Here is a 288,358-nt window from a genome sequence, read left to right on the forward strand (position 1 = left end):
ATAAGGCTTCAGGTTGCCTTGAAGTTGGCAATATTGAGGCAAAGCAACAATCAAATGTGCAGCCAGAGAGGGGACAGGGTGAGAAGTTAAGACTCTATTTAAACCACTGAAGAGGTTGGGAAACCAACTTACCAAAATAGCAATAAAAAAAAAAAAAATCTGAAAAACAAATTCACCACCAAACAGTTTCTACTGCTCCATTTATTTCAACTAGTGTGGTATTAATAGAACGCCTAACAGCAGGGAGTTGGAAAATAAATGTATTCTCACTCACAAGGGAATGACTAAATGACTCACAAATGCAAAAATAAATAAATGGCTCCCTATGAAAATTTGAAACTATATTACACTGACTGAAACAACTAAGCATTTTAACTGTAACCTAACATGTTAAATTCAATCAGTTTTATTTGAGGCCATAGATAGATCGAGCGATCAATCTCCATTATTCTGGGCCTTTTTTTTTTCTTCATGTTCATAGTGCTATTTTTCTTCCTATAAGACATTGCAGTTCATTTCCTTGAGCCTTCTTCAGTTTAATGGCTGATTCTCAGACCAAAAAAAAAAAAAAAATTCCCCCTCCTTTAGAGGGAATAGGAACAATAGTGGAATAATTTTTTTTTTTTTTTTTTTTTTTTTTGAGAAGGGCAAGTCTTAATTCCCTGTAGTAAAGAGGAGAAAGGAGGACACAGGGTGAGAAAAAGGTAACAAGTAGATAAATAATGTGTGTTATATCTTGTTTCAAATACTATGTTAAATGTTAACAGGTGCTGCCTCCTGACACTATAAAAAGATCAACTTTTTGTCTCCTTTGTAATTTGTGAACAGGTAGGCCCTGAGGACTTGAATGAGGTCATGCCAATTAACTCACCGATTCCTGCAATCAGAGTGATAATGACATCCTTAGCAACCATCCTATCACTATGGCACCAGCCCGCTGCTATAAAAACCCTTTTCATCTACACTAGTTTGAGGTTAGGTGGCTAAAGCTGTGATCCTGAAAGCCACAGACTGAGAATTTATGTTAACGCCCCCCTCTGTCTCACCCAGGGTCATATCTTTCCTCTCTTAAAAGAGGAGCAGCCAGAGAAAATTTTTCTCTGGTTCCAAAAGTTAAGGATTAGGGCTTTTCCCAAACATACTATAAATCATTGGTTGACTCTTTGGAATCATTTCCTACTAAGAGCAGCTAATGAACTTTATCTTTCAACTTTAGGCCTGCCTGATTATACTATACATATATACTCCTTGCGTAAATCTGCTTGTTACTGGACTGCCTTTATCCATAAAGACTACATCAGTTACTTCACAGGATAAGAATTGATACCCCAAATGCAGCTAAATAAAAATCATTAGCAACATCTAAGTGTTTCTTCCCCAGAGTGCTCTAAGTTTTTTTTTAAGTTCTCTGGAGATAAACTGAATACAAATAAATAACAGAAAGAGAGAGACCAGGAATGGATAGTCAAAAAATGTCCTGGGTGAGCAAATTTATCTCAACAACCTTCTCCAGCTAGAAACATTTTAGTTTGAGGCAACATTTATTATCCTGAGCCTCTCCTATATGCCCCTGGTTATATTAGGCACTTTGGGAAATCCATAAAAATGTAAGATACTTCAGTGTGTCCTTATTTCAAGGAACTTAAAATCTATGTGGGAAGAAAGAGCAGTATCTGAACAACAATGACAACAAAATTCTGTTTGGGAAGAGAAGGCTTTATGATGTAAGATCTTCCTGGTCATAAGACTTTCTTAAATGACCTCTGACACTATAAATTATAAAAGAAGGAAGGAAGAAGGTAGGGAAAGGGGAAGAAAGGGAGGAGCAACCAGTCTGAGGAGCAACCACAGACTAGAGAACAATGAAACACACCAGGAGGTTAAAGAGAAGGCAGTTGAATATACCCCAGGGCTTTTGCATTCATTGGTCCACTAGCTGGAATGCTCCTTATTCAGGCCTTCACATGACTTGTTCATTTCATTTTCCTATGAAAATACCTTACTTTGCACTTTTCCATTGTTTCTGTCACCCTACCGGAGACAGTCCATCCTAAAATAGTGCTACCACAAGGTAGGCTGTCAATAAGTTTACTGAATAAATGAATGAGCGGATGAATGAATGAATAGAAGGAACTGGTTGCAGGGGATAGAAACTGCACAGTGTCTGGTAAAAGCAACGTGCAGTATAACTGAGGTAAGCTGTGTTCTCAGATTCCCCAAACGTCGATGACAACTGTCAGGTAGGTCTATGACTTCAGAGATGATTTGCAGAGCTGACATTATCTGTAATATCAGCAGTTATCATGTATTTCTCATTGGAGGATATTAATTGTCTTTTCCTAATTGATTCCAGTAACATAGATACCCTGAGTGCTGTATACAGCTCACTGATTGCTGGGCAAACATTATTGAAGTGTCAATATTTGCTCTTTTTTCTAGAGCATCATTTTCAAAAAGACTGCAATTCATTTGGGGACACTTCTCTTATATTTAATGCATGGGGAGTGCCGATACAAACTAAGTCTTCATTTTATTATTCTTCACCCTTGTTTTGGTCACAGGGATGGCTAACTTATCCGCCTTCATGGCTGTCCTTGGGTAGCTCCAGAAGTGCCTCAGTGATACTGAGACACAGTGCTCCTGCCACCTCTTCTGATGATCCCTGCAGTTTAGAAAAAGGGACTCCACAGTGGCTTGGGCCACTGATGGTCAAAGTTCTTGATTTTAATCTTTTTGACTGCATTAGATATGGCATCTGACTTTCCTGCCTGCCCTCTTGGTCCTCAGTCTCCCGGGTTAACATGAAGCAAGGTTTGGCCCAATATTGAGACATAAAACACAACAAGAAATCATTCTGCTGTCACATGACTGCATGATCATAAAGCTAAACACATACAATCTACTTAGAAATAGTCTCTTCCATCATGGCAAATGTGTGCGGTTGCTTTTTTGGTTAGTTTGTTTTGCCTTAGAGAAGAGAGCCTTGGCCTTGGCAGAATCAGTGAACTTGAGGCTAAATCCTCAGAAGGCCTATGGAGGTGATTTTTTTTTTTCCCTACTTTGATTTTCAGGTGCAAAAAAAGCCAGATTCCAGTGCTTTCCATAGCCTGGGAAATTCCTGTAGCTCACTTCTCCTGAAGTGTGTGTCCGATGACCTCATTAAATTACTGGGTGCTACTCTAGTCCTGAGCAGTCCCATTTTTCAAAATTACTTTCTTCCCACTCCCACTGAGTGAGAATTCCAGAGTTGAAATCACACTAGATCAAATCATTATCATGTACCTGGAGTCAAGGAAATGTTTTGACCAGTTTTAATCCTAATGCCCATGGACCTTTGTGTGCTTCAATTCCTGGACACCCACGTTGAAGATATTATCAACTGCTTCATTCCTTCCAGCCATGTTCATAGTAATTGAGGTACTTCTGAAAATGATGAGTATCTGTGATGATCCTGAGTTATGATCTGATGTGAGGTGCCAGGCAGTAATATTTCTAATTAGTCATCACCAGGCCACCTAGACTTTCCATGAGTTTACTTATAATTGTGTTTCAGATATGCTATTCCCAGTTAGGCAGATTATCATTGTAATTTCTGGTAATGAAATGGCTAGGGAGTCCATTCTGTGCTGGGAAGAGAGCCAGATCCTGGCACTTTATAAGAAACAAGTGTTATGGTCTAGGATAGAGAGATGAAGCCAAAGCACTAGATGAACATTTCCAGCTTGGATCAGATTGAGTCTTTACCTAGTGCCATCTTGCATACTTAAGACTGATACAACATCCTCCAGCCTGAAAGCAACTGTGCAGAAAGCAAAAATATTGACATTTTTTCTTTCCTCTTTGGACTCTAATGTGTCAGAGAGTCACTGTTGGCCTTCCACAATGGCAAAGTCATTTTCTTGCAGTGGTCAATTGTGGTTTGATCAATAATATACACAACCAGCATTGATAAATTATAATGGAGCTTTTTCACTGTTTACAAATAGCTAGGACATGGAAGCAACCTAGATGTCTATCAACAGAAGAATGGATAAGGAGGCTGTGGTACATATACACAATGGACTATTACTCACCTATAAAAAGGAACACTTTTGAGTCAGTTCTAATGAGGTGGATGAACCTAGAGCCTATCATAGAGTGAAGTAAGTCAGAAAGAGAAAGACAAATATTGTATATAAACACATATACATGGAATCTAAATAGATGGTACTGATGAAACGATTTGCAGGGCAGCAATGGAGACACACACATAAAGAACAGACTTTTGGACTCAATGGGGAAAGGAAAGGGTGGGATGATTTGAGAGAAAAGCACTGAAACATACACATTACCATATGTAAAGAGATAGCCAGTGGAAGTTTGATGTATGATGCAGGGAACCCAAAGCTGGTGCAGTGCTGTTGACGACCTAGAGGGATGGGTTGGGAGGGAGGTGGGGGAGGAGTTCAAGAGGGAGGAGACGCATGTATACATACCTATGGCTGATTCACATTGATGTATGGCATAAACCATCACAGGATTGTAATTATCCCCTAATTAAAAAATTAAAAAATAATGGAGCTTTTTGGTGAAAGTTATTGAAATGATTGTGGATAGAGCTCTCTAGATAAGAAAAAAAAAAAAAAAAGAGGTAAGGAATAAAAGAAGCTTCCCCAAAGGTGTGGGATTGTCAGTTCACCTCCTTTTCTGTGTTCCTAATATCTTATATCTCAGATATGTTCATCACAAAATCATCACCTGGTTTCAAACTTCTGGATCTTTAGGCATCCCCAGCTAAAAGTTGAAAGCCAAAATCTAAATGGTTTCTTCTCAGTGTATCAAGCAATTTTTTTCTTCAACCTCACAGCCATGAAGAGTTTTCTCTTCCGTGGTTGGAATACGTCTCCGTCGAGTCTATAGCCATTGATGAGTCTGCAAACTACATTTCTCAAGCTGCCTCATCACTGGGCTTCTGGCCAGGTTCAATCACTGCCCAGGAGGGTAGAAGGAAGGGAGAAGCTGTCTATCTGCTTCAAGTGGCAGTATACAGTAACAGTTGAACTCCTCTGTGGTTCAAGTTGCCCTCCTGAAAACCCCTCCCTCTGAGGTCCCACCTCCCACCAGGGAACCCCTGGCTTCTGGCCTCTGTGCTCATGCTCAGTTGCTTCAGTCGTGTCCGACTCTTTGCAACGCTATGGACTGTAGCCCACCAGGCTCCTCTGTCCATGGGATTTTCCTGGCAAGAATATTGGAGTGGCTTACCATGCCCTCCACGGCAGCAGATCCAGGGAATCTTCCTGACCCAGGGATCGAATCTGCCTCTCCTTCGTCTCCTGCATTGCAGGTGGATTCTTTACTGTTGAGCCATGGGGAAGCCCTTTGGCCTCTGTAACATCAACTTTTCCCTGAATTTCTTCAGTCCTAAGGGTGGCAGCAGCTTCTTCCTATTTTTCCTCTCTGGATGGCTTCCCTGTCTTCTGTTTTGGCTTCTCCTTTCTTCCACCACCTGCATCATTTCTTGTATTAAATTCCCTTCGTTTAAAATACTTCAAATAGTTTCTGTTTTCCTGACTGGACCCTGAAATCGCAGCCCAGTCTGTTTTTTTCTGAGACTCTTCATTGGCTACAGATACAGATAACAATTTAATCATGTTTCAGATCACCTTACCAATAATTAAAATTAATAGCACAAACACAGCAGTAATAATAGCTCTCCTCTCCACTCAACCCTGGTTCGTGGTGTTCTTACAGGCAGCCATTACCATACTAAGCAATCATTCACATGAATTCATCCTATTCTCTCAAAATCTTCTGGCAACCCACTCCAGTACTCTTGCCTGAAAAATCCCATGGACAGAGGAGCTTGGTGGGCTGCAGTCCATGGGGTCACTAAGAGGCGGACACGACTGAGCAACTTCACTTTCACTTTTCACTTTCATGCATTGGAGAAGGAAATGGCAACCCACTCCAGTGTTCCTGCCTAGAGAATCCCAGGGACAGGGGAGCCTGGTGGGCTGCCATCTATGGGGTCGCACAGAGTCAGACACGACTGAAGCGACTTAGCAGCAGCAGCAGCAGTATTATCCTTCCCATTTTTTAGATGTGGAGACTGAGGCTTGAGATAGTTTAAGTAACTTGATCAAGGTCATGCAGATAACAAGTAGCAAAACATTGACCTGAAAGTATGCTCATTTCAAGCCCCTAGTTTCTAACCCCTCTGGACACTTCGATAATAACCAATGCCAAGTATCAAAGACACAGCAACTCCAGAGTGTAATCATTAAAGGTTCCAGGCAGCATGTCTTTGAATAACACTGTCCACTACCAGCCTTAACCTTTGGGGCTTATTCCTTCTGCTTGGAGGCATGAAAATGGATCTTTTGTATGTGTCAAGGACACAGAGAAAGGAACAAATGCCTGAAACCGAGGATGACCATTAATCTCCCTCAGGGTGCTTGTGAGGGATTAGAAAATTGCCCTCTACTCCAGGAGGGCAGTCGGGGAGCGTGGTCCCTGTGCTCCCCCCAGGTCCCAGCTGCCTGGGGAGCCACCTGCCTCTGGAGCCAGTGCACAGGCTCTGATCTTTCCCTACCCAAGGGCTGAGAGATCAACTGCAGAGAAAAATTAATAAGAGTGAAGGAAGAAAGGCTTCTGAAAACAAAGGGGGATTGTCTAGACGCGGGCTGCATCCTCTTTGGTGGTTCTTTTTTCCTCTTTTTCCATTTTGTCCTAAGCTTTGTGTTCAGACTGATTTCCCTAAGCATTCTTTCTTTGTCTTTCCTCTTCCATGTCTAAATATGGGGGGGTCGGGAATAAGAACCAAATTAGCTGACCATTGTACCTTTGGGACCAAGGGATTAAAAATAACAGTCTGGTTGTCTGAATCATTTCAATAGCACTGGAGGCATGTGGATGAGTGCCCCAGGAGGGGGAGCTGGGAGCAGAGGGGTTAAGACTCTCACCCTGTATTAGAACTTGATTTATGGCATGGATCAAGTTCATGTTCCTCTCAGGGTCTGGTTTTGAGCAAAAGCAATGACAACCTGCCAAGTCCAAAGTCCAGAATGGTCACGCAGCATATGAATACGTCGCCTTGGCCTCCGGGAAGCAAGCGCTGGTGAGAAGTTGCAAGCCATCTCCCTCCGCCCCTCCTCTGTCACCCCGACCCCGACCCTTCCACCACCCCCCACCCCCACCCCCCGCTTACTTTGAGGTGTACCAAATGTTTTTGGTCCTTCAGCTCAATGGTGTGTCCAGAAATAAGAACAGTCAACTTTCTGTGGTGGATGGAACCTTTGATTTTGTTTCTCCCACTAGCTGCTTGCCTTCAACACTTCCAGAAACGCGGGCAATGGGAAAGACTTGAGAAATACCAATGTTAGCAGCTTGGCCTATTGGTACTCACTGGTTTCTCAACAACACTGGTGTTGCTTGTTTAGCTGTCCTGTTTTTTATTTTTTTCCTTTTCTTTTTTGAGTACACAAAAGGTTGTTTTTGAATATCAAAAAGTCAGTAGATATAGGTACCCTATCCATAAATTCTTGTTTAGATTTCTGCATTTAACAGACACCATATTTTCAATTTGACTGTGTGAAGAGAAGAAAGGGGGAGTGGGAAGATATTCTTGCTGACCCTTTGCACAAACTGGTGAATGGTGCCTGTGTGTTAGTGCCTGAGAGGCCCTACGGGCACATCTTTTCACACCCAAAGCTAACAAATGCCATGATGACTGAACACTGCAATCATAAGAACGATGGAAAATGCAGCTTTTATGAAAATAAAGCATTTTCATATAAATAAAAGGATGAAGAAATAAAAAAAAAAACAAATTCAAAAGTAAACCTTACAGAAGATAGTTACCGGCTATATCAATTATCGTTAAAAAGAAAAATAGCAGCTGGAAAAAGCTGAAGAAACATTAATGTGGATTGAAAGACAAAGGAAAGAGGAATAAATGATGTCTTAGCACTGAGATGCTCACCTTAGCAGCAATTATTACTGGTGTATTCTTCCCTGACAGGGGAAGACGGGGATTGATATAAAAGGGCTTTTTCATTTTTACTTCCTGGAGTTCGTGAATAACTGGCTTCCCAGGTGACAATTACTCTGCCTTCTCCAAACACTCTTCCTGTCCCCGCTTCGACCTCTCACAGCACAAGCACTTAAGAAATAAAAGTCCCGTTGGGTCCTCTGGTGCTCTTCTTTCTCTGAATTGCAAGTTTGGCCTTGATGCACCTAGAGTTGGGAGGATGGAAATAGGAAGAGAAAGGCTGCCTTTAACAGAAAAATCTGCTTTTCAGAACTGGGCAACCCTCCAACATCACCTGAAATTAAAACATATTCCCCAGCTCTGTGAGCCTGTCAACAAGACCCAGACATCAGGCGTTGCGCCGCTGGGACCATTTCAGACCTGCCAGAGTGCCTGATGGGTGGCATCCAGACGTGCCTGAGGCAAGAACTGGTCTCTGGGAAACGGCTAGTGCCTGGCTTCTGGGTCCCGGTGGAAACACTGTCTGTAGGATACCTTCACCCAAAATCTCTCCCTAAGGCTTCCAGAAATTCCATGAAGATTGATTTGTAGCACTGGAGTAAACAATGAGCCATATTTGCAATTTAGAACATCCTAAGGAGATAGGATTTCTAACTAGACTAATCATTTCTTATTTTCCCAAGAACTTTTTTTTTCCTTTTCTTAGATCCCAGTATCATAGGGGAAACTGTCATAATCAGTGAATTAGTTTGTTCAAATTACATTTCTATAAACACCTGTTTATTAAATAATATGGCTTCCCTGATGGCTCAGTGGTAGAGAATCTGCCTGCCAATACAGGAGACACAGGTTCAATCCCTAGGTCAGGGAGATCCCCTGGAGAAAGAAATGGCAATCCACTCCAATATTCTTGCCTGTGGAATCCCACAGAAAGTGGAGACTCGTGGGCCACAGTCCATAGGGTTGCAAAGGGTCAGACACAACTTAACAACCAAACAACAACAACGAAAGAACACATCAAGGTAACTTTCTGGAGATACTGGCAATCGACTAGGGGAAGGGTGGGGATGAACGTAAAGGTTACAGAAGGATAGTGCATCTTTGCAAAATGAAATGGACAAATGTGAAATTTTACAATCTCAGGCAGAAGTAAATCACAGAAATCTTCAAAGAGGTGGTAAGACTTAAGTTGAAAGGGAAGATAAAACAGAAGGGGAAAAATATAGTAATTATCCAACTTTTTGCAACATTCGCCATTTGGAGCAGTTTCTGAGAGAATGATATAAGACCAGGCATTTTTATTCAGTATTGTGAAAACTATATGGCACAAGAATTGGGATAAGGATTACTTAATTTATTGACTTATGAGCACAAGACTGTTCAACACTAGGAGTCAAGAGACGTCCGAGGCGGCCTGCATTATTTAGTTCTGTATGTTTATGTTTGCTTATTTATTTTTGGTGGTGACAGAAGATCCACTGTGGTCTGTGTACACAGGGGAATTCATGATAAGGATTGGGGTATAATTCCCTGGTGGTTCAGCAGTAAAGGATCCACCTGCAATGCAGAAGAGTGGATTCAATCCCTGGGTTGGGAAGATCACCAGGAGAAGGAAATGGCAACCCACTCCAGTATTCTTGCCTGGGAAATCCCATGGACAGAGGAGTCTGGTGGAGTACAGTCCATGGGGTCACAAAAGAGTTGGACACAATTCAGTGACTAAACAACATAATTTATTATAGGAACATTAAAGTATCTTTGTGGAAACCCTAGAAGTGGAACACACCTTCTAGAACTCTGAAAATGGGGACTGAAGAGCTCGGGGCCCCCCATCTCAGCTCTCTTCTTCTCAGCTCATTTATTCCATCTTTCTCTTTCTCAAGACTCCCATTGTTTTGCTCTCATGTCTGAAAACATGGATGTCAGTAATGCTAAAGCTTACTGCTTCACAACCAAAACAGGTTGAGCTCCTTTTCTCAGTTCCAATTCCCAGATTGGACCAGGAGCTCACCCTAAACCAAATGACTGCCCTTCAAGATGGGATACTCTGCTTCAGGAAGGTACTTGCTCCCAGTCCATCCATCCATGCAGGGAAAGGGGAGGGATTACATTGGACTAGCATGGAGGATCCTCTGATGACTACATGGCTGTAGGGGGAAACAAGCTTGTCACTAGAAGAGGGATGTGGGAAAGACAATCCCGTCAAGAATGGACAATCCTTACCCTCATGAAGCTTCCAACCTCATGATCTATGCACAGATAATGACACTGTAGTTACATGAATCCAGTTAGAGAAATATATCAGATGGCTTTAAAAACAGAGGGTATCAGAAAGTTTGTACAGAAAAAGTCAGGTTCAAGCTAAGTCTCAAAAAATGGCAAAAGGATCATCAAGGAGGAAAGGGCATTCCAGGCAGAGGGACCAGCATGTGGAAAGCTTTGGGGGCTTGAAATCATGACATGAAGGAGTGAAAAAGTGAGGCTGGAAAGGGGAACAGACCCCTATGTCCCTTCATACTTCTGACCCGTCCGCCTTCTCCATCCTCTGAGGAGCAAATGAGATTCTGAAATGATAGAGGCACATCGTGTGGCACTTCTGGCTTTTTTGTTTATGTAAAAGAAATCTTTCAGTTTCTGACTTCACACTGTGTAACAGGCTCTAGGTTCATCCATCTCACTGAAACGGACTCAAATTTGTTCTTTTTTATGGCTGAGTAATACTCCACTGTATATATGTGCCACATCTTCTTTCTCCATTCATCTGTCAATGGAGATCTAGGTTGCTTCCATGTCCTGGCTATTGTAAATAGTGTTGTGAGAAGTTTCTGTATAGCACAGGGAGTCCATCCTGGTGCTCTGAGATGACCTAAAAGGGTGGCATGAAGGGAGGGAAGGGAGGCTTAAGAGGGAGAGGACTTATGTATAATTATGGCTGATTTGCCCTGTTGTACAGCAAAAACAAATGGTGTGTTGACAGCATTATAAATCAATTTTGCTCCAATTAAAAAATAAATTAGAAAAAAAGAGCACTTTCACATTAACTCTTTCATTGGGTTCACACAATTTTGCCATGATGTAGGTAGAACTCACCTCCCTGCCCACACACCCCACCTACTTTGTTGATGAGAAAAGAAATTTTAAAGGACTATGACTTGACTAAAGTTCGTTTAGGGATAAAACCAGAACTAGAACCCAGGTTTTCAGTTCCCAACTCAGTGTTCATTCTTCCTCTTCTTGGGGTTTTCCTTTAGTGCCAATTTAAGGAATCACACCTGGGTTACTAATCATTCAGTTTACTATGACAAACCACTCTGATGCTCCCAAATGAATTGTATATGTTTAATTTCAGTCACTTATTAAAGTATCTTGCAAAACCTCCATTTTCAGATTTTCAAAGGAGAGATCCTTGTCACCTGGAATGGGAGGGGAAGAGGACAAAGAAATGACTTTTCAATAACTTGTCCGTTCCTGTGATTCTTTCATTGTAACCAGTACATGAAGGTTTAAGCAGATCTCATAAATATACAAAAGAAACTGGTGATTGAGTTTCAGCTTAACAAAAAGCCTGCTAGATTTTAAGCTACATGAAGACAGGGGATATATCACATTTTTCAAGAGCCAGAATTTGCCCAATGTGGCTGTTGTAACTGGTCTTTACTTTATAAATGCTCAATAAATGTTTGATAAATGAATGAATAAATGAACACAAGAAATATTTAAAAATAAGAACACAATATGGATCTATGGGGAAGAGCAGGCCTTGTTGTCAGATATATTTGGAAACAATTTCTGGCTTATACCACCTATTCAATGAGCAACAATGGACAAGTTACTGCCTAAGCCTCCATCTCCTTAGTTGTGAAATGAATAATGGAACTTGCTCTCAAGGTTGTTTATTTATTGAATAAAATTTTATTGAGCACCTATTATATGCCAGGCACTGTTTAAAGTTCAGAAAGATAGCTCAGAAAACACAGGTGACGGGGCCCCAGGTAATAAACACGGCAATAAATCAGTGAATGAGCTCATTGTAATTGTGAGGCAGCGCTGTGAAGGAAATAATCAGGGTAGTGCAGACTCAACTGTGGACTTGTAGGTTGCTTTAGACAGAATGGTAAGAAAAGCCTTCTCTAAAGAGGTGACATTTGGACGAATACCCAGGGAGAAGAGAGTGAACGTGCAAAGTGAAAGTGAAAGTGAAATTTCCTCAGTCGTGTCCGACTCTTTGCGACCCTTTGGACTATAGCGTCCATGGAATTCTCCAGGCCAGAATACTGGAGTGGGTAGCCCTTCTTTCTCTAGAGGAGCCTGGCAGACTATAGTCCACGAGGTCGCAAAGAGTCGGACACGACTGGGTGACTTTCACTCTAATCTATCTTTCCTGATCTAAGCTATTGCAAGGCTACTTCAGACACTGTAAGTGTGAGAATTGACCAGACTTTCAAGGGGAGAGGTGATGAGGTAGGAATTCGAACATTTAAAACTAAATCTCAAGCTGGGGGTTACATGAGATAACATACATAAACCCTTGGCACAGCGCCTGGCTGCGAGAATGTTTTTAATACACATTCTTAAAAATTAATACTCATCCTTCTGGTACTTTTCAACATGATGAAAAGATCAAGGGATTTGGAGCAGGAGACTTGGGTTGATGTCTTGGTTTGTAAGAACTGTGTGGCTTTAGACAAGTTCAAATTTCTCTGAGCTTCTGCTTCCTCCTCTGGGGAATGAAGATGTGAACGCCTGTCCTTTCTACCATACAGGGTTATTGTGAGCATCAAACATGGTGATGTATGTGAAAATGCTTTGTAAGCTGAAAAGCATCTTTTCATGAGCGATCAACTATATGAAATTGTATTTAATTCAGTTTCCCTTTGTACATGACCTCTCAGGTTCCTATACTGTAAGACAATATCACAAAATAAATTTTATTATAGGACATTGGGATCTTCAGCTTACAGGAAGACTGAGTCCCAGATCCTTGAACCTCTGCCTTGTATAGTCAAAACCTGTGCAGTCCGATAGACCTCTCTGCTGAAACAGAAATATGTATCTCTCCTGTCCAACTTGGTGGCCACTAGTCATTGTGGCCATTGAGTTCTTGAAACATGATCAGTGTGACAAAGGAACACTATGTTTAATTTTAATTTTTAAAATTTCAATTTAAATAACCACATGTGGTTAGTGGCTACTGCATTGCACAGTACAAATCCAAAGCTCTGTTTTCTCATTTTATTGATAAGGACCACTAAGGTCTTTTCTAGGTCTATCTCTGCTTCTACATACACAATTCAGAAATGGGTAAGCCAATTTGGATAAAATAAAAGCTGAATCCAGAGTTACTTTTCTTATTCTCAAATCAAAGATAATCCTATACATTTTCAAAAAGTTCATAGTGGGTTTATTTATCAACAAGAGGAAAGATTTTAAAACAATGACAACACAGTCTCAAGTAAAAGGCAATCCTAGAAGATGAACTACTTATGGAATACCTTCTCCTGGGAGTTATATTTTGATATCAAGTATAATACTTGTTCCAAAGTTAACATTCTCCATTTCTCATTAAGAAAAATCACCAGGGGAAAAATATTTGGAATTGAATAAATAAATGATGGCTGCAGCGGGGATTGTTTATATGAAGCTGACAGTTGCCAGGTCATAAGGGGTTTCCATGATGAAGCTGGCACTAATTTTGTCTCTTTGTATAAGAACTGTGTTCCTATTACTGGATACTTAGAACATAAGGTGAAATACACAGAGAAATAGAAAAGGAAGGTAACATGATTAAATTGTTTGAGGGGAAAAAATGAGAGCTCAGCAGAAAAGAAAACAAAGACAACTGAAAGGATGAGAGATGGCAAAAAGTGAGAAAAGCTTTTGAAGGGGAGAAATGAATATGGAACTGAAATCAAGAAGACAGAGAGGGAACAGATTGGGGTAGGCGGAGTGAGGATCAGAGAAGAAATTCCAGATCCATTTGTGAACGACAACAGGAGCTAAGCCTGTCTGTAGGGGAAAAAAAAAAAAAGAAAGACCAGAAAAAAAGAAAATTACTTTGGAAAGAAAGAGAGTGACAAGGTAGTGAGGACAAGGAGGGACAGCTGTCATCTCATTTAATTAAGAAATTATTAATGGAACAGACGGGCCAGCCACAATGAGACTTTACTGATGAGATGCTACTAAAATTCCAGATAATAGCAGCTGAAAAGTTATTGAGAGCAAAAGTGGTAAGAATGCTAATTTAATTGATAATAACATTATACTTAGCACAACGCTTCGGAATTTAAAAATCACACATTAAATAAATTTAAATGACTCTGGTTATCATCTAATTATGGTGTTTAAATAATATGATACAATTAAATGTTTTAAAAAAAGCCTTAATAATTTCAAATGATCACTCTTATGTTCTGAATTCTCCTCTGAAGCATTTACTGTTCAATCCTGCAGTCCTGGTGAAGGTAATAATACCCTACTGACTACACTTTTACCAAACAGAGGTAGCTGTTGAATCAGAAGATAATGGCAAACTTAGCTTCTAAATGCCTTATTTTTTTCTTCTCCATCTTTCTTTTTTCCATTATCAGAATAGGTGGCTTCTTTCCTCAAATGACTACCTTGTTTCCTTCTTCTTCCTCCTCTCACCAAGCAGGTCCCCTGACAACACCTCCCTGCCGTCGTTACGAGAAAGACGTGGTGCCAATCCTGTTAAACTAAACATAATACAAGTCACATAGGAGCTCAGCCTTGCAGGTTCCCTTCACAAAAAGCTGCTGGGATCGTGTCATTGAGAGCCAGGAACATAGCCTTGTGGCCACGACTACATTGCTGATGGTTGTTGGAGGAGAGAAAGACATTTTGTTCCCCAGACTCATTTAAGGCAATCCATCCAGAAGTTCTTACAGTGAGTGGAAAGAAAAAGGCAAAGCAAAGGATAAATTTGAAAATATTTTTATTCTTCCTAATAGTACACGAATGTTGTAAATTATCACCCCAAAATATAGAGAAAGCTTTCATAACCCTAACCTGACCATCACTGTCAAGAATTTTATGCATGTTTCCAGAAATCAACATACATATGAATATAAATTGGACTTCCCCAGTATCTCAGCAGTAAAGAATCCTGCTGCAATGCAGCAGCTGCAGGAGACCTGGGTTCCATCAGGAAGATCCCCAGGAGGAGGGCACAGCAATCCATTGAAGTATTCTTGTTTGGAGAATCCCATGGACAGAGGAGCCTGGCGGGCTACAGTCCATAGTGTCGCAAAGAGTAGGAAATGACTGAAGTGACTTCACAGCAGCAGCATGAACATAAATGGGATCTTATCTAGGTAGTGTTCTGAAGGATCCTGTTTTAACTTCATGTGCAATGGCCATCCTTCCATGTCAATATGCCAAACCATTGAGTGAAAGATGCTTGTGACTCTAAGATTATGCACCTTGTATGTAAGAAGGAAAAACTGCTATAGATTATAATCAGCAGGTTCTGTAGACTCTGTATGCTCAGTTGTGTCTGATTCTTTGCAACCCCATGAACTGTGTAGCCAGCCAGGCTCCTCTATCCATGGGATTTTCCAGGCAAGAATACTGGATTTGGTTGCCATTTCCTCATTCAGGAGATCTTCCCAATCCAGGGATCAAACCCATGTCTCTTGTGTCTCCTGCATTAGCAGGCAGATTCTTCACCACTGCACCACCTGGGAAGCCTTTATGGATTCTAACACATGTCCTAATTCCATAGATGTTAAGATAGTAAACAGACATCTTATAAATAATGACATACAGTATTAAAATTTCTACTTAACCTTCTTGAGAGCTGTGTCATATTGCATTGTGTGGCCATGTAATAAATTACTTAACAAATCCCCCATTAGTGGACATTTGTGTTGTTTCTAATATTTTCAAATTTTCATGAAGTTCCTTAATGGTGGCTCAGATGGTGAAAAATCTGCCTGCAATGCAAGAGACCCAGGTTTGATCCCAGGGTCAGGAAGATCCCTTGGAGAAGGGAAATCCCATGGACAGGGGAGCCTGGTGGGTTGTATAGAGGCTGTATAGAGTTGTACATGACTGACCGACTACCACAACACTTTCCTTAATGTCTGTCTGTGCATGCTTGTCCTATTACTTCCTCAGGTTGAATTTCTAGAAGTAGAATTGATGGATTAAATGTGCTAATCTTGACTGCACCAGGAGATACTGATCTACACTCTTACCAGTTGTGTTTCAGAGTGCTACTTCCTCAGGCCCTCAGCAACTGACAGATCATCTATGTCAACCTAGCCTGGACCACAAGTAAAAAAAATCCAAAGCCTAACACCTCAATTACCATCCATTTTTATCTTTCTTCTTCATTTTTCCAATATTCAAGAAACTTCAGGAACTTGAAATAGTGATGTCCATTGAAGATTCCTTGATAATGGACAAAGCCCAGATCTATTTATTGGCAAAGTCCCACCCTTAACGACGGGGCTGTATTCAATGATCCGCTTTCCTGATCTTCACTTTTCTGCCAACTAGAGACTAGGCCTGAGGATCACATCTTTGGATATGACGTAATATTATTAGTGCTAGCAATTAGGAACTAAACTGGGACTAATTCCTGAACTCTTTTATTCATTTGATCTGAAATCAGTTGCACCCACACTGTGCAGTACACTATAAGGACACAAAGACAAACAGCTTACAGTTCCTGCTCTGGGAGCCCACCATCGAATACGGGAGATGAGAGTCACTCTTATAAAGTTATAGAACAACAGAAGACACAATCATTGACTTCATGAGGCAGGATATGATTTAGTGTCAAATATGCAGACATGAAGTCCAGAATTTGAATGAAATCTGGAGACAGAATGCCCTGTCCCTTTGAGAGTCACCAAGACCAATGCTAATGTGCCATGACCCTCTGAGAGCACAAGCATTCCACACAGTCAATCTTTCCTAGGCAGCATCTGTGTCCTGCACCGTTCCCTCAGGAATCTAAGGCACAGCAACAAATGCCCATCTTTTCCTGGAGCACAAAGGCCAGCTGTCCTATGTGTCCTGGAGGGGAGAAGCTGAGCCTATTGACTTCAGCCCCTCTTCCGGAGGAGTGACCCTAGGGCAAGACACAGAGTTGGGGTTGGGGGGAGTGGTGGTGGCTGAAGCTCTAAGAAAGAAAGTGGAAATTCACCTCTCACAATTCTGTGCCCAGTGGCATTAGGAACTAAAGTCTGTTTGTAAAGCAAGCTTCCCAGTTCATCAGCAATTCAAGTTTGGGGACATAAGCCTCCCAAACCAAGTTTCAAGAAAAAGAGAGAGAGATGGCCTTTTCCTTTTATTGTTTCTGAAATCAGATACACCCCCTCCCCCTCCCACCTCATGTCCTGCTTCAGGGCTCTGATTTAATAAGGATGGCAAGAAACAAACGACTCCGCTTGCTAATATTGGAAAAGTGCAACACACCTGCCCCAGGCCCTCCAGCTCAGGGCATACGTCGGTACCTGACACTCTGCTTGTGAGCTAGAGGGAGGAGCCCTGGACTGAGACTTGGTGGAGCCTACTGGACCCCATCAGTGGATCTGAATCAAAACTGGAGGTCAGAATATTAGAAACTCAGAATCAGTGCAGGTTTGCTGCTGCTACTGCTGCTAAGTCGCTTCAGTCGTGTCCGACTCTGTGCGACCCCATAGACGGCAGCCCACCAGGCTCCCCCGTTCCTGGGATTCTCCAGGCAAGAACACTGGAGTGGGGTGCCATTGCCTTCTCCGGTGCAGGTTTAGACACACCTAAACCTCCTGAATCCGGAGAAGGCAATGGCACCCCACTCCAGTACTGTTGCCTGGAAAATCCCACGGACGGAGGAGCCTGGTAGGCTGCAGTCCATGAGGTTGCTAAGAGTCGGACACAACTGAGAGACTTCACTTTCACTTTTCACTTTCATGCATTGGAGAAGGAAATGGCAACCCACTCCACTGTTCTTGCCTGGAGAATCCCAGGGACGGGGGAGCCTGGTGGGCTGCCGTCTATGGGGTCGCACAGAGTCGGACATGACTGAATTGACTTAGCAGCAGCAGCAGACCTCCTGAATCAGACTTTTGGGGTGGGTAGGGCATTGTTTTTCCAGAATTTCTCCTAGAGACTCAGATGTGCACCTCTCTTTAAAAATCGCTAAACTAGATAATCTCTAGCCAGGAACTCTCAGAATCATTTCTGACATTTGGGAGCACCTATGTGATATTTTTTAAAATGAAGGCAAGTCAAAATGGGGCTTCAAAATCATTTAAAAATTTAGCACATCTTGAATCCCATAACTTGTGTTTATATTTAACCTAATCAGAGTTAAATAGGATTGTAATGCAATTTAATCTCACAAGATAATTAAAGATTTATGAAAAATATTTATTCTTGGGGAACCATAGGCAGTCTGATCCGAAAATAGAACACAAGTTTAAAACTGTTTGATGAATGGCTTCGTTCAGTCCTGCCAGGGTGACTCTGAACCTGAGGATACCATCTCATTTGGTGAAATGATTGAAGTATCAATTTGAGCCTCTTCATTAGAGAGAAGCCCAGGCCGCCAGTCATCTTGCCTTCTCCCTCCTCCTCCTTTCCCCCTGCCCTCCCATAGAAAGTCCTAGACTACTATTGTAATGATCGCCAGCCCTGTGGTCTAATATCAGTCATGATGTTTCTAGGCCGACGACTTTATCCCCCTGGGGGAAAGTTGTTCATGATAATATTAATAAGAACAGCTAACATCTGCTGAACTCTTACTACATTTCAGGCGCTATGCGCTGGGCGGAAAATAGATTTTCCTTTCTATGCCAGGAATCTGGGTCCCTGAGAGTTTACTATTCAAGAGAAGCAGTCTGTTTTCCAGAACAGGCTCCATATTAATCGTATTAACAAGAGTGAAATATCGTTTTTTTCTACCCTTTCAGCCAGTGTACTGGCTTTCATATGATTGTTATCTCTTTTGAGGATACTCAACCATCATTCCGGAAAAGGCAATGGCACCCCACTCCAGTCCTCTTGCCTGGAAAATCCCATGGATGGAGGAGCCTGGTAGGCTGCAGTCCATGGGGTCGCTAAGAGTCAGACATGACTGAGCGACTTCACTTTCACTTTTCACTTTGATGCATTGGAGAAGGAAATGGCAACCCACTCCAGTGTTCTTGCCTGGAGAATCCCAGGGACGGGGGAGCCTGGTGGGCTGCCGTCTTCGGGGTCGCACAGAGTCGGACACGACTGAAGCGACTTAGCAGCAGCAGCAGCAACCATCACTCAGGCTCCAGGACCTTGAGACTGGATACAATTTTATGATTTGGTGACCAGGAAATACATGAAGCTTGTGGGGGCAAGACCAGATAAGTAGAAGGAGCATCCAAATGCAATAAGGAGATGGGAGAGCACCCCAGTATGCAGCCTCAAGGGCGATTGTGGTCCTCATGGGTCAAATCTCTACCACCTGCTCCTAGGGTTGGCAACCTTCCCCCTTCTTACAGCCTCTCCCTCCCTTGGTTCAGAGTCGTGTACCCCTTCGCTGATTTTTGGTTAGCACTTCTGGGACTTTGGGCTAGTCACTCAAGCTCCCTGGGGCTTGAGTTTCCTCATTCAAAAGGCAAAAAGGAGATGGGGAATTGGACTTGGGTAAGATCTGTTCTCCTGACCTTACATGTTTATTATGAATATTAAATGAGATAATGTATTAAAGCTATGGACAAAGTATTAAAACAATCATCAAAAAGAGTATATAGCCTTCTCCATTATCTCATTATATCACTAGTGAACACTTGGATAAATCACGTTCTCTGTATTTTGCACCTATGGGTGGAGTTGTTGTGTTTAGTTGCTGATTTGTGCCCAACTCTGCAACCCCACGGACTATTGCCCGCCAGACTCCTCTGTCCATGGGATTTCCCAGGTAAGGATACTGGAGTGGGTTGCCATTTCCTTCTCCAGGGGACCTTCCCCACCCAGGGACTGAACCCAAATCTCCTTCTCTGCAGGCAGATTCTTTAGCACTGAACCACATGAGTGGAGAGCTGTAACTGAAAATCTGCATAATCAAATCAATCAGGTCCATTAGACTAAAACAGCTTTACTCTGGCAAGCAGTGCAGCCTGTGACTGGTTGGTGAAAACGACTCTTAAGTTCCTCTTAGAGAGAGGGGAGGGCTGGAGGAGACAATGTCTCAGAATATTTCTTCCGTGACCCTGTCTGGGGCCTTTCCCTTCTCAAGGCTGCCCTCTCTTTTCTTCACCTCTAACTGAGTGCTACTTCCCAAGACAGAAGCCTTTTACAATAATAATAGTATGTTAGACTTGCCTGACATTTTATTTGGAAGGAAATCCAAGTCATTTCTCAGGCTGGTATTGTCTCCTTTTAAGGGCTGAGGAAACTAGCCCAGGGAGATGGCACTCAGGAAAGCCACACTGCTGGTGAGTGACAGAACCAAAGGGAAAATGCTGAATCTGCCATGCATCTCATCTAGGATCTCTTCACAAAGACACTGTCCTTTTCTGGACAAAAATAACCAATGCAGAAACACCGCAGAGTCCTTTCCCGCAGTTGTGAAGGAAAAGGATGGAAATGAGTGGGCGCTTAATCACTGCTCCCCTCTGGGCCCAGCTTCCTGACCCTTCTTCCTCCCAGTACTCTCCAAGAATGGCAGGAAATCAGACCTCTAGTATGGAAAAAATAACACTTAGCCAAGAAAATGGCAAACATTTCCACCAGGGTTGTCTTTTCTGAGAACACATTGATTTGCTTCATGGGGATGAAGAGCAGGATCGAGCCTGGGAAACACTGGTCCCCCCAGTGATGGGGGATCTGGGCTGGCGGAGGAATAGGGGCACACATTTTGGGTGGCTGCAGGAGAGGAGGGGCGAGAGGGGCCAGCATGCCCTCTCTCCTTCCCGGAGCCCGAAGCAGAGGCCCCTGATCCAGGTCTTGGGGTAAATGTGAGCAGCGGATCCACTTTCTCAAGGGCTAGAATTAGATTCCATGGGCTTCCCTGGTGGCTCAGTGGTAAAGAATCCCTGTGCAATGCAGGAGACCTGGGTTCGATTCCTGGGTGGGGGAGATCCCCTAGAGAAGGGAATGGCAACCCACCCCAGTATTCTTACCTGGAAAATTCCATGGACAGAGGAGCCTGGTGGGCTACAGTCCATGAGGTTGCAAAGAGTTGGACATGACTGAACAACACACATTAAGAAACTCTGCCCTGAAATATGTCAGCTTTCTGTTAGTACCGATAATGACTCCAGTACCTAGTGAGTAGGCAACATTCACCAGGCCCCACTCCCATCATTGCCATGGATTCATCTGTGTAATTCTTGAAATGATCTTCAAGTGGCTCAGAGAGACCAAGACAGTCCATGTGGGGAATAATTCGTAATTAGCGTCTGCTGGTGTTTCACAATGCTTTTATATTTATCCTTGAATATAAAGGCTTCCAATGTTTTTGGAACTTCCGAACCTAAAGAGAAAGTCTGCTTAGGAAGACCTGATACTGAAGAAGATGGAAAAGCAGGGAAATTTCTCTATCTGGTCATGGCCATGTTTTTCCTTAGCAGCTGAGTGTTAGGGTTTCAAAGTGTCTCACTGAGAGAGGGAAGGCTTCTAGCCCAGTTAGACAAAGAAAAAGAAGCCATATATCATCAATGTATGAAGAGTGCTACAGGAGAAAACAGCATTGTATTTACATAAAAGAAAGTTTATTGCAGAAATACTGCCATGCAGATGATAAAGATTTTCCTTAATGTGCTAAATTGTGCCTTTGGTGAGTATAGGGATCATATTTGCACATTGCCGTTTGCACATCTACAGCCTAGCCCAGAGATGAGCTAGCACTAAAAAATTCCAGGCTCCTCTGTCCATGGGATTCTCCAGGCAAGAATACTGGAGTGGGTTGCCATTTCCTTCTCCAGGGGATCTTCCTGACCCAGGGATTGAACCCAGGTCTCCTGTATCTTAGTCAGGTCCTTTACCATCTGAGCCACCAGGGAAGGCCCTAATTAAATGAATTAAAACATGAAAAAACTAATTTTTGCCTAGTGAATTAAAAGAATGAAAGGAAAGATGAATACCTCCTTAGAACCAATCAAATTCTTTGGCTGTCCTATAATTTCTGTATCAAATATTTCTTGAAGTTATATTATCCCAGAACTGAAGAAGAGGAAATGACTTAAAAATTCATCTAATTTATTCTTTTTTATTTTTCAAGAAAAGAAAAGTGAGGCCCAGAAAGGTTAAGTGATTTGCCTCAGACCACACAGCTCATCAGAGGCCTAGTTAGCACCAGGAAAAGGTTTCCTGACTCCTCCCCTGTCCTTTCTGCCTGACCCCTTTTATGCTGCTTCAGAGATGAACTGATAAGGAAATCCATCTTTGTCTTTACTGTCATGGAATTATGCATTTTTTCCCTCTCATTGCTGCAGCTCTTCTCTTAATTCTCAGAGATCTGTCTTGAAGGATCTTCTGATTCCCGCTCTCCCCCTGCCTTTTAAATCTTTTGAAAGGAGATCTGGCAGAAGTATAGGTGGAGAGGCATTGGTTCTGGTAAAGTAAGTGGGTTAATGCAAGTATTGAACTATATTAAAAATTATGACACAGAAAACACAGAACTGTTTGCAAGGTCGTGTTGGATACTCTGAGATAGTTGATCCCAAAATGAAGAGGTTGGCTCTTGGACATTGCACCGGGTCTGCCATCTTTTCTACCTCCCCACTCTCAGCTCTGGAAAAGTGAACACTACATGCCTTGCCTCTGTTCCCCACTCCACCCCAGCAACAGCTGATGCAGCTAGTGATGAGCCCTAGATCTGAGCCTGGCCCATTAAATTCTTTCTCATGGGAAATTAGAATTAGGACCCTGAGACCATTGTTGGTTCCTGTGGGAAGCCAGGGGATAGGTTCTGCTGAGGCTGGAACTAAGGAATTTTTATTAATATTTGGGGGTGGCTCAGGTGAACGGGACGCTGGACAGTATACAATGGATGAGGAAGCAAAGAAGCTTGTTTATGGAAGGAAGGACAGAGCAAACAGGCAAAGGAAAACAGAAATGAAATCTGAGGGAGGCTAAGTCTCTCCCGTTCTCTCAAGGACTATTTTTCCCACAGTGGGTTTTCATGTAAACCTCCTACAAAATTTTATTCCTCTTTTAATGTTGATACAATTCTACTGTTTTTGTGGTTTCCAGAGAGAGGCTGGCTTTTGAGTTAGAGAAAGCAAGAGAATAGAAGATTGTTTGCTTTTAAAGGGGCAGGCGAACTGGAGCTGGAAAGGGAATGTGACCTGGAGAACGACGGGAAATGGAAGGGAAGAGAGCCTACAGAGACAGGAAAGGGGCAGAGAAGACAGGGCACTGGGAATGCCAGCACGTGAAAGGCTGGCGAGGCTGAGGGGAATTGGGTGACGGTGGCCGCCTTCCAGATACCCCATTGACTCGGTGCCCAGCCAGGCTCATTTTCCAACCCCAAGAGCCAATCAGCTGCTCATCACTGCTGCACAGGGAGAGCATCAAAGGGATTTAATAATGGTTGGCAAATGTCAAATTACATTGAATCTAAACCAAATTCCAGACATTTAGGGCTGCGTAGTCATTAACAATCAATTAGTGCACTCAGCTTTCAGTCAAAGCATTTTTCACACCCTTCCCTTTGCGTGACAAGGAAACACAGGCATGGCTTCTTCTCCCCTCGAGGCCGAGCAGGGCCTCACTCCTTGAGTGCAGGCAGTGGAGGAACAAACCGCCTCCTGTTTTCATTGTTTGTATTTCCTCACTTTCAGGAGTGGAAGGAAGCGTTAAGTGCCATTTGTACATACCGTCCTGCAAGCAAGGGCTAAGGAAAGAGACGTTGGTCATTTTTCTCTTTCTGTGGAATCCTGAAGTAATAAAAGGGTAAAGAAGATGTCAAGAAACATCTAAAACCTTCTCTCTAGCTGGAAGCCAGGGACGTTGGGCTGCTGTTTGTGGAGGAGGGATGCATACCAATTACACACCGAGGGCATTAGGTGAACTCATTTCACCTCTAATGGTCCATGTTCTGATGCAGCAGGATTTCATTCCAGCAACAGAGCCGTAAACATTTACCGCAAAACAAGTCGTTGCTCTATCGATTGCTGAGTATCTGCTTCATCCTTCCCTTTCCAAATCAGCTCAGATTTATGGTGATTCCCTTCCCCCTTCCTGTTCCCTGAGTTACTCCCCACCCCACCCCACCCCCATCGGTGGGGTGCTGCAGGTCAGAGGAAGAAGATAAACAGGAATCTGTATCTGTACATTTTCAGGAAGAGATTTCACAATCATTTTTTAAAATGCCTTCTTTGCTCCTATTTTCCCTGCTAGGTCTTCCACAGGCCTATTTTTAGAACAACTTTCTCAGAATATAGAAAAGCCCATATTCTCCAACTGTGACATGGATTCCTTCCACTAGTTTAGTTGATAAAATCTGGATGGGAAACTGGGCTTAGCTCACGGGGCTTTGCTGACAGACAGCGAATTCCTACAGGCTCCTCCAAGCCCTTAGTCGCAGGGGACTTCTACTCTATGCATGAACTTCAATGGTGTAAAGGCTGCAAAGGTTTTAGAAACAAATAAGGCTTGATTCAGAGAGGGTGTCGTTGGTGTCTCAGAAGCCAGGGACAGGGCCCAGACTGGGGCCTTAAGCCCAAAGTGGGTAAGTTGTTAGGTCCTAATAACAGGCTGGTATTCCTATACCCCAGTTAGGAACTCTGCCAGGGACTGTCTCAACACGGGGCATGAGCTGCCAAGGCCAACTGAGAGGATTGAATCAAAACCAGCAAAATCAAAATGCACTATCCCAAAGAATTACCAAAGACCTCCATCTCAACACATTTTCGGGAGAGGCTTCCTGGGACTTAATCTGATCTGCTACCTCCTTGGAAGTCACCCTGTGTAACTGATGACAGACAGGCTGTCCTTACTGTGACAGATCCCAAACATATGCAGTGTGATGAACAGCCATACCGCACTCGGAGCAAATCAGTCATAGGTACCTATGAAATCCATATTTTTAAGAATCAAAACTAAGAACATAGTAGCAAATCATCTACTTTTAAATGCAGCTTTGTTTCATATGTTTCTCAGACTCTGAGATGCTCTGAAAATGACCTTAAGAAAACCTCTAAAAAGTGCAGATGTCCAGGCCTTCCCCCAAAGAATGTAATTCAGGTTTGGAAGGAGATTCAGAAAAGTGTCTTTTTAAGAAGCACACTTGGTCATTCTGATTCAGGTGGTCATTGGTTTGCACCCTGAGTAACACTACACACAGCTTCCGTGTACATTTAAGACTCATTCTATTGTGGGGCCCTGCATCAGGAAGATTTCCCTGGAGAAGGGAATGGCTATCCATGCCAGTATTCTTGCCTGGAGAATCCCATGGACAGAGGAGCCTGGCAGGCTAAGTCCATGGGTCATGACTGAGCAACTAACACTTCTATTGGGGGTGGGGGCGGGATAATTATATTGCATAATCAAAACCCACCTATATTGTAGTGGGAAAAATTTATATTTGGTATTCTACAATCCTGACTGTCTAAGATTCATCAAGTAGTTATTTTATTATTATTTTATTATTGCACATGTGTCTTAGAAACATTCAAGTGGGTGTGTATATGGCTGACATGTCTTACACAATACACACAAAGCAGTCACTGACCTACTGCCTGGCAGATCATAGTGTTTAAAAAATGAGGATGTTCTGGAAACTTCCATGTCATCCTATAGTTTTCTGTTTCTAACTCTACCAAGGAAACCAGGAAAACAACCACAACCATTCTCTTAGTAGCACCATCTTAAATAATGCTGAAAATGGATGCCATCCAACTGGGATATAGTGATACTACAAAGGAATGTAGGAGGGGAGGAGGAGAGAGGAACTTATGGGATGATGGGTCAGGTCTTTGGGATAGAACCAGAGAGAAGTCCAATATGGGCTTGGGAGCTACTTTCTAATACCAGATACTAGGAGGCAGAGAGGAGGGAGAAAGAAAAGAGGAAAAAAGAATAAATAGGAACAAAAATGAAAAGAAAAACATAAAGATTGGGAACAGAAAGATATTAAAAGTTCCATGAACCAAAGATAAGATTCAAATTTTGGCCATTCATTAATATAGTCATATTAACATGAGAAATAGAGTGTGGTTAGATATTTCTAAGCAGGAATAGAAAATGACTTTGTATGGATGTGACACTGAGTCAACTCATTTAAGATTTCCAGTGGCAAATCTTTATTTCTGTGAGCTCACCAGAGCATGTACGATTAGATGCTTATTTCTTACAGCCTGGGCTCTTTGAAAGTTAATCCCATCACCATGTACTTCTCAGAACAGTCTGCAGACTTAACCTTAAGAACATAGTATGGTGTAGAAATGCAGAATATATATTATCATTGTTTTGTCTCCTAGTGTCTGTTAGTGATGATTTTTTTAAAACTAGTTTCACAGAGACTCAAGTACATTTCCATTCTCATGAAGGGACCTTGACTTTCTGCTTACAAGACCAGGCCTCCAGAAGTAGTTGCTTCAAGGAACAGAATCAAGCCCAGCAACCAGTAATCTCTCATTGCTGTTGTATCTAAGGAGCGGCCACAGATTTGCTGGTAGCTGTTTCCTGTGTTTAGTTCTGCAGACCCAATTTCCTGCCAACTTTCATTTTGATCACATAGGAGACTTTTCTGGCAACAAAATAATTGCTTCCTTCTCTTTATGAAGTCATTTGCCTACCCTGTAGCTCTGCAGTGATGGACAGAGAACTGCTTGACTGACTGCTTCCCCCTCCCTACTCTTGAGTCCTGAGGTTAGCCACCGACTCTCCTATCCATGGGCCCCATGTCGCTCATCTTCTTTGCACTTGAAGTCTTTTCTTGTGAAATGACAGAATGCACTTATTCACATTAAAGTACAGATCATGGATAGAGTTACCTCCTCCTGGCTGGCTAAAATTTTAAAATGGAGAAAATAGAGAAGTGTTCAGGCAAATAAAAAGATTTTAATAGTGGAATATCAGGTGCCTGAAAGCCGATTGGAAGAATATTTTGGGGGTTGAATCGTGTGTATATGTACATATACATGTGGTGGGCAGGGAATCCCAGGAAACATGCCGTGAAGTTAAACACATCTTTGATGCCATATTTCATGGCATGCATTTGTTTCTAGGCATTGGTTGTTGATTGAGGGACACAAGTAAAGGGTGATTTCCTTGATTCGGTCAACGCATGATGTTCAGGGCTCCATTCCCAGAAGAATGGCATGACCTGGCCATGAGCCCGTCCACTGACAGTGCATTTCCATGAGGGAAGATGGGTGTCCCAAGGATGGGAAAGCAAGGCAGAGAATGCACTCTCACTCCACTCATGGCTGCATTATCTTCTTCCTCCTAAGAGACCTCTGGGTCCTTAAGTAACTTCCCAGTCATCAAATCAGTCTTTATTAAATTTTCACATGCACTTAGTCTTAGATTCAATTTGAAATGTGCTCCAAGGAGCATCATATGGACTAAATCATTAGCTAAAGAGAAATGGCACAGAATAGATTTTAGAGAATGGCACAGAATGATGCCTCTCCAATACTGCCAGTAGTAATTGAGTCTTACAATGTAACACAATTATGTGAATTTTTTTATTTTTGAGTTATACATTTATTGTCAATTATACTTAAAGGGGAAATAGTCAAATCAGTGTTTTTACTTAGGACAAAGGAAATTTTTGCCTAGGACAAAGCTAAAATAGGTGTTTACGATTTTAAAAATGGGGTTGACTTGAAGAAAAATATTAAGGAAGTATTTGTGCAAGGATATAACAAGAATCTCAAAGGCCATATTCAAGCGACTAAAGTTTAAGAAGCATGGCCAAGGCTAGTTGATCATTACTGCATATCAACAACCCTGGGTTGCCTCCTGTTCTGCAAAGGGTGTGCTGTATGACACTGGGAGGGTAAAAAACCTCTCTGAGCACCAGTATGTGCGTGCATGCCTGCCAAGTTGCTCTTTGCAACCCCATGGACTGCAGCCTGCCAGGCTTCTCTGTTCATAGGATTCTCTGGCAAGAACACTGGAGTGGGTTGCCATTTCCTCCTCTAGGAGCACCAGTATACTCAAACACAATGGTGGCATTAAAAGAGATCACCAAGATCTGTTCCAATTCTAGCAAGTGGTGATGTATCTACACTATAGGTTACCATCTGTGACTAAAGGGAAGGAAACTGGGAAATTAAGTCATTGTTGTCAATGGGGATGTCATGGCTAGACATGCAGAAGCAGCAATTTGGTTCCTGGGTCACCAAAGAAGAGTAAGGGGTAGAGGAAAATCCAGAGTGAGAAGACCAACGCTATGTGCCAATGCTGTCCCCTGGACCTTCACAAAGTCACATGCCCTCCATCAAAGTCACATGTCCTCTATATTGAGTCTTAGTGTCTCTGTTTAGGCAAAGGGCCATGGTAGTGAATGATACCTATGCCATTATCATGCAGTCTTGTTGCATGGCTCATATGCAGTGTATGTGAAGGGAAAGTTCTAATCAAATATAAATCTTGTTCTCCACTACCTCTTGTAGCTCTTTGTTGTTTCAGTATTTTTAAATATAGTGGGGTGGTATCTAACCATATAATGGTTAAGCAGGATTTTTAAGAAAACAATAGGTTACATTCAAGTGAGTCAATATTGATAGTTTTGAACAGCAGGGATAAAAGGTTTAATGCTGAAGAAGGAATCACCAATTGGTTCATAATGGGTAACTCCCAAAACCTTCATCATTCACCAATCACCTCAAAATCCTCTTTCAATTAAAAGTTTTAAACATGTCCTCTTCTAAACCTATAATCCTAAGTAGAAGATGAGCTAGCTATACTAAATTATTTATCCATTCCACTGAGCTTTGCTTTTTACAAGGCTCCTTTCTATTAGCACAGAATTTCCAATCAAATACGTAACCTCAGATTAAAGCAGTCACAAAACCTATTCACTTTACTCCCCAGGTTACCCAGGGTACACTTTGTGATTACTGCCTGTGAAATTAGAATTATAGTTACTTTTTTCACTTACTAAGTTATCAAGCTTGCTTTCTTGATCTGTGAGTTGAGGAGGAGATAAACATTGGTAGAGGGAAACACAAAGAACTTGTAATTTACAAATAGGGAGGATGTAACAGAGGAAGTAGAATCACTCATTGTTAAGACTGGAGTCATTTAGTGTTGGGTCAGACAACCTGACAGTCTGTACTCATACCTGAATTTACGTTATATGATAAAAACAGATGCTTAAAAGTGTTGTGAAGTGGGTAATGTATTTTTAGACATATTTTAAACAAAAGTTATATCTCTAAATATGGAAAATTCAGTCATCTAGAATATTCAGACTAAGAAAGACTCATAATACTGGTGGTGGTGGTTTAGTCACTAAGTCCTGTCCAACTCTTGTGACCCACAGACTGTAGCCTGCCAGGCTCCTCTGTCCATGGGATCCTCCAGGCAAGAATACTAGAGTGGGCTGCCATTTCCTTCTCCAGGGGATCTTCCTGTCCCAGGGATTAAACCCAGGTCTCCTGCATTGTAGACAGATTCTTTACCAACCGAGCTATGAGGGAAGCCCTATACAGACGTCCATCAACAGAAAATTGGATTAAAGATTTACTGAGCATGGCCCTACTCATCAGAACAAGACCCATTTTTCCCCCTTGGTCAGTCTCTCCCATCAGGAAGCTTTCATAAGCCTCTAATCCTTCTCCATCAGAGGGAAGACAGACTGAAAACCACAATCACAGAAAACTAACCAATCAGATCACATGGACCACAGTCTTGTCTAACTCAGTGAAACTATGAGCCATGCCGTGTAGGGCCACCCAATTTGAACAAGTCATGGTGGAGAGTTCTGACAAAACATGGACCGCTGGAGAAGGGAATGGCAAACCACTTCAGTATTCTTTCCTTGAGAACCCCATGAACAGTATGAAAAGGCAAAAAGATAGGACTCTGAAAGATGAACTCCCCAGGTTGGTAGGTGCCCAGGAGATGCTACGGGAGATCAGTGGAGAAATAACACCAGAAAGAATGAAGAGACGGAGCGAAAGCAAAAACAACACCTAGTTCTGGATGTGACTGGTGATGGAAGTAAAGTCTGAAGCTGTAAAGAGCAATATTGCATAGAAACCTGGAATGTCAGGTCCATGAATCAAGGCAAATTGGAAGTGGTCAAATAGGAGATGGCAAGAGTGAATGTCGATATTTTAGGAATCAGAGAACTAAAATGGGCTGGAATGGATGAATTTAACTCAAATGACCATTATATCTACTACTGTGGGCAGGAATCCCTTAGAAGAAATGGAGTAGCCATCATAGTCAACAAGAGTCTGAAATGCAGTACTTGGATACAATCCCCAAAACAACAGAATGACCTCTGTTCATTTCCAAGGCAAACCATTCAATATCACAGTAATCCAAGCCTATGTCCTGACCAGTAATGCTGAAGAAGATGAAGTTGAATGGTGCTATGAAGACCTACAATACCTTCTAGAACTAACACTCAAAAAAAGATGTCCTTTTCATTATAGGGGACTGGAATGCAAAAGTAGTAAGTCAAGAAACACCTGGAGTAACAGGCAAATTTGGCCTTGGAGTACAGAATGAAACATGGAAAAAGCTAATGGAGTTTTGCCAAGAGAACGCACTGGTCATAGCAAACACCCTCTTCCAACAACACAAGATAAGACTCTACACATGGACATCATCAGATGGTTGATACCAAGATCAGATTGATTATATTCTTTGCAGCCAAAGATGGAGAAGCTGTATACAGTCAGCAAAAATAAGACCAGGAGCTTGACTGTGGCTCAGATCATGAACTCCTTATTGCCAAATTCAGACTTAAATTGAAGAAAGTAGGGAAAACCACTAGACCATTCAGGTATGACCTAAAGCAAATCCCTTATGATTATACAGTGGAAGTGACATACAGATTCAAGGGTTAGATCTGATAGAGTGCCTGAAGAACTATGGACGGAGGTTCGTGACATTGTACAGGAGGCAGTGATCAAGACCATCCCCAAGAAAAAGAAATGCAAAAAGGCAAAATGGTTGTCTGAGAAGGCCTCACAAATAGCTATGAAGAGAAGAGACGTGAAAGGCAAAGAAGAAAAGGAAAAATCTACCCATTTGAATACAGAGTTCCAAAGACTAGCAAGGAGTGATAAGAAAGCCTTCCTTGGTGATCAGTGCAAAGAAATAGAGGAAAACAACAGAATGGGAAAGACTAGAGATCTCTTTGAGAAATTTAGAGATACCAAGGGAACATTTCATGTAAAGCTGGGCTCCATAAAGGACAGTGATAGTATGGACCTAACAGAAGCAGAAGATATTAAGAAGAGGTGGCAAGAATACACAGAACTATACAAACAAGATCTTCACGACCCAGATAATCATGATGGTGTGATCACTCACCTAGAGCCAGACACCCTGGAATGCGAGCTTAAGTGGGCCTTAGGAAGCATCACTACGAACAAAGCTAGTGAAGGTGATGAAATTCCAGTTGAACTATTTCAAATCCTAAAGGATGAAGCTTGAAAGTGCTGCACTCAAAATGCCAGCAAATTTGGAAAACTCAGCAGTGGCCACAGGACTGGAAAAGGTCAGTTTTCATTCCAATCCCAAAGAAAGGCAATGCCAAAGAATGTTCAAACTACCACACAATTGCACTCATCTCACACCCTGGCAAAGTAATGCTCAAAATTCTCCAAGGCAGGCTTCAATAGTACATGAATTGTGAAATTCCAGATGTTCATGCGGGGTTTAGAAAAGGCAGAGGAACCAGAGATCAAATTGTCAACATTTGTTGGATCATCGAAAAAGCAAGAGAGTTCCAGAAACACATCTACTTCTGCATTATTGACAATGCCAAAGCCTTTGACTGTGTGGATCACAACACACTGTGGAAAATTCTTAAAGAGATGAGAATAACAGGTCACCTGACCTGCCTCTTGAGAAACCTGTATGCAGGTCAAGAAGCAACAATTAGAGCTGGACATGGAACAACAGACTGGTTCCAAATGGGAAAAGGAGTACGTCAAGGCTGTATATTGTCACCCTGTCTATTTAACTTATATGCGGAGTACATCATGAGAAACACTGGCCTGGATGAAGCACAAGCTGGAATCAAGATTGCTGGGAGAAATATCAATAACCTCAGATATGCAGATGACACCACCCTTATGGCAGAAAGTGAAGAAGAACTAAAGAGCCTCTTGATGAAAGTGAAAGAGGAGAGTGAAAAAGTTGGCCTAAAACTCAACATTCAGAAAACTAAGATCATGTCATCTGGTCCCATCACTTCTTGGCAAATAGATGGGGAAACAGTGGAAACAGTGGCTGACTTTATTTTTGGGGGCTCTAAAAATCACTGCAGATAGTGATTGCAGCCATGATATTAGAAGGCACTTGCCCCTTGGAAGAAAAGTTATGACCAACCTAGACAGCATATTCAAAAGCAGAGACATTACTTTGCCAACAAAGGTCCATCTAGTCAAAGCTATAGTTTTGCCAGTAGTCATGTATGGATATGAGAGTTGGACTCTAAAGAAGGCTGAGCACCAAAGAATTGATGCTTTTGATCTCTAGTGCTTTTGATCTGTAGTGTTGGAGAAGACTCTTGAGAGTCCCTTGGACTGCAAGGAGTTCCAACCAGTCCATCTTAAAGGAAATCAGTCTTGAACATGCATTGGAAGGACTGATGTTGAAGCTGAAACTCCAATACTTTGGCCACCTAATGTGAAGAACTGACTCATCTGAAAAGACCCTGATGCTGGGAAAGACTGAAGGCAGGAGGAGAAGGGGACAACAGAGGATGATATGGCTGGAGGGCATCACGGACTCAATGAACATGAGTTTGAGCAAACTCTGGGAGTTGGTGCTGGACAGGGAGGCCTGGTGTGCCGCAGTCCGTGGGGTCACAAAGAGTCAGACACGACTGAGTGACTGAACTGAACTGAGAATATTCAATTATGTAAACCATCTCCTTTCCTTATGGCAAAAAGATTAGACTTACCAGCTTCCCCTCTTATTATCTCCGCACAGTGATGCTGTTGCCCACTTGAAATGTTCAATTTGATATGCTTTGACATGTCAGGCTCATTCTTACAGAAAAATAAGCCTTGTCCTAAGTAATACAGCAATGTTATCCTATCCTTCCTTGAACAAACTGACTTCTAAGCCAATGACTTTGGTTATGAGACGGTTGAATGACTTCACAAGTCATGGATCTACTAAATGACCAGAGACTAGGAGGTAGGGCCATGGACTCTGGGGCCAGTGTTTTTTTCCCATTGGAGCCTGTAGTTTTTTGTCAGAAGGCTTTGAGTTGCCCGGTTGCCTTGTTGCCCAGCTCACCTGCCTACTTGAAAGATGTGGGCGCAGATGTTTACAACAGTCACAACCATTTTCCTGACCCCTGAAGCATCTACTGTTCTTTCCCCTTCAGTTTTATTAGAGGGAGGCCACAATCATTCAGTTTCCCTTCCCAGCTCACTGCAACACTCTTCACACCCATGTTCCTGTTCAGAAACATGCCTGTGCCCACACAGCAAGTTCAGTCACTATAGTCACGATCTTCAATGGGAAAATAGAAAACTCTCTCATCAGATTCATTGGAGGAGGGATAGAAGTGATTCGCCATTGTATTTGTTTCTGTAAACTGAAGTGTGAAAAGAAAGCTTGAGAGCCCTGTGGCCTTGGTAGGTGACAAGCGAGGGGTTCGTTGTTGCTCCCAGTTAACGATAGCACTTTTTCCAGAGATTTGCTCTGTGAGGGGTCCCAGGATTCTAACATCAACTAGGTTCTCTGCCTTCCTGCTAATGTGGATGTTCTTTCCTGGAAGTGTATGGAAGAAAAATTTTAGAAAGTATTGTTTTCTATTCTGAGACTCTTTCCCAGGCTCTCCAGCTCCTCCTCTTCAGTGTTGGAGGCTGCTTATGCTGGCACCTACCCTCTTGTACTATGCCTAGCCACATACATGGCTCCGTCTCTCGTGAGCCATCTTGTCCCCACTTTGTCATTGATCTTCCCCTTCAATTTATATTGACTCTCCAACCCCTTACCTCAATTATTCCTTCTCACTCACCTCTGTCCTTCTTCCCTCCTCCACCAACTGCTTCAAGTTATCCTTTCCAAAGCTGCTGTATTTAATGTCATCCCACAACAATCTTTCCCCTTCTCTCACCAAATAAACTGCTTTCAATAAGTTGCTTCTAACCCCCAAAACAAGTAACATCCCACAATCCACTTCGTTCTAAAATATTGCTTTTCATAACTTCCAACCATTTGCTGTCTTCCTCTCCTTGAAGAAATAAACTGCCTTCAGTGTTCCTTCTTGTTTGGGATCTGAGCTACCTCACTGAAACCATAAAATATACACACACACGTGCGCGTACACACACACACGCCCAACAGCCTCCCAAAACGAAGACAAATGATCTAATACAATCTTTCGCTTTCCTTTTCTCTCTCTGAGAAAGAAAACTCTCATGAGGCATATAAGGGCCCATTTTAGTCTCTTTGAGGGTTTTTTTTTCTCTCCAATGAAATAAGCTAAGGAGAAATACAGTAAGGCATTCCAAGGCCAAACACATTCTACTGTTTATTACACATATTACATTCTTAAATAAAAATGCGTCACATAACATTTTTTGCATAGATATCTTACAATATACCAATTTAAAAAAGAATTATGAAACAGACCAGTAACAAAAATAAATTTTTTCTTCATTAATAATTTTGTAACATTAACATACCACCATCATATAATACAAATAATAGTTTTAAATCTTAAGACTTTTGTACAGCAAAAAAACTTGACAAAGTAATATATTTATATATATATATATAAAAAGCTTAAAAAAAATAAAATGTCAAAAAAAGGCATAACCGAGGGCTATAAGACTGGGTACTTCTGTGATATATTATAAATACCAGAGAAGGCCTGAGAGCATGTGACCGAGGGAGGTGGGGGAGGGGTGGGGGCTGGGAGTAGATCTCTCCAAACACACTTGTTAGACACATCTGGCAAAAGAAAATGTATAGTGCAAAAACAAAGTTCTTCAAGCAACTGTTAAGAGGATAAGAGAGATTTGAAAGAAAAGTGGTGGTGGCTAGGAAGCCATGTGGTGTGGGAGGAGGGAGCGGGTGACAAGAGAGGAGTTTGGGGAGATTTATGGAAAGGAAGGGGGAGGCTTCAAAAACATTAAACATTTATTTTTGCCTCTGTGTTATCAAGGAGATCTTGGCCATAACAGGTGTATTTTTCCTCCCTGGAATGAAGCAGAAGTGAAAGATAAAGAAATTCAACTAAGTCTGGGTTCAGATCGAAAATGCATGCTGAGAAAAACAAAAATAAAAAAGCTTGAGGACCAGCCAATGAGCCCCAAAGCCTTTCAGGACCAAGATCTGCAGAAATCATTCTGCCTGGGGTCCAAAGGCCTAGGGTTAAAATGTCCCCTCTCCCCACCCTCAGCCCCTCCCCTCTATGTGGAACTCCCAGTGTGTTTTCAATATACTGGCAATTATAAGCATCCATCCCCCCAAAAGATATTAGGCACTGGTGGCTACTCCTCGTAAACGTCAGTAGCCTAACTGTTTTCCTTCTGCGAAGGTACATTAGGTACACGTGCACACGTGTCTAGCTGCATGCACACATACCACCCTCATTATTCTGATGTGGGGTCCTTTTTTATGGCAGTAGACAGAAGCTGGAGTCAAAGCAGTTTACGATTCCAAAGCTCACAGTTGAAAAAAAATTGTATAAACAGTCCCCAACAAAGAACGCATCAACGTCCCCTCGTGACTGCTGAGAGGGAGCCCTGTTTGAAAAAGAGTATCTCGTTTGGGATATTTGTGAAGTGACGGCCTGGGATTTCTCTCTCCATTTTTGATACCTGTTTCCCGAGCACTTATACGTAAATGCAAAACACCTGAAGAATACAGTACTATCTTGGAAGGGTGCACGTAAGAAAGTTAAATTGCAGCTTTATTTTTCCCTTTACCGGGATCCATTAGGAACCAACAGAGGAGATTTAAGCGAGTGTTAAAAGCAAGAGAAAACCCTGAAGTCTCAGGCAGTTAGTCATGGGATCTCACATTTACAAGGAGTTTTTGCTTCCTTTGACACATTTTCGTTGTTCCATCTCAAGTATTCCCAAAGATCCTCACTGAGGAAAGTAGACCATCAAAGAGGCATTGATGTATACTCAGAACAGCCCCTCTAGTTTTCAAACTGAGATATCACCATGTTTACCGAAACACATCCAGAGCTGGAATGCAAATTCTCTCCTTCTGCCTCTACCCCCGACTCGGCAGTGGCCACTTCAGGAAGATGCCAGGGAAAGCGTCCCCAGGTAGATGTCAACCAGGTTCTACTTAATGAATTTTCACTTTGGCAAAGATCTGGGTGCAAAACTGTGGCCAGAAATGCTGGACCTCATAAGATTTTTTTTTTTTAAAGAAACAATGAACCTGGTTTTTGTAGTTAATATGTTCCATCTCTGACTTTCCCAACCTTCCTTCTCCTAAAACCAACTCATGCAAAAGAGAAGCCATTTTGCACTTTGCACTGTATTTTATATTTTATGAAGTGACTTCCATACAGGAAACCATTATGAACCAGTAACGTTAATCACTGAGTCCTGTTGTTCTTGCCATTTGAGTTCACGTCTTTTGACTTTGCCATAGAATTCAGGAGTTGGGGCTATAGGCAGACATCCTGAATGCACTGGGTGAGCCGCCCTTTAAGTCCCATTTACTTCCCCTTTGATGCAAATAGACATGGCTAATCTGGAAGCTTATCCCAAACTGAAGTCCTTAAAAAAAATCTTCTCTGGCTTCTAGATTCAAAGAAGATTTTTTTTTAAACATAGGAATCAGTTCTACTAATCATGCGTGAGGTTGGCTGTCTTTTTTACCCTGTTATCGTCAATCAAAGATGTAAAAAGGGCACAAGAGGTGCAGGAAGGGTGGACAAGGGATACTTGAAGGGCTTTGTAAGGAAGAGCACAGAGAGGAGAAGGAAATGGTCAGCATGAAGTTCATTTTGGGGGGTCTCCGATATATTTATAAAATGCAGCTTTGTCATGGAATCCAAATATCTCTTTTTCTGGACATAATACTCATCAACCACCAGGCATTAAGCTGGGCCAATGAACCATCAGTGGGGCAGGAGGCCAGTAGCTAGGAGCAACATTATAATTTCAGGTTTACACATCTTTGACTTACAGTCATGTGGTAGGAGAAAGAAGCACAAATTGAAATAAAGAAAACTGTCAATGGCTTCGAAACACTCTTTTTCTATACATTACACTCTGAACCCTGGATAAAGCGTGCTTTGGAGGACCACTACAAGAAACACCATGACAGGTTTTTCCTTTCAAATTGGAGATATCCTGGAATGCTGGGAGTTACCAATTTAAACGAGACAATGGTTTAATATGTTTCAACTGTCCACTAAAGCACTGCTTTGAATAACCTGTCCTCTTGGAAGCAAACTAGCTTCAGGTTATTTCCCAGAAAGCCTGTTCACTCCAGCAGGCTTCTTCCAACCATCTCTGCCATTTCAGAGAGGATGGATACTTGATAACATGCCCAAATGACTGGGGCTACCGCTCTCCCCACCCCACAACAGACAGGACTGGTTAGCGTTCAGAGGTGTCAATCGGGCTACACAAGAACAGTTTCAAAGCCATACGCTTAGCACCCACCAAATTCTCAGGCCAATTCTCGGTCAACAAATGCTTGGAGCCAGCAAGCCCCACCATCAAGGCTCAGTGCACCCTGCTTGGAGAAAGGTCAGGAGCAGATTACAAAGGACCTCACTGATATAAGAGAGAGAAGAATTGCCCAATATTTCTGACACTGATGAAGACCCAAGGGCCTTTGTTCTGTCACATTCAAATGAGATCTTTTCAAGACCACAGATGACAACGGGGAGCGAACAAGCAATGATTACTCTTTTGCATTTTTTTAAACTTTCTTTTTAATAGAGCCTTGCATTGGTCAGTTCAAAAATTAAATTAAGTATTATAAACCCTTAATAATAGCATTTCGAGAGGCAAGAGCAGCTCCAGCGGGGGAGAGAACATTTGTAAATCGTGGCAGCCACGGCTAATGCCATCACTGGGACTGTGCGTGCAGTCATGCTGGAGGCTGCTCCAGAAAGGGAAATCAACGAACCAACAAAATCTGGGGTGTCTAAAGTTTCGTCTAGTGCACTGACTGGAGGCGCTACAGTTTAATACAGCTGAGGTTCAAGGTCCCTCACACATCCTTCATCCAGAAAGGATGAACCACACATTCAAATATAATTCCATGGTCCGCCCTGATGGACTGGCTACAAACGCACTCGAATGCAGTCGAGAACTACGAGATTGTCAGCAAGCAGTGCTCCAGAAATGTTTCTAAGTCATGTCTAGTTTTAAATCTTTGGAATAAAACTGATTTTTTAAAATACCCTCTGACTAACATATACATAATTGCCCCTGGCAAATGGGCAGATTTTGTGTGTGTGTTTAGGGTGGTTTTTCTTTTTTGTTTTTGTTTTTGGTCTAAATTGAAAAAAGGAAAAAAGAGAAAGAAAACTTGAAGGGCCAGACCTCAGAATGCCCCAAGTGTCCAATTGGCAGCTACAGCATTTGTGATAAGGAGGCTCCTCTGCCCTCAGACGAGTAGTTTCAACATTTCAGTGAAATCAAAGTTTGCAGAAAGCTGAGAAACCAAATGCCAAGGATCTTGAAGTTTGCTGTCATAAATGAATCTGTGTTTCTTATATTTCCTTTCAAAGACTTCAGTTTTGCATCCCAAATAGGTATGGGGTGGCATTTTAACAGTCAATGAGTCAAACAGTCAAAGGAGGGCAGGAGAGGAGCCAGCTGGTATGAAGGAGCAGCAACCATGGGCGGACCAAATGCCATTTTTGTTTTTTTAGACGTGTCTTGAAGGGATGGTCCCAGAATATACAAAATATACAATCTGCCCTAATAACCACCCCACTTGCTTGCATAGGCCATTTAATGGTCCTAAAGGCAGTCTTTGGAGTTGAGGCCAGTGCCAGCTAGCTAAGAATGCGGGTAGATGATGGAGACCGATATTGGATGTGTGTGGGGGATGGAAAGTGAGGCATGGAACCCCCTCGGAGTCAGCTTGCAGAGTAAAAGTGAGGCCTCTGTTGATCCCAGGTGCTCTAGGGCACAAGTCATGGTGGGCCTAGCCAAAAAAATTAAAAAATCAGAAATATGTCTCTCCTTTTACACAGACCATGAGAGAAATATCTCAACCCTTTCCTTAAATGTCCACCCTTTATTCCCACAACAGCATTTTGAATTGTGTGTTTTAACAAGTGGGGTGACATGACTCTGTGGGTATGAGACAGGAAGAGAGGGTGATGGTTTTTGAAGCCACTAGACTTGGGAGGCATCCTCCATTCTCCCCATTCCTGGAAAGAGGGATATTTTTGGCTTTTTTTGTCAGGTCATAACCCAGAGTTACGTTCAATATGCAGCTGCCCTTTGAGACTAGCGACATCTATGCTGAAACTGGTTGTCAGGGTAGCAGTGATACACAGCACGGGGCTGATCACTATGAGCTGAGGTCAGGACGCCTCAAGGGGGATGAAAAAAGTGTGATGTCCCATCTGATTGGCTGCTTCGAGAGCTGGACATCCAGGTGACGAGAGAGAGAGAGTCCTGGAGAGGTTTAGTCCATGGAGAAAAGATAAAACATTTAAGCTTCCAAATAAGCTTTTCAAGTTTTCGTTAGCAAAAAACAGAGAGATTAAAAAGAAAAAATCTAGCACTGGCAATAAGGTGAGGCTCAAGGGATACACTGTGATTGATCATCAAGGACTTTATTCTCTTGGCCACTTTGCAGTCATGCTAGAAGTTTCCAGAATCCCTAGTGCATATGGTGTGCAAGAGTCAAAAAGTAAGAAAAGAACACTCTTCCCTGGAGACCTGGAGAGTGAAGTCTAGAGAAATGCAGGCCAGAAAGGTGTAAGGTGTTATTCCGGAGTCTGCCGCCGCTAAGGCCGTTGGTATCGACTGGAAAGATCTCAATAGTACTAAGAACCAAAACTGATCAACAGTTCTGTGAGGAAGTCGGACGCACGGAATAGTAGGACTTTTCACACACAAAGGACAAATAAACCGAGAGTTAATTTTGGCTACCAAACTGCAATTTGGTTTGCTAGGTCATTTTCCCCCAACTATTGAAAAAGAAACATTAGTGCTACACATATGCAACTTTAAGACGTTGTATTCTCCTATCAAGTTGCACTGAGAAGCAAGTTAAATAAGCCCCTCTTACTGCCGTCCACCTGTAGAGACGTCACATCCATTTTCTTTGATTTCCATTGGCAACAGCGGGAAATAATTCCAATAGTGCTGAAGTAAGCAGCCAGACTGCCTTGCTGAGTTCACCTGGTTTCTTTCTTCTTCTTCTTCTACCATCTGGCTAGGGCAAGGCATAAAGATAGACGTATATATTTTAAATATAGCTGAGTGCATGACTGTGTGTGTGTGTCTATGTGTGAGTGCGTGTGTGTGTGTGTGTGTGTCTGTGTGTGTGTGTACACAGAGGTTTAATAAGTGAGAACTTTCTTCTGCGAGGCAATGGGTCCCCGCCTGAAGTCCAGCCCCCTGCCTCGTGGCATTTCCTTCAGACAACGGCCGGCCGACGCCATGGCAACTCTGGCCTTCAGATTTTTTAGATATGTCTCTTCATATGGAGGGCAAGGTGGTCAGACCTGGAAAAACACCTAGGGAAGATAAGAAAAACAAGGATATTACAGAGATCTGCATAAAGAACTCAACTTCCATCACCCCTTAGAAAATGATTAGCCCTAAAAGAGAGAGAGAAGCAGTGCATGTGTACTGGGAAACAAGGTATATAGGGCAGGTGAGCTCAGCAGTCAGACTGCTTGGGCTCACCTCCTGCAATAGCTGTGTGACGGAGCAACTTAACCTCTCAGTGTCTTAAGTCTTAGTCGCTTAGTTCTGTCTGACTCTTTGCGACCCCACAGACTGTAGCCCATCAGGCTCCTCTGTCCATGGAATTCTCCAGGCAAGAATACTGGAGTAGGTAGCTATTCCCTTCTCCAGGGAATCTTCCTGATGCAGGGATTCAACCCGGATCTCCTGCACTGCAGGCAGATTACCATCTGAGCCATTAGGGAAGCCTGGTATCTTAATTCCTCCTCAATAAAATGTGGAAAATTGAGAGCACTTATTTCATAGATTGGTTGTGAGGATTAAGTGAGATGATCTATGTAAAGTGCTTAGAAAACTGCCCAGCCAATGGTAAAATCTTGATTAATATTAAATATTATTATTGCGATTGTCATCATTAAAGAAGAAACTAATGTAAAAGTGTTTTGGAAATAATATGTGTCATGCTCATACACTACAAAGAACGATTAGCCTGTACTATCAAATGATGACACTCTTAACATTTCAACACCCAGATTTCAGTCTTAAGTTTTACAATGGAAGCCCAGAAATGCTGCCTGTGATATCTGCAGGTCTATATAGGCACTCCACATTCAAAGGGAGGAAAAGCTCATGTTTATTAATAATGGCGTCATATGCAGGCATGTGCTTGGTGTTTCTCCAGTACTACCCTAGACTCAATGGACATAAGTTTAAGCAAACTCCAGCAGAGAGTGAAGGACCGGGAAGCCTGGCATGCTGCAGTCTATGGGGTCGCAAAGAGTCAAACACAACTTAGCGACTGAACAGAAACAACAACAATATCCTCAGCAACCTTCCATGGTAAATCTTCACACTCTTTTCGTGGGCATGCATGTGGTAGGGACCCTGAGGCTGCGGTCACACAGCCAATGAGTGGCAGTAGTGGGGTGAGAAGCCAGGCAGATGTGTAAACCCATTCTTTGAACTGCTTCTGGAACCCAAGGTTGGCCACTGAATCCCTTTGTCAGCCTCAGAGTGAAAGCAGTGGCTGTTTTCACTCCTTCCCTGCTTTAACACCACCCACTGGATTTTGCCCTGGGTGGTAACTCTTCCACATTCTCAGTTGTATGTGGCTAACCCACCTCCTAAGGCTGAAGTGATGGCCACAGTCATCTGCTGAGTGACAGTCATGTGATCCACAAAGGTCAACGGGAGTGAGTTCTGGGACATTTGCTGAAACTACTGGAAGAGAGACGCCCTCTTTCCACTGGGGCTTAGACACTAAGATAGGAGCTGCGGGTGTCCATGCGGCCACGGGGGAAAGAGCCTCTTTGAGAATGAAGTTAACAGAGAAAAACAGGCGAAGGGGTAGGAAGGAAGAGAGTTTCTAGTCCTGAGGACAACATCTAAGCAGCTGGACTCAGCCAAGTGTGAAGACAAATCGAATTCTGTTCATCTTAGTTATAGGAGCTAATAAAAAAACCCTGGAAGCTAACTCAAGACTGAGTCAGGGTTCTCTACTTATAACTAATAGAGTGGCCATTTCTGCATCTCCGAGGCCTACATACAGTCTCAGGTTCTTGGGCTGGAATCCCAGGGAAGTCAGTGCGTCAGACAGCAGTCATTCTGAGTTCTGGGTGTGAGTCCTCCCTTGGATCCAGCTCTAGACACTGGTCTCCATCCTACCTGGGAGAAAGTTACCAGGTCCCCCGAGACACTGCCTGAGCCATCCTTCCAGTTCAAAACTCTAGCTGGTGTGTTAGTAAGCTGTTCTGCTCAGGTCAGCAAGGGTTCCTGTTCAGGGCAGAATTTCCCTCTATTTGTTCATTACTAAAACAAAGAAAGAGAAAACCCCTGGCCCTATCTGCTGACCCCAGCACTCTCCACGCACTGTTTGCATTCATTTCTCAGATACACATGCCGGATAGAACCTCAAGAAAATGAAGCAAAATAGAACAAAGTAAAATGAAAAAATTATCATAACAGGAAAAATAAGAGTAGAAAGTGATCTAATTCAGTAACACATTGAATAACAGTAATTCTAACCATAACTGCTTATTTTGGGCTCTGATTTTGGTATAAGCAAGATACTTGGATAAATCCTTGGCATAGCATCTAAAGGGGATTTGATTTACTATAGAAGAGTGGTAAATTTTCTTTAAAAGCAAGTACTTGATGTCACCGGTATAAGAAAAAGCAGTACAGCCTGCGGGGAATTTTGTATTTGACTGTCCTGTGCCGAGGGCACACTTAGTACTATCCACTGCCTCTTCTCTTTCTTTCCCTTTCTCCTTTCCCTCCTCCTTTCTTCCTTCTCTCCTTCCTTCATCTCAACAGCGTAGAGAAAGAAGATCTAAGTCTGGAAGTTCTTTTTGTAGGTATTTCTCTGAAGTTAACATTCTTACAAGAACTCTATAAAGAAGGTACCATTCTTAGCCCCATTACCAGATGAGATATTCATCAAAAAGAAGCAAAGCCAAAATCTGAACCCAAGTAGCCTTGACTCCAGAGCCCATGCTTTCAGCCATATCCAGTTCTCAGGAGGCTAAGCAGAAGGTCAAGCTGAACTGTCCGTTTAAAGAACTGGTAGTAGTCAGAATTGATGGACGGTCTTCCCCAAATACCTGCACCTCATCCCCAGAACTTGTGAATATGTTATGTTCAAAGGCAAAGGGGAATTAAGGTTGTGGGTGGAATTAATTTGCTGGTCAGCCGACTTTCAAATGGGAAGCTTACTCTGGATTATCTGGGTAGACCCAATGTCACTTCAAGGGTCTTTAAAAATGGAAAAAGGAATTAAAAGACAAAACCAGAGAGATGGAAGCATGAAAAGGACTCAATAGCTTTGATGATGAAGAAATGGGGTCAGGAGCCAAGGAACATGTACAAAGCTGAAAGCTGGAAAAGGCAAGGAAATGGGTTCTTCCCTTGAGCGTCAGGAAGGGAATGGAGAGCAACCCACATCTTGATTTTACCCCCAGGGAGATCTGTGTTGGACTTCTAACCCAAGGAACCGTAAGATGATAAATCTGTAAAGATAAATAAGGGTGATACTAAACTTGTGACAACTGGCAACGTCAGCAACTAGAAAATGAATCCAGAAGTTAATCTGGTCAAGCCTGAGCAGCAAGGCCCTGCAAGAAAGCCACAGAGCATGTACCAAGAACCCTGTGTGTTCAAAAGAGGCAAGTGGGGATTCGAGATGGTAAGGAGCAAAGCAGAAGTCTTTGCTACTAGTACAAAATCTTTCTCTTTTCTTTTCCACATCCTGAGAACATATGGGACAACAGTATTTTTAAAAAATTAATTAATGAATTAATTTTTGGCTGTGCTGGGTCTTTGCTGCTGCACGTGGGCTTTCTCTAGTTGCAGCAAATGGGAGCTACTCTCTAGTTGAGGTATGCAGGTTTCTTACTGCGGTAGCTTCTCTTTTTGCAAAGCACGAGCATTATTAGGTTTCATGGGGGCTCAGGAGCTGCTTCATGGCATGTGGAAATCTTTCCAGACCAGGGATTGAACCCATATCTCCTGCATTGGCAGGTGGATTCTTAACCACTGGATCACCAGGGAAGTCGCATGGGACAACAGCATTCTTGATTTAGGACTTCATTTGAAATAACCACTCAGTACTGTATGTGTTCCATACTTTCATTCTCCTTTAACCAACTGCTTAACCTGTGCTGAGTACCTAGCAATCTGTATAAGCATCTATCTTTACTCTTTAAATTCTTTCAGGAAAAAAAAAAAAAAGTGAAAACCCAACCAACTCTTTAACATGGTATAAAATATGATCACACCCCTCCTGAATCAAACTAGCATCATTATTTGTTAAAATTCTAGGAAGTGCATGGATTTAGAATGAGACTGGGTCCCTCACCATTGAGGTCTTATTTAAATCCAATATACCAGTAGGATACTGAGTCAAGATTAATTTATATCTATTAAATTATACTTACTGAGTTCCACATAGGAATAGTAAAGTAAAAAGTAATAGATAAACTCTGCATCTAGAAATGCAGAATCTAGTAATTCTAAGGGTAAAATACCCCCAGAGGGTATTTAGGACTGTACAGCAGTCAGATGACCTTAAATAAGAAAGTTCTTAATGACTAAAATTTGTTTACTGCAGAGAACTAGCTAAATCCCTATTTTCATTTCTCTTGCTGATGAAAAGGGCCCCCTAAAGTCACATGGGCATTGAGCCAACAGCAACGCACCAGGGCCCCAAAGGGCTAGATATAGGTTGATGTTGCTCACCACCTATAAGTGGGCTGACAAAGAGATCAAAGATCAAAATGCCTCCTCTGAACTTCTAGGATCTTGGAGGTACTACCGTGGGAGCAGGCTCCTTGGGTTATAGCTGCATATGGCTACCTGGGGAAACAGCCCTGCTTACTACCATCAGCAGCCTCTTGCTCTATGGGCTGAGAAACAACACTCATCCCTTTAAGCACCTGATCACCGAGTGGGCTGTACTGCGTAGTTTGATGGTAAGATAGCAGAAACACTTCATTGCTTTCTCCCCAAACCTGAAGCCAGAGGTCACAAAACTTAATGTCTTTATTAAGGCCAAGCAGATAAAGTAAATGGGTGCAATGGGTCAAGAGTAAGAAACACACAGCATTTTTAAACCATCTGATTCTACTTCTGTGAATATAAAGAAACGTTGCTCCTCATTAAGAGGAGATAACTGGACATGCTACACAGCAACTGATGCTCTGCCTTCATGCTGGGGAGACCGTGGTGAGGGAGGGGGAACAGAGAGAAACGAGTAATCACAGGACCATTACCAAAGGCAGTGATGACTATTCAGCTCCAGAAAATTATGGCCACCTGGGAATGTGAGTCCACTGTTACCAGATCTTCCAGTTTTTCAAAGCCAGGAACAGAGGTTTTTGTGACATTTAGCAATTTGAAATGTTAGCAAAACAAATAAGAACTCATGTATTTTTTAATTTACCCTATAGGCAAAATAAAGTATAAGTTAGACTTGGTACCTGCTTTAAGGTCAAGAAACCCCAATCTTACTTAGTTCAGCCTCTAAGTAGCATAGTCTGAGGGCTTCCCAGGTGGCGCTAGTGGTAAAGAACCCACCTTTCAATGCACGAGATCTAAGAGATACAGGTTTGATCCCTGGTTCAGGAAGATCCCCTGGAGGAGGAAATAGCAATCTGCTTCAGTAATCTTGCCTGGAAAATCCCATGGACAGAGGAGCCTGGTGGGCGATACAGTCTGTGGGATTGTAAAGGGTTGGGCATGACTGAAGTGACTTAGCACGCATGCTGACAAGGCAGTCTGATTATTCAATTATATGAGGCAAGAGATAGATTTCTCAGGCTCATACACATTGTGGCACCAACAGGATCCAGTGCTCTGCTAAGGGCTATAAATGTCCTCTTTTTCTGAAGGTAAAAGTCTTCTAAGGAATGCCAAGTCCACGGTCACTCCAGGCTTTCCTTCCATCACTTTGGGACCACTCCAGCTCCCTGCGCCACCTCCCAGACCTGCTCTATTTTCAGCACAGTTCCTGCAGCTGAAGTACAAGGTGCTGCCTGTCAGGAGACACTAACGAGGCTCCACCCCCTGGTTTCTGACACTGGTGAAAGGCACTGACTCTCCTGCCACAGAAGTTCGAGCTACTCGCCAGCTGCCCCAAATACCATGTCACAGAGTTTGTACCATCTGCTCAGCAAACTTCTAGCTCCAGAAACCAGAGTATATTTTGATGAGGAAAATCAAGCAAAAGACTAACTGAACTACCCATCCCTGACATCTCCTACACTGAAATATCCAGTCAGTTTGAAATTATTTCTCCATATACATCAGTCAGGTTTAATCCTAATAGGTTAAGTGCTGGAGAGATGCATTGTTGTTGTTCAGTCGCTCAGTCGTGTCTGACTATTTGTGACTCCATGGACTGCATGCCAGGTTTCCCTGTCCTTCACTATCTCCTGCAGCTTGCTCAAACTCATGTCCATTGACTTGATGATGCTATCCAACCATCTCATTCTCTGTCATCCCCTTCTCCAGCATAGACAGTTGAATACTGCTTAATAACTCAGTTGACTTAAGAGCAATACTAAGTCTGGCAATTTCCCCATAACAATTCGTTGCCTGTTTCCAAGGCTTATGGCTATCCATAAAGCACGATTTCCAAGTAATAGCCTCACCACCTTTCAGGGAAGGATGACTCATGTGTACCTACTACCACCACGCTCTGATAACTCACAAAGGATATATCTTCATCCCCACTGATATATTGCCCTTCATCATAGGACTGTGGAGCAACATCAACATCACTGAAATATAGTCTATAGGAGAATAGCTGCTGATTTCTATAAATTCAGGGGGACTCTGAGGTGAATGGGGTAGAAATGACAAACAGGTTGTATTTTGGAGTAGCAGAAGAGAGCTCTAAGGGACGGACAGACAGTAGCTTCATGGAGTATACTTCCTCAGCCTTGGGTAGGAGGTTATCTTTGGGCTCCAGGAGGCATGGGGGCTTTATTTAGTTCTTCGAGAATGAAGATAAGAGGAAAATAGGCTCTTCAGGAAAAAGGAAAAAAAAAGGGGGGGAAGAACAACATGAATGCTTCTTTATAAGCATCTTAAAGGAGCACCAAGGCACTGGCCACCCATGAAACGTGGCCACTCCTGTCCTGCTCTGCACCAGAGGAAGGTCTGGTGAGGGGGCTGGGGGAGGCAGGATGCAAAAGCGATCGCATTTCCTCCACCGGAGAGCCAGGCCTCTGCGGACATCCTGCACACCCCTCCTGCCACCCTGCGAGCAAGGGGCTGAGCCGGGGAACCCTGAGGCTTTCAGGGCTTTTATCGTATTAGAAGCATTTTTCTCATCATAACCGAGACCTTTAATATTGCATTAAAAAGATGGTTAATTTTCTTAAGCTTCCTTTTAAACACAGAAATAGGATTAGAAGGATAACACGCTCAGATGCAAGCCCATTATTTGATTACGTCTAAACCTAATCCTGCCTTCACCTTGGCCTGCAGAGTCTCCATTTTGGGGTTTATTGGTTGATAATGCCAGGGCTGTCAGATACTATTACTTGTGTAGTGTCTGTTGCTACGTGCTCTTTCTTCCACTATCAAATGCTGAAGGTTTGAAATTGAATTATAGGATGAGTTCTCAAAGCCTCACCATCTTTTAGACCTTTGTACCTACTTTCAAAGAAGAAAGGATGGCTCAGGCCCCCCAAAACAATGGGAACTCTCTTCAGTAAATTCATTTCTAACAATGCTTCAAGAGTCTTATAACTAATTTCCCCTCCTTCATGCAGGCTTTCTACTTCTCACATTGAGAAAAATGGTATTGATATTAATAAAAAGATCAGAAACTACCAGCGACCATTCTCTAGTCTATTAATTTTCTTATTATACTAAAATTATCTGTCACATTATCCCCTCGAGGGTAGGAGTTAGGTCTCACTGATATCTAGAGACCATCACAGTTCTGGTGTTCATGAAATACTCATGTAACTGGCCTGAGAATCCATATCATCTCTTGATTGTATGCAAGGAGGCACCCTTATCTAATTGGTTTTCTCCATGGAGAAGTAAGAGGCATCCCCAGGCCCGATCTCTTCGACAGAGGCTTGTGATGAAGCCAGGAGCGCACGACCAACCCAACCTCCCACCCACTTCACCATCTCCCTTTCCCTTCCCGCCAGCTTCTAAGTTTCTTTACCTGTCGCAGTGGTTGCATTTAAAGGGCTTTGCACCTGTGTGTTTCCTGTAGTGCCTTGTGAGCTCATCGCTTCGTGCAAAACGCCACTCACACCCTTCCCATGAGCACTTATAAGGCTTCTCACCTGCAAGGAGAGATGGAATGACCATGGTCAGTGACAGGAACAACATGATCTGGGTCTGTTACCTACTCTTCAGTCTTGGAAAAGGGCTATAAAATCATTCCTGAAAGGCTAAATTTCCTAACATAGCGTGTCACATTTTTTTTAAGCCTCTTAGTGCTTTTGTTGTTGTTATTTTTTTTTTAACCTTCAAAAGTGATTTCACAAGATCTTCAAATCTAGAGCTGTCATTTCAGTTCCCAGAGTCAAAGCATTTCCTTCGACTGGAGAGGGATCAATTTTTATTTATTTTCTACTCTCTGGAGCTCTCTGACCCCCCACATTCCAAGCAGAAAGGAAATGTGCTATTTTCATCAGAACCACAAATGCTTCTAATTCTATTTTTCTCCAGAACCTAGAGTAATTTACCATTTCAGCCTTTTTAGTCTTCTCCCCTCTCTTCTCTCCTACCACAAAGTGTAGCCAGGCAACTGACTGACAAGGCAAAGAGCTCAGGGCTCCCAGAACCTCGGTTCCTTCCAGTAAATGTGAGTGGATGGACACTCATGAGGAAAGGCTACAATTTAAGAGTAAAACAAAAAATCACTTAACGATTCCTGGTATTTATGTAAAATATAGTCACAAAAGTCCCATTTAAGAAGATCATCATTTAATGACTCCAGCAAATTCATATTCGAGAGCGATATGCATTATTACAAAATATTTTTAAAGTCAATTTGTAGAGCAAGGTTTCAGGCACGCTGAAGCTGCTTAGAAGCATGAAATCCAAGCTCTGTGCTCAAGTGACCTTTCTGAACAGTAAATACAGATGGAGGAATATGGGAGAGAAAGTACATGACTTTTCCTAAGACCTTTTTTATTTTAACCCATCAACGTCTGTCACCAAACATGACAAATATTTACCCTTCCAACTGTATGGTGGGCTGGTTCTAAAAAGAAGAAAAGTGATCTTTGAAATCATGAGAGTTACCAAGCCCTGTCACTGAGAGGCCGGTTAGCATAGAGGTCAACAGCCCTCTGAAGCCAACTTTCCTAGGCTCAACTTTTGGTTCTGCTCTTAACTATCTATCCTTGGGCAAGATGATAAACTTCTCTGTGCCTCTGTCTTCTTTTACAAATAATAGTAGTATGTACCTCAAAGGGAGAGGATAAATTAATATACACATGTACTATATATTAATCAGAACAATGCCTGGCATAGATACGATTAACATTAACTGTAAAACAGTATAAATTACCAAACCCGAAATTTCCAGATACACAAGTGCCAAAGTAGTACGGCTGCCCCATTATTTCTCCATTTTTAATAGCTCAATCTTTCACCAGGCAGCAGTTTAGGAGACCTTGCCCAGATACTATACTTGACCCACTTTCTTCTTTCCACCTTTCTCCTTCCCTTTAAACCTAACTACAAAGTGTTCACAATTCTTTATTTGTATCACCTAGAATTGAACCAAACAGGATTGAAAATGTTATTTCATTAAATTGGTGCCCTAGTGAGCCGCTGCTCTGTAAGACCCATGGAGAAGAGGAATGAGAAATACAGGCATCTCTTTTCAACTGAACCAAGAGGACATGAAGGTGGGCCAGAGGCGCAGGAGGAAACCCATTCAGTTTTGGAAACCAGAAAAAAAAAAAAAAAAAAGAATCACTAAGCGGAGTTAAAAGTTCACCTTCTAGATCCTTACAGCAACAATTTTAGAAAAGTGTGCCTGCTGCAGAGAGAGAAGGTGAAGCGTGATGGGGTCAGGGCAGCTTCAGAGTTAGCACACCTGGGATCTTATTCTGTTTGTTACAGACGGGAGGCCTCAGGGTCCCCATCTGTCAAATGGGGGTGAGATTCCTGTGTCTAATGTGAGGTTGACGTAAGGTGTTGTGTATCAGGCATTTCTGGAGCCTGGAGCAAGGTAAATGGTTAGTTAATCTGAACCCCCATTCCTCCCCATTCGCCTGTATTCTCAGAGGCAGCTGAGGAGACAGGTCTAAGTGGCGGTCAATACAAACTTCTAGGACTCAGGCTACAGCCTGCTGAGCCTGGAGTCACTCTGGGCAACCTAAATATTGAAAAATGGGAGAGTCTTTTTAAGTCTGAAGTGTTACCTCAGTATACTGACGGAGAATGGACCAGAAAGACCGTGCCCTTTAGATCTGCTCTGAATGAGTGGGATGTTGAAGGGGAACTAAAAGACCCAAGTTGGAGAGAGAAGTACCAGAGAGGACTGTTGGCATCATTTACTTAATGCTACTGATCACCCATGAGCCTCTGTTACTTCAAGGAAATCTGGCAAACACAACAACAAGAAATGGAGAATGAGGCACCAAAGACTTCAGAAATTCCAAATGCCCCTTACTCCCAAAGGCCTTCATGTACAAGTAACACTGGAGGGTCCTGGAACCTTGGGTACCAAGCACACCTCAAAAGCAACAACAAGGCATCTGGAAATGCCATGACATTCTGCAGCAACAAGCAGAGACATCCGGTCCCCAAAATCAATCCCACAATCGAACAGACCCATCCATCATAGGCAACCACACTCTGAAGGACACAGGAAGGACAGAGACAAAATGGAGATTAAAGTGGATGTCTTTGGGATTTTTTATTAATTTCTAAGTGTTTGCTTTTTCCCTTGCTGAATTTTTTAAAATTAGTTTCGTTCTGTTTTATGCTGACAAATAATGTCAAGGATTTAGTTATTTCCCAGAAGATAACGTGGATGCTCTGTTAATTCCTGGCACAAACCAAGCACCCTCTCCCCAGTAGCTATTTCACAGCATGCTTCCAGTGGCTGTGTCCCTGTTGCAGCTGTAAGACAGAAACTACACACAGCTGGACTTGGCTCTGAACCGTGTCGCCTAACACTGTCTCCTGCTTCAGCAGGTACTACACAGAGCAACACTGAGGACAAGCCCCCCCGCCCTGCCAGTTTAGCCAAGTTACGCTATCGCGATTCGTCAAGCTATTTTTCCAACATCAGATTGATTAACCCACAAGTTGCCATTTCTGCAAATGCTCATAAAAAATTTAAAATAATCAAGAAAAAACTCAACCAAATGAAGGAGTAGTGCCTGAAACAGGGGGAGTTCAGAAATCAGAGGGACAAGAAAAATAGAATGGGGAATGCAATTTCATGTTTAAAGCTCACTCATACTTCAGGGCACAAATTAATGCTTCCTCACAAAATGGCCTCTGAAATGCAATGTGGTCCAAAGCAGAGTGGCCTTCTACTCCATTTCTTACAGAGTAACTCTCCCTACATCGTGATCATCACATTTGATCAAAAAATACTGTCACCTTTGCCTTCTGAACATGCACCTCCAATACATGTACATTAATCCACGAATTATATAAATGTACTAATGTCCTACTACATTAGGACGTTATAAAACATAAACTCAATATAGACATTTAAAAGAATTAGGGTCATTTAAATATAAACAGGGTCTTCCCCGGTGGCAGAGCAGTAAAGAATCCACCTGTAATGAAGGAGACGCAGGTTCGATCCCTGGGTTGGGAAGATTCCCTGGAGAAGGAAATGGCAACCTACTCTAGAAACTCACCTGGAGAATTCCATGGACAGAGGAACATGGTGGGTTACGGTCCATGGGGTCACAAAGAGCTGGTCAAAACTGAGCGACTAACCGCCCCCCCCTCACACAAATATGAACAGAATTTATCAAATTTTCTCCCTGCATTCAAAACGACAGTGTTGCGCAACTGTACTTCGAGACCACTGCCCTACAGGGTAAATGAGAAGATCTTAGCTCCCTGCTCACTGGTGTCTGTGCTTCCAGCCTTAGTCCCTACAGTTTATTCTGCCTGCAGCAGCCAGAAGAACCTTTTGAAAATATAAATCGGAGCATGTATGTCCCTTACAGGGGACTTTAATCTTTCTATTTCCATATAATTATTTTCTTTAACACCCTCTGGGATTTTATTTTATGCATTGAAAAACATTATTCTGCAGAGGGTTCCACAGGCTTCACCAGACTGCTAAAGAAGTTCATGACCCAAAAAAGGTTAAGAAGAAATTAAAATGTAAATGTTCCAATGGTTTCCTATTGCTTTTAGGATAGAAGTCAAAAGCTTTTAAGGTCCTATTGTATAGAATCCCCATGATCTGCCCTGGCCAACTCGATTACTCATGCCCTACCTGACTGCTCCCACCTCAGAGCTTTTGCACTTGCTCCCTATTCTGCCTGGAATGCTCCTGTTCCCTCACTGCCATCAGGTCAATGCTCAACTGTCTCCACTTCAGAGAGATCTACCCTTGGCATTCTCTGTTGAGCAGCAGCATACTCTGTCACCTTCTGGGACCACTTAGTTGCATCAGATTTTGTTTTTGGGGGCTACAAAATCACTTCAGATGGTGACTGCAGCCATGAAATTAAAAGACACCTGCTCCTTGGAAGAGAAGTTATGACCAACCTAGACAGCATATTCAAAAGCAGAGACATTACTTTGCCAACAAAGGTCCGTCTAGTCAAGGCTATGGTTTTTCCAGTAGTCATGTATGGATGTGAGAGTTGGACTATAAAGAAAACTGAGTGCCAAAGAATTGATGTTTTTGAACTGTGGTATTGGAGAAGACTCTTTAGAGTCCCTTGAATTGCAAGGAGATCTAAACAGTGAATCCTCAAGGAAATCAGTCCTGAATATTCATTGGAAGGACTGATGCTGAAGCTGAAGTTCCAATACTCTGGCCACCTGATGCAAAGAACTGACTCATCTGAAAAGACCCTGACGCTGGTTAAGATTGAAGGTGGGAGGAGAAGGGGATGGGAGAGGATGAGATGGTTGGATGGCATCACTGACTCAATGGACATGAGCTTGAGTAAACTCCGGGAGTTGGCGATGAACAGGAAGGCTTGGTGTGCTGCAATCCATGGGGGTCACAAAGAGTTGGACACGACTGAGCAACTGAACTGAACTGAGTCACTTTGAAATGAGATTGCAAATGTTTGTGTGCCGTACTGTCTGCTTCCCCTAGGAGGGTATAAGCTTCATGCAGGCATCTCTTTTGTTCATTGTGATACCAACAGTACCAAAGTGGGGCCTGGCTCAACCCTGCAGAACACACTGCATGAATAAAGCATCTTTTCTGATTTGCAACGAAGACCCAAGTCCACACAGAGGAGCAGGACAGTCTAAGCGATCTCAGTCCCTCTCTATGTTCTGACCTGACTTAAGAGCAGAAAATAATTGCTGGCTTATTTAAACCCGGCCATACCTCTGTGTCAGGTACCACAGTGTGAAACTCGACCATGGATTAAGTATTCCTTCACCATCATAGATCACTCCCCACTTCTTCCCTATCCACCTGAGCCTAGAAAAGGAGTATCCTGAAAATCTTCCTGTAACCTTCAACTCACACCTGGGATCGGTCTCCTGAGCAACATCTCCTCTGGGAAACCACGTGCGTCATTTTATGGAATTCATTTGTACAGGTTCTCACTGAAGAAGACGCTGGGAGAGTGTAAGTGATATGTCAAATGTATTGCACTATACATTTGCCTCTAAGACAAAGACTGTAGCATGAAGTATGAACAGGGTCAGAATCTTGCATTAAAAGTCTTTTGAAAATAAACATCGCTAATGCAAATTTTCTGCATTCACATCCTGATCTGAAAAATTTCAAGTTCCTAATCCAATTCCTAAGGAGACTAGGACCTTGATGTACCCAGGTTTCAGTTAAAACTAATTTCATCTATTTACTTTTCTTTTTTAAAAAAATGTAGCTACTAGATTTCTGTTGTCTGGGCATGTTAGGGTCCTAGTTCCCTTAGGACTTGGATTAGGAATTTGTAATTCTGTGGATCAGGAAATAGAAAAGCAAAATAGAAAGGAGGAAAAACACTCTATAATGGGTTTATATTGCTACTGAGTACATCTAGAGGGAACCAGCAAAGACCTATCAATTGCTTTCACATCACACTCAGCAGCACTAGAGAATTTAAGCTACCTGGGGAATAAAGACATTGAGAGAGAAAATGTCACTACGCTTTCTTAACATTGGAAAAAGAGTAACCAGTAAACATCACTCCATAGTTTGGCAATTCCTTCTCAGGGGGTACCTGCTACAACAAGAGAATACTCCAAGTTCTTAACTCTGCTTTGGAAAACTGTCTCAGAGTTCCTCTTAGATTCCAGATGAATCTTAAATACTTTCTTTAGCTGACTGATGGAAAAATGAGACACTGACTTTATTTCCCATAATTTCAAAAGCATTTATAATGACTACATAAAATAAAACACATACTCTTTTATTTACACTACATGTTGATTCTTTTCATTCATTAATTACTTGCTCATCCAAAGGCCAAATAGATGCTATGACCCGAGTTACTGAATTTACAAAAAGCACTTGTCACTTTACAGAGCATGTAAACATTTACTCTATTTTTAAAATTTTTAAAACAACTAATAAAATAAAAACTGGCCTAGGTTAGGTTAACTCCTCATCGCTTGGCGTGTGTGTGTCCTTAGTCGCTTCTGTTGTGTCTGACTTTTTGCAACCCCTTGGACTGTAGCCCATCAGGCTCTTCTGTCATGGGATTCTCCAGGCAAGAATACTGGAGTGGGTTGCCATGCCCTTCTCCAGGGGATCTTCCCAACCCAGGGATAGAACCCTCAACTCATGTCTCCTGCATTGGCAGGTGGGTTCTTTACCTCTAGTGCCTCCTGAGAAGCCCCTTCATTGCCTGTACAGGTTAAAATATATCTTCTATGTGGAATTTCCACCATTAATTCAAGTGTAAGGGCTCATCCTTTCTAAACTCTTCCCAATGTCCAGCCCAAAAGCTACATTCAGATCAGATCAGACCAGATCAGTCGCTCAGTCGTGTCCGACTCTTTGCCACCCCATGAACCGCAGCACGCCAGGACTCCCTGTCCATCACCAACTCCCGGAATTCACTCAGGCTCACGTCCATCAAGTCAGCGATGCCATCCAGCCATCTCATCCTCTGTCGTCCCTTCTCCTCTTGCCCCCAATCCCTCCCAGCATCAGAGTCTTTTCCAATGAGTCAACTCTTCACATGAGGTGGCCAAAGTACTGGAGTTTCAGCTTTAGCATCAGTCCTTCCAAAGAAATCCCAGGGCTGATCTCCTTCAGAATGGACTGGTTGGATCTCCTTGCAGTTGAAGGGACTCTCAAGAGTCTTCTCCAACATCACAGTTCAAAAGCATTAATTCTTCAGCGCTCAGCCTTCTTCACAGTCCAACTCTCACATCCATACATGACCACAGGAAAAACCATAGCCTTGACTAGACGAACCTTTGTTGGCAAAGTAATGTCTCTGCTTTTGAATATGCTATCTAGGTTGGTCATAACTTTCCATCCAAGTAGTAAGCGTCTTTTAATTTCATGGCTGCAGTCACCATCTGTAGTGATTTTGGAGCCCCAAAAAATAAAGTCTGACACTGTTTCCACTGTTTCCCCATCTATTTCCCATGAAGTGATGGGACCGGATGCCATGATCTTCGTTTTCTGAACGTTGAGCTTTAAGCCAACTTTTTCACTCTCCACTTTCACCTTCATCAAGAGGCGTTTTAGTTCCTCTTAAGTTTCTGCCATAAGGGTGGTGTCATCTGCATATCTGAGGTTACTGATATTTCTCCTGGCAATCTTGATTCAAGCTTGTGTTTCTTCTAGTCCAGCATTTCTCATGATGTACTCTGCATATAAGTTAAATAAGCAGGGTGACAATATACAGCCTTGACGAACTCCTTTTCCTATTTGGAACCAGTCTGTTGTTCCATGTCCAGTTCTAACTGTTGCTTCCTGGCCTGCATACAAATTTCTCAAGAGGCAGATCAGGTGGTCTGGTATTCCCATCTCTTGAAGAATTTTCCACAGTTTTTTGTGATCCACACAGTCAAAGGCTTTGGCATAGTCAATAAAGCAGAAATAGATATTTTTCTGGAACTCTCTTGCTTTTTCCATGATCCAGCGGATGTTGGCAATTTAAACTCTGGTTCCTCTGCCTTTTCAAAAACCAGCTTGAACATCAGGAAGTTCACGTTTCACATATTGCTGAAGCCTGGCTTGGAGAATTTTGAGCATTACTTTACTAGCGTGTGAGATGAGTGCAATTGTGCGGTAGTTTGAGCATTCTTTGGCATTGCCTTTCTTGGGATTGGAATGAAAACTGACCTTTTCCAGTCTGTGGCCACTGCTGAGTTTTCCAAATTTGCTGGCATATTGAGTGCAGCACTTTCACAGCATCATCTTTCAGGATTTGGAATAGCTCAAGTGGAATTCCATCACCTCCACTAGCTTTGTTCGTAATGATGCTTTCTAAGGCCCACTTGACTTCACATTCCAGGATGTCTGGCTCTAGGTCAGTGATCACACCATCGTGATTATCTGGGTTGTGAAGATCTTTTTTGTACAGTTCTTCTGTGTATTCTTGCCATCTCTTCTTAATATCTTCTACTTCTGTTAGGTCCATATCATTTTTGTCCTTTATCGAGCCCATCTTTGCAAGAAATGTTCCTTTGGTATCTCTGATTTTCTTGAAGAGATCCCTAGTCTTTCCCATTCTGTTGTTTTCCTCTATTTCTTTGCATTGATCGCTGAAGAAGGCTTTCTATCTCTTCTTGCTATTCTTTGGAACTCTGCATTCAGATGTTTATATCTTTCCTTTTCTCCTTTGCTTTTCACGTCTCTTCTTTTACAGCTATTTGTAAGGCCTCCCCAGACAGCCATTTTGCTTTTTTGCATTTCTTTTCCATGGGGATGGTCTTGATCCCTGTCTCCTGTACAATGTCACGAACCTCATTCCATAGCTCATCAGGCACTCTACCTATCAGATCTAGGTCCTTAAATCTATTTCTCACTTCCACTGTATAATCATTAAAGCTACGTTACTACCCTGCTTTCCAGATTCACAAACCCTAACATGCATCATCTCCAAAACACCTCATCTCTGTTCACGTGTGAGCAGGTCAAGTCAAATAATGAAACTTCTGATCTAACTCACTGATGGTGAAAATACCATCGCCCTCTTTGGTGTGACAATCTGGATGTCACTAACCTTGATTGTTGATTCTATTAATAAGATGCACTGAACAATGACAGTGTTGGAGATTAAAGTGAAAAAGTCTCAGCATTAGAGGCGTTCCCAGGTTGGGAAACCCCATGTGTACACACAAATAATACAAACCCAATGTGTCTGATAAACACCTGTGTATGGATATGTGGAGACCATCCCTAAGACTCTCTAGGACCATCAGGGTAGGCATCCCTTGATGTCTCAGTGAAACCTGAATTACTGGTTTGGTGGAGAAAAATGGACTAGACATCCAAAAACAGATTCTTCTAATTCTGGCTTTGCTACATATCAGCAATATGGCCTGTACAGTCAGTTAACTTCTTCATCCCGACTTACTGCTCTTCACTGTGTGGAAAAGATATTTTAAAAGATCTGTCCTGCTTCCCTTGTTGTTATGAAGATTCAGTTGAATCCAATACATAGAAGTGATTGGTCAATTACAAAGTCCTAGATGGATAAAAGGTTTTGACGATGATGGCGCTATCAAAAGGGAGTTCACAGATGTGCAGGAGGCCAGGGAAGACTATGGGAATAGAGACCATTGTCACCTCTATGTGCAAGGCAAAGGCACAAGGGCTCCTCCACGAGACTTAAGCTGGAGCCTAAGCATCACACCAAATTACTCCTCAGACCCACCAAGCTTTGTGAATCACAGCCAGGAAATACACAGGATGAAACAAATCTTTGGGGACTTCTTCCCAGGTGGTGCTAGTGGTCAAGAATCACCTGCCAATGCAGGAGACATAAGAGACTCGTGTTTGGTCTCTGGGTGGAGAAGATCCCCTGGAAAAGGGAATGGCGACCCACTCCAGTATTCTTGCCTGAAGAATTCCATGGACAGAAGAGCCTGGCGGGCTACAGTCCATGGGGTCACAAAGAATCAGACACAAATGAACAACTAACACACTTTTTCCAAAACATTCCTTTTGGAGGTGAACTGTTAGATTCTTGGTGAATTTGTCTGAAATGCTGAAGGAAGAGTGGATTGGTCATGAAACTGGCAACCATCACAGATGCTGGAGCAAGTACAGCTCTCAGCAATTAGAATTTTTGCAAGTGTGCAACCTGTGATTCCAATATAAGTATTTTTAGATACTGCAGCATGTTTCCCATAGCTCAGTTGGTAAAGAATCCGCCTGCAATGCAGGAGACCCTGGTTTAATTCCTGGGACAGGAAGATCGCTGAAGAAGGGATAGGCTACCCACTCCAGTATTCTTGGGCTTCCCTTGTGGCTCAGCTAGTAAAGAATCCGCCTGCAATGCGGGAGACCTGGGTTTGATCCCTGAGCTGGGAAGATCCCCTGAAGAAGGGAAAGGCTACCCACTCCAGTATTCTGGCCTGGAGAATTCCATGGATTATAGTCCATGGGGTCACAAAGAGTCAGACACGACTGAGCCACTTTCACTTTCCCCTAAGGCTAGGGGTATCATGATATTCTCAAATTGATTTTTTTTTAATTTCATCAAAATGTGTATAGTATTCTAATATTTTCAGTGAGGTACAATTAATTCCGTTCCCCCAACAAAACAAACTCCTGCAACTCTTAAGAGAATAATTCTCATATGATTATAAACTCATTTAAAAATTTAGACCTCAACACTCATACCTTAAATTATATGAGCTCAAGTTTTAAAACAAGTAGTTTCTCATATTTTACTCATGGAGATCTAAACTATTTTCTGGCAACATGGTTAATGTTTTCTGTATTTTTTTTTTTGCTTTGATTCTCACTGGTTTAATTTGGTTGCTATCACCCAATATTAATTTTTAAAAATAGTTTTATCAGCTTTTTAAGGATAAATTCAAAGAAAGTTTAATACCAATTTGAAAATTGAAGTACATTTTAGTGATTACCAAAGTTACAACAAAGTTAAAAGCTAGAGAGAAATTAGATTTGAAAAGTTGTTAAAACATTCCTCTCTTTGTCACCATAACTACACATAATTCACATGGTGATGTGAATTATTTGAAACTAATTCATAGGACATTTCTTCCATTTAGCAGTAAAGATATTACTCTGTAAATCAGGTTCCTACAATTCAATGTGATATTTAGGTAGGAATTTGATTAAGACCTATGAATCTCAAACTCAAGGCCAATCTTCAATTTTCGCATTCAAATATAAAGATAGCATGATTGCAAAGGATACATGCAGGAACAGTCTATTACTACAACCATGACTAAAGTATTCATTTTTTAATCATTTTAAAAAATTTAAAGAATGACATGGAAAACACTGTAACTTTAGCCACAAACAACATGTTCCAAGCTTAAGTGACATGAAAAGTATCACCAAGCCACTGTAAGAGTAACAGTATTTCTAATACAAGAGTGTGCCCTTCAGAAGCAAACCTAGACCAGGACCCATTCCCCCCAAAGATCCAGTATGTTTCAGAGGCTGGGAACTCAGGTGTAAAACTTCAAGTGAAAATCGGCAGGAATTTATTCTTCTTGCATGGAGGGAAGTAGTAAGACAAAGAGTAACTGTGGAGCACAGAGCTTTGAAGGAGAGTAGACCTGATATTGGGGAGGATTTGGGGGAGCCTGAGGACAGTGGGAGAGGATTGTGTATCTGGGATTCATGGCAAAAATAGATATATGGAGGTCCAGTACCAGTGTGTAGGCAGGGGAGGCTAAAACACATCTGACCAGATCCCAGACACACGGCAGTCATCAATTGGTACATATCACATTAGTTGATGATGCCCAGTCTACTGTCTTAGAATAACTGTAATTTTCTGTTATTCCTAATGAAAAATTGGATAATATAAGCTCAAAACACTTACTATTAGAATACAGAATTAATTTTCTGCTACACAGGTTGTATACATGAAAAGAGAGGAACCAATGGTATAGAAAACCCATAAAAGTGGATAATCCAAAAACCATGTTAGGTCTGACTTTGGTAGTTATCTAATGACTAGTGTCAGCATTTTGAATTTGCTCTGATTAAGCTAATGCAATCATTAATTGTTATTCCCTAATGTAGATGGTAGAGATGGTAGAGAAGTGGCCTAAGCAAATCAATATTTGATAAGGTAATTTGCCTTAAATCAATAAACAAAAAGGCAACTTTATCAATCCTCAAAAAGCCCAAATTTGATCATTCACATACAGGTGATGGAGATATGGGCCCTCCCCTGGACCAGTTACCATTCAAGTTGAATAGATATGAATCCAATTCCCTAGAGATTTTGAGTCAAGATTTAAAAACGTCAATTTGTCTATATAACTTAACTCTCTTCCAAGATTAACCCCAGGTTTGTTTGTTTTTTTCCCCCAGAGGCTGAATTTTCCCACTAAATAAGGCATCCCAAATATATACCTTATCCAGGTATAAAGTTTAAGAAAAGACTAACACAAAAGGAAAATATTAGTTTCTTATTTTGACAACTGATAACTTAAACAAGATGCTCTTCAAATACCAATGCCTGGATTTAAGAAGAAATGTCCACAAAACCATCTTACTTCTTTTTCTACCCTCATCTATCCACTACTCTTTCCACAAACCCCTCACTCTCCAGCATCCCCAAGCAGCCTTCCCCAGCGCATCCTGCTTACTGGGATGTCATCTACTCAGGACATGTCTTCTACACGTCACCCCAGCCCAAGCATTTCTTCCCCTCAGAAACCTATAGCTTTGTCTAAGCTTTCATTCTCTGGCAACTTTTTGCTATTTCCTGTAGATATTTACCCTTTTATGCCTTGATCATTTGCCCTACTTTTCCCTACCCACATTACATGGAAATTGCTTTTAAAGCAGGGACATCCTACACCTCCAACTCAATAAATTCAACTGAGTATCCAATGTGTATCTGGGTACAGGGCCGGATGCTTTCTCACTTGCCTCTTCGTCATCACCCACTGTCCAGCACCAGCTCAGGCACATTATATGCACTCAGTATGACACCTGTTAATGAATGGGTCAGTGATCAATCAGAAATCAACAGTAACATACTGTCTTCCAGATGAACAAACCCTAACATGCATTGTTTCCGACACACCTCATCTCTGTTTGCAGGTGAGCAGGCAAAGTTAAATAGCAAGACTTCTGGTCTAACTCACTGATGGTGAAAAATACATTGGCCTCTTCAGCGTGACAACATGGATCTAACCAATATTAAGTCTTGATTTTAATATGCACTGAGCAATGAAAGTGCTGGAGATTAAAGAAGCAAGGGTCCCTGTGTCAGAAGAGTTCCCAGGTGGGGAAGCCCTACAAGTGCACACAAATGACACAAGGTCAGCTGTGTCTGATCAGTGCGTGGATGGGTGGAAAAGGCCATCCCCAAGACTCTGCAGAACAATCGGGGAAGGCTTCCCAGAGAAGAGACGTCTCACTCAAACTTGAAGGATGTCAGGGACAAGGGCAGTGGACATTTCAGGGAGCAGGAACATGAGATGCAAAGGGCCGGAGATGAGGAACAGGGGCTTGTCACAGCTGAGGTGAAGGATGAGGATATGAAGAATTGCAAGAATGACCTGGAGCGGTTGTAAGAACCACACCCTTCGCGGCCTTGATGACACACTCCCACCCCCTCACAGGAGGCTGACTGCCTTGAGGACAGAGCCCATGTCTTTACATAGCCGGATCCTCAGAGCTTCATCTAATGTGCAGCACAAGGACCTCACAAAGCACCTTCTTGGGGAAGTGATTCTATGTCAGCTCTGATAGAGGTGGGCACCCCTTCTTCTCTGCTCCTGTAACTTCTTTTAGAAGAGTCTTATCTTACTACTTGAGTGATTTGTTTACATTCTGTAGCTTCACAGATTGGTCTCTTCAAGGGCAGAGGCTGGGTGTATTCACCTTAGTATTTCCAAGACTTAGAATACTGGAGACATTCCACACACTCTTGATGAATTTGATTGAACAAACATGCATTCTATGACTAGTCCTTATTCAAACCTTCCTTCAAAACTCTGTAACCTAGATCCTCCTACACTCTCTTTCTGTTGCTCTGTAGTAGGAATTAGGAAGAAAACACAATGATTGAAGCTACCCATGGAGTCTATATTCACACACACACACACACACACACAACCACCTCCCCTCAAATCCGCAAACAATTCAGCACAAACATATTGACACCCACATACGTAAAAACACCCCCACACAATCTGTCAGCCTATATACCCCTAACCTCAAACAGTCTTAATTTTGTCTGTGCTAAACCCATAGCTACAAAATACTTTTCATTCTCCTACTACATTTTCATCCTGGGACGAAAATGTCAATGCAATGTGACTTTATACTTTGGAAGGGAAAAAATGTGCAAGAATATTAAGATGAGGTTAATTTGACCCTACAGGCTTACTATCTCAAAGTTATTCATTTCCCAGTCGCTTCATATTATGCCAATAATGCAATATTCTCATAAAATGCAAAATGTAAATTAAATTTCCATTCAGAACTTCTGGCATATCACAGGAACCTAGTTTTCCTGCAGTTATTTGGATTGTGCAATGTGCTACAAACTAAAACGCACTAGGATTTTTTTTTCTTACCCTATTATACGTTTAGAATTTCTGAACCCAAGTGACTCATGCTTAAATGTCTTTAAAAGAGACTATTCTTAAGACTAAGGGCAGAGAAGCAACAGCCAGTTGTCCTTCTATATTCATTCTCCCCTTTTTTTATCATAATAGACTCCCCAGATTTTAGCTGGGCTCCTTGCCACCTACAATGAGGATTCCATTTCCCAACTTCTTTGCAGTTGCATGTCAACATATAACCAAGTTCTGGCCAGTGAAGTGTGAGTGGAAGTGAAAAGTGCCACTCCATGTTGTACCTAAAGGCTGGGACATCCTTTCCCCTTCCCACTCTCCAAATAGTTGCATGAAAACTAGATGCCTGGAAAGCAGGCCTGGGAATAGCGATCTTGAACTGCATGGATATTGGCTATTTCTTAAGGGCAGAAACCCCAGGGATGGGAACCAACAGGACAGAAGGAGTCTGGGCTTTTGACTGCTTCTCAGAAAACACCTGTCTGGGAGCCTGGACTCTTATATGAAAGAGAAAAAAAATCTTCCATCTTCTTTAAAATCTCTGTTAGCTTGGGTCTCTGTCACAAATAGCTTCATTTATGTTCTTATTAATTCAAAGGGTAACAGAAACCAATGAATGAAAACGATACATGCCCAAATGGAAAACCCGCAGTACAAACCTTATTTTACATCTCAAAATTTTTTTAATTCAGAAAGGTTGCCACAACTTCTGAAAATGGAGTATCATGCTTTCAAGTACAGTTTAGCATAAATACACACATAACACACTTACACTCACATACATGACTTGCAATCAGGAGACCTGGGTTCTAACCTGACTCTTCCTACTTACTATTTCATTTTAGAAAGTTACATACTCTCACTTTCTTCCTCTGTCAAATGGGGCTAACTTCTTTGATTTTGGCCTCACAGGATACTATGAAGTCTAAGACAGATGACGTCCGGGCAAGTGCTTTGTATACTATAAAACACCATGTAAACAAAGTTATCGGAGAAGGCAATGGCACCCCACTCCAGTACTCTTGCCTGGAAAATCCCATGGGTGGAGGAGCCTGGTAGGCTGCGGTCCATGGGGTTGCTAAGAGTCGGACACGACTGAGCGACTTCACTTTCACTTTTCACTTTCATGCATTGGAGAAGGAAATGGCAACCCACTCCAGTGTTCTTGCCTGGAGAATCTCAGGGATGGGGGAGCCTGGTGGGCTGCCATCTATGGGGTTGCACAGAGTCAGACATGACTGAAGTGACTTAGCAGTAGCAGCAAACAAAGTTATTATTAAAATATTCCCAAATAAACTTCCTTCTTTATGCAAGGTGGCTCATACCAATGCTGAGTGCCCAGACATACCATCCTGGTAAGTAAAAGGCCTGCAATCACCTGTTTCTACCTAAGATGGTTAGAGGTCAGTGTTACAGTATTACGAGCAGACCACCTCCTAGGGCTAGTCTTTCATTTAATGATCAGAGATATCACCCTAAGCCCCCCCTTCTCAACTGGTACTGTGTCATTGATTAGAAAGACAAAGTGTTTGGACTAAAGAGCAGAAGTTTTTTAATAGAAAAAGAGTCATAGTCCATATACCACTAATACATAGTATATATTTCACCATGTCTCACATCTCATCCACTGAAATATGTTTGACTTGTTCTACTGGATACACGGATGGCAGAATCAAACCCTGATGAGATGTCTCTATTTCCCTTCCTCACACACACACACACACACACACACACACATATATATATAGTAGGGAACCAAGTGAGAGAGAAAAACACAAAACATTTGTATATACAGTCAATAAATGTATCTTCCCTGAGAAAACATCTTGAATGATCATCCTGAGCCAAGACTTGTGGCCCAATTCTATCAATCTTCAATTGATAATGATGGTTTATAAATCCTGGGGAAACAGGATTGGCTTATATTTACTATAAACTATTGGCTAATATTTACTGAGCACTCATGATGTGTTGTCACTTCAAGGCACCAAGGGCTATTCTCTACTTTAATCCTCTCGACAGCCCTGTGAGATACAGGCCATTATCCTCCCCCATTTTATAGCTGAGAAACTGAGAGTCCAAGAAATTCAGCCCAAGTTCATCAGCTTGAAAGTGGCACAGATTTAAACCCAGGCAATCTCACCTTCAGAGTCCACATGATATCTTCTATCTCACTCGGCCTCTTATTTAAATGTCAACAATAAAAATAAATGTTCATATTCCTTTTGGAAATATTTTCTGATAAAATAAATCTTTCAACTGAAAGAATGTCACAAATCTTTAGAGGCACCCACACAATAGCTGTTCTAACTATTTTAAAATGAATAAATGAAGGAATATTATCTATTGAAACTAGAAGCCAGAGGTGTGAACCACCCCTTGTTCACTCCTGTCAGGTCCCATGGTCTCATCTTTAGCTCATATAATGCTACTACTCACTGCAGGACCTCTGTGTGGGGTAGGCAGTCAAAGTTGATACCATGTATCAACTGTACCAGTGGTTTTCCATTTCATTCCCTTCACTTTCCCCAAAAAGCATCAGTTTAGCCCTAGATAAACCAAAATGGAAACCCACAAGGCCAATGACAAGGGAGGACTTCATTCTTAACCCATACCTCTGACTTTCTGAAGGCCCTGCAGGTTCAAAGGTAGCCTGAAGAAGGCTCCATATTGGGCTAGTTCCTCAAACTCTTACCTTCTGGCATATCTCCCACATCTAGCCTAGAAAGCCAAAGACAGGTATGTGGAGTGTGAGTCCAGCAGGGAGAGAGCGACACAACGGGGAGAGAGAATCAGGCAGCGGCCAGACCGCTTGGTCCAATTTGGAAGCCATTTATCCCATCTGGCTCACATTTGAAATGTGAGCAATATGAATAAAGATCGCTCTAAATGTAATATACATGCTGGATATCAAAGACTTACTATGGCAAGAAATGTAAAGTGTTCATTAATAAATGTTAATATTGATGATGTGGAAATTAAAGTCTAGTACTAAAACTAATTAGTATAGTTAATTACTTTTTAAATAAAGTACACGTGGCTTATATTACATATTTCTATCGGACAGTGATCTCATACACCACGTTTAAGAATCTGGACAGGATCCTAAAAACAATGGCAGCCACTGTGAGCTGTTAAGCAGAGGCATAGAGCACAATCAGATTTGAATCTTTAAAATATCACCCTGGCTACAAAACGGAGAAGGGGCTGCAGAGGGAAATGAGATGATGAAATAGACGCTCTTGGATGCTCTACAACCATCTGGGAGAAAGAAGATGGTGGCTGGAACATGGATGGCACTAATCCTAGCAGCAGAGAGGCAGAGAGCTGAACAAATAAAAAACAGTTAGAAAATAGTGCCAACAAGCTATAGAAAACTACTGAATAAGGGGGAAACAAAAGGTTGTGTACAGGGATGCTTCCCAAGGCTCTGCTATGAATAGAGTGGCTGGGCCATTTGGTGCCACCCTCTAGTAATTATACATCCAAGAAAAAACGGCCCATCCAGTCATCCCAGGGCCTCAGCGCTGTGTCTGCATGAAGCTTCCTCTGCAGGAGGCATGAATCATGGATGCTCTGAGTACTTGGGAACTAGCGCATGCTGTTCCAAAGTGCTTTCCTTCTGAAGAGCTCCCAGAAGAAGTAACTCAAGATTCTGCCAAGATGAGAATCACTTGGGAAAGCTGTAGGAAATGATGATAATTGCTGCTAAGATCAGGAAATGGGCTGAATGCAGAGCAAATGGGATGGACTGCAGTGGAGGTGGGGGAGGGGGGGAGGTGGTTTGCTCCTGTGCCCCTTCCTGGCTTCTTTCCTAGAAAACCCTGCAGAATATTGCAGGAGAATGGGCTCTGGAGTCAGACTCTGACTCAGAAGTTAGCTCAGCCCCTCACTAGTTGGGTACCCCTGGGCTTTCCCAGCCTTCTGTTTCTCATCCCTTGGATGGGAAAATCACCACCCACCCTGGGAAGGTTCAGGGTGATTTGATTTGCACAGGAGTGCCCCAAACTGGGGCTGGGACCTCCCCTCTTTTCTCCTCTCCTCCAGCCCACTCAACACCCGCCATCCCCAGACCTGTCTTCACCTCTCACAGATGAAAGCACGATACCATCTCAAGAAAAGCTGGGCTGGGTGTTTTGGCATTAATCTCCCAGAGCACCCAGCACTGAGCCAGGCTGCCAGGACACGTGAGGGACACTCCTCTCAGAGCAAGCATTAGCGTGAATAATTAAGGCGAAGCTCTGCTTATCAAAATAAATGAACAAAGGATGCCTCTGACATAGCAGCCACGTTTTTTTTGGTTGTTTTAGACCATTTTTTCTCAGTTACTGCTCCTTCCAGTTTGATCATCTTCAGAGTCCTCCCTATCAATTTGGGTGAATTAGCAAGTTTCTCCTCCATACAGAGCTGCAGCCATAAATCACCGATATGAGTATGTGTAAAATTATATAGCATGGGGCCCAGTGTAATAATAAACACATTTATATTTTATAACTGCTGTTTTCTCCACGCTCAAACCAGTTCACTGCTTGGGCCCCATGGGCCGGGAGGCACCAATGTCTTCCCCGCTACACACACACCCCCATGCCCCGTGGGAAGCATTCCGGCTTTGTGTGCTGGTCTCAGACCCACAATCTGCCAAATGCCAGCCGGCTCCTCTTTGTGCCGCAGGGGGGAAAGGAATCAGACCCGCTCCTGGCCCTGTGCGTGCAGCACAGCGGAGACACAAATGAGCAGGTGACCTTTCAAACCGTGTCAAAATGGGCCCTTGACCCAGAGACCTCAAAACTTCAGTGGTTTCACTGTCTAAATCAGCCAAGTGAAAAGACCCATGTTTGCACAATATGACTGTGTTTACACAAAGGTTTAACGCCTCAATAGAGCAAAAGCTGTTCAGTTAATTTTAATTATTGCTTTATTCTTCTCACAACAGATTTAGAAAAAAAAAATGTTTAACAGTGAGCTCGTTGTAATTGATCCTGCAAACTTGGTGCCCATGGTTCTTCTAACTTGTGCAATGACAGCAAGTGGGAAGGATGCATGAAAGGTTTTCCTCAGTTGAAAGGATTATTTCCAGTTCCTGTCACTGCTTATTTAACATTCTTTGGGGAGAAGATGGACACCAAGGAAAATCACACAAAAAAATTCAAGATCTGACTGTGGGGGAGTGGAAAAACACACATGGGTTAGAAAGCATTCTAATGCTTAGCAGCAAATTCTAAGTAAGCAAGAAACGCATATTAAGTGAGGATGAGGGCCCTGCCAGTTCTAATGATTTATTAGGTTAATTCTTTGGCAGGTAGAATAAATAGAAGGGGGAAATAAATCTGAAAATATAAAGATGCACAGGAACCCAGTGTCAGACAAAGGAAAATCCACAGGCAAACAATCTGCTAAAAGCAGAGCCCTCTGGGGTCACGTGTGCTGTTCCCTCCACCTTCCAGGAATTTGTCTTTCAGTGTTGAAACCATTTCATTCTTCAGATCTCCAGAAGACAATGCAAGTGCCTGTCACTCGGAGGTTCCTGTAGATCCTTAAGGCAGAATGCTAGAGAGCAGCTATTCTTTTCCACCACATGCTCTCCTGAATACAGAGGGAAGATCGTTGCACACCGCAGCAGAATCTTCACCTGCGTTGGGATCTCTGCTAACTAGAGGATTTCTAATTTCTGTATCGACCACGTGTTTTTCTCCTTAAGATATTTTACACATCCATAAACATCCTCCAAAAAGTGTGGCCAAAAAAAAAATAGATAAACAGAATTATTTTTAACTCCACGAGGATCATACAAATAAAAATGAGAGCACAAATTATTTGTTCAAACTCCCCAAAGCCCTGGTATGCTTAAGACAGCAACGTGCAACCTACACACCAAGGTCTATCCATCCATAGCCTCTCCCACCTCTTCTCTAAGGCACCTCCACTTGGATTTTCCAGCTTAGTTAAGGAAAGAGGACTGCTAAGGTGCATTCTTTTAAGGGATTGGAGAGAAGTTCCTATTTATGATTTATTTCTCTCCTCAACTTTTCTTAAATATGTAAGTGTATTAGCACTGGGCTATCATCTCGAGAATCAATGCCTTGCATTTGTTGGGTTCTTCAAAACTAGCTTTATTTCTTAAAATAGAAAAAAAAAAAAAAAACACCCAAAAACCAAGATCAAAGATCGTTAAGTTCAATCAAGACCGAATATAGGACTAGATGAGACAATCATTCAGTTTTCTTAACTATTCTAACTTTGTCATATTGGATCCAAGATAACAACTCATCTCTCATATGTGTGAGACAAGAAGGATGGTAAGTATTAGGCCATTTACTTTGCTAAACAACTAAACTCATTTATATTCTGTCTGAATTTAGTCCCTTCCCTCTAGCCCCACAAAAAACCTGATTTCCAAAGGACAAATAGAATGGGGTACGCACTAGGCTTCATCACAGAAATCTTTGAAAAATCATTCTCAGAGCCACAGTTTCCTCATCTATAAAATGGGAATGCGAACACCTCACAGGTGAATGAGGGTTAAATAAAATGAGGTAAGTGAAAGCACTTGGTGAGCTGCGACCATCAGTGTGATATCTTCCCGCTCACTTCCTTGGATAAAGCAATCAAGCGCAGGCAACCATTCCCAGGCTTGGTCCCCACCTGCCTTCATCATTTCCAATCTGAGTAGGAATGTCTCAGCCTACCCTTTCTTTAGCACATCTGCTCTGGGGAGCTGACTAAATAACCCTGCCTCTTCAGGTCATCAAGATAAATCTTACTAATTCCCTACTGAACCTAAAACTAAGGTCCGATAACAACTGTGATCCAAAACATGGCACTCACCATGACCCCAGGAGGCTAGCTCACTAATCGCAGTCCCTCCAAGTGGCAAGGGATAAGCTAATCTGTGTGAAAGACACAGATGTCACGTCCTCCCTACAGCCACATTCACATGTATGAGAGGAATAATGTCAGCAGTATTATCTCCAAACAGCAAGGACAATGCCACACAATTATAATAGCATATTGTCCATTGTATCTGGGGATGACACGTCTGACAATGTTATTTTCTATGCATGTGAATGCAGCTGAAAGGGCCAATGCATAATTCACATCTCCTGACAAAATGCAAGCCTGAAGTATGTGTCCATTAGATAATGCCACTTAAAATCCTTTTACCTCAGGTAGCACCTTTCTCCTTGAGAACTCAAAATGCCTCACGGTACTGGTGTGAACCCAACAGTGAACGACAGGAAATGCACTGAGAGCGCACACATCAATTTTTCCCAGTAAAATTCTGGTCTACTTTCTGACTAAAAATATTTATTCTCAGCTTTATTTCTGCCCTAACAATCAACCTTCTCTTTGACAATAAGGAAGCAATTGTTACAGTTGGGCGAGACTGCTGTACATGAGAGGACGGGTAGAGAAGGATCGTTAGTGCCTGGTCAGATGGACCCATTTCCTGGCTAAAAGCCTCTCCTCCACCTACCAGACCAGCAGCCCATGTGATTTAAACCCCTGCCTCAGCAAAATCTCAAATTATTACAGGTCAGAAGCCTTCAGCAAGAAGGGAGGGGATGTTGCCTGTGAGCAGCTACAATAATGAATGTTAATTCAAGGAAGTTAAGCATTGGGTAGAGGTGGAGAGACTTCCCTCATATTGTAAGGGGAGTGGGGGGACAGCCCATCTTCTAAGACCCAAAAGAAATAATTATACAATAGACATATTTCGTCGATTTTTAAAAGAGCACAAAAGGGGGACTTCCCTGACAGACCAGTGGTTCGGGGCTTCGCCTTCCAATGCAGGGGGTGCAAATTCGATCCCTGGTTGGGGAGCTAAGATCACACATGCCTCTCGGCCGAAAAACCAAAAAAAAAAAAACAGAAGCAATATTTTAACAAATTCAATAAAGACTTTAAAAAAAGGTCCACATCAAAAAAAAAAAAAAAAAAAAAAAGCACAAAAGGGAAGGCAAGACCTGGTCAGTAACCTTAAAAGGATGAAGAAATATTTTGCAAGTGGTGCAGAGGAGCCCAAAGAGAAGAAGCGAAAGCCAGCTAAAGTTGCACGAGGCCAGGGTTTCTCAATCTCGGCCCTGTGGACACTTGGGGCCCAGCGAGGGTCTGCTGTGGAAGCTGTCCTGGGCACTGAATTGCACTGTGTAGTGGACTGACCAGCATCCCTGCCCTCCACCTACCAGAAGCCAGTAGCAACCACCTCCTCCTCAAAGATGTGAAAATCCAAAGTATCTCCAGACATCATCCAATGTCCCCAGGAGGGGAGGAAATGGGCCCAAGTTGAGAATCACAACATTAGGTAACTAATGATCTCATATTTGGGGCTAGTGGCTGGGCTGAAAGGTTTGCTCTCACACATACGGCCGGCCTCTTTCGCCACTGAGTTTCCTACGTGCTCAGTTGTGTCTGACTCTTTGAGACCCCTTGGACTGTAGCCCACCAGGCTCAGGCCAAGGCTACTGGAGTGGGTTGCCATTTTCTACTTCAGGGGATCTTCCCGACCCAGGGATGGAACCTGCCTCTCTTGTGTCTCCTTCATTGCGGGCAGATCCTTTACCACACTGCACCACCTTGGAAGCAAACCACTGAAGAGAAGGTCCCAATATCCACCCTTGAACAGTCATGGGACTTTCATGTTCCTGCCGGAACCTCATTAACTTCTCAAGTTCATGGAGGGTTAGGGAAGGCCGGCCAAGTGGATCAGCTCCTGTGGTGAGGAGGCAGCCATGTGAGGCAGTGGGCACCGGGTGTCCAGCTGAAGGGTGGAGCGGGGCTGACCCTAGCTCTGCCACCCAAGTACAGGTTGCACCTGCTCCACGGAAGGGCACCTTTTTCTGATTCACACAAAAGCAAGATCTGGGACAGCAGCAGCCCTGCGGGGTGGCTAGCAGCCATGGGATTCCTCTTCTCCAGGTCTGTCAACTGATGCACCTCATACAGGAAGTAATACTGTTATGCAGATGAGAATTAGCAAAGCCGGGGTGTTTTGTGATTGAGGAGAATGCAAAGTTTGAAATAGCTTTGTGGAATATCTCCTTCCCTCAACCCCCAAAGCATTCTTATGTGTGTTGGTGTGTGTGTGTGTGTGTGCTCTACGCCGCTTTAGTCATGTCCAATTCTGTGCGACCCCATGGACTGCAGCCCTCCAGGCTCCTCTGTCTACAGAATTCTTCAGGTAAGAATACTGGAGTGGGTTGCCATGCCCTCCTCCAGGGATCCTCCTGACCTACGGATCGAACCCGCATCTCCTATATCTGCTGCACTGGAGGTGGATTCTTTACCCGCTGAGCCGTGGGGGAAGCCCTAAGAACTATAAACACTGCACTCTTCTCTCCATCATCCTTGTGTGAGGCCTTCTACCTATTTTAAGGATAATTTGAGCAGAAATGATTCTATAGAGTCTGGTCTGATCTACTAGTGACAAGGTTGCTGCTCAGAATAGAGCTTCTCCTGCTTCACTTTCAACAGTGGAGGGTAGATCTCATTAATATGGGAAGCCAGTACCAGCCATTAGCGCCGAGTAAGAGTTGCCTTTGCTAACTATTTCTGTGCACAGTCACACAACATGCTCTGAGTTTTCTCAATAAAACAGCTCCTTCCCAGGGGGACAAAGTTGCCTCTTCAAGGGACCTCAATTTACATACACTTTCTCAACCATTTAAAGTGAAACCTCCTTGAAGCGTCACTTCACTTCTGAAGAATCTTCCTTCCCACACTTCCAGGGAGAATTTCAATAATGATGAAATAGAAACCTCTACTTAGACAGGAAATGCAATGATATGGAAAGTAATTACACTTAAAAAAAATCACAAAACTGACTCTAGGTTTACTTTGCACCACATTTGTTTGTTTCCTATAAGGAAAGACAAATAAGGTATGCAAACATATTTATTTCTATGTCGATGTAATGTATCAGCAAAAAGCACTTAGGACATGTGCTGCACACATCAGACGAATGATATCCATAATGGAAAGTCATGGGTCTGGAAGCTTCTCTCTACTCCTTCTTCATGAATAAAACAGTTGGGAAAATCCTATAGTTGCTTTTAGTCCATTTGATTTCTTACTTTATACTCTGTGTGATATATCAAGAATGTCTATAAAAAATTTGGTCCATTTAAGAGATAAAGCGGCACTCTCCTTAAGATGTTAAAGATGCTGCTTTGTTACTAAGTTAGGAAAGTTCACGTTTGCGCAAATTCTATTAGTGCCCGTATCAACTATAGATGTGTAATGACTTGCCAGTTCTTTCTTAAGAAGATCCAATCCATCATTGAAGTAATAAGTCTTCAAATGTCTTGTTTCTTTTAAACGATATTCAAAAGGTAAGCAGAAGAAAGACTTCAAGATTCTAATGTGTTTTCACAGCAAAAGGATTTAGTTGAGAAAGCAGGCTGAGGGGACGCAGGTGCCAGACACTGTGTAGAATTTGCACTTATGCTCCATTAATTGCCAGCATATCTTCCTTTCCCTTTTTCCTCCCTTCCCCCCATTAAATCCCTTTGGAAAACAGCAGAGCAGCAGGCCCAGACTGGTACCCAGCAGCAACACCAGGAGCAGAAGTAGCCAATTAGCCTCCAGAATACAAAGAGGGAGGAAAAAAATTGATGCAGTTACCTAGCAACCAGAAGGAGCAGAAACAGCTGTGTAGCAGGCCCAGGCTGGTACCCAGGCAGAAAAAGGATAGCCAATTAGCACACTGTATTTAATGCTGATGTGGTTTCCTAGTAACAGGCTGTACAAGTCTGTCTGTTGCATTTTCTCCCTCCTTTCCTCACATTTTCCTCAATCATGCACAGTATTACTATTTGCCCTAATTACTGTTTCTCCACTGCTTCAAGCAGCCATTATTTTGTCCCCAGAGAAATTGGAAGAACTCAGAAAAAAATCTTCTGTAATGACAGTATTTAGTTTCAAATTCAGATTAGCTGTAAGCCTTGAGACACTAAACAACAACAACAAAGAACGGAAAAAACAAAAAAGCCAGCAAATCGCCTTCTGCCTAAATTCTTAAGTAACCCATGGCACCTTTTCTTCATGCTAATATCTACATGTGAGTGAAGCAAAAAACATTTAATAATGCATACCGTCATTCTGCTACACACATTTTTGAAGAGGCTGAATCCTCTGTGTACTTGAATTTATTCATATTGATTTTCTGACACTCTCTCCTGAGCATGAGGAACATAAAATGTCTTATTACCTATATCAGAGAAGGGAGATGTATCTTTTGTTGCTCTTTTTAAAATACCGATACTGGATTCAATAAGCTCATGACCAACTGAGAATTCGACATGAGGAATCATTCTTTCCTTGCTACAACAGAAGCGGAGTACAGATGAAGAGTGTGTATACTGCAGTAAGGGGATTCAAACACCATGTGTAGGTTCATAATCACACTAATGAATTCCAGTGAGGTGATGTTAAACCACACGAACATACAAAATGAAGACAAAAAATGTTTAAACATGCCTACTGCACCACTATTCTAAAACATTTTCTACTGCATGCTGCGCCTCTTATAAACTAGGACATGTAGTGGCATCAACCATTTTCCTGGGTTTTAGTCATCAGGGCACAGTTTATGTAAGTCTACATTTTATTTAAGGCATCCATTAGACTCCTAGAACCTCTCTCACGTAACGGTGTCTTCTTAGAACCAGCTATTATCCTCCTTACAAAATTATCCTGTTCTGAACACTGCAAAGGCTCCAGAAGATGTTAGACACGGTAACACACTTAACCGGGCAATGCTCTCCCATGAAGGAAAAGAACCTTCCCCACTGAGGACAGTGTTTAGCTTCCTGCCCACCACCAAAGGATTGATGGCTTTTGTCAGCTCTAGCTCACTAGTGAAATGGTTCAAACTATTCTATCCCAATAAATTTGGGATTTAAAAAAATTTTACCTTGTTTGACAACAGTATGCACAATGCTGAACTCCATAAATTAAATGTCAAACCTGTTTCTAAAACAGGGAATTTTCACTTTACTGAACTCCATAAATTAAATGTCAATTACAGTAACGGAGAGAAGATACACTCTAAAGACAGAAACAACAAAAGAAGCTTAAAGTATATGTCTGCTGAAAGCAGATGAGTGACTTACAGAAAATGAATTTTAAATTATAAGTTCTATTTATTTTTCAAATAAAATAAAAGGAATCTAACCTGAATGCAGATAACTTTTGAAGGGAAGAGAGGAAAAGACCCAAGGCTCAAAAAGGAAGAAAGTCTGTCAAGCAGGCCTGGTTTAAGACAAAGCTGGACCTAGGCTCCATAAGGAACTAGTAATGGGGTGCCCTAGTCTTCTACCTGTAAAATCTTATTGGGTCCAATCCTGCATCTGTGACCAACTCACCTACCTCAATAAGCATAGATGGTAAAGGAGGAGGCAAAGTGAAGAGAAATATGGGAAAGACCAAGGAAAGCATATTCTCTCTGCAGACACCCTTAAATAATTTAAATGGGCTGACCTCCATTATATAAGCGAGGCAGGTCCTTACACTGGCAACCAAATATGGGGACACTGCAGAAATGGGCAGTGACTCTGTCACTGGTGGCCCAAATAGCCAGCACATTAAAAAGCCACTACCCTTCTGATTATTTTGAATGGTCTTGCTTCTATTAACATTCAATATATTATTTTTTCAAATGGCTGAAAATAGGTTACTCTTAGAAAATGTAGAAAATCTGGTAGCAGGGGGAAGGGAATGAGTGGGAAGTGGAGAATGCTGCTCCAGCTTCGAACAGCTCCCCCCGTCTTGTCTGCCTACTTGCCTGCAGATTCCTGAAATTCCATGAAGAGGCTCCTAGAATTGAAGAATAAAAAAGTAATAAAAGATTTCTTATTCTTATTTTATAAAATACTGGTTAATGGATATGTAATCTATCAATCAATAGTGTACCAAATACTTTCTGATGTAAAGGAGAGTGTTGCTGCTCTCAGTCGTGTCCCACTCCTTGTGACCTTGTGGACTGTAGCCCACTGGGCTCCTCTGTCCATGGGATTTTCCAGGCAAGAATACTGGAGTGAGTTGTCATTTCCTCCTCCAGGGGATCTTCCCAACCCAGAGATTGAACCCTCGTCTCTTGAGTCTCCTGCATTGGCCAGAGGGATTCTTTATCACTGAGCCTCCTGGGAAGCCCCAAAGAGATCAAAGGCAGGCCAAAAAGGCAGGAAGTGACCCAGTATAGGAAAGCATCAAGTATAAGATTCTTGGGTGGGCCATGAAGAAGGAAGGAACTAAAATTTTTAGGAAACAGGTTTGCCCAAGGCCAGCGAGTTCACCTCCATTGGTGCGGGAAAAACTGAAACTGCCTTGTTGGAAATGGCCAGACCTTCTTCATCTGGTACCTGAGGAGTCTGGCTTTGAGTCCCACTACTCCAGTGTTCTTGCCTGGAGAATCCCAGGGACGGGGGAGCCTGGTGGGCTGCCGTCTATGGGGTTGCACAGAGTCAGACACAACTAAAGCAACTTAGCAGCAGCAGCAGCATACATATAATGCTGTACATATGCTGTACATATAATATACATATACATATGATGCTGTGAAAGTGCTGCACTCAATATGCCAGCAAACTTGGAAAATTCAGCAGTGGCCACAGGACTGGAAAAGGTCAGTTTTCATTCCAATCCCAAAGAAGGGCAATGCCAAAGAATGCTCAAACTATCGCACAATTGTGCTCATCTCACACGCTAGTGAAGTAATGTTCAAAATTCTCCAAGCCAGGCTTCAGCAATACATGAACCAGGAACTTCCAGATGTTCAAGCTGGTTTTAGAAAAGGCAGAGGAACCAGAGATCGAATTGCCAACATCCGCTGGATCATCGAAAAAGCAAGAGAGTTCCATAAAAACATCTATTCCTGCTTTGACTATGCCAAAGCCTTTGACTGTGTGGATCACAATAAACTGTGGAAAATTCTGAAAGAGATGGGAATACCAGACCACCTGACCTGCCTCTTGAGAAACCTATATGCAGGTCAAGAAGCAACAGTTAGAACTGGACATGGAACAACAGACTGGTTCCAAATAGGAGAAGGAGTACGTCAAGGCTGTATATTGTCACCCTGCTTATTTATCTTATACCCAGAGTACATCATGAGAAACTCTGGGCTGGAAGAAACACAAGCTGGAATCAAGATTGCCGGGAGAATTATCAATAACCTCAGATATGCATATGACACCACCTTTACGGCAAAAGTGAAGAGGAACTAAAGAGCCTCTTGATGAAAGTGAAAGAGGAGAGTGAAAAAGTTGGCTTAAAGCTCAACATTCAGAAAACTAAGATCATGGCATCTGGTCCCATCACTTCATGGCAAATAGCTGGGGAAACAGTGGAAACAGTGTCAGACTTTATTTTTTGGGGGGCTCCCAAATCACTGCAGATGGTGACTGCAGCCATGAAATTAAAAGACGCTTACTCCTTGGAAGGAAAGTTATGACCAACCTAGATAGCATATTCAAAAGCAGAGACATTACTTTGCCAACAAAGGTTCGTCTAGTCAAGGCTATGGTTTTTCCAGTGGTCATGTACGGATGTGAGAGTTGGACTGTGAAGAAAGCTGAGCGCCAAAGAATTGATGCTTTTGAACTGTGGTGTCGGAGAAGACTCTTGAGAGTCCCTTAGACTGCAAGGAGATCCAACCAGTCCATTCTAAAGGAGATCAGCCCTGGGTGTTCTTTGGAAGGAATGATGCTAAAGCTGAAACTCCAATACTTTGGCCACCTGATGCAAAGAGTTAACTCATTGGAAAAGACTCTGATGCTGGGAGGGATTGGGGGCAGGAGGAGAAGGGGACAACAGAGGCTGAGATGGCTGGGTGGCATCACTGACTCGATGGACATGAGTTTGAGTTAACTCCCGGAGTTGGCAATGGACAGGGAGGCCTGGTGTGCTGTGATTCATGGGGTCACAAAGAGTCGGACACGACTGAGCGACTGAACTGAACTGAACTGAACTGAATACATATAACCAAAGTAGCCTGGACTCCCAGAGCTCCATTTACTGCCCAGAATTAGTTTCTTTATATGAAAAGCTTGTTTCCTCATGATTTATTTATGGGGCTTCAACTATAATTTCTACAGAATTGAAAGTGTATATTTTTCAAAGAAAGACACATCATTTAACAAATATTTTTTCATCTGTGCTTGTATTTCAAATAATTTTTTTCAAAAGTTATTCCAAAGTTTAAGGGAAAGAAGGGTTTTGGTTTTATTACACATCACTGTCTTACACTCCCCTTGGTTTCCTGATTCAAACAGAATCACTCCACTACTGTTTCAGCTTCAAGAGACAGAAGTATTGCCTACCACCGATGGATTTTAACAATATTCTCTTCACCTGTAGTCTTTACAAAGGCTCTATTTAACTTTCTCCCAACCTCTCACTATAATATATACACGATAACCCTGATGGTCATGGTTATTAATACTCTTATTATATTAGAAACAACTTCTATACATTATTTATTTATTAAAGGGAACACTTTAAGTTGGCCTTCCCAATGCCAAGCCGTCATTGGCACAGACTTCTTGTGACCCTCTTTTCCTCTTCTAGAGCAAACAGAGCTGGCCTAACTTTTAAATCTTAGAATTTATAACATTCCATTACTTCCACAGCCTTTTCTAAAATGAGGTTCCTCTTTTCCCTTTTCCTACCTCCCAACCCCAATCCATGCTCTCTTTTGAAATCAGGTTCTAAATATTATATTTAGACTTTATGAAACCATATTTCAGGCTTTTGCATCAAAAAATGAGGTTCTCAGAGATGGGGAAGGAATAATGTCTAGTACAGTGAGTGTTCCATAAATACTGTCTATGGTGCGGTATTTATTTCACGGTTTTTCCTTTCTCTTCAATTCTTATTTTAACACTTTGTGACTACCAATTATCCTTTAAAAGGACATCTGGAACAGGCATCCTACAAAGCCTATGTTTATTACTGTATTATAATAATAAAATAAATGTGTTTGTTGTGTATATGCTGAGTTTAAGCCATTCGACTCGATATACATTTACCTAAATTTATCTTCATAAATAGTATGAAGATTTAGCATATTGCTAAATCATCATATGGTGAAGCTCTAAGATTCTCTCATCAATTGTTTTCCACCACCTCATTCACACCCCTTCTTTCAAACTCTTTCTCCCAAGTCCCTGAATATGCTAAATCCAAACTATCAAACCCTCCTATTAAACTCTCTCCACCTTGTGAACTGAACAGTTAACCCCTATGCTAGTTTCCATCCCATAATAGGGGTTTAATGAGTTTCTGTCTCAACACATGGATAAACTTCATTAGCAGCCATGTGTCTCAGCATATTAAAGGCCTTTTAATGTCTTAAAATTGCCCTATTTCAGTTGCTATTGTATAAATTCAAAGAATTCTTATCTATAGAGCTGAGGAGGTTGAAAGTGGTCGATGGGCCCCCTACAGTTCCAGACTGAGGTATTTAATTTCATCCTGCTGATATGCCTGACCTTGAATTAGGGCTTCTATTTATATAAATTAATGTATTATCACATTGGCATAATTTTAAAAGATGAACAGCATCAATAAAAAACACCCTTTCCAGAGGAGAAAAGTGACTTTGTATCTCAGAATCATCCATGCTGCTTCTGACCACTGACAGGAGCCCTAATCTCATTTAATGCCCTGTCTTTCTTTAGCCTTCCTTATCTGAACAGCCCTTCCTATCTTACCTGCTGGTTATTCCGTAGCACAGCACCTGAAATCTACGGGCACTTAATACCTAATTGTAAGATGGCTGAGTGAACAAAGTAAGAATACTACTAAACTATATTAATGCTAAATAGAATACAAGCTGAAGGGACATGGGACAAATTTTAATTTAATGGAAGGTTGTATAGCCTGGGTTAAGGTATTTGCATATTTTTGGTCCTCAGTTTTCCCTATAGGTGATAACGCTTGTTTATATTATTTCATATGAATAGAGTACTAACATTTATCATTTTAATGAGTGAATTGAGAATATTACAAGAGTCTCTTTAATACTAAAGTAAAAAAAATGGTTTCATAGTAATGATCATAATAATAGTAACTATTGCAGCAACAATAATGGGACTGGAAACGGAAGATCATTCCTTCGTAATTTCCTTGTTCTGGTTCTTAGTCACTTGATGAGGCAATATGTTTAAGGATCCTCCTAGTTCTTATCTGTTTAGAAGATACTTAAAGTAGTTTCACTGTCAATTTGTATTTAAACTATAAGTTTCTCATTTCCTCTAAATAATGGGTTATTAAGAAAAATATCTAAATGACAGCATTTCCCCTTATGACTTAGCAAAGAAGTTAAAAGCTCAAAATGGAGAAACAAAATCAAACAGGATTTGATTCAAACCCTGGCCCAACCACCTAGGAGCTGTGTGATATTGGGCAAGTTACTTGACCTCTCCTGGTCTCATTTTTCTCATCTGTGAAATGAGAATAGTACCGGTGTCATTAGATTAATGTGGCTTAAAGGATTATATTCATAAAAAAACTTCTGTTTAGAAAAAAGACAGCAGGCCAAAATGGAGTCATTTGTGCTAAGCCCCGTATCATCAAACCAAGACTTAATACCTAACTTAAGTACAGTTTCCTAAAGGAAATCAACCCCGAATATTCATTGGAAGGCCTGATGCTGAAGCTCTAATACTCTGGCCTCCTGATGCGAAGACCATGAAGCTGGAAAAGACCATTAAGCTGGGAAAGATTGAGGGCATGAGGAGAAGAGAATGAGATGAATGAGACAAAGAATGAGATGGCTGGATGCCATCACCAACTCAATGGACATGAGTTTGAGCAAACTCCAGGAGACGGTGAAGGACAGGGAAGCCTGGCATGCTGCAGTCAGTGGGGTCGCAAAGAGTTGGACACAACTGAGTGACTGAATAACAACAACAACAACAACAAAGTACAGTTTCATCCTCCTTAGAGAATGAAATCTCAAACCAGCCAATCTGGAATTACCTGGTGAGCCCTAGTGAGGTCATCCGCTTGATAGACCCCAGCCATCTTCTGCAAGGAAGATGATGACCTTGCCATAAACAATCAGCTCTTTGCTGGTATAACTTCCTTGTCCTGCCATCTTCTGCCTATAAAAGTCTCACATTTTGCTCAGCTCTTCAGAGCTCCTTTCTATTTGCTAGATGGGATGCCACTCAATTTATGAATCATTGAATAAAGCCAATAAGATCGTAAATTTACTCAGTTGAATTTTTTTGAAAAACAAATTTGGGGGCAGTGGTGGGATCCAGTGGAAACTTCAGCCAGTTTCAGAGAACGAGAAACACAGGTGCTGGTACCTGTAAACTTCGAGTTCTTTATCTTTCTTATAATTTCCAAGTGCTGTGGGTAAGTTCCTCTGGGCTCTGAGGTCCACTTTCTTTGCGTTGAGCTCCTGATCTAATTAGCTTTCCAGACTAGGGTTAATGGGCCAGTCTAGACTGACAGGGGGCTTCCCTGGTGGCTCAGCTGGTAAAGAACTGAAGTGAAAGTTGCTCAGTCATGTCCAACTCTTTGCAACCCCAGGGACTATATAGTCCATGGAATTCTCCAGGCCAGAATACTGGAGTGGGTAGCCATTCCCTTCTCCAGGGGATCTTCCCAACCCAGGGGTTGAACCCAGGTGTCCCATAATGTGGCGGATTCTTTACCAGCTGAGCCACCAGGGAAGCCAGCTGGTAAAGAATCTGCATGCAATGCGGGAAGCCTGGGTTCGATCCCTGGGTGGGGAAGATGCCCTGGAGATTGACAGGAGGCTCTAACAGGGTGTCAGTCCTCAGCCCTTGGTGAGTCCACGGTCCCAGGCCAGGCCTTAGTGGGTCACTCAAGTCCCTAGCCCTTGGCTAGTCCACAGTCCCCATTTGTTAGGGTCTGTTAGTTTAGCCTGTAGTTCCTCATTGAGAACAGCTGGAGGTGTGCACCTAAAGCTTTCTCTTGGCCAGCTTACTGTACCATCAGTTTGGTTACTGCTGGTATGTTAATGTGCATGTAAAGACTATTGTTGTCTAGGTTGGTCAAAACTATCCTTCAAAGGAGTAAGCATCTTTTAATTTCATGGCTGCAATCACCATCTGCAGTGATTTTGGAGCCCAAAAAAATGAAGTCAGCCTTACTCCTTGGAAGGAAAATTATGACCAACCTAGACATCATATTAAAAAGCAGAGACATTACTTGGTCAACAAAGGTCCGTCTAGTCAAGGCTACGGTTTTTCCAGTAGTCATGTAGGGATGTGAGAGTTGGACTACAAAGAAAGCTGAGCGCCAAAGAATTGATGCTTTTGAACTGTGGTGTTGGAGAAGACTCTTGAGAGTCCCTTGGACTGCAAGGAGATCCAACCAGTCCATCCTAAAGGAGATCAGCCCTGGGTGTTCATTGGAAGGACTGATGTTGAAGCTGAAACGCCAATATTTTGGCCACCTAATGTGAAGAGCTGACTCATCTGAAAAGACCCTGATGCTGGGAAAGATTGGGGGCAGGAGGAGAAGGGGACGACAGAGGATGAGATGGTTGGATGGCATCACTGACTCAACGGACATGAATCTGGGTGAACTCCGGGAGTTGGTGATGGACAGGGAGGCCTGGCGTGCTGCAGCTCATGGGGTTGCAAAGAGTTGGACACGACTGAGTGACTGAACTGAACTGAAAGACTATTGCTAATGGGAATCTCAGAAGACCAAAGTCACAAAATTGATGGGTATGGTTGAGCACTTAAAATCTGTTAGAGCACTTGTCACCTACCTCAAAAGACTCCTGTGTTAGGACAAACTGGTCACAAAACGGGTTAGGCTGATACCAGGTCACCTGCCAATCCCAAGGAAATTTCCACACAACAAGGTAGGCTGTAAAATACCACACAATCCCCAGTCCAGAGCCCCATTCCTCTTAGGTATTAATTCTGGCTGCAAGAGACCCAAGGCTTAGCTAAAAAAACTGAGATCCTTAAGTTTCAAAGAATTGAGTACACTACATTCTGGCACACCTGCTTATTTTAAGTCTAAGAACTGTGGTCCCAGAAGCTATGAATATCTTACAACAATGGCTGCCAGGCTCCTCTATCCATGGAATTCTCCAGGCAAGATACTGTAGTGGGTAGCCATTCTCTTCTCCAAGGAATCTTCCCAACCCAGGGATCAAACCAGCATCTTACGCATTGCAGACATTCTTTACTATCTGAGCCACCAGCGAAGCCTGCAGATGGGTTTATGGGAAAACTGGGAGACCAGCAAAGGGTGAGAATGCTTAACAGAATCAGCTCTCCTGAATGCCTGTTATGCCCAGATGAAAAAGGAAACTAAAATTTAACATGGTCCTTTCCTTTCTAAATCCAGATACATTGGTTATTGATTCTTTCTCTCCCAAGGACAGCTGTTACCTTCTTGTTTGTCTTGTTTTACATCCTGAGAGCTTGGTTTGTCAATTTGGTGGTGGTTTAGGCTTCCCCGATAGCTCAGTTGATAAAGAATCCACCTACAATGCAGGAGACCCCAGTTTGATTCCTGGGTCCGGAAGATCTGCTGGAGAAGGGATAGGCTACCCACTCCAGAAGATCCCCTTGAGAAGGGAAAGGCTACCCACTCCAGTATTCTGGCCTGGAGAATTCCATGGACTGTATAGTTCATGGAGTCACAAAGAGTCGGACACGACTGAACAACTTTCACTTTAGTTACTAGGTTGTATCCAACTCTTGCGACCCCACAGACTGTAGCCTGCCAGGCTCCTCTGTCCATAGGATTTTCTATGCAAGAATACTGGAGTGGGTTGCCATTTCCTTTTCCAGGGGATCTTCCTGACTCAGAGATGGAACCGGGATCTCCTGCACTGCAAGCAGATTTTTACTGACTGAGCTACCACGGAATTTGGGTGCCCCAAAATATGAGCAGGCAAAAAATGTAGGTTATATCCCCATTTGCAGTTAGATATGGTTGGACAGAAATATGGTTGAACTTCATTTGCAGCTCCAGTATATGGCCAGTCCTCAGGGGAATTGTATTTTTTTTTTTTTCCCTTCTTTTTTTTCCTTTGGCTATCTTTGGCTCTGGATCTTGGGAGGGTATATCTTTTGCCCTCTCTTTGGGGACATCTCTTGAGTCCATAGGATTATTCAATACTGCCAGTATTTATTTATTTATATTTATTGTTTGTTTCAGCTGAAAATTGACAAAATATTTGAAAGCATTTTTTAAGTAGCTCTGTGATCAGAGGTTGGCCAAACTAGAAGCTTATATTCAGAGCCTAATGGAAAAAAAATTTTAAACTTTCTCTCCTAAGATTAAATGAAACCATGTACCCAGAAGGAGGAAAAAAATTAAAAAAACAAAATTCTGATGGTTTTATGGAAGGATTTACTAAAATGTTCCAAAGATTTTCATTTCCATCTTAGTTGGAAATCTTCTCCCCAATATAAAAAAAGTAAATTGAAGATAATGTGATTGGATAAGCAAATCAACCCTTTAATAAAATCATTTAGGCTATAACTTCTTTAGAGAAATAGAAATTAAAAGCAACTGTCTACATCTTACAAATTTTTGCAAAACCAGAAATGCAGCTCTAGAAACAATATGAAGTCCAATCCCCAAACCTCTCTTATTCATCTCAAAAGACTTGCAGGTTCCCCAGTCCTGGCCTTCGAAAACAAGAGTCCTTGGAGGAACTTGCATTCTTTCCCTGGGCTTTGAGATGTAAATGTTCTACCTGGTCATCTCTAGGAAATCTTATCTAGGCCATCTCTTTTAAATGAAAACTCCAGGGAGGTAATTCCTATTAAAGGAAAAAAAGGGGGGAGGGGTATGTAGTTATTTGGAACTTAGACAAATGAAAACCCTAATTGTCTTCTCCACCAATATTAGTAAAAAGCTTTAGCCACTTGAGCCGTTAATTTATTTCACCTGGCAAATACACAATTTGGATCCAACTTATTTTATATAACTAGTGAGTTTTATATTATTGTACTTGATTCGTGGCTAAAATTTGAGAATGGAAGCTAGACCCTGATGATGGGAAAGACTGAAGACAGGAAGAGAAGGGGATGACAGAGGATGAGATGGCTGGATGGCATCACCGACTCAATGGACATGAATTTGAGTAAACTCCAGGAGTTGGCGATGCACAGCGAGGCCTGGTGTGCTGCAGTCCATGGGGTCGCAGAGTCGGACACAACTGAGCGACTGAACTGAACTGATCTGTCTTTATGTGTATCTACACACACAGTTGACACTTGAACAACACAGATTTGAACTGTGTGGATCCACTTATGTATAGGTTTTTTCCAATAGTTGGTATTACAGTACTACATGATCTGCACTTAGTTGAATCTGCAGATATACTGGAACCATGTAGAGAGGGCAGACTATAAGTTATACACAGATTTTAGACTATGCAGAGAGTCAGCTCTCTTTAATCCCACATTGTTCAAAGGTCAACTGTATATGTGTTATAGATGTGTGGTATTATCTACCTTTGGATAGTAAGGCTAAAATTAATTTGTAAAGGGCTTTATTCAATTGCTTTTAAAACAAACAAATGCTACATAAATTAAGTATAGTCTCAAAAATAAAAAAACTATCCCAAATGTTTCAAGTTCACAACCTAGTATTATCTCCACTAAATAAAGGGTAGTTTAAGTTTGTTGGTTTAATTAAAATAGACATGTCTATAAAGTTATCAACACTGAAAATAATGCAGGCATACCATTTTTATTCTACTTGGGTTATCTCTATTACAGAATTTTTCACCAAGAAAAATAATTTGGTATACTAAAATTTTCATGAGTAATCTAAACATAACTATTAAGAACAAGTGATTTGAATAGATATAAGTGTGATAACTATTTCCACTTTCCAGTAATAACTATAGTTTATGGTATGTTTATTTAAATATATTCCCCAAATTTTTTCGGTAACTTGAAACCTTAGAGTTTTTCTATGTTAATTTAAATGATGAATATTTAATTGAATACCTAGATTGTTTCCAAATAAATATTGGAACATTAGTCCTGAATGTAGGTTTGTCTACTTTTGGCTTCCTATTACTGAGAAACTTAAGATATTTGGGTTTATTAGTAAACTTTTTTTTTGTTTGCCACATTGGAAAATTTATTATGAGGAAGAATGTATTTCTAGAAATTATGACGTGTATTTCTAAATTTGCCAATCCACAGAATGCCCATGTAAGAGATAGTCCACAACTTCCTACATCTCAGTTTTCACTATGAATTAACCATTCTAAGAGTCATTCTAATCATGTATGTAGTTAAAACTACTTAGAAAAATAAAGGTGAAGGAAAATAACTGTGTATGAAAAGTAGGTAAGGAAAGTAAAATGACTCATTGTTTTAGAATAAGAAAGAGGAAAAAAATGGAACAAAATTGTAGACAGTTTGTGTAAGAGGAACCTTGGTTTTATGTGTAGTCAGGATGGCTAGGATTAAAATAAATTTATTTAATTGTTTAAAAAATGAGTTTTACTATCAAAAGTACACTGGTGCAAAATTAGAATTTTATTCTCTGTTAACATTACTAAGGTGTTGGACTTTTGGTCTACTTTTGATAACAGACTGTGAAATTTTCTTTATTTTTTAAGTAATCTGCCTGAACAGTGAAGATTTTATGTCATACCAAAATAACTTACTGTGCTTCACACTGTCTTTATCAGGTCTTTTACTTAAGAAAACCCAATCTTCTCAAAATTAAAGAGCTAAGATTTGCTCACAATTATGTAACTTTCTGTTTTGCCTTTAACAATATCTACTGTCATTTTATTAAATGGATATTTTTGACAAACTTCCCCCAAACCAAATTCTAAATGAAGTTTTTTGACTTCAAACTTTTTTGGAATTTTCTAGAGGGCTCCTGGAACATCTCAGGAGATTTGTTCTCTTTCTTTATAAAAAAAGAGATGTTAAACTAAATAGGCTTATTTACTGTGTTAAATTAACCAAGAAGCACTGTCAAATAGGTAATATTAAGTCTTCTTTATTTTGTACTTGTATAGGTATATGTTATAAGTGTTCCAGAAACTGTATAACATTCCTGGAACTCTCATATGTTCTGGTAAAATATTATCAGTCACAATTTTAGTTACTATCTTAAAATGCTGTATATCACAGAAATAAATATACTTCTTTAGCAAATGAGTTGGCATCAGATCTTCAACAATGGGCATTTTAAAGTCTTTTGTAACTTACAGACAGCTACTGTTTTACTCTAATATTTTCGCAAAAATGAGACTCATGGAAAGGACTTTACCAGGTGCTCCTGACCACTGACACTGCTACAAAACTAGAAAGTAATAAACCTTGAGTACATACCCTACAGCTGAAGAAGGCTCCACATGACATCTAGAATTGGGCAAACTCTGGAGACAGCAAATAAAACTGACTAGGAAGAGAAGTAGCTGAAATCAGTGTAGACTGCCTCTACCCAAGATGCTGGATCAAGACTTCATACTTTAACTAAACAACAAAAATCTTTTCTTCTTTTCTTTCTTTTACTTTGGCATTGTCCTAAAAAGATAACACTATCATCCATATCTCCCAGGCCATTACTAAGGGGGATAACCTTTTAGACTACTGGATCTGCCAGTAAAAATACCAATCTATTGGTAATACTAAAGAACCATTGGTCTTCCCTATGACCACTTTTTCATCTATTCCGAATGTCCTGTAAACTACCATTGAACCTCCCTTAGAAATCATTTAGAGGGTCTGATTTTAATGGCCAGAACAACTAGTGCCTCATTTTTACTTTTCTCTTATTATAGGTGCACTAGACACAACTATACACAATGCCTAGAGAAATCACAGTATATCTGCACTCCCATGTTCTATCTAACTATGATTCTTCCCCAGTTATGAAAAGATCTTACCAGCAGCACCCATTTTTGCCAGAAATTTAGAACAACATTTTATTTTGAGCTAGATTTACTTTCCAAATGCACTGAAAACCTAACTGATCCCTGGTTTGAATGGGCAAATGTAACAAATGCCTGCAAATGAATCCATCAGTAGGAATGGTTTGTGCCCCAACATGATTAATCTTTGTCTGTGTTGATTATCATTCTCCTTGGGCTTATACATGCCTTGATGGCTGGTGTGTAACCAGGCAATGCCTCTTAGGTTGTCTCTCTATGCCCGTGTGTGTGTGTATGCTCAGTTGCTTCAGTCATGTCCGACTCTTTGCAGCCCTATGGACTATAACCTGCCATGAATTCCAATTCATGGAATTTTCTAGGCAAGAATGCTGGGGTCGGTTGCCATGCCCTCCTCCAGGGGATCTTACCAACTCACAGACTGAACCCTACTTCCTTGGTTAGGAGTGAGTACAAATGATCAGAAACTGTCATTAACTCAGAATCCACTGCTAAAGCTGCCCCCCAAAAATCCTTAGACATTCTGACCAATGTTGCTGTTAATGATGGGATGGCCACTGATTATCTTGTAGCTTAACCAGAAGGTGTCTATGTCGCATCCAACACCACTTGCTGCACTTGCACTAACCCTTCTGGGGAAGCTGAAACTCAGCTTCATAAAATCACTGAACAAGCCACTTGGCTTTAAAAAGTGATTGCTTTAACAAGATCTTTCTTTGACATATTTAGTTTTGATTGGCTTGGGTCTTGGGGACCGTGGCTCTGAAGTGCCACTCCAGACACTGGGAAGTGTCTTGCTTATAATAATCATAATAGTCTTCCTGGGGTACTGTAAATGTGTGTTTAAGTGCATGTTTGTAGCCACTAACCACCAAACAATACCCTAAGACTGAAATGTCAGAAAACGCATGAAGAGAATGACCAACTTAAAACATGTGAACCTTAAGTCATGATCTGTGAATAGCACACAGAGAATCAGCAAAAACTGGGAGATCTTCAGAGCAGTAGCTGGGAGTGGCATTTGATGCCTTAAATTTTTATCACATCTCTCAGGCTAAGTCTGATCAAAATAGGAGAACTGTTAAAAAAGACACAACTGGCCCAAAATGGAGTCACTTGTGCTAAGCCCATGAAATTGGAAGGAAAGTTATGACCAACCTAGATAGCATATTCAAAAGCAGAGACATTACTTTGCCAACAAAGGTCCGTCTAGTCAAGGCTATGGTTTTTCCAGTAGTCATGTATGGATGTGAGAGTTGGACTGTGAAGAAAGCTGAGCGCCGAAGAACTGACGCTTTTGAACTGTGGTGTTGGAGAAGACTCTTGAGAATCCCTTGCACTGCAAGGAGATCCAACCAGTCCATTCTGAAGGAGATCAGCCCTGGGATTTCTTTGGAAGGAATGATGCGAAAGATGAAACTCCAGTACTTTGGCCACCTCATGTGAAGAGTTGACTCATTGGAAAAGACTCTGATGCTGGGAGGGATTGGGGGCAGGAGGAGAAGGGGACGACAGAGGATGAGATGGGTGGATGGCATCACCAACTCGATGGACGTGAGTTTGAGTGAACTCCGGGAGTTGGTGATGGACAGGGAAGCCAGGCGTGCTGCAATTCATGGGGTCATAAAGAGTCGGACATGACTGAGTGACTGAACTGAACTGAACAGAACTGTGCTAAGCCCTACTTCAACAAGCTGAAACTTATAAATTTAATATAGATTCAGCCTCTCCCAGGAATAGAATATTAAACCAGGCAATCTGAAATGGCCAGGTCAGAACTAGTGAGGTTATCTGCCTCACAGACCCCTACCATTCCCTCAAGGAAGGTGACCCTGCCACAAACCATCAGCTCTTTTCTGGTATAACTTCCTTGTCCAGGTTTCCGCCTATAAAAGTCTTTCACTTTGCATAGCATATCAGAAAGAAAATGAAGTCATTCAGTCGTGTCTGACTCTTTGTGACCCCATGGACTGTAGCCTATCAGGCTCCTCCGTCCATGGGATTTTTCAGGCAAGAGTACTGGAGTGGGTTGTCATTTCTTTCTCCAAGGGATATTCCCAAACCAGGAATCAAATCCGGGTCTCCTGCATTGTAGGCAGACGCTTTTACCGTCTGAGCCACCAGGGAAGTCCCTTATAGCATTTCAGAGCTCCTTCCTATAAATGCTAGATGAGATGCTGCCCAATTCATGAATCACTGAATAAAGCCAGTGAGATCTTTAAAATTTACTCAGTTGAATTTTGTTTCTTAATACTCTGAACATTATCTGACATATAACAAGTTTTTATAAGTGTTTGTTGAATAAATAAATTATATTTCAAGCTTTCATTAAAGCACTTTCGTTTATCTCTTAAACACTATACCCATCCTGACACTACAGGAGGCAGGGATCAAGACCATCCCCAAGAAAAAGAAATGCAAAAAGGCAAAATGGTTGTCTGAGGAGGCCTTACAAATAGCTGAGAAAAGAAGAGAAGCAAAAGGCAAAGAAGAAAAGGAAAAATATACCCATCTGAATGCAGAGTTCCAAAGAATAGCAAGGAGAGAAGAAAGCCTTCCTCAGTGATTAGTGCAAAGAAATAGAGGAAAACAACAGAATAAGAAAGACTAGAGATCTCGTCAAGATAATTAGAGATACCAAGGGAACATTTCATGCAAAGATGGGCTCAATAAAGGACAGAAATGGTATGGACCTAACAGAAGTAGAAGATATTAAGAAGAGGTGGCAAGAATACACAGAAGAACTGTACAAACTAGATCTTCATGACCCAGATAATCATGATGGTGTGATCACTCACCTAGAGCCAGATATCCTGGAATGTGAAGTCAAGTGGGCCTTAGGAAGCATCACCATGAACAAAGCTAGTGGCAGTGATGGAATTCCAGTTGAGCTATTTCAAATCCTAAAAATGATGCTGTTAAAGTGCTGCACTCAATATGCCAGTAAGTTTGGGAAACTCAGCAGTGGCCACAGGACTGGAAAAGGTCAGTTTTCATTCCAATCCCAAAGAATGCTCAAACTACCACATAATTGCACTCATCTCACACGCTAGAAAAGTAATGCTCAAAATTCTCCAAGGCAACCTTCAACAGTATGTGAACCATAAACTTTCAGATATTCAAGTTGGATTTAGAAAAGGCAGAGGAACCAGAGATAAAATTGCCAATATCCACTGGAGCATCACAAAAGCAAGAGAGTTACAGAAAAATATCTACTTCTGCTTTATTGACTAGGCCAAAGCCTTGGACTGTGTGGATCACAACAAACTGTGGAAAATTCTGAAAGAGATGGGAATACCAGACCACCTGACCTGCCTCCTGAGAAATCTGTATGCAGGTCAGGAAGCAACAGTTAGAACTGGACATGGAACAACAGATTGGTTCCAAATAGGAAAAGGAGTATGTCAAGGCTGTATATTGTCACCCTGCCTATTTAACTTATATGCCGAGTACATCATGAGAAATGCTGGACTGGATGAAGCACAAACTGGAATCAACACTGCCGGGAGAAATATCAATAATCTCAGATATGCAGATGACACCACACTTAAGGCAGAAAGTGAAGAACTCTTGATGAAAGTGAAAGAGGAGAGTGAAAAAGCTGGCTTAAAACTCAACATTCAGAAAACTAAGATCATGGCATCTGGTCCCATCACTTCATGGCAAATAGATGGGGAAACAATGGAAACGGTGAGAGACTTTATTTTGGGCGGGGTCCAAAATCACTGCAGAAGGTGACTGCAGCCATGAAATGAAAAGATGCTTGCTCCTTGGAAGAAAAGTTATGACCAACCTAGACAGCATATTAAAAAGCAGAGACGTTACTTTGCCAACAAAGGTCCGTCTAGTCAAAGCTATGGTTTTTCCAGTAGTCGTGTATGGATGTGAGAGTTGGACTATAAAGAAAGCTGAGCAGCGAAGAATTGATGCTTTTAAACTGTGGTGTTGGAGAAGACTCTTGAGAGTTCCTTGGACAGCAAGGAGATCCAACCAGTCCATCCTAAAGGAAATCAGTCCTGAACATTCATTGGAAGGACTGATGCTAAAGCTGAAACTCCAATACTTTGGCTACCTAATGCAAACAACTGACTCATTTGAAAAGACCTTGATGCTGGGAAAGATTGAAGGTGGGAGGAGAAGGGGATGACAGACAATGAGATGGTTGGAAGGAATCGTGGAGTCAATGGACCTGAGTTTGAGTAAACTCCAGGAGTCGGCGATGGACAGGGAGGCCTGGTGTGCTGCAGTCCATGGGGTCGCAAAGAACTGGATACAACTGAGCAACTAAACTGAACTGATACCCATCTTTTTGTTCATAATGTTTTTAGCCACCTTTCCATTTAAAAATAAACTATTTCCCTAAATCCTAATTAAACTTAGAGATTGTGCCACATTATGATTCATTATGACCTGCCTCAAAGCAGGTATCAGATACTAAGAAAATTGCACGGTCATTTTATCTTTTCACCTAAAAAGCATATCTTTACATCTTTCAGTGCAAAACCTAGAATGTTCTATCATCACCCATGGATTAGGCAAAAGCAACTCCAGTCTATGGAGAGCCCTTGTCCAAGTAGCAGAAGACAGGACATGGCCTCTTTGCTCCTTCCTTTATGACCAACAATCAGAGATTTCACTGCTGGCCTCTGTCCTAACTTTACCAACATGACTCATCTTAACAGTGTAAATGTGAATGTGATTTTATATGAATTTTCATATTAGAGAAGTCTGCCCACTTAACATAAAGCTCCATTTCAACCACAGGCTTTTTTTCCTTCTCAGAAATGATCAAGAAGAAATGTGGAAAATTATTCTTTGTTTTTTTGAATAGAAACTACCAACATTTTAGCAAATTGATTTTTGCTGAAAATAAACATAATAAAGTAGTATTTTAAAACCTGAAAGTGAGGGATTCCCCTGCAACAAAATTTTAGGATTATTTAGCTGTCTCCAAGAGGACAAATAAAACTGTGAACATAATGGCTGACTTACTGAGAAAGAAAAATATATTATACAAAGACCAGAAAACAGTGGAAGAGAAAGGTCTGTAATGGCTTGGCTGCTAAAGGACATTTCTACCCTCATGCCAGCACTAAGTGCTCTTCCCAATGAATAAACCATATGTCCATTTTTATATGCTTCCTTTCACTTAGATTCTGCTACTTCACAATATTCCCTTTGTCCCAGCCCCTGCCTCATCTTCAGCCATCCCCAGCCTGGCTCCCCCATCCCTCACTTCAGCTCCTTGGGCAACCAGTATTTGTGCCCTAGCTACCAATTTGAACATCTGCTACCTGAAAAAAAGAAAAATCACCTCATTGCCTAACATCCTCCAGGGCAAAAAGTTTGAAGGATTCAGCATCCTCAAAAAAACAGCCACAGAAGGACAAAAAAAGCAGCAGCAGCAGCATATCTTTTCCAGCTCAGTAAATTCTATCTATATAAAGATGAGATGAATAACACTTTTAAAAATTATTCATTGCAAGGAAATCCATGTTACCAACAACGTATTGTCTTTCTTTATGCATAGACTGAGACCCACACAGTTTATTTCATTTTTGCAAGTGTGTCTCTTTTTCAACATATTACCATATAGAAGAGATAGAGCATATATATAACTCCAGAGAACAAAATGCCAGTATTTCCTCTCTTTCTCTTGGATTTTTTTTTCCCTCTCTCTCTCTTTTTTATGTCCCAAAACACTTCCCCAGCTGAAAGATAAGAAAATATTTTCATTGAATTAAAGTGAGCCCTGTGTTAAAACAGCTTGCCTGAATCCAACCAGAGCTTCATTTCAACACTTGGTCAGCAGCCCTCCCTTATTCATTTCTTTCTATCAATGGCCTCATCTCCAACCTGAATTCTCATCACCATATACCTCTGCCCCCAAGCTTTTGCTAGTCCACTTCCTTGATATGTTTGCACTTAATTTGATTCCATCCTTCATGCTTTTTTCATTATTCTTAGTTCATCCACACCACATAAATTATCACTTGTGTTTTCAGTTCCCCTGTGCCCCCTTCACACCAATTCCAAATAAATACTTCTGATTCTCATCTATTTAATCCAAATTAATTCAGATTTCCTTTCCTCATTGCCCATCTCCACCTCTGCCTCCCCTCCTGTCTGTTTCTCTTTCTTATAGCACCTACTTTTCCCTCCATGTTTGTCTCTGCAGAAGGTTTTACTGGCAAAACGCTTCTGGAGGGTGCAAGGTCATTGCTTCCTGTCTTGTTTTAGGAAAGCTGTGCTCTACATTACTGCCAACTTCAGTGGGTCAATGCCTGCATGTCCAACTTAATCCTCTATGACGAGTGGCTGTGCATCACCACCCTGACACTGAAATTACGGAAGTAGGAAAGAAAAGCTTCTTGCTTTTTAGTGGGATTTAACTTTAAGTGATTTATTTCTAGTTTATATAAAGCTGTTTTTCTTTTTTTCCACAAAATCATCTTTAATCAATATCATCAGCAATAGTCAGGACTACAACCAACCCTATTACTCTCTTTAATGAGCTCTTACCATCTGCCAAGTAATTCACATATATTTGGGCTTCCCTGGTGGCTCAAGGTAAAGCATCTGCCTGCGATGCAGGAGACCTGGTTTCAATCCGCGGGCTGGGAAGATCCCCTGGAGGGAAGAAATGGTGACCCATTCCAGTACTCCTGCCTAGAGAATTCCATGGACAGGGGAGCCTAGCAGGTGACAGTCCATGGGATCCCAAAGAGTCGGGCACAACTGGGCGACTAACTTTCACTTTACATATATTTACTCATTTAATTTTCAAAACAATCTAGGAGGTAAATTATCCCTGTTTTACAGATGAGGAAACTGAGACTCAGGGAAGATGCATCAGGTATCCAGGTCATAAATCTAGGAAGTTGTAGAGCCAGAATTCAAACCTGAGTCTCCCTGACTGCAAAGCCCTGCTCTTAACCGCTCTGCAGTACTGCCTTTCCAATAATGCAAGGTGCCTTCTTGGCTAAATTCCCCACAGGGAGGATTCTTTCCACTTTAATCCACTATAGGGCAAGTGGTTGCAGGTGCTGGGAAACATAATGAGCTCCACCTTGATAATCACTCTGAGTAGACAATGCCCAAAAAAACAAACCACAGAAGATGCATCACTTCTCAGAGTTATCCTCTTAACATATCCATTAGAAAAAGGGGACAGGAAAAGGAAGCAAATGCTCTGGACTCACCCCCCCAAAAAAGAATCTCTGCTTTCCCAGAGATGCCCAGCCTCCAAACTAGGCAGGACATAGCCTGTCTTCGTGTCAATAATTTAAAAAATGTGCTCATAATCATGAATTCCATACCCTCAACAAAGCTCAACCTTCTCGCCTCATCCTGCCTTCTCTGGTTTCCTGGGGGGAACAGGAGATGAGTCACGGCCGAAGCCTGGGAGCACTGTAATGTCTTCTAGTTATTTTACTCACCGACTTGAGAAAGACAAATAAATGAAACTAACCTCCAGAACAATACCAGACAGGTGAAAAAAAGCAAAAGCTGACAGTAGCAAGAAGCTTTTGCCTTGAAGTATGTGGACTAGAGGACTCAAACTCAAACTCCAAAAGGAACCATGAATGGGACTTGAACCTGAGCCATGGGTTCAAAAGTAACCTTAGGATAACTTTCCATGAAGCAAGCAAGGACCACAAGCAAAAGTCAGTTTGAAATGAGAGGAGAACATGCCTAAGTCTTATGCTGTGAGGAACCACTGTCCGCTATCATCCTCCCATGGGAATGACTTTGAAATTCAAGGTGGTGATGGTTTCTACACACACATTATACACTCCTATCTCAGGGAAGCTCCTCTGTTCTACACAAAGACATTTCCCAAAACCGCCTCCCCCAAGAACATTAGAGCTGAGTGGGGCCTCAAAAGCCAAATTGTTTGGAAGATGTAGAAAATGAGGCCACCAGTGAGGTAAAAGGATGTGCTCAGGGTGACAAAGCTAGTTAGGGACAGCACTAGAACTAGAACCTAGGTTTCCCCGTTTTCCAACCAGTGATCCTTGCACTGCACACTTCTCTGGTGACACAGTCCTCAAGTCACCACAGAGCACCCGGAAGGCCAGCAGCAAGCCCAAGAAGAAGAACGCTCTCCAGACACATCTCCCAGCCTAGATCTAATCACCCATTTCTTCCCAGCAACACTCTGATTCTACTGCTTACACTTTCGGAGCTCTTCCCAGTTCAGTTGGTATTGTGCAGCAGATTGAAAACACCATACTGGCAATATACTTTCAGGGACTCATTTAAAAACCACTAATGACAGTAATTGCTCCTACAATGCTAACCCCAAGAAGAGACACCAGCCCTAAGTTTCTGCCTCAAAGCAGAGGACAAAGACCAGATTCAAGGAAAATGCTAATCTCATTCTTTTCTTCACAAACCCCACTCTTCTAAATTATCCCATTGCTCCCAAGATCAGTATGAGTCCTGGGAGTCACCACAGAAGTCCTGAGTAAACTATACAGTCCCTGCCGGTCCCCACCGCCCTTACCACACACATAGCAATGTAATCACTTTAGCAACTTCGCAGGAACAAGCTCATTAAAAAGCAATTCTGCCATCTCTCCATAAAGCACGCGCCAGAGAACAATGCAAAAGAGGAGATGCCAATTAATTACAGAATGATCACATCTAATGAACTCTGAAACCCTCCTGCTGTTGGTGACTTTGATGAAAAATCAGGGATGCTGGAAAAAGAGTAAATAGGGACACCCTGGCTACCTTGTTCAATTGCAATTCTCTCCAAGGTAATGTCTCAGATTCCAGTGTTGATCAAAACCGCCGAATCATACCGGTAAAACAACGAAAAGTGTCAGGGAAGTGACAGGTGCATACATCACGTACGGCTGTGAGTCACACCACCAGAACCCCTGTTCCGGCATCCTCAGCAGTGTCTGATACTACACCAAGGCTGGCACTGCCCTCTGAAAGAATCTCCAAGCCAGCGAGTGACAAACCCATGTCTGGTGTCCAGGACACCTGGAGATCCTAAGGTTAATGGGTGAGTCACTCAGCTTCCCTCCCAGGCCTGCCTGCCTCTCTATACCTCCTCGTTGGCATGGATGCCACTTCTCAGAACAGAGAGAAGCCCTCCCCCCCTCCCCCCGAGGCTAAAGGACGAAAAAGAAGAAACCACGTGCGGCCAACTTGTACCACTACCTGTGTGAGTCCTCTGGTGGGCCTTTAAGTGGGAGCTTTTTGTATAAACTTTCCGGCACCCGTTAAACTGACAGCGATGAACCCTCTTCTTGTTTTCGGGGCACGCCTCAGCCCCTACCCCTCCTTGCTCACTGTCGCTGTGTCCACTCTTAACTGTCCCAGCTGCTGCCACGGCTGCCGCTGCTGTTGCCACCCCTCCCACCTTGACTGAGCCGAGCGCAGCCTTCTTGGCCACCAGTTTCAACGTCACTGTGCCGTCCACGGCTGAGAGAGTCTGTGAGGTTTTCACCAGATGGCGGCTGAGCTCAGGGGACGATGGGGGCGTTAATGAGGTCACTGCGTTGAGCTGGGCCTGGTTGACGGCTGTGTAGCTGTCTAGAGAAGAGCTGGTTGGCTGGAGGCTGAGGCAGGTCTCAGATAGCAACTTGTCCCGAGAGAGCAGAATGTCCACGGCCGAGCTCTTCTCGCAGATGGTCGCTTCCACGGGGAGCAGCAGGGGGTCTAAGCGCCGGAAGCTTTCCTCGATGCACGGGGGAGGAGAAGCACGGAGGAAACAGTCCAAGTCCTCACCGAAGGTCTCCGAGATCCTCCTGGGCTCCGTCTGCAGGTAGCGTTCCAATTCAAGGCATGTCTGCAGAGGGCAAGGAGGGAGGGAGAGAAACAGCCATCAGAAGCAAAGAACACCAGGGGACCACATGTTGACAGGCTGAGGAGCAATCTACAGGAAGGAACAGAGGATGTTTCCTGGCTCATATCTGAAATCTTCCTGGTGAAAGGTCTGACCTTGTTATTTTTCTCCCTGGACACTTCTGAAGGGTTCACAAGGGTCACATCATATGAGCTCAACTACTACAGTTAATGGGGAACTAGAAACCCAGAAGGGCTATCTCACACCATCAAGTTCCCTGAGAACATTCAATGTTAAAATGATCTCATATCCCACAATCCAATTCGGTAGGTGAGATGCTCTTAGCCTCCCTAGGAGCCCCTATGCAAGCAGGAAGCAAACAAAATCAGATGAGGTTTTCATAGCAAGTGACTCCCCACAGTCCAACTTCATTTTTCAAACAGACTTTGGCAAATCACTAAGCACAATCATTACGTATTGCGAGGCAAGAAGCATGAGTCCCATTACAATAGTTTGACATCTGTCTACGTGATAAAAATAAGTTCAAACACAGCTATTTGAATTGTTAAAGAAAAAGACACTAATCTATTTCAATATAAGTTTTCACCTGGTAAAGAAGTGAGGCAAGAAAAATATAATCAGAAAAGTTCAGAGTTTCAACAAATCTTCATCCACGGCACTCGTAAGTCTTTGTAAGATGGTAGAAGTGTTTTTATGGCAAAAATGGATATTTAAGTTTATAACCTGAAAGCTCTCCTCACTTAATCCTGCTCTTTCAGAATCTGGTAGAAAACCATAGTCCTAACTTATGTGTTTTGGAGAAGGCAATGGCATCCCACTCCAGTACTCTTGCCTGGAGCATGGACAGAGGAGCCTGGTGGGCTGCAGTCCATGGGGTCGCTAAGAGTCGGACATGACTGAGCAACTTCACTTTCCCTTTTCACTTTCATGCATTGGAGAAGGAAATGGCAACCCACTTCAATGTTCTTGCCTGGAGAATCCCAGGGACGGAGGAGCCTGGTGGGCTGCCGTCTATGGGGTCGCACAGAGTCGGACACAACTGAAACGACTTAGCAGCAACTGATGTGTGCTAAGTTACTTCAGTTGTGTCTGACACTTTGTGACCCTATGGACAGTAGCCTGCCAGGCTCCTCTGTCTATGGGATTCTCCAGGCCAGAATACTGGAGTGGGGGGTCATGCCCTCCTCTAGGGGATCTTCCTGACCCAGGGATTGAACCCGTGTCTCTTATGTCTCCTGCACTGGCTGGCAGGTTCTTTACCACTAGTGCAACCTGGGAAGCCCAGTCCTAATTTATGCCATCAGTTCAACTTGTTGTAACTTCTGGGGCTTCAACAAAGAAACACTGCTGGCAAATTTCAAACCTGACTAGCTCCTAATTCTCTGGCTCTCTAGCACTTCTATGTTTTCAACCGGTGTTCTGATTCTAGGCTTTTATTCTGTTAAGAATATATTTTAATGATATACCTGGTTGTGTTGTATCTGTCAACGATTTTATTTTGGTGACATTTCAAAAGATTGGTTTTTAATCAGCCTTCTGGTAAAACTGCATTACTGAATAAGAAAAGCAGATTTTTAATGATGAATCACCTTTGGGTCTCACTGCTGATTTTTAATAGTATAAACTAATGAATGGTTCCAATCTTCATTCAATACTTATGTCACAAGTGTTCATTCAACTACCGTGTTCACAGCAAGGTGCAAGGCTTTCTGTGTTAGAGGATGACACAGTAACAGATCCACGTGACGTACATACAGAGTAAACAACTGCAAGCTAAAATTTACATGCATTTACAAGCAAAGTGATACCAAATAATACAACAATAAAGTATGTTGACAAGTTCTTAAAGGATGAGTGGACAATGAATTCTGTACTCTTATGTTATGTAGGTGTTAATCAAGGAAAGCTTATTGGAAAACTAAGCTTGATTCTATTTTGCTTATTGATTAAATAATAGCTCTTGCTGAGTAGCTTTCCACCACTTTATATCTAAAACCAATACTGCCACCTTCTCAGGTCTAGAAATTTCTCTTATCCTTATTTGTCCCTTTTCTGAATTCTATGTTTCAAAGATTTCTCCTTTCCTTTTTCCATCTCATTGCTAAAAATTATCATTTACTTCTTTCCAGTATTAAAACCCCCAGTCTAAGCCCCAGTCAATTCACTTCTGAATTATATTACCCCCAAAAAACCTCCCTTTAATCTTCCCTTCTCTTTTTAAACCATCACCTACCAAGAACAGTGTCTGGTACCCATCAGGTACATAATGTCTATCAACCAAAGATAAATCAACTATATACTATTATTTTTAATCATTCTATTCCACTCCACTGTACAAAAGCTACCTGCTGACCTTAATCTGGAATACGAGGAAGCTAGATATGACCACTAATACATGTCTTCTAGAACATAATGCTCCTTTAGCTTTGTTCAAAGAGTAGAACCAGACCTTTGAGACACAAATACGTTCCAGGGGGAAGTCAGCCGAACCATGGGTTAGAAGAGGTCCTTGAGACAGGTCCTCACACACAGGACTATTTCACAGTCACCAGTGTCTATCGACAGGGCTTTTGGATGTCATATCCTCTTTTATAGTTTTTAGCTCAAAGGTTCAAAAGTCACTAAGAAATTGTGATTGTTACTAACAGGAGGCTTAGATCTCTTCATATTCAAAGTTCTGAGGAACTGAGACATTCTAAATGCATTTACACATGCTTCAGGGAGGATACAAATTAACCTACCCAGTATGCCCTAGTTTGAATCCCAGAACACATGGATCATGCTAATCATCTAAGGATGGAGATACTTCTCATCACTTAAATATGGGGAAATTTGGATCACTAAGAGAGGCTATCTCTTGCAATCCTAATACAAGGCATTCTATTCCATCTGAGAGCTATAGAACCATGAGAACCCGTCAAAATATGCTGGATAGCCCTCTGAAATCATTATGGAATATTATTGTCTTGAGAAATCTACTTCTTGTAATATCTGCTGGTAATGAAGCTTAGATAGAAAAGAAGATTTTGTCAATTAGAAACTCATCAGGAGTGCTGGAGAATAAAATGTTAAGGATGAGGATTATTTATTTCATTGTTAGATTATTTCCAAGCAAAAGAGGTAGTTTATCTCCCATATTTAAAAAAAATAATTACAAGAAGTCCCATAAGAAACACCTATGATGTTTAACTGGAATTTGTGGTTTCAGTATTTATTTAGAGATTTCAATACATATACACACAGAGATTTTTATAGTAACAAAGGTGTGTTTGCATGTATGTGTATACATGTATGTACTTCCTGGCTCTGTCAATCAGAAGAATCCAAAAGCAAAGACACCCCAATAGTAGTTAGCACACTTGGCATCAAGATCTTGGTTTCTAAATATCATTATCCAATAAAGAGAACCTGGGAGGGAAAAGTTGATTGAAAGGCCTGAGGCAAAGAAAATAAAGATGAGTCTGGAATATCTTGTTGTATCATAAGGTAAAAAAGTGCTCATAAAGTGATGAGTGTATGTCAAAAAGACACATGAGCCAACTTGAAGGAGTTCTCAAAGCCCAAATCTAGGGAATTTGAGCAATAAAAATGAATAATGATACTAACAGATTCTAACCCATGGAATAAAATTAATATTCAAGAAATTCAGTGACATAAAAAAATGGTTGAATAAAAAAATGGAGGAGACAGATCAGCTCCTCCTTATAGTAAAATAACAATTAATAAACATAAGTATTGATGGAAATAGAAGATCACTACTAGTCAAATAACAAAGAAATAATGACTTCCAGCAAGAATCACCAAAGGATGTTCAAATTAATAGATGAAGGTATAATGAGAAACAAGATATTTGTCTAGTCTCAAAGTATCCCCTCCCAATAAGACATTTATTAATTATAAGGACAAAACATAATAATTTTATAGCAGAGAAACCTGGCATGCACCATCTTAACCATATGATGAAATTTAGCAGCATATTGATATCATATTCCACTGGTATGATAGGCTGAAAAGGGCATAACATTACTCTATGCCACTCTTGCCAAAAGTTCAATAACCTCAATCTTATCATGAGAAAACATCAGACCAATACAAACTGAGGGCCATTCTACAGAATACCTGGCCAATATTCTTTAAAAGTACCAAGGTCATGAGGAGCAAAGATTGAGAAGCTGTCACATACTGGAGGAAACTAAGACGATAAGACAACCAAATGCAATAGGTCCCTGTCTGGATCCTGGATGAGAAAAAGAACAGGGGTGGGAAAACAATGTAATTCAAAGAAAGCATATAGATTTAGTTCATGGTATTTTATCAGTGTCAATTTCTTATTCTGATATCTGTACTATGGTTATGTAATATTAAGGTAAGCTAGGAATATGTATACAGCAACTCTATGTACAATTTTTGCAACTTCTGTAAATGTAAATAATTTCAAATGAGAGAGAAAAAGGAAATACCGACTGGCAAACCAGGAGTGTCTCCAGATTGCAAATTTTGATACAGAGTTTGAATGTCTATTTTTCTATCAGAACCAGAGATTTGCAAGCATGCATGAGTGCGTGCTGTCGCTTCAGCGGCATTCAACTCTTTGAAACCCTGTGGACCATAGTCCATCAGGGTCCTCTGTCCATGGGACTCTCCAGGCAAGAATACTGGAGTGGGGATGCCATGCCCTTCTCCACGGGACTTGTACTACAGTTATGTAATATCAAAGTAAATTAGGAATATGTATATAGGAATTCTATGTACAATTTTTTCAACTTCTGTTAAGTCTAAATTATTTCAAATGAGAAAGAAAGAAAAAAAGAAATACCCATCAGCAAACTAGGAACATCTCCAGATTGTCCATTTTGATATAGTTTGAATACTTGTTTTTCTACCAGACACAGAGATTTACTCTGTCCCGAAGACACTCTAGCCAGCAAACTCCAAACTGGAGTCAGCAGATGTCAATTTAACGACATAAATCATGGCTGTCTGGTACCTCACCTTGGAGAAATGAGGCTTTGCTTAGCCTGAGCTTACAGTACAGCTAAAGGCTTGAGACACTGTATCAGCCTCCACCATCTCAAAAATCTACTATCGTCAGCAGTGAGAAGGAAAGGTGCGCAAGTGCAAAGTGACTTTCTTATTATTTATGAGTCACAAATGAGTCACTAATATCTTGATTTCAAAATGTATGGCTTCTTTGAGTTTTCTAACAAATATCACCTGAATTTGGCTTTGAACTGATCACTCTGAAATATTTTAATATGCTCTCTCCATTCTCTTCATAGCCCTCTTGTTGAAACATGCTTATTAAAAACCATCATCCAAGACCCATTGTTATTAGTGTTATTCGCTCAGTCGTGTCTGACTCTTTGTGGTCCCAAAGACTGTAGCTGGCCAGGCTCCTCTGTCCATGGAATTCTCTAGGCAAGAATACTGGATCGAACCTGGGTCACCTGCCTTGCAAGTGGATTCTTTACCATCTGAGCCACCAAGGAAGCCCCAATCCAAGACCTAGTCTCTAAAAAAGAAAAAAAAATTCAAATCTATTACTGCCATATCTGCAACTTCTATGATAGGATCCAAAGGCATAAGTTGATAGAAAACAAGATAATCCAAGTCTTGCAGCACAAATTCAGTTCACCAAAATCTCCCTGCGGTAGTTACTTTCAGAGGATCAAGAAGTATGCAAGAAACTTGTCATATGCAGGCAAGATGATGCCAAGGTTACCAAACGGCTCTTTTTCAACCAGTCCTTATCTCGACATAATTTACACGAAACTTGCCAGGGAAGACGACAAACATCTCCAGGCACTTTTGCCATCTCTCCTAAAGGGTTTTCCTCACCTATTTTTCCTCTCCTTAACTTTCCCTCAGGCCTATATACCTGACACAATCTTTCGTTTTCTCCCCAACTAATTATCCTTTCATTCAAAGTTCAACATAAAGTCTATCTCTTTAAGGAGCCTGGTCTAGGAAATACAGTTATGAAAATATGCTGGCTGTCAAGTGCTTAAAAACATTCCTCTTCAATCCTGGGCAATTAAATAGTATCTCCAAAATGAATCTAAGGGGTCACAAATTGGTGACATGTCTGGTTTATTAAGATTTATGATCTCCTTAAAAGCAATAATCATATTGTTTAAATCACTTAAGCCTCAAACAATATAAATAATCTTTTAGAGCTAAACACTACCTTTGTTATCTCAGATGGGAGATATATCTAAGTATCTGAAGTGGTGTAGAGTTGTTAAGAACTTTCTAAAAATTAAGCTGACCTCACAACCCCCATCCATCACCACCACTGTAAATATTTGTCTTTTAATTAGAACATAAGACAAAGTCAGTGGTCCAATATTCTTGGCACTGCTCAATAGCTGTGTCATTAGGAATATTTATTTGTAGTCTTTGTACTTTTACTCAAGTATCCACACATACTTGAGTTAGTGAGTAAAAAAGAAATTGCATTTTGCTAATGATTTCTTTCTGGAAACATACAGTCATCAAAATAAAATGCTACCTACTACTACCTATGTTTATAATCAATCATCAGTCATTTGTGTTCCCGTTAGCCATCTGCCCTTCATTCTAAGGATCCCACTTACTTCATTCATCTAAAATACAAACAGATAAAACAATCTGGGGAAAGAATATAGATGCAAAATATGGGGAGACACAGCATTCTCCTTTGCAGAAACTTGCAAAGTCATGCTTCTTCTGAGATCAGACCTTGACCTGCAGATGTTGATGGTTATGATGATGACGATGCTTCTAGGAAGAAAGGGGTAAACTTTGGTTCCCAGAAAGAATGCTCACCCAGGTAACTGCACACACAAGTGAACTGTACTTGGCTGCCCGTGAGAGTCCCTCCCTGTGACATTTATTATGTGTGGCTTTGTCACATGCTATTAACCATGGTGCCATAGTCCCCAAAGAATCTGAAGTGTAGAAACAGGGAGAAGAACCTCTTACCTTTCTCCTGGGAGTATCCCAAAGCTTAATTACTTTTCTGTGATTTGAAATCGTCACACACATCCCAGAATGGAAATTCAAAGTGACACAAAACAAGCGACTTGTAGTAGGGTAATCTGGCCTTCTTCTGTAAAGCAATCTCTTAAAATGCTCATTCTTTCTAACATATTATTAGCTATGCTCACACTTTACACTTTTTAGCAAAATCTTTATTCTTCTAACTCCTACAGCCAACTTGAAAACTTTATAGGATTGCAAAGTTGATATTTATGGGAACTTTGTGATTTCTTTTTTCCCTTCAAAGGATGATATGATGTAATGGTTCTGTCATATTTCTAGTCTTTTAAAATTAGGTCAGAGTTTAGAAAAGGAAGTGGAAAGCATGGCCAGAGAGTTCTGGTACCATTTTTCTCAGGAACTAGAAAGGGGAAAGAAAGCACCATGATTGATAAGCTCTGTAAGCATATAGGAGAACCTTACAAAACAAGCACCTCAACTCTTTGCCCATCTTCCTGGGTTTCAACATTTCAAAGCAGGTTTGAGGAGAAGGTAACACTGAACCTAACTCATGGCAGGCAGGATGCATGAACCAGTGACAAGAATTAACCTTGTAAGATCTAGAAAGTGATTTCTTTGATGATTTTAAACCAACATCCACTTTTTCTTGACTTCTACTGGGGGAAAACATTAGGGTGGAAGGGTAGGGGAGAATAAATTTTATCTAGATATTGTGGGTAAGCAAGTATATGGTGTAAGTGAAAATCTCTTACTGCATTTTTCAGTTATTAGGTTAAAAAAAAAAAAAGAACCCACATCAATAGCACACCCCAGAGGTACAACAGAATTACACATCACTACCAGAACTGCTGAACTCCACAAAATAACCACAGTACTAAAATCACTGTTAACATCGCATTCCTTTCCACTGTTTCTCACATCAACTGGTTGCTGGAGCTGAAACCAAATTAAATATTTCCCTCTAGTAATTTGTACACTCTGAGAGACAGTACTATGAAAATTAATTGAATTCTAAACAAACATCAAAGTTGGGAGATTTCTACCAAAACCTCTTCAGTGTTTCTCCTCCCCAAACTATTTTCAACATACAAAAAAAGTATTTATTGTATGTTTTTCAATGGGGAGTCTGGGGAGAAAGGAGACCAGATTAAAGGCTTGGGGAGAGGGTGATGTCTTTGAAATCAACAGCCTCAAATACTCGTTTCATCTCCCAAGGATGTCTTAGTTGTGGTACATTAAAAACAAAACAAAACAAAACACCTCAACATAAATCCAAATTAAGTGTTAAGGCGAGTTTTAAAGTCACATAACCTAGGCAGAGTTGGGATCCAGGTCTTATGCTCCTTGAAGGAAGGCTCCCCACACCTCCAACAACTTAGAATAGCACTTTCTTCCTTCAGTGTCTGTAATCCTTAAAATTAAGTGTCCACTAGGGAGAAGGCAATGGGACCCCACTCCAGTACTCTTGCCTGGAAAATCCCATGGACGGAGGAGCCTGGTAGGCTGCAGTCCATGGGGTCGCTAAGAGTCGGACACGACTGAGGGACTTTACTTTCCCTTTTCGCTTTCATGCATTGGAGAAGGAAATGGCAACCCACTCCAGTGTTCTTGCCTGGAGAATCCCAGGGACAGGGGAGCCTGGTGGCTGCCGTCTATGGGGTCACACAGAGTCGGATACGACTGAAGTGACTTAGCATAACATAGCATAGCATAGGGATAAGGAGGTCTATGCATAAGAAGTCTTCCTATCTTGGCTCAGGGTTTTTTTCCCACACGTTACTTTTCATAACACACCAATTAGAAGTCTATCACTCTGGCTTCTATCCACAATTACTGCAACTACCCTCTATCAGCCCTTTAGGAGAGGCACTGAACTGAAACTAAATTCAACTTACAAGTGGTAGAAAGACACCACTGCTCATCACAGCTATATCACTGAAGATGCTTGGGTCTGCTATCAACATACTTCCCAAAGAAGCCTCAATTTAGCTTGACACACACTGTAGGAAATCCCATTTGTTACTTTATAGCTTGAAAAGAAGTTTCATTAGATATCTCTGCTTCAGTCATCACACTTTCATGGACAAAATAAAATTCATGCCTTAATAATAGTCAATTAAAAATCATCCTCCATTAGAGCAAAGACCTAGCTCTGGGCTGAGTGTGTGGATTAAGAAAGACAAAACTGCAGAAGAGATACCCCTAAAGGAAAAGCCCATCCCCATGTAGGGGAGTGCCAACAGTCCTTGCTTTAAGTCCTGTCCCAGCAACTCACAAGAGCCCACGGACCTGGGAGAAGGCATGCTGTCCAAGGAGTGATGCTTCCTGGGAATAACAGTGATCCTGACAGTTGCTCAGCTTCACCATTAATTTTCCATAAAGAGCAGTTTTTGCAACGAGCGCTTGTGTCAGGAGGGGCCTGATGCTTCAAAAACCTGTAATTATTCTTGGCTCCCCACCCCCTACAGCCTCTGCACCTGCGTCAGTTCAAGGCACCAGCTGGCCATGTCTTGCCTCCTGCCTCTTAAAGGGGTGGGTTGGGGCTGAGGGGCGGGGTGGGCAGGGGAGCCTTCATTGAAAACCCAGACTCACATTACTTGCCTCTTCTTCCAAAATGCAAAAACAAAACAAAAATGTTTCAACTCACCAATCTCATCCCTTCCCCCAACGGGTCTTGCCAAAAGAAACAAATAAACATTAATTGGCTAGAGAGCCTTCATTCAAACCAAGATTGCTGAAAAACACAGTAACAGAGAAAGGTCTGACAAGGGGTTATTAATGCTGTTTCACAACCGCACTCTCACTCACTCCCCCACTCACTCCTGTAAACTCTGCACACACATGCACACACCCTCCCCAAACTCCCCGGGCCCCTCTGCACTGAGTGGCCAAGATGGGAACATGCCGAACCCATGACATCATCTCCCCTTCCTCTCCCAAATCACTTGCACAGGCTGACTCAGGCTACTGGGATTTTTTTTTTCTTTAAAGCAAACTCATTTTATGGACTCCCTTCTGGACAATTGTTATATCCTCCTCAGTCGGGTAAATTAAATATATCCTTTCTCCACCTCCCATAAAAATGACATGTATGTACATATATGATTGCTTCTTTTTACCCTGAAACACAGTTGCCCGTGTGTACAATGTACACACACATACACATACCCAGTCAAAGCTTGAATTTCCTGAAAACAACAGGTTCAGTTCTCATCAGGGCCCTCAGTGGTAGATGCAATGTAGTGATTGGTGATCACAGAGGATATTTTCAAAACCAAGAGAGTTTTCAACAACTTCCACTGTGGAATGTTAAAGGTGGAGGTACTAAGGAATGTTTGTTCTGCTCCTCAGACTGCAAAAGTGACAACCAAAAACATAATGAAAACCAAGCCCTGAGCTGCTTTTCCTGACACAGAAGGTTGTACATTGACTTCATTTGAGGTACTTGGAATCCACTTCTCAAAATATTTCAGGTGGCAGCGGGGGTGTGCCACATGGCTGCTCACCCCAGTTAAAGAAACTGGCCCCGTGTGCTCTGAAAGGCAGAAGAGAAGGAGTGAAGAGTCGGCCCTGGAGAGAGACTGCCGAGGGCCAATATCAGGCTGCACTACTTACTAGCTCAACTCACTGCTGGGCAAGTTACTCGACCCCTCTGCCTCGCTTTCCTCATCTGTAAAATGAGATAACAGAAAAACCTACAGCACAGAAGTGCGTGCGAGTTCCATCCCTCTCAAGTGCCGAGTGCCTAGAACAGGGCCTGAAACACACACTCTCTAGCCAGTATAATGTGTTCTTTTTATTACATGTCTAAGAACATTGAGGGCATGGAAAGGGAAAATAAAAACAGCAAATAATTATCCAAGTAAAGCAACGCTGTTTAGTAGGAAAGATTAAGTGATCTACCTCATGGGGCTGTTTTCTCACCTACCAGGTGAACGGATGGGGGGTCTTAGGAACCTACTCGTCTGGCGGTTCCAGGATGCCATGAAATAGTGGTGAAAGGGTAAAAGTGGTGAAAGGTGGGAATGGCTCATTGAGAACAGGTTCAAAGGAACAGACACGTGGCTCTGCTGCCCAAGTGGCTGGTGAAAGGAAGGAGGCTGAGAACCCAGAAAAAAGGCGGTCTTTGGCCTCTTCACAGGGGACTCAGGAAGCTTATGACACTCTCTAACCCATGTTTCCAGATACCGTGAAACTAATCCTCTGCTTCACCGTGGGTATCGGCCTCACTAGCATTTAGTCTTCACTAGAATGTGGATTCCTCAGATACCTGGACTTGTTTTTGTCTCATGGTCCGTTTGTCTTGTTGAATGAATGAATGAGTCAATGAATAAATGAATGAAGCAACTTTCAAACAATTCCATCAAAATGTCAACATATTTGAGCACAATTCTTGTCAGGCAGGGGTCCAAGAGTATGATAAAAGCCAAAATTCTTCCTCCTTCACCAAAAGAACATCAGAAAAAGTATGTATGCATATATAATCAACAACAGTCCTTGTAGGATTCCACAGTATTTTAATGATTAAATTTTTCATTAAAAAAGTAAAGTTTTAAATGCTTACTGTCTGGGATACACCCAGCATTCCTAAAGGAGAGGCATATTTAGATTCCTAAAAGGCCATAGCGCAGCCCTGTGTAGGAAGTAAAAGTCATTTCATCATCTCAGAGAATGTTCCTCTTCCTTTGGCCACTTCATCTTTTCTCCTCTGGCCTCCGGAAACCACCAGGAAGAGACGCCAGAAAAACACAAGTGGACAAGCTGCTATGTCCAATTCTTGCTTTTTGTTGGTAAAAGGGCCTGGTCTGGGAATCAGGTTCAATGTCTCCCTTTCTGATGCTGCCTCTCCCCTTCCCACTAAACTACTAACCCGGAGCAGAGAGTTCATTTCCTTCTCTGCAAAATGAGTGAACCATCCTCGCAAAGACTCCTTCCAGCTCAAATTCTTGCTGACAATCCTGGCCTGCCATCACATTTACTTACTTGCCATGGCCAATCACTTGTCTTGCCTTCCTCACCTCTTACCCTTCTCCCATGCACACAAACACACCAAGTTCAGAGCCGCAGTGCCTGCTGTTACCTGCTTTCTTTTAACCTATGATGTTCTGGTTTAATTGCCACCTATTCAGAGTCCTTTGATCTGCCTAAATAACTCAAACATCCTATTCATTCTCTATCAGACTTACCTTGTTTTATTTGCTTTTCAGTTACTTGCCAAGCCCTGGAAAGATCCAAATTATTTGTTTTCATATTTACTGTCCATCTTCCCTACTATTAAGGAAGTTCCAGCAGAGTAGGGACCTCCAGCTTATGTGCCAGTGAATCTCCACACTCAGCACAGGGCTTGGAAAAGCCATCTACACATACTAGTTTAATGGGTAAAGGAATCAATGAAGCCATTAGTCAATGCCGAATTCTACGGAGAATGATAGCTGGTTTCTCTAGCCAAGAAATCTATTCTAAAAGGTGTACCTTACTAAGTCAAAGGGCTCCATCAACATTTCTCCTCCATTCACACATTAGCACCGAGAAAGCATGTGCTGACGATTCATTCTCATTGGACTGAGCAGAATGGAGTCTCTGCTCAAGACAAAGGGGATCAGTCTTGGGTCCTCACACTTGCCCATTTCAAACAGATGTAAGGAGGGCATTTCTTCTCAGAAGTCGGTATTGCATCATGTGTTCCGAGTGTCACTCAGATGAGCAAACCCACCCTCTCCTGGCTTTCCGCACCAGGAGCTTGTTAACTGGTGCCCTGAGGGAACAGACTTAAGGGTAGAGGCTCAAGCCTCTTATATCATTTATTTCCATTTCTACACCCAAAAGGGCCTCCCTGGGAAAGGCAACTCTGGTCACTGGTCTCTGCAGCCCTTGAGGGTCACAACCATTTGGTCCCCAGTGTGGGTCTCCCCATATTCACTGGTCTTTCCACAGAAGAGTGTATTCCAATTTCACAGGCAGTGAGGATCCTGTTTTTTGTCATCTTAAATAGCCTCACACTCCACTTATATAGGTGAGGTCCTGGGAAATTCCTGTTTTGGCCCCTTCTGGTGACTTTCCCATAAATTCCTAAACACAAAACATTTCGTTCCTCTCCATTCCCTTTAAGAATTTTACATAAAAAGATATCTCTACTGAGAGATGCTATTTATTTCAGGATCATTATCTCAGAGATACGGAGCTCTCAAATACTGAACCTGGAAGTAAGCCAAAATCCAATTAAGAGGGTATGGCGTTTGAACTAGGCAAGAGCTAAGGGTGAAAATATTGAATATAAGCTGTACAGGGTCCCGGTGTATGTGAGCGTGTGTGCACGTGTCACTGACAATGAAATGTAGATTCTTTTTCATGTCTTTCAGATGCTTTTCCCTAAACTCATTGTTGTTTCCAGAATCCCAGAGCCAGTCCCTTTCTTGTTTATTATGTTAGGCAATAGGAAGCTTTCAATGATGGCTGGGAACAGAGGAGGGAGAAAGGAAGAGACAGTTTTCCATCATGTAAAGAAAAGAAAAACTGTGCCCGGCCCATTTCTGAACCACAATCCAATGTTGCAAATTTCAAATTAACAATTCAACCCAACTTTACAGGGAAGAATCAAGTGTTGAGGCCCTGAAGTTTGGTTTCCAGTAGCTCTGGCATCTCATTAACCCTAGGTGGCTCGCCCGGTAGGGCATGACATGCACTTTCAGGCGCACCCGTCTTCTCACTGAAGAAGAGACACTAATTTGAATCATCACTGCCATCCCCTCTCCTCTTTGTTCCTGTCTGAACCAATTTCCATACAGTTTCAAAGAAATCATCAGCCCATGCAAAGGGGAAGTCCCAATGGAACAAGAACTACATTAGCAGCATAAGGGGGAAAATCTAATTTCCAATCCAGTTGCTTTGTTGTTTCAACCTCCAAGGAAGGTTGCTACATATGCACAACATAAATTAAGTTTTAAAACGCCACCGTGATTTAAAATTAATAAAAACTCTCATGGGGAAAAGGTGGTTTTTGGTACAAATCTCCTCACACAATTGAAGGTCAACTCCACCAGAGCTTGTGGGTGGTCTCGGTCTTTGAGATCTCAATCATATCAGCCAACAAAATATTTCAAAATGGCATATATTCACTGACATCAATGCACATGCTTTTAAATAGTTTATGGTGGATGAAATCTCAGTGTAAGGTGGTATCCACATTAAAAATTCTTCAACTACCTTGTTGACAGACCTCACTGAGATGTATTTTAATGCTTCAAATTAAGGATTCCATTTTGGCATGACAGGATATGCCAATGAGATTTCCTAGTGCCCTGCTTACTGGGATAAAACTCATGGCAAGACACCAGTGTGACTACATCATTAATTAACCTGAACCACATACCGGAACATTGCTGCTAATAAAACTCCCCTATAAAGAAAACATGTTTTCTCAACTGAGAATCCTGGAATGTGGGCCCCAGCAGAGCCACAGCCTTAATTAAGGAGCTTTCTGATGTTGTGTCTATATTTGCAATTGTCATAAGATTTGGTCATGTTTGGCTTGCTCTTCAACAAATTGAGATCTTGAATGTGCTTTTTGGAAAAAGAAAATAAAAATGACATCTACACCATCAGGATTTGCAAACAACTATATGAAAGAAAGGATTACTTTTGCTGAGGCAGGGATGTACTATCTCTGTCGTTCTTGAAAACACACTCTGAGCTCTGAAACCACGATTCACTGAATCAGAGATCCATAGAAACCCTCCATTTTCTCTAGAAAACAGGCTGACAGAATCAGGAACAAATCATAAATATAGCAGCCAGGTGAAACTGGGACTTTTCCAATCCAATCCATATGAAATGACATATAACTTTTTTATAGAGAACTGTTTTGCGCAAAGCTTCTGAAAATGGTTGTCAATGTTTTCATGTACCCTTCAAGTCCTCCTATGAGTCTAACTAGACAACAAGGATTAAAATTCCCTTCCTATTAATGGGGAAGCCTTTCTGGTAAAGAAAACTGGGTTTTCCATACGTCTATAGCCGTACTACCAACAAAACCAGAAACAGAACCAAAGGATTCTTGGGCTTTTCCCTTAGGCTCTTTTTCTGGTCCAACTCTGAACCCTCTATCATGATCTCAAAACATAGAAAGTTCAACAAACCATCTGCAGTAAGCTTGAAGGAACAGATTCCTGACAAAGGCTCAGGATCTTCCCAAATTGTAAGCACAATACCCAAATTTCATTCCACAAGCTTTTCAAATATTTGTGTAATTTCTGTGTAATTTCTTCTGGTAAGAAGGAAACAAGAGGTCTTAGTTTTGACGACATCCTTTATTAGGAAATGTCTGAATTTTCTCTGGCTGTTCCAAACCTCGGTTGGATTGTTAAAAGTAATTAGAATTTTAGTCATTCCAATTTATCAATATCAAGTGTCATCAATGAAACAGAAAGAAATGGAATCAGTATCATTAAGATCTGAACTAAGAAAATTTATAATTATGGTTTACTAAGAACCTAATTTTATTTTTTTATTGGATTAATGACAAGTATATGGAAACTATAAGTGATTCATTTTTTTAAAAGGAGTAGTTGAACCTGCCATTCAACATCTTTTTAAAAATTTTCCTAGTTTTAATAAACATAAAAATGCATATTTGACCAAACCAGATTCAACATCCCTCTCAACCAGTGCCCTTCAGAATACTCAAGCTATTTTCAACACCAGTACTATCAATCACTCATTTCTTTTGTTTAAGATTCAAATAAAAAATGCAGCCTGAAAAAGGACATAGAAGGAATAGAAGCAGCAAGAAGAGGAAAAATAGCAGCAAGCAAAACAGATGAACAGCAAGCATTTCACTCCTGTGTAAAAACCCTGGATGCCAATACCTCTTCTCAGGTGACACACCTCTAACCAAGGAGATCCATCAAACTTTGGGCAGCAAATCAACTCAAGGGTAAAAGAGACACTTGGCCCTGCTCCCTACATGGAAACTAAACCTTAATTTTAAAGTGCTTTTGTCTATAATCATTTGGTAGTCAGCTAAGAAGAAAGATGGCTGGAACATTATTGTGATTCAGAAAGGCGTGGTTGTGGAAGACCATCTTTATTAAAAAATCAAGGAATTAAGCATCTTATTGGGATGGGCACCTAATCAATCTTGGATATCACAACCTTTCCACTTTGGGACTTTTTACAGATATCAAAGGCAATGTGGGGTCACAGAGAGAACACAGACCAAAGTCAGGAGGACTTTAACCAGCTCCTCCCATGTAATTAGCTTTGAGGCCTTCTTCAAGTCACCTCCTGTTTGGTCCTTGCTTTCTCATGGCCAAATCTTGCTTGTCTAAAGGAAGCAAAGCATGTGGAAGATGAAATTTTACTATTCGGATCCCTCCGCTTATAGGAGTCTTCTGGTATCTCCATTTCAGATTGTGGACCTCAGTTTCTGCCCAATCTCCCACGTGAGATCCCAGGAAACAAGGCCACACAGTTGTCCTTGAGGTGATGGGGTAGACAGGTGTTGTTTTTAAGGATCCCCAGGTGACTCAGTGGTAAAGAATCCGCCTGTCAATGCAGGAGCCGTAGGAGAACCAGGTTTGATCCCTGGGTCAGGAAGATTCCCTAGAGGAGGAAAATGGCTACCTACTTCAGTATTTTTGCCTGGGAAATCCCATGGACAGAGGAGCCTGATGGGCTACAGTCCATACAATCACAGAGAGTCGGACATGACTGAAAAACTGAGCATGCACGCGGGCATACACACACACACACACACACACACACACACACACTTCAAGTAGGTATCAATGCCCTTCCTGATAAATCTAGGTCAGGATTCACACACTCAAACACCTACAGGGGCCAGGATTTAGTGGAAAGAATATGACAACAGAAATGGGTGGGAACTGCAGTAAACCTTCCTCCAAGTTTTCCTATGAAACTGCTCACTTGAGGAGAGACCCATCTGGAGGAAATCACAAATGAGCAGCACTTTCATTCATCTTCTGCTCAGCTACCCTTGCCCAGCACCACACAGCTGGAATCCCTGCTCTCGAGAAGAATCTTGACACAAGAAAGGGAAATGTGCAGAGACGTCACCAAGAAATGTCAAGCAGGAGAGGACAAGCGTGGACAAATCTACAGAAGCCTGGAGGCCAGGCACCAAGTTTTAAACCTCCCTTGGGCTAAGCACAGCGCTCGGTATCATCAGCAGTTGCTCAGTAAATTCTTCTTAAGTGAATTTTTTTTAAAAGAAATCTTGATTAGGAGCCACTATAACTTATCATTCTGTGTTCTTCTCAGAAGTGACCAGATCAAACTGGTTGCTTTGATGAGCAGGATAACAGCCAGGGAGAAAGAACTTTGCTGGGATATGCAGGGTACACCCATTTGAACTCTGCTGGCCTTTCAGGGGCAGGTACTGTGTCTTGTCCTTCTTTTAAATTAATTGAACAATTATTTACTGAGTCTCCGCTTTACATCAGACACTTTACTAGAGATTTCGGGGAGTCCTAGGGCTCAAAACCTGCCTACAAGATGCCCACAGTATAGCAGGGACAGAGGGATAGAAATATGCTCAACTCTAAGAGAGTATGTGTGTGACTGATAATTAGGACAAACCACGTATGATGGCACCACAGCAAAAGAACCAGCTCACTTTCCTGGTGAGGTTGGTAAAGGCCACGTGAAAAAGTCACATTTGAGCTGGACCTTGAAAAATGAGCAGGCTTCTGTTAAGTGGAGAAAGGGGATCGTGACATTCCAGAAAGAGCACACGGACACATGAAAGCCCCACTGTGTGCCTGGAAGAGGATGAGCAGACTCATGGTTCTGATACACAGCGGTAGCTATAAAGGTAGCTATAAAGGGGCAGCAACAGCATCCCCAGGGCCTAGAAAATGCAGTTTTCGGCTGAAAATGATGTTGCCTGTTTGCTCTGGGCTCAGTTTTACCAGTATAATTTACTAAACAGCAATGGCTGTTTCTCTAGCGCATCAGGGATAATTCAGGGAAAGATGAAGAGCTCAAAAAACACTAGTGAGGCCCACTGGTCATATTAATGCTACCAAGTAATACTTCCGAACCAAATGTTTTACAAAGTCCTCTGAGGCTTTTTCCATTTCAGATTTATACTCCTAGTTTAAGACACACATATAATAAGCCTTCAAATGAGAATAAAAGAAGAGATAAATATTATTAAAAAAAAAGCTTAAAAAATGCTAGTATATCAAGCACAAAATGAAATTCAGCCCTGAGTTTCCTGGTAGCCAAGGTAAAATGATCAACAATAAGTTAAGAACTTCTCATCATCAAGAAAAAGAAACATCAGTTCCTCAGAAATCAGTTGATCTGTGTATGCCAGGTTTAAAGCAAGAGCTGGAAGAAGACAAAATATGGAATAAAAGAGAAAGAACAAGAGGAAAAAAGGAGATGATTAAAAAGTATATCTCCCTATTTTTTTAAGGAAAAAAAAAAAGTGGAATTTCCTCACTAAAACCATCAAATGTTTTGCTGGTGAGGGGACCAAAGGTTCAGCGCCTGGATGTGTTTTTCTCCTTTGTAGCCCCTTTCTGTTGATGTTTTTCTGGCTTTCTAAGCAAAGAGGAAACCTCACCCATTCCTGTAGACATGCATTTATGACCACATTCTCCTGGCCAATAACACTAAGCGGCTCCTTTTGGCACCTCTCAAGGGTGGAGCGTCAAGCAATTGGACCTGGTTATGAAGTTGCTGTTGCTACCACTCAGGTTGAACGCTGGCAAGTTCAGGGAGGACTCCAGGGCAGAGCTAACTCATTAAGGACAAAATGTGCAGGCACATTTGACCTTTGGAAATCCAGCCCTGGTTAGAAGCTTCCAGATTCAAAACAACAGCTCCAGGCTGGAAAGAGAGCTGGAGGAAGCGTACTATGAGCGCTGGACCCATCCCCGCCCCCACATTCCCCTGTGACTGAGAGGCTCACAAAATCAATAGAGCAGCATTATTAACTCTGCAATATCATAAGAGAAGGCTCTGCTCTCTGCCTTAGTGGAGAGTGAAGACAGCAGAAAGGCAGGCTGGCTCCAAGGGAAAGGATGCTTCATTAAAGTATGAACTCTCGGGAGGCAAATTCATCTAAGCTCTACAGATGAACCCAGTATTGATATAGCACCTCCTCCACTCCCATAAAAATTGTGCCCTTGGTCAAGGAGAAGTCACAGAGGGAGACAAGCTAGTCTGAATGACAAGGAGTTATTGTTTGGTTTAGATTTCCAAAAAGTCACGCCAGGGGGCTAACCCAAGGCAAAAGTTTCAAAAACATCATAGATATGTTCAGTCACAAGCTTTATAGCATCCCACCGTTGCTAATTTTTCACCTTGTTTTCCTGGGTCACCGACAAGTACCAAAATGAACATTTTCAAATGTCAGCAGAGGAGAACACAGAGCCTCTGTTATACCTGCAGGGAAATGAAACCACCAGCCCTATCCTTGCGTCCCTTCTGATTTGCTTAGGACTCCCAACCAGCTGGGTCACGGCTTCCCTCGCATCGGTCACATGACCTAGTTCAACTGCCTCTATCACCAAGTCAGTATCAGCAACACATTTCATGCATGCCTGAGGGAACAGGGTTCATTTCAACCTTCCCTTCATGTGAGGCTGTACCTTGGTCTCTACAGTATCCTGCCACCATCCCTCAGGAATGCCTGTAACTGTCACTACAAGGCTGAAAGGTGCCTCAGACGCCCGGAGCAGGGAATGGCAATCCACTCCAGTATTCTCGCCTGGAGAATCCTATGGACAGAGGAGGCTGGCGGGCTATATATAGTCCATGGGATCGCAGAGTCAGACACGACTGGGCGACTAAGCACACAGCACAAAGGTAAGCAAAGTAAGTTTTCAGATGCATCTTCATCCCCAAAGCCTTCCTCCAATCATGCAGATTAAGCAAAAGTCTTCTCTGTAAAGTCATTGTTATCTTCAGCGTCTCTGATTCTCGCATTTGATTCTAGATAGAAGGTTAAATATCCCTTGTTGCAAACCATACTTACATCAATTCAATCCATTTGCTATTAAAGAAGCATCACTCTTTCCAGAAAGGTTTTTTTCCTTTAGCTGGAATCAAATAAATACGACCTGATATGTTTTTCAGTATTGTTCACATCACTCAACACAATGGCAACTCACCAATCAGTCCTAAGGCAGAACTTAAGGAACAGAATGCTTATCACATCTATATTTTTTAAAACTGCCACCACTGATGACCATAAATTACCTACTGCTTTTACGTATACAGATTTTATAAGGAAGTGCTGCATAGTAACGTACCATTAAAGGTTTAACTGATGTGCTTAGTCAGAATCTCCTGGCTGCCATGATTTGCTATGACATGAAAAGACCATTAGCTTTTCCTTTTCTTTACTTCCCTCACTTTTTCCTATGAAAGGAATAAAACAAATCTATTGGAAAAGAAGATGAGGTTAAAAAAAACAAAACCTTCAAATGATAATACAGTTACTCAAACACTGACAATACATACAGTATATGGAGTGTGACAGCCTTTTTGTTTAGCAAGATTAAAACTCCAGCTACATACACAGAAGAGAATTTACACACTCAAGAGGAGACTCATGATAAATGAAATATATGCAATAAACGAAACAAAGATCATAAGTATATTAAACCCAAAATGTTTGTTCCATTTTAGATTTCTTTTTTTTGATTGTCAACTACATACTTCCAGGAAAAAGTTTTGAGAACATTTTGGGGAGTATATAAAAAAGCTATGAGATGAGCAGGAAAATTCCTTAACTATTTCAGATGTGACTGGGAAAATCACTGAAGAAATATTCTCTCCTGACACCCTGTTCTTTTCCTTATATGCCAATCACAATGCATACGTCCATATGTATTTATCTTGTGGGTCCACTCTAGATTCTAGCAAGGACAGTATCTGTTTGGGTCATTAATACATTCTCAGCACCGAGTACAATGCTTGGCATATCAAAAGCCTTCAAGAAAAGAAGAGAGGAAGGAAGAGAAAGAGGGATGGATGAATTAAATTAATCAATTAAAGAAAAGGAACCAAGAGAGTGATGTCACCAGGATAGCAACATAGGTGGTTCCTGGCTTCACAAGAAGAGCAACTATCAACTACTCATGAGATAATAGTCGTTATCTGAGAAATCTGATAGAAACTGAGTAAATCACAAAGAAAGAGAACCAAACAAAAATCATAGAAGAAAAATGAGGCATAACTACAAAACTGAGCACTCCCTACTTCCTTCTCAAGCATCCCAATGGTTAATTACAGAGGAGTGTGACTGTTTCGACTCCTTCACCCCTTGTTAGTGGATGACAGACTCTGATCAGCAAGAGCCAGCTGACTTCCGGGACTAGGAGTGAGTTCTATTCTGATGTGAAGTGGCCAAGAAGAGGCAAGTGGACAGGTGGACAGGTAAGGGACAAAGCAGTCTCCACACCAGCATTTTTGGAGACTCAGGATTCTTCTGTTTTCATCTCTCTACCTCCACCACTCTTCCTTGAGGCTACCTGCCTGCAGTCCTCAAATTCTTTCCATTTTTACTTGCAGGGTGAGGTTGGGGGAATTCAGGACAGACTAGAACTGAACACACCCAGGGTTACTCCCCTTCCCTAGCTGCTCCCAGTCCCTTTCTGGCCAGTGTTCCTCAAGGAGCAGGGCCTAGGACCAAGGTCCCTTGAGCCCCTTCCCCTGAGTCAGACCAAGATACAACTTCTGTCTTCCTTCTACCCTGGATCCTGTCCCCGTGCTATACTAGACTCCTCCCTTCCTCCGCTGGAATTCCTCAGAGGCACAGGGCTCCCTCTTCCAAGTAAGTATCTCCCAGGATGTCCTGCAAGTAGAGCTTCCAAACTTCTTTTTATCACCTTCCCTCACTCCTGCCCAAGAAAGCGATTATAAGAGAAAAGATTAAAGAAAAGAAAAAAGAAAAAAACACTATAGCCCGTGCTCCTCTCTGGTCATCCTAACCCCTTCCTGGAAAGCTTTGCCCCCTGCTGTGGGGGAAACCCTGAGGGGCCAGGCAGGCAGTGCAGTGCTGGACGCACATTTCCTTCCCCTGGATGAGCAGCCTACAAGCCGTGGGGTGGGGGTGGGGAGAGGATTCCACAGTAGCTACTGGGACACCAGAATGAGATAGCACTTCCTAACTGGGTCTCAATCCAGTTTTATCCACTTGAAACCTGATATTTAACCTCTAATCTGTCTGGTTCCTGTATCTATTTTCTCAAATGGGTTGGGGAGGGGAGAAGGGGAGTTAATTTATTGGCCCCACTAAAAGAGGAGCAATCATGGTATAATTATAGACAATTGTCAGCAGTCCAAATTATTGATCCTCTCAAGAGGCTGGGTATTCTTTTAAATGAACATAAGACTGAAAGAAAAAAAAAATCACAAAGAAAAGGCAAGAGGCCCATCACTTCATCACAGGATCGCTCTTAAAAAAATTGAAAGTAATGAACACAGGTGAAGGTCAAAAACATTTAAACAGAACAGAAAAGGTTTAAAAAATAAAATCTCCCTTTCTAATTCCCAGCACCCTCTCCTCCTTCCCCCTCAAACTGTCAATAAGTATATCCTTTTATTTGAATGTATATAGAGAGAGACAATTGTATTTCTTCTTTTTTCTCATTTACACAAAAGCTAATTGGCTTTTTAACAGCTGAGAGGCCCCAGCTACAAACAAGCTGGGGAGGTATGACCTGGATTCCTTCTCAATTCCCCCTGCCTTCAGCCCCTTTTGCCCCATAAGAACATCATCCCTGTATTCCAAGGTATCCCCACTTACCACACCCACCCCACTCCCTCAGAGCAAGTCCCTCAAAAAGAACTAAGTCATCTGATGGCTATGGAGTAAGATGCCCTCACTGTGGGGAACACAGGACTCTGTATTATTTCTGCAACTTACTGTGAGTCTATAATTATTTCAAAATAAAAGGCATTTCTAAAATGAAATAAGTTACCACTCGACAGGGAAAACCACAGTGGAAGAACCTGAAAGTAAGAGGACAGTAAGCAACAGATGATGGCAAATTTCTCTGATAATACAATGTGCCAACATCAGCCCCAGCCTCTGTTGCTTCTTTCCACCGTGGTCACTGGCCAGGGTTGTAGCATCGGCCAGTTCTTGCAATGTCTTAGGACAGGTTTGATTTTCTTTAACAAACAAAACATTATTTTCCAATAAAACTGTTTGTTGCAAACTTGAAAATGTTACCACTAGATCTGAAGCAATTTTTGTTTTGTTCTGTTTTTTTCTTAATAGCTGATAAAGTTTCTATCCTCTTTTTTAAAAATCAAAACTAAACTTTAAAAGTACATAAGTATTTAAGTTTGCAGAGAAAGGTATGGCTCTCCAGATGGGGAGTCCATCCAATTCATGATCTCAAGCATTTTATGGCCACACTTCCCTGCAAATCATATTGATGGTAAAAATCCAGCTGCATACTCAAGTGTTTTGTCCCATTCCTGACCCCAGAATCAAATTTCTCATGTGGGAGGTTGAGCCAAAGGTATGTCCTGACAAATCCCTACAGAAGTAGATTCCTGTCCCTCTCCATCTCCACTTCCGCTTAAAAGTCCGAAGAAGCGCAAACTGGAAGCTCCGAGTTTTAAGAAGCCCCTTAACAGAGAAGGCAATGGCACCCCACTCAAGTACTCTTGACTGGAAAATCCCATGGACAGAGGAGCCTGGCAGGCTGCAGTCCATGGGGTCACGAAGAGTCGGACACAACTGAACAACTTCACTTTCACTTTTCACTTTCATGCACTGGAGAAGGAAATGGCAACCCACTCCAGTGTTCTTGCCTGGAGAATCCCAGGGACGGCGGACCCTGGTAGGCTGCCATCTATGGGGTCGCACAGAGTTGGACATGACTGAAGCAACTTAGCAGCAGCAGCAGTAGCAGTAACTCTATCAAGGCTGAGAAGAGGGCCATGTCTGCCATCCAACCCTGATGAGAGAGAGAGAGGCCTGTGCTAAGCCACTACATGGGCTGCTCCTGAAAACCTTCGCTTTGAATGGAGGTCTTTGAATAAGGACAGAGCTACTCAATCCCCTAAAACAGGGATGGGCTAAAACCCTAGTGGCCGTCTCTTAGACAGGGATCCAGATACTCCCTCATTCCCAACTTCAGGATGAGGCAGTATGAGAGAGGGCCTTTGGACCTCACACTCTGAGTTCCTAAATTCTTGTCAAAATGGCACCCATCTGAAGCAGCATGGAGATCTGAGCATCCTGAGTTGAAGAGTTCATGGAGCTTGACCAACTCAGTCAGTGTGGTCCTCAAGTCAGAGAGATCAACCTCTCTTCTTATCTACAGTTATCTCCGACCTGGGTTGTCTAGGGTGGGATAAAAGTCCATGTCCCTGAGACCATGAATGCTGCTCTGTCACTCCAATCCCTGTGCAGCATAAGCTAGGCTTTTCTGGAAGTCAGCTGAAAGGTCCTGGTAAGTCCAGGACTTCCTAACCAGGCCAAGTTCCCATCTTATCATTGAACCACATGTGACAGACATTGTTAATGAGTCACTTTAGCCACACAGACTTCTACTTTCAGGAGCAAACTGTCCCCAAGGTTCTCCTTTCTACACAAAACCCAAACTTCCTTCATCTCTGGGCATCAACTCACACACACACACCCAATTCTTTCATGAGTGTGATAAAATATTTTAAGTTTTAAAAATTTATCTGGAAAGAATCAATTAAGCTAAACGTATTATCTTAATCTAGCTTTGACATACTATAATATTTACTAAATTTACTTTTTTCAAAATTTATTTAAAAGCTAACACACACACAAAGAAATTAGAAATTATGTCCCCACTTTTAGAAAACCAGTAGGAAGATTTTTCAAAGTGCTGCAAGTAAGGGACAAGAGCCCACTTGAACAAGTAAGAAGCTACTATATCCATGCTCAGAACACTGAATAGAAATCATAAGAAGAAGAAAGTCAACAGAGAGTGCTAGTTTAAGTCTGAAACTAAAGCCTCCGCTACCACAGAATAGAAAACAATAACATTATGTAGCATATGATAGTTTACAAAGCACTTTCACAGCCATGTATCATTTGATTATAATAATCCTATTATTATAAACCCCACACTGCAGATGGGAAAATGCAGTTTAGCGATTTGCCCTGGTTTATATTTACAAAGTCAGGACTAAATTCCAGTTTTCTGACTCCAAGTCCCTTGAATTCTCTACCACATGAGTGTTCTTCATATTTCACTTCATCCCACGTTCATACATTTTTACCAAATCAGCTTTCCATCTGTATAATCATTTCCCTATTATTTACATTTATAACTGCCTCATGAAGGCATTGAATCTTGTAATGATCTGTAACAGAAATGTGTCTGAAAAAGCATACGTGTGTGTATGTGTGTATAGGTATCTGAACCGCTTTGCTGTACACCTGAAACTAACATCACATTGTAAACCAGTTATACTACAGTAAAAATTTAAGGCTGCATATATTTTAAAATACTTTTCCTATAAATGATCATCAATAAAAAATAACCACAAAATTAAAAACAATATAACCAAAATGATAATATTAACTTTTAGCTGGACGTTTGACTGTCAAAAACTCTGGGTTTGGTTTCTGTTTTCTCTTCATTAAAAATAAAGAAAGGAAGAAAAATGAAAAAAAGGAAGGAATAAAGAGAGGGCAGGATGGAGGACAGGACAGACAAGAAGGAGGAAGAGAAGGAAAAGATTATCAAGCCTTAAGGACACAAAGCTGAGACTTTCTCCTAGAGTTAGTCAGAAGGATTGAAAGAAAACTGAAACGGGAATAATAATAAGGCCTCCCAAGGTGATTCTGTAGTTATTTAACGCTGTGCTCCTGAGCCCACAGAGGGTAGCTCACCCTTTGAGAAGCACTGCCTTGAGCCATGCTTCACCACACATTATGTTAACATGGGAAGACATCTGAAATATTGAAATGGGATAAGTTAGGAGTTTGGGATTAATATATACAAACTACTATATATAAAATAGATAACCAACAAGGACCTACTATATAGCACAGGAAACTATACTCAGTATCATATAACAATCTATAATGGAAAAGTGTCTGAAAATGTATATGCATGTATATATGGATATATATATCTGAACCACTTTGCTATACACGTGAAACTAACACCACATTGTAAATCAACTATACTACAATAAAAATTTAAAAATAAAGTATTTCAAGTAAAGCAAATTACTTGAAGGTCCAATACTGGCTTGGACTTAAATAATGCTCTCTAAAGCTCAGGCTTTACAGCAAACTCCGGGAGATAATGGAGGCCAGGGAAGCCTGGTGTGCTGCAGTTCATGGGGTCGCAACGAGTCAGACACAACTTTGCGACTGAAACAACAGAGCTCAGGCAGGTTATCTGCAAATCGAGGAGAAAGAAAAGAGATTGCGATGAGATGGCTAATAGTCCTCAGATTCTAATATTTGTAAAATCTTAAACTCTTTGAAGAGGGTGCATAAAAAAAGAGATCATGAATGCAGAAACAAGAGGAAAAGACACATCTTGGATAGGAAGACAAACGATTTGCATTCTGCTTCTCTTTCACAGAAGAACTGTGACATTTGTCACAGGACATTTGAGGGCCACATAAGGTCTGCCTGCTTTTTTCTTCTTGCTTTTATTTTCTACCTTTCTTTCTTCCTTTCTAAAGATACTTTCCAGAAATATTTTAATAGCTGTCAATTCACATAGTAAGATAAACAACTATTTAGTTTTCAAAAATTAATTAATACATATGCTAACAAGATAATAAGGCTGGACCTTTACTTAACCCTCAGAGTTTTTTAAAAAGAAAAAGTAATTGGAGATTGTAGCAAAGGAGGTATACCCAGCATCAAGTAATTCAATGGAATGACTGGCTTTTTTAACAGGAAAAGAATGACTTGAAAATCACCAGCCAGTCAACCTAAATGATATCCTTAGTAATATCAGGGAACCAATACAAAAGAATAAATTTTTTTAAACACCCCTAATGCAGAATAGCATCCTGAAAGCATTAGAAAATGAAGGCCAAGTGCCTTGCTGGCAGTATTTGAGTGCCAAGGGCCAAAAAAAAAAAAAAAAAGCCAATTACTTGATTCTCAGGAAAGTACTTTATTATAATGCCCTAGAGTTCTTCACACAAAAAGCATCACTTCCTCAGTGAAACAAGTCATATAAAATCCACTTCCACAAAAAATTAGCAGTTAAAGCAGATAATGGGGTTCTATACAACATGCTTCTATATCAAGACTATGAAACCTCAGCAATGGATACACGTTTTTCTTCCACAAAAAGGACTTTTCCCCACCACTGATCAGTTGTGTGTCATGAGTGACAAAAGAAACCCAGACAATGGCAGTCATTTGTTAATGAGGGTTGTCTGACCAGAAGAACTTTTTTTTTTTGGTATTATTTCACTCCCATTTCCACCAAGAAGACGCTGCAAGCTCAGGAAACTTAAGAGTCAGTTTCCAAATTGGAAAATGTTGCAAATACCAATAAGGAATAAACATGCTCGGCAGCAACTGCTCAGCCCAGGCGGGGAGAGGGGTAAACCAGATGGTCTTTTCCAACCCAGATTTCGATGATCTACAACAGAACCTGGATGACTCGGAGAAATTGAGATGGAATTTGGAATCTGCTTTATAAAATAGAATCCCAAACAAAGACATTCAACAAGGCAGAGAAGTCTAAAAAGGAATGAAAATGGATTCCGGGTAAGAACAGAAATCAAGCCAGCTTGAGACTCCTGAAGAAATAACGGCTGTCCCCCAAATCACAGCATTTTTGGAGGGGAAGGTGACTTAGAGAGCTGACAGTCTGGGGGTCACAAACTCAAATGCATGCTCACCTGGCTAGAGATCAGAAACAAAGCAAGGTAGAAATAGTGGAGACAAGGTTAATTGAAGAGTGCATGATGTGTCTGAAAGCATTCCAATTAAAAAGAAAACTGAAATAGGTATGCTGGCCAAATAAAACAGCTCTTGAAGCCAGTTTAGCCTAGGAGCTTCCTGTTTGTATCTGATCATCTGACTGTTCCTAACTCTACCCTACTGTCTACACATGAGGAAACTGAAGACCAGAGAACTCATATCATTTGATGATAAGCATGCAATAGTGTTTGCTTGTAGCAGAGCCAAAATGCTAGGATTATATTACACACTGAGATGATGTTAAATGGAAAAAAATGAAATGACATTAAGGCAAAAATCCTGCATGCCTTTAGGTCAGGTGTACTAAGTTCACCGAGTTTATTTTTTCAGAGGCCAAATTATATCATCTAGTTAAAACATAAAGCTACTGAGAATTGATGGAAGATGTATGCAAGCAGAGGTTGTGCAAAAAAACAAAACAAAAATCCTAAGTAGTCAGAGTCAGATATTCAGTTTTTCAAAAACCAGTGTTAAGTCCATAATTATCTTTGTCACAACAGTCCTGAGTAAGATGGCAAGTGGAGTTCCTGACTTCTATTTTCCAGGCAGTAAAAACGAGGGACAAAGAACCCTCACAGTTTTATTTTTAATGGATTCTTTAAAGTTACATGCTCAAGGTTCCTTCTAGATACTCCTCAAAAAGCAAGGTAAGAAAAATCCTTTCCATTCTTGGTATTGGGGAAAGTACATTTTTAAAAAATTGGGTAAGCTTAAGACTCTTATAAAAAAAAAAGTGAAATTCCAAGGGAAAAAATTTCATTGAGATATATTAAGTGGTGTGAAATCTCCCTAGGAAATTCATGAAGTCCAGAGAAGGATGACGAGATCCTCCCCTAGGGCAGCTAGAAGCAGATGAGACAAAGAACTGGAAATCTTCTTTCTGGGAGCCCCCCCTTCTGTCAGCCAACGGGACTTTCCTTCCCTGGTTTCTGTGTGTCTAAGAAACACACAAACACACACTCCTCAGAAGGAGGAGATGCAGTCTGTACACACAGCTGGCATCTCTTGACATAAATCTCTCCATAGGTACTGGGCTAAACCTTCAATATGAGGAAATAATCTTCAAGTTTTATAGCAGCATATGCATGATTCTTCCCCCTCCCCCATAAAACTCCCAACATGAACAACCACATCATGAACATCAAATTATTGCTTTTCAGAGGCCAATTCAAAAACACCCACTTTATCACAGAAAGAATATTCCTTGTGTATTTGAGTGCTTCCATTATGTCTTATTTGAAGGGGGAAAATGAAATAAAAATCCTATCGGAGATATTTATAGATCTCATAAAACCTGATTCACTCTCATAAGCTGCTGTAAGCTCAGTCATCAGGTAAGGCAGAAAAGGCAGGTGTAGTAACCGGCACTGTATTACAGTGTATGTGCCTAATTCTGACTCACAAAGAAAAATATCCACATGCCGGGAAAACTTAGGAAAAGTCCTAAGTAAGACTGGAAAGAAAGGGAATGAGTTGGACATGGGCGTGAGCAAGCCAAGCAAATTCCAACAGTATCAAAAGAAGCTGACTTTTGGGGGGCAATGGATCTTGCGAGTATTTCCCTACTACTAAGCGCAAGTGATTTCATGAAAGCTGCTCTGGTGGGATGGATAAAGGATATACCATGCCTTCCCATCATTCACCTTCTCTTAGACACTCAAGGTGACTAGGGCCTTAGAGAAACCAGTGATACTATTTAGAAAAAGAGCACTGTTTTCAATGGAAGGAAGAATGGTTGAAAATGGGAAAAGAATTTGTTGAGTGGATCCTATGTGTCAGACACTGGGCCAGACAGCCAACATGCCTGCTCTTACTTAGGCATTATTGTCTCCATTCCACCCACGACAGAATAGACTCAGAGATGTTGGATGACTTTCTCAAGGCTCCAGCTCTGCCTGATTTCAACACCTCATGTAATTTGACTAATACAAACACTATGATCTTAAGGAACCCTAGCAAAAGTGTTAGTCACTCAGTCATCGACTCTTTGCGACCCCATGGACTGTGGCCCACCAGGATCCTCTGTCCACGGGATTCTCCAGGCAAGAATACTGGAGTAGATTGCCATGCCCTTCTACGGGGGATCTTTCTGATCCAGGGATCAAACAAGGTCTCCTGTACTGCAGGTAGATTCTTTACTATCTGAGCCATTATAGGGCTCTTTTTCAGATGAGAAAACCAAGTCCCAGAAAGATAGGCCAGAAAGCCTTCAAATCCATACAGTTCCACTGAGTCCCAAGCCATGACCTTCGGCTTCTGCCTTGGTGTCTCCTTCCTAACTAGGAGTCAGTATAAATGTAGAAATTCAGAGTCCTGAGCATACTGCTTGGGCTCATTCTGAGACCAATCTGGCTCAACCAGACTTACAAGTTGTGTGACTTTAGGCAAGTCATTTAATAACTCTCACCTCAATGTATCCATCTGTAAAAGGAGGATTAAGCAGAACATGTATCTCACAGGGTTGGTGTGAGAGTTAAATGAAATGATGTATATAACGTGCTCAGATGAGATCATCTCTAGGAAGTATCTGATATCTATTAGATATTATTCCTAGAGGAGGGCATGGCAACCCACTCCAGTATTTTTGCCTGGAGAATCCCATGGACAGAGGAGGCTGGTAGGCTACAGTCCACAGGGTCACAAAGAGTCGGACATGAGTAAAGCAACTTAGCACAGGTATTATTATGATGCTTGTTATGGTGACAGACAGAATGGCCAAGTTTAAAGAAGGAAGAGGAAAGAATGTTCCACCATGGGTTTTGCAACTCATCTGCTTTGCAGCCACATGAATACAACTTGCTTCATCTTCCTCTGCCCCATTTTTCTCACCTCTGAATGGGAAATTCTGTAATATCTGCCTGTTCCTTAGTTACAGAAAGAATGTGCCAGTGACAAGAGATCCTGATCAAAACACCTTGAGTCCTTGAGAACAAAAGCTCAATACAGATGTCTGTTAGACTCTTACAAGCCAATGTGAACATCCCCATCACAGAGGAAACCATCTCTTGGTCCATATTAAAGAAAGAAACTTAATACAGGGAGGTAAATGCACAGGGCAGGGCTGGGTCATCTTGGAATGCAGAAGGCAAAGCCAAAGACTCAGTGTGACACTGAGCAGCATCTCAGGGAGCTCACAGGAGAATCAGCTCTGCACAGGGGGCTCCTCGCAGATGACATCCTTCACCTCTTAGACAGGAGCTGTGCTCTATGAACAGGGTCTACAGTGGCCCTATGAACAAACACTAAGAGCTCAAAAGGGAGGGATGGGGCCATCTATTTCCACTCCTTTGTATGCCAAGCAAATCTGCCGCCTCTCCAAAAATAAGAGCCAGCACTGTGACCAGTCCATTGAATTCCCGCAACCTGAGCTCTGGAAGGTGAGCATGAACGCAGGGTCAGGAGCAGGCAGGCACTCCCTTGCCGAGCGATTGCTCCACAGCTAATTGCCGTTTTCACAGCTGGGTTGAGCTTTCCAAAAGATATCCTTCAACCCTGAGCTCTGAGCTCCTCTCCTGATGTTCTCTCTTGCCAACCATACCCCCATCAAAGACAGTTTATAGATGAAAGGATGCAGCTACAGTACATACATTTTTGCAAACATCACAGTTTGAAATCGAGGCCTTTCTAAGGTTTCTTTGTGAAAATCACCACATGCCCACAGTCATTACCACAAGAGCTAAAGCCTTCTATGGACAAGGAGGCGGCCTCCTTGCCTGAATGTCCTCGGTGGCAATTCTTCTACAGTTTATTTTTGCTCCTCTTACTAGAAACATGGGTCCTTTGAAATTCTTTATAAACAGAGTCTACTTGCAAACAGTGAGGTCAGGAAGAAATCTGTTGAACTGGTAACTAATACCTATCTGGCATCATCCAACAGATGTTCATGCATGCATCCATCCCTTTAAAACCACAGAGCGGGCTGAGGTAAGTGGAAAATCATGGTCGAGAGCCTGCGGAGAATGAATTATTTGAAGCACGGCACGGCTGGAGTTTAGTGCCCACCACCACAAAAGTACCAGAAATGGAATTTGACCAGGTTAAGCAAACCTCTAGTGGGTCAGAGCAAGTGTAAGCTAAATGAGACTGTACTCAACACTTTAGGGTAAAGGAAAGCAAAACAAGAAAGATCAAACAACACTTGGACAGTTGCTATTAACCAAGGAGCTGGATGAAGTATACCCACGACTACGCTGCTTTATTATAAACCTCTTTTACACTTAACTTCCAAGTTATACAAGAAATAAAATATTTCCATATAAGGAATTGCCAACTACAACTCTGATATATCTGATATTAACCTTCCATAGATTAAGAGCTCAAAACCTTGGCTGCATATTGGAATCACCCAGAAGATTATTAAAAAAAAAAAAAAAACAAAAACCACTGATGTCTGGGTTCCACCCAAAGGAATACTGATATAATTGGTCTGGGGTACAACCACAGTTGTGAATCATTACTGCACACATAGTCAAATCTTAAGTCACAGTCATATCTTAAGTCTTAAATATCCACTGATTATCTACCATGTGCATGGCTTTCTAAGAACCTGAAGGGTTATGTATTAAAAGTTTATTCTCAGAATTATAACCAAGGCATGGATGGACTTTGCTCCAAATCATACAACCTAACTGGAAAAACAGGGTAATGGGGAAAAAAGAAAAACTATATTACAGGACAAAACTGAAAAGCATCACGAGGAAGTAGAAAGTTCTACACAAGAGTGTAGAAATAGTAGCAATTACTGTTGGCAAAGGGAAAGTGAGGGAGTTTCCTGGACGATGTGGCAACCATCTGAAAGTCAAGGGATGGGTAGAATTTGGACAAAAAGACTCACGAGGGAAAAGGAAAAAGAAGGGAAAAGTCTGAAGGAAATGACATAAATGAAGACAGAAGCAGAAAAAGCACAATCATTCAATTTGTATGGCAGCGCACACGGTAACAAGAGGGCAAACTTGTAACTACTACCTAGCCTCAGTCTAGGAATACTGTGACTCTTGGAAGTTTGGCGTCATCATACGCAAAAGAGGGAAACACCAACAATCTGAAACACGGTGATTGAGGTAGAAAGTCAATCCAGGCGAGGTGGCCAGGCTGCCCTGGGGCAATGGCAGAACAAGAAGAAAGCAGACCAGGTGCCGTACGGTAAGAACCAAATCAGGGGGATTCTTCAACCGATTACAGTCAAGGGAAAGAGAAGAGCCAAAGATGACAGAACCTCCAAACCTGGATCCCAGAAGAAAGGCGATGAGTACAAGAAACAGGGAAGCCAGGAAAAGGAGGACAGACTGGATGAGCTCACACTTCGGGGTATATTCAGCTGAGGTCATAACGGGACAATCCCAAAAGTCTTTAGTGTCAGCCCCCATGTTTCCAATTCCAAACTGTGAGACTGAACTCAGGAAGATACCGGAGCTGGACATGTAGATTACAGCTTTGATGAAATAAAGAAGTCTCCATTTGGGAAGCAAACTTCAATTTCTAAGATCTTAGAGGTGTAGCCAATCTGTGAGCCAAGTTCCAACAGAGAACTTTCACCATCATCACTACCAGAGATTGGGTGGAGACGGGCCAAAAGTTGCTGGGAAGTAGAGTGAAGAGCGCCCCAAGTTTCCTTTCCTTGCTAGAGTCACTCAAAATTAGGCCAGCACAATCCTTCCAGCCCCACAGGACTTTTTTTAAAACACACAGAAGTTGACTCTCTTCCCAACTGCTTATCACAATGTGCAATATTTTTTTGTTTAAATTTGTAAAACATTACAACTTCACTGCCCATCCAGCCCTCTCAAGAAATCTTAAAACACTTCAGAAAAGCTTTTCCTGAATTGGCACATGATAACTGCTACAGTTTCATGCAGTCTCTTAGTTGGCAAGTTGTCAGAGACAAAGCATTTCACCATTTCGCACTTGATGCTTTCCACATAAAACCCCAGTTCCACCATCCATCCAGCTCCCTACCACATCCATCTCAATGCACCTCCTTACTCTCACTCCATTTGTTATCATTTAAGTGACAGCGCTTTTTTTCATAGGGCTGGAGTTGTAATTGGGGGCTTTTGTTTTGTCTTTTTAGTACAGTGTACATTTTCCAGGTTACCACACATTATTAAAAGTGGAAAAGAGATAAAATGACACACATAAGCTTTCTCCAAGATATCAATAGCTTGGTTTAGGGCCCAGACAATTCCCAAACTCCATGTACAAGGGCTGTTCAAAGTAAAAACAGGATTTTTTTGCCTCCTTTTAAGGGGAAACAGGGAAAGAAAGAGGAGGAAAGATGAGAAGCAACCCAAAATATACTCAGAACAACATGATGAAAAGCAAGCAAATGGATCATGTGGATATCTGAAAGAGTCTGGGGCCTAGGACTGCCATCCATGTTAACAACAGCTGGACCTTGGAAGGTTCAGTGTTCCATCTGGCTTCAACAATCACTTGGTCCTAGCCTAGTGTTTTAAAGAAACCAAGAGCCTTTCAGGATTTGAAACTCTAAGATTATCTGCACCTAGCTTTGATAACAGGCCTGGGGCCTGACTTTTAATATGACCCTTAGGAAATGTTGATAAACCCATATTCAGAAATAGATACTGCATACGGCTCTACATTAATTATTTTAATTACCTATAATCATTTCCGAATGACACAGACAGGGATGCTGTTTCCTGGCCATTACGGACATGTGTATTTACACTGTCTACTCATCTGCCCTCAAAGGGCCACCAGCCCCATTACCCCATTAGCTAAAACAAAAGCACAACAGAACTTAGTAAATCTCAAGTATGTTCTATAAACAAGATTTTAACAAGGTGAGGCTATACAGAGAGGCATGGGTCAATACTCAAATTCAGGACTTAAAATCTCTCTTTTTGGCAACAGTGTTCTGATAGTGCATTACTGAATTCTGAACATGCTCACTCTCCCCTACTGGAGTCAAGCTCATACAGGGCAGAGCCTATAGCCAATTCAAATTCACATCACCCAAACAGTATTTTGCACATAACCAAAGTAAAGGAATGAAGTACTGACTGTGAAATATTTTCCATATTTTCATATAAATAGAGAAAAGCCCACAAGGTGTGACTGAGTGCCTCGGACCAGCTCAGTCAGCAGTGTGAATCACTATGAAATCATAAGTCACTCCCATGTCAAGCAGGCTGATCCTAGATGGATCTCGAAGCTGCTGCTGACCCTCAGCTGTCCCTCTGTATGTCACGCACGTGGTGGATGGGGACAGCTGGAAGCTGCTCTAATGGAGAGTGCAGCAGACACAATACACTCAGCAGGACCAAATTCTCAGGGTCACAACAAAATACCAAGTGACGAAAACAAAAAGGTACCAAGGCAGGAGAAATGATTCTCCAAATTAGCAGCAGAAAACAAAAGTGAAAGAACAAGAAGGGAGAGGAACAAGATGATGACCAATTTTAGGTAAAAACCTGTTCTAGTAATGCAGGACTTGATTTGGGGAACACTTAAATTGAATGAGGAGAGTTTCTCCTGTGGGTGTGTGATGTTCTAAAATAAGCACACAATGTATCTGGGCAGAGGAGTATTTCTTAACTTGCAGGTGTTGCATGTAACATTAATGATTAGCTGCTCTATCTTGTTCCACTGACTTTAACACCTTTAGTGCTTGTAGAGCTTCCTAATCACTGTTCTTGGTAAGACCTGGCGATCTGGGTTAAAAATTTCTACCTGTTCATGCAAAGCAAGTACTCAGCTCATCTGGGAAAACAAAGGGGTGTATTTGTAGAGAGATACATCTCCGCCCCTCACCCTTCTGGCACTGCTCAGGTTACGTTGGGGAGCTGTCCTAAACTTTCAGCAAATCTCGGTCCCAACATACATGCTAACTGATAGACTGAGTGAACCGGAATCACAGAGGCATTCTCTGCATTTGCCAATCATGGAGGCCAGCAAAGGTGACTGAAAACTCCTGGCATGCTATTGCCAAACTGCAGAGATAGGGGGTGTCTGCCACCCCATGTGGCCAGCTACCGTCTCAACATGAGTCATTTGGGGCTGGCTGGAGGAAACTTCCCTCCCCAATAAGCATAGGCTAATTAAAGAATTCTGCATTGCCTTCTTGTACGCACAGAGTTAAAATGCAGGAATTCTCTGATGGGAGAAGACTCTGAAGATTTATAAGAGAATGGCAACTAAAAGCTCCATTAGGACCCTCTCTAAACTATTCCCATTTAAGTGGAGAGGCAAATAGCCCCCACTGGCATTTATATTTAGAATGGGCTGAGAGAGAGGAAGAGCGCATTTTGAACACTGAAGGTCTCTGACATACCCATGCATAAATCATTTCAGGGTAAGGTGTCACAGTGCATCTTCTGCTCTGCCCTTTAAATGGATTGGACCCCAACATCACAATCTCCTCAGGGTAGGGAGTGGGGGTGGGAGTTACATGGAGAACAAAGAAGTCACCACTTCCTTTACCCCCTCTCCCCCAACTAAAGACAGATGTAGTTAAAAAAAAAAATCTGCATTGTAACATTCATTCACTTTAAAATACCAAACTGAAACAGGTAGACTTAATGATCATGTTTAGAAACCCTAAATCTACACAGAGATGTATCTATTCAGAAGAACATGGAAATGAATCTGTTAAAGAAAGGCTAAGTGTGTGATTGATGGCATTCACATGTGCTTTCATTTGTAAAGCTACATTTATTTAGTGACTGCATCCTTATAAAGGAAATCTGGGTAACAGGGGCAGTTACATTTTTTTTTTTTTTTTCAGTCTGCCAAGTCACTGTTTCAAATTTTTTTAAAAATAGGCTTATGGTAACTAAAGAACGCACAAATCACATACAATAAATAAATAAATAAATAAAAAGCCAGCTATTTTATCCATTCAGTGTGGTTAGCAAGGCTCCTTTGTGTCTACAAATTTCCCTGGGTGGTGCTGTTGCCAAGAAATTCTAATTCACGACAAGGTTTTCTGCAAACTGGGGACAGAGGCGAACCTGCGGGTGCAGGGACCCTACAGTTTGCTTTGTCTTTCTGGCTGAGACAGCACCTGGCTGCTCGGGCCTGTAGAAGGCAGTGCGAAGGCACCATCCCCATGTAGGAGAAGCAGCGTAGCTCACGGACCAAATCCTGTCCCTTGCACCATGAGGCTGTTCTTGGAAGGCAACCGTTTTTGTAGGCTGTCCCCTAGAGATGCTTCATACCAAAGGCCCTTATAAAAAGTGGTTCAGGGTGCCTGTCACCAAGACGAAATTGCAGTGTTATGGGGACGCTGCAGTTCTCACAGTAGCCAAGTATGCCATTAGTTTAAAACAATGGGGGAGTGGGGGAGGAGGGAGGAATGTTCTATGATTTATTTATTTGTTTCCAGTAGCAGTGGAAAATTTTCTCTGAGCACAAGGGAGGCCTGAAACTGACCCCATCTGCCAATTATGAATCAGCATTAACAACAAACATAATTCTATAAGAGTTTTCCAGTAAACACACCATGCTCCTCAATGGCATGAAGCAAGGCTAAGTGTAAATAAGACTTAGAACATCATTACTTGACCTGTACTCATGAAACAGCAGTCTAGGTGTGAAGCATGTATCAAAATTCTAAAAGTGCTTGTAGCTTCCCAAAGAAAAATAACCATCAATATTGTATTAAATCCTTCTTCATCTTCCAAATCAGCAGCGCATCCAGAAAAATCATGATTTCTGACAGAGCAAAACTCATGAATGGGTCCCCCGTTATCCATCAAGTGGTACCCTATACACTATGCTAGCTTCTGTCCTACCTTTGACTTTTTTCTACTTTTGCTCAGACAGCTCTTGGAAAATTTCCTGCAAGTTTCCGAAGGGCTTAAGGCTGGTGGCCGTAGGAGTTGTGCGTCAGCTGAATTCCATAAAATAATAGACCACATAAGCACAGCGTAATTTACAGTTATATGACAGGCAGGGATGATGTTACTTGAGCCAAGTGCTTAAGTATGCAGTCAGAGCCCAGGAATGGAGAGCTGTTAATGTAGGATGTCCATCTGGATTTAAAAATTATACCGGCAACGATTTTCAGAGTTGGCGCTGGATGTGGAGAAAACATGATTGTCCCAAAACCCAATGTCAAAATGATGACCCCTGTGACAGGAGATCCATGACAAGCTCACTGACTGTTAAGCAGGACAATTATCTCAGGCAAGAATTTAAAATAAAACCTCCATCCTTAATTTTCAAATGCACAGATGTTCTTGGGTTTATCATCCAAGCCAGTCTTTCTTAGGAACCAAATCAGATTACTGGAATCTCTGCATTTCGCTCATCTCCTCAAGGTGCACTGTTCACTTTCAGAAGTACATCTAATAATTGCTCCTCATTTGACCTCTAAAATCTGATTACCCCAGAGCATCAGCAAACTTCCTCCAGCCTGGGGTTCTTTGTAGCAACCTTCCTGAGCTGATTTGAGCAAAGGAGACTTAAAATTTCACCATCTGATGGTTGATTTGGAACCAACAGTTGCATGTAACCACATTCCCCTCCTTTATACTCAGAAGTGGCGCAGGGGAGGGTGCAGGGAGAGAGGAAGAGAGAGAAGTTGGAGATATGTCACCAGTACGAACCTGGGAGTCCCAGTCACCTTAACAGAAAGCATCTGTGACTAAGGAGTCCAGAGAAGAAAGCTCCTTGGAGTGACGGCTCATTTAGGACTGTGTCCTCACAAGTTATATTTCAGTATGGACTATGAGCATGCTTCTGAAAGAGCGTGGTAAAGGATCTGAAGGTGAGGGTAACAGGCAGTAGGACAGATTAAGGCAAGAAAGAGGGAAGGAGGTGCAGTGGGCTGAAATTCCTTTGCCCACAGATAGAAACTAAACTAGAGGTTCCTCGAAGGGGGTGAGATGAAGTGAGGAGGAAGGGGGTTGGGAGGTGGAGAGAAAAGCAGAGAAAGCTTCTGAGGAAACAATAGATCTAATACATCCTCTAATTATCAAATCAATGACGTTTCCTTATAGATCTAGATGTTCTCATGGATGGTCTAACCAGATCTAGAAAAGCAGGTTTCCTCTGGAGAGGCCTTCCCCAAAAAGCAGGCTTTACTACTGTGAAAACTTGAACCAAAACAAAGTTGGGTGATTCATCAGGGGGGAACGTTGTAACAAATAAAGCCAACTTTCTTTCCTCCAAGCCTACTTAACAGTTAGTCACAAACAAGGGCTGCCTAAATCAACAGATTCTCTTCCCTAACCAGTCTAGACAGTTGTTAATAGGCAACCAATTCAGCACCAGTGGGCTGACAGTGTGAAATGAAGACTATTTCTGAAAATGAAATTCTGGCAACCTTTTGGTTTAATTAGCATGTGAAATAAAAGGAGGAAAAAGCTCCAGTGAGACCCTTCATGAGGCAGTCTCATCAAGGATGGAAGAAAGGATGCACTGGAGAAATGCCTTATGCTAAAAAAGTGTGTGCGCTGTGTGTGCCTTTAGAGAAGGACAAAGTCAAACACGTCTGCCAGCATCCTCAGGCAGGAATGCATGTGTGGACCCACAGACACCAGAGACCAGTATCCGGAGAAACTCCAGCCTGGAAGAATCAGGGGAGTAACGGCAATTAGTAACAACGGTACAGAGGATCACCTTCTTAAACTGAAAACCAAACCTCACTCGCTAAAGCAGCGACTGTTACATCCTTAGACTGAAGCCGGCAAATCCCGCTTTGGATCCTGGCAGAGGAAATCCAGCCGTTCATTAGCCTTAACAAGCTGCTGTCACGAAGCAGAGAAGTTACATGAGCAGCCACACACCAAGCCTCTCGCAGCCCTCCCCAAGGGCAAGCACGTTTCTCCAAGACGGATTGTGCACGTTCACACTTCCACCGTGCAAATCTGAATTGTCTTCTTGGACTTTCCATGATACACATTGTAGAATTTTGAAAGAATACTAAAGCATACTCGTGTCCCTCCACCTTCCCCCCATCCACCATCTTTCCTGAAGAATGTCCCCTCAGCAGCTCCCAATCCTTACTGCGAAAAACCAGTTTCTGCAGCAGATCTGGCACTTTCCACTGACCAGCACTTTCTTTATTCCACTTCACAAAGCCCAGTGAACTTGTCACCAGCCCCACTTCCCCCTCCCTGGGACACCTAGCCAACTTGGCATTGGTGCCCTTCAGCATCTTAGGAGTTTCTTAACTAGTCCTCCAAGACAAAGTCAGAGGCATGGAAGCACACACCACCCTTTGTCGGAGGTTGTGCTAAGTGGAGAGGGACACCAAAGGAGAGAGGGAAGCAAGGACACACGCAGAGAGTGATCTCTTTCCGTGGATATTGCACTGGGGAAACCTACAATGCATGGTCAGCACTAGATAGATATATCTTCCCGTCCTCCTCCAAGATATCCTTGAGTACCTTTTATAACTGGGTTCCTCGCCCTCCTGCCCACCTTCTAATCTCAAAATCAAGTTCCTATTCTTTATTGACACTCGCTAATTACTAGGAAAACACCCCGCTTTGCTCTTACCACCCCCCACCCCCCGCATCTGACGGCCGTCAGCACCAGTTGAGAGAAAAACCTGATTTAAGGTACCAAGTACGTACAGCCAGTGCATGTAGGGACGCGGTAGCTGTCTGCGATGGCTCGTTAAGCCTCAAACCACCTTCCCACCCGGCTCCTCCGAACCCCATAAGTTAGGCAGGTCTCTGCTGGGGGACAGTGAGCCCAACAAAATGTGCACAAGGATGTGTGTTGGTGACTGAAACGCAGGCAGCTCGGACCGGCTGCTCAGCTCTGCACACTATACGAGGTTAGGGGGTGGGTGGAGAGGTAAGCATATGACTGTTTCCGAAAACATTTTCAACAACAAACAGCCAAAGGGGGGTAAAAATTAAACAAACAAACAAAAAAATTCAACCCCAAGCCCACACCAACGCAGCCCCTGCGAGTCCGCCGCCACCACACGATTTACACAAGTAATTTAAATCATTCACCTGCTGCCAGGTCTCCTCCAGGGATGGCAAAGCTGAGAAGTAGCCGGTGTCGTGGACAAGTTGTAGCTCCTGGAATATACTATAACTAGCCAACACGTCCATGTTGCTGCTGCCGGGCAAAACCGGAGGAGAAACCCTCCCCCGAACACAGTTGGGTCTGTTTGTTTGTCAGTCTGTCTGGCTCACCCCCCAAGAAGGCAGACATCCAGTGGCCCTTTTGTTTTGTTTTGTTTCAGTCAACTAAAAAGGAAAAAAAAAAAAAAAAAAAAATCAATGCGGGAGAGAGGGAGAGAGGAGGTGAGAGAGGAGAGACTGAGTGGGGTGGATGGAGAGAAGCATCCAGCGTGTACAGTGCAGACGGCTGCCAGGAAAAGGGGACTTCTCCACGGGAGTAACAATTCCCTTCCAGGGCTCTAATCACTCCAGCTCGTGGATCAGGAAGGGGGATGCAAACTCACTGATACGAAGCTGCCATCTATTTCTGCAGCGCTGTTCGCTCCTAATGCAATCTTTGCTCTTTATTTTGGGAGGTTGCATTTTTTTTTTCTCGCGATCGCTTCTCTCCCCCCCTTTCCTTCCCTCCCCAACCCCCACCCCATCCTCGCTAGTTTGTAGTCTCTCCCCCTCCTCCTCCTTTTCTCCTCCTCCTGCTCTTCCCCCTCCCCAAACTCCCTCCCTCCGCCCCGCTCTCCGCGCAGCCGTGGGATCTCGGAGGAGGGCGTACATTAGGCCGCGTGTGACCATGTAAGGTAAACAGGGGGCTCATGAAGTCACTCAGGACCAATGGGGAGCGCGGAGCGGAACCTGAGGCGGGGCTCGGCCCTGGCGGCGGGCGCCGATTGGCGAACTGCGAATCTCCCCGCTGCCTTACAAGGCGGTGCGAGGCGAGCTATTTTTAGAGGGCTATATAACAGGGTTGAGGCGGCCGCAGAGCGGCCGGGTAGCGTGAGCGCGAGGGACGGGGAGGGTCGCGGCGACACTCTCGCCGGCTCCCGGGACGCCGAGGCAGCTGGGTTCGGGCCGCACGCCGGCCTTCGACCTTCGCTTTGGTGCCAGATGGAAACGGGCGGCCGGAGCTGGTGCCCCTCAGAAGGGAGAGGGTCGCGTATCGCCATTCTGGCGTGGACGCGGCCGGTCAGGAGGTGAAAGTCCAGAATGCGGGGTTAGGATGCCTCCTGGAGGAAGAGCAAGGTGGGAGGACGAGGAAGCCGGCGTGGGGAAGAGGGCCAGCCACTTCCCACTCCGCCTCCCTCCCAGGCCCGGGGGCGGGGAACCGCGAGGGAGGGGCAGCACAGAAGAGTTGCACACTTCCTAAAAAATAAACCGGAGCGGGGGGAAAAGAAAAAAGAAAAAGTCACCAAAAACCCCTTCACGAATTCCCCACCAGCTACCAGAATGCAGAGAAGAAGCGCCGGAGGAGGAAGTGCCACACAATGGAACAGAACAAAGGGGAGCGGCGCGCAGACAGCGGCCCAGGGCCCGCCCCGCGCGCAGGCCCCGCCCCCAGCCCGCCGGCGCCAAAGAGCGCGCCGCCGCGCCCCCAACCCCCTGCCCAGCCCTCTGACCCCGCGCTGGGGACCCGGCGAGGGTCGGAGTGCCAGCTAGAGTTAATTGGAAGGGGAAGTATTACAAGAAGTGTGTGTTAAAGACAATAGAGGGAATCCGGGTAGACGTGAGGTGCTGGCAGAAGTAGGCAACTTGTTTGGGGTCTTAAACGTGAGGCCCCTCTTGTGACTTGAAGATAAAGTGTCAGTCAGCCAAGCTGCGGTGGTGAGAGGAGGACCCAAATTGTGTTTTCGATACAGCTAGCGTATAGAGATGTGTAGATCTAGACCCTATTATCTCTTAGCTGAAAGCCCTGCACTATGCCAGTTGCTAGGGTTGACCAGTTGTTTGCTTGACCTTAAATGGTTAGTGCGGCTGAAGCTTCCCCAAAATGCACTGTGAGCTGAACTTCCACTTTTGGAATGATTGCAGAATTTGGTACTTAGTCAGAAATGAGAAACTTAATTCAACTCATAATGGAAGAAACACATCCATGTTAATCACCCTTCTCAACTCTCTCCTGACAATGTGGAACTCCATATCACAATATTTGAAAGATTCTACTTTATAGGACAAACACAGTTTGAAATTCAATATTTGCCAGGGGAAATTAAACGGGAATTATTGAGTTGAGGAAAGTTTATTTACTTTTTGATGTCCTGAATTCTGTTGGTCAGATCTACAGCATCCAGTGTATGTGTATAAAATCGGTGCACTTACTGCAAGTGTATGCACAAGAAATGCACAAGGATCTTGGTGCGCTTAGTGTTTTGTATACACATTCGTGGTACTAGGAGATAAATGGTATAAAAAGGTTAAAAGTCCTACATGAATAAGGTGATATTATGATAGCATACATATAAGTGCCAGTATGCAAAGGCTATGTGGGCCTTTCCTGTAAGCAGAAAACCACTTAGAGCCATCACACCCCAATTAATGCATTAACTGGATCCTTATGACCATTGATAGTACCACTTACTAGCTGTGTGTCTTTGAGCCAATTACTGGCTCAGACCCTCAGGCTACCTTTCTCAGAAACAGGAATAGTGGTATCTACTTGCCTGATTCTTATGAACAGTCAAGATGTCCTAAAATAATGTTTGTAACTCACCTGACATACTGTATCTGGTGCTATTAGGTGAATACTAAATGTTAGCTGTTATTATCTCCTGGCTTTAGCTGAGTACATATATCTGAACTAATCAGGCTCATGGGGGGATATACCAGAGTCTTAAGGAAGGAGGAAGATAAAAACCTCTTGCCTATTTGGAATAATGTCTCCCCTTACCCCCCACCCCCACCCCACATGATATTCTGACTGGGTGGGGATAGGGAGGAGACCACCCAGAAATACTGGGGCAGAAGATATGTTCAGAAGTAATAGGGGAAGAAAAGGAAGCTAAATATAGGAAACTCAGGAGGCAAAAGACAAGGGAAGACCAAAGAACCTAATGTTTGATGTTGGAAACTCAACTGAATTTTTTTTTGTTTTTGCATTATGCTATTACCATTTTGAACAAAATATGACATACCTGTTAACTTAGGAGTCCAAAGATTTTACAAGTAATATTTATTAAGCACAATGTACCAAGCTGCAAGGGCACATAAACATTTTATATGCAATTTCACCTTTCATCTTCATGACAATCCCAAGGTAAGTGTTTTTGTTATTCCTAACTTTATGGATAAAGATACCCAAGGTTGGAAATACTAAGTTGCTCAAGGTTAGACAACCAGGAAGCAGCCAAACAGGGGTTCAAACCTAGGAGCACCTGACTTCCAAGCTTGTGTTCTGAATGGGGCTTTCTGCACGGTAAAAGACTGGGTTTCTTGGTTTTAAGTCAAGATTTGTTTATAAAAAACTTCTTCAGTGTGGAAAAGGGAGGCTTCCATTGAGGTTTTTCTCATGTAAATTGCCATACTAATAGAAGAATTCAACCAAAATTTTAGTGTAAATCCTAAAACCCTCATTATGACTTTTTTCAAAGTTTCTAGAATTCATTCTAAGAGATTTTTCCAACAAGACTCTTCTAAAGGCACGTTTTCAAAATTAGTCATGTTTAGCTAACTTTAATAGCCTAAAGACACTTGGTTCACATTGCAAAGCACATGCAAAGGATCTGAAGGTACAAAATAATCAACAAATTAAGATCACAAGGGAACTTTGGCAGTCAAAAAAACAAAACAAAAATAAGTAGCACTGCTGTGACTATTGCGTACTGAATGCTTTCCCTATACCTGGGATTTTAAACGTGTTCAAGTCTGATCTTCACCACAGTCTTTTGAGGGGGCTATTATTGCTCCATTTTCACAGATGAAAATACCAAAGTTCAGAGGGTTCACATAATTTGCCCATTGTTACATGTCTCAGTGGCAAAAGCTGATTCAAATATAGGTCTGACTCCAAGTTCACTCCAAAATCTATGTCTCCCGCATGTGTTGCCTTAGAAGACACTGATGATACTTTTAAAAATATCAGCCTTTGAAAATTATCGTATAGGAAACACCTAAGAGTAAATAATAAGTTCATTTTATTATGAGGATATTTATGACCAAAATAGTAAAAATTTTATATGTAAATAGAAGCAGCCAAGACATCAGACTGTTACTACCAGAAAAGTTCTGTGCCATAAGTACAGGAAGTGCTTATTATCCTAGTGTGATTAGCACTGAGAAAGCTTCCTTAAAGTAAGTCTACTTAAAACAGGGACCAAATTTTAGAGCAATTAGTGAAAAAAGGTTTGCCAAGACTTTTTTTGAAAATAAAACTCAACATTTTTAAAACACATCCTATCTTGGACAAAATTTATAAGTACAACTATGTGCAAATTGTGGAATGAATAAATAGTACATCAAGATGATTATCAGAGAAGGCAATGGCACCCCACTCCAGTACTTTTGCCTGGAAAATCCCATGGACGGAGGAGCCTGGTAGGCTGCAGTCCATGGGGTTGCTACGAGTCAGACACGACTGAGCAACTTCACTTTCACTTTTCACTTTGATGCATTGGAGAAGGAAATGGCAACCCACTCCAGTGTTCTTGCCTGGAGAATCCCAGGGATGGGGGAGCCTGGTGGGCTGCCGTCTATGAGGTCACACAGAGTTGGACACGACTTAAGTGACTTAGCAGCAGCAGCAGCAGCAAGATAATTATTGTTGGCTTAATTTTTCCTGGACAATATGAAGCACCTAACAACATGCTTTATTTCATGTTTGACTTTTAGAGAATAATCAAAAATAGGATCAAAAACATTTGTAAAAATGTGTGAGCGCTTCTTCAGTTTTCCCAAGGGTCTCAGTTAATCCTTTGATATTCAAACTATTCTCTTCTGAAGCACCCATGTAGTCATCCCAGTTGATTTTACCTTCATTTGTTTGTTTAACTGTAAATCCTCATGTGCCAGCTTTACCGATCTCACTTTTATTGATCTTATACCTTTTGCAAGATTTGCCCCTTCACTTTGTAATAGAATTGAGTGTATTTGCATTGTACTAGAAATGGCAACCCACTCCAGTATTCTTGCCTGGAGAATCCCATGGACAAAGAAGCCTGGTGGGCTATAGTCCATGGGGTCACAAAGAGTCGGACACGGCTGAATGACTAACACACACACACATAAATGTTTACCATCATGGGGGAGGGGCGAGGAGTGTGGTGTTTAAAAGAGATGTTTGACGGGGGCACTAATTTATAAGTGGCCATATCATTAATAATACTTTCATATAGTATTGACTTTTGCTTCTCTTTACAGTCTTACTATAACAGGAGAAAATGTGAACTTAGGAAGCAGGCTTTACTTATATCAGAGAAAACAAGAGTGCCAAGGAGATGGAAATAGAGATGCCAAAGAGGCTTTGTGAGAGGCAGTTTGAACCTGAAAGAAAATGTCTGGTCATACACAGAGTGACATACATACATTCATACAACCAGAGAGTTATTTCATGATTGAAAAAAGAAATGGCAGCTTCATCAGGCCTCTCATGTTCTGGACAAAATATTCCTTGAGAATACACATCTCTTCTTATTTTCATTCTTTACTTACTCTCAGCTCATAATTTGGCTTCCTACTTGTTCTGCCTCCAGGGAAAGAATGTGCTGGTTACAACCACAGGAGTCTGGTGGTCATTGTGACGGTTCTGGTTGTTTTGTCCACACACAGTCCTTTTAGTTGTACATGTGTTCCTTGTGAGTTTAGTTAGTATGGGTCTGATTCCCTGGGTGTGTCCAGTTTTGAGACTCTTAACATGTTGAGGTTTCTGGATATGATGAGTAAAAAAACAAACAACAGAAACAAAAAAAAATTCTTGGTAAATTAACATGTAGCCTCTTGCCATTGACTTTTCAGAATTCTGTGGGTATGTCATAGTTTAATAAAAACATTTCCTTTTTTTAATCAGATGTTAAAGTCAGCCCTGAATGTTGAGTCTGCACTGCAGTGGATTATACTAAAGGAATTAAAGGGGACACCTGAGGTACATCACCAGTGTTGGGCATGTTGCTCTGATTTAAGTAGTCAATTTATTGCTTAATAAAAATTGACTTACCGTAATGATGTAGGTAGGGAATTCAAGAATTCAGCAAGAAATCACTGTCAGGAATGTCCTGTCCAGACCTTAGACTGTTGGACATGTAATGCCATTATGACCTTTGGTACATAAAGCCTGTGAAGATTAATGTCTACAGCCACTTTTCCAGTCTGAGCTACCAGCACTTAGAAGTGTCAATATTTTCTAATGAAAAGCAAAATCATCATCTAAATTCAATCAGTCATTCAACATATATTATGTAAAGCATTCAGTCGTTCAGCATATCTTATGTAAAACATTTAGTCATTTAACATATTATACAAAGTGCATAGGTTGAAAATAGAATGGTAAGCACATACACTTTACCAATGTCAGATAGTTGAACTGTATCTCAGACGTGAGAAAAAAGCATTTGAAGTCTCTAGTCCTACTTTCACAGAGCTACCACTTCCCTCAACAACATTCCTTCCAGGAGATGCTCCAATGATGGGTAAATCCCAGCAGGCACTGGAGTAAACCACTACGATCAAGTCTGGCTAATTTTCCCCATCTGAGAATAGAATCACAAGCTATTCGGGGTTTCTGGACAATGATTTTGGAAAAGAGGCCAATAGAAAATGAGAAAAGATTTTAAATAATGAAAAGAAGGATTTCTTTGGCTATGTAATGATAGAAATGCCAGGGCAGTTGTGAAGCTAGTGAAAAATTAAGTTGCTCATGTTTTAGGGATTATTGCCCTTTGCAGTATGTGAGGCAATTTATAGGATTGTGTCATGTTTCATCCTGAACAATTTCTATTGTGACATGGTGAATACAGCCCAACATTACTATTAATATATAAATATCACTGTCAATGTTTTTCAGGATATTATCATTTTTCTTTTAAACATGCCATTTCCAAAGGGTTTGGTATACACTTAATGGGATTTAACAGCAGAATGCATCTCAGATTTAGTAATGGAAATCAATGGGAGAATAAGATTGATTTGATACAAAGTCTGGACCACAAACTTTGCTGACAATGCCCATTCCTTTAAGTGAGGGATACGTATTCCACAAGTGCCCAATGATGAGTTTTTATGTGGATGATAGATCTGAGTAGTTTGGAAGATTAATAATGTCAGCAGCAGTTTTTTGCTGACTGGTTGCTCATTTGAATTTCACTGAATTTTCTTTACCAGAAGGATGCTTATTTGAATGGTTAGGAGAACCAGCTGAGTCACAGTTTTTAATACTGGTTACCACTTTTCTCAGGAGTAAGCAAGTCATGTCCACTGACTCAATGGACATGAGTTTGAGCAAACTCATGGAGATAGTGATGGACCGAGAAGCCTGGCATGCTGCAGTTCATGGGGTCGCAAAATCGGACCCAACTTAACAACAACAACAACAACAACAAGGCAGATACCCTAACCTCCCATTTATGCAGCCCAGAAAGGGGGGAGGTATGTGTAGGAAACACCTCAGTGTCCATTTCAGAATGCTTCACAAACCCTCTCCCAGCTCTCATCATCTCCCCCTGCTGCTTTGCAATGCTCAAAGATTTTTCTAAGCAGTCATCAGGGTCACCACATTTTGGTTTCACTCAAGCTGGTCCCATATACGACATGCTCTTCCTTTTTGCTGGGAAGCTAGGGAAATCCCATTTGATGAAGACCAAAATTCAGTATAATTGAGAGAGACTTACCCAATTTACCTAAAATGTGAGATTCAACCTGGCTCCTTTGTGCCATACATTAATGTGTCCTTTGCTTTTCTGCAGCGTCCATTCTTGATCTTTGATGGAGGTCCCTGTTAAACCCCTCTCAAAGGTTATTGTCCTTTCCCCATGTTCATGGGCATCATTGTGCTTTTGAGATTATAAATTCCTAAGGAACATTTGTCTGATCTCCCTATAGAGAATCTAATATCTGTTACAATAAACACAAGCTTAAAAAAAAAAAAGCTAACTTTTAAAAGATCATGCAAAATATTTTTAGTAAAATTTAAAAACAATATTACTCTTTCCCCAATATTGTTAGGGCATTGTATTGTTTGCACTGGTTTCTGTTAGGTTGGCCCAAGCAGGAGAAAATGGCATTATCTCAAATGATGTCAAATGTAGTTGAAAGAGAAAGGAAGATCTCAGGCTCCTGGCAAAATTCTCTGTAATTAAAATAACAAAATCTGCATAAAGTATATGAGATATATTGTCAAAGAACCCACTTTACAGGGTGATTCAGAGATAATATATTTTTGAGGGGCATCTAGTTTAATTTTTTAATTTTTACAGTTTGTGTTGGTTTCTACTGTACAACAACTCCAATAAGCTGTAATTATACATATATCCTCTCCCTCTTGAGCCTCCCTCCCCTCCGCCCCACCCCACTCCTCTTGGTCATCACAGAGCACCAGGCTGAGCTCCCTGTGTTACACAGTAACTTCTCACTAGCTGTCCACTTTGCACATGATAGTATATATATGCTAATGCTACCTTCTCCATTTGTCCCACTCTCTCCCTCCTCAGTCGTGTCCAGAAGTCCATTCTCTACTTCTGCATCTCCATTATTTCTCTGCAAATAGGTCCATCAATACCATTTTTCTAGATTCCATTTATACACGTTAATATACAGAGTGAAGTAACTCAAAAAAAATATGTTATACAGAGATAAAGTATATTTTAAAACAAGGTTCTACCTGGTCTATCAGGAAACAGCCAGTTACATTTGTTACATTTTAAGAGAGACTGTAATCTTGACTATTGTAACATTTCACAAAGTGGAATATATCTGAAATAATAGACTTTTCTGGGAACTAGTAACAGGGTTAGCAGAAAGAAAGCTGGAGAATAGGAATTTGTTAAATTTGAGTTTCTTGTATACTGACCTGGGGTAAAGGATGCCTTGATGCTAAATGACCTTTAAAGATCACTTAGACAGAATAGAAAGAGATCTACTTTAGCAGCTTGAAAGTAAGTGATTTGTCAATCTTGAATTTCCCCTTTCTGACTTGTCTTTACCATGGCAACCTTGTGATCTGTAATTTGGTCTTCTGAGTGGACTAACTTATATAAGATTGCCCTTTGTAAACATATGGTATCAATGGTATTTATTTACCTACTTTTTATTATTTCTTCTACTTCCAGAGGGGAAGTATGTATAAAGATATTAAAACACAGGAAATATAATACAGAAAACTATTAGCATTAAAGAAAAGACAGAAGTTAAGTACCAAAGTATCAGGGAAGAAGGAGATAGCTCAGTTGGTAAAGAATCCACCTGCAATGTAGGAGACCCTGTTTCGATTCCTGGGTTGGGAAGATCCCCTGGAGAGGGGATAGGCTATCCACTCCAGTATTCTTGGGCTTCCCTCGTGGCTCAGCTGGTAAAGAATCTGCCCGCAATGCGAGAGACCTGGGTTCAATCCCTGGGTTGGGAGGATCCCCTGGAGAAGGGAAAGGCTACCCACTCCAATATTCTGGCCTGGAGAATTCCATGGACTGTATAGTCTAGAGGGTCGCAAAAGAGTCAGAAACAACTGAGTGACATTCACTTCACTCCACTTCATTATCAATCCAGCTGTAGCTCCTATTAAGCGGTGATCAAGATTTATTTACAAACTAGTTCCTTGTAAATTTGCCTAGTCTGAACTAATGCACAGAATCTTGTCTCTGTGAACATAGTCATTTGCTTTTTAAGCTGGCAAAACTGAACTTCATATGTTTCACTTATGGTGGACCCACTAAGATGTGCCCAGAGGGTCTCATTTAAAGCTTCATCATTTCATTTACTCAACAATTATTGAGCACCTATTTTGTCAAGCACTGGCTGGGGAAAGGGACTAAAAGAAACATGATTCTTGTCCTTCTGGAACTAGGATGTTAAGTGAAAAGAGATTTAAATAAAAAGTAACATGAGTGATATGGCAGACTAGATTATTGGACCAGACTCCTTTTACGTAAAAACAACCAAAATACTAGGATATAAGTCTTGATGAGCTGACAAGATAATAAGGAATTATTGAGCTAAAATCTAACCAAAAGTGGGATTCAACATCGCTGCTGGCAGTGAGCACTTCTAAACTCAATAGTCTCAGCACTGGCTGTATATTAGCAAGAGCTTAAAAATTGTCACGTGTGCTTCCAGCAAAGGTCAACTAGCTGGTATTGGAGAAACCCTGCCCTTCTCTATCCCGAGAACAACTAGAAAATCTAGACAAAAGATAAAAATTACGTGATGAAATAACAATGCAGCAATAACTCACTATGCCTAGATCCTGGAGAGAAAGGAAACAAAAAGCAATAGACCAAAAAATCAGTATGGTTTTATCCCAGTGGAAGTAATTACCAGAGAGAAAGCTGAGAGACTCTGAAGCTGAGCAGAAAACACAACTGAAAAGGAAGGTGAACAGAGGATTCAGTAAATTCAAAAGGCTGGGAGTATGAATATTACAGTTCAGAGGTGACTAGGAGGTTAAGGGGGGGCAGGTGTAGAGGGCAGAAAAAGACAATACTTTACCAGGGCTAAAGTCTGGCTTTGATATATCACAATACTTGATTGGAGTAAAGTAGTCTGCCCCTAGTCAAGCTGTCTTCAGAAGAAAAGAGGAAATCCTCTCTGCCAGAAAGATAATCCAAAACCTTGAACTAACCTACATTAAAAAAAATTTTTTTAATATCCAGCTTCCCAGGTGGTTCAGTGGTAAAGAATCCACCTGCCAATGTAGGAGATACAGGACATCCAGTTTCCATCCCTGAGTTGGGAAGATCCCCTGGAGGAGGAATGGCAATCCACTCTAGTATTCTTTCTTGGAGAATCCCAGACAGAGAAGCCTGGTAGGCCATAGTACATGGGGTCACAAAAGAGTTGAACATGACTTAGCCACTTAGCCACTGAGAATGCACACATGCACTCATTTAAAAACAAAGAGTTATACAAAGGTAAAATTTCCCTGAAGCCAGGATTTTAAAAATTGGATAGTAGAAATAGACCCATAAGAGATCCAGACATTGTCGTTTTCAGACATACACTTTATTTTTTTTAATTTTATTGGAGTGTAGTTGAGTTACAATATTATGTTACAATATTGTGTCAGGTGTATAGTAAAGTGATTCAGCTATAAATATACATATACACTTTCTTTTTCAGATTCTTTACCCATATAGATTATTACAGAATATTGAGTAGCATTCCCTGTGCTATACACAGTAGGTGCTAGTTGATTGTCTATTTTATATATAGTAGTGTGTGTATGTTAATTCAAAGCTCCTAATTTATTCCTTTCACCCCATACTTCCCCATAGGCTTATTTTCAAAACCCATGAGTCTGTTTCTGTTTTGTAAACAACTTCATTTGTCTCATTTTAAACATTAGATCCCACATATGAGTGATATCATATATTTGTCTTTCTCTGTCTGACTTGTTTCACTTAATATGATAATCTCCAAGTCCATCCATATTGCTGCAAATGGCATTATTTCTTTCTTTTTATGGCTGAGTAATATTCCATTATATATAGTGCCACATCATCTTTATCTATTCCTCTGTCAATGGACATTTAGGTTTCTTTCATGTCTTGGCTATTGTAAATAGTGCTGCAATGAACATTGGGATGCATGTATCTTTTTGAATTACAGTTTTGTCCAGATACATGCCCAGGAGTGGGATTGCTGGATCCTATGGTAGTTCTATTTGAAGTTTTTTAAGGAAACTCCACACTATTATCCATAGTGGTTGACCAATTTACATTCTTACGAACAGTGTAAGAGAGTTCCCTTTTCTGCACACCCTCTCCAGCATTTATTATTTGTAGACTTTTTGGTGATGGGCATTGTGACTGATATGAGGCGATGCCTCACTGTAGTTTTGATTTGCATTTCTTTGATAATTAGTTATACTGAGGATCTTTTCATGTGCCTCTTAGCCATCTGTCTGTCTTCTTTGGGAAAATGTCTGTTTAGATCTTCTGCTCATTTTTTATTTTATTTTTTCAATTTATGTATTTATTTATTTTACTTTACAATATTATATTGGTTTTGCCATACATTGACTTGAATCTGCCATGGGTGTACATGTGTTCCCCATCTTGAACCCCCCTCCCACCTCCTTCCCCATTCCATCCCTCTGTGTCATCCCAGTGCACCAGTCCCAAGCACCTTGTATCATGCATCAAACCTGGACTGGCGATTCATTTCACATATGATAATATACATGTTTCAATGCCATTTTCCCAAATCATCCCACCCTCGCCCTCTCCCACGGAGTCCAAAAGACTGTTCAATACATCTGTGTCTCTTTTGCTGTCTCGCATACAGGGTTATCGTTACCATCTTTCTAAATTTCATATATATGCATTAGTATACTGTATTGGTTGCTTACTTCACTCTGTATAATAGGCTCCAGTTTCATCCACCTCATTAGAACTGATTCAAATGTATTCTTTAATGGCTGAGTAATATTCCATTGTGTATATGTACCACAGCTTTCTTTTCCATTCATCTGCTGATGGACATCTAGGTTGCTTCCATGTCCTGGCTTCATTTTTTATTTTTATTTTTTGACAAAGAGCGGCATGAGTTGTTTGTAGATTTTGGAGATTAATCCCTTTTTGGTCACTTTGGTTGCAAATATTTTCTCCCATTCTGTGGGTTGTCTTTTCATTTTGTTCATAGTTCCCTTGACACTTTAAAATAACTATCATTAATATAATCAAGAAATTAAATGACAAGATACACACACACATATATTGTTGTTGTTGTTCAGTTGCTCAGTTGTGTCTGACTCTTTGCAATAAACTGCAGCACGCCAAGCTTTCCTGTCTTTAACCATCTCATGGAGTTTTCTCAAACTCATGTCCAGCAATGCCATCCATCCATCTCATCCTCTGTCATGCCCTTCTCCTCTGGCCCTCTATATTTCCCAGCATCAGGGTCTTTTCCAGTGAGTCAGCACTTCACATCTGGTGGCCAAAAGCATCAGTCTTTCCAGTGAATATTAGTCAATCCTTTAGAATTGACTGGTTTTATATCCTTGCTGTCCAAGGGACTCACAAGCCTTCTCCAACACCACAGGTTGAAAACATCAATTCTTCAGCCATCAGCCTTCTTTACGTTCCAGCTCACATCCATACATCACTATTGGAAAAACTGTAGCTTTGACTATATGGACCTTTGTCGGCAAAGTGATGTCTCTGCTTTTGAATATGCTGTCTAGGTTTGTCATAGCTTTTCTTCCAAGGAGCAAGCGTTTTTTAATTTCATGGCTGCAGTCACTGTCCACAGTGATTTGGAGCCCAAGAAAATAAAATCTGTCACTGTTTCCACTTTTTCCCCATCTATTTGCCAAGAAGTAATGGGACCAGATGCCATGATCTTTATTTTTTGAATGTTGAGTTTTAAGTCAGCTTTTTCCCTCTCCTCTTTCACCTTCTTGAAGAGGCTCTTTAGTTCCTCTTCACTTTCTGCCATTAAAGTGATATCATCTGCATATCTGAGGTTGTTATTATTTCTCCCAGAAATCTTGATTCCAGCTTGTGATTCTTCCATCCTGGCATTCCACATGATGTACTCTGCATATAAGTTAAACAAGCAGGGTGACAATATATAGCCTTGGCATACTCCTTTCCCAATTTGGAACCAGTCCATTGTTCCATGTCTGGTTCTAACTGTTGCTTCTTGCCCTGCATACAGGTTTCTCAGGAGGTAGGCAAGGTGGCCTGGTATTCCCATCTCTTGAAGAATTTTCCACAGTTTGTTGTGATCCACACAGTCAAAGGCTTTGGCGTAGTCAATGAAGCAGATGTTTTTCTGGAATTTTCTTGCTTTTACTGTGATCCAGCGCATGTTGGCAATTTGATCTCTGGTTCCTCTGCCTTTTCTAAATCCAGCTTGAACATCTGGAAGTTCTCGGTTCACATACTGCTGAAGCTTAGCTTGAAGGATTTTGAGTGTAATCTTGTTAACATGTGAAATGAGTGCAATTGTATGGTAATTTGAATATTCTTTGGCATTGTCTTTCTTTGGGATTGGAATGAAAACTGACCTTTTCCAGTCCTGTGGCCACTGCTGAGTTTTCCAAATTTACTGGCATATGAGTGCAGCACTTTAACAGCATCATCTTTTAGGATTGGAAATAGCTCAGCTGGAATTCCATCACCTCCACTAGTTTTGTTCATAGTAATGCTTCCTAAGGCCCACTTAACTTCACACTCCAGGATGTCTGGCTGTAGGTAAGTGACACTATAAAACAATAATAATAAGGTCTATCAGATTTTAAATTATGTGGAATTAAAATAGCACAAAAGTAGGGAAGTAAGTAGAGTTAAAATATTCTCATATCTTTGCATGGTCCCAGGACATGTAAAAAGTTCAAATGTATATCAGACTTTAACAAATCAAAGAGAAATGTGACTTCTAAGGTAACCACCAAAAGAGTAATTTAAGGATATCAGATAACAAGCTAATAAAGGAGGAGGAGTAAAATTATTAATCTAGGAAAGGAAAGAAAAAAATAGAATAGTTGGTACAAATAGCAAATAGTAAGATGGTAGCTTTAGGCCCAAGTATATCAGTTTATTTCAGTAACTGAAAACAGCTAAACTGCCCAATTAAAAGGCAGTGTCAAACAAAAAGCAAAACTCAAGTACAATGAAATTTCTATTTTTGCAGATCAGAGTGGTATAATATTGACCATTTGAAATTTTTCAACCAGAAATATATGCTGCTTAAAGAGATACTTAAAGGAAAAAAAAAGGTTGAGTATGAAAGAAAGAAAAATGATAAATCTCACATATGTAGCCAAAACAAATCAGATCTAAGATTATTAGACAAATTAGACCCTATGTTAATAAATTAGGCATAAAAAGGGTAGCTTATGAGTCCACTGAAAAAAGAGAACACTTCTAAAACTATTAATTTAGCCTCAAAATGATAAAATAGAAGAATAAAAGTAGAAAAATTTGGAACCATACTGAGTTTAATTTTTATTATTTTTTTTTTGAGTTTAATTTTGTTTGGTAACTGATAGAACAAACAAACAAACAAACAAAAAGTAAAGAGAGAAAGAATTTTATCAACAAAATGTCTACCTAATTGTCAAATATAGAGTATGGCACTTAATGCCTATAGAAAACATATTTTTAAGTGCATGTGGAACATTTACCAAAATAGGCCATATGTTGTGCCATACACAAATCTCAGCAAACTCCAAAGAGTGAAATTATGCAGAATAGATTATTTTACCATAGTTGGAATTAAGCCAGAAATCAGTAGCTAAAGATAACTGTAAAGACCCCATGTGTTTGGAAATTAAGAAATAAACTAGTAAACATCCTATAGGTTAAAGACAATATCACAATAAAATTTTAATGTACCTTGAGCTACTTAAAGATGATATTTAGATAGATGTGTAACAAAACAAGTATAGCAAAATGGTACTGATGGAATACTCACTGGAAAATTTTGTTGTATTCAGCTCAAGTTTCCTTTCTGTCCAAAAATCTAAATCTAAAATGTTCTTGATTTCATAATTAACACATTTGCTGTCCCTCTCAATTCCGTGTCACCTACAAATTGGTTAGGCCTAATAATAACATAATGGTCATCTGAGTTAAATTCACCCATTCCAGTCCATTTTAGTTCGCTGATTCCTAGAATGTCAACATTCACTCTTGCCATCTCTTGTTTGACCACTTCCAATTTGCCTTGATTCATGGACCTGACATTCCAGGTTCCTATGCAATATTGCTCTTTACAGGGTTGGACCTTGCCTCTATCACCAGTCACATCCACAACTGGGTATTGTTTTTGCTTTGGCTCCATCCCTTCATTCTTTCTGGAGTTATTTCTCCACTGATCTCCAGTAGCATATTGGGCACCTACTGAGCTGGGGAATTCCTCTTTCAGTATCCTATCATTTTGCCTTTTCATACTGTTCATGGGATTCTCAAGGAAAGAATACTGAAGTGGTTTGCCATTCCCTTCTCCAGTTCTAGGAATCAGCGAACTAAAATGGACTGGAATGGGTGAATTTAACTCAGATGACCATTATATCTACTACTGCGGGCAGGAATCCCTCAGAAGAAATGGAGTAGCCATCATGGTCAACAAAAGAGTCCGAAATGCAGTACTTGGATGCAATCTCAAAAACGACAGAATGATCTTTGTTCGTTTCCAAGGCAAACCATTCAATATCACAGTAATCCAAGTCTATGCCCCAACCAGTAATGCTGAAGAAGCTGAAGTGGAACGGTACTATGAAGACCTACAAGACCTTTTAGAACTAACACCCAAAAAATATGTCCTTTTCATTATAGGGGACTGGAATGCAAAAGTAGGAAGTCAAGAAACACCTGGAATAACAGGCAAATTTGGCCTTGGACTACGGAATGAAGCAGGGCAAAGACTAATAGAGTTTTGCCAAGAAAATGCACTGGTCATAGCAAACACCCTCTTCCAAAACACAAAAGAAGACTCTACACATGGACATCACCAGATGGTCAACAACAAAATCAGATTGATTATATTCTTTGCAGCCAAAGATGGAGAAGTTGTATACAGTCAACAAAACCAAGATCAGGAGCTGACTGTGGCTCAGATCATGAACTCCTGATTACCAAATTCAGACTTAAATTGAAGAAAGTAGGGAAAACCACTAGACCATTCAGGTATGACCTAAATCAAATCCCTTATGATTATACAGTGGAAGTGAGAAATAGATTTAAGGGACTAAATCTGATAGAGTGCCTGATGAACTATGGAAAGAGGTTCGTGACATTGTACAGGAGACAGGGATCAAGACCATCCCCATGGAAAAGAAATGCAAAAAAGCAAAATGGCTGTCTGGGGAGGCCTTACAAATAGCTGTGAAAAGAAGAGAAGTGAAAAGCAAAGGAGAAAAGGAAAAATATAAGCATCTGAATGTAGAGTTCCAAAGGATAGCAAGGAGAGATACGAAAGCCTTCTTCAACGATCAATGCAAAGAAATAGAGGAAAACAACAGAATGTGAAAGACTAGAGATCGCTTCAAGAAAATTAGAGATACCAAGGGAACATGTCATGCAAAGATGGGCTTGATAAAGGACAGAAATGGTATGGACCTAACAGAAGCAGAAGATATTAAGAAGAGGTGGCAAGAATACACAGAAGAACTGTACAAAAAAGATCTTCATGACCCAGATAATCACGATGGTGTGATCACTGACCTAGAGCCAGACATCCTGGAATGCGAAGTCAAGTGGGCCTTAGAAAGCATCACTACGAACAAAGCTAGTGCAGGTGATGGAATTCCAGTTGAGCTATTCGAAATCCTGAAAGATGATGCTGTGAAAGTGCTACACTCAATGTGCCAGCAAATGTGGAAAACTCAGCAGTGGCCACAGGACTGGAAAAGGTCAGTTTTCATTCCAATCCCAAAGAAAGGCAATGCCAAAGAATGCTCAAACTACCACACAATTGCACTCATCTCCCATGCTAGTAAAGTAATGCTCAAAAGTCTCCAAGCCAGGCTTCAGCAATACGTGAACCATGAACTTCCTGATGTTCAAGCTGGTTTTAGAAAAGGCAGAGGAACCAGAGATCAAATTGCCAACATCCGCTGGATCATGGAAAAAGCAAGAGAGTTCCAGAAAAACATCTATTTCTGCTTTATTGACTATGCCAAAGCCTTTGACTGTATGGATCACAATAAACTGTGGAAAATTCTGAAAGAGATGGAAATACCAGACCACCTGACCTGCCTCTTGAGAAATCTGTATGCAGGTCAGGAAGCAACAGTTAGAACTGGACATGGAACAACAGACTAGTTCCAAATAGGAAAAGGAGTATGTCAAGGCTGTATATTGTCACCCTACTTATTTAACTTATATGCAGAATACATCATGAGAAATGCTGGATTGGAAGAAGCACAAGCTGGAATCAAGATTGCTGGGAGAAATATCAATAACCTCAGATATGCAGATGACACCACCCTCATGGCAGAAAGCAAAGAAAAACTAAAGAGCCTCTTGATAAAAGTTAAGGAGGAGAGTGAAAAAGTTGGCTTAAAGCTCAACATTCAGAAAATTAAGATCATGGCATCTGGTCCCATCCCTTCATGGGAAATAGATGGGGAAACAGTGGAAACAGTGACAGACTTTATTTTCTTGGGCTCCAAAATCACTGCAGATGGTGACTGCAGCCATGTAATTAAAAGACGCTTACTCCTTGGAAGGAAAGTTATGACCAACCTAGATAGCATATTCAAAAGCAGAGACATTACTTTGCCAACAAAAGTCTGTCTAGTCAAGGCTATGGTTTTTCCTGTGGTCACGTATGGATGTGAGACTTGGACTGTGAAGAAGGCTGAGCGCCAAAGAATTGATGCTTTTGAACTGTGGTGTTGGAGAAGACTCTTGAGAGTCCCTTGGACTGCAAGGAGATCCAACCAGTCCATTCTGAAGGAGATCAACCCTGGGATTTCTTTGGAGGGAATGATGCTGAAGCTGAAACTCCAGTACTTTGGCCACCTCATGTGAAGAGTTGACTCATTGGAAAAGACTGATGCTGGGAGGGATTGGGGGCAGGAGGAGAAGGGGACAACAGAGGATGAGATGGCTGGATGGCATCACTGTCTCGATGGACATGAGTCTGAGTGAACTCCGGGAGTTGGTGATGGACAGGGAGGCCTGGCGTGCTGTGATTCATGGGGTCGCAAAGAGTCGGACATGACTGAGCGACTGAACTGAACTGAACTGAATAATAACATATATGTAGCTTCCCTTATGCTCAGCACTGTTCTGAGTGCTTTACTTGTATTATTTCATGCTCATAATAATACCCTAAATTAGCTACTAATTGTATACCCATTATACAAAACAAAACAACAACAAAAAAAACAACTGAACCTTGGAGAGATTAAAGTAGCCAACCCTGGGCCACACAGCTCCTAATTGATAGGCCAAATATGAACCAAAAGTCTCCATGCTTAGTCATTACCCTATGGTTTGCCCCTTTAAATCTCAGGGCAATCTAAAACAGACAAGATTAGAATGCTGAACAATTTAAAGACTACACTCTAAGTTAACCCACTTCAGTTCAGTTCAGTTCAGTCGCTCAGTCGTGTCTGACTCTTTACGACCCCATGAATCACAGCACGCCAGGCCTCCCTGTCCATCACCAACTCCCGGAGTTCACTCAGACTCATGTCCATCGAGTCAGTGATGCCATCCAGCCATCTCATCCTCTGTCGTCCCCTTCTCCTACCCTCAATCTTTCCAAGCATCAGGGTCTTTCAAATGAGTCAGCTCTTCAAATCAGGTGCCCAAAGTATTGGAGTTTCAGCTTCAACATCAGTCCTTCCAATGAACACCCAGGACTGATCTCCTTTAGGATGGACTGGTTGCATCTCCTTGCAGTCCATGGGACTCTCAAGAGTCTTCTCCAACACCACAGTTCAAAATCATCAATTTTTCTGTGCTCAGCTTTCTTTATAGTCCAACTCTCACATCCATACATGACCACTGGAAAAATCATAGCCTTGACTAGACGGACCTTTGTTGGCAAAGTAATGTCTCTGCTTTTGAATATGCTGTCTAGGTTGGTCATAACTTTCCTTCCAAGAAGTAAGCATCTTTTAATTTCATGGCTGCAGTCATCATCTGCAGTGATTTTGGAGCCCCAAAAAATAAAATCTCTCACTGTTTCCACTGTTTCCCCATCTATTTCCCATGAAGTGATGACCAGATGCCATGATCTTAGTTTTCTGAATGTTGAGCTTTAAGCCAACTTTTTCACTCTCCTCCTTAACTTTCATCAAGAGGCTCTTTAGTTTTTCTTTGCTTTCTGCCATGAGGGTGGTGTCATCTGCATATCTGAGGTTATTGATACTTCGCAATATCAATATCAGTATCAAGATTCCAGCTTGTGGTTCCTCCAGCACAGCGTTTCTCATGATGTACTCTGTATATAAGTTAAATAAGTAGGGTGACAATATACAGCTTTGACGTACTCCTTTTCCTATTTGGAACCAGTCCGTTGTTCCATGTCCAGTTCTAACTGTTTCTTCCTGACCTGCTACAAATTTCTCAAGAGACAGGTCAGGTGGTCTGGTATTCCCATCTCTTTCAGAATTTTCCACAGTTTATTGTGATCCACACAGTCAAAGGCTTTGGCCTAGTCAATAAAGCAGAAGTAGATGTTTTTCTGGAACTCTCTTGCTTTTTCAATGATCCAGCGGATGTTGGCAATTTGATCTCTGGTTCCTCTGCCTTTTCTAAAACTAACTTGAACATCTGGAAGTTCACTTATGGGACCTATAATGTCAGTAGACTGGTTATCACACACATCTTTCATCTTGTCCATGAGGATACCATGAATGATTTCATTGGCTGCTTTGCATAGATGTCTGCAGTCCCTCTGCCTCTGGCTAGCTCATCACTTAAATGAGGACATTGGACTGTTTGGCCTGACTCCATCTTGGGGCATAGATGCTGGATCCTGGGGATTGTGGCTTCTCTTTTTGGGTCCACACAAATTTTTGGTTTAATAATTCTAGAATTTTGCTTAGAAATGGTGTCAAGATTTAAAATACAGTCTGAACCAGGAGGAGAGTTGGTAAACCCCCAAATACATTTTTATCAGGACACACAGGTATTAAGGGAAACAAGATTCTTGGCTATGGGTCTACCTCATGGGTACACTAGCATTGCTTTGCAAAATTTAACTAATTTTAAAATAACTTTTAAATAATAGTTCAGTCTGTCCTAATTCCATCTAGACAAGTCTATACCATTTGCTTATAATTGTCCTTGATTATACATTTCTCCTTCCAACTTTTACACATTATTTTAGAAGCTGAACTTATTGAAGCTACTCTAGGACAGTCAAAGCAGTATCTTTAGATTCCTTACAATTTTTTCCTTGGTGGAGTCCTGCAACCCCATGGACTGTGGCATGCTAGGCTCCTCTGTCCATGCAATTTTCTAGGCAAGAATAATGGAGTGGGTTGCCATTTCCTACTCGAAGGGATCTTCCCAACCCAGGGATTGAACCCACATCCCTTGAGTCTCCTGCACTGGGAATCAGATTCTTACCAATTGAGAACCTGGTGCCACCTGGGAAGCCCATTCATCAATATGTTGTCAGAATTTCAGTTCTGAAAAATTCCTTTCCCTTTTGGGTTCAGCCTTCCTTTCAGTGATGTAGATATTGCTATTCAAAGTGTGATCCTTGGACCAGTAGCACGGACAACACCTGAGACTTGCAGAATTGCCACCCACACCCTAGACTTACTAAACTTGCAATCTGGTTTTTAACCAAATCCCTGGATGACTTGTATGCATGTAAAGTCTGAGAAGCACTGTTATACATCAAGGACTCATGACTTCTCTTTTTCTGCACTTGTTAAAAATGGCTGCCTGAGTCCTACAGCTAGTTCTATCTGGCTGTACCCACCTGCCTGACTTCTATTTACTCTGAGATAATGGGGTTGTTTCCTGTGGTGTCACTTCATCAGATGGTGCCTTCTTTTGGCAAGAATTAGATTTAGAGAAACTGCCGTTCCCCTTTCACTTCCTCTAACTTCTAAGAGAAGTCTGTTTTTGTTCCTACTTTCCTTTATTTCCAAGACACAGAAGCTGAAATATCTCCTCCTTAATTATCCTTTTATATTGAACAAACAATTTACAATGTACTATATGTTAATTCAAAGGCACTTTCATATTGGCTATTTTATTTGGACCTCACAACTGTGATGTAGCTAGCATTAAAATGCTCAGAGCATAAATTACTATTCCCGTTTGTCAGATAAAAAAGCTGAAGCTTAGACGCTAAAGCAACTTGTGTGAAACCATACAGTAAGTAGTGGCAACATCACTGCTATTATGCGGACCCCTTCTATTCTTGCCACTACTTGTACTCGCTCAAATCTCTGAGCTGTGTCAGAGGGATAACTCCCCACCCCAGCATCACCTACTAAGATAACACTCCCCTATGAAAAGTGCTCTGGCTTATCTACCCAATGCTCAACTTCCTTTTAAAATTTGCTAATTTTAAATTAGCAGAATCCTGATGCTACGGATGGATTGTGTTCAGCTGTATACATTTGCTCGGCCTCCCTTTATGTTAGGGGTGGCCAGGGACACCCTTCTGGCCAAGAAGATGTAAACAGAGGTCATGAGGCATGGATTAGTATGCTGGGGCTGCCATAACAAAGCACTACCAACTGGGTGCTTAAACAACACAAGTGTATTATCTCACTGCTTTGGAGGCTTTAAGTCTGAAATGAAGGTGTCGGCAAGGTTGGCGCCTTCCACGGTCTGTGAGGGAAGGATCTGTTCCAGGTTTCCCTCCTCAGTTTGGAGTTGGCTGCCTTCCCATTCCCATGGTGTTCTCCCTGTATGTATATCTTGGTATCCCAATGTGGTCTTTTCATAAAGACATCAGTCACATTGGGTTAGGGCCCAATTTTATTACCTCTGTAAAGACCCTCTCCAAATCATGTCACATTCTGAGATATTTAGGAAACATTCTGGGGTGTTGGAAAAGACCCTGATTCTGGGAAAGATTGAAAGCAAAAGGAGAAGAGGGTGGCAGAGGATGAGATGTCTAGATAGCATCACTGAATCAATGGACATGAATTTGAGCAAAGTCCGGAAGATAGTGGAAGACAGAGAAACCTGGCGTGATGCAGTCCATGGGGTTGCAAAGAGTCAGACATGACTTAGTGACTGAGCAACAACAACTCCAACATACCCTTTTTAGGGGTGTGCAGTTCAACCCTGACATGGGAGACCATGGGCTTCTGGGGGAGACTTTGCCTTCCTCGTAAAACGGGACAGCCAGAGGGTGCCGTCTTTCTGCCTTGTATACAGTCTCAGGAGCTGGAGCTGCCCGTCTTATTGGGATAAATAGGGAAAAACCAGGAGAACTAAGGAGTTGAACCAACGTTAGGAACTTCCTGACTCTTCATCTTTTAACATGAGACAAATTAACCCCTATGCTAAAAGTCCTTGTAGTAGGTTTTCTGTTATTTATAGCCAAACACATCCTAATATATCACATTCTCAAAGAGCTAGCTTTACGTGATTTTATCAAATAATACCAATTAATCCAGAGTAAAAGTGCTAGTTATTATCAAGCTATGTGTACAAATGATTTAGATTGAAAATGAGATGGGCTGAATTGAATAATGAAAGTACTGTACCTCTGCAGACATTCTAGAAAACAATGTCTAAGAAAAATATGTATGTTGGAGGCTGTCCACCAACTGCCAGCCAACTCACTTTTGTTGCTAATTCTTGAAGGTGACTGGGTCTTCCAGCCCTCAGTGATGTTCTTGACAGGCCAATAAAAAAGATCCTGCTTGCTATTCTTGCGTTTATACTAAGGCTGCAGTGTGAGAAAACGAGGTCATGACTTGTAACCTTCAACAGCGGAAGTTTCAGCAAGTCCCTCCTTGTACTCCTTTGATGGCTGAACATGAGATCACCTCTGCAGTTAAAATTTAGAGTCTTAAATGCACCTCTGTCCCCTTTCACAGGCGGGCATCCTGTAATGATCTCTTTTGGAATTCTTGGGGAAGTTAAAGAAGTCTGATAGCAGTGCCTGTTGTGTTTCCAGATACTCTTTAAGTGTAAAACAAAACACTGGGGAGAGAGCAAGCTTCAGTTATCAAGGCAGGAAGGATCTCTCTGAAGGGGAACAGGCACTAGACTAAGGCAGGAGAGGAACCTTGGAAGAAAAATTTAAGGAGGCGCTCATGCACAGCGCAGGGCAGCAGAGGGTAGCCCCTCTTAATGTTTGCCCTGGGCGTTTCTCCTTCCTTACTCTCTTCCCAGCCCTGCCCATCAGTAAGAATGATTTCTAACGGACACTGTTATCCCCTTGAATTCATTTCAGTTGCTATACATCTGCTTTTTGCTTTTAGCCTGTATGTTTTTATTAATTTCAGTTGACTAGTTATACTTTTCACCATAATCCTGATAAGGACACAATCACAGAAAAAGATATTTTCTTTCTACGCAAGCATTTAATGTTTTACAATGATAACTCCAAATAAGTGAGTACCTATGTGACCAAATATATTATGTATAATAGACACTGAGAATTTCTGCAGTCCAGGCATCCGCATCCCACTTGGTAGATGAGTCTGTGCTTAGCATGTGTGCTCAGTCATTCAGTCGTGTCTGACTCTATGCAATCCCATGGACTGTAGCCCGCCAGGCTCTCTCTGTCCACGGGATTTCCCAGGCAAGAATACTGGAATGGGTTGCCATTTCCTCCCCCAGGGGATCTTCCCAATCCAGGGATCAAACCCTCGTCTCCTCTCTTCTGCACTGGCAGACAGATTTTTTACAACTGAGCCACCTGGAAAGCCCACAGATGAGTCCCAGAGAGAATAAATGACCGGCCTTCACAGCCCCACAGAAGACAGGGCCACTCCAGCACAGCACCATGGCTGCACTCACTTCCTACACTCTCGTCAGGCCTTGAAATCCCTGCTTTCTAAGCTTTTCTTGCTTTAATTCCCATAATCACCACAAATTCTACCTCTTCATCTCCTGATCAGGTTTTTCTTTCTTGACTAAAAGATTTTACTATTGCTTTGCTTTTGTGGTTTCTTGTTTTCCAGCTTTAAAAAAATTTTTCATTGAGTTTCAGAGTAGATCAGTATGTCAAGTTTTCTTAAAACATTCTTTAGGCCATTTTTTTAATTTAAATGTCTAGAGGGCAGAGCTAAATGGGGCCACTAGGTAAGAAAGCAGGACGGCTCCACACACATAGAGGGAATGAGGAAGGAGAAATGGAAAGGCAAAATCTTATTAGGCTTTGTAGGTCAGGGAAATCCTTTCTAGGCTGGATTTTTAAACCTTCTGAATTTTAATTGGAAGCATTTCTCCAGGGTATTTACTTTAACATGACTGTGCACTCTCAAAAAAATATTCCCTATCCATATCAGAAAAATATTACAAATCCCAGGAAGACAAGGTTGCATTAAAAGGAAGGATTTGATGATGTGCCCTTTCTGCTTCAGATGTAACCATGAAATTTCTGGTAACTACAAAAGTTGCCAGACTTCTATTGAGCATATCTGCTGAGAAAAACCCAGTGCTCACGGGTGTGATGCATGACTATCTGGTCCCACCTAGGAATCAGCAACAATTCTTAAAAGAAGTGAGCAGTACTCTTTTTGAGAGATTTATGTTCATCCTCACCAGAAAATACTCCCGAACTAGACAATAAAAGATTAGTTTGAACATATCTTTATTAACCTGGGGCTATTGTTGCTGCCAAGTTGCTTCAATCGTGTCCGACTCTGTGTGACCCCATGGACTGCAGCCTACCAGGCTTCTCCGTCCATGGGATTCTCCAGGCAAGAACACTGGAGTGGGTTGCCATTTCCTTCTCCAGGGGCTATTGTTAGAAAGGTATAAAAATTAATGAAAAAAAAAACTTGAAGTCACCCCAATTTCCAGCTTTGACTTGAATACAATATATTGCTTATTCTCTTTTAAGGAGAATAAAGAATCAACCTGCAATGTGGGAGACTTGGGTTTGATCCCTAGGTTGGGAAGATCCCCTAGAGAAGGGAATGGCTACCCACTCCAGTATTCTGGCCTGGAATGGGGTCCCAAAAGTTGGACACGACTGAGGGAATTTCACTTTCACTTAAAAAAAATTTTTTTTATATTAAGTTGAAGTATAGTTGGTTAGGTCTTCCCTGGTAGCCTAGCAGTAAAGTATCTGCCTTCCAGTTCAGAAGACCCGGGTTCAATCTGTGGGTCAGGAAGATCCCCTGGAGTAAGAAATGGCAACCCACTCAAGTATTCTTGCCTGAGAAATCCCATGGACAGAGGAGCCTGATGGACTATGGTCCATGGGGTCACAAAGAGCTGGGTACAACTTAGCGACTAAATAACAACAACAACAACAAATAGTTGGTTAACAAGGTTGTGATAGTTTCAGGTGTACAGCAAAGTGATTCAGTTATACATATGCATGTATCTTTCCTTTTTCAATTTCTTTGTACAGTTTTACACACACACATATAAATACACATTCCAAAAGAAAATTTCAATTGTTTCCTTATAACAAATGCAAAATCAAGGGACAGCTAAGTTACTGCTCATCTATTTTTAATTAGTGCGCATATACATTTTTACCCAAACTGGAAATTATTCTCTTCATCTGGCATATAGGCATATTGCTACCACTGTGACTATTGGTAACAAGGCACATTATAATAGTACATTTGTTTAAATAGTACTTTTTGCCTTTCCATCTGGCTTAACATATTTTTATAGTATTGTCTTCTCATTATTATCTCCCCATAAAGGAGGTGACATCATTTCTGATTTATAGATGTAAAAGTCAGGTACTGAAAATCTAGGTGATGAAATGTGAGGTCAAACTGTCATGAAAAGTTGGTCCTTCGTCAAACTGTCATGAAAAAGTTGGTCCTTCAATACACTTCCTATATTCGAATTATTTAGCTCTTTTTAAAGACAGAAAATGGAGAAGAGTAATATGTAAGGAAGAATTTTCCATTGAAAGAGTGCTTCAGCCTTAGAACACATTTTCAAGTTAGGGATCTTCCTTTCCAAATTCCTTTAAACATAGCACAGAAGACTAGGGATTTTGGATGGTTCCAAAGCTGACCCACCTGAGCCAGGGCATTTCCTGGACAAGCTTGAAAGGACTCTGAGTAAGAATTCTTGTGATGCTATGACTAAGTGACCGTGCCTTGCCTGCTTCATCCACCTCTTACTCATATTTTCCCAGAACTCTGCTTATGAAGGATCAGTTTGGCCTCTCCTTGGAAACATACTCTCCCACACTACTTTAGAGTTTTTGCCTTACTCCAGGGCAGTCTCCCCATTTGACACTGGGGTTAGAGGGAAGTTTCCTGTCCATGAGACTCGAAGCTAGAAGTGATCTCAGCACTAATGAAAGATACATGACATGTCCATTGATTAGCCATTCATTTGGGTAGGGGTATCTCTTCTCTCCAGGTTGCTCCCTGATTCATTGAAGCCAACTCCCCACCTTCAACTTCATTTCTATTCTGCAAGTCTTAAGGATCTTTGCAGTCACAGGAGGCTCAGAGAGACAACAGTATATGGGCATGGCCATGACCTCCACTGTCAGCGTTTAGCATGCAGGATGATTCAGCCCAGCCATGAAACAAGAAGTGGATGACAGTGGAGATGGGAGGGCAACCATCGGCACTCTGCAACCGGTAAGATTGTTAACCTCCCACCTTAGCAAGGGCAGAGTAGAAACTGCACGAATCAATCTAACATGCAGGCTCTGTGCGTTTTAACTCTAGCTTAGGTGCTTTCTTTGCTGCCGTTTTCACATTTAGACCTAACAACATCTTTTCTTGAAAACGACTGTGCCTTGAGTATATGTTCAATGCTTTTACATATACTAGTTCTCAGTTCAGTTTAGTTCAGTCGCTCAGTCACGTCCGACTCTTTGTGATCCCATGAATTGCAGCACGCCAGGCCTCCCTGTCCATCACCAACTCCAGGAGTTCATTCAAACTCAAGTCCATCGAGTCGGTGATGCCATCCAGCCATCTCATCCTCTGTCATCCCCTTCTCCTCCTGCCCCCAATCCCTCCCAGCATCAGAGTCTTTTCCAATGAGTCAACTCTTTACATGAGGTGGCCAAAGTACTAGAGTTTCAGCTTTAGCATCATTCCTTCCAAACACCCAGGACTGATCTCCTTTAGAATGGACTGGTTGGATCTCCTTGCTTTCCAAGGGACTCTCAAGAGTCTTCATTGGACCTTGCTTCTATCACTAGTGGATAGCTATTGATTTTTGGTCCTCTAGTATCCTGAATTATCCCCATTGATAACCCTACTCTGACTTTCCTCTGAGAATGACCTCTTTTCCCCTCTCAGCCCATGAACTTCAGGATAAATTTCTCACTCTCAGCTCCAGGGCTGTCAGTCAGTTCAGTTCAGTCACTTGGTTGTGTCTAACTCTTTGTGACCCCATGGACTGCAGTATGCCAGGCCTCCCCGTCCATCATCAACTCCCAGAGTTTACTCAAACTCATGTCCGTTGAGTTGGTGATGCCATCCAACCATCTCATCTTCTGTCATCCCCTTCTCCTCCCACCTTCAATCTTTCCCAGCATCAGGGTCTTTTCAAATGAGTCAGTTCTTCACGTGGTGGCCAAAGTATTGGAGTTTCAGCTTCAGCATCAGTCCTGTCAATGAATATTCAGGACTGATTTCCTTTAGGATGGACTGATTGGATCTCCTTGCTGTACAAGGGATTCTCAAGAGTCTTCTCCAACACCACAGTTCAAAAGCATCAATTCTTCGGTGCTCAGCTTTCTTTATAGTCCAACTCTCACATCCATACACGACTACTGGAAAAACCATAGCTCTGACTAGATAGACCTTTGTTGGCAAAGTATTGTCTCTCCTTTTTAATATGCTATCTAGGTTCATAATTTTTCTTCCAAGGAGCAAGTGTCTTTTAATTTCATGGCTGCAGCCACCATCTGCAGTGATTTTGGAGCCCCCCAAAATAAAATCTCTCACTGTTTCCACTGTTTCCCCATCTATTTCCCATGAAGGGATGGGACCAGATGCCATGATCTTAGTTTTCTGAATGTTGAGCGTTAAGCCAGTGTTTTCACTCTCCTCTTTCACTTTCATCAAGAGGCTCTTTAGTTCTTCTTCACTTTCTGCCATAAGGGTGGTGTCATCTGCATATCTGAGGTTATTGATATTTCTCCCAGCAATCTTGATTCCAGCTTGTGCTTCTTCCAGCCCAGCATTTCTCATGATGTACTCTGCATATAAGTTAAATAAGCAGGGTAATAATATATAGCCTTGACGTACTCCTTTCACTATTTGGAACCAGTCTGTTGTTCCATGTCCAGTTCTAACTGTTGCTTCCTGACTTGCATACAGGTTTCTCAAGAGGCAGGTCAGGTGGTCTGGTATTCCCACCTCTTTCAGAATTTTCCAGTTTGTTATGATCCACGCAGTCAAAGGCTTTGGCATAGTCAATAAAGCAGATGTTTTTCTGGAATTCTCTTGCTTTTTCAATGATACAACGGATATTGGCAATTTTATCTGTTTCCTCTGCCTTTTCTAAATCCAACTTGGACATCTGGAAGTTCACAGTTCACATACTATTGAAGCCTGGCTTATAGAATTTTTTTTTTCTTTTTTTTTTTGGCTTATAGAATTTTGAGCATCATTTTGCTAGCATGTGAGATGAGTGCAATTGTGCAGTAGTTTGAGCATTCTTTGGCATTGCCTTTCTTTGGGATTGGAATGAAAACTGACCTTTTCCAGACCTGTGGCCATTGCTGAGTTTTCCAAATTTGCTGGCATTTTGAGTGCAACACTTTCAAGCTTCATCCTTTAGGATTTGAAATAGCTCAACTGGAATTCCATCACCTCCACTAGCTTTGTTCATAGTGATGCTTCCTAAGGCCCACTCGACTTCACATTCCAGGATGTCTGGCTCTAGGTGAGTGATCACACCATCATGATTATCTGGGTTGTGAAGATCTTGTTTGTACAGTTCTGTGTATTCTTGCCACCTCTTCTTAATATCTTCTGCTTCTGTTAGGTCCATACCATCTCTGTCCTTTATTGAGCTCAGCTTTGCATGAAATGTTCCCTTGCTTTCTCTAATTTTCTTGAAGAGATCTCTAGTCTTCCCCATTCTATAGTTTTCCTCTATTTCTTTGCACTGATCACTGAGGAAGGCTTTCTTATCTCTCCTTGCTATTCTTTGGAACTCTGCATTTAAATGGGTATATTTTTCCTTTTCTTCTTTGCCTTTCACTTCTCTTCTTTTCATAGCTGTTTGTAAGGCCTCCTCAGGCAACCATTTTGCCTTTTTGCATTTCTTTTTCTTGGGGATGGTCTTGATCACTGCCTCTTGTACAATGTCACGAACCTCTGTCCATAGTTCTTAAGGCACTCTGTCTGTCAGACCTAACCCTTGAATCTATTTGTTACTTCCACTGTATAATTGTAAGGGATTTGATTTAGGTCATACCTGAATGGTCTAGTGGTTTTCCTTACTTTCTTCAATTTAAGTCTGAATTTGGCAATAAGGAGCTCATGATCTGAGCCACAGTCAGCTCCTGGTCTTGTTTTTGCTGACCGTATAGAGCTTCTCCATCTTTAGCTGTAGCCAAAGGGCTGTACATCCAGGGCTATAGCTTGCAAATCAATCCTGGCCCATCAGAATTTCATATTTCCCTGGATTATGTGGAATAAGTCTCATGAATTCTCTAGAACCTGCCTGTAGAGGATTGCTCTAACTTGATCAGTCTGAGTGCTGGGTGTTGTCATGCTGCTGCTGCTGCTGCTAAGTCACTTCAGTCATGTCCAACTCTGTGTGACCCCATTGATGGCAGCCCACCAGGCTCCCCCGTCCTTGGGGTTCTCCAGGAAAGAACACTGGAGTGGGTTGCCATTTCCTTCTCCAATGCATGAAAGTGAAAAGTGAAAGTGAAGTCGCTCAGTCGTGTCCGACTCTTAGCGACCCCATGGACTGCAGCCTACCAGGCTCCTCCATCCATGGGATTTTCCAGGCAAGAGTACTGGAGTGGGGTGCCATTGCCTTCCCCGGTTGTCATGCTAGGAACCTAAAATCATTGAGCCACATCACATAGAGGCTAACAATGAGCTAGCCCAGAGGAATCTATGACACAGAGCCAAGAAATGGGTCCTCATGGCAGGTTTGTTGAGGACTGAATCATACTGACCCAAAGCTCTACGTATTCCTACACTCTTAGTAATAAAATTCCTTTTTAGCTTTAGACAGTTTGAATTGGGTCTTCTGTCACAATATCATTTTGCTGAAAAACTGATTGAACTAATACACAATACTGCTGTAAACACTATAAAATGTAAAAACTTAGGTAATGCATAGAAGGGGAATTTCAAGAGTATAAGCAGAATTCTGAGAGCATGAAACATTATTCTTGATCTACCCTAAAACGTAACCCCCACTTCCTATTTTCCCTCTTCAATCATGATATTTAGAGCATGATTCCTGTGAAGAAATTGTGCAAACTGATATATGAATATCTAGCTCATTAAAAGTTATTTGGCTGGATTTTTCTTTTACTCCTTTTGGAACTGAGTGCAGTATAACACAAACTGATCAACAAGTCTCTAACTCTGAATCCTGTCACTCTTTAACTCTTCCTTCCTCTCATCACCAGTTCTATCAAATACTTCCTTAATGTCTATTTAGTCCTTTCATCTCTGCCACATCTGTTGTCACTATTTTAAACAGAGTCTTCATTATTTCTTACATGAATTGTTGAAATTAGACATGTACATTGTGGTGTACATGTCTGAGGAAGGGGACACAGGAAAATATTTCAAAATTTTGTTGAAATATTGATTATATATTTGCTTCATGGCCCCAAACTAAGTGTCTCCAAACAACAATAAACATGTATTATTTCACACAGTTTCTGTGACGTAAGTTTTGAGAGTGGCTTAGCTAGATGGTTCTGATTCAGGGAAAGAGATTACGGTCCTAATGTTGGTTGGAGCTACAGTCATCTGAGGGCTTGACTAGGGCTCGGGCTCTGCTTCCAGGTTGGCTCCCTCTCATGTCTGGCAAGTTAGTGCTCGTTGTGGGTAGGGAGCATCTTCCATGCTGCACAGTCCTCTCCATAGGGACGTTGAGCGTCCTCATTGACATAGCAGCAAGCTCCCTCTAGAGCACATGATCAAGAGTGAGCAAGAAAGAAGCCATAATGTCTTTTATGTCTAAGCCTCAGAAGGCACTCTTCATTATCTCTGCATGTTCTTTTGGTTACATTGGTCAGCCCTATCCAGTGTGGGAAGGGGTATGAGGGCATATAAAAACAGGTGGGGTCATGGCAGGTGTCATCCTGTGGCTGGGCTACTACTGAGAACTTCAGTCTGGAATGTTCGGTTTTGAACAGGAAGTACTTATCAAGCAGTATTGAGGTGGGAATGAGCGGCAGAGAGCTGGACTTCGGGATTGTGAATCAGGAGAGAGGTGTGAACAGTGAGCCATCAGCCAGATGGTGACAGCAGAAGAAGTGGGAGTGAATAAGGTCACCCAGAGAGAGTGAGAAGAACACGAGGGACAGAAACCCTGGTACCTGCGGATGGACAGAGAAGGAAGAGGCTGCACAGAAGACTGAGAAAACATCAACTAGAAAGGTGGAAGAAAAGCCAAGATAGACCAATTCCATCACAGCCAAGGAACTTTCAAGAAAGTATAATTTCTAACTTCCCACTGAACCCTAGAATTCTATGATCCCAGTTGACAGTTGTAATGATATCAGGCTTTGCTAAGAGACTGGTAAGGAAGGGAAAAGTTCAAAGGTTTTTGGAAGTCGATGCCTTACAGTTTCATTTAATGTCTAATTGTCTTTGCCAACACAAAACAAAGAATAATTTTGTTTCATCTTTGGTGGAGTTGGTTGAATATTTTATTTCTCTACATATTCTGTCCATATATTTTCTCAGATTCTTTCCTGGTTATTAAAATAACACTCATCATTATCTGAAACACCAGACTTGGTTATCAACTGCTCCTATTCTCCTGTCTCTCGAGGCAGCAATAATTTAGTTATGTTCTCTGTGATTTTTGAGGTATCTAAAATCTCCAGACCACGTCTCTGGTCTGTGACATCATGGGATATCAAAGTTTGTAAGAATTCTGTCAGGATCACAGTTTGGGGTTGGTTGGTTGGTTCTCTGATTAGCAGTTTGTTCAGTTGCTCAGTCATGTCCAACTCTTTGCAACCCCATGGGCTGCAGCATGCCAGGCTTCCCTGTCCTTCACTATATCCCAGAGTTTGCTCAAATTCATGTCCATTGAGTCGATGATGGCATCCAACCGTCTCATCCTCTGTTGCCCCCTTCTCCTCCTGACTTCAGTCCTCCCCAGCATCAGGGGCTTTTCCAATGAGTCAGCTCTTTGCAGCTTCAGCATCAGTCCTTCCAAAGAATATTCAGGCTTGATTTCCTTTAGGATTGGCTGGGTAGATCTCCTTGCTGCCCAAGGGACTCTCAAGAGTCTTCTCCAGCAACAAAGTTTAAAAGCATCAGTCCTTCAGCACTCAGCCTTCTTTATGGTCCAACTCTCACATCTGTACCTGACTACTGAAAAAATCATACATTTGACTATATGGACCTTTGTCAGCAAAGTGATGTCTCTGCTTTTGAATACGCTGTCTAGGTTTGTCATAGCTTTTCTTCCAAGGAGCAAGCGTCTTTTAATTTCATGGCTTCAGTCAACATAGGCAGTGATTTTGGGGCTCCCCAAAATAAAGTCTTTCACTGTTTCCATTGTTTCCCCATCTATCTTCCATGAAGTGACAGGACCAGATGCTATGGTCTTAGTTTTTTGAATGTTGAGTCTTAAGCCAACTTTTTCACTCTCCTTTTTCACTTTCATCTAGAGGCTCTTTAGTTCTTCTTCAATTTCTGCCATAAGGGTGGTGTCATCTGCATATCTGAGGTTACTGATATTTCTCCCAGAAACCTCAATTCCAGCTTGAGCTTCATCCAGCCTGGCATTTTGCATGATGTACTCTGCATATAAGTTACATAAGCAGGGTGACGGTATATAGCCTTGATGAACTCCTTTCCCAATTTTAAACCAGTTCATTGTTTCATGTCCAGTTCTAACTGTTGCTGAAAAAAAAACTTTAAGAAACATATCTTTAATAGAAATATGAACTAGTCGTGAATATACTAGATATTTGGGTTTGTTTTTTTTTTGCCTTTGAAAGTCTTTAGATTGGATGTGTGTGGTTTAGAGATTTGTTGTGTTTTATTTAAGACTATTTTAGTCAATCTATGATCTATTTATCCTGCACTTGACCAAATATATTTGCTCTGACCCATTTCATAGATAGTTGTTTGCTATTTACTTTCCAGAGAGAAAAGTGGTCAGCCAAGGAAAATACTGCCAATGTTAGCAAGAGAATCTTGTGTGATAGCTTAGCAAACCAAATTGCATTTTGACCCTCTTCTCTATGCTCTAAAGAGTTTTGACTTCAAGAGGAAAATAAAATTTATGTTAATGTAGAAATCAAAATTCTTTCCATGAAAATGAAACCTACAAATAAATTAAAACTTCTACTCCTAAGTACCTTATAACAGTAACTGACAGAACTGCCCCTAATTTTTTTTCTCTCCATATCTTTTCATTCATTTCTGGAGTATGGCCTCTTCTGGCATGGAAACCAACAAACTTTAACAGCTACACAATAAGGCGTTTCACAATAATGTACAAAGATAGTCCAGGCCAAAAATGCTACTGTTCATGGTGAATTTAGCTATAACTTAGTTATAGCTGGAATAACTTAGCTATAGCTAGAATGCTGTTGGGTTGACCTTGGCCACTACTTATGAGTTGAATTGTGTTCCCCCCAAAATTTATATATTGATACCTAGCTTCCAGTGTCTCAGAATTACTACGTTTTGAGATAGGGTCTTTAAAGAGGTAAAATGAGAGTTGAAATGAAGTCACTAAGATAGATCCTACTCCCATATGACTTGTATGTTCTTATATGGTATATGTCTTTATAATATAATATGTCCTTAAAAGAAGAGGAGACTAGGACATAGACACACTCAGAGGGAAGACCACGTGAAGACACAGAAAGAAAGTAGTCCTCTACAAGCCAAGAGAGAGACATCAGAAGAAAGTAACTTATCGACAACTTGATCACAGACCTCCAGCCTCCAGAACTGAAAGAAAATGATTTCTGTTGTTTGAACCACCCAGTGTGTGGTGTGCTGTATGGGGCCCTAGCAGACTGACACAGCCACAGTGTCAGACATAAATAGTTCTGCAGGACTTCCCTCATGGTCCAGTGAATTAAGAATCCACCTGCAGGGGACACAGGTTCAATCTGTGATCCGGGAAGTTTCCATGTGCCGTGGGACAACTAAGCCCATGTGCCACAACTGTGGACCCTGCACTCTAGAGCCCATGGGCCCACAACTAATAAGCCTGTGTGCTGCACCTACTGAAGGCCCCGCTCCCTAGAAGCTGTGCTCTGAAGCCACCACGATGCGAAACCTGTGCACCGCAACTGGAGAGTAGCCCCTACTTGCTGCAACTAGCAAAAGCCTGCACACAGTTACAAAGACCCACCAGAGCCAAAAATAAATGAATAAATAATTTTAAATGAATAAATAAATAGTTCTTGGGGATTGCATCTCTGAATTCCAGAAACACAAGGTATATTAGGCACACTGGTTCTCTCCACTTTGCCCCCATCGGTCAATCAATCAGCTCTATTCCTGACTCTCACACCGGTTCACTCTTAAATATCTATTTTTTAAAGTCACCCATTACATGTTACAGTCTAAGCTAGCCCTAACAATAAGTAGCTAGAGAGCTATGTCTTGCTCAGCATGTGCACACACGTGCACACACACATGAACATTTTCTTGTGTTAATAACTAATAAATATTCTAGTAAGTGTTTTAATGGCCAACAAGAGGCAAATTCTTAGCAAGCCAAGGTACTCTTGTAAATGAGCTACATGGGAGAAATTCAGAGCCCATTTATGTTATTCCCCTTCAGTCGTATATTAAGACACAGGATTTAATATGAATCTGTTGGGTGTAGTGAAAAGCCTCTCCTAGACATTTTTTTTGGCCCCTTAATTTAACTCAGAATATATATTTGGGATAATGCCCACAAACATGAATTAAACATAGGAAATGGAGACTATTAACATATGAACTAAAATAAGTGCTATAAAACAATCTTTTAACCTGAATTAAATCATCCCACTTATTGCAGAATGTTTATGGAATTTTTGTTCTGTAGGGCCATGATGTTCTCTTTGGATCTCCCAGCTTCTCTGAAAGGGAGGAGGCAGAACAAAATGAGACAAGCTTCACTTTACAAACAGGAAGACAGAGGTTCAAAGAAAGACTGGCCTTGCTCTTACCGTTTAATGCAGCAGTCTTGTCTGGGCATTCCTGTATTGAAGAAAATTTTAAGCTTGAAGTGTATCTTTTTATTCATTTCTTTCTAAGAGATATATACTTGTTTTACTGTAATACATTATGTACATTATAAAGCATACACTAAAAATAGAGATTTTGTAAGGATGAGTTTAACATTCGTTTTCTTCTCACAGATTAGCATGTGTTCTCTCTGCTTTGGAAACCACTGACTTATTGAGTGGGGTGTGGGAGTAAGGGGGCAGATCCTTAGGCTCCCTTCAGCATATTTATTTGATCACTCTGCCCCTCACCAATTTTCAAAAGTAAATAACTTTGTTTGTGCAAAGGAGCACATGCCAGGCACTGCTTATACTCAGGGTCACTGTATCATCTCACTAGTATCTCCCTGAGGACAAGACATTAAACACAAACATATGGACTTTCTTTCCTTTTGGCTTGGCAGTAGCTTTCCCAAGGGTACCAGTGGTCAAACACTCTGGTTGAACTGGAATTACACTCTCCAGTATCATTGCATGTTGCAGTTAAATATCACAGAAGAAAATAATCAAGTGATGGGGATGAGTTCAGCATGAAACGTTTTGGTCTCTGTAGCTCCTTGTTGTTGTTCAGTCTCTAAGTTGTTTCTGACTCTTTGAGATCCCATAGCCTGCAGCACGCCAGGCTTCCCTCTCCTTCTCTGTTTCCCAGAGTAGCTCCTTGTAAGTGAACATAAATGTGTGGGATAAACTAGGGCAGAGGTCTCCCCACAACAAATATTTGGGAGCAAGCATTCATTTTTAAGTTCAATAATTCTTTTTGTTTCACTTCAGTTTGTTTTTATTTGTATTAAATTTGAATTAAATTAAAATGGATTCTTCCTTTTTAAGACAGTAAATATAATATGACCCAATGTTATAAAAACATCTCTATCTATTCTGAGAGCAGCTTTACCTGAGAAATCAATGAGTCTTTCTGCCTTTACTCTTCTGTACTGCTTACAATATCTTTTATAATATAAAAATATATTTTGTATAAAAACTATAAAGTAATTTTCCTTTAAAAAGAAGTCAGATATTCATATCTAATTGAATGAATAAAAAATCTGAAAAATCAGTTATGCCTAAAATTGAAAGGAGACTTGGTACATCAGAGCAAAGGAAGACATTGTTTTGTTTTGTTTTTTCTTTTTGCACATGCTATCCCATGGAAACGAAATTGTGGTCAGCTTTGAGCCCTCTACCATGAGAGACACATTCCACATTTCAGCATTCTTCTGAACTGTCTATACCATGATCACCAGTACCCTCATCTGCAAGATAATAGTCTAGACTTAGAAGATAAACCCTCAGCCCTAAAACCACTTTTTTTCCTTTATATTCAGCAGAATGATTCACGAAAGCCCTAAATCCTAGAAACCTTGAAGTTTAAAGCTGGCTGATATTTCAGAAATCATCTAAGAATGTAATCCCTATACTTTCCAGTTGAGAAGGTCACAGACCAGAGAGGTGCAGCATCTTGCTCGAGGTCACCATGATGCAGACAGACCCTGGATGGTAACCCTGCACTCTGACTTCAAGTTCAACAAGAGCCACTCTGCTAACTCCAGGCTGGCACGTTTCTGGTTCTCTTTTCCTTTCATTTGTTCTGACTTATTACTCCCATTTATGGCTTTATTATTGCTGCAATATTGTTGTAAGTAGTCCCAAATCATCTGTCAGCGATGGGGGAATAAATATTTACACCACTGACTATACCACCACGGCAGCTCTCCTAACCCCCAATGCAAGTGCTCTCTCCAAAGAAGCTGGGTGTCAGAAGCCTGGAGTTCACTGTTACTGCACGGTCACTGATAATATCTGCTGTATCCCTGAGGCCATGAAGACTTGCAGCAGTGAGCAGCATACTGTACATACACAGGCTTCCTTCATAGTTGGAAATTCCTTTAAAGTGATTTTTTAATGTTTTATAGGCAATTCATGTACCTATTCAAAAACTTATTTAATAATCACAAATAAAATTACCAAAGGTGAGAGCAGAAGTCCATGTTAGAACAGACTCACAGACATAGAGAACAGATTTGTGGTTGCCAAGGAGGGTAGAGAGGTTGGAGGAGAGATGGATTGGGAATTTAGGATTAGTAGATGCAGACTAGCATGTATAGAATGGATAAACAAAAAGGTCCTACTGTATATCACAGAGAACTATATTCAATATCTGGAAAAGATTATGAAAAAGAATATGTAAATAACTGAATCACTTTGCTGTACAGTAGAAATTAACACAAGATTGTAAATCAACTGTACTTCAATAAAATAAAATCTTTTAGTGAAGAAGTCCTTGTTAGAAACCATGACAATTAGAAGATTTGACAAATAATAAATAAGCATCTATTTGGGAGAAGGGAAATTCATATGACATACTTTTGTATTGACTTAAGAACTCAGATATAGAAGCTAAAAAGGAAACATTTGTAAAGATGGTTTGGTAAAACAACGGGAGTAGAGATAGTAGACGTTGCTTAGAAGATGAGAGCTATTCTCTTCTGGGAAATAGACTTGATCTTTTTTTCTGACATCACTTTACTTTTCATGGAAATACACGATGGTATCAGAAGGACAAGAAGGTGGAAAAACATAAGGTCTTTGACTATGAATGAAATCAACAACTAAACTATATAAAAATATTTATCTATATAACACTTAGGTGGTGGAAAAAAATGCATTGACTATATCTGACCCTGAAAACAAAACTGATTAGCAATGACACTGAAAGGAAGAGTAAGTTGAGTTTCCAGGTCCAGTAGGGTATTAATAATGACTTGCAAAAGTTCAGTTATAATCCACTTATGCTAGACGGTTGCTCAAATTATTGTCAATAATCTTTTAACCAAAGAAAATAAGGAAAGAAGAACCTATTACATTAATATTTTAATAAATTTATGTTTTTGTGCTCTATTTCCACTCTTTGTTTGAAAAGCTATAACCAAAGTTATGGATTGTGTATCTTCTATAGACCATTGACATCCTGACAGGACATAGTGGCCATCCTTGAACAACCTGTCTTTAACTTAACTGATCTTAAATCAGAGCTGTCAATCATTATTGGAATAGAACAAGGTGAAACTAAGGCAGTGAACACATAGCCATTAAATTCAAGTCAAAGAGTATGAACTATTTTAAATAAGGCTTAAACATAATACAAACCCTTCCATGGTCAAACACAGAAACAGGGTTCTTGATTATTCACTCTGTTTGGGGAGGGGGATAGTTTACATACCATAGGAATCAGATATAAAGAAATGTCAAATTCCAAAGCAAAACTTTTAAACCTAAGAATTGTATTAAGAAGTATCCTAGTACCAGTTTTTATTTTCTAGATTCACATAAAATAGTGTTCATCTTCTCGTTTGAAAAATAACTTATTATGTAAATGTATATTGATTTCATCTCAATAACAAGATCAACAGTAAAAATAATAATTAGACAATCATCACACAAAATTAAAGGTTTTATGCTCTGTTTGTGTTTATAATAATAATAATAATAGAACTTCAAGGTGTAGCAATGAAGAATTAGCTTATTTTAGAGCAATTGTGTGGGAGGCAACTAATAAAATTACATTGACATTATATATACTTGTCTTTCCACAAGAATCACAGCAATCAAGTCAAATTAAATTTAAAGAATACACTAAAATACTCACTGCTCAAAGGTGATCAACAGTTCTTTCTTAAGCATCTAACTGTGATAATTAGGAAGATAATGCTTGATTTGCCCATAAAACTCATTATTTCTTTTTCTATTTCTGGGATTCATTTATCTCACTTACCTGTGACCTGTTTAGTATGGATCTGGGTCACTTTTAAATTAAAGAGTATACATCCTAGGGTAATGAAAACTCCACAAAAGGACTGTGGATATAAATAAAATGCAGGCATTTCCTAAATTACAAATATCTAGCTATGAACACACATGCATGTGAACAGAGGCCTGGAGAATAAAAAGTATAACCAGTTTTGCCAACCCCAATGCTTACAACGTCCCTGGTGGCTTAGGTAGTAAAGAATAGGCCTGCAATGAGGGAGCCCTGCATTCAATCCCTGGGTTGGGAAGATCCCTGGAGTAGGAAATGGCAACCCACTTCAGTATTCTTTCCTGGAGAATTCCAAGGACAGAGGAGCCTAGAGGGCTACAATCCATGGGGTTGTAGATTTGGACACAACTGAGCAACTCACACACACACACACACACACACACACATACACACAATGCCTACAACATCAGATAGGTAAAATATATGTGAATAGAGCCACTCTTTCTTTGTTTTTGGCTGTGCTAGGTCTTTGTTGCTGCCATGTGGGCTTTCTCTGGTTGTGGCAAGTGAGAGCTACTCTTCATTGTGGTAGACAGGCTCCTCATTGCAGTGACTTCTCTTGTGGAGCACAGGCTCTGGGCACGTGGGCTCAGTAGTTACAGTACACAGGCTCAGTCAGTGTAGCTCCTGGGCACAGGCTCAGAAGTTGCGGCAATAGCCTCAGTTGCTCCACAGCATATGGAATCTTTCCAGACCAGGGATCAAACCCTTGTCCACTAGCAGCCAAATTGTTTACCACTGAGCCACCAAGGAAGTCCTAGAGCCACTCTTTAAGTGGAAGCAGCCTCCATCCAGGCCACCGAATTATTGCCATATAGGAATAAGGGGCAGCAAATCCACAACCATATATAAAACCCCTGAATGTTTGAATATTGGACACACCAACTCAAAACTTTAAAAAATACTTTGTAGGTCACACAAAAGATTTCTATAAGCCATTATGAACCTTCTTCAATGTACAACTCATGATGTTCAAGAGAAATAATTCTCCAGTCCACTGTTATTGAAAATGTGTAAATCTAGTCTGTGCTTCTAAACATGCTTTCAGAATGTAAAAGAGCTGCTCTGTGAGTGGTAAATAGGGGATGATGGTAATAGAACATAACCGACACACTGCTTTTTCAGTGTTTTCTGCCAGCACATTAATGTTTTGTGTCACACAGTAAAGGCAGCTGGCTGCGAAGTATATTAGCCCAGCTCAATGCAGTAAGTCACAGAGGAATAGGGTATTGCTTCATTCACCCTGTTTTGTCATAGAAGTGATTATTTACAATTTCCCCCAATCTTTTTTGTATTTTGGCCTTGTACCATTCTCTGCAGACTCAATACTTCCTTGAACATCCCTTTTATCAAGCCACCTTCATTTTTAAAGTCTCATATATGCTGCTGTTGCTGTTTAGTTGCCAAGTTGTGTCTGACTCTTTGCAACCCCATGGTCTGTAGCCCACCAGGCTTCTCTGCCCATGAGATTTCCCAGGCAAGAATACTGAAGTGAGTTGCCATTTTCTGCTCCAGTAGATCTTCCAAACCCAGGGATTGAACCTGTGTCTCCTGCAGTGTCAGGTGTGTTCTTTAAAACCGAGCTAGTATATTTATTAAGAAACTGGTATGACTTTGATTTATAAAATACTAGAATCTAACTGAAATTACTGTTTTATTGGTACTTTGTTTACAATTTTGCCTCAGTGTTAGTTGGTCTGCCTCAATCTTATTTTCCCCAAAAGTGGTTCTATTTTTGGTACAAGCTTTTGCAGAACACAGGTTCTTCTCAAGAAATATGTACATCACATTATAGCAAAAATATGACCCGTTGTTGAGATATGGATGTGAGATTTCAAGTTAGATCTGTTCACTAATTAGTATCATTAAACTAACCTTTCAATATAAGTGATTGTCTTTCAACTAAACCCTTTGTTCTTAGTCAGTTTACACTGCTGTAATAAAAATACTATGGACTGAGTGGCTTAAAGAACAAACATTCATTTCTCATGTTCTAGAGGCTCGGAAGTTCAAGATCAAGCTACCAGTAGATCAGATATCTGGTGAGAGCTTGAATCCTGGTTTGAAGACAGCTGCACTCTTACTGTACCCTCTCACAGCAAGGAGAGACAGATTGACAAACATCTGGTCTCCTTCCCCTTACAAGTTCCATCATAGGAACTCCACTCCCATGACCTTAACCAAACCTAATCACCTCCCAAAGGCTCCATCTTCAAATGCCATCACATTGGGAATTAGAGTTTCAACACATGCATTCTGAAGAGACATAAACTTTGCCTACTCAACAATTACAAATGGATTAGAAATAGTACCTGGCAGCCTACGAGACTTTGGGGCATAGTGGTGAACAAGAACGATCTGGCCCTTACTCTCATAGAGCTGGGCTCCTTATAAGGTAGATGTAGTAATCTCTGCCATAAGTGGTGACCTAGCCAACTAAAGGGTGGTCTCTGCCAAGGAAGCAGGCTGTTCCCCAGAGGCCAAGAGAGTGAAGAGAACCTCCCATCACTGTGCTCCCTCTCACTGCCCTTGGGAAGGGCAAGGGGATTCTCCCACAACACACACCTGCCACCCTCGCCCCATCACCCCACTGAAAGAGCCAGCAGCTCCCAGGGACTCTTTGCTGCTGACTGACTCTCACCTCACAGCTCTCAGATGTGTGACTCTGCCTCTCTGACCTCAGAACTGGTTATTGGGATATGGTGTTTCTGAAACTTGAACATAGGTTTTTCCTGTACTTTTTTTTTAATTAATTTTTATTCAAGTATAGTTGCTTTGGGTTTTCCTGGTGTTTCAGTGGTAAAGAATCCACCTGTCAATGCAGGGTTCAATTCCAGAGTTAGGAAGATCCCTGGAAAAGGAAATGGCAACCCACTCTAGTATTCTTGCCCGGTAAATCCCATGTGCAGAGGAGCCTGTCCATAGGGTCGCTGAAGAATCAGACATGACTTAGTCACTAAATAACAACAAATAGTTGCTTTATAATGTTGTATGGGTTTCTACTGTACAGCAAAATTAATCAGTCATACACATACACATATCCCCTCCTTTCTGGACTTCCTTCCCATTCAGGTCACCACAGGGCTTTAAGTAGAATTTCCCCGTATTGTTTTAGCTTAAATTGTTTCCTGCTACAGTTTTCAGCTTTTGGGAGGAGGCAAGTATCCTCCTCCATCCCAGCGCTGCGGAAATAATGTCAAGACTAACACCAGCTCCCTGCCAAGGGGATGTTTGGACACTGGGCTGCATTATTGCCATATTATTACCATGTCTGGGGCTCCTGCACAAGCATTCCTCCCATCCTCTACCATCCCTCCTTGCCAGGCCTAGAGCCATCGTCTCAGGGAAGCAAGGTGTCTACATGCATAGCTAGTTCTTTCAACCACATTCAATTTATAATCTAAAAGAAACTATGCTTTGAAAGCTGTGGCTTGGAAGGGAGATGTGTTGGGGCTTTTGAGCAGTGGGATATCTCATGGAAAACCACAGAAGAGGAAGAAAGGAACTTTACTTAGGAGATAGCAGAGAGTGCAGAGGAAGGAGAAATGTTGTTGATTAAAGGGCGAGATAGAGGGAGGGGTTTAGTTGCAGTGAGAGGGCATTTGTTAAGGACTTTAATGTTAGAGTAAAGAATGTGGGGCTGTTATTGTAAGCAATAGGAAAATCTTGATCAGAAAAATAACGTGATGATTTCTGAACTTGAGGGCTGTTGCATTCCAGTTGGTTGTAGAATGGGTTGGACAAAAGAGAGGTGAGAATTTGAATAACCATCTAAGAGGTTGTTAATATCTATCTATCTGTTTATCTGGCAAAGAAAATCCAAACAGCCAGGAAAGTTTAGTAATTAAAGAGAGGTACAAACTCAAGGGACATTGTAAGAGATTTTAGGAAGCCATCAGGAAGAGCTTTGTTCATCTAGATCATCACTCTTCAAAATGGAGACTTCAATAAAATGAACCTTCCAGCATTTCCACCATTTTTTAAGACCTTTAGAGAGAGAAGTCATGGGAACAAAAGAATTTCCATAATGAATGAAACTCTAGTCTTTGCACTCAGTGTCCCATTGACCACAGTAACCTAGGTTGCCCTGAGAGTACCTGCTTCTCCTCTAGGAGTCCAGATGTGGGGTCAGAGGATCACCAAGTATCTATATGTACACACAAGGTCTCCAGCTGTTGACGTTCTGAATACCAAATATATTAGAATGCCGTTCAGGAAGGGATGTTCAAGAAAGGACTCCCATACCAGTTACAAAACTCCACTGCAAATAACATGAGCCTCTTAGCACCACTCTCCCTATACCATGCAACATCCACCAATGAAGGAAATAGACTTGATGCTACATGTTTCTGCTTTGAGCATGTAAGAGTGTTGGCCTGCTCTAAAATCACCACAAATCCATGTCCTTCACTTTCAACACCTCATCTAAAATTCAATTAAGTGAGGAAACTTTCTAAGGTTATTGCTAAACTTGGTAATTTTCCTGCCCCAGGAGCCCCAAGTATATAACCACATCAAGAACATATTCACACACTTTAAAATTTTTAATATCAATAAGTTAGGCTATGAAAAAAAAACCACTTTAACATAAAGGACCCCTATAAATAGCTAATTTTTTCAGCACCTCCCAAGATTCAGTGAGCATTCATCTTTTCAAGAATATATTAATACCTATTGCACTGTTTGTGAATGTCTTATTTAGGCACTTTCTGTTGCTAATTTTGTAATTATATTCTTTGATTACTTTATGAGTGCTTCGGTCTGACTATATTATAAATTCTATGGGGGTACAAACCTACTGTATTAATATCTTGGGTATCATCCGTAGTTCCCACTGCTATTTCTTGGAACAGAATGGGCATTCAATAAATGCCCTTCCCATCAGATCAAGTTGTTAAGTCAGAAGAGAAGTCAATGGTTTATAGTTAGGTCTAAATCTTTTGTGACTGGAGAAAAAAGGAAATGGGCAAGTATTTCAGCTTTAAAATGGCATGGGAAATTTGTTTTTTCTCTGTAGCAATCCGAGTAGATGATATTGGATTTGCCATGTAGCAAGGATCATGGAAGTGCAATACAAAACTCAGATGACAGTATGAAATGTATTTTGTGTGTATTCACAAAACTCCACAGAATCAATCACCATCCCTTTGACCGAGTTAATATGAACTCCAGTGGCAGTAACCCACGGACCTCTAATAGAATTCACTGATGGGAAATAGTAACAGTTCCCATGGAGGCATTACCTTCGCTGCTGACTGTGATCTATGGATGACAGCCTCCCAGAAAACACATTGACACAATAGGCTGTAATGGCTCAGATGGGGCCTTTATGTGATACCGGGCCAGTGATCCGCAGACAATGTCTCTCCGGGAGGTTTCTCAATTGCCTTCTCCAAAGCTTTCCCTCATGCTTTCAGGGCCTGTCCAGGTTCTTTCCAGAGCTCAGGGATGTCTGCCTGTGCTCTAAGGCTATTGAAGCTTGCCTCAAGGCATCTCCATTACACTAATGAGCTGCTGAAAAGCCAATGAGAAAATGAAGAATAGCTACAGATGGAAGGTTTTCTCCAATTTGCAATGATGTAGGTGTAGACGTGCTTGCTTATCAAGTGTAATTAAGCTCCAACAGTCAGATTTGGGCTTTATGTCTTCTCAAGCCCTGTTAACCAGTTTGAAAACTGCTTTCTCCACACCTAAAGAGTACACAAACAGAAAGAGGCCTTGTTACCAATAGGTTAATTGGTCAGTCCATCAACAAATGTTTGTTAAATGTTTGTGTGTGCTAGGTCACTCAGTTGTGTCTGACTCTTTGCAACCCAATAGACTGTAGGCTGCCAGGCTCATCTGTCCATTGAATCTTCCAAATAAGAATACTGAAGTGGGTTGCCATTTCCTTCTCCAGAGGTCTTTTGACCCGGGGATTAAACCTGAGTCTCCTGCGTCTCCTGCACCTCCTACATTAGTAGGCGGGTTCTTTACCACTGAACCACCTGGGAAGCCCTTGGTAAATGTGCATATCCATAATTGTGCAAGACATTGTTGTAGATGTAGGTGAATAATTGGCTTCTGCTCTCAAGGAGCTTCTGATTGAGTTAGAAGAGGTGAAACTGACTCATGTGACTCCATGTGTAATTATGGATGAATTGCTAGGTTGGTGTATTCTTTGATCTGGACTTTTTTGACAATTATGCACTCAAAGTTGCTTAATAAACACCTGTACTTCACTCATCATTTCTTTAATATAGTGACACAATGAGCATATGATGGCACTGAGCAATAACTCAGGTAATACCAAAAAAAAAAGAATAAGAGTGGATTCACCAGGGGGTGCTAAGAAGACCTGAACCGTACATTCTTTGAGTAAATCAAGGGCATATGGGAAGTAGGACTGGGGAGAAGGGAAGAGAGGGAATTACTGACATTTACAAACACAAATTATGTCCCAGACACTTTACAGGCTGCCTCATTTTCCCTTGACAACTGCCTCGTGAAGTAGAGATTGACATCATTCTACACATGAAGGAACAGAGGCACAGAGCGATTACCTGTCTTGCCCCATGTCACACAAGGAGAAAATTAACAAGTCAGAACTCAAACCCAGATCTGTCTGCTCTAAATCCTACACTCTTCCCACTCCTCAACATCTCTTTCTCATCTTCTATCTTCTTTTTAACTACTGTCTCTTGCACCCTATTATGGGAATGGTGGTGGTGGTTTAGTCGCTAAGTCATGTCCACCTTGTGACCCCATGGATTCTAGGTGGCCAGGTTCCTCTGTTCATGGGATTTCCCAGGCAAGAATACTGGACTAGGTTGGCATTTCCTACTCTAGGGGATCTTCCCAACCCAGGGATCAAACCTGCATATCCTGCATTGGCAGACGGATTCTTTACTGCTGAGCCATCGGGGAAGCCCATTAGGTTAAAGAGTCTTTTTCAAATAATTCAAGGCTGGTGATTCTGGGTTGGGTGGGAAAAGGGAGGGATTGAGCACAAGAAACAGAGGTGAAGAACAGATTTCAGAGACTGCCTTCTGCCAATTCACACAGTTCAGACCAGAGCTGGTGGACTGCCAGGATGCCTGGTCTGAAACACCAGCCAGCACCCATTCTAACCAGTCAGTGTAAAAGTTAGTAGGGGTATGACAGACTTTTAAATAACATCCCCCAACTCCTTAATTGGTTTATGAATTTGAAGACACTGAATATTGGTTCTTGAGAGGAATAATGTAAAATATTAAAGGAAGGAAATACAAATAACACTTATTGCTGAGCAAAAATTTATACTGAGAAAAATATCAATTCTTTCAGTCACATACTTTATATATTTTACATAACCCTTAAGATTATTAGAAAACAAGCATAACATTTTTAAATAAAAATTTAAATACATATTATAATTGGTCTAAACTTACAACATAGAGGACTTAGATTTTTATTTGTTGCATAGATCCTTTGAAAACATAATAACTCTTCTAGATACCCCAATCCATTACCAATATCTAACTTCTCAGTGGTTTAATTAACATCTAGATTTTTTCTATCCATAGAGGAACATAAAATATATTTGAAATCTGTGTTTGCTTTACAAAATTTAGTCATATGTTCTACTCTGTAGCTTCTTTCTGTATATAATGTCCAAGGACATCGTTCCTTGTCAATATATAGAATCCATTTTGTTATTTTCAATAAGTACATGGTCTATGTATGGATGTATCATAACTTCTCAAGCTTTATTGACATATATTTATAGTATTTTCAATGTTTTTATAACTTAGATAACCCTATCAAAAACATCTTTGTGCATTTTTCCCACTTACATAAATATTTTAATAAGAAAAATACATCCTTTTAAATACTTTGATATCCTTTTAGCAAATTACTGTAAATATGTATCTGTGCCTATTTTATAGAAATCCATACATATATTTACTCTTCATTTTTATAATTTATTTACATATTATTATGCCAATATGATAAATTCATATTAGGATAATATATGACATGTGTTCTTCATCAGATACAATCACCAAATATAACACTGCACTTATAATTAACAGCAATTTTCTTTCTACCCATCACAGCTGATGGGTAACCAAAGAAGTGAAAACCAAGCACTATCCTAACAGGTTTCAGAAACACTGTCAGAACTCAGAATAGTAACTCAATGAGGACTGGAATAATCATAGAAGGCTTTCTCATAGAGCTGGAACTTCAGCTGCCTTGAAATATAAGGAGGATTTGGAAAGCCTAAGACAGTAGGGCAATGGCAACCCACTCCAGTACTCTTGCCTGGAAAATCCCATGGACAGAGGAGCCTGGTAGGCTGCAGTCCATGGGGTCGCTAAGAGTCGGACACGACTGAGTGACTTCACTTTCACTTTTCACTTTCATGCATTGGAGAAGGAAATGGCAACCCACTCCAGTGTTCTTGCCTGGAGAATCCCAGGGACAGGGGAGCCTGGTGGGCTGCCATCTATGGGGTGACACCGAGTCGGACACGACTGAAGCGACTTAGCAGCAGCAGCAGCAGCAAGACAGTGGGGCAGTAGAGAATGTGAAACTGAGAAGTCAGTACCATGGACAGAGCAGAGATGGGCCAGGGAAAGAGTGCAGTTTAAGGAGTTGTGAGTAGAGCTGTGAGAGGCAAAGTGAGGTTTTATGATGAGGATTTTGAAAAGCAGAATCAGAAGGTCTAGATTTGATGTAGAAATAGGAAATCAGGACCAATGGTCAGTTTGGGAGAGTAATCAACAAAGCTGACAGCCATAGGAAGTAAGGCTTGAAGAGGGGAAAAAAGTGTCATATTGAAACAATGGTAGATCCAAGGTCTGCACTAGTAATCCCACAAATGAAAGGAGAGAGTTAAGTGAGACATTCCACAGGAAAAATCAACGTGTTCCACAATAACAGCTACTGCTTAATTAGAACTTGCCCTATGCCAGGCCCTGTGTTAAGTGTTCATCAGCTCCTTAATACTTATCATGATGACCCTTTGAATCTATGTAATAACTAATCTCATGGATAAGATATGCTCAGGCTCAGAGAGGTTAAGCAACTTACCCAAGGTAACAGAGATTGCAAATTACAGAGTTGGGATTCCAATCCATGTCCATATCGAAAGCCAGGAACAAGAGCTGAAATACAAATTTACATTATAAGCCTTATGAAGATACCATTCCATGTTAGATCATAGCGTCAATAAAGGAGACAGTCCTTCATGTTCTACAATGTTTCCCTCATTCCAAAAAAACTGTAAAAAGATAGTTTATTTTAAAAGTGACCAAGTTCAAATCATTTCTGGGATAACTCCACCCAGGCTGATGAAGTCCCTAAGAGGCATAAATTCTAATACCAGCTTTGACAAATCATGAGTTACCTCACATAATATCACTTAGCTTCTTGGAATCTCACTCTCCTCATTCACAGTGAGGTATAAGGAGTGGTATAATAGGCCCCTGCCTCCCAAATACTCTGATGCTCCTATTCTTTGTATATTTGTTGCTAAATGAAGCTGGACAGAGGACTGAGTTAGCAAAATCTAAATCTTACCTGGCTCCCAGGATATAACCTCTTATAATTCCTGTATGCATCCCTTAATTTAATTATTTATAAAATAAATATTTCTTGAGTACCTACTATATGCCAAACAATTCTCTAGATGCTGCCTGTATAGCAAGGAAAAAAACATTGGTCTCACCTTTTTAGTAAAATAATGAGAGCTAACTTTTACAGTGTACCCTTTGTTCTTATATGTGATTTAAGTATTAACTCATTTAATCTTTACAGAAATCTTATAGGGTATTTCTTCATAAGAATGAGCCATAAGGAGAATTAGTAACTTGCCCAGGATTATACAACCACATAGCAGAATCAGGTTTTAAACTCAGGCAGCTGAGCTCCAAAACCCCAACTCAGCCTCAACATTTTGCTCAGTAATCATCACATTATCCCATTGCCCATAAGTAAAGCCACCGCTTGGCCAAGGTTGAAATGAATGTCTTCAAGAAAAGCCATAGGATTCTATGACTTGAACTTTGGAATTCCAAGACTATGTTTGAATTCCAGTTTTCACACATGCTGGTCAAATTGGTGATTTAAATTTCTCTGAGACTCAGTTGCCTTGTCTATGACATGTAGGTAAAATAATGTCTACCCCATAGGGTTGCCATAAGTCATAAGGTGGAAGACAATGTTGAGTACCACAAAGGGAGTCAGAATAAGTACTCAAGTTATTTTAAGAGAAGACTCTAGCACTTTGGATGTTGGAAAGTATTTATAGATGCAGAACCCATCTTGACTTCAGCCATCTGACCACCTACTTTGAAGGAACCTCTAGAGTCTAAGATATGCTAATTCAGAACTGGAGGCCTTTAAACATCGAAGTGCATTTTCATGGAAAAGTAAATTCTTAGGGGTTACCCATGCATCCTATAATCACCATGAACAAGGGTGGAAATACACAAAGCCATGGAACATTCTAGAGCTATCTACCCTTGGGGAAGGTTAAGTTTCCTCTCTGATGGGGGCATCCTTAATAGCAAAGATGCCTTGTGTTTTGTGTACCATTGATTGTATAATGGTCTTCAACACCTCAGGATCATTGTGTTGGCACCAGAACAGCCCCATAAGGAAGATTAGCAGGACTATTTTGCACTTTAATTGATTTCTTGAAACATTTCCTAGATGAGACCATTATTTGCATTTTCCTATGGCTAATCCAAATGTACATCTTCTAATGGTTGGGATGTGACACACAATAAATTTGTGACAGTAAAAGTAAAAAGAGTCACAATACCTAGTCCCAAGTCTCCAGATGCTAAACCACCTTCTTTTCCTATTATCTGCCTATGAATAAATAAATAGGCAGACTCATGGAATACAATTTCAAAGTATTACAAAAATTCAATTAAACCTACATGGAAACTGGTAATATATGAGATAACTCTCAAAACTGCTTGTACTAGAATTATACAATACAAGGCAAAATCTAAATCACAAACATGACTGCCATTTGCCTAACCTGTATATCAGTCTTTGGTAATACAGGATCCAGAACAACAGATTAGCATTCAAATCCTTATTTTTCCAATGTACCAGCTGTGGAAATCACTTCTCTATGACTCAGTTTTCTTATCTGTCAAATAGGGAATAAAAATACTCAATAAAAATACCCCAAAATACCCAACAACCACCTTGGGCAATTATGAGAATCCAATGATATAATGTATGTAAACTGCTTAGCATGGGGCCTGCCACATAAAAATCCAAATTCACTCTTATTACTATTTTATATACATTTAATGTATTCTATACAGTACATTATTCCACATACAAATAATGCATTTTATATATTGGTTCTGATCTTTTTAAAAAAAACTCCAGAAAATGTGGTTTTAACCCCTTTGTATAGGTAACACAATGCAGGTTCAGGCCAGACACATGACTTGCACCAAAGTAAATAGCTGCTAAGTGTCAGAAACAGGTCTTTCTGATCCTGGAGTTCAGGTGTTTCACACAAGGCATTCTGTCTCTCAGAGTCACCTTGGCCCCCAAAGAAGCCATCATTCTGACTGAAGTGTTGAAATAACTCCCATCCTACGTCAGTTTCCACTGCCAGCCCAGCACTCAGCTCTAAACTCGAGACTCCAGTAAGGCTGCACCAGACAGAGACAAACCAACACGAACATGTTTACAACATGCCTTTCACCATAGAAACTGGCCATTTTGATGGGCATATTTTAGCAGGAAACAAAGTGGCTTGCTTTCCAGAGTGCTTGCTCTTGCATTTCATAATGGAAGGAGAAGCGCAGCATTTTTTTTTATTGGCCCATAACCTTTCAGTTATGTGAGTTTGGCACCAAATGACAGCTGTTAGCACAGCAGGCCACCTCTTGGCATCCCAGTGATGGCTATGTTAGCGCCACCTCAGGCCCAGACCTGTCATAAGCCTTTCGTGAATCAAAGTGCCACTAATTTTCCTCTTATAAAGACCACAAGATGGTATCCAGTCTGTGCCTTTCAATTTATATTGTTCTGTCATGCAGCAGCGAGATCATGAATTTTAAATGCCTACTGTGATTTGGTCCTTTAACTGAACCACGGGCCTGATGCCATTACAGAGAGAATGGTGCAAAGTAAGTATAATAGTATTTTTACAGTGAAATCTACTTACAATAAATTCTAATAATTGAGAAGAAATTTTATGGAAGCTCCTCATTAACTACTAATTCTCCCTTCTCCCCCTTGCCCTCGCCTCACCCTCTCATGCATTACATAAGCCTTATCTTAGAGGACTCAACATAGGACTAAAACAATCATCTCACTGCCGTCCATAGATACTGGCAATAAAGAGGAGATGGTGGCAATAAGATAGAGTAGAAGGGTAGAAAAGGAAAGAACTGGAGGCAAGTGTTGACTATGGCTTCATTAATAATTCATAATCTGTGTCTACAAACTCAGGCTTCCCCTAAACTTATTCTCTCAAGGGATGTAACCAATACTCTCCTAAACACCCAGGATTGAAGCAATGAAACCAAACCTTTGCCCTGTCCTCACTTCACCACTCACACTCAGTCACTAGCTCTGTGGATACTTCCTTCACAATATCTCTCAAATCCAACCTTTGTTTCCATTCCCATTGCCACCACTTTCACAGAGGTCATTATGAACTAACCACTCAATCATTGCAATTGTTGTTAATTTGTAAAGTAGATAAGAATTCAGCTCTTGATACAAGAAAATCTAGGTTCAAATTCTTAATCAGCCACTTGCCAGCTGTGTGATCTTGGATCATTTATTGAATTTTGGAAATACTGAATATTTCCAAACTGACCCAAAGAAGAAAGAGAACAATGAGTGACTACCTCTAGGGTTGTTAAAATAATCAAGATAATACATCCAGAGTGCTTACATTATTTTTTGACTATTTTGCATGATCCATTTTTTCCCTCTTTACTTCACTCTACATACCTATTTTGTATGCCAGCAAATTTGGAAGACTCAGCAGTGGCCACAGGTCTGGAAAAGGTCAGTTTTCATTCCAATCCCAAGAAAGGCAATGCCAAAGATTGCTCAAACTACTACACAATTGCACTCATCTCACATGCTAGCAAAGTAATGGTCAAAATTCTCCAAGCCAGGCTTCAACAATATGTGAACTGTGAACTTCCAGATGTTCAAGCTGGGTTTAGAAAAGGCAGAGGAACCAGAGATCAATTGCCAACATCCACTGGATCATAGAAAAAGCAAGAGTTCCAGAAAAACATCTATTTCTGCTTTATTGACTATGCCAAAGCCTTTGACCATGTGGATCACAATAAACTGTAGAACATTCTTCAAGAGAGGGGAATACCAGACCACCTGACCTGCCTCTTGAGAAATCTGTATGCAGGTCAGGAAGCAACAGTTAGAACTGGACATGGAACAACAGACTGGTTCCAAATAGGGAAAGGAGTACGTCAAGGCTGTATATTGTCACCCTGCTTATTTAACTTCTATGCAGAGTACATCATGAGAAATGCTGGGCTGGATGAATCACAAGCTGGAATCAACATTGCCAGGAGAAACATTAATAACCTCAGATATGCAGATGATGCCACTCTTAATGGAAGAAAGTGAAGAAGATCTAAAAAGCCTCTTGATTAAAGTGAAAGAGGAGGGTGAAAAAAGTTGGCTTAAAGCTCAACATTCAGAAAACTAAGATCATGACATCTGGTCCCATCACTTCATGAGAAATAGATGGGGCAACAGTGGGAACAGTGGCTGACTTTATTTTTGGGGGCTCCAAAATCACTGCAGATGATGACTGCAGCCATGAAATTAAAATATGCTTACTCCTTGGAAGAAAAGTTATGACCAACCTAGACAACATATTCAAAAGCAGAGACATTACTTTGCCAACAAAGGTCTATCTAGTCAGAGCTATGGTTTTTCCAGTAGTCGTGTATGGATGTGAGAGTTGGACTATAAAGAAAGCTGAGCACTGAAAAATTGATGCTTTTGAACTGTGGTGTTGGAGAAGACTTTTGAGGGTCCCTTGGACTGCAAGGAGATCCAACCAGTCCACCCTTAGGGAAATCAGTCCCGAGTGTTCATTGGAAGGACTGATGCTTGAAGCTGAAACTCCAATACTTGGCCACCTGTTGTGAAGAGCTGACTTGTTTGAAAAGACCCTGATGCTGGGAAAGATTGAGGGCAGGAGGAGAAGGGGATGACAGAGGATGAGATGGTTGGATGGCATCACCAACTCAATGGACATGAGTTTGGGTGGACTCTGGGAGTTGGTGATGGACAGGGAGGCCTGGTGTGCTGCAGTCCATGCTGTTGCAAAGAGTTGGACATGACTGAGTGACTGAACTGAACTTACATACCTATTTTAAGTTTCTCTTACTAAAATAAAGCAGCAATAGGTCATATTCTGTTCCAAAACTGAACTATACTCCCAGCATGTGAGATGAATAACAAATACATTGGCCTCTCATTGAAGACCTTTTTCTATCAGGTCCTAAGTTATCTTCCCACCCTACCTCCATTTCGTTACTGTTCACAGGTCATAGCACTCTTTTCCCCTTCATTTCCATACCATCTCCATCATCCAAACACAGGCAAATTTAATCTACTTCAAATCCAGCATCCTTCATAAATGTCTTCTTGATACTTCAATCCAAACTAGCCTCCTTTCTCCACCAAACCCTATTTCCCACATCATTTATGTTGCAAGGGACATATTGCCAAACTTGAACTTTTTTCAAGTATTTACATCTTATGTTTGCAATTAAATGAGGATGTTTTTCAGTTGCAACCCAAGGGACCACCTTACAAGTGAAATGGTCTCAGAAAAAAACCTTTTGATTCTTTAGTAAGTGATTTCTTTTGGTTGCAGTCCAAAATGTACACATCTCACATGACACCTTGCTTGATAAATTTCAGGAGAAAAATGGCTTTAAACAATGTGAACTTGGACCCAGAAAGGACTAAGAAGATTTCAGTGTCCTTGATGTGGTAGTAGCCAAAGTGAAGCCAATGGTGACTATATAAGATTGAACACCTCTTCAATGTAGATGTCTAACGCAGGTCACTGGAAACAGGGAAAGGGGCTCTTGGGTTTATGGCCATATGTCAATGGACAGAGATAGAATCCTTACCTCATGGGAAAGAGACCAAGGAGCCATAATCTACCTCACATGTTGAGACAGCAAAAGAGGAGAACCCTATTGTAGGTGACATCCTTAGTATTCCTGTTTCTAATGATGGAATTCATACCACAAAGCATGTTGTTCGAATGAAGCCTTTTTGTTCGAATGAAGCCTTCATATCATTCATTATTAAGTGAATCATAATGAATAAGAAATAAATCAGTTGTGAACAAATAAATAAATATCAGTGTGAATTGATTCTATTTTAGCATTATAAAATAGAATCACACTACATGTCCTTCCTCCATCCTTACCAAGCAAGCAATCTGTTTTCCCAGCCAATTCAACAACAGTGTCTTTGTCCTGATCCATTTGACAAGTTATAAAGCCAAGTCCCTCTTTCCCAGAAATCAGTGACAGTTGGGCCTGGAGCACCAGAGAGTGAGCCGAATCAAAACCAGAAATGAACCAAACAGACCAGGGAAAAGTGGTGGTAGGTTCTTCTCAGAAAACTGTATCACCATGGCAGCAAAGGCACAGTACAGGGAGGTCAATGAGAGATAAGGATGCCACAAGTGAAGAACAAAATAGCATAACCAGGAGAATGATGCAAGCTAACTAAAGGCAAATGTTTGGACTGTGATAATCTTCTTCTTCATCATCATCATCATCTTCATCATTATCACAGTCCCCGCTCTGGACCCCTTAGCCCCCTTAGAAGTGTTTCGGAATTCAGAATTTGTGGACTTTTGAGTCTATTGATAATATTAATTTAAATGCATCTGTATTTCTGCAGCAAATCACAGTAAGTGGAATTAAATAGAACCAGTAAATAGCTTCACGTCAGTTCAGGTCAGGCTTTGCCACCAAATGAGTTTTGACTCCAATTTACAAACAGAACAGCTTTTGTTTTTTCAGAATGTGGGGTAGGGGTGGTGTTCAGAATTACAAATGAGACTGTGGACTAAGAAAACACTAACCAAGTGTCAAGTGATGAAGGGTATGAGGACCTCCACATACCCTAGGAGATTGAGTCTTGGATACTGGGCATCATCTCTACTGCAAAATGATGAAGCTGAGACCCCAGGAGATTAACAACATTCTCACAGCCATCTCAAAGTTCGCTTACAACTTGAACACACAACTATAGATAGGTACCTAATTTAGAGATAGAGATCCTCTTTTTTCTGACTATACAAGTAGTCACTTGGCAAGCCATTCACATGCAGTGAACCCAGATTTCAAAGAAAAATTTTATTTGAGGTAGATCTATTTAACTATATTCTAGAGTCTGTATTAATCTCATATTACTGATTGATTGGCATTGCCATTGCTCTCAAATTGCTATTTTGAAATTCTTCCATGATGACTTAAGTTGTATTGGAATAAAGAAGATCAGTTATTTTGATGTTGACCATTTCTTCTAATGACTATTTTTAGGGAATATATCTAAGGTTATTTAAAAAGTCATTTGATTCTATAATATCACCTGTAATTATCTGGTATCATGAGGTCTGCAAGAGAAAATTTTGTTCAAGAGACTAATTTTTAAAAATGGTATGAGAAGAAAAGATCACATGTCCTCAATACAGTCTGTAGATCGTATTTGTGCATAACTATTATGTATGGATGTGAGAGTTGGACTGTGAAGAAGGCTGAGTGCCAAAGAATTGATGCTTTTGAACTGTGGTGTTGGAGAAGACTCTTGAGAGTCCCTTGGACTGCAAGGAGATCCAACCAGTCCATCCTAAAGGAGATCAGTCCTGGGATTTCTTTGGAAGGAATGATGCTGAAGCTGAAACTCCAGTACTTTGGCCACCTCATGCGAAGAGTTGACTCATTGGAAAAGACTCTGATGCTGGGAGGAATTGGGGGCAAGAGGAGAAGGGGACAACAGAGGATGAGATGGCTGGATGGCGTCACCGACTCAATGGATGTGAGTCTGGGTGAACTCCGGGAGTTGGTGATGGACAGGGAGGCCTGGCATGGTGCGATTCATGGGGTCGCAAAGAGTCGGACACGACTGAGCGACTGATCTGATCTGATCTGATTATGGAAGTACAACAAACAATTACATGTCTACCTGAACATGCAGGGGACAGCTTTACTGACAGACACCGTCCCTGCACATTGGCGCTTTGCTTTTTCACCTGATACTCACTCCCTCCTGAAGCCACTCCTTTATGTAGACATGCATGTGCATGAGTGTCCAGTCGCTAAGTCCAGTTCGACTCTCTGTGACCCCTGGGACCATAGTCCACCAGACTCCTCTGTCCATGGGATTTTTCAGGCAAGAATATTGGAGTGGGTTGCCATTTTCTTCTCCAGGGGATATTCCAGACCCAGGGGATTGAACCTGCATCTCCTGCTTTGGCAGGTGGATTCTTCACCACTGAGCCACCTGGGAAGCCCCCTTAAGGGAGTGTGCAACTCCAAGTTAGACATTCTGTAAGCTCAGTGCCCTTGGCTCCTAGGCCCAGCACCACTCTAAAGATGCCTCTCCTTTAGTCACTCTTGCATCGTGACTGACTCAGCTGAAACCAGATTGGGAAGGACAAGACAACAGACCAAGGGGGAGTGGACAGAAGCCACCCACCTTCCCTACCCTCTCCCCTATGCCTACTTTCTTGAGTTCCTGGGTCTTCTCATCAATGACCTCACTCTGTAACCAGGCAACATTCAGAGCAATTTTAAAAGCCATGACCCCCAAGAAATTCATCATCCAGAAACTTCTCCAATTTTCATGGGGCCCAAACTCTCTCCCTCAAGTAGACAGATCCTTTTGGAAAATAAATACCTACTACTTGATATTTGTTTTCCCCAAGTAATGGTTTTCAAGAATAGAAACCTAGTCACTTGCCACATCTATTTCCCTTTGGACTTGAATGTTCTGAGAAGTAAGTTGATTTCTCACACTTGAAACGACAAAAATGCGGTCGGGAGAGAGTGGAGTGTAGCTAGGCTAGGAGAAGGAGAGGCAGTCCTCCTGCTAATGTGTGCATGTGAAGATTTTCATTTGACTACTATTAATAGTAATGAGGGTGATCTGCCAAAATCCCTGTGCACTGAAATGAAAATATATGCTTTGGTATAGAGATTTCCTCTTACACTGTTGATAATTCATTATATGATGTGATCAACTTATACTATAATAATGGCACTTATACATCACACTTTGAAGATGCTTTTTATTGACTTAATGTGAATATTATTGCCATCGTTTATTACAGAGAAGTATCTTGTAGTAATTGAAATACAATACGGTATCATTAATCATCCTGAATACAAAATGTTAACTTTAAACTGGTCACACTGTATTAAATGCTCCTCTACCCATAAAGCAATTTGATTTGCAAGTCTGTAAAAACTGGATGTTTAGAATTTAGTGGGACTAGCACTTGGAACACATTTCTCTATGTTAGACTTCTCAACAGTTTGCTTTAACTGAAGTAAGTTTTATTGTTTCATTTGGCCAGGTTTTCCCTTCCAATGTGTACTTTACTGGATAAAAATGATTGTTTGAAGTCGTTTTCATACAACATAAGAACAGGATTGTTTTCCCATCTCTTTGAATTGACCCTGAGAACTAATTACCTACCTTCTTCATATTTGCAAGATTTAACAGACTGGGACCTTAAATAAAGTACGTGGCACTGTCAGAGGAAAATAATTCATGGAGACTAGAGGTACGATTACAGATATCTGCCCAGACATTATTCTGGTGTGCATTGCTCCAAAAGTCTCATTTGTTGTCAAATAGTGACTGATATTTTATAGGTTAAATGATTTGATTAAATTTTATAGGTTAAATTATTCATATTTCTTTTCACTAAACTGTATCTAATTACAAAAGTCACTTACAACCTGTAAACCACAGGTAAGGTTAAAAAAAGTTTTGGTTTTTTTTTCTTTAGCTGATAATACACAAAGGAAGAATTATTTGGTTTTGGATATAGCATATATTTTATAATGAAGAAACATTTCCATCTACTTTTAACACATCTTTTAAATCAGAAAATATTTCTCAGACATATGACAATTTATCTACATTATTAAATAGTTGAGTGTTCAAGAAGCTGCTTTCTTTATTTCAGTCATTTACAAAAATAACTCACTGGGTGGTATTTTTATATTTTAAAAATTTGTACTATAATTCCATTTTGGTTCAAAGTCTTTTGTGGATTACAGAAGTAATGTGTGCTCATTATAGATAATCTAAAATATACAAAGAAAAAATTAAATCACCCATAGTGCCTCAAGGCAATACTTTCAAAGGCCCATGTAAGCATTTTGAATGGTGCAGAGATGTTTAAAACATGCTCTGAAGACTGTTGCCTTTCCTTTTTATTCAGAAAATGGCTATAAGCAGTTTAGCAGCCTCTGTGTCATAGGTAACGGAGTGATTCTCTGTCATTTTAAATTCAACTTTTGTCAGTAGTACTTCTCTTCACAGAGACATTTATTTTTGACCACTTTGCAAAGAGATTAAAATGAAAATGTATGAAGAGTCCCAGAAGGTATTCTGCTTGGAAAAGCTGTTTACTTGCCTTGGGCATGATTTGGGAGGGTAAAGGTCAAGGATGAGTCACAGGAAAGCCCCACAGGCTGTCCATTCAGACGTGCTCAATACTCTTTCATCTCTCTCTGTTTTTGTTGACACCAGCTGTGTCTACCTTAATCCTCCTGTGAGTTTACATCTTTTTTCTTAATAATCTATAAGCAAACCATAGAAAAGGGGCTTGTGTTGACTAGAAAGTAATGGTGGGGGAGCAGGTGATGGGGGAAAAAAAAGGCAGAAGAAAAAGAAGTGTAATGGGCAGAAAATTCCTTTTTATAAAATGTCAGAGAAACCAAGAGCATTTGACAAGACTTGATTTGACCCAGAGCAACAGTAGAAGCTGTGATTCTTAAATACTCAACACCTGAAACAAAGCAATGTTAATATGCTGAATTTCTTATAGAATCTCAAAATGTTTCCTACAGATTTCTTTTCTGTAAGTGTCATAGATGACAAATATGTTTCATGATTTGAAGGCTTTGGTGATCATCCACTTTAAATACAATTAACCTAGGAGATTATATGCAATGCTGGTATTTCATATGCAGGTTTCCAGACAGTAGGGCTATCTAAGTAAGATGTTCTACCTGAATACTCCCTTTCCTAAAGCCTGAAAGTAAGGCTGACATAGAATTTAATGGATTTTAAACCCTTTAGTGTGGGAAGCACGGGAAATAGGTGATAGAAGGAAAACTGGTACCTTTTAGGCAAAAGAAATATGTGAATGCATGGAAAAGACAAAAGAGGGGAGTTTAAAAGAGAAAGAAAACCAAGAACAGAGAAAACAAAAGTCCTGAAAAACTTTACTGACATCGCCAACTATCTGAGGAATCCAATTAAGAACACATTAATTGCTTGACTCTAGATTGATACATTTATTGATGGATAATGACCAGTGGTGGCCCCACCTGTGGAAGGCAGCTGTTGAAACTCTGACTTGAGGTTTGTAGGAAAACCAGTGCTGATGCTGTGACCCACAAGGAAAAACAAAGGGCAACAAAAGTATCAAAGACAGATACCCTAGGCAACATCTAGGGATTTTTCAGCATATTATTATTTCTTTTTTCTTCCAAAGGAAAAAAAAATCTTTAATATGAGCCATCAAGGTTGGGGTGTGATGGAGAAAGGAAAGAAGAGTTGTCTGTCTCTCTGGAGAGATGGAGCTGAGCCTGGAAGTGATGGGTAGGGCTGAGATGCTGAGTGCCCTGCAGTAACCCATGGCAACAGCCATTCCCAGAACAGCTGTCAAGCAGTGACTTAAATGGATGACCCAAGTGCTTGGTTTGTTTTTATTTGGTTGCCTGTTTTTTAACCTCCTGATATATGGCTTTGAACACTGAGAGACACTGTTTTTTGCAAGAAATAAACTGCTAAATATTTTAGGTTGAGAATGTACGTTTTCTTAAATACCCAAGGGAAACAATTTTACTTCCAGGAGCACCAAAGAACTAGTTAAGGTATTACCCTTAAAAGCCCAGATTCCACAATTTGGTGCATGCTTTGTGCAAAATGCTTTTTCAGGTTTTAAGAAAATAGTGCTGCAAAGGGCAAGTTCTCCATTCCTATCTAGCCTAGCAGAGGCACACTACCTGGGCCTGAGCCTTAACTCTTCCACCAGCTATTAGTTCTCTAATTCAGGGCAACTATGGACCCTCTCCACTCCCAGTCTGTACATCTACAAAATGAGCGTAATCATAGCAGCACTATGAGATTTGAATTAATGCAGGTACAGTACTACACAGGGCATGGCTCCTGATTAATGTCCAGTAAAAGTGAGCTAGCTATCATTACCATTTTTATCAAGTGCAAAATGCCATCACTGTATGATACACCATTGTTTTATGTGCCACTAAAACAAAAAATTGATGCCAATACATTGCAACACAATGCTTTCTTACTTGGCTTTTTTTAAATTTTCTACTTCTGCAAAAGTTCTTTTAAAGTTATATATATATATTATATAACACTCTAATGCATACATTAAAAGGGAAATGTACATTAAATAAATACCTTTGTATTCCTAAAAACCTTTTTAGCATTGAGGCTGGTTCGACTGAATTTCTTTTTGAATTATCAAGGCTCTGTACATAAAAACACTAGGAAAAATTGCTGATGATACAAAATTGGGTTTATTAAACTGCTGAACAAGGGAAAACACCATCTTGATCGAGTCTCAGCAATGTTTTTAAAAGAGGAGACAGGGTAATTTTAGGATTTAGGGAAGTCTGTGAGTAGTCAGAAGGTGGTTAGGGGCAAAAAACGGTAAGCAGGATAGGTCAAGATTTGTAATGAGATGAGTTGCCAGAAGTCCCATTATCTTGAAATGAATGGGTCTGAATAAGCTGATGTTAAAACACTTAGTTTGCCATGTATATCATGGTTTGTATAGCTTATCTGCTTTGTAATTATACTACAGTTTTGCAAGCTGTGGTTTCTGTTTTATTTTTGACCCATTGTCATCGATGTCCACATTTTTCCACCCAATGTCATGCTCTGTGCCCTTAAGGCCGTTAGTGATGCAGTACCTCTTAAGGCCTCCAGGATTTCCTTTGCACTGCTGCTGCTAAGTCACTTCAGTCGTGTCCGACTCTGTGTGACCCCATAGACAGCAGCCCACCAGGCTCCTCTGTCCCTGGGATTCTCCAGGCAAGAACACTGGAGTGGGTTGCCATTTCCTTCTCCAATGCATGAAAGTGAAAAGTGAAAGTAAAGCCACTCAGTCGTGTCCGACTCCATGCAACCCCATAGACGGCAGCCCACCAGGCTCCTCTGTCCACAGAATTCTCTAGCCAGGAGTACTGGAGTGTGTTGCCATCTCCTTTGCACTAGCTGGCACCTGTTCTGAAGATTTCCATGCCCATATACACTGGCAACCACACTGACAACCACATTTCAATGGCTGTCCTGCTTATGGTGATCTTGAGACACCTCCTGATTTCAGAATTGATAAATATGAAAAAATGTGTCTTAGAATCAGTGAAATACAGTAATAACTTGATAACAACAATATCTAATTCTCATCTTGAAGAGAAGAACCAACTATATATTTATGTTCCCATTAGAGAATAAGCCACTTACAAGAGATATGTGAAAGATCTGTCATAAAATTACAGGACAAGAATTCTTATTCCTATAGATAAGCCCATATACCCCCTAAATGAGTCTGAAGGGGAGTTTTTGTTTGGTTTGTTCTGATCCTTATCATTCTGGCATTAATTTTGTTTCCTTAATTTAACAGTTCACTCCCTTTTCAAATCTTTTTCTAGTAAGAAGGTATCTGATCAAAGGAGAAATAAGCTAAATCATGTAGACAGGAAAGTCTGACGTGTCCTGCCTATAGTATTGTCCTGCCATTGTATGAAACTGGAAGAGATATAGATACTCAAAGGTATGTTTTTAATTGGATTTTTAAAAACCAGGTAGCTTTAAATTTCATTCTGTTATCCCTTTCCCAATGGCAAAAACTATTAATAAAAATGAGCACAATGAACACTCTCAAGAAGAGAAGTCCAGAAGCAAACAATCCCTCCGGACCCTGACCTTCAGCCTTACTGTGATTTCCAAGAACCAGCGAGTATGTGTCTCTCTGTGTGTGCCTGTCCATATACTGGAGGGAGAGAACTAAAAATCCATTTCTAGTATCAATATTATGCTTTCCTCTGCAAGATTACCCAAGTGTCAGGCTTACAGAAAATGGTTATGTCACCTTATGACTAGAATGGGTCAAGGAAAAAATCTCATATATCACCAGGGGGAACATGACGTTCTTTGGAGATTCCATGTAGTAAATGGGACTCTGTTCCCTTCCTTATCTGATAAGGACTCAAATTAAAATAATACTAAGTCAAAATAAAGTGTAAAGAAACTCAACAATGTCCTGATTTCTCCATGACTATGTTGATACATTTTTTGAGATGAAAAGTCTGGGTTTTTTTTTTGTTTGTTTCTTAACAAAAGAACTATGAGCTACCCCTCCACTGCTAATGTCCTGAGCATATGCTTTGTCTGCCTACTGGGTAATCCACACTGGGTGGCATCTTGGTTTGCTTTTAGATCCGGAAATGCTCTCAGCTTTAGGCTGTGCAGAACAGAGACATTCAAATAAAATTGTGAACTTTTTTTTGTGTTCATTTGTAAGCAACGTCCCTCCCCTACCCCTATCCTAACCTGATGTCAAATGGGTTGCTTTTCCAAGTACGATTTAAATTTTTTTCACTGCAGATTATTCACCCTGTTGGGTTTCTTTATCTGAAATTATCCCGGGGAAACTCTGTGTTTGAAGCACAAAATGATATGAAAAGTCAAGCTAAAAAAAAAAAGGCAAAGCTAAAAGCTGAAGGCGGATGTTGGAAGCAGGAAAATCATTCCTTGAACTCCCCAGGAGTTGATCAAAGAGACAGCCATAAATTGCAACAAAGGCAGAGATCTACTTTGCTCTGAAAGCCAGCCAGAAACACTGGAAATGTTTCATTATTTATTTCATTAATTCTGTGATAGCAATCTCTACTGACAAGATTTGCAAATCTAATCATTTATTAATGAAACGTGTCTAGTGGGTTGTGCCCAAGATCTTCCTCAGGTCCCAGCCTCTGAATGGCTGAAGCCCTTTGCTGGCTGCCAGCTTTCTCTCTTGCCACAATACGACATTAGGATTTCCAAGGTCCTCACCAGGGACTCTCTCTCTGAGCTCATAGGCATATTCAAAGATGGCTGCCTGCACAGCCCCGCTTTGAGGACAGCACGATGGCCATTTTCCAGTAGGAGTAAACATGGCTTCATCTATTCATAGAAAACCTTCTCTGAGAATCACAACACCATGTGTGTGGTTTTAAGTCATGGCGCAGACAGGAGTGGATCTTCCAGGCTGTATATGCATTGTTGTTACTCACTCTGATGCAGAAAGGCTTAACCTGACTCTTGACTAAGACATTGATTTTTCCTGGAAATTTCACCATGGTTTCAGATATTTCCAAAATCTCAGCCTGTTTCCTTGGCAACTGTCTAAGCTTTATTCCCTATGAACCCATGTGGCATGATTCATCAGTAAACAGTGAAGCAGCAGCCACCCAACTTACATGCTTCCTAAAGATTTCCTGGAAAGTGATCCTTGCCCTGAGCTATTGATATTTCACAGGCACTGTTGTTGATATTTCACAGAGCACAGCTAAAAAATAATAAAAGTCCCATAACCTTGAGCATAGGGAACAACAGCATTTATGGAGATAATGAAATGCAGAAATGAAAACCCCTCAGCAAAGCCCCTTTAGATGTGCCTAAGCTATGTTCATTAATCTGTGATAATTAGACTTATTTGCAGAGGTTAGCAGCAGTGGCACATGGTAATTAAGCACTCCCTCTCTACCAGAGGGATCGAAAATGCTTCTCGTGTGACGCACGGCCAGTCTTCAAGACATTTCACGTTTGCTTTAGGGCTCAGGTTTCCTATAGGGGAAAGAAATTGTATTCTATACAGCCATTACCAGATATCACTTTCTATAATGTGCAGCAACATTGAATTTCAGTTGTTAGTTCCAGAGTAAGAGTGACCTAGGGTTAGAGCAATTGGCGCCATTACTGACTGGCTGTATCAATTTGGACAAGTTGGTAAATCCTTTTGCCTCAGTTCCACCATCATAAAATGGGGCTGAAAATACCTTCTTCAGACTGTTTTGGGTTTTGTTATCAATGATGATAACATTCATTTGCCATTCACTGGATGTTTACAATATGCATGCACTGTTTTAAGCCCCTTACAAATACCCATTAAATCTCATTTTACAGATGAGGAAAAGAGTACAAGTAGCTTGCCTAAGACTACACTTAGGGAGCAAATAATTTAATTCACTTTGAGGCATCCAAGTCCCTTGTGAGCTTCCCAAAGTGAGTGTGAACTCACTCTTTTGAAAAAACACATTTCCCTTTTTCCTTTAGAATACGAGTTATGCACAAAAACAGCTTTATCTTTGGCAACAGTCATAATGTGGGCTTAGGCTAGGTGTAGTGGCATAATTTTATCTTTGAAGAAATCCACTAATAAAGAATTACTGGAATGTAGTAAGTAAATATAATCATAAGGGATTTGATTTAGGTCATACCTGAATGGTCTAGTGGTTTTCCCTACTTTCTTCAATTTAAGTCTGAATTTGGTAATAAGGAGTTCATGGTCTGAACCACAGTCAGCTCCTGGTCTTGTTTTTGTTGACTGTATAGAGCTTCTCCATCTTTGGCTGCAAAGAATATAATCAACCTGATTTTGGTGTTGACCATCTGGTGATGTCCATGTGTAGAGTCTTCTCTTGTGTTGTTGGAAGAGGGTGTTTGCTATGACCAGTGCGCTCTCTTGGCAAAACTCTATTAGTCTTTGTCCTGCTTCATTCCGTATTCCAAGGCCAAATTTGTCTGTTACCCAGGTGTTTCTTGACTTCCTACTTTTGCATTCCAGTCCCCTATAATGAAAAGGACATCTTTTTTGGGTGTTAGTTCTAAAAGGTATTGTAGGTCTTCATAGAACCATTCAACTTCAGCTTCTTCAGCGTTACTGGTTGGGGCATAGACTTGGATTACTGTGATATTGAATGGTTTGCCTTGGAAACGAACAGAGATCATTCTGTTGTTTTTGAGATTGCATCCAAGTACTGCATTTCAGACTCTTTTGTTGACCATGATGGCTACTCCATTTCTTCTGAGGGTTTCCTGCCCGCAGTGGTAGATATAATGGTCATCTGAGTTAAATTCACCCATTCCAGTCCATTTTAGTCTGCTGATTCCTAGAATGTCGATGTTCACTCTTGCCATCTCCTGTTTGACCATTTCCAATTTGCCTTGATTCATGGACCTGATATTCCAGGTTCCTATGCAATATTGCTCTTTACAGCATCAGACCTTGCTTCTATCACCAGTCACATCCACAACTGCGTATTGTTTTTGCTTTGGCTCCATCCCTTCATTCTTTCTGGAGTTATTTCTCCACTGATCTCCAGTAGCATATTGGGCACCTACTGAGCTGGGGAGTTCCTCTTTCAGTATCCTATCATTTTGCCTTTTCATACTGTTCATGGGGTTCTCAAGGCAAGAATACTGAAGTGGTTTGCCATTCCCTTCTCCCGTGGACCACATTCTGTCAGACCTCTCCACCATGACCTGCCCATCTTGGGTGGCCCCATGGGCATGGCTTAGTTTCATTGAGTTAGACAAGGCTGTGGTCCTAGTGTGATTAAAAAGCCTCTTGATGAAAGTGAAAGTGGAGAGTGAAAAAGTTGATCATGGCATCTGGTCCCATCATTTCATGGCAAATAGATGGGGAAACAGTGGAAACAGTGTCAAACTTTAATTTTGGGGGCTCCAAAATCACTGCAGAGGGTGACTGCAGCCATGAAATTAAAAGATGCTTACTCCTTGGAAGAAAAGTTATGACCAACCTAGATAGCATATTGAAAAGCAGAGACATTACTTTGCCAACAAAGGTCCATCTAGTCAAGGCTATGGTTTTTCCTATGGTCATGTATGGATGTGAGAGTTGGACTGTGAATAAAGCTGAGCACCAAAGAATTGATACCTTTGAACTGTAGTATTGGAGAAGACTCTTGAGAGTCCCTGGGACTGCAAGGAGACCCAACCAGTCCATTCTGAAGGAGATCAGCCCTGGGATTTCTTTGGAAGGAACGATGCTAAAGCTGAAACTCCAGTACTTTGGCCACCTCATGCGAAGAGCTGACTCATTGGAAAAGACTCTGATGCTGGGAGGGATTGGGGGCAGGAGGAGAAGGGGACGACAGAGGATGAGATGGCTTGATGGCATCGCTAACTCAATGAATGTGAGTCTGAGTGAACTCCGGGAGTTGGTGATGGACAGGGAGGCCTGGCATGCTGCGATTCATGGGGTTGCAAAGAATCGGACACAACTGAGCGGCTGAACTGAACTGAACTGAGAAAGTAAATATTCCAATTCACCCCAGTTTTAGTAATTATACTAAATAAAGGAATACATGCAAAGCTCTTAGTGTGGTGCTTTGTGCACACTAAATACTCACTAAACAATAGCTACTATTATGATAGAAGTGAACGGGCAGAAAAGCCACAAAAGGGTGAACCATATTTTTTGCTACACATATGCCCATGAATGTGGACTTACTCAAGATTGCAGTCATCCCTAAGTTCATACATGGTAAGATTTTGATCCATTTCAGTCAAATAGTAGCTAGATCTCTTGTAGTATTTAAAAAGATGAAAGATTGAAAACTGAACCCTTAGATGAAAATCAACTAAAAATGGATTAAGACTTGAATTTACCATCTGAAACTGTAAAACTTCTAGAAGAAAACAGGTGGCAAGCTCCTTGATATTGGTCTTGGCAATGATCTCTTTGTATTTGAAACCGAATACAAAGGCACTAAAAGCATATAAAACAAGTGGGGTGACATCAACTAAAAAGCTTCTGTGCAGCAAAGGACACATCAGCAAAATAGGAAAGCAACCTATGGAATGAGAGAAGGTATTTGCAAACCACATATTGAATAGATAAAAGGTGAATATCCAAAATATACAAGGAACTCATGTAACACTATAGCAAAAAAATAAACCTTACAAATAACCCAATTAAAAAATGAGCAAAGGACTTAAATAGAAATTTCTCCAAAGATGTCTAAATGACCATCAAGCACATGAAAAGACATTCAACATCACTAACTATCAGGGAAATGCAAATCAAAATCACCGTGCCATATCACCTCACACCTATCAGGATGTCCATCATCAAAAGTACAAGAGATAACAAATGCTAGTGAGAATATGGAGAACAGGGAACCCTTGCACACTGTTGGTGGTAATGTAAATTATTAAAAGCACTGTGGAAAATAGCATGGAGGATTCTTCAGAAGTTAAAAATAAAACTACTATAAGATCCACCAAATGTCACTTTTGGATATATATCCAAACAAAACAAAATCACTATCTCAAAGAGATATCCGGGCTCCTATGTTAATTACAGCATTATTCACAATAACCATGGTGTGGAAACTACCCAAGTGTCATTGATGTATGAATGGAAAAGAAAATATATACACACACAATGGCATATTATTCAGTCTTAAAAAAGGAAATCCTGTCATTTGTGACAACATGGATTGAACTGGAGGACATTCTGCTAGGTGAAATAAACCAGATAGAGAAAAGCAAATACTGCCTAATATCACTTATATGTGGAATCTAAAAAGAAATGTTGAACTCATAGAAACAGAGTGGGTAGAATGGTGGTTGCCATAAAGGATTAGGAAGAGGCTGGTAAAAGTGTATAAGCTCTCAGTTATAAGATGAATAAGGTTTGAAGATTTCAAGTATAACACGGTGGACTATGGTCATTAATACTGTATTGTATAATTGAAATTTGCTAAGAGAGTAGAATTTGGGCTTCCCTGGTGGCTCAGATGGTAAAGAATCCACCTGCAATGCAAGAAACCTGGGTTTGACCCCTGGTTTGGGATGATCCCCCAGTGGAGGGCATAGCAACTCACTCCAGTATTCTTGTCCATGGGGTAATCCCCATGGACAGAGGTGCCTGGGACTATAGTCCATGGGGTCGCAAAGAGTTGGACATGACTGAGTGACTAAGCACAAGAGAATAGAATTTAAACATTCTCATCAAAAACAGAAGTAAATATGTGAGATGATGGATGTGTTAATTTGATAGTGAGAATCCCTTCACAATGTATACAAATATCAGATCATCATATGGTACACTTTAAATATATTACCAGTTTATTTGTCAATTACACCTCAATAAAACTAGAGAAAAGTAAAGAAGGGGAGAGGGAGATAGAGAGGGGACAGACACATGGAAGTGGGAGGATGAAGAGAGAGAGAGAGACATATAAATAGCTTAAAAAAGTAACCAAACTTCCCACTTAAATCCTGGAAAGCGAAATTTAAAAGCTCCCCAGGCCTTGAGAAGGAGAGAGGGGTTTTTCCTATATTTTAAGATGCTATCAGACCAAGTCAGGAAGGAATAATGGGAGTATAGCTGCTTTGCCTCAAGACAAGGCAGCTGCTCTGCCTCTTTAAAATCAGGATAGCCTCACCTTTGTCACCCTTACTTTCTGTTCATGTCCTGGTTGAAGCCATGCGCATCTCTCACGCAGTCTAGAATAAGGATCTCAGCAGAGAAACGAAAGCCCAAAGACTGAGCTTGGCTGATTTTCCACACACAGCTGGTACATTCATTAGCAGTTCCTGACTCTTCTTTCTGCACGAGTGTGCAAATGGGCAGCATGGCACTTGTTTTTGCAAATCCTCTTTTTTTACTTTTTTTTTTGGCTTTTGAAAGACAAGCATTGACACTTCCCACAAAGAAAATCCCTTTGCAGCACTAAGGAAAGAATTAAAGGAGGCCTAAGGAATGATCTCGGAAGTTCTACCAGCTTTCACGCGGGAAACGAGTTCCACGCCTTTCTGCAGCTTCTTGGGAACAGAAGGTCGTCTCCAATTCACGCCTGCTTTGCTGGGGCTTCACCTTTGTCATCTGACTTGAATTTCCCCAGCATGATCAACTTTATTCAGCTTGTGGCATGCTGACATCAACACAGCTTTAGTTGCTTTAGGGTTTTGTTTTTGAGGGAGGGGCAATTTTGTAAACTGGCAACAAATGGCATCTTTTAGAGGGGTTTTCTATTCATACATTGAAAGGAGACACAAGGTTTAACTACATAATTCCTCGAGAGTAGGACTTCATCCACCCCCATTCTATGATATTGAAAGGACTCGATGTGGTGGAGTTCTCTTAAAAAATTTGTAAAGCTCTTCAGACTGCACAATTTCCAGGACAGGAGTCTTTCTTTCACTAATAGGACCAGACAGAATATGAATTCTGGCCTTTCCCTGCTCTCCAAACTGTCTTTTCATTTGATGGCCTCTTTACTTAAAACTCCTTCTTCCCCCCCACCCTCCACCTCCAATTTATGACACTGGATTTCATGATGCAAAATAAGAGATAACCCTAAGCCTCACCGATAAGGTTCTGCAGGGGATTGTTCAAGTAATCTTGTGTCTTGGGTTTGAATGAAGAGAATCTAAGCTGGAAGGACAAAGATTGAAAGAGATAGAAAAAGATTTCTCTTGTTAAAGTAAATTAATTAGTTGGATTTATATGAGGAGACAGAAGGGAAGAAGCCAGGCTGTGCCCCATATTAATAACTCACTTGGGAGAAGCCAGATTGGATTGAAAGCAAAAGATGGGGGGAGGGGGAGCACTGTGTCTCCTTATACAAGAAGTAGCCTCAGTTTTCCTCTCTTTGCACTCTGTAACCTTTACATACACAAACACACACTCAGATTCTTGACATGAAAATGATGTCATCTTTCTTTTTGACTCACCAGCTAGACTACATTAATCCCCTGCAGCGTGAAGGCCAGCAGGAGGTTGCTTAAGGGACTTCAGGCCTGTGAATAAATGATGACCCAGTGGTTAGGGGCGGCAGCCTAGATACATTCAGGATGCATTAGAGCAATTAGCTAGAAGAGGAACGAGCACAATTTCCAGTCCCCAAGAAGGACCAGGCCTTATTTGGAACAGGGTGAGGGGTTTTACTGCCGAGGGCTGGTAAGAGCCACTTAGCAAAATGGCTACGCATGAAAGGAGTGTGGGGCTTTCTCCCTTGGCTTTGCTTGATACTAAAGCCCTTTAGGAGGGATTTCAGGATCATGGGAGCTATGAAGCTAATTACTTTTGCTAATTGTTAGAGACAATGGTAGAGACAAATTGACGGAACCAGTCTTGTCACAGATGATTCCAAATCACGGTTTGCATACTGGTGTGCCACTGGTTGAATCTGGTCCATGGATGCTTTTTACTTGGCCAGACCACTCAGTTTAGTGAAAGCGAAAGTGTTAGCTGCTCAGTCATTTCCAACTCTTTGTGGACCCCAAGGACTGTAGCCTGCCAGGCTCCTCTTTCCATGGAATTCTCCAGGCAAGAATACTGGAGTGGGTAGCAATTCCCTTCTCCAGGAGATTTTCCCAACCCAGGGATTGAACCCAGGTGTCTTGCACTGCAAGGAGATTCTTTACCATCTGAACTACCAGGAAAGCCCCATTCAGTTCAGTTCAGTTCAGTCTCTGAGTCGTGTCCAACTCTTTGCAACCCCATGGACTGCAGCACACCAGGCCCCTCTGTCCATCACCAACTTCCGGAGCTTACTCAAACTCATGTCCATTGAGTCAGTGATGCCATCCAACCATTTCATCCTCTGTTGTCCCCTTTTCCTCCCTCTTTCAGTCATTCCCAGCATCAGGGTCTTTTCCAATGAGTCAGTTCTTCGAATCAGGTGGCCAAAGTATTGGAATTTCAGCTTCAGCATCAGTCCTTCCAATGAATATTCAGGACTGATTTCCTTTAGGATTGACTGGTTTGATCTCCTTGCAATCCAAGGGACTCTCAGGAGTCTTCTCCAACACCACAGTTCAAAATCATCAATTCTTTGATGCTCAGCTTTCTTTATAGTCCAACTCTCACATCCATACCTGACTACTGGAAAAACCATAGCTTTGACTAGACGGACCTTTGTTGGCAAAATAATGTCTCTGCTTTTTAATATGCTGTCTAGGTTGGTCATAACTTTTCTTCCAAGGAGTAAGCATCTTTTAATTTCATGGTTGCAGTCACCATCTGCAGTGGTTTTGGAGCCCCCCAAAATAAAGTCTGTCACTGTTTCCATTGTTTCCCCATCTATTTGCCATAAAGTGATGGGACAAAATGCCATGATCTTAGTTTTCTGAATGTTGAGTTTTAAGTCAACGTCTTTACTCTTCTCTTTCACTTTCATCAAGAGGCTCTTTAGTTCTTCTTTGCTTTCTGCCATAAGTGTGGTGTGATCTGCATATCTGAAGTTATTGATATTTCTCCCAGCTATCTTGATTCCAGCTTGTGCTTCATCCAGTCCAGCATTTCTCATGATGTCCTCTGCCCATTCAGTTTAGGCCAATATAAAAAGTCAGAAAACTTCATGAAAACAAACAAAATCACCACCACCATCCAAACCCCACAAGTCTGGAAATGTTGCATCAGTGCTCCTGCTTGACACTAATTTGCTGACGCTGAGTACCACCTTTCCTCTTATACCAGCCACATGCTCTCCAGTTGGCCACAGTCTTCACCACTCCCCATGGCATTACACTTCACCCACTAAACCCACTTACTAGACTCATTCACATCTACCTGGGGCCCATAGGGAATTGAGCTTGTGACCTCTACTCAAAATGGCTTCTGAGTTAGGTTCAACCAGAAACAAAAGGTTAAATTCTAGAGTCCCTGAGCACAGTTTGCACATGGACACTCCTCAGTCCCACTCCTAGAAGGTTTTCCTCTAGCGTCGTGTAGGAACCCAGACTGTTTGTGAGGCTGCCACCCTCTCAGATGCAGAGTTGTAGCCTTGGGATGCACAGACTCAGCTATCTCAGCTTGCTCAGGAATGGAGATCATGAAGCAGCAACCAGAACAAAAGGGCATCTGAATACAATTTTAAATTCAGTGACAGGTTTGGGCAGTATCCATGCCCACCGAAATCTGAACAGTCAAAAATGTCACAAGCTAAATAAAATGCCAGCCAAGAGCAGTCTCAGAGATCCAGAAGCTGCTTGGCATGCTTGGTGACACATCACAGCGCAGCAAGACGTGAGGACAGAGCTCCTAACAGACCAGAAGTCCCCAGCCGCGGTCCACAGTGCTGATGCCTCTGAACAGGCACTAGCCTCTTCCCATAATACTTCCCACATACTTAAATCAATACAACTTGTCTAGGTTTTTTCTTGTTCAGATGAATCTCCAATTAGAAATGTCATTTAAAGACAAAGAGCTCCAATGACCAAAGGAAACCAAATCACACATCTTCCATGAAACTCCCACCTTCTTCCTACTCTCCCCAAACCTTCACATGCTTTTCTCACTTCTTGCTTTTAATCTCTCTTCTTCTCCCTCACAATCACTTAGCCCCAGTGGGAATGAAGTGCTAAGTGGCTGCTCCCTTCTTCCTCTCAGCTGACGCTTTTGGAGCTTCTAAAAGGCATCTTCCAGACTGCCACAAGAGCCTATGTCAGTAATCCCTTTGCCTTACACTAAAAGACAAGGCACGTTTCAAAAAGATGGCTGAAAAACACGCGTGACTATAATGCCCCCAGAGAGATGGTAACAGACTGCAGTAAAAAGTACCTGGTACAGGGTCAGAAAATGAATAATTCAAACCTTCCTCACATGCTGAATTAACCTTGACTTATTTCATGCTTCCCCGCCCCCATCCACTGACTTTTGCTTCTCTCCAGCCTGACGTTGGCTGGAGTCATTCAGGTGTGCATTTTAATCCCTCTAGGAAACTTCTTCTGCTCTATTTGGATCACAGAAAGTGAGAGCGGTTGGATAAGCTTCTTGTCCAGCGAGAAGGGGTGTCATATGGAAGCTTGCAGAGATGGGGCCCTTGGGGCATCTGCCCGCCCATGGAAAATGACCACCAAATGTTCTTCCACTAATACTGATAGCAAGAGGCTAAAGCAACCTGGGATTTAGAAAATGTCCCTCTTTCTAATTTCACAACACTCATTTTTCTTTCAAGATTTTTTTCCCCGCCTTTCTCACTCACATTACCAATCACAGCAACAACAACCTCCTTTGCCACATCAAAAAAAAAAAAAAAAAAAAAATCGAAAATCCTTTTTCTCACTCAGCTCTTGCAAAGGAAACAGAAGCAGGCACTCGTACCTGCTTTAAAGTCACCTCACCCATCCCACAGTCCATTACAGAGTGCGGCGTTATCTTCCCATCATTTTCCAGGCACAAAGCCATGTGGGGCAGCAAGGTCTATGAGAGCTCAATTTTCACCTAAATTGTACTCACAGGCCTTTCACCCTTATGAGGTTGGCAGGAAGAGCGGGAGCTGGTTAATAGACACATGTTCACATGTGCAGGACTAAAAGGAAGATGTGGGCACATCTGGGCATACAGTGTGCTTTCTTGGTTGTGGTTTGAAATAAATACTGTATGTCTTAAATGCAATGCCACTGAGACAAGATGGTGTGCTCCACTACGAAAGGGAATCTGGGTTTTACCTTGAGAAACTTGTTCTTGTCATTATGGTAATTTCTGTGAGAATCCTTTCAATGTTACCCAGTAGAACATTCTGCAATGGAAATGTTCTTTATCTGTGTTGTCCAGTATGATAGCCACCAGCCACATGGGACATTGAACACTTGAATTATTTCTACTGTGACTGAGGAACTGTATTTTTAATTTTATTTTAATTAATTTAAATAGCCACTTGTGGCTAGTAGCTATTATATTAGACAGTGTGGGACTAGATATCAAGACATACCCTGTTGTCTGTTCTATTTTGTTTTTGTTGTTATTGTTTTAACCAGTTTAACGTCTACCAGTTTAACGTCTCCAAATGCTTCCTTCATAAATTTCTTCAGTATTATCAGAAACAAGGAAGGCACGGAGCAAACTCTGGACTATGCCTCCTCCTGGCCCAGACCTGAAAAAGGTGCTTTGGTGCACGAACCTCATTTACGTTCGGTTACAGCTTTACAACTCTGTTCTGAATGCTAACTATCCCCATGTCACAGCTGAGGAATCTGAAGGTGATGAATTTCAGTAAATGGCCTAAAATCACAAGATGAATAGCTTGTAGAACTGGAATTTGTGTCTTTGGATCTAGCCCAGTACTAGTTCCATTATAAATAAATGGTATTATTCTCAATCCTATTCTCGTTTCACAGAGAGGGGGGCAAAAGTCATTAATTACAAAAGAAATTTCAAGAAGTTACTCTATGAGTGGTAGGCATGGAGGTTTGTGGTCTTTAGCTACAAATTTCTTTCAGATCCAAGTGCACAGTGAAAAGTATTTAATGAAGGAGCATATGGCAAACTTGCACTTCTTGGTGCCCATGGTGTGGTCTGAAATGACTAATTCAAAGTCATTCTTACTGCTGCTGAAAGATTTCTGAGAACTGCAAGAAGAAGGAGGTATGTATTAGACAAACCCGGATCGAGGGATTTGGAATGTGTCCAAAATAAAAGGTCCTAAGAGTCAGGAAGGAAGCACCCTTCATCCAAAAGAACTCAATGCCTTGACTGGGGGAGAAAGTGGAAGAATTACCAAGGTTTGAGCAAGTCCTATTGAAAGAGGTGTTTCTTCTCTTCCCAGGCCACAGCTGGAATCCCTGGCTATGGTACTAACCAGGAGGGTAGTGAGCAGAAAGCGCTTGTCTGCTGGTAGCCACTCACCCAAGAAGTTCCCTAGAAGGTGATGCTGATTGTAATTAGAGCCTCATCTCTGAGAGGGGGGTTGTCTCAATTCCCAGTCCTGTGCAGGCAGCTGGTGGCGGGAAGCTGCCGCCTGGCACGCTCTCCAGAGAGAGTCTCAGCTGTTCTGCCGTCCAGAATCATCACTCGGTTTAGTTTCCCAGGATAGGGGTGGAGTGTGTCGGGGGAGGGCGCATGGCAGCGATTCTCCTTGGGAGAAGCCAGTGGAACCCCCCACCACCCAAACACACACACACACAGGAGGCTTCTCACAGTGTGTGTCTTCCCAATCGGGGCGGCGGGCTTCAGTTACTCCCCGGTCCCTTGCTGGCTGTTCATTTTCTACGCCAATAGGCTCTGAGGTGACAAGTTCAATTCCCAGTTCTGTCAAACCTGCATTTTCTTCCCTGACCTACTTTTCCCACTCTGCAGTGTTGGAACAATGCCTCGCTCTGTTCTCTCTTTAGACCCATCTTTTGCCTGAGCTGGTGCAGAAACCCGGACCTTTGCCAGGCTTTTTTGCCTTGAATCCCTGACAAGTGTTGATGGGAAAAGAAAAAAAAAGGAGAAGGAAAAAATAATCCTCACTATAAAAGAGTTTGGCTCCCCCACAGATACCCTGAGTCAGGTGGGAGTAAACGCTGCTGTGGGTAAGGGAAGAAAGCTAAGATCAGGCTCCTCCACTCATCCCTCTCCCCTTCACCTCTCACCCCCACCCTCAGTTCCCAGGCATAGTGAGAAGCAATTGAGGCCATGCCAAGAACACTCCTGACCCCCTGAGCATCAAAGAAGCGGCTGCCGAGTTTGAGGACTGGCACTGAGGGCCCCTACAAGACGGCTCCCAGCCACCCTCACTCAACACCTCCTCTGTGACCGGTTCCCGCAAGGAGCCTGGGGCAGCCGCTCCCAAAGCCCTCCAGCACCAACTGTGGGGCTGGCACCCCCCAAAGTTTTCTCAGGCTTATGGCCACAAGGTGCTATAAAAAGAGTTCTAATGAGGTGGATGAACCTAGAGCTTATTATACAGAGCGAAGTCAGAAAGAGAAAGACAAATATCGTATATTAACACATATATATGGAGAAGGCAATGGCACCCCACTTCAGTACTCTTGCCTGAAAAATCCCATGGACGGAGGAGCCTGGAAGGCTGCAGTCCATGGGGTTGCTAAGAGTCGGGCATGACAGAGCGACTTCACTTTCACTTTTCACTTTGATGCATTGGAGAAGGAAATGGCAACCCACTCCAGTGTTCTTGCCTGGAGAATCCCAGGGACGGGGGAGCCTGGTGGGCTGCCGTCTATGGGGTCGCACAGAGTCGGACACGACTGAAGCGACTTAGCAGCAGCAGCAACACATATATATGGAATCTAGAAAGATGCTACCAACGATTGTGCAGGGCAGCACAGGAGACACAGACATAAAGAACAGACTTTTGGATTCAGAGGGAGAAGAAGAGGGCTGGGATTATTTGAGAGAATAGTATTGAAACATATACATTCCCATATGTAAAATAGATTGCCAGTGCGAGTTTGACGTATGATGCAGGGAACCCGAGACTGATGCTCTGTGACAATCTGGAGGGATAGGGTAGGGAGGGAGGAGGATGGGGGTTCAGGATGGATGGGACACATGAATACCTATCAGTTCAGTTCAGTCGCTCAGTCCGTGTCCAACTCTTTGTGACCCCATGAATTGCAGCACACCAGGCCTCCCTGTCCATCACCAACTCCCAGAGTTCACTCAAACTCACGTCTATCGAGTCAGTGACGCCATCCAGCCATCTTTAGAGCCGATTCATATTGATGATGGCAAAAAAAACTATCACAGTATTGTAAAGTATTATTCTCCAATAAAAATAGATGAATAAATTTTTTAAAAAGAGAGAGAGTAGTGTAACTCAAGAGCCAGGGAGGAAGCCCAAGTGAAGTTTCTCTGTGATCTGTAAAGCAAATGTGAAAGTGTTAGTCACTCAGTTGTGTCAGACTCTTTGCAACCCGACCCCATGGACTGTACCCTGCTAGGCTCCTCTGAATTCTCCAGGCAAGAATACTGGAGTGGGTAGCCATTCCCTTCTCCAAGGATCTTCCCGACCAAGGGATCAAACCCAGGTCTCTCACATTGCAGACAGATTCTTTACCTTCTGAGCCACAGGGAATGCCAAAACAAATGTGAAGATTTGCAAATAAGTGCAGGATAATCTGACATGGGGAGAGGCAAGAGGTAGAGAGCAACAATAAAATCACGTCATCTTTAGAGACTGAACATTGTATGGGGGATTGTTCTGTGAATTTAATACACTAAGTGAATTTACATACACCAAGTGTCTGTCCATCCCAAGATCCTATAAGACAGGTACTGTAACACCCCCAATGGTACAGATGGTGAGGTAGAGGGTGGTCCATGGCTAGTCAGTGGTCATGTTGGGACATGGACCCAAAGAATCTGCTCCCGTTACCCCCAGTCTGGACTCTGCACCTCTGCCCTGCTAACACCATCCTCTCATCATGCTTTTCCTGGCTCTCCATCTTACACTCAGGTTAACTTGGTCACGGTGTCCTCTCTAGCACCCTAGCAGCCCTCCTGTCCCTCTTCACCTTCCAAGTCTAGGCTGCCCACCCGGTCAGTCCTGTTAAGGGAAGTGTGTGGGGAAATCTGCTGGTGGATTCCGGGGAAGATTTTCCTCTCAGAGAGGAGAACTCTCCACAGGAAAATGGTTTTGCTTGCATCCTCCTTCTTGCTGGTTCTGCTGCTACGTGAGGACACAGAGCCTAGTGCTGTGGCATCTATCTTGCAGCCATGAGGGAATTCACCTCTAACATATGGAGGATAGAAACAAGGGAAGAAAAGTGCCAGGAACTTGAAAATGCCATTGAGCCACTGCACCAGCCTTAAGCCACCAACTTTCTGATGTATTGTTTGATTAAAAAAAAAAAACTTTAAGCCTTATATTTGTATCTACCAATAGTCAGGGATTCTATTACTTGCAACCCAAAGCACCTACTATTCGAGGTACCTAGAAGCAGCCCTTCAGAAAGGGTGTGAAGGACATCCTGTTCTCAGTGTTGGTCACTGTCCACCCGGACTCACACATCTACTCCCCTCCCCAAGGACACTCCAGGAAAGATAACCTGGCCACCACTCTGCCTCTTTCCAGGTGGTGCTAGTGGTAAAGAACCCATCTGCTAATGCAGGAGATGTAAGATATGGGTTCAATAGCTGGGTCTGAAAGATCCCCTGGAGGAGGGCATGGCAACCCACTCCAGTATTCTTGCCTGGAGAATCCCATGGACAGAGGAGCCTGGCGGGCTACAGTCCACTGAGTGGCAAAGAATCAGATAGGACTGCGGTGACCTGGCCCGCACAGGCATTCTGCCTCATTTCCTGGTCTTTGCCCTCACTACTCTTTCCTGCAGCGAAAATCTCTCCCCAGAGCATCACAGGGCTGCATTTTTCTCTTCACTCAACTTCCCATCCTATATATTGTGTGTTTCCTATGTAAGTAGGAATTGTTTGTTCAAAATCTCTCTGCACTTGACAGTCTGTCCATCTTACCTAGAACATGGCCCAGCTCATAGCAAGTGTTCGGATATTGGTATGCAATCTCCAGCTAATTCTGCGGTGTTTGCTAAGGTGTCTCAGTGGGTCCTTCTTCTCTTCTTCCTGCACCTCCTCCTTCCTCTTCTTTTCCTGTTTCTCTTCTTCCTTCTCTTTCTTCTCTTCCGTCAAATCTGACTGATGCCCTTTATGCTTCCTTTGATGGTACAGATGAACTCTCTTCCAAATTAATCTTCCCAAATTTGTAGAATCACTGCTTGTGTTCAAGCAGCTGAAATGTCAATTTGATCATTTCCAGTGAGAATCAGTTTTAAGGGTATCATTGCAAATTGGGATGTTTTGATGGAATGACAATGTAAGGATGTTTTCAAGCTTCTTATGTTCATTTCACCATATTACTATAGTGGTTTTCAGTCTTTCAGACATTTTAATCTATGCTTAATTATGCTCATTCCCAGAGGCTCCTTAAAAGCAAATGACACAATTTTTTTAATCAAATAAATAATACACATGAGGCCTGCTGACTTGATAGAAGCCTGTGTGATCAACTGAAGAGAATGACTGTGATCAGAGGGCCTGAGAAACAGGGGTTTGTAAAGAGTCATCACCTTCCTCTCTGGCATTTCTAGTAGCTCAAGGAAAGTCTTCCAAGGCTGAGAAGATATCATTTTTGCCAACATTGTATGCTAGCCTGTCCTCTCAGCTGGGATAGAATCTGCTAAACCTGATTCTTCTTGGTGATCAGTTTTCTATGCAGAAGGATAAGTATGGTTCATCTTCCCTCCCTCCAAGGTGGCACCACGGAGTCCATCTGGCTGCTTTGAGAAAAGGAGAAAGAACCTCAGTCCCAACTGCTGTGATAAAATACAGCCTGAATGGCTTAAACAACAGACACTTACTTCTCACAATTCTAGGCGAGTCCAAAGACTCTTCCAAGGAGGCTATGGAGTCCAAGATAAAGATACTAGCAGATTTGATGTCTGTTGTGAGTCCTCTTCCTGGTTTTCAGATGGCCTTCTTGTTGTGTCCTCATATGGCCTTTCTTTGATGTGTACACATGGAGAGAAAGAGATCTCATTTCTGATCCTCATTTTATAAGGATATTAATCCCATCATGAGGACCCTACCCTCATGATTTAATCTATCAATAATTACTTCCCAGAGACCTCAACTCCCCAAAACCATCACACTGGGGATTAGGGCATCTACGTATGAATTTGGGAAGGGCATAAATACTCAGTCCTATAGCAGGCTCTTCTGCCATTTTGTAATAATGACAAGAATCAGTATAAAATGAGGGCACTGGGCATCCCTTTCTAGGGCAATCAGGCAACTTTCAGCTTATGATGGGTATCCATCACATGATTTAGCCTGTCCAGAGCTTTGTCACCCTTCTTCTGCTACACTTTGTAATATTCCCTCTTAACAGTTTTTAGAAGGACTATCAGTTAAAGCTCCTCACCCTTATTTAGCTACGAGGTTGACATGAGGCCCAAGATGGGTAAAGCAGATTCTCTTGGGAATTTTCATCTTGAAAAGAACAAGGACATAATTTGAAGACAACTCAAAACACTGGTATTCCCCTAAAGAGACTGTCCACTGCTTCATGCTACCTAATTCTTTGAAAGTGAAAGAGAAAATGTGAGCTGCTTTTATCATGCCTGACTCTCTGTGACCCCATGAACTGTAGCCCACCAGGCTCCTCTTTCCATGTAATTCTCCAGGCAAGAATACTGGAGTGGGTTGCCATTCCCTTCTCGAGGGGATCTCCCTAACCCAGGGACTGAACCCAGGTCTCCTCCATTGCAGGCAGTTTCTTTACCATCTGAGTCACCAGGGAAGCTCAAATCCTCTGGTTCTAGTATTTTCTGACACTTGGTCTTCAGCTTTGGCTTTTACTAAATGACTACTACATATCCTTCAATTAATTGCTTTTTTTCCCTTGTGAGTTTCCAGGTTAATATGTGTAACTTACAATAAAAGGACCCTAAATTATAGACTTTCTAAACAATGAAGCCCAGAGCTCTACACCTGCTCCCACCACTGAGGCCTCTGAATATGTTTATGTTATGTGTCCTCTTCTAACTCTGGTAATCAGTGTGAAAAAGGACCAAATAATTGAAAAAAAAAAAAAAAAAAAAAAACCCCAAACCCTGGGTCACTCTCTTCCCAGTTTGCCATGTCATTCTCAAGTAGAGAACAAAAGCAGCAATTCCAGAGGCTAAAGGAAAAAAGAGTCTTGAAAAGAAATCTTATCTGTCTTAAAAGCCATGAATGAAATAAAGGAAAAAGTGTTCATCACACCTGACTCACATGATTACTGTGGGTCAGCCATCAATATGTAGATAGAAAGAAAATAATTGGCATAAGCTCCTTGAAATTTCTGCCTCCAGCCTCCCCAAGGAGGCCTTGGGGAGATTCAGATAGCATTTGAACAGCTAGGGCTTCATAATGAGAACTGACATTCTAGTGTGTACTACAAAAGACACTTTCCTCCTGGAACCCTGAAAAATCCTTTTATCAGCCAAAAAGTTGCTACCGTAAAAAAAAAGGTGGGGGAATAAAATAAGTTCCTCATTTATTGTTTCTCTGCCACTGCCCTGCCCACCTCCTTCTCACGGTCCAAGCCCCCCCAGCATTATCTATGCCTACCTCATTAATGCCACTTGCTCATCTCTATGCCAGAAAGCCCAGCTGATTAGCAGGAAACCCTGAGCTGAAGGTTGCCTGGGTTTCAAGTTGCTTATACACACAATTCACACTCCATGTGTTAGGAGTTCCCTCCTTTCCGCAAGTCACTCCAAGAGTCTGGCAAGTGGGAAATGAGCTTTGAATTGTCTCTGGCTCCTCGCTGACCAGTCAAACCCCAGGGAACCCATGGAATATTTGATTAGTTGTAAACTCAAAACAACCATCACAAAGAAAGATAAAAGGTTAAAACCACAAGCAAGGCACCCCAGAGTGAAAAGCCTGAAAGATTGGAAAAGGTAAGCTGAAAAAATACTTAGACTTCCCCAGCAGCAGCTAAAGATAAAACGAGGCATGTTTCATGCCCAAGGCAGAAAATTAAAAATTGAACAGATTCCATTCTGAGAGATGTATTGTGAGGAGAGGTCGCCTTCATGCCCCACCCCCAGCCAGCCCCTGTCATCCTGTGTGGAGTCCAGTCTTACCTGCCTGCGTGCTATGATTTCCTTTGTCCCCTCACTTCTAGCTGGGACAAATGCCCTGTAACTAACAAGTGTGCTCACCAGTGTCATCAACAGACAATATTTTCAAGGCAACAATCATAGAAAATCTTAGGCCTCAGATCCTGAGGGCTGTGCGTGTGCACCAGTGGGTATCTCTGCAGACCCCTCTGTACAAGTGGCCAAATGCATCCTTAGCACATCTTCTGAATCTAAAGGCTGGAATATGACCAAGGTCATGCCACATTCCTGGGGGCACTCTGCCTCACTCTACTGGTCCACGTGGAGTATATAGACCTGGACCCCTTGCCCTGATTTAAGATATCTCTGAAAATTCTATTCCAGGTCTAGACCACCCTAAAAAAATGGTAGAAAAAAGCTGTGACTACATTGCAATTCAACATTCCCCCTGTTCAATCCTGTTTTATTCACTCCCTAAACAATAATATCCTGAGAGTACCCCTCCGATCAACTTATTGCATTAAAAACTGTTTTTTTTCCCCAAAAGATAGTAGACTGAAAGGTCTTGAAATCCAATGCCCTACCCAGTCACTTCAGAAATCCCTTCTGTGATATCAAATGGCTTTTTGATGAAACTTCTCAGGACTTCCCTAGTGATCCAGTGGTAAAGACTCCATACTTCCACTTCAGGGGGCCAGAGTTCTATCCTTAGTTGGGGAACTTAGATCCCACATACCGTGGGCATGACCAAAATTTAAAAAGAAGAAACTTTTCTGTATTTAGGGTTCCACATTCTCATGCAGGAGTTAAGAGGAGGTGATACCACATCAGGGGTTGATCTCTGACATCAGGGTAGCTATAAAACTCAGTAAGATGATGAACTGTGTGCCAGAAAAAAAGAGTATAGCTTCTTGGAAGGGGCACAAGAATGGTATGTAAAGGTTTTAAAAAGTGAGAGTCCAGTAAATACGAGTGTCCAAGAGCTCACAGAAAAAATACCATCAAATAGTATAGCATCATTTTCCTTGCAGAGGCAAGCTAATAAAAGAATATAGGGGGCCATCCTGCCAAGAGTGGTATAGAAACAACACAGAGAATTTATGATGAAAGGCCAAGGAAATGGGCAAGAAAAATAGGAGCGAAGGATACAAGGACACTACAGAGAGAACCGTTAAACAAGCACCATGCCCCTGGCTTATCTCTTTTGCACACCAAGCTCACAGAGGCTTCCAAGAGAGCTCAGCATGGCAGAGATTGACACAGAGAAAGCTTGGCTTGTCACATATCTAGCACGGCAGGGAAAAGTAGAAGGAGAGCCTCTGAAACAAGGAGTCAGCTGATTTCTAGTAGTCAATTGGGATGATAATTTTTGTAGTTATTGTTGGCAGACATGATCCTCAAACTTCTTGATGATGACCTAAACTAGTCTGGGCAAAGCCAAGATGAAGAATAAGGGAGTTGGTGATGAGCTGGTGATGGGGGTCTTCTTTTGGTGGGAGGATATCCATACAGGAGTTTGAAGTGATACCAGAGAACATATGGATTGTTCAAGTAAACTGCAAAAAAAGAGGACAGGAGATTTGTACAAGTGTGTTATGGGTCCAGGATAAGATAACAGGGAGTGATGAGAAACGTGGACCTTTCTAAGGCTTTACCTAGCAAGAGCATTTTCAAACATTTTTCTGTCTAAACTGCTGTGTTTATGGCTGAATCTGATTCCCAGGCTGTGAATTTGCAACCCCCATTCTAAAAGATGAAGACCTTCCCAGATTATCTCAAGCAATTACCCACTGCTGCCATTGCTCATGCTCACAACTGAGTTGATGGTCTCACTATTAGGTTTATGTTCTGTTCCTTGTCGGAGAACAACCTCCCACATACCCCTTTCTGTGTCTTTGCTGCCACCATTCTTCTCACCATTTCTATTTAATAGCTACTTGAAGTCAATGCAACCACCAAAACGGAGGGGAGAAACTGACCAAGTGGAATTTAAAAAATGAACATTTAGCAGGAAAAGTGAAGGCCTCCAAGACTGTTCCAGCTCTTTATACAGAATCAGACCACAGCATCTAAAGATCGCTTCCTCCTTCTGAGGAAAAGGAAGTCCATGGAATACCTGGACTGTGCCAAGAAATTCCAAGTACCTTTCCTAGAGGAAATCAGGAGAAAGAAGGTTGGGATAGGACTATCATGTACATTTTTTCTGTGGGCCATGTGGACTCTGATTCTCAAGCCTCGTAATCTCAGCTGCCCAGCTGATTTTCCTTATTTTACAAGTCATTATACCTGCGAAAGCAGTTATGCAGAAGCCAAAGAAACAATCCATATATTAAATGTTTGTAACTGATAATAATACAGAACAAAAGGAACAAACAGAAGCTGACACTGAAAACATGGATGAGAAACTTCCTTCTAGTCCCAAAGCTCCTGAGCAAGGCTTTGTTTGATGTCAGCTGCTCAGTTCTCCGAGACTGTGATCAAAGAGCTGTCCAGGCACCAATTGGAGATGGAAGTGGGAAGAGAGGCTACAAATTCAAAATCAAAACCAAATGGAGCCATTTCCAATGGGACCACACAAACCTCACATTGCAAAAGAAATGGAGGAATTTTTCAGGCAGAAAGACCTTCCAGATTGTTTCATTCATTTTACAGACAAAGGTACTGAGGTCTGCAGTGACACGATGAAACTGGGTTTACGTGCCGACTGTCATCAAGGATTTTGACCTAGATCACGACTTCTACTTCAGACTTTATCTCCAATTCATTACATAATTTTGCCTCATTTCTGAGATGTTTTTATGCCTCAGCCTTTCCCTAATTTGAAAACACCCTTTCAACTCCTAAAACTCTACATTGACTTATTTCACAAATATGTATTGAGCTCCTAATGGGTACCTAGCCCTACTCTAGGTGCTGGAGATGAAGTGGAGAAGGGTCAGTGGAGAACAAGGCAGATAAGCAAGAAATTTATAGTCCAAAAGGAAGATGTTTGGCAGCATTAGTTGGCCAAGAATATCAAACTTATTAATAGCCTTTCATTGAAGTAATTTTTCCATGGAAGTTAGTTATCTTGTTTCTTCACATAGGAGTTCTTACATAAAAATAACTGAGGCTTTCTTAGAAACTAAATCCAGACTTACGAGTTGTAATACGTACCCATATTATTGTTATTACAGTATTAAAAATAATAATGCTAAAGCATGTCACTGTCACTGCTTGCACCCACCCCCATGACCCCTGAACACCAGCCTACATTAGAATTAGCAAGACTTGAACCTGTCACTGAGGTGGGGGGGGTCGGGGGGATTGGAGACAGACTGATTAAAAAGGGAAAAGAAAAGAACAGAAGAGAAAAAATGGAGAGAAACAGCCAGGAGGGAGTAAAAACATACTAATTAAAAGACAGAAGTTATGGGTAGAGAATGAAATAGAGAGAGCATGGGTATGGGATGCTGGGACCAGGCTGAGGCCATAGCAGCACCTAGAACACTAAGTTCAAGTAGTAGCAGTTTAGTCGCTAAGTCATGTCCAACTCTTGTGACCCCAAAGACTGTAGACTGCCAGACTCCTCCATCCATGGGATTGTCCAGGAAAGAATACTGGAGTGGGTTGCCATTTCCTTCTGCAGAGGATCTTCCCAACCCAGGAATTGAACCTGGGCCTCCTGCATTGCAGGCAGATTCTTTTATCGACTGATCTCTGAGTTGAAGGTCACTCTCAAAGCCTTGCAAGTGTCCAGACATCTTGCTTTCCCTCCCCAGTCCCAGCACTGGTGGCCAGAGCCCCTTAGTAACCTTATCAGTGTCACTGGTACCCTACACTGGCCCGGATATGTGCAATACCATCTTCAGTTTCCCTCTCCTAGATGTAGGGGCAGAAGAACTGCTGGAACTTGAGCTCCTTCTACCTCTCGTCCCACCTCATTCCTGAAGCTGCTTTCTCACACCAGGCCACACCACACTTTCCCTCTTCCTTGTCCAGGGTTGTCGAGCTGTTGAGCACTTGCTAATTGTGTCATGGTTGTAATCTCTCTGCATCTCCAATTGGCGTTTAAGCAGTTTGAGGACAAGCACCGTGTTTAATGGACTTCCCTGGTGGCTCAGAAGGTAAAGAATCTGTTTGCAATGAGTGAGATCTGGGTTTGATCCCTGGGTTGAGAAGATCCCCTGAAGAAGGGAATGACAACCCACTCCAGTATTCTTGCCTGGAGAATTCCATGGGCAGAGGAGCCTGGCAGGCTACACCCCATGGGGTTGCAAAGACTCGGACATGATTAAAAACTAATGATTAAAAACTAAATGATTAAAAACTTTCATTTTCACCATATCTAATAGTCCATGAGGTCAAGGAAGGTGATGGGGGCACAGTAGGTTCTAATAAAGGGACTAAATTAATAATTAATTGGTTGGTTAGTTGTGATGCTGCTGCTCAGTTGTAGAGCTAGAAACAGAGATAATGACCTTCAGCTTGTAATTCACAGGCTTCCCAAATCACACCTTAGCCCCTAAAGTACAAAGACTTGCCACTATCATGTCTCCCCTGAGCAGCCATGTTGTCACACACAACAGGTGTTGTGAGAAGAGAGCTGAGGGTGATATTAGCGAGATTGTCATAGGCCCCAGTGGATGACAATAGAAAAAGACAAGCAGAATATAGAGCAACTCTCTTTGTGGAAAGGATAATGAAACTTGAGAAAATGAAGAAGCTATTATCTTTACTTCAGTAAAAGAACACCCAGATTGCCATGTACCTCCACTTATGGAGGGGTGGGGGGTGGGGAGAGGAATCCACTGTGCATGTAGCTGAAATTCAAAAGAAGCCAATTTCAATAGAACATTCCCAATTTCCAAACCAGTTAGAAGACTGTTGAGATGTTAGTCCCATCACTACAAAGGAATTATACTCACTGGGTATTTTTATGTGTGTGTTTGTGCATTAGTCACTCTCGTCCAACTCTTTGCCACCCCATGAACTGTAGCCTGCCAGGTTCCCCTGTCTATGGGATTTCCAAGGTAAAAATACTGGCATGGGTAGACATTCCCTTCTCCAGGGGATTTTCCCGACCCAGGGATCGAACCCAGGTCTCCTGCATTGTAGGCAGATTCTTTACCATCTGATCCATCAAGGAAGCCCTTGGGTATCTTTATGTTCATAAATAATCCTCTAAGTACAAGGAGGAGTCTAACTACTGGATAACTCCTGTCTGGGACATGAGATACCTTCTCTGTCCTTGTAAGCCAGCCTGGTCCATTGGCAGAACAGGCACAATCTGGCCTGTTCAGGTGAGTTGTAAACCATTACAGGTGTTTAGGACAATCACCCTCAAACACCATTGCATGAGCTCGGCATGCTTGGATTTTGATCCTATCTAGGCTCCACTTCTTGGGATAGGAAATGGCAACTTACTCCAGTATTCTTGCCTGGAGGATCCCATGGATAGAGGAGTCTGGCAGGCTACAGTCCATGGGGTCACAAAGAGTTGGACATGACTAAGCATGCATGCAGGCACCACTTCTAGAACACTGAATCTACAACCCTTTTTAGGCTATCTTCATTTTTTTTTTTTTTTAATATTTTGGCCATGCCATGCGGCACCTGGGATCTTAGTTCCCCAGCCAGGAATGGAACCCATGGCTCCTGCTTTGGAAGTGCAGAGTCTTAACCGCTGGACCACCAGAGAGTCCCAGGTCATCCTCTCTAGACTCCTCTTTCAACAAAAATCTCACTGGTACCTGATCCTCAGCTTTCTTCTCCTCTGGCTTTCCAGGTCTCAAATTACTTCCCCTGGCCAACACAGCTCTTGCCCCGTGGAACATATCATGTGGCTGGTATCCTGAATGAGCCAACCCAAATGGCCCTGTGAATGCAGTGACTCAGACCCTGGGAGCCCATATACAATCCATCTACCAGAAATGGCAGCATTTATCAAGATCTTGGTTGACCAGAATGAGGCTGGCAGAAACAGCTAGGCAAAACCTCTCCCTCTGCTCTTACCTACTTTGACTCCTTTACTTGGGGCTTGTGGGGACCCCAAGAGAATGCACAATTTCTGGGGTTCAAACATATGGACACATCTACCAGAACAGGTAGGAAGGGAGAAGGGGAGGCAACCTGAGTAAGTTTGCATGGAGGGAATGCAAGGCACCTGAGAAAGGCCCCATCACGAGGAAAAGAGCCTGAAGTGTGAACCAGACCCAGTAGCAGGCCCCAAAATCCAAGGGAAGTCATGGTTCTGGCTGAAGCTGGTGGCAGATACCTGAATGCTTCCATTTCAGCTCAGGGATATATTTTGATGAAAGGGTGAGGGGATGGAGAAAAGCCTTACATACTTTGATGGAGTTAGTGGTGATGTGAGTACCAAAGGGAGTGGGACCTTCTTCTTGCTCACCTGCTAGTAAAGCTTGGGAATCTGTTAGTTATAACAGAGCATCAAATATCCTCATTCCTTTTTAAGGACGTCAGGAGATGCCTGATCTGCCAGAACCAGTCCAAGTACCTTGGGATTGATCTAGCAATCAGGAACCAGTAACATGGGCACCATCAAGCATCGGCACCTCCATGGTTACAGAGAAGCGATCTCTTCCTGTGCAGAGAAACAGGAAGCAGTTCATAACCACCACATCCACACAGGCCCTTCACCCCCTCATGACAGCCACCTCTCCTATCAAGGCCTTCCCCTGCTCTAGCCAAGGTGCCTGGAAGTCTTTACACCTATATCCAGTATGAGCCTTGGCATTTACAATCAAATGCTGTCTTTATTGTTCTCTGTCCACCTCCAGCCAGAGAGGATGACAAACACAGCCTACCACGGGGATCTTTTCATGTTTCTAATCATCCCAGACATGCCTCTGGTTTCCTCCCTGGCTCTCCAAGCTTACGATCTGTTTCCTTCTGTGGTGAAGTTGGGCAAGTCCCCCGGGCTGGGCTGGAGAACCATGAGTTATGAATCTCCGCTGCTTCCCCTACAAGGCCCAAAGAGCCCAGTGGGATCCAACTCTGACCCCACGGAGCTCTGCATCCACGACTGGTGCCTTCAGGAATGTGTCTGTGGGAAGCATGAGAAGTTTCAAATACAATGAAACAGAGTCACTGATTTTTTTTTTTTTTTTTCTCTGCCCAATTACAAGAGAGTCCCAAAGTCTGGTCGACTCCACAGTTAAGTAGGCACAGAGAGAGACCTCAGTCCAACTGCCGAGCCATTTCAATCTGTTTTATATCTGGCTTGCTCAGGGTAGGGAAAGGAACAGGGCTCCCAGTGGAGATATCATGTAACCATGGTCTAGAAGTATTTTTTTAATACATGAAATTTAGAAAGAATTTGAATATTCCATGCTGGGGAGATAAATGGTCGAGTGGAATAGTTGGGGACAGGAAACATTCGGTTCAAGTGATACCAAAGGACATTGAACTAATCTAAAGATTTGTCAAGCTGACTCACTGTATCCACTCTCACCTGCGTGAAATCAGTATGTTCAAGTCTAACACAGGCGTCTGCCTCTGAGTCTGGAGAAAGAACTTAAACCTGACCTGGCATCTGGGAAGGGAGAGGAGAATCAGACAGGGAGTCACGTCAGGGGAGCCTTTTCCACTCGGCGAGAGATCTAAAACAAGATCTAAAACAAGATCTAAAACAAGAATCCCCTTTGAGTTAGTTTTTCAATTCTGTGACCCAGTGGCAAGCTTCAGCTCATCTAGGCATCAGGAATAATGTTTAAATACTGAGGACGGCATATGTGTTTTTTTGGAAAGATGCAAGAACATATCTGTTAGAACAAGTGCTTTCTCTTTTGGCTTTAGCCTTGACTGGCTCGGGATGCAGACATACTCAGCACAGAAGGCATGGACAAGGCCGAACATGCTGTTTTCCTCACTTTTTAAGGAGTTCCCTTAAGACACCTGTGTCAAGGCTTTTCCATTCTCAGTCATTTGAGTTCTATTCCCCAAAACAAAGAAGAGTCCATTGATTTAACATTGTGTTCCACCAGATGCCTGCAAGTTGAGAGCTGTCTGGCATTAAAGCACCCCTGATGCTCACCACCTTCTGAGGTGGGTTCCTAAGGTATTAGCACCTCACTGAGCCTTGCCGGGAGGGCCACATGGAATTAGGTGCTGGTCCCTTGAGCATGAAGGAAAACCAGGGAGGACCGCAATCCTGAGGCTCCCACTGGCCACAGAGGAGTCTTTGCAGCTGTGCAGACTGTGGGGTATCCAGGGGCCAGTTCCTGCCACCCCTGTCACCACCACTGTGCGACCAAGAACATGCTGAATCTTGTGACATCTATGCTGATAGACAGATAGAAAGGCATTTCTGGGCCTCATTACAAGCTCTTTATGTGCTTCTCTGGGAAGAGACCTATAGCCATGAGCAGTGACCACTTTTGTTGTCATCCTCAATGTGATAGAGGGATTGCAAAAATGCCCCTAGTCCTTTCCCTCTCCCTGTGGTCACACCTTTGTAATGCGATTTTTTCATTTCCTCCTGTCGATAAGTGGAGTTAATTTCCCCTCCCTTGAAGTCTGAACTGGCTTTATGGTTCACTTTGACCAGCAGAATGAGGGGTAAGTGATGATGTGCCAGTTCTAAGCCTCAGCCTGGAGAAGCCTTGAGCATTTCTGCTCTCTCCTGAACTCTGATCATGTGAACAAGCTGGGACTGCCGAACAAAAGAGATGCACAGCCCAGTCCCACTGTGATCCATGCTGACAAACAACTCCCAGGCTTGTGAGAAAGTAAGACCTTCCTGGACCAAGCAGCCCTTGGCCAACCACAGATGAGTGAGTGAGCCAAACAAACTTGGCCAAACTTGGCCCTAGTTAGCGAGCTACACAGCTGACCTATAGACTTTTCAGCCATAGTAACTGCTTGTTGTTTTAAGTCACTATGTTATGGGGTGATTTCTTGTATAGCAACTTGTGCATTTAATCATTTAAGGGAGAAGGCACATGCAGGACAGGATGGAGTAACTACCTTTCCGGCATTTACATACGCCTTTATTCTACAGATATTGGTTGAACTCCTATAGAAATCAGGTATTACTCCAAGTTCTGGGGACACGATGTCCCTGCTCTCTTAGAGTTTGCGTTCCAATGGGTGAGGACAGACTATAAATAAGTGAGCAAATAAGTAAAAATATCAGCTTTGTTGTTGTTCAATTGCTCAGTCTTGTCCGACTCTTCATGACCCCATGGACTATAGCACGCCAGGATTCCCTGTCCATCACCATCTCAGAGCTTTCTCAAACTCTTGTCCATTGAGATGGTGTTCCATCCATCTGCATCTCATTCTCTGTGGTCCCCTTCTCCTGCCTTCAATCTTTCCCAGCATCAGGGTCTTTTCCAATGAGTCAGCTCTTTGCATCAGGTGGCCAAAGTATTGGAGTTTCAGCTTCAGCATCAGTCCTTCCAATGAATATTCAGGATTGATTTCCTTTAGGATTGACTGGTTTGATCTCCTTGTAATCCAAGGGACTCTCAAGAGTCTTCTCCAGCACCGCAGTTTGAAAGCATCAGTTGTTCGGTGCTCAGCTTTCTTTGTGGTACAACTCTCACATCCATCCATGACTACTGGAAAAACCATAGCTTTGACTATACAGACCTTTGTTGGCAAAGTAATGTCTCTGCTTTTTAGTACTCTGTCTAGGATTGTCATAGGTTTTCTTTCAAGGAGCAAGTGTCTTTTAATTTCATGGCTGTAGTCACCATCTGCAGTGATTTTGGAGCCCATGAAAATCTCCTTCATCCAGAAAAAAAAAAAAAAAAAATATATATATATATATATATATATATATATATATCAGATGCTGCTGCTACTGCTAATTTGCTTCAGTCATGTCCGACTCTATGCAACCCCATAGACAGCAGCCCACCAGGCTCCTCTGTCCCTGGGATTCTCCAGGAAAGAATACTGGAGTGGGTTGCCATTTCCTTCTCCAATGCATGAAAGTGAAAAGTGAAAGTGAAAAGTAAAAGTGAAGTCGCTCAGTCGTGCCCAACTCTTAGCGACCCCATGGACTGCAGCCTACCAGGCTCCTCAATCCATAGGATTTTCCAGGCAAGAGTACTGGAGTGGGGTGCCATTGCCTTCTCTGATATATCAGCTAGTAGTAAGCAATACATAGGCCATTTTGAAAGGGTATATGATAAATAGTAACTCTGTGGTTACCTTAGGTTTATGGTCAAGGGAGTCTCCTTGCCAAAACATTTAGACTGAGATCTGAACATTAGTATAGACTGAGTCATGAGATGATGGGGGAACAACAGTCTATGCAGAGGGAAGAGCAGTTGCAGAATCCTGAGTCTAGAATACAGGTTGTCTAGGGAACAGCGAGAAGACTGTGCATCTAGAGCATGGTAGGAAAGGGGAGGTAGTGAGTGCAAAGAACACATATAACTTTTAAGCCAGGAAAAAGAATTTGGATTTTATACTAAATGTACTAAGCAAGCTATCATCGTTTTTTAACTCAAGAAAGAGTAACATAATTTGATTAATGTTTAAATGAATCCCTCTGGCTGATGGGCATAGAGTGGTTCTTAAGGGGCAAAGTGGAAGAAGGGAATCAGTTAAGAAGCTCCTGCAATAATTTAGCCTGAGCCAGGGCTATAGTAATGGAGATTAAGAGGAGTATGTTTTAGGGGAAGAAGTGACAGGACTTGGGATGGATTGGATGTGGGAGATAAAGGAAAGAGAAGAATCAAGGGTAATGCCTAGATCTTTGTTCAGCAATTAGATGAGCTGAAATGCAAGAGGTTAGAGGAGGGAAGGCTTGAGGGCTGGCCAACTTGAGTCTGAGACGTCTATTAGGACAGTGAAGAGGCCAAATATGTGAGAGCCATGTGGGCCTGGAGTCCTGAGGAGGTGTCAGCCCTGGAGGAGTGCCTTGAGGCCTGCAGATATTAGACTTAGGATGCATGATGTCACCTGAGGATTAAAAGGTGACAGAGTGATTAAAGGAGACAGAGGCCTGGGACATGCCAACATTCACAGGTTGAGCAACAGAGAAGAAGCCAGCAAGGGATACTGAGAAGGACCAACCAGTAAAGGAAGGGGCCAAGAGGAGGTACATACAGTATCATCAAAACATAGAGAGTAGAATGGGCAAGAAGAGGATGTGGTCAGTAGTGTTGAATGCTCCTGACTCAGATGGAGGACTGGGACCTTCCTGCAATCTTGGATGTGGCAAACATTCAAAGATCTTTTTCCCTTTTCAGGGTAATAACACATCCCAGAACATAAAATGGATTGTAAAACTATTTTCTGGACTCTGTCTCTGTTGGCTTCTGCCACTCGATTAACTGAGATTATTAATATCAACTACCCCACACCCCTCCTAATCCCTGTTCTACATTCAGAATCCCTGTTCTACATTCAGCTATACCTCAAACCCCCACAGGCCTGGAAATATAATGATGCATCAGGTTAGTCCATATAGATTCTCTGGAAACTCTAAGCTTCATGGCAACAGAGATGGCATTTGTCTTGTTTGCACTGTATGCCAGCCCCTAGTCCTGTATCCAGCCACAAATATATTCAAACACTGAGTACATACTATGCTATGCTATGCTAAGTTGCTTCAGTCGTGTCCAACTCTGTGTGACCCCATAGACGGCAGCCCACCAGGCTCCCCCGTCCCTGGGATTCTCCAGGCAAGAACACTGGAGTGGGTTGCCATTTCCTTCTCCAATGCATGAAAGTGAAAAGTGAAAGTGAAGTTGCTCAGTCGTGTCCGACTCTTAGCGACCCCATGGACTGCAGCCCACCAGGCTCCTCCAGTCCATGGGATTTTCCAGGCAAGAGTACTGGAGTGGGTTGCCACTGCCTTCTCCGACTGAGTACATGACGGAATGTTAAATCCACTTGATTTCACACTTGGCATCACCTGGTAACCATGCTGCCCCTACCATATCCCTCTGTGGACAGACACAAAGATTTTTCTCAACATCCCCCAAACCGAGATTTCTTTATAGGATAGGATGCTGTGGCTGAGCCCAGGACCCCAGCACCACTGCCAACTTCTCCAATGTGGATTTCTCACTGGCAGGTAGGACTGCTCATCCCCACAGCTGGCATCCCCAAGTCATATGTTATGGGTATCACCTTAACTATGTTTAAGGGGCTCATCTCTCCAGAATCTTGCCTTTAAGATTCTAAAAGCATTTATTGTTGTGGAATTTTTCAGCTGCTTTGTATTCAATTCACACACATGCAAGGTCTGTATGGCTGGATGCTAGACTGAGTCTGTCAGCTTGACCCCAAATGCTGTCTGTTTCTAAAAGTCAAGGTTAGAGTACCTGGCGCTGATATCTGGGAAAGTCCACATGACTTCTCGACCCCTGAAGGGATATTACATTTTGCCTCCAACTCTGCCCTGGATTCTTATGTGTGAATTAGGATCAAAGTTTATACTTCTGGTAGTTCATTTGGACCCTCTCTCAAGGAGGGCATTCAGTAATCATTCCAACCGAACCAACAAGGACGTACCTGCTAATCCCAGTGCAATTCTGATTTCTGTGACAGTCAGGTGTTAGGAGGCAGAGTGCTGAAAAGCTAACCTCATGTGACCTGGGCAAAAGGGCATCCTTTTTCACCTTTAAAATTATGTCACCTTTAATCATGAGGGGTTTTTTCCTTTTTCAACTTTTAAAGTCTTTAGTAATTATATTGGGCTTAAACCTGTAACTATTCTGCTACCACCTTCTACTGTAAGGAGCTCATTTTGTTTGCCCTGTGAAAGGAAATTATCAGAGAAGCAAAATCAGATTTTAGCTGAAGTCAAAACATGTATTAAATCTGATGCTTCACAGCTGACTACAAGCCCCTCCACCTCTGACAGGCTTCTCCCGGCTGTGTGCAGACACTTAATAAATGATTTTGATGAAGGTCCCTCTGTCTTAAAAGGAAATTAGATTGTTCTCACACTATCTCCCCATCACTAAACTGTTGGCTATTATCCAGCAGCCTAAGATCCTCTGGGTGTTTGCAGATTGATTATTTAATGTTTTGCATTCCTCTATGTCCACATTTCCAGGGTCAGCAGCCACATCCACAACTCCCAGTCGGTGTAGTGTTTGTCCTTTGCTGGTCTGTGGGCATTTCACCGAATACACACACACACACACACACACACACACACACAAGATTTTTGTTTCAGAATAATTTCCCAAGCTCTTCGTTTATTCCCTTATTTGTAAGTTCAGTTCAGTTAAGTTCAGTTCAGTTGCTCAGTTGTGTCCGACTCTTTGCGACCCCATGAATCGCAGCACGCCAGGCCTCCCTGTCCATCACCATCTCCCGGAGTTCACTCAGACTCACGTCCATCGAGTCAGTGTTGCCATCCAGCCATCTCATCCTCTGTTGTCCCCTTCTCCTCCTGCCCCCAATCCCTCCCAGCATCAGAGTCTTTTCCAATGAGTCAACTCTTCACATGAAGTGGCCAAAGTACTGGAGTTTCAGCTTTAGCATCATTCCTTCCAAAGAACACCCAGGACTGATCTCCTTTAAAATGGACTGGTTGGATTTCCTTGCAGTCCAAGGGACTCTCAAGAGTCTTCTCCAACACCACAGTTCAAAAGCATCAATTCTTTGGTGCTCAGCGCTCTTCACAGTCCAACTCTCACATCCATACATGACCACTGGAAAAACCATAGCCTTGACCAGACGAACCTTTGTTGGCAAAGTAATGTCTCTGCTTTTGAATATGCTATCTAGGTTGGTCATAACTTCCTTTCAAGGAGCAAGAATCTTTTAATTTCATGGCTGCAATCACCATCTGCAGTGATTTTGGAGCCCCAAAAAATAAAGTCTGACACTGTTTCCACTGTTTCCCCATCTATTTCCCATGAAGTGATGGGACCAGATACCATGATCTTCATTTTCTGAATGTTGAGTTTTAAGCCAACTTTTCCACTCTCCACTTTCACTTTCATCAAGAGGCTTTTTAGTTCCTCTTCACTTTCTGCCATGAGGGTGGTGTCGTCTGCATATCTGAGGTTATTGAGCACTAAACATGTATGGACTAACATTGCGCTAATTAATGACCAGGGATACACTGGAATGCAAGATGATGTAAATTCATATCTTTATGGAGCTTAAAATCAGGTGATTATAATTTCATATCGTAGTTAGGATTGTGGATTAAAGGTACTATGATGGAGGTTAAATAGGAGGGGGTCTGGACAGGGAAAATTTAAGTTGAGATTTAAAGAATTAAAGAGGAATGGGTAGCCTTAAAAAGTGCATGAAGAAAAGCTGAACACAAGGGTGTTCAGCTCTCACATGGGGTGAGAGTTTCATTTGGTTCAGAACCTAATGGAGGACAACGGGGAGTGAACTTTGGGAAGAAGGTAACAAGAGGGGAAGGGGGCAGCCACAGTATCTGTAAGGATACTTAACTGTTACTCACAGGAGTGTTACAGGTGGTATGAATGTACATCCCAGTTTGCCAAGAACAGTCTTTGTTTAGACCTTTGCCTCTGTGTATTATTATAAGGCCTCCTTTCCCTCATGAAAATGTCAGTTTGCACAATAAATTATATGATCACCCTACCCAAAGGTATGTCAAAGAGCTGGGGGATTTTATTACATGTAAGATAGGAAATTATTGAAGGGTATTAAGCAGAGGTATGATATGAGTGGGTTTATGTTTTCAGATTGCTCCTCCTTTAGTCTGAATGGGGCCGCGTGTGGTTACTATAGTGGCCCAGGGTAAAGGATGGTCAACAAAGCGTCATGTTTGGAAAATATCTTATGTTAAGTAACATACATTCTACCATCTTTCTTTCTTTTCATGCCCCCAGTGGTGCTTCCAACAGATTAGACACCGTGGTTCTCTGTGGAGATGTCCCTCCCTCTCCGCCCTCTCACCTTTAGGACTGAGCCGCTCACTCCCCCGCTGGCAAAAGTGGGAGTGCTAAGTGATAGAGGTAGGTTTCTCCCCAGGGGTTGCTGAAGGGAGTTGCCTAGCTCAAAGATACACCCACTCCCTGGGGCAGCACACATCTAATTGATAAATATTGGGCTACAAAGGCCCCACTCCCTTGCCTCAATTCAGGATATCGCTGAAGGGCCACTCACTCAATTTCTCCTCCACCCCACCCTTCTTCCCTTACACCCTCACAGGGATTGTTCCCCAGAGCTCTCTCCCCAGAGTCACCTGCATGCAAATATCCAGTGCAGAGTCTGTTGCCTGGGGAATCTGATTTATAATTCCAATGTAAGCATGGCTTTCTGTTAAAATGTGTATTTGTGTTACCTTTCCTGGTGTCTCCACATCTAACCAAGAGGTAGAACTTCCCCTCACTTAATGGCAAATAGGTGAGGAAATAGTGGAAACAGTGACAGACTTTATTTTGGGGTCTCCAAAATTACTGCAGATGGTGACTGCAGCCATGAAATTAAAAGATGCTTGCTCCTTGGAAGAAAAGTTATAACAATCCTAGACAGCATATTAAAAAGCAGAAATTTCTTTGCCAACAAAGGTCCAGCTAGTCAAAGCTATGGTTTTTCCAGTGGTCATGTATGGATGTGAGAGTTGAACTATAAAGAAAGCTGAGCGCTGAAGAAGTGATGCTTTTGAACTGTGGTGTTGGAGAAGACTCTTGAGAGTCCCTTGGACTGCAAGGAGATCCAACCAGTCCATTCTGAAGGAGATCAGCCCTGGGATTTCTTTGGAAGGACTGATACTGAAACTGAAGCTCCAATACTTTGGCTACCTGATGTGATGAACTGACTCACTGGAAAGGACCCTGATGCTGGGAAAGATTGAAGGCAGGAGGAGAAGGGGACGACAGAGGATGAGATGGTTGGATGACATCACAGACTCGATGGACATGAGTTTGAGCAAGTTCCGGGAGTTGGTGTTGGACCGGGAAGCCTGGCATGCTGCAGTCCATGGAGTCGCAAAGAGTTGGAAACGACTGAGCAACTGAATTGAACTGAACTGAGAACTTCCCCTAAACTTTTCTGTTGGGTATATAAAGGATATTTTCCCCATTGTCCCTTATGCCCTTTGTAAATTGAATCACCAAGTTTGTTTTGACCTGGATAATTTTATCCATAAATGGTTGTATTGGTTCACGACATTGGTTCCCTGTAAGCCGGCACACTTCGTGCTTTTCATTGCATTCCAAGTGGTTATTTCAGATCTTGTAAAATAACAGCTCTTCTTTAAATACCTTGATTCTTGATTACCTGAATTTAGTTTCTTATTTTGGTGCTTGAATTATTTCCTTAAAGAATGTAAATATGTCATAAATTCCTCTTTTATTTCTTTTATTCATGAGATTATTCCTAGTATTTCTATATAGTAACTTGAAATTTATTGAAATAAGTTACAATGGGATCCCATTCTTTATAGCTTGTTATCACCAAGAATGCACTATATCATGGATTAAATCATGCTCTCCTAAAACATAACTACAGCCAGGAAAGGATGGATGTGAAGTCATTAAGATATAATAGGAGAGAGAGTTGGTAATCTTTGTAAAATGACACATCAAGTCTTCATTCTCGTACAGGCATAAGAGGGATAAATGTGCATGAAGATGATGGGGAATGGGGACCCAGAAGCAGAAAATGCTCACACACTTTGAACACTGGGGCTGGCCTATGCCCCCTAGTGAAGTCTGGTGACTGATTTCCAGCTACTTAGTACGTGCAGTCTCCCCGTCCTAACCTCTGCTCATGGTACAGAGCACGTGGGAGATGAAAAGAATGTCTGTCTACATAGACTTGCATACTTGAATTCTTCCAAGTCAGTCGTTCAGCAAATATTCCTGAGCACCTGCTGCTGGTGGCACTATACGAGGCACACAGCATCTTGGAAAGTCATTTGTGTCCTCTCCATCCACCCACCCCTCCACACCAACTTTCATGGCTTATCTTATGCCTCTCGGTAGTGAATCTCAAAACAAGATAATAAAAATATTCCACTGTGTTTTTTTTCCCTTTTAATAATTTTCCTTTCATTAAAATTTAAAACTCCTATTTCAAATCATCTACCCTAAGCATACCTCCTATTGTGGAAATCTTTAATCCTTCAATTAATTTCTCCAGCTATCACAAAGATTAGGTCAAAAAGAGTATCTTCTTTAGTTGACTCAGAACTAAACATTGTTCTTGACACTTTTCAATAACTTACTTACACCCTCATTTCTAAAATATGAATTGTGCTGCATACTTACCATCTCCAGTTTGTGTCATAGTAGAAAATATGTGGAAATCAATCATGACTTCAGCTCTGTACTTTATGAACTGTTGGATTAGTATCTTTATTTAGTCTCTCAGAGCCTCAATCTCCCCACCTGTCAAATGGGGACAACACTTAACTTAAAGGACTTTATGAGGATCAAAATGAATCTCAGTGGTAGGTTTGAACCATGCCTGGTATATTTTAACTATATGTTCTTCTCACTTTTCTTGCTCAGAAACTCTTCATTTATTCATTTGACAAATACACATTGATGGTTAAATTGTGCAAAGCACTGCCACAGTCTCTAAGGGTATAAGTAGGACAATGTACCTGGTGGTGTGCAGCTTCTATTCTAGTGGGAGGAGACAGACAGTGAATGTACAAAAAGAGAGCAGGCACTGAGAAGTGCAAGGATTAAGATTAATCAGAGAGGTGTAACAGGAATTAAGGGTGTAGGAATAGGATTTATAGAAAACAATTATTGTACATAATAATACATAAACATCTGCTGGATCATCAAAAAAGGAAAAGAGTTCCAGAAAAACATCTATTTCTGCTTTATTGACTATGCCAAAGCCTTTGACTGTGTGGATCACAATAAACTGTGGAAAATTCTGAAGGATATGGGAATACCAGACCACCTGACCTGCCTCTTGAGAAATCTGTATGCAGGTCAGGAAGCAACAGTTAGAACTGGACATGGAACAACAGGCTGGTTCCAAATAAGAAAAGGAGTACGTCAAGGCTGTATATTGTCACCCTGCTTATTTAACTTATATACAGAATACATCATGAGAAACGCTGGGCTGGAGGAACCACAAGCTGGAATCAAGATTGCTGAGAGAAATATCAGTAACCTCAGATATGCAGATGACATCACCCTTATGGCAGAAAGTGAAGAAGAACTAAAGAGCCTCTTGATGAAAGTGAAAGAGGAGAGTGAAAAAGTTGGCTTAAAGCTCAACATTCAGAAAACGAAGATCATGGCATCTGGTCCCATCACTTCATGGCAAATAGATGGGGAAACAGTGTCAGACTTTATTTTTGGGGGCTCCAAAATCACTGCAGATGGTGATTGCAGCCGCTTACTCCTTAGAAGGAAAGTTATGACCAACCTAGACAGCATATTAAAAAGCAGAGACATTACTTTGCCAACAAAGGTCCGTCTAGTCAAGGCTACGGTTTTTCCAATGGTCATGTATGGATGTGAAAGTTGGACTATAAAGAAGCTGAGTGACAAAGAATTGATGCTTTTGAACTGTGATGCTGGAGAAGACTCTTGAGAGTCCCTTGGAGCACAAGGAGATCCAACCAGTCCATTCTAAAGGAGATCAGTCCTGGGTGTTCTTTGGAAGGACTGATGTTGAAGCTGAAACTCCAGTACTTTGGCTACCTCATGCAAAGAGCTGACTCATTGGAAAAGACCCTGATGCTGGGAGGGATTGGGGGCAGGAAAAGAAGGGGACGACAGAGGATGAGATGGTTGGATGGCATCATTGACTCAATGGACATGAGTTTGCATAAGTTCCTGGAGTTAGTGATGGACAGGGAGGCCTGGCATGCTGTGGTTCACGGGGTGACAAACAGTCCGACATGACTGAGCGACTGAACTGAACTGAACACAACACAATAATAATTAAGTAATCAGAGGGTCTCTTTGGGTGAGTAAAATCTGAGGTGAGACCTAAATGACAAGAAGGTGTTAAGCCACCTGAATGAACATCTGAAAGAAGAGCTTTCTAGAAAGAGGGAATAGCTAGCAGAGCTCTAAGGCAGGAATGAAATTGGAGGGCTTTATATGAGAGTGGAAAGTGGTGGGCAGACACATATCCATTGTAGATCATCTGGTCAGAGCAAAGAGTTTGTGTGGTCTTTTTTTTTTTTTTTTTTTCAGTGCCACAAGGAGCTGTGGAGAATTTAAAGAGAAGTGGGGAGCAAGATCTGACCTACCTGACACTGAACACCTTCAGGAAGGATAGTTGTGGGAGAACAAGAGTAGAGGGAGATAAATTACTTAGAAGGCTATTATATAGTTATCCAAGTGAGAGATGCTGATGGCCTGACCACTATGAGGGCCACAGCGATGGTGAGAAGTAAACAGATGCTGGAGATCTTAGACTAAGAGTCAACAGGACTTGGTAAGACAGGAATTACACCCTACCAGGTATAAAATAAATAAATGACAAGGATGTAATATACAATACAGGGAATGTGGCCAATATTTTATAACAACTTTATATGGAGTATAATCTGTATACAATAAGTCTCCTTCATATGAACTAGTTCTGTTTCAAGAGCATGTTCGTAAGTCCAATTTGTTCCTAAGTCCAACAAAGTTAGCCTAGGTATCCAACTAACACAAAAGGCTATATAATACTATACTGTAATAGGTTTATAATACTTTTCACACAAACAATACATGAAAAAACAAACAAAAAATTAAAGAAAACATTACCTTTACAGTACAGTACCTTAAAAAGGGCAGTATTACCAGCTACATCACCACTGCTTTTAGGCTTTATTATGGACATCCTTGGCTTGAAATAAAGATATCGTACTACTGTACTATATATAGTACTGTACAGTAACGTACACAAAAGCACAACCGCTTATAGAGGAGGCACATATATGACAAAGCACGCCAGACACGTGAACTAACTTATGTGATTGGACAAGCAAACACACATTCACATCTTTGAAAGTTCACAACTTAAGGGTTTGTATGTAGGGGACATACTGCAATTCACTATAAAAAAAAAAATCACTTTGTTGTATACCTGAAACTAATATAGCATTTTAAGTCAACTATACTTCCATAAAAGAGAAGAATCAACAGGACTTGTAGCTGTATTGAATACAGGTGGACATGAGGGAAAAGCAAAGCATTCCAGCGAGGGTTCCAGAGATTTAACCTGAACCACAGAGGTGTCATTTACTGAGAAAAACACAGGAAGGAACATACTTATGGGAGGAAATCAAGATTTCAGTTCTAGTTATTAAAAGTTTGAGATGCCCATTAAACATCCAAGTGAGTATGACTAGAAGGCAACATATAATTAAATTTATGAGCATGGATTTCAAGGGAGGGATCAAGGCTGAAGACATGGAGATAAATTTGAGAGACATTAGTCTAAGGATTGGATTTAAAGCCATGGAACTGGATGAGATTCCCAGAAAAGGGGATGCAGATGGAGAAGAAAGGGGGTGAAAGTGCAGGGCCCAGGGCAAACAAGCAGAGGTCTCTAAGGAGAGGAAAGGCCAAGACAGAAAAAACAAGAGAGTATAAAGTTACAAAGGCCCAGAGAGTGTTAAGCAATGAGGGTATGATTCGCAATTTTTATAGCCACTGGGCTTGCTTCACAAATACCCCATTAACAGCAAACCAACATTAAGCCCAACCACTAACCTGTCAACCCCAAGAACCATTTCAGTGCTCACTTCTCAAATATCTCCGTGTTATGGGCTGAATTGTGTCAACACATAAAGTTACATTGCAGCCTAACCCCAAGCACCTCAGAATATGACCTAATTTGGATATAAGATCTTTACAGAGATAATCGAGTGAAAATGAGACCATTAAGGTGGATCCTAAGACAGCTGCTGTCCTTACAAAAGGAGAGCACAGACACACACACAGGGAGAAGGCCATGTGAAAATGATGCCAGCGATCAGGCGATGGAGCAGAAGCCTCATGGCCAGCAAGTCACCAGCAGCTGGAAGAGAGGCCTGAACCAAATTCTCCTTCCTTTTCCTTCAAAGCCCTGACAGCCTTCAAAACAAGCCATCTTAATTTCAGACTTTTTGTTTCCAGAACTCTGGGACAATACATTTCTGTTAAGCCACCCAGTTTGGGGTACTTTTGCTAGATGGCCCCAGTCAACTAATATAGTCGTTTTATCAGACGGGCAACCATAGGTCTGCGATATTCTTGTAGCTGGGATCTCCTTTCCCCACCAGCAAAGAACAAATCAGCCTCTGGAACAGCGCTGACCACTGCAGAACACATCCATGGCCTTTGTTCTCGGTGTTTGAAAACGAAACTTTGCTGCCAGCACTTATAAAAACTCTGGGAACAAAATCAGCCATGATGAGTGCTGTCAGACAGAGGGCTGATGGTGCAGGAATCCCACTTTTGCCAAGAAGCAACCAACCCAGGGATTGAACCAGGATCTCCCGCATTGTAGGCAGATGCTTTACCGTCTGAGCTACCAGGGAAGTCCAAAGGTGAGAAGGGTGCAATCTTCAGGGCATAAATGAAATAATGTGATGGAATGAAGCAAAAACTGAGTGTGTTTATCCAATATAGAACAGTGAAGAGCTGTTGTTTAGTCTCTAAGTTGTGTCTGACTCTTTTGCAACCCATGGACTGTAGTGCACCAGGCTCCTCTGTCCGTGGGATTTCCCAGGCAAGAATACTGGAGTGGGTTGCTGTTTCCTTCTCCAGAGGATCTTCCCAACTCAGGGATCAAACCCTGTCTCCTGCATTGGCAGGCAGATTCTTTACCACTGAGCCACCTGGGAAGCCCCAGAATAGTAAGGAGAGCCTTCCATAAAGGAAAGCATGGCTCATGTGGCATTTGGATCCACAAGTAACCCTAGAGGAAGGGAAGGTGCAGGCTGCCTTGCTCCCCATTAGCCCAAATTAGAGATGGCTTGTTTTGACAAGGTGCACACTTTGAAAGGCTTCTCTTTCACTCTGCCTGTTTCTGTTCCCTCAAGGCACACACTTGGTTTCTATTTTTATCCTGATTTCATAAAGTTCAAGAGAAAACGTGACTTTTTTTGCATTCAAAATTTGGAAAGTACCCTAAAGGTGTTACAGTTAAGCTGTTTTTGATCATAAGGAGCAGATATTCACAAATGTGTTCAACTCAGATGGAGTCTGGGGGGCGGGGGTAGTGACTGCTTTCACAACCCACATGAGGCACTCTTGGTCGAAACCAAGAGCGAAGTAGATCACGTATAGTGTTCCAGACATCCTGATAAGTACTCTCACTGTGTTAACTCATTTGTTTTTCACAGTACTGCTATCAGGTAGATACTGTACTTATACCCATTTTACAGATGAAGAAACTAAGGTACAGAGAGATTAAGTACCTTGCCCACAATTACAAAGGCAGTAAGTGATGAGCCAGGATTTGAACCATGGGGTTGCACAGACTCATACTCAAATCCTATCCATGTCACATCATTTCCTATCACACCTTTCTGATTAATGTTAATCTTTGCATGTATCACTGCCTGCTCTCCTTTGAGTACTAGTCTGTGTGACCCCATGGGAACTTGAGTGGAACTGTAGCAGATTAGGGATTTCTCCCTCTTGTCATCCTTCCCTCCACATTTCTTATCATCTCTTCCTCTTGGTACTGTTCTTCCACCCTTCTCTTTCCACTCTTCTCTATCTCTCTCTCTCTCTCTCTCTCTCTCAGCATTTCTATGCTCCCTCCTTCATGTGTCTACTCCAGTCTCTTCTGGCCCCTGAATTTCTGTATGCTCTGTGTTACCTTTTTCTAAAGGAGCCCCTCAATCTAATCAGCTACGTGTTGAGTCATAAAGAACTGAACATGGCAGCCACGTAGGACCAGGGCCAGGGCAGCCACTAAGAGTGATGCCTAGTAAGCAGACTGTCACCTTTGTTTTTGTCTGAAACACCATCTACTGATCAACTCCGTCACAGACAAGCCTGCCAGCCCAGTCCCTTCCCGGTTCTGGCCCATGCCCGAGCAGACGATGCTTCTGGTGTAGTAATGTTGGTACACGCTGTACATCTCTGTATGATGGCAATAGCTGGTTGCGAGGGAATAAATGAGAGTCTTGTGTGGCTCCTCCAAGAGAAGACAAACGGGCTGCAGTGGCAAGGCATATCTGATCAAAGGAGAACCCGGGCATCCAGAGGAGGTAGGAGACGGTGAACCACATCATTCCGTGAGGAGGTTCAGCAGAGGCCGGCCTCTTCAATACACCAGAGTTCTCCGTCTGTGTTGGGAGTAAAAGCTGGAAGCCAGAAAAGAGAAGCTGCCTAAGTAAAGAGACAAAAGGAACTCAGCCTAAGCCAGGGGTAAGCCACTATTTGAACTAGAAAGAGAACCCTGATTTCTCTGGGAGCACAGAGAAGAGATGCTGAGCTATGAGGAGGCTGGACTCACAAAGCAGACTAAGACATCTTAGTCATTAGAGCACGAGGAATCTATCAGGCTTCTGCGGTCACTGAACAATGAACTAGGCTCTGTAATATGTATCTGTACTTGCTCACCTGAATACATAAAAGCGTTTAAAAAGCAAGTCTTCTAGCAATTTTTTCTTCTGATTCTATTCCAAAAAAGGTAAATACTTTCAATAACACATGGCTAGGGTTCACATACCTTTTAACAGATTTGAGCAGATTTGTTATAGTGCTGGACAGGTGTTAGAATCTTAGTATTCCCAGTCTTTCATACCTTGCACAATCACTCAGCTTTCCTTCTAAAAATTTTGCTCTTCTCGTTGATCCACTAGATTGACTGAAAACAGGTTTTTTGATACACTTAGAGAACAAAAATATTTTTTGCCTTAAAAATAGAATCCCAACAGGCACATAGACTGATATTTAAACAAAGGATATACCCAATCTCAAATGCCGAGACAAATCCATTTTTCAGTACTTTCAGAAATACCTAACAAACTATCTGACCACTTAATCAGAATTTCTGGAAGTAGCATAATGTGTTGATGATTAACCTTGTTGACTTATTTTTTAAAGAAGCCTCATCTTGTATGCCATGGTAGTAAAGGGTTCCCCTCTCCCATGCGTGAAGTTCCAGAATGAAAGTGGGTTGTCACCATGGCAACAGAATACAAGGCAGAGAACTTCAGAGAAGGGGGAGGTCTCTATACCCAAGGCCACAGCTACAAGAAAGCCCCGGGCCCCAGAGTCATGGCAGCAAAGAGAAGCAATGTGCTGTGACTTCACACAGCCAGATGGCCTGCTGTTGACACAGGGTTCCCCCAATTGCTAATTATTTGAGTAATTCTGGATCTTTCATTCAAAGAAAGATAAATACTTCACTTAAGGTATGCATTGATATACTTGTCAGACAGTTTTTCTCTTTGAATAGCCTAGTATTAGAGACTTTCCCCAAGCACCTAACACAGTGTCTTACACACTAAGAAGTGTGTGTTCAGCTATGTTCAGCCTCTTCTTGAGGCAGGTATTATGCAAGAAACAGAGATGAAAAGGATGTTAATAGGTTCCTTCTTCTCAGAGAGCTCACTGTTGAGTGAGTAGACAAGCATATAGGAAGATCCATACAACCTTCTATGTCAGCTTATGCTATAGTCTTGCCCAGGTTATCAGAGGGGAAGAATCCAGAAGACAGTCACAGTCAAGAGGAGAGAGAGGAAAAGAGGGGCAAGTTATTGCCACATGATCTGATTTTGAATGATGGATAAGGAGTTATGGGTGTTCCTTCTCCGTTTCTGGCTGCTTGCTTTGAGATAGTCCTAGCAGAGAGGGCTGCACAAACAGAGGTTCAAAGGTAAATAGCAGCACTATTTCAGGTGGCACTAGTGGTAAAGAACCAGCCTGCCAATGAAGGAGACACACAAGACGTGAGATAGATCCCTGAGTCGGGAAGATCCCCTGGAGGAGGGCATGGCAACCCACTCAAGTATTCTTGCCTGGAGAATCCCATGGACAGTGGAGCCTGGCGGGCTACAGTCCATAGGGTTGCAGAGTCGGACGTAACTGAATTGACAGCACATACAACATGGTAAAAAGTATACACAGCTTGCTTTTGCTGCGTAAGAATCCATAAGGCAGAGAATGGTAGGAGCTGAAGCTGGAGATCCAGGTGGCTAAGGTATGAACAGAGCATGGGTATCCCTCCCCTGGGAGGGCCTGGACTGCATCTTCCTGACAACGGAGGCTCCTACAAGCCAAAGCCCTCTTTCCGTAAGTACTTTTAGCAGCATTGTGGAGAATTGCTTCACAGATAACACTGGAGTCAAGAGGACCACTTCCAGGGCTGCTACAGACATCCAGGCAAAAAACAGTAAGACCTTGAATCAAAGCGGGGTATTAGGGATGGAAAGGGTGAGGACAGATTCTAAGAATATTTATTGACTAAAACCATATATCTCCTCAGCAGGATTCACCTCCCAATATCCCTAAGACTCAAAATCTCCATTCTCCTCGCCATACTGATTCTAACACTAAAAAAAAAACCCGGGCAAGGAAGGATAAGATTGTCAGCGACTGAAACTCCTTCAACAGTACATAGCTTATACAATCACTGAACCACTTAAAACAATGGCAGTCACTTTTGCTTTAAAACCTATTGGCTGAGTTGATGGACAGGCAAAAATATTTCTCTCTTGGATTTATTCCAGTACACTGTTTCCCATCATTACTGGTCATGGGGGTCAGAAAAAGAAAGGAGATTTTTAGAGAGATTCTGAACAATATATCATTGCCAACTCAGAGTGGCAGGCAAAACAAAACTGATAATGCTTCGTGTTGAGATAGGATCGTTCCTCTGAGGCTCTCCTGGTATCATAGTATATATTAATTTTTAAAGCATTCCTATAAAGTGGACAAGTGGCAAAAGGAGTTGGCTTCATTTCGGTGGAGGCAAAAAAAGATACTAATGCCTGGAGAGATGAACTGACTTATCAGAGGTAAGGAGCTTCCCAGGTAGCTCAGTGGTAAAGAATCCACCTGCCAGTGCAGGAGACTCAGGAAATGCAGGTTCAATCTCTAGGCCAGGAAGACCCTCTGGAGAAGGAATTGGCAACCCACTCCAGTATTCTTTGCCTGGAGAATTCCATGGACAGAGGAGCCTGGCAGGCTACAGTGCGTGGGGTCACAGAGTCAGACACGACTGAGCAGTCGAGCGCACACACACATCAAAGGTAAGGCTGGTTGGAGACAAGCCTGAGGGCAGAGTTTGGGCTTCTTGGTTTCTTTTCCTGGTTTAATTATCTAAACCTATCCTAATTAGGTTACAGTATTTAACACAGTCTGTCCAGATCCCATCTGAAAAGAGGAAGCGAAGACCTGGGTAATTTTCCAGATAATTTCTTTAAAAGAAAAAAGCAGCCCCTCTCTCCTCCAAATTGTTTATAATTGATGCAACACAGGAAGTCTCACTGCTTTTTAATGAGCTCCCAAACTCAAATTCTGCCATTTAATTTTTTTTGAGATCTGCATTTGCCTGAAATATCTCAGTAATTCTTGTGGAAAGGGAGATTTTACCTAAATTATGAAGATAACTTCGATTTACTTTTTGGTGTAACGAAGGGAGAACGAGGCACTGCATGGTATGCAGGCTGTAAGATCCCAGCCCTTCCCCGTGGCCTGAGGTACATGGATCTCCTTAGGTGCTGAATGGGGACAGAGAGAAAACCCCATGCTCCCATTCAGTGCTATGATCCCTTCTGTTTTCCGTGAGAAACATGTGCACGTTCCTCACTTACTCGCTTTGCATTTACCAGACTGCAGGAGATGCCACCTGCTTTGTTGCAGGGGAGAATAGAGGACTTAGGCTAACAACTGGAAGAAATGACTCAGTTCTTACTAAAGGGTCAGCGTTGGACTCTATTTTTTAATGTATTTATTTTATGGGTAAATTGAGCTAACAGTGATGAAGCAAGGAAATGACTGCATTCCTTGCTTTTTTTTTTTTTTTCCACCAAAGCACATGTCCCAGCTCTTTGTCTGACTCTGCTCCCTGTTATCTGCCACGTGGCTTTTGTCTCTCCTTCTTTCAGCCAGCCACTCTTCCCTTACTACTGTCTTCTCTCTCTCTCTAGCTCAGTGAAAACCTTTGATTACAGTGTGGTCCATGGGCAACAGTTCCAATGAAAAGAAGGAATATCCTACAGCTATTTGGGGGGCAGGCCATGAATCTCTAGGGGGACCCCAGTAGTTTACCTGTTTTCTGGGGCTTGAAGACAAAAGCTTCAGATTTTGATGATGAACCGAGGCAGCGCCTTTGGGCTGGTGTGGGGTCTGTCCTGCTGTGCCCCAACCGCCGCTGCCACCCCTCCCCCCAGCCACAGTCAGAGGAGTCAAGAACAAAAAATGCTCACCAGGCCACCCTGGTACCCTGCAGGAGCAGCTGGGAGTCACACACACACTGCTCCCCTGCGCTGTCAACCACCCTGCCCAGTTCCCTTGCACACACACCCAGCATGGGGCTCTCTCTTCTGCATTGCACATCTTCTGAAAGGAGGGCCCCTTTCTGAGACTGTATCACTTCATTTCACACCCTAAACAATTAGACATGATTTCCCCAAATGTAAGAGCAGTCAGGAGACTCTATCCAGATTAATCGGCTCTAAGCGGTTAAGGCAGGAGGAGAGGCGAGGAGGGAGAGGGGTGGGGGAAAGGAAGGCAGAGACTCCAAAGTCTTTGTTTGTCTCCCATCTGGCTGGAAGCCAGAGGCGAAGATCGAAGAGACCTATCCTTTGTCCACTGATCTGACAGTCAGTTCCCACACGGCAAAATCAAAGTGGAATGCATTCACACACTCGTGGCCACAGCTCACAAGGTTACTGAGAAATCTAAGTCTTCTGTGACTGGTGGAGGCAGGATTTCTATGCAGCATTGCTGTTTTCAAGGTCATAATGAAATTAAGAAAGAGTTCCACTTTCTCACTGGAGTCTGTCATTGTTAGCACTCTCCTAGTCCTCCAGGGGACCAAAAGTGTGTGCTCTGTGGCTTTAAGGGAGGAGAGAATCCTTCTCAGGCTCTCTCTATCAAGTCTGGTTAGGTTTTAGCATGTAAAGTTCCAGGCCATAAATAATTCAAAAGGCATGAAGAAGATTTTCTTCATTCTCCATCTATCCCCGCACATGACACCCTCCCCCCTTCCTTACTGGCTTATAACAAATGCTAATTTAATCAACTGGCAGTAAATTGTGCTGGTTGCTGACTCATGCCAGACACAGCCCCTGTGGACTTCACCGAGGTCTGCCATCTCATTTGGAAAGGAACAATAAGGAGGTGCAGTCCTGAGCTGCCCACCTTTCTTCTTTTGTCCTCCTTTGTTTCCTCCTATCCCTCCCCCCTCCCCCAAAGAGGACTCTTCACAGTGCATCCGGGATGTGCATGCGGGGAATTCACATCTCAGCCATGCTGCCTGCAAAGGTCTGTGCTCCCTGCCAGTTGCACAGCCTCCTAACCGCCCTGATGACGGGATGGGGATGTCCCCAGTGCTCCTGAAGGATGCTCTCAGGATGAAGCATGTGGCAGGGGAAGGAAGGGGTGGGGCGCTGAGACGAAGGGTGGGAAGGGGTGTGAGGCAGAGCCAGCCCTCGTTATCCTAGCTGGGAAAGCATGTGTGTCAGAGAGGCTTCTTGATGAAACCATAGCGCGGGGATAGAAGCTGATGAGACGTGGAGGAGCAGCTCCCGTCAGTGGGCCCGTCACACCACCCCCACCACCCCCACCCCCCACCCCACCAGTGGAGTAGGGGCTCCTCCTGGGGACAGCTGTAATGGAGGGTGGAGGGGACGAATCTCCCTGGAGACAAGGCAGGAGTAGCAGGTAGTGGGCTGGGGCTGGAGAGGATGAGACAGAAAGAAATGCCTCTTAAAAAAAGAAAGACCAAGAGATGGGAAAATATTTATGGGAAGCCTAGGGCCTATTTCCTTTTCCTTTTGCCCTTTTATTTTAGTTATAAATATTTATCTTATAAAGAAGCATTCTCCAGCCCCACCCCAGAGGGATTCCTTTAAAACCCTCCCCATCATGATCACCCAAATACTTGCCGTGGACTAATGTATAAGGAGGAAATGGAAGCTCACTTACCCTCTTGTATTCAAATGTCTCATGAAGCACTTGCAGTGTTCCAAGCAGCAGCGTGCCTTATGCTGTTTGCTTGCTCCTCCTGACCACCCTGGGAAGTACGCAGCTGGTAGCATTAGGTCCCTTCTACAGATCGGCTAGACTCCAGGCCAGAGCTGATAGACAGAGTGGTCGTAACTGATGTCATTCCCACTAGACACTAAGGGGTTTGCACACAGTAGGCCTTACTGCTTAGGTATTAGGCTTATTACTTACTAAACAAATAGAATAATAGCTCAGCCTCAGTGAAGCTCCAATACTTTGGCCACCTGATGCAAAGAGCTGACTCTTAGGAAAAGACCCTGATGCTGCAAAGGATTGAAGGCAAAAGGAGAAGATGGTTAGATGGCATCACCAACTCAACAGACATGAGTTTGAGCAAACTCCAGGAAACAGTGGAGGACAGGGAAGCCTGGCATGCCGCAGTGTGTGGGGTCGCAAAGAGTCAGACATGACTTTGCAACTGAACAAGAATAACAGCATCATCAGAACTTCTGAAACAGTCTGACTCCTGGGTCATCACACCCCACCCCTGGTGTTCACCATTTGTGCTTTTGTTTAATTGAACCTACCCACCTCACTGGATCATAAGTCCTCCCAGCCAGATGTGGGGAGTTGTCATGTTCCTCACAAGGTGAAGAAGCAGGCCTGGGTTTATAGATAGCAAATTCAACTTTTCTGGTTGGTGACAAGCATACCTGAAGGCTTTTCAAGTGAGAAATTCTGCCAGGCAAGGCCACCCTGGTTTTCAAGTCCCCTCACTGAGGCTGATTTCTTTGGTGATACTTCCTCCAGTTTGGCAGCTACGCCTCCGTTCCTTTGGGCTCTTTTTCAGCTGTGTGTGCATGTGTGTGCACGTACCCATATGTGTGTCTTAGACAGACTGCACTGTTTCATGCCCCTCTTTGAGGGTTTTTCTGTTTTTTTTTTTCTAGAAGGCTTTCTGCAGCCAAACAGGATATATATAATGGCAAAAGCACCTCTGCCTTAGAAGGCACAGTTGGCTTCCTGTAGGAAACACAGAAAGAGGAAGAAACAGGGCACCTCCCCCAGCACCCTCTGTCCCCACACAACCCTCTGTCCCTTCTCTCTTCTAACTCACTAATGGCTGGGGAGCCAGTCAAAGATCAGCCTGCCCTGGGGGAGGCCCCTGCACCAGCACAGGGCACTCTAAGGCACACACTTCACTGGCCAAGAATGAAAGGCGTGGCTCACTTTGTCCTTATTTGACCAGAAGGCTCGGTCTGGAATGCTGCCTCAGTGCCTCCCTGAGACTCCCGGCCGTAGGTCGTAAATAAGCATGAGGTCTGGTACGGCCTCTTGGCTAAACGTTTGCACAGTAACTCAAATGAGGCAGCAGACATGAGTCAGGAGGGAGAAATCAACTTAAGAAGCGGGGCGTGGGGAGCCGCAGCGTCTCAAGCTGACAAGATGGTCCTTTACCTGTTTACCCAGAGACGCTCGCCCAGCCTCCAGGGACAGACTTTCTGTCCTCCCCACAATACGGCACCACCTGCTGGAACCATTAACAAAGCAGCTGGTAAGAGCAGCTCAGTGAGCAAGCCCGCTTGTCCACACTGCGTGCTCGAGGCCAGCCAGGCCCTTGCACAGTGCTGAGAGGGGCAATAAAAAGATATTAAATATTTTATCTATTTTGAACACTCACAATGCAAGCCAGGACTATAGACAGACGGAGGACATAAAGTCTGGGGATAACATTGGTTCTGCAGTATCAGGTTCAATGAAAATATGAAAAGATAATAGCTGCTTAATCCCAGTGATCTTGGTTATGTGTGCAGCAATCAGTGGATCACCAGATTTATCCTTGCCTCCCAGAGCCAGGGCACCAGCAGCTGGTGACCAGAGGTTATTAAGCCCTCCCCAGTATGTTTCATTTTCTCAACTGGGGACCATGAAAGGGAGGGCTTCTTCCAGCTGCTTTATGCCACTCTCTAAGGGTCTGAAATAAAAGTGTATACTGAAGGATGAATGGATGCCTTCCTTTATTCATTCACAATAAAACTCGGGGCTTTCGTGAAGTTGTGCTTCTCCATTTTAAGTCTGTTTCTCCCTCTCTCGGCTCCTTCTTAACAGTTGTGTCAGCCCACATCAAGGGCTGAGTAGCTTAAACAACAGAAATTTCTTACAATTCTAAAGGCAGAAAGTCCTAGAGATGACGGTGTCCATGTCTTTACATAGTCTTCCCTCTGTGCGTGTCTGTGTCCTAATCTCCTCTTTCTATAAGGACACACCAGTCACAGTGGATTAAGGCTCACCCATATGACCCTTAATTCCTCTTATCATTGTACCTTATTTACTCTTTTAAAGGCCCTATTTCCAAACTCTGTAACATTCATAGATCCTGGTAGGTAGGACTTCAACATGTGAATTTGGGGACAATTCAGCCCATATAAACAATGATGATTGTTCTGCATTGCAGGACCAAATACGTGAGTCTCTGTGTGCATAAACATTTTGGTAAACACATGTCCTGCCATTGACACAAGAATACTCAGGCTCTGCCCCAGATGTCTACTTACCCACAGCCATGACCATTCCCCCAAGCCACCCATCCACCAAAGCAAGACCAAATAATTCCACTGCATTTCAGGCAGTGATAACAGAAAAGAAGGGGTTTTATAAGTGTTAGCTTTTTAGTCAATTGTTCCAAGGTACAGGAGGAAGGACAGCAGCCATAACTGCAGTGGGGGGGTGGGGGGAAGGGGCCTGTCAACTCCTTGCCCTTATTTCTCCACTTCTGCCAAGAGAGTCCCTCACTTTGGTCCCTTTGAGTGAAGGCAGCTTCTGCCTGACTACCTCTTGATCAACACTGAAAACAAACAATCAATTTTGGTCACAGAATGAGGGTCCATTGGTTTGGAACATAAACTGGGACCCAGCATCTGACCGACCTAAGTTACAGGAAAATGCCAAGTGGCAGGTGCATGCCTGACTCTCTCCATGCGTGTTTTTCCTCCACCCATCAAGTGGCCGTGTCACACTACCCCAGCTAAAACTCACCAAAGGAGCCTCTTTTCCTAATTCCCCCCACACAAGTCTATACCATTTGCAATCTCTCTCTGCTAGGGCTGTCCCAACCATGCACTCAGCCCATTTGAAGACAGGGATGCAGAGGCCTTTCCAACAGCTGAGTTTTGGCCTCATAACTGCAGAATAATTAAATGGATGAGAGTCAAGAAAAAGCACTCCTGTGAAACTTTTTTTAATGCTTCAAAAACTCCCATTTAAAATTGTTTTGGCCTCAAAACCATTTTGTGTGTGTTGTTTTTTGAAATACTCTTTTGAGCCTGCATGCTGGAGACATGACAAATTTGGTATTTCAATCCATATGCCCATTTGAATTCTAGGAATGCACACTGGTTAGGTTTTAAGAGCATTTTCTGCTAAATTAAGTCCGAGGTAGATATTGATGCTGATATATACTCAAGCAGACAAGGAAAATTAATTGTAAGAAAAGGGTAGGAAAATCTCTCCCATTTATCTTCTTTCAATATCATAATTTGCGGAGAAGGCAATGGCACCCCACTCCAGTACTCTTGCCTGGAAAATCCCATGGGTGGAGGAGCCTGGTAGGCTGTGGTCCATGGGGTCGCTAAGAGTCGGACACGACTGAGTGACTTCACTTTCACTTTTCACTTTCATGCATTGGAGAAGGAAATGGCAACCCACTCCAGTGTTCTTGCCTGAAGAATCCCAGGGATGGGGGAGCCTGGTGGGCTGCCGTCTATGGAATCGCACAGAGTCGGACACGACTGAAGTGACTTAGCAGCAGCAGCAGCATCTCATAATTTGAACTTACATTTCTAGAGATTTAAAAATATTATAATAAGAAAGTTTTAATTGACCAAAATTTCAAGCATGAGTCTAACTCCAGTAAATTAATACTATTTGTATCAATTAATACTATTTGTTCATCCATTGTATACAGGGCACAGAGAGATAGATAAGTACATCTCTGTCTGCCAAGATCACGGAACCAAAGTAAGAAGACACATATAAAACCATAATCAACAATGGAAAGCCAGAAAAGCTGGTCATTTCTAACCAAGGGTGACACTCAGTGCTGTTGGAGTTTGAAGACAAGAATGATCACCACAGCACATGGGTCTCCAGGGCTTCCCTGATGGCTCAGACAATAAAGAATCAGCCTGCAATATGGGAGACCTGGGTTTGATCCCTGGGTTGGGAAGATCCCCTGGAGAAGGGAAAGGCCACTCACCCCAGTATTCTTGCCTGGAGAATTCCATGGACAGAGGAGCCTGGCGGGCTACAGTCCATGGGATCACAAAGAGTTGGACACGACTGAGTGACTTTCACTCACTCATTCACTCAACATGTCTCTCAGGGGCCTCAGTGGAGGTGATATTTGAACCCAGATTAGTAACCTGGACCTGCTCTTGCTTTTAGCGGGGATGGGCTCACTGAAGGCTTTTGAGCAGGAGAATGATATTATGACAAAATCGGTATTGGAAGCAAGTACCCTGGCACGGGCACAAGATATGCTGGAACAGGTAAGAAGCAAGGCTGGGAGACCAGCTTGCAAACTCTGGCAGGTGGCCCTGGCACCAGGATACTCACACCTGAGCTGAAGGTTGGCAGTGGAGAGAAGAGGAAGAGATAGATGCTACAGGCACTGTGAAGAAGAAGAAGTAGAGCTTCAAGTCCTACTGACTGTGAGAGCCGGGTTCAGGGTCCTGACCACTGACCAGCTAACCAAGGAAAACGACTGCCCAGAGGGAAGGTCTAGGTCCTGGCTGGGCAGCTCTCCCAGCCTCCCTCCTCTCCCCCACTTCCTAGAAATAAGCAAAACCACCCCGTACACCAGGTTCTCCAGGGGGAGTCTTAGGTCATCCCAAGAATGTAGTCTTGCCCTCTGAACAGACAGGAAGAATGTTCAGGGCACAGGGATTAATTATGGAAGGCCGTCATCCAACGAAAAGTCCCAGAGCTCCCTCTGGCTTCAACCCCAAACCCAGACCTCCATCCAGATTGTCCTGAGATGAACACAGGCTGGCCATGACCTTGGACCATTCAGACTTCAGATCACATACCTCTGTCCTTTTTTGGATTTTGTAGTGATTCTTTGCTGGCTCTATGAACATCTAGTGTCTTTCTTCCCTGTCTGCAACAGCCCATATCTCTCTGAGTCTCCCATATCATCCCAGGGTGGTCACAGAGTCTGGATTCAGCTCATCAGGGCACTCCATCCACCAGCCCTTATCGGCATACTTAAGCTCTTGGTTCAAACATCCCCTGAAGCCAGACACTCCTAAACCAAAATGTCACTTATATGAAATAACTTTGTTGTTTGAGCTCTGTATTCTACCCAAAAGTCCATGACACGAGCTCCTTGTTGATTGGTATCATTGCGAGAAGGGCACTGAAAGGGAAGATCTCTGTCCCTCTTGAATGAGCTGGCCGAGTGACCTTTGTCAATGCTCCGCATCAGTCTGGGCTTCAGCTTCTTCGTCAGCAATGTGAGGAGTTGTACAAGCCAGGCTCTAACAATTCTTCTATTACTAGCTTTGACGCTGGGACTCTACAGCTCCCAGTGTGTTGTCGAAGACCTTGCAAACTTGGCTATTCACCTCCTGATCTGTTCCAAGACAGCTTTGCCACTGCCTCTGTCTGACCCCACACTGCGGCCTATGAGCCCCTTCCAGAAGGACAGAAGAATCAAATGTGGCTCCAGGGTTCTGAACACATGTAAACATGGATCGACAGCAGCATGACCAGAAATAGAGAGTCTGTGTTTTCTTTTTCTGTGGGGACAGGGAGGATACTGGGAAGAGTCAGGGAGGCATGAGTGGGAGTAGAAAGCCAGGTCCCTTTTGACATATGGAACTGGGGTGAGTGGGAGATGGCCAAAAAGGTGCATTTAATCCACTGTGCGAGATTCCACTCTAGAGGCAAAGTTCCCAATGTTCTTGTGGTTTCAGTCACTAAGTCATGTCCGACTCTTTTATGACCCCATAGATTGTAGTCCACCAGGCTCTTCTGTCCATAAGATTTCCCAGGCAAGAACACTAGAGTGGGTTGCCATTTCCTTCTTCAAGGGATCTTCGTGACTGGGGATAAAACCCCTGTTTTCTGCATTGGCAGGCAGATTCTTTACCACTGAGCCACCAGGAAAGTCTGAGGTTCCCAAACTTGAGCATAAAAATAACCAGATGATTCTGAAGTAAGTGAGGATTAACAGAAGGTCAGAGATAGAGAGACCCTACCTAGAGGGGCAGAGGCAGTGACACAGAGGGGAGCGCTGACCCTGGGACCAAACAACTTCCGGGGGAGTGGGGAGAAAAAAATAAGCATCTGCAGGACTTACAGCTGACAGGCCACTATATACTATGAGGAAAAGAAAGAGGAAAAAGAAAGTTTAGTAGAAGGTAAAGGAGGAAACCAAGAAAGGAACTCATTTCCCCTGAGTTGCTGCTATGCGCTGGGCTCTTCACATATTTCAGTGCATGGAAAACCTTGAGAGTGAGTGTGGTGAAAACAAGGAGGGAGCACACAGTCTAGGGAAGGCATCCTGGGCTTACATAATGGAGAAGCAGGGAGGGGGCAAAAGAGGGAGTGTGAAGCCAAGTCCTGGGCACACCCCAAGAACAGTGGGCCCCCATCTCTTGCATTAGAGATGGGAGCAGACACTCTGGATGTCCTGCACCATAGCCCCCACCTACATTTATGCCCATTCAAACTTACTCCCATGGCCACCTCTCTCTGCTTTTCAGCCTTAGGGCCCTTTCTGAAGCTGTAGGAGCTTCGCACAAGGAAAGCTCAAACAGAGGAGTTAATGCTCCCCTCCCCCAGCCTGCAACTACCGAGAGACCACTGCCGATGCATCAGGGCCCCAGGCCCTTTCTGTAGATGGTTAGCAGAGACCTCAGTGATGTACTACAGTGAGACCCTGCCTCAGTCTCTCCACTCCCTCTCTCCCAATTTCTGATCTCGGAAAACACTCAGTCCTTGACTGAGATTCTTCTTTCAGGAGAACCCAGACCAAGAAGGATGAGTCAGCCTTGTGGTGGCAGACCGAGAAATGCAGGCAGAAACAGGAGTGTGCATTTCCTTTAAAGCCCTGAAATGCTGAACAAATAGAAGAGGTTTCTGTTCATCTCTGTAACAGCTGAAGGCTGAGCTGCGTCCTGTGGGGCAGGCAGAGATGCTACTTTGGATACAATCCATGAGCCCACGGTCATAAATCCCCTCTCAAGAGGGAGAACAGGAAGCGCTAGCTCTCAGGACTCTTTGTTGAAAACACAAACAGGCTGGAGACCCATCTGCATCTCTCCCCTCAGAGGGTTACCTGTTCGAGGACCCCCATGTTGGAGACGCAGCCTGGAAGCCTGCAGCAGTAGGAAGCCCAAGAAAGTGTTTTGTTTCACTGTCTGACTCATCCTCACGATGTTTTAAAAGCCAAGGTTACTTAGCAGATGTGAAGCTTAATTCCAGTAGAAGGAGCTCAGCACTTTTACTTAGTATATAAGTTTATGCTAAGCACCTTGAGTCCTTGGTGCTACCTACTGACCCCAGAGGCACTGGATTCAGCAGCTCTCATACCACCATATCGGAGAGAAGGGGCGTTTGTCTCAGTCCTCTCTTGTGTGGGGTCCTCCAGCTGTGTCCTCTCTACTGTCTGGCTCCTAAGTTTCCATCTCTGTGCCACCTTGGACTCCTCTGATGAACTTGCTGTTACCTCCTTGGACCTGCAATAACCATACAGAGATGCTTCTACCCTTGGGGGGAAGGGTGTTCCTGGGAAGGTTAGGTAGCACTCTCAGTTCTCCTATCCCAGCTTGGACTCCGACCCACTGCATAATTCCCTGCCACATTAGCTGTAGCAGATCACTGACTCTGCCAGAGTGTTGAGAAGATCACAGAGGATTTCAAAAGCCAGAAGAGAAACACGGAAGTTGAGCCCTGATCTCTCTTCCCTGAGTACATCAGCACCTACTGGTTCTCTCCTTGTTCAAGGCCCCTCTTGTTGCTTAGGCTCTGCTCCTGCTGGGCACCTTTTCTGTCCTGCCATCTCTCTCTCTTTCCTCCCTGTGCTAGTTTCCAGACTCCAATGTTGGGCTGCTACCGAGATGTCCTCCTCTTCCCTTTTGAATACCCACCAACTGTCTTTTGGCACAGTACCCTCTTTCCCTGGGTACTTTTGTAATTTTTTTTTCATTTAAGAAATTGCCTTAATACCTTAATAAATTAAATTGCCTTAATAAAGCCATTATAACTCTTCATTGAGCCAATGTCTCCTTTTAAAGGAGACTCAGACTTTCCATATCCACTGGACTATCTGAAATCTTTCTTAAAGTAAATGGAATGGGGTGGTATTAGTTTAGCATGAATCGACACTCAGGCTTTCACCCCAATCTGCATTTGATGCACTGTCACGATTCCATTTAACCCTCACAATACCAAACACATCCTGTACCATTTATAAAGGTTGTCAAGATTTAGTATTAAAAAGGAAATAGAGTAAAACCTGTGACCCAAAAAGAGCTCTTGGCATTTTCCACCCAGTGCTCATTCAAAGCTAGGGATATGATAGCTGCCTTAGAGGCAGAATGGTCTCAAGGCTAGACATCTGCCCACGGATTTCCCTTCTGTTTGCTCCTTTAATCAAGTGCAATAATTATCAAATTTCAGTGTGGAGAGAAATTAGAACACAAGGTTGTATGTCTTGTGGGTGATATAAGGGCTTTTCAAGGGTAATACTAAGTTTATATGATGTTCACGTTAGGTGTTGATTATAGAACCTAAAAATATCACTGCTAAGATGTGACTCTTCTGTCAAAGCTTCCTTCAGTAAGAATTCTGCCTTCAGACTAGAATTTCTAAATGGCTGAGAATTTTTAAATGGTGGTTATTATTTTTTCCTTTTTGGTCTCACTACCTTTGGAAAGAGAATACCACCATCCCCCCACCTTGGATCTGGAGTGTCCTGTTGAAAGGCACCCCTGACCCCCACATCACCACTAAATAGCTTCTGTCAATCTGGTATAGTTAGAAGGGGAGTGGGGGCCTGGCTTTCTCACTAACCAGTCAGATGACTTGGGGCTGCAAAACCCAGACCTATCCGTTTCATCTTGACGTTCGAAAGCAGAGATCTCCTTGAGACCATCACGTGTCCTGAATTTCCCAGCTTCGTTTTGAGACCTATTTTGTCTGTCGCTGCTTATACCTCTGCTCAGGCTCATGGTAAATGGTCTGCTTCTGTCAATGACTTTTTCATCTATGTCAGGCAAAGGCCCATTAGACAAATCCAATGGGACAAGTTCAGAGAGTTTGTCAGTTCCCGTCACTTTCAGGTCTGGCTGTGCAGTGAAGCACGGACGCAAAACAGACTTGTCAAGATGGGCAGCTTCTTCTGGAAGAAGTTTATCTCAATGGAGAGGAACATGTGATGGCTGGAAATCATCACAACACGAGTGCCTCAGCCTGGGAACAGCACAGGGGGCCGGAAGATCTGACTGTGAATGAATTAAGTATCAGTCTCTTGTGCACAGGAACAGTGAGGAGATGATGCTATATACCCCAGATATTTGGGGGTGCTTGGTACGAGGAAGCCATCACTTCTTAACATCAATAATTATTTTCAACTTAACAATCAATAATTATTGATAAAGATAAGTGAGAAGCTAGAGGAGAACTTCCACATAACCTCGCTGCCAAGACGGCTAAGCCCCCACATCCTCCCTCAACCTCATACACTTGACACCCCATGCTTTCTGCAATGAGCAGAAGGTCCTGGAAGCAGTCGAAGCCCAAATCCTCTTGTGCATTGGAGTCTCTTGCCTTATCAACTCGCCAAGCACTCACTCCTAGAGTTGTCTGCCTTCTGCATTATCAGTTCCTCTCCATTGCTCATTGCTTTAAGCTTAACCATGCTGTCATAACTGCCATTAAAAACTTTAAAATCCTTAAACACCTTTTAATCGCCACCCAAATTTTCCTGTTTGCTTTATAGGGAAGTTACTTTCTTTCTCAACTCCCTCCTCCTTCCCTCAGTTCAGTTCAGTTCAGTTCAGTCACGCAGTCGTGTCCGACTCCTTGTGACCCCATGAACCACAGCACGCCAGGCCTCCCTGTCCATCACAGCTCCCAGAGTTCACCCAAACCAATGTCTATTGAGTCGGTGATGCCATCCAATCATCTCATCCTCTGTTGTCTCCTTCTCTTCCTGCCCTCAATCTTTCCCAGCATCAGGGTCTCTACAAATGAGTCAGCTCTTCACATCAGGTGGCCAAAGTATTAGACTTTCAGCTTCAACATCAGTCTTCCAATGAACACCCAGGACTGATCTCCTTTAGCATGGACTGGTTGGATCTCCTTGCAGTCCAAGGGACTCTCAAGAGTCTTCTCCAGCACCACAGTTCAAAAGCATCAATTCTTCGGCACTCAGCTTTCTCTATAGTCCAACTCTCACATCCATACATGACCACTGGAAAAACCACAGCCTTGACTAGATAGACCTTTGTTGGCAAAGTAATGTTTTTGCTTTTGAATATGCTGTCTAGGTTGGTCTTAACTTTCCTTCCAAGGAGTAAGCGTCTTTTAATTTCATGGCTACAATACCATCTACAGTGATTTTGGAGCCCCCAAAAATAAAGTCAGCTACTGATTTCACTGTTTCCCCACCTATTTGCCATGAAGTGATGGGATCAGATGCCATGATCTTAGTTTTCTGAATGTTGAGCTTTAAGCCAACTTTTTCACTCTCTTCTTTCACTTTCATCAAGAGGCTCTTTAGTTCTTCTTCTCTTTCTGCTGTAAGTGTGGTGTTATCTGCATATCTGAGGTTATTGATATTTCTCCCAGCAATCTTGATTCTGGCTTGTGCTTCTTCCAGCCCAGTGTTTCTCATGATGTACTCTGCATAGAAGTTAAATAAGCAGGGTGACAATATACAGCCTTGATATACTCCTTTTCCTACTTAGAACCAGTCTGTTGTTCCATGTCCAGTTCTAACTGTTGCTTCCTGACCTGCATATAGGTTTCTCAAGAAGCAGGTCAGGTGGTCTGGTATTCCCATCTTTTGAAGAATTTTCCACAGTTTATTGTGATCTACACAGTCAAAGGCTTTGGCATAGTCAATAAAGCAGAAGTAGATGTTTTTCTGGAATTCTCATAGGAACCTGGAATGTTAGGTCCGTGAATCAAGGCAAACTTGAAGTGGTCAAACAGGAGATGGAAAGAGTGAACGTTGACATTCTAGGAATCAGCAAACTAAAATGAACTGGAATGGGTGAATTTAATTCAGATGACCATTATATCTACTACTGTGGGCAAGAATCCCTTAGAAGAAACGGAGTAGACCTCATAGTCAACAAAAGAGTCTGAAATGCAGTACTTGGATGCAATCTCAAAAACAACAGAAAGATCTCTGTTCCATTTCCAAGGCAAACCATTCAATATCTCAGTAATCCAAGTCTAGGCCCTGACCAGTAATGCTGAAGAAGCTGAAGTTGAACAATTCTATGAAGACCTACAAGACCTTCTAGAACTAACACCCAAAAAAGATGTCCTTTTCATTATTAGGGGACTGGAATGCAAAAGTAAGAAGTCAAGAAACACCTGGGTAACAGGCAAATTTGGCCTTGGAATACGGAATGAAGCAGGGCAAAGGCTAATAGAGTTTTGCCAAGAGAACGCACTGGTCATAGCAAACACTCTTTTCCAACAACACAAGAGAAGACTCTACACATGGACAGCACCAGATGGTCTACACTAAAATCAGGTTGATTATATTCTTTGCAGCCAAAGATGGAGACGCTCTATACAGTCAGCAAAAACAAGACTGGGAGCTGACTGTGGATCAGATCAGAAACTCCTTATTGCCAAATTCAGACTGAAATTGAAGAAAGTGGGCAAAACCACTAGACCATTCAGGTATGACCTAAATCAAATCCCTTTATGATTATACAGTGGAAGTGAGAAATAGATTTGAGGGACTAGATCTGATAGACAGAGTTCCTGAAGAACTATGGACGGAGGTTCGTGACATTTTACAGGAAACAGGGATCAAGACCATCCCCAAGAAACAGAAATGCAAAAAAACAAAATGGCTGTCTGAGGAGGCCTTACAAATAGCTGTGAGAAGAAGAAAGTGAAAAGCAAAGGAGTAAAGGAAAGATATACCCATTTGAATACAGAGTTCCAAGAATAGCAAGGAGAGATAAGAAAGCCTTCCTCAGCGATCAATGCAAAGAAATAGAGGAAAACAATAGAATGGGAAAGACTAGAGATTTCTTCAAGAAAATTAGAGATACCAAGGAAACATTTCATGCTCAAATGGGTTCAATAAATGACAGAAATGGTATGGACCTAACAGAAGTAGAAGGTATTAAAAAATGAAGAGGTGGCAAAAATACATAGAAGAACTGTACAAAAAAGATCTTCACGACCCAGATAATCATGATGATGTGATCACTCACCTAGAGCCAGACATCCTGGAATGTGAAGTCGAGTGGGCCTCAGGAAGCATCACTACGAACAAAGCTAGCGGAGGTGATGGAATTCCAGTTGAGCTCTTTCAAATCCTGAAAGATAATGCTGTGAAAGTGCTGCACTCAATATGCCAGCAAATTTGGAAAACTCAGCAGTGGCCACAGGACTGGAAAAGGTCAGTTTTCATTCCTCCTTCCCTAACATTCTTTTAAACAATCTCAGGAAGCAATAAGTTGTTATCAAGGTCATTAACAACCTGCACATAAGCAAATTCAAGGACTCATTTTCAAAACATTTGCTCTAATTGGTTGCTCCATGTAAAAGGTGACATATTTTTATGCTAATCTAGTCATCATTTTTCCCCCGTCCCCCATGCCCATGCACACTATAAGCAATTCTCATGTGAAAATAGCAACTTTGCTCTGTTTACTATGTATTCCCAGCTCCTAGAACACTGCCTGGCACCTGTTAGGTCCTCAAGAAGTACTTGCTGAGTAAATGCTGAATGAACAAATCAACCATTTGCTTTGGCTTTGCTGGTTATCTGGTTATTGTAAGTAAGGATCAAAATTTCTTCGAGATATAACTGTGTAATTTCTTTAGCCTAGTATTTTGCAACAGTCTGAGAATGCAATGCTGTTCACTCAGAAACAGAGTACAAGGCAAGAAAAACAAAACCACTATATATTAAGTGTTCGCGTGTGTGCTTAGTCGCTCATTTTTGTCTAATTCTTCTTGACCCCATGGACTGTAGCCTGCCAGGCTCTTCTGTCCATGGGGATTCTCTAGGCAAGAATACTGGAGTGGGTTGCCATGCCCTCCTCCAGGGGATCTTCCCAACCCAGGGATGGAACCTAGGTCTCCCACATTGCAAGCAGATTCTTTACTGTCTGAGCCACCAGGGAAGCCCAAGAATACTGCAGTTGGGTAGCCTATCCCTTTTCCAGGGGAATCTTCCTGACCCAGAAATCGAACCGGGGTCTCCTGCGTTGCAGGCAGAGTCTTTACCAGCTGAGTTACCAGGGAAGCCTGTATTAAGTGTCTACTCTATTTCTGCTTTATTGACCATGCCAAAGCCTTTGTGTGGATCACAATAAACTGTGGAAAATTCTGAAAGAGATGGGAATACCAGACCACCTGACCTGCCTCTTGAGAAATCTATATGCAGGTCAGGAAGCAACAGTTAGAACTGGACATGGAACAACAGACTGGTTCCAAATAGGAAAAGGATTACATCAAGGCTGTATATTGTCACCCTGCTTATTTAACTTATATGCGGAATACATCATGAGAAATGCTGGGCTGGAAGAAGCACAAGCTGGAATCAATATTGCTGGGAGAAATATCAATAACCTCAGATATGCAGATGACACCACCCTCATGGCAGAAAATGAAGAGGAACTAAAAAGCCTCTTGATGAAAGTGAAAGAGGAGAGTGAAAAAGTTGGCTTAAAGTTCAACATTCAGAAAAAGAAGATCATGGCATCTGGTCCCATCACTTCATGGCAAATAGATGGGGAAACAGTGGAACAGTGTCAGACTTTATTTTTTGGGGCTCCAAAATCACTGCAGATGGTGACTGCAGCCATGAAATTAAAAGACACTTACTCCTTGGAAGAAAAGTTATGACCAACCTAGATAGCGTATTCAAAAGCAGAGACATTACTTTGCCAACAAAGGTCCATGAGAGTTGGACTATGAAGAAAGTTGAGCACCAAAGAATTGATGCTTTTGAACTGTGGTGTTGGAGAAAACTCTTAAGAGTCCCTTGGACTGCAAGGAGATCCAACCAGTCCATTCTAAAGATGTCCTGGGTGTTTTTGGAAGGAATGATGCTGAAGCTGAAACTCTAGTACTTTGGCCACCTGATGCGAAGAGTTGACTCATTGGAAAAGACTCTGATGCTGGGAAAGATTGAGGGCAGGAGGAGAAGGGGACAACAGAGGATGAGATGGTTGGATGGCATCACTGACTCAGTGGACGTGGGTTTGGGTGGACTCTGGGAGTTGGTGATGGACAGGGAGGCCTGGGGGGTTGCAAAGAGTTGGACACAGCTGAGCGACTGAACTGAACTATGGTGAGTACTGAACTACTGGCACTTTTGCACATATTTTTCTCCTCACAACCTTATAAGACAGGTGCTTTTATTATCTTCATTTTGCAAATGAAGAAATTGAGGCCAAAAGAGAGGTAAGATAGCTTGTCCAGGTTAACCCAAACATGAACTCAGCACTGACAAGCTTATGCAGTTTTCTAGTTCCTTTGATGCTTAGATATATAAGTGCTGTGAATTTACAGAAAATCAAAGGAACTGAGCTGGTAAAGATATAAGTCAAATCTTCCAAAGTAAAATATATATTCGTTTGGGAATATTTAAGTTGTTGTTTTTATTGTCAAAGAACATCATGGTGTCACTAAAGAAAATGAGAGAGCTCAAAGCGACTGTATTGCTTGTTTTCTTTCCCCGGCACACTCACCAGAGGCTTATAATCATTACCCACAGGATACACGTAGTTGTAGAGCAGCTGTCTGGCTTGAGGTGCCAGATGAAACGCAGGACGACCAGTTAAGTCTGAATTTCAGATGAAACACAAGTAATGTTTTAGTCTAAATTTGTCCCAAGCATTGCACGGGACATTGTTGATGTTGTTTAGTCCCTAAGCTGTTGTTCAAGTCTTTGCAACCCCATGGACTGTATAGCATGCCAGACTCCTCTGTCCTTGGAATTCTCTAGGCAAGGATACTGGAATGGGTTGCCATTTCCTTCTCCAGAGGTTCTTCCTGACTCAGGGATTGAACCTGCTTCTCCAGCTTAGCAGGTGAATTCTTTATGACTGAGCCACCGGGGTTAGCCCAACCTCAGTTTACCCATACATAAAATGGTAGTAGTCTTAGGTGTTAGAGAGAAAAGAAAACAGGTGATGTGATGAGACTGACTTCTGTAGATATGATAATTGGTCAAGACCTCAGTGAAGCTTTTTAACTCAAATGATTAGAAGAAGGCAGCCCCGTAAAGAATGTGCATACATGCATGTGTGTGTATGTCTGTGTGTGTGCGTGTGTTTATATCTGTGCAACTACAGATAGGACAGAGGAGATGAAGGCCAGACAGGATGGCAAGTAAAAGTGTTTAATGGGGATAGAGGATTCCATACTGACCTGTTTTTTTAACAAAAATAAAAGAAACGAGATTCAGAGTAAAGTGAAAGCCTGACTATTGGGGCAAAGTAAAACTAATCTATAAATCACATACCCTGAAGTTGATTTAAGTGGTGAACAGAAATGCATGCTAAGTGAGGAAGAAAATACAAACACTGAGCTTGAAGTTATGATCAAATTAAAATTATAACAAATTTCACCCCATTGATCCCTGTTATTGTGTATCTGAAGGAGGACAGTGCTATCTCCCCCACCTCCAATTCCTATGTTGAAGTCTTAACTCCCAATGCAATGATATATTTAGAGAAAGAAGCTTTAGGTGGTAATTAAGGTGAAATGAGATCATAGAGTGGGGTCCTAATTCAATAGGACTGGTAGCCTTAATAGAAGAGGGAGAAAAATCTTTCTCCCTACCGGAGTGTGCTAAAGAAAAGCCATGGGAGGACATGGCAAGAAGGTGACCATCTGCCAGCCAGGATGAGAGGCTCACCAGAACCCACCCAGGCTGGCGCCCTGATCCTAGACTTCCAGCCTCCAGAACTGTGAGAAAATGCGTGTCTGTGTTCAGGCCACCCAGCCAGTGATATATCAGTATGGCAAGCTGAGCAGAGTAAGACAGACAGTGAGAAATTAAAGACTGTTTGGAAAAACACTAACAAACCCGTTTTAAGATCCTTGTGGGCTTCCCTGGTGGCTCAGACAGTAACGACTCTGCCTGTCATGCAGGAGACCTGGGTTCAATCCTTGGGTCCGGGAGATCCTGTGGAGAAGGGAATGGCAACCCACTTCGTATTCTTGCCTGGAGAATCCCATGGACAGAGGAGCCTGGAGGGCCATAGTCACAAACAGTCAGACTGAGTGACTAACACTTTCACTTGTGTGAAAAGGCTACAGTTATTGAATATCAAGTAGAATATGGAAAAAGAAAGAGAAATGAAGTCAGTGAGGTAGACAAAAACAACCTAGCAATTAATGGAATAAATAATCAAGAATGAAGCCTCTTTTTCAGTATTGGGACCACCCTTGGGCTTATCAGGTTCCCAAACAAGGAACAATCCTGTGAGATAAGCCATCTCATGTGGAGGGCCCACACTGAATGAGCAAAGCAGTGGGCAGCATTGGGAGAGCACCCAGCACCAGATATAAACATCTGAATCCTGAGTTTGAAAAATTTGAGACCTTTACTATATGAATTTGGCCATTCTCTTGATTCTTCCTCTTGGGTTTTACAGAGGAAGAATAAGGCACAACCTCTTGTCTAAGGTTCATTCATGCAAAGCATCATGATAGGAAATGTGATTCAAGATTTGATGATGTAGAGGTTCCTGCTCACAGTACTATAGGAGAGCTGTTCAGAAAATGTGAGAAACACAAAGCTGGGTTTGCAAAACCATTGGATAAATAACTGACATAAGACTGGATGGATGGATGGATGGATTGGTGGATAGATGAGTGAATGGATGCGACAGTGATTGTTATAGAGGTTCACAGAAGGGCTAGAGTCCTGAGTTCACAGAAGGCCAGAGTCAGCCTCTGGCTGTGTTCAGTCTATTAGAGCATAGGTATTGATCATTCTCTGACAAACTGATAACACTCTGTATAGGAGTCCTCTACTATGAGCATCTAAGAAACATGAACAGCATCTTATTTGCTTTTGTTTTCCAAAAGCCTAGCCTTGGCACCATGAACTGAGATTCTAACAATTCCACTGACTCTTGAGCTGACATGTTCCCCATTATACTTAGGGGTCTATTTAATGAACTCATTCATTTATTCATTCAACAAATATTAATAGGTATTAAGTACTTGCTCTATGCCAAATGTTGTTCTAAGTTCTGTGGCTACATTAGAAAGCAAACATGCTTATGTTCAACTAAAAATGAGAAGAAACTTAAAATAAACCAAAAATTAAAATGTATAGTACCTCAGACAATAAGTGCTATGGAGAGGAGTAAACCAGCAAAGAGGGATAGAGCAAGCCAGGGTTGGGGGGGGTTGGGTTGGGGGAGATGTTTAAAGATGTGCTCAGATTAAGATTCATCAGGAAGGTGACCAGTGAGCAAAGTTCTGAAGGAGTTGCCCATGCAGCTCTCCAGGGCAAAGGTGCTCCAGCCAGAGGGAAAAACAAAACAGAAACTCTGAAGTAGGAGTGTGCCTAGAATGAAAAGGATAACAGTAGATGGACCATTGTATTCGCACAAAGAAAAAGAAAGACAGAGGATATAATGTCAGAAAGAAGAAGGGAAGGGAGACTCATGGAGGGCCCTGTTGGCCCTGGTAAGGGTCTGTTTGGTTTTTTTTTAATTTTTTATTATTGAGATGTAATTGACATATAACATTATGTTATTTTCAGGTGTATAATATAATGATTCAATATTCATATACATTATGAAATGATCACCACAGTAAGTCTTGTTACCATCCATCATTGCACAAAGTTACAAATTTTTTTTCTTGTGCTGAGAAGTTTTAAGCTCTCTTAGCAAGCAACTTTTGAGTATTCAATACAGTATTAACTATAGTCATCATCCTATGCATCACATCCCCATGACTTATTTATTTTATAACTGGAAGTGTGTACCTGTTGATTCTCGTCACTCACTTCACCCACTCCCCTAACACTCCTCCCTTTTGGTACTCCTCACAACCTGTTCTCTGAGTTTTGTTTTGTTTGTTCATTTGTTTTATTTTTTAGATTTCACATAGAAGTGAATCATGCAGTATTTGTATTTCTTTGTATGACTTATTACATTTAGCATTATTAGCCTCAAGTTCTGACCATGTTGTTGGGAACAGCAAGATTTCATTCTTTTTTATGGTAATATTCCATTGTATATACATACCACATCTTCCTTATCCATTCATCTGTTGATGGACATTTAGCTTGCTTCCATATCTTAGTTATTGTAAATAATGCTCCAATGAACATTGGGATGAGCATATCTTTTCAAACTAGTGTTTTTTTATTTTTTTGGATAAATACTGAGAAGTGGAACCACTGAATCATATGGTAGTCCTATTTTTATTTTTTTTTTGAGAAACCTTCATACTGTTTTTCATAATGGCTGCACCAATTTACTTTCCTATCAACAGTGCATGAGTGTTCCTTTTTCTCTACATCCTTACTAATAGTTATTTCTGTCTTTTTTATAATGTCCATGCTAACCTCAGATACGCAGATGACACCACCCTTATGGCAGAAAGTGAAGAGGAACTAAAGAGCCTCTTGATGAAAGTGAAAGAGGAGAGTGAAAAAGCTGGCTTAAAACTCAACATTCAGAAAACTAAGATCATGGCATCCAGTCCCATCACTTCATGGCAAATAGATGGGGAAACAATGGAAACACTGAGACACTTTATTTTCTTGGGCTCCAAAATCACTGCAGATGGTGACTGCAGCCATGAAATTAAAAGACACTTACTCCTTGGAAGGAAAAGTTATGACCAACCTAGACAGCATATTCAAAAGCAGAGACATTACTTTACCAACAAAGCTCCATTTAGCCAAGGCTATGGTTTTTCCAGTAGTCATGTATGGCTGGGAGAGTTGGACTATAAAGAAAGCTGAGTGCTGAAGAAGTGACTCTTTTGAACTGTGGTGTTGGAGAAGACTCTTGAGCATCCCTTGGCCTGCAAGGAGATCCAACCAGTCCATCCTAAAGGAGATCAGTCCTGGGTGTTCATTGGAAGGACTGATGCTGAAGCTGAAACTCCAATAGTTTGGCCACCTGATGCAAAGAACCAACTCATTGGAAAAGACCCTGATGCTGGGAAAGATTGAAGGCAGGAGGAGAAGGGGACAACAAGGATGAGATGGTTGGATGGCATCACCAATGCGATGGATATGAGTTTGAGTAGGCTCTGGGAGTTGGTGATGAACAGGGAAGCCTGGCGTGCTGCAGTCCATGGGGTCGCAAAGAGTCAGACACGACTGAACGACTGAACTAACGCTCACAGATGTGAGGTGGTAGCTCACTGTGCATTTGATTTGCATTTCCCTGATGATTAGTAATATTGGGCGTCTTTTCATGTGTCTGCTGGACATCTGTACATCTTCTTTGAAAAATATCTATTCAAATCCTCAATTCATTCTTTAAATTGAATTGTTTGGACGTAGGAGGGTTTTGAGTTGTATCAAACATATGATTTGCAAATATTTACTCCCATTCAGTAGGGTACCTTTTTATGTTGTCTTTGGTTACTTTTGCTATGCAAAAACTTTTTAGTTCAATGGAACAATTTGGGCTTTTACTTTGAGATATTGAGGAATGATGTGACCTGACAGGTTTTAGAAAGATTACTCTGGCTGATGGATTGAGACCAAGAAGTTGCAGTAGAGAAGGCAGAAGCAGGGAAACCAGGAGGTATTTGATAATCCAAGTCAGAGAAGGTGGTGGCTCCAACCAGACGTTAGTGGCAGAGGTGATGAGAGTATTAGATTTTAAATATCTTTAGGGAGTAGAGCCAATTGAATTTGCTGGCAATATGGACTTGGGGTTTTAATGAGGAGACTCCTGTTATGTTACCAAGCACTTCTGGTATAAACTCTGGCTTTCTGCATGGCATCTTCTGCTGAGAGACTTCCATTGACTGATTGGTTGGTCCAGTTTGAGTTGGGATCCTTCCAGCACCACCAGTCCCTCCCCGCCTTCCACAATCATAATTGTGAGTAGGATTGATGGTCCTGCCATTCCAACAGCCTCCACTGACCTGTCACCATTTTTGCCAAGCCCAACCTCTCTTTGCCTGCACTTAGGTTCCCATAAAAATGAAAAATATGGGTTTGAAGGAAAAAAAAGCTCTGTCTAGGTGAAAATGGGTCCAAGTGGTGAAAGCTATTCCAAGCCAGGGTAACATTTATGGGATTACATTGGACCATGTCCCATAGCACAGAACAGCAAGACCAGACGTTGAAAACCAGCACCTTTCTAGTTCTCTGCCCACCATCTACTTTCAGATTTCAAGACCCAGAGGGTCAAAGTGAGTTGAATACAGTTGCCATCTGAGAGCAAGAATAGATAAAATATGTAAAGAGAGTGGTTTTTAGTCTGTTAGTCTTAGTTAAGATTGTTTAAGCAACAAAGAAAGGAAAAGAGGACAAAGAGAAAGGAAGAAGGAACACAGCAAAAAAAGAAAGATTGGTTCTTTCTCATTAGCTATTCTACAGAAGCCAGTGATGGATTATTACACATTCTATACCATTTAGCTAACTTTTAAAAAGAATCCAAGCCATCAAACACCTGTATATTATCTAATGATTTAAAGCAAGACTTTTTAAAGCAACAATTAAAAACTCCTCTCAGAGAATGAGGCTGAGAATGCTAAGTCTAATCAAATCATTTTTTGGTATTAAAACAGATACTGCATAAATACTTTGAAATACAACTGATGCAATAGATGCTGACTGCTCTTCAAATTCCTAATCGGGATTTCCAGACATTCAGAAATGCTGGGGGAGTGGGACTGGGATGGGGAGGTATGTGCACATGTTGTTGTTTTAAAGGACCCAATACTATAATTCTCTCATGTGGAAATTTTCCACTGACTTCAGATTTGCTAGTATGAGCCACCAAATCCTCAAAGATTGTGCTAGGGAGATTTGGAGGCATACTTCCAACCTCCCGGTGGAATAAATTATAAGATGCAATGAAGTAGTTATTTCCTAGGGTTTGTTGTGTTTTTATTCCTCCCACAAACAAAATGCAAACCATCACAAATTAAATAGATTCCTCAAGGTCCAAAGGAGGCTTTTCATGCTGTTTCTTGTACACTCAGTGGCATGTCGCAACAGATGTTAAAGGGCCAACCCTGAAAGGAGATTATATTAGCAATAAGATGTGAACTGGAAGATGCGAAACTTGAAGGCATTACCCTCAAGAGATATTAGTCGTGAGGTGACATGGTGGGTAAGCATTCATCTCAGTACCTTCCTAACCTCTTTGTGTGTCTTCTTCTGGGGTCTTCCCATTTCTAGAGTAACAAGTTTAATAGAACACTAGCTCCCTAGAACCTACCCACTTCCTCCCCCTACCTTAATTATTGAAAACATCTTTTCAAACAGCTACTATGATGATGATGGGGACTTCCCAGGTGGCTCAGATGGTAAAGAATCTGCCTGCAATGCAGGAGACCTGGAGTCAGTCCCCAGGTCCAGAAGATCCCCTGGTGTAGGAAATGGCAACCCACTCCAGTATTCTTGTCCATGAGAGAATCCTGTGGACAGAGGAGCCTAGCGGGCTACAGTCCATGGGGTTGCAAAGAGTTGGACACGACTGAGCAACTAACACACCTATGATGATGGACTCTTCCACAAGGTGCTACACTTCATCTATGCCCTCGTTGAGTACCTCTTACTTGGTTTTCCCTGCAGAGGCTGAAGTGGCCAGATTCACCGTCAAGTAGAAAAGGTGGCACTGCTCCTGTTATTCTGTGAAACTGAGACTTGGAACTCAGAACTCTGAAACTGCATCTGGACACACACAGCCCACTTAGGCACTTTGAGTGGTGGCCACAGGGCCCAGGAAAGTCACAATGTCCCCACGTGCCTCCCTGCCCTAGCCTTCATTTATGAACAAAACATATCACCCCTGATGACCGGCTTCCCTTTCATACTGCACTCAGAGGAGTGGGGTGGCCCAGTGACACCTGAAAGCTTTGGGAAAGTCCATCCTGCCTTCATTTCTGCCACCTCCTGTCCAGCTCTCTTCCTCACCCTCACTTTATGCTGCTATCAGAAACACTGGGTGGCAGTTGGTTTTGGGGTGTCCATACACCCACACATGATTTGTAGTATCTGCCCCTGCTTAGGGCCACTGCCTCAGGGCCTGTCCTGGATGCCTGTGTTTGTGACAAATGAGAATACGCATAACAGATGGCTTATTCAAAACCTAGTCTAGTTAGCATGGCAACGGGAATTAATAAGCTCCATATTCTTTTACTTACCTCTGACTAGAAATGATAACTGAAGCCAGAACTTATAAGCTTCAGTGAGCAGATTAATAAGAAACCTTGAACGCTTGGGAGACAGTCAACACAGGTAGTCTGAGAGACAAATCTTTCAGTTAGAAAGTACATCTTGATAAATGGTTAAGAAAATTATTATTAAATATTTGCATACCACTTACCATAATTTAAGCTGTTTCAACCCATTGTTTGTACCTTATGTTAAACTTTCTGCCTAAATCTCTTTCTTACTGCAATGAGATTTCTTGCAATATTAAAAAGTTTCTTTAAATAGTTCTAAGAACTGTTATAGCCTTGAAACAGTAAGTGTTCACTATAGGAAACGACATATGTTTGTTGTAAAAATGTGTTATTGAATGTTGTAGTCTGTAGTAGAAAACAGCCTGTGCTTACTTTTCTAACCTATGTTGGTCATAGGAGGTTGATATAAAGCACAAGTCTGTGATAATTAACTCAGTATTAGTTCACTGCTCTTGATCTAATCTACTCAACCACTACAAAAGAACTGTGCTGTATCTCCTAAAATTAAGACCTAGCTAAAGGCGTTTCTGCTCATAAAGATTTATTTTACAAGTATAATTAAAATGTTGATAACAGTCTATCTTTTAAACACAATGAGAACAAGATTAATCACGTTAGTAATGGGATTCTACTGTTTCCAGTTCAGAAAAATTATGTCCTTTACGTTTAGATTTTTTTTTAATTTTTTTTTAAATTTTTTTAAGTCAAAAAATGAAAAGAAAATCACCCCAAGGGTTATCTTCTTGACAAACAGATTAAGATGAAAATATGAGCCGGTGGGACTGCGCATAAAAAGACCTAACCCAGAGAGTAGCCAGTAGCCAGTAACCCAGAGTACCCAGAGATTGATAAACACAGGCTGAGTCTGACTTAAAACAGTTCAAGTGCCTTTATGCTAAAGTTAGTCTATTGCGAGAGACACAAGTTAACAACCGTATCCTCTGGCATGATATCTAACCCCATCCCAGGTCTCAAATTTCTTTTTATTTCCTTTTTATCCTCAAGAGGAAGCTACGCAGAGGAGGTCTACCATGTGAGGTGTCCCAGGAAGAGGAGAGGGGTGCTGTTTCTTCTCCAACCTGCATCACCCCTCTGTGCTCCTGCAGGAGCCTCTCAGGTCCCACTGCCAGAAGCCTGGCTTACCATGCCTGTGCTGCCCCCTTACCGCCTTCCTCTTCTTGAATCAGAGATCTTTGGTCCACAGGCATTCCCTACCTCCACAAATGTTCATACCTGTCCTGTTGGTCCGCTGATACGCTGCCTAGCATCTCCCGCAAGAGAGGGTTCGGTGGGAGGAATGTCAGCAGCAGTGATGCTCCAGATGTCAGCTGTTCTGGGGTCTGCTTCAGCTGCGGAGACTCTCCTCCCCAAGGTCACTCTCTATCCTGACAGCCTACAACCCTTGGCAGAGACAGGTGCCCGCCAGAGCATGATGCCAAGGACACCAGTCTCAGCATTCCTGGCGATACGGGCCTAGGCCTTTGGGGCCCGTATCACAGCAGGCTTCTTTCTCTGCCCCATCTGTTCCTGGTTCCTCCCCTTCACAGGTGTGGAGCCCAGTGAGCACAGTGCTCTGAATCTCTCTCTAGAGAGTCCAACCTGGGATGGCTCTTACCAATTTCAGTCTCATCATGAGATTATGGGGCTTCCCCCATGACTCAACTATAAAAGAACCCACCTGCAACTCAGGAGATGCAGAAGACACAGGTTCAATCCCTGGGTCAGGAAGATCCCCTGGAGAAGGAAATGGTAACCCATGCCAGTATTCTTGCTGGGAAAATCTCATGGACGCAGGAGCCTGGCAGGCTACAGTCCACGGGGTAACAAAAAAGTCAGACATGACTGAGCACACACACATGAGATTATTGCCAAATGATTAACCTGACAAATAAATTCAGGTGAAGAGAGATGAAAGGCTGAAAACTCATTGGATTACATCAGTGGTCCTAAATATTTAAGCCTTTAGAAATAGAACCCTTTCTTCAAATTGTGAAACTGTAAAGTAGGATCAAGTGGGGCATATCAGTTGAAACTTCTGTGGCACACCACGGAGTCCCAGAGAGAGGAAAATCAATGGACCAAACAGACCAGTGGTTCTCAACCCACAAAAGGCATCAGAATCCACTGGGGGCATTTAAAAACTACCAATGTCTCGCCCTCACCCCTGAGATCCTGTTCAGTGTTGTAAAAGTCCTTCACATGAATCTAACAGATAGCTTGGGCTGAGAACTCATGAGCTCTAAGGCATTTTCACCCTCTGCAGGCTCCTCATCCATAACACATGATGGCCCCTTCCTCTGGCATCAATATTTAATACAGGACCTCCAGCATCCAAGGCCAAAGAGCCAATTCTAGCTTTTACATGAACAAAGGGATTTATTTTTTAATTACTTATTAATATCACTATTTTTAATTACTTATTAATATCCCCAAAAGAGAGGAGGCTAACCATGGGGAGAGCCTTCCCTGACCTTACCTGCTTTCCCAGGAGCCAAGTCCACAGGAAGCTTCAGTAGGACTCCTGGCTTTGTTGTTATCCAAACCCCAATTTAAAGAGTCAAAATGAAAAAAAATAATAAAAAAAATAAAAAATAAAAAAAGAGTCAAAATGCATTTGTTCTCTTTTACCCTCCTGAAGCTGGAGACAGGCACCACCTGGGAAGCATGATACACAAAATTATTCTCAATTGGCTGTCCTGACTTTCACCTTTTTTATAACAAATTTTCATTTTTTATAGTTCTTAAATAAGCACATACCCTGGCCCCATGTTTACTCTCCCAAACTACCTAAACATTGTTATGATTGAATTTCCTCTAATTCAGTTTGTAAAAGAAGCACCCATTTTTAAAGAATTTGTTTGGTTCTCTTTATAGATGCACTTTTCAATGTTTGATTTTTTTTTAACAGTTTGGATTTGCAGGGGTTGTTTTTTGGTTAAATTTGACAGCTAGTTTTAAAGTAGTTTATACAATGTTTGAGGGATTGTTTATGATCAACTGGTACTCAAGGATCCTTCAATTTGGTCAACTTATAATTTCTGCTCTATTTAGTGCTAGGAAAATAGGAATTTCCTGATTACCCCCTTTTGCTGAGTTCCTGTCTTAGATTAAATAATGTCATTTGCAGCAACATAGATGTACCTGGAAAGTGTCGTACTGACTGAGGTAAGTTAGACAGAGAAGGAGAAATATTTTATGATATCCATTATATATGAAATTGAAAAAGAAATGATACAAATGAACTTAGAAACAGACTCACCGATTTAGAAATGAACTTATGGTTGCTGGGGGTAAAGAATAGTTGGGAGTTTGGGAAGGTCACATACACACTGCTATATTCAAAATGGATAAACAAACACCTATTGCATAGAACATGAAACCCTATTCAATGTTATGTCGGAGCCTGAATGGGAGAGGGGTATGGGGGAGAATGGATACATGGGTATGTGTGGCTGAGTCCCTTCACTGTTCATTTGAAACTACCACAATTTTGTTAATCAGCCATACCCCAATACAAAATAAAAAGTTTAAAGTTTGAAAATAAACTAATATAAAAAGGACTATATAAAAAATAGTCCTTCTCTTAGGAAACTTGGATACCCAATAATCTCATTCCCAATTTGATTCAACACTGATACCAGCAGAATTGTGAGAATTAAATCCAGTAAAATCATTTTGATTCTAAAGAGCCAACATGTGCTCAACATATAATATCCTCTCTCTCTATATATATATATATATGGATTTACGTATATGTTCATAAAGAATATGTGGTATTACTTTGTGTGCCCTTTGCTGGAGCAGCCATGAAGAGATACCCCACATCCCAGGTAAGAGAAACCCAAGTAAGACGGTAGGCACTGAGAGAGGGCATCAGAGGGCAGACAGACTGAAACCATAATCACAGACAACTAGCCAATCTGATCACATGGACCACAGCCTTGTCTAACTCAATGAAACTAAGCCATGCTGTGTGGGGCCACCCAACACAGACAGGTCATGGTGGAGAGGTCTGACAGAATGTGGTCCACTGGAGAAGGGAATGGCAAACCACTTCAGTATTCTTGCCTTGAGAACCCCATGAACAGTACGAAAAGGTAAAAAGATAGGACACTGAAAAAGGAACTCCCCAGATCAGAAGGTGCCCAATATGCTACTGGGGATCAGTGGAGAAATAACTCCAGAAAGAATGAAGGGATGGAGCCAAAGCAAAAACAATACCCAGTTGTATATGGGGCTGGAAATAGAAGCAAGGTTCAATGCCATAAAGAGCAATATTGCATAGGAACCTGCAATGTTAGGTCCATGAATCAAGGCAAATTGGAAGTGGTCAAATAGGAGATGGCAAGACTGAACGTTGACATTCTAGGAATCAGCTAACTAAAATGGATTGGAATGGGTGAATTTAACTCAGATGACCATTATATCTACTACTGTGGGCAGGAATCCCTTAGAAGAAATGGAGTAGACCTCGTAGTCAACAAAAGAGTCTGAAATGCAGTACTTGAGGTGCAACCTCAAAAATGACAGAACGATCTCTGTTCATTTCCAAGGCAAACCATTCAATATCACGGTAATCCAAGTCTATGCCCCAACCAGTAACACTGAAGAAGCTGAAGTTGAACGGTTCTATGAAGACCTACAAGACCTTCTAGAACTAATACCCAAAAAAGATGTCCTTTTCATTATAGGGGACTGGAATGCAAAAGTAGGAAGTCAAGAACCACCTGAAGTAACAGGCAAATTTGGCCTTGGAGTACAGAATGAAGCAGGCTAATAGAGTTCTGCCAAGAAAATGCACTGGTCATAGCAAACACTCTCTTCCAACAACACAAGAGAAGACTCTACACATGGACATCACCAGATGGCCGACACCGAAATCAGATTGATTATATTGTTTGCAGCCAAAGATGGAGAAGCTCTATACAGTCAGCAAAAACAAGACCGGGAGCTGACTGTGGCTCAGATCATGAACTCCTTATTGCCAAATTCAGACTGAAATTGAAGAAAGTGGGCAAAACCACTGGACCATTCAGGTATGACCTAAATCAAATCCCTTATGACTATACAGTGGAAGTGAGAAATAGATTTAAGGGACTAGATCTGATAGAGTGCCTGATGAACTATGGAGGGAGGTTCATGACATTGTACAGGAGACAGGAATCAAGACCATCCCCATGCAAAAGAAATGCAAAAAAGCAAAATGGCTGTCTGAGGAGGCCTTACAAAAAGCTGTGAAAAGAAGGGAAGCAAAAAGCAAAGGAGAAAAGGAAAGATATAAGCATCTGAATGCAGAGTTCCAAAGAATAGCAAGGAGAGATAAGAAAGCCTTCCTCAGAGATCAATGCAAAGAAATAGAGGAAAACAATAGAATGGAAAAGACTAGAAATTTCTTCAAGAAAATTAGAGATACCAAGGGAACATTTCATGTAAAGATGGGCTCAATAAAGGACAGAAATTACAGGGACCTAACAGATGCAGAAGATATTAAGAAGAGGTGGCAAGAATACACAGAAGAAATGTACAAAAAAGATCTTCATCACTCAGATAACCATGATGGTGTGATCACTCACCTAGAGCCAGACATCCTGGAATGTGAAGTCAAGAGGGCCTTAGGAAGCATCACTATGAACAAAGCTAGTAGAGGTGATGGAATTCCAGTTGAGCTATTTCAAATCCTGAAAGATGATGCTGTGAAAGTGCTGCATGCAATATGCCAGCAAATTTGGAAAATTCAGCAGCGGCCACAGGACTGGAAAAGATCAGTTTTCATTCCAATCCCAAAGAAAGGCAATGCCAAAGAATGCTCAAACTACCCCACAATTGCACTCATCTCACACGCTAGTAAAGTAATGCTCAAAATTCTCAAAGCCAGGCTTCAGCAATGCGTGAACCATGAACTTCCAGATGTTCAAGCTGGTTTTAGAAAAGGCAGAGGAACCAGAGATCGAATTGCCAACATCTGCTAGATCATTGAAAAAGCAAGAGAGTTCCAGAAAAACACCTATTTCTGCTTTATTGGCTATGCCAAAGCCTTTGACTGTGTGGATCACAATAAACTGTGGAACATTCTGAAAGAGATGGTAATACCAGACCATCTGACCTCCCTCTTGAGAACCCTGTATGCAGGTCAAGAAGCAACAGTTAGAACTGTACATGGAACAACAGACTGGTTCCAAATAGGAAAAGGAGTAAGTCAAGGCTGTATATTGTCATCCTGCTTATTTAACTTATATGCAGAGCACATCATGAGAAACACTGGGCTGGAAGAAGCACAGGCTGGAATCAAGATTGCTGGGAGAAATATCAATAACCTCAATATGCAGATGACACCATCCTTATGGCAGAAAGTGAAGAAGTACTAAAGAGCCTCTTGATGAAAGTGAAAGAGGAGAGTGAAAATGTTGGCTTAAAGCTCAACATTCAGAAAACGAAGAGCATGCCATCCAGTCCCATCACTTCATGGCAAATAGCTGTGGAAACAGTGGCTGACTTTATTTCTGGGGGCTCCAAAATCACAGCAGATGGTGACTGCAGCCATGAAATTAAAAGACACTTAGTCCTTGAAAGGTCATGTATGGATGTGAGAGTTGGACTATAAATAAAGCTGAGGGCCAAAGAACTGATACTTTTGAACAGTGGTGTTGGAGAAGACTCTTGAGAGTCCCTTGGACTATAAGAGCTCCAACTAGTCCATCCTAAAGGAGATCAGTCCTGGGTGTTCATTGGAAGGACTGATGTTGAAGCTGAAACTGCAATACTCTGGCCACCTGATGCAAAGAACCGACTCATTGGAGAAGACCCTAATGCTAGGAGAGATTGAAGGCAGGAGGAGAAGGGGACCACAGAGGATGAGATGGTTGAATGGCATCACCAACTCAATGCACATGGATTTGTGTGAACTCTGGGAGTTGTTGATGGCCAGGGAGGCTTGGCATGCTGCGGTTCATGGGGTCACAAAGAGTCGGACACGACTAAGTGACTGAAACTGAACTGAACCAAACTTTTTGGGTATTCATAAAAGTGCTATATAAATATATATATATATATATACACACACACACATATTTTAGTAATTTGTACTCAATAATATAAATATCTGATTAATTTTTAAAATAAATATTTATTGATAATAATATGCACTAAGCAGGGCACAAGTGTACAGCTCAAAGAATTTTTGCAAGGTGAACATTCCTTCAGTAATCCCCACCAAAATCAAGAAATAGAAATTAATGTCATCAAAGAACCCTGCCTCAGCTCCTCTTCCTGTTGCTAGTCCCCAGTCTACCTAACTTGTATTAGTTTTGCCTGTTTGTGTACTTTATGTCAATGGAATTACAGAGAGCATATTCTTTTGTGTCTATTTTCTTTCAGCCTTATCCTTGTAAGATCCATCCATATTTTTCCATACAAGTAAACAATAGCTTGTCCATACAAATGAGCAATAGCTTGTTCATTTTCATTGACTGACTATAACACAAATCATTTACTCATTCTACTACTGATGGACATGAAAGTCCTATTAACGATACATTTGCACTCATACCCGTGTATGTATGTATGTAATGTGGGTATATGTATTTTGGCCTGTGTATATAAGCATTTCTGTTGAGTATATGTCTAGGAATGAAATTGCTAAATGATGTAATATACATATATTATCCATATATTTCTACCAAACATCTTTCCAAAACAATTGTACCAATGTATATTCAGAAGTAAATCAGAGTCCCAGTTGTTCCACATCCTAATCAACATCTGGTATTTTTTGTCAGTCTTTTTATTTTCATTCTAACCATTCTGGTAGATAAGTAGTGATATCTCATTATGGTTTTAGTACATATTTTCCCTGAATATTATTTTGGTTGAGTGCTTTTTAATAAGTTCATTGGACATTTGAATATTCTCTTTTATGAAGATTTTAAGCCCTTTATCTATTTTAAAGCTTCAGTGAATTAAGACAGTGTGTATTGGCATAAGAATAGACAAATAGATCGATAGAAAAAACAGAAATTCCACACATATACAATCACTTGCTTTGTAATAAAACTGGAAGTGATGAAAAGTAGGGGAAAATGTCTTTACAGTAAATCATGTTGGGTCAAAAAGATATTCATACAGAAAAATAAACATTTCAGTCCCTAGCTCACACCATAATAAAAAATATATCCTAGATAGACTGTAGATTTCACTATAAAAAGTAAAGCAATACATTTTTTAAAGAAAAAAAAAGTCTCAATGACCATGCAGAGAGAAAACATTTCATAAACAGGATATAAAAACTATAATATAAACTACTACTAGTACTAAGTCGTTTCAGTCGTGTCCGACTCTGTGCGACCCCATGGACTGCAGCCCACTAGGCTTCTCCGTCCATGGGATTCTCCAGGCAAGAACACTGGAGTGGGTTGCCATTTCCTTCTCCAATGCATGAAAGTGGAAAGTGAAAGTGAAGTCGCTCAGTCATGTCCGACTCCCAGCGACCCCATGGACTGCAGCCTACAAGCCTCCTCCATCCATGGGATTTTCTGGGCAATAGTACTGGAGTGAGGTGCCATTGCCTTCTCCGATAATATAAACATAATATATTAAATATAATATAATATATAAAAATTATAAAATGATAAGTTACAGAGTTTTAAATTTCTGTTTATCAAAAGGCACCATTAAGAGAGTGAAAAGACAAGCCACACAAGATATTTATAAGAAATGTATTTAACAAAAAATTTGTATTCAGAACAGATTTAACTTTGCATATTATTCCATAGTATGTATGTGTCATAGTTTATATTTATCCCCCAATTTTGATCATTTAGCCTGTTTCTATTAATTCATTATCTAAATAAGTGTGGTAATGAATATACTTGTACATCTTTGAGTGTTTTCCTAATGAATTACCCAAACATGGGTTACAGAGTCATGGGATAAAGCAGTTTCAAACCACAAAGGCCAATGGAAAGATATTTTTTCCCAGATGAGTTTTCTCACATCTTGAAAATCTCACTCTGAAACTAACTGTACTCCCTTGGCCTCAGCCTTGCCCAATATATTTTTTCTTAAAGACCCTGGAATATCTTAACCAGGGTACATAGGCTTAAGGAGAAGATAAGAATTCTGATGAGGGGGAATAAAAGGACATAAGAAAATGTTTAGGCAAGAGGTTTTCTAATATTCTCTCAAAGATTTTCTTCTTGCCTTCTCAGCAGTTTAAAAGAAATTATCTTTAAGCCCTAGATATTGACTTGAGTAGTATATCTTGTATATCGATATACATCTTGTATGTTGATGATTGGCAAGTATTCTGGGATCTTTTGAAGTAAGGAATTATCAAATACAAACTTCAATTAAATGATTAAGTTTTTTGGTTACTAAAGAGAGATTGGACATCTATATATTTTCAACATTTTTCACTGAAAGTGTTTTTCAAATGCTCATTCATCTACTATCCCACTTTGGTAAGTACAATATCCTGACTATAGCTGACTATTTCTTTACAGGTGTAAAATCTTAAGATCCTCAGGGTTATAATTTGAACATTAATCTCATCATACATAGCAGTGATATGAAAAGTGGCCCTTGCACAATTTGTCTCATAGTAAACTATAAGCTCTTAAGGTCAAGGACTACATTCAAATTCTGGTTCTGTCAGGTACAAAGTTTGTGTTCTCTAGTGAAAGTATCTGATTCCCAGGGCTCCCATCTGCAAGCAGAAAGAAACTGCCTAACAACTGACCCAAAGGGAAACATTGTTGGAAGAATACAAGTTCCTAGTATAAAGTACCTGGCACGTAGTAGGACTCAGTGAATGTTCCTTTTGCTTCTCTGAAGCAATTTTTCCCAAGTCAAATTTAAAGTAGTATAGGCAATAAGAATGATTTCGTTTTCTGACAGTAAGGCATAACGGAAAAAAAAGCCTAATTTGATTTTTTTTTTGCCTTGTGAATTACATCTCTCATTTAAAAGGGAAGTGGCACAGAAAATTCCAACATACTGAGATTTTTAATTATTTGTTTGCCATTGTAATCAGGCAAACCTTCAGGCAGGCAGCTTGGCAAAATGCATTACATTTCATTTGCCCCAGCAATCCCACTCTACTAGTTTATCCTAAAGAAATAATTAAGTATGAACAAAGAAGGAATGAAAAAGGATATTCACTGTAAGGTTGTTTATCATACTAAAAGCCCAGAAACAACCTAAATCCTCATCAATAAGAGACTGATAAAACACATTTTGGATCATCTGTACAGCAAAATATTATGAAATCTTTAGAAGTAATAATATAGCTTCATATTTATAGGAAGCCCACAAAATATTGTCAAGTGAATAAAACAAATTAAATATAGTATACATAAACACTTTATCCCATTTTTCTCAAAATGTGTATCTATATGTATGTAAGCATAGAAAAAAGTCTTGAAAAATACATACCAACATGGTCATATGTTTATCTAAAAGCAGTAGGATTATGAATGATTTTCTCTTTCTTTTTAATACCTTTGTGTTTTACCATATTCTTTCATAATAAGTATGCATAATTTCTATACTTAAAAAATACTAAAGCTACTTAAAAATTTTTTTAAATTTATATGCAAAAAAAAGCCAATTGATTTAAAAAATTAAAACCCGTATCTATATGGATCTTATCTTGTTCATCCTCAAACAGAAGGGAGATGTTTCATTATTGCTGTGTGTAGCAGGGTTTCTCAACCTTGGCACTATTGACATTTTTGGCTGGATAATTCCTTGTCATGGGAGATTATCGGGTGCCTTGTAAGATGTTTGGCAGCATCACTGACCTCTACTCTTGTAATACACATCACTCCCTTCCCACCAAGTTATCCAAAAATGTCTCTAGATGTCAACTAAAGGCTAGACTGCCCTGGTTGAAAGTCACTGCTCTAAGGAAACAGGAGATCTGGAATTAAACCCCATGTTTGACACTTACTAGTTGGGTGATCCAACCTCTCTGGGCTTCCATTTCCTCAAGACTACATTATCTTCAAGATAGCTTTGGTCCTGAAAACCATCTTTTGTGAATTTGCAGAAAATCAGTGGATTCAAAAGGGTCCAGGCTTCCCCATTGGCTCAGTTGGTAAGAACCCACCTGCCAATGCAGGAGATGCAAGAAACGTGGGTTCAATCCCTGGGTCAGGAAGATCCCCTGGAGTAGGAAATGGCAACCCACACCAGTATTCTTGCCTGGAAAATTCCATGGACAGAGGAGCCTGGCAGACTATAATTCACAGGGTCGCAAAGAGTTGGACACGACTAAGCAGCTGAGCATACAACAGGAAAGTGGTTGGTCCAGGGTTAAACAAAAAGCCAAAAGTTCAAACAGAAATGTGGCTAGGTCTCCTAACTGCAATCATGCATTTATTCACTCATTTGTGTAAGAAATATTTATTTTGAGTGCCTATTATATCCTGGGCACTGTTACAGCACTGGGAAACAGTAATAAACAAGAAAATGAGATCCTTGCTTTCGTGGAGTTTACCTTCTATCGAAAGAAGCAAACAGTAATCATGTAGGTTAATAAACAGGAGTATTTTAAATAAGTCATATTAAATAGGTAACATGGTAATGGATGGCCACTGGAATAGTGTTAGGAAAAGCAAGCAACATTAGATAAGGCCGCCTGGGAAGACCCCTAAAGGAGCGGATAGTTGAACTAAGATCTGAAAGATAATAAAGACAGAGTCAAGCAAAACTCAGTGGCTAGAATGTCCTGGTCAGAGAGAATCGAAGTACAAAAGTTGTAAGGTGGAGAAGAACTTGGAACTGTATTAATGATATTTAATGGCAATACATACATGATAGAAGATTACAGAGGAAACAATGTCAACTTATAGTATTAATAATATGGGGAAAGTGTGAGTGAAAAAGTAATCATGATTATATGCCTGCGTGCATAGTCACTCAGTCATGTCTGATTCTTGGGATCCTTTGGACTGTAGTCCCCCAGGCTCCTCTGTCCACGAGCTTTTTCAGGCAAGAAGACTAGGTTGCCATGGCACTCTTGCTGTTTCAAGAGTGGGTTGCCATTTTCCTCCTCCAGGAAATCTTCCCGACCCAGGGATCAAACCTGCATCTCCCATGTCTCCTGCATTGCAGGCCAACTGTTTACCCACTGAGCCATCAGGGAAGCCCAGAGTGATTATAGGAGAAATTAAATCCACAAAAAGCCCTCACATCATGGCCTTCCTCAATAATGCAATTGAAAAATTGTGTCTGGGGAAATTCTGAAACCAAATGTCCCCCAAAGTTCACCAATGCCTTCCTATCACCTTTAGTACTGGGGTGGGGGGTGGTGCCAAGAAGATGTCTACTGAATTGCTAAAGCAATAAATTGAGGGGATAATCTTTTTGGTGGTTGGTAAGCTCAAGGGGGAGTGGGTCCAGTAGATAAAACGATAACTAGATTTAGTTGACAATTTGCTTTGAGTAAAATGTCGAGCTTGTAAATAATTTAAAAATAGCCTGTCATTCAATTGCTGCATGTCCTTTAAGAAATTTTAATCAATGCAAAACACATTTCGCAAACACAAGCTTCTAACCCCTGTGAAACCAGCTATCGGTCTAAACAAAAACTGTGACACACGGTCAGGAGAGTGTGTGCAATGGTTCTGAAGGAGAGTGAAGTGAGCTACAACCCCAGAATCCAATATATGACAATATCCTGCAGCCGAGGAATTAGTTATTTCGACAATATGTAATGTGGAAACACACCACTTGTTCAGCTCTTTTTGCTCAAGGGCACAGAGAAGCTGAGGTTTCAATTCACTCATCAGAAACAATCAACATGCACATAAACTCTGCATTTTGGCTGCAAATGGATTGTCTATTTGTTATATTTGCCAAAAGCTCAGCATTGTAGAGCAAGAAAAAGGAAAGGAAAAGCGGAGGCAGAGGAAAGACATAATAAGTCTGAAATCAGGGCATACTTGGAGCGGATAAACTCAAGGACAGAAAGGAATAGCACAGGATTTGAGGGTGGGGCAATCTCTCCTGACCCCCACATTGTCAATAAGCTAGGTTCAACTCCTTTCTACCCAATTACCCATGTTGAAATGGGGAAAAATACAGATCATTCCAAATGTGAGTGGAGCCGATTGCCACCTCCCCCAATCCAGCTTTTTTCCCTGGGGACAGCGGGAAGCCAAGCGAGGACTGCTCCTCCTTTGTGCTTCCCAGCGCTGCCCAAGCCCTCAGGGCTGGGTCATACAGCCCGGTAGCCTTCTCTGACTCAGCTGTTCTTTTCCCATAGAACTTTTTATCAAAGGAAACCAATCATTGTTCAACCCACAGTGCCAAGAGATGCAGCAGCAAAACCCCAAGGACAGTAGAAAGTTTTGTTCCTTTAGACTGAAACTCCTGGAGAAGATTTTTTGTATTTTTTCCTAAGATTTGGAGGTCTTTTCTCCCGCCCCCTCCCCCCACAATATTGACATAGATTATGAAGACAACATCCCAAATTTCCAGCATGGTAGCTGCAGTTTAGGAAATAAGCCAGCACATCAGAGAACAAGGACAGCTCTAAGGGTTTAACTGAAATTGGCTCAATGTTTGTTTTTGAACAAATTGATTTTCATTAATTATCAAAACATATATCTCGATTTATCCCTTAAATTGTAGATATTAATAATCACTATTAATTTTGATTAATCAATTACAATAGTGATTAATTAATAGCAACACTATTAATCCTGGATAGATTTAATGATAATAGACAAGAATGCATTATTCATAAATGTTGTACACCAGGATATCCATTATACAACTGTTCATCTCCAGCAATACCATTTTTGTACTCATCTGTTATGATTTTATTTAAACCAGATTGTCAACATTTTTCAAAATGTTGATTTTTAAAGTCTGCCCTCATAACAAATCAACTCCTCCTCCCAATCTAATGCAGCCATGGAGACCGCATGAGGATACTGTATCCTTCCCTCCACACCTGGCCCGATTTACACATAGCCACACTCACAAAGACGTGAGTACACATGCCGCTTAGCTGTGCTATTGGCATTGAAGGGTTTCCAGCTTGTCTTTGTCCCAAGGTCAACCAGAATCAAGCTCCAGTTTTTGTCTTCATGTAGGACGTTTTCTTCATTGGTGAGCTTATTTAAATTCCTTTGCAGATATTGAGCCAAATCTGCTCAGGCTACAACCTCCCGGGGCCTCTCACTCAGGGCTAAGTATAAATAAATACTCATATAGGACAGCCTTTGATGAAACATTAAAGATGTCTCTGGTTATATGGCTTCTAGAGTCTCTATTTTCTTTATGAAAAATCCATGGTGGTAGAGAGAGCCTTAGCCACGGGAAGGGAATAGATTTCTAAATTGCTGCCTATGGACCCCCTGGGACTTAATGGCACAGGGCAAAGAAGCAGCTGATCTTGGCAAAGGAAGCAAGATAAATAAAATTAGCCACTAAATCATCTCCCCTTAAAATACCAGCTGTCAATTCCCTCCAACATTTATGAATTTGGGGGCATGTTGCTGTCATGTTGCGTCTCATGCAGGACAAATAGCATTGCTCCTTTCACTCAAGAAAGGGTCCCTGGGTCCCCACACAGGAGAGGCTAAAGCAGAGGGCTTGACCTTTTCTTTCACCCTCTTCGCCTGTCACATGTACAAGGAAGAACCCAATTCAGGCCAATCAATGTTTATTGCTCTAATGATTGTAATTGTTGCTTATTTTTAAACTATGTTCCCAGTCATCCCTTCAAAGATTGGAACTTCCTACAGAAGATGATGCACATGCCTTTTGGAAAAGACCATCTGCTCAAAAGACTGAATCAGTTGATGGAGGATGAATCTGGATGAGCAGAAATAAGACAACGGTGGGAATCCTTGTCCTTCTCTCGTGGATCCCCAGTGGGATCAGACCGCTACAGCTTTGGGAGAGAGGCTAGCAGCACTTGACAAGGACACTAAAATCTCGAGGTAGAGCTCTCCAGGTGAACACGGGAGACGTGCAGTAACAACTGAAAAGCTAACCTTAGCCAGACACTGCACTAATTGCTTTATAAGTATTATCTCACTGAATGTTCAGAACAACTGCCAAGATGGATAATATTACAGCTGCATTTTAAAAACAAGCAAACTGAATAGTTCAGGAGTTGTTATTACTTGTCTCCTGCAAAGAAGCACCCTATAGTCCTGTGAGTAGTATGAGGCACCCTCCCTCCCCTGGACATGAGAGCAACCAGCAAACCACAGTCATATCCTGGCCTGAATCATTCCTGCCCAGGCTGAAAACATGAGAGGAGCAGAGAGATCCCTCCAGGCTTGTGCGAATCCCTGAAGCATTGCTGGGCAGGTCCTCCAGGGAGACTTAGC

The 288,358-nt window shown here is 41.9% G+C and overlaps 2 protein-coding genes across 8 annotated transcripts; one reads left to right on the forward strand and one right to left on the reverse strand.

The window, feature by feature from the left end:
• Positions 1-34,566: 34,566 nt before the first annotated feature.
• KLF7 (Kruppel like factor 7) lies at positions 34,567-139,466 on the reverse strand. Of its 7 annotated transcripts, XM_044937629.2 has the most exons (6): positions 139,313-139,466; positions 138,855-139,094; positions 97,343-97,976; positions 48,608-48,731; positions 45,997-46,053; positions 34,567-40,751 (listed from the first exon to the last, which is right to left on the reverse strand). In XM_044937629.2, the coding sequence occupies exons 2-5, from the start codon at positions 138,954-138,956 to the stop codon at positions 46,041-46,043; spliced, it is 873 nt and encodes a 290-aa protein (XP_044793564.1). In that variant the 5' UTR covers positions 138,957-139,094; positions 139,313-139,466; the 3' UTR covers positions 34,567-40,751; positions 45,997-46,040. The 7 variants fall into 7 exon arrangements, with proteins under 7 accessions (XP_044793564.1, XP_025133881.1, XP_006051397.1 ...); XM_025278096.3 differs by lacking the exon at positions 45,997-46,053 and having other exon boundaries at positions 97,346-97,976; XM_006051335.4 differs by lacking the exon at positions 45,997-46,053.
• A 171-nt stretch (positions 139,467-139,637) lies between these two features.
• On the forward strand, positions 139,638-143,178 carry LOC123328140. Its single transcript, XM_044925279.1, has 2 exons — positions 139,638-139,996; positions 140,242-143,178. Exons 1-2 carry the CDS (start codon positions 139,638-139,640, stop codon positions 140,498-140,500), a joined length of 618 nt encoding a protein of 205 aa, XP_044781214.1. The 3' UTR covers positions 140,501-143,178.
• The last annotated feature ends 145,180 nt before the right edge of the window (positions 143,179-288,358 follow it).

This window comes from Bubalus bubalis, chromosome 2, assembly GCF_019923935.1.
Source record: "Bubalus bubalis isolate 160015118507 breed Murrah chromosome 2, NDDB_SH_1, whole genome shotgun sequence".
NCBI classification, from domain to species: domain Eukaryota; kingdom Metazoa; phylum Chordata; class Mammalia; order Artiodactyla; family Bovidae; genus Bubalus; species Bubalus bubalis.

What these genes read in the sequence shown, in the direction of transcription:
- LOC123328140 (XM_044925279.1), top strand. Translation starts at nt 139,638, where the DNA reads ATGGGGAGCGCGGAGCGGAACCTGAGGCGGGGCTCGGCCCTGGCGGCG. An exon ending in TGGACGCGGCCGGTCAGGAG is followed by an intron (nt 139,997 to 140,241) that starts GTGAAAGTCCAG and finishes ATTCCCCACCAG; the next exon opens with CTACCAGAATGCAGAGAAGA.
- KLF7 (XM_006051335.4), bottom strand. Translation starts at nt 138,956, where the DNA reads ATGGACGTGTTGGCTAGTTATAGTATATTCCAGGAGCTACAACTTGTC. An exon ending in TGGAGGAGACCTGGCAGCAG is followed by an intron (nt 97,977 to 138,854) that starts GTGAATGATTTA and finishes TGCCCTCTGCAG; the next exon opens with ACATGCCTTGAATTGGAACG. An exon ending in CCAGAGGACTCACACAGGTA is followed by an intron (nt 48,732 to 97,342) that starts GTGGTACAAGTT and finishes CTCTCCTTGCAG; the next exon opens with GTGAGAAGCCTTATAAGTGC.